Source organism: Pan paniscus, chromosome 17 (assembly GCF_029289425.2).
Source record: "Pan paniscus chromosome 17, NHGRI_mPanPan1-v2.0_pri, whole genome shotgun sequence".
NCBI lineage: Eukaryota > Metazoa > Chordata > Mammalia > Primates > Hominidae > Pan > Pan paniscus.
The window spans coordinates 67823589-68074579 of record NC_073266.2 but is presented as its reverse complement, the minus strand read 5'-3'; the positions used below and the strand labels follow the sequence as shown (position 1 = coordinate 68074579).

At 41.6% G+C, this 250991-nt stretch overlaps 1 protein-coding gene, 1 long non-coding RNA gene and 2 pseudogenes across 4 annotated transcripts; 2 read left to right on the top strand and 2 right to left on the bottom strand.

Moving 5' to 3' along the window:
* Positions 1–90895: 90895 nt before the first annotated feature.
* Positions 90896–91911, bottom strand: LOC100989083 (putative ribosomal protein uL10-like; annotated as a pseudogene).
* A 13472-nt stretch (positions 91912–105383) lies between these two features.
* LOC129394604 (syncytin-1-like) lies at positions 105384–107164 on the top strand (annotated as a pseudogene).
* Positions 107165–115879: 8715 nt separating this feature from the next.
* On the top strand, positions 115880–250747 carry LOC117976796 (uncharacterized). 2 transcript variants are annotated; one of them, XR_004667565.3, is made up of 5 exons: positions 115880–116072; positions 163307–163346; positions 177965–178082; positions 180095–180124; positions 249536–250747. It is a non-coding gene; the product is annotated as an uncharacterized LOC117976796 (long non-coding RNA). The 2 variants fall into 2 exon arrangements; XR_010110157.1 differs by lacking the exon at positions 163307–163346.
* Positions 163517–181620, bottom strand: SKA1 (spindle and kinetochore associated complex subunit 1). 2 transcript variants are annotated; one of them, XM_003827218.5, is made up of 7 exons: positions 181403–181620; positions 180722–180820; positions 176378–176502; positions 174402–174499; positions 171534–171671; positions 165576–165745; positions 163517–164770 (listed from the first exon to the last, which is right to left on the bottom strand). In XM_003827218.5, the coding sequence occupies exons 2-7, from the start codon at positions 180807–180809 to the stop codon at positions 164622–164624; spliced, it is 768 nt and encodes a 255-aa protein (XP_003827266.1). In that variant the 5' UTR covers positions 180810–180820; positions 181403–181620; the 3' UTR covers positions 163517–164621. The 2 variants fall into 2 exon arrangements, with proteins under 2 accessions (XP_003827266.1, XP_003827265.1); XM_003827217.4 differs by having other exon boundaries at positions 181448–181620.
* Positions 250748–250991: the final 244 nt, after the last annotated feature.

Genomic DNA, 250991 nt, shown 5'->3' with positions numbered 1-250991 from the left:
CTAACCTCCTGCTCTGAGGCTCATCTGCTGCCCCTGAAGTGTGAGATGCTACCAAGACCCTGCGTATAATGGGAAGGTGACGTTTTGACCAATGGGCTCAGGAGCCAGCAGATACACTCTTCTCATATTCTCCCCAGAGATGGATTGTCCTAAGATGCAACAGCTCATATGGACACTCAGAAGAGGGTCTGGCAAATGAGGCAATCAATTGAGCTGGATGCCAAGTGCTGACTAGCTCCTTAGTGTGCTTGCATATTTTCTCTCCCTCCTTCCCTGCCCTGGAAGACTGGAAAGACTCACCTTTCTCCTCACTCCTATTTCCCTGGGACTGCCCACACCCCCTAATAGAGTGGTATCAGATAAGCATTTGTCTTAGGATCTGCTTTGGGGGATTCCAGGCCAAGACATCAGGATAACCTCTGTTTGTCAATGTCCTAAAGATTCCAAGAGATTGAAACCAGGTATGGTGCCTGTAATCCCAGGAATTTGGGAGGCTGAGATAGGATTTCTTGAGGTTAGGAGTTTGAAACCAGCCTGGGCAACATAGTGAGACCCCATCTCTACCAAAAATTTTTCAAAAAATCAGCAGGACATGGTGGTGCATTCCTGTAGTCCTAGCTACTCAGGAGACTGAAATGGGAGGATCACTTGAGCCCAGGGGTTTGAGGCTGCAGTGAGCCACAATCATGCCACTCCATTACAACTTAGGCAACAGAGCAAGAACTGGACTCTAAATAGAAAAAAAAAAAGATTCCCAGAGATGCACAACCCTTCTCCCACCCACCCCATGAGGAGGAGGACTGCAAGATAGAAATAAAAGTATCTGCTTTATGTAATGTCTTTCCATGTAATGTCCATTTAAAACAAAAAAAAGGTTCTGATATTAAAATACATTTGAAAGCTCCTGGAGTAGGTAAAATTGGGACAAGTTTGGGAAAATTCATCACAGAGAAAGTGGGTTTCTGATACCTGAAGAATCTCAAGAGAAATACTGTGAGGGTGCTGGACCCTGAGCTGGAGATTCAGGTTTTGAACTATCATCATGATGTGGGTAGGAGGGGAATCTGGGTTTATGGTTGATATTCCTAGGAAGCATCTCAAATAGGAAGAGGGTTAAGGAAGGAATCTAAAATCAACAATTGCAGCAACTCTCTTCAATGTCCATGCAAAGCCATTCTCCACACTCTACCATCCCCTTTTCCTACCAAAACAACATTGATTTGTTCAGGTTGAGTCTCTTGATCTCAGGAAGGTAACACCATCCCAGGCCTCCAGAGGCTGAATCAAGATTGGCTTACAGCCTGATATGTGACCCAGTTCTGGCTGATGAAACACAGCAGGAGGCCTGCTAAAGAGAACATGCTTCCTGAATAAAATGATTGCAAAAAGGGAGAGGTTGCCTCATTTTTTCTTTCTTGAATGTGGATGTGATGCCTAGTGCTGCAGCAGCCACATTGTGATCTTGAGGCAACAAGCATGAAGGGAATACCAAGAGAATCTCAGAGATACTGGACCTAGCATCAGTGAGCAACTAAGCCAACTTTGGCAGCTATATGTCGTCTTCTGTTGTGCAAGAAAAATAAGTCCTTGTTCACTTCAGTCACTGTTAGCAGGGTCTTCTGTTACTGACAGCCAGAATAGTTCCTGAGTCTTGGCAGGTGTGTCAGAAAACCAGTAAGATAAATAAGAAAGAAAGGAATCCAGAAGTCAAAGAAATAGAGTTTTGAGGAAGAGTGGGTAGCTGACAGTACAAATGCTATGAGGGAGTCAAGTGTTATGAGACTGAAAAACACACATGAGATTTTTCAGGAGAGCCATTTCAGAGACACAGAGTGGGCAAAAGTCAGGCTCTAGACAGCGCGGGAGAAAAGGGGAAAGGCATGGTGACATCAAATACAGACATTTATTTCGAGAAGTTTTGACCAACTGTGTATCACACACAATCAAATGTATTGCAATGTTGCTAAGCTTTGACCTAGATTTTTCACTTCTAGGTATCTATCCAAAGGAAATAATTAGAGATACTGACAAAGATTTAGGTAGGAGTATGATAATTGCAGCTTTATTTATAATAGAGAAATGCTGGCAACAGTGTAAATATCAAGCAACAGAGGAATTGTTAAATAAATTATGGTATGTCTTCATGGTGGAATATTGTTCCAGCCAATGTTCATGATATTTTGAAAGAAATTTTTAATGACATGAATATTTATAATGAATCCAATAAAAAGCACCAGGCTATAAATATGATTATAAAGTTGTTATGTATAATGTATATTATTTATATGCAAAGAGAAAGGCAGGAAAGAAATACATAAAAATGTCAAAAGTTACAGAAGAACCTCTTAAAATTTGCATTTTCCTGTGTTGTTAATAAATTAGCATTTATTATTTTTATAATCAGAAAATTTTGTTTCTAAAAAATAATGAAATTTGCTATGAAGGAAAAGAAATGGAATAGAGGCTATGCAGTTGGCACTGGAAGGACATATACCTGAAAAACTAGCAGGTGTATTAAATTCTCCAAAATGAAGTCTATACGGCACATCATGTTGCCCTCTGATATCAAGCGGCTGGGAACTTTGGAAACAAATTTGATGTTTAGTCACAAGTTTGTCATTTCCTTTTCTTTGTATATTTGGTTTATTTCCTTTCTTGGGCCTCAGTCTCCTCTGCAAAGATAAGAGGAATGTTGAATAATTTAGTGCAGGGGGATGTGTCAGAGCCCATCCCTATAGCCCAAACCCCTATTGCCAAAAGACAGAGGTAAAAGACAGCAAATAACCGTTATGGCAAGATCCAGGTCAGAGACATTTATGTGGACTGAAACCAGTAGATAGCAGATGGACCATTAATCCCCTTCTACTCAGAGGACATTGCATGATCTCAGATTGGAAAAGGCAAAGAGACTCTCATTCATGGTACCCAGGCAAAGGATCTTGTTATATCTGTGGCAGCATCACAACAACTTGGCCATGGAGGAGGCTGGTCTCTCGAGGGCAGATGGGCAGGAGGCAGTGCTGCAGATGAAGCCACCGAGAGGCTACCTATCCAACATACATGCAGTTCAAATTCCCCGCCCACCTTCCAACCCTCCCCTCACAGGCCCAGGTTCTTGGCCTTAGCTTAGGTTATTTGAGTCTTACGAGGCCATCAAGGCTCATGACCAGTGATAAAACAGTCATTTTCCTCTGGACAGATTTTATTCTCTGCCTTTCCTTAAGAAGAAGTAAGGTACATGGTTGTTAGGCTGTCAGTCAATCTATGCTGAAATCTCATTCTGCTATAGGCACACACGGGCTGCGTCATGACATCCCACTCAGGGGGAGGACTCAGCACGGGAAGGAGGCAGTGGCCAAGCATGGAGGTTCCTCCTCCTCCCATGACAGAACCTTCTGTATGTCCCAGGGTGATGATGAGGGAGGGTCAAATGAGATAATGAATATGCAAACATCTGGCAAACCGTGAGAAGCTGTATGAATGTAAGTCGTTGTTACCAAAGCAGGATATTTCCCCGACCCCTTCACAGGACTCGTGACAGGGGTGCCTCATTTACTCAGCCCGCCACTCCAAACTCCTCACAGGAGGAAGCGAGTGAGTGAATTAGTGCAAGAACTGGAGTGAATTAGTCCAAGAACGAGCGGCGGAACCAGCCAGCCGCTTTGGCGCCGGCAGGAGTGAAATTCTGTGCAGGCCCCGCGGTAGCATCCAGGCGGTGGTGCCTGCAACTCCCGGAGCCCCAGAGGCATGCCACAGTGCTCTTTTAGCTTTGCCTTCCGTGGATTAAGTGTTAACAGTTCATTGGGCCCCTTGCCTTTTTGCATGAGGCGGCTGCCCTCAGCCAGTGAGGGCAAAGGGCCAGTGTGACAGTCTTTTGTATCCACACTCATGGCTCCCAAGCTCTTGTCTGGCGTCCAGGAAAAATGAGGTCGCATGAACAAATTGAAGGATGGTAAATGCAGGAAATTTGATTGCCAATGAAAGTAACTCTCAACAGGAAAGGGAGTTGAAAAGGGGATAGGGCGGGTAGGTAATCTAACCCTGAAGTGCAGCCGTCTCCAGCTGGATTCTTCTCCAAAGTTATCCTGTCAAGCTGTCCCTCTGAAGTCAAGCTGATTCTCTCTGATGTCCAGCCATAGTCCCATCTACCAGGTGAGTCTGGGTTTTTATAGGCACAGGATGGGGCAGGACGGTGCCATGGGTGGTTTAGGAAAATGCAACATTCAAGCCGGAAAACAGGGATATAAGTTCTCACTTTAGGCTGCGGTTTCAGGCTTTTCAGCTGGAGGGTGGTGTTTCACCAGGGACCTGCACTTTTCTGCCTAGAATTTCTCTTCCCTATGTCCCTATCATTATGACTACTACCCTAGGCAGAAGCCCAACTCGAAGATGGATACTCGGCCTGTTTCACTTTTCTAGCCTCCAAGTCATTGAGGAAATCCTCATGCAAAGAATTAATCATATGGTGGTGATTGTTGCACAATGTTATGAATGTACTTAATATTGCTAAACTATACAGTTAAAATGTTAAGATGGTAAATTTACAATGTGTATCTTGCCACAATGAAAATGGAAAAAAATCTTTAAATAATAATAATAAATAAAAAATGGTATCAACATTCAAATAAAGAATTAATTCTAGAACCTGGTTATTGCTTTCTTTTATTTTTTCAAAGTAAAAGCAAGTTTATTAAGAAAGTAAAGGAATAAAGAATGGCTACTCCATAGGCAGAGCAGCTGCATGGACCACTCTGATGCTTATACTTATTGTTACTTCTTGATTACATGCTAAAGGAGTGGATTATTCATGAGTTTTCTGGGAAAGGGGTGGTCAATTCCCAGAACCGAGGGCTCCTTCCCTTTTTAGACCATATAGGGCAACTTCCTGATGTTGCCATGGCATTTGTAAACAGTCATGGCACTGGTAGGAGTGCCTTCTAGCATGCTAATACATTATAATTAGCGTATAATGAACAGTGAGGATGACCAGAGCTCACTCTCATTGCCATCTTGGTTTTGGTGGGTTTTGGCCGGCTTCTTTGCTGCAACCTGTTTTAACAGTAAGGTCTTTATGACCTGTATCTTGTGCTGGCCTCTTATGTCATGCTATGACTAAGAATGCCTAACCTCCTGGGAATGCAGCCCAGTAGGTCTCAGCCTTATTTTACCCAGCCCCTATTCAAGATGGAGTCGCTCCAGTTTAAATGCCTCTGACATTTTCCCCCTCCCTTTTACAAGGATTGTAGAGGAACAAAGATCCATATTCTGTAACTTCTTCAGGCTGAATAGGGCGATGATATTCCTGCCTAACTATTAGGGTCTCTTGTATTCAGAGTAGAGAGGAGCTCAGTCAGAAAGCATCTATATGGTGAGGCCATTTATAACTTTGAGTCCTAACAAAAGGTGATATCTGGCAGATCAATAAGTATTCAATTTAAGAAAACGTTGAGTAAGCTTATCCTGCACTCCTACACAAAGAGTAGAATAGCAAATATATTTCACAACAGTAAAGTAAAATAAGTAAAACTATCCCAAGTAAACTAAATAAGAAGGCTTTCCATGAACTGGGCAACTGTTGGAACCAAGCTGATATGGGGTTGCTGGCTGATTCCACTATGTGCCCAGAATTAGAATATCGATCTAGATTTTTACATTACCCATCCCTCTTGTTTCTTCTGAGCAGCAGTCAGAGATCACTGAGGTTCACAGGAATAAGCAAGGTGAGTCTAAATTGCAGAAGAAAACCTCAAAAACAGCTGATAAGACTGGAATCTAATAACACATGTACCATAGTATTTGAAACATACTTTTTCTCTCTCTAGTCTTCCATTTTTACTAAAGACAAATCATGGCAAGACCAATTTGCTTTATTATACTTGGCCTGATTATTTGTATGAAGTGCAGCAAGAATAATTATTTTTCACATAGGCTTTTAAAATTGCCTTTGATGGAACTCTGTTTCATAAGGAATCTCAGAGGACTTTTTAAAAAGCTGAGCCCAGCCATGGGTTTGACCCTCAAATACCTATGAGTTGAGTAAATCTCTCTCCTCTTGAGGTCCCTAGATAACCTGGGGATCCTGGACCTGTCAGAAAGTGATTTTCTTTACTTAGGGTACTGCTTTCAATTTATTTCAGCAAATGGATTGCTCCAACGTTCCTAAAACCCTGAAAAAAATTTATTTTTGAGACCAAAAAAATTTGTTTTGAGACAGACTCTGTCTCCCAGGCTGGAGTGCAGTGGCACAATCTTGGCTCACTGCAACCTCCACCTCCCAGGTTCAAGTGATTCTCGTGCCTCAGCCTCTCCAGCAGCTGGGATTATAGGCATGCACCACTATGCCTGGCTAATTTTTGTATTTTTAGTAGAGACAGGGTTTCACCATGTTGCCCAGGCTGGTCTTGAACTCCTGGCCTCAAGTGATCTGCCCGCCTCAGCCTCCCAAACTTCTGGGATTATGGCCATGAGCCACTATGCCCAGCCACCCTGAAAATTTGATTCCTGAAAAATTTGGCCTAAAGGAAGAGTAAGTGATAGTTTCAGTATAAAGGAAAGAGAAAAGACAAATGGGAATGTTCAAAGGGAGTCTTTCTTGACATGGTTATCTGTTGAAATGGCTACTTAAATTGTGTGAACATTTAGGGTAGGGGCAGCAGGCCTCATCTGAGAAGGGCAGGTGTGCTTGGGGAACAAGGCTGCCCCACTTGGCAGCTTGATATTCAGCTCCTCTGAGAGGAGAAGCCAGGGAGAGTGAGCCTGGACCCTGGAACATTGCTGCTGAGAGCAGGGGGTCTTTCCAGAGAAGCCGGTGAAACAGCTGTCCTTGAGCCCCGATTACCAAAAGGGTGATAAGTTAGTGGGTTAATGAAAAGAGCAAATGGGCCCCGATGCTGGTTGAACATGAATGAATTGAGTATATTCTGAGGCCTCATGGGTGAGAAAACAGGGATAAAAGCCCTGCTTGGAGTTAAAACTAATGTGCAAAGCAATGACCTTCTGTGTTCACTACAATGGTTACCAAATCTGGAGAAGAGCAAGAGTTAAAGTTGCTTATTCAATGAACACGTGTTTACTGGACACTGCTATGCACATAGTAAATTCTAGACACAGTGGTGAAAATAACCCAGTGAACTATCATCTGTAGGTTTTGCCCTGAAGTTACTTACAAGCCGCTAGGGAAGAGAAGTTAAATCATTTGACAGAGCCGAATGATGTCACAGGCAGGAGATAAGTGACAGGTGAAGGCCCTAATGAAAGTGCTAGGAGTTGAAAAAGGGAGAGATGGTTTGGGGACTAGAGGGTCAGGGAAGCTTTCATGGAGGAGATGCAAGCTGACCTCGATCTTGAAGGATGCACATACATTGAACAGTCAGCAGAGAGGGAGTTGGGAGCAGCATGAGCAAAGACCAGGAGGCAGGAATGGATGTGGTGAATGTAGTGTATGCTGGCAGCAAAGGGATAGCCTTACTCTAGGAAAGGCTTTATGTAGGGGGATGATGGAAATCAAGGTTAGAGAAAAACTTAGCTTTTGATTGCAACCTAGAAAGGGGTTTGAAATGCCTCGGAGGCTAAGCCTGTGTGCTCATGCAGGGGAGGGTGCTCATACAGACAGTGTGTCTGTCTTTGGGCCACTGTATCAACTCTACAAACCACAGGTAAACAGCAGCCTGAGGCAGTCCCAGAGCATCAAGTGTGTGTTGTGTAGCTGTAGACAGTGGGAACAGCAGGCAGGAACCTGAGAAAGGGGACTTAGAAGGCAAGGGACTTAAAAACACCTAACAGTGCTTTCTGGGAGGGGGTTGGGCGAGGGGCATTTGAAATAAGAGATTTGAGGAAATTCCTTCATAGCCTTTGCATTTGCAAGTTCAGCATATTGGAAAAATAATTGCAAGCTGAAAGTAAGTGATGGCAATATCTTGGTCCTCTTTTTCCCCTGGACATCCTCCTCCATAGCTCCTAATAGTTAGGAAATGGGCATACTCAACGTGGAGAGATGTTGATTTAAGTGTCATTAACTCTTTTTTTTTTTTTTGAGACAAGGTCTCGCTCTGTCACCCAGGCTGAAGTGCAGTGGTGTGATCATGGATGGCTCACTGCAGGCTTTACCTCCCAGGCCCAAGTGATTCTCCCACCTTAACCTCCCAAGGAGCTGGGACTACAGGTGCACACCACCATGCCTGGCTAATTTTTTGTCATTTTTGTAGTGACGAGGTTTCACCATGTTGCCCAGGCTGGGTATCATACTCTCAATTTTTTGGAGAGGTTTTAATACGCTTGCGTTTGATGCAGGTCTTCAATCCTCTGTTCACCCCTTAATCTGTCCACCTCTAGGCAATACTAGGGGTGTTTATTATTCTCCTGAGCTAAAAGGAGATTTCAAACTGGTTCTAGTGAGTCCCACACAAGTGTAGGTGTGAGTGCAGCAGGGAGGCGCCTTTCCCTTTGACTCCACACCTCCATCTTGGCACCTGATTAAAAAGGGGTGTGGGGTGGGTGATGGTGTGAGCTAAGTCAAATCAGGCCTCTGCAGTCTCAGGGATCAGATGGCACAGAGCATTCCCACTGGATGGTCAGAGGGGCTGTGCTGGCTGTGGAAGGGAGGCCTTCTTGGATGGCAACTGGGAAGACAGACACTTGTGGCCCAGGCAGTACTGAACCCCTTCAAAAGGACATCCATCGTTCTGCAGCTGTGGGCCAACTTTCCAAGTAACTCCTCAGCAGTTGATGCCAAGACACCATTTCTCACCTTTTGATGTGAGAGATAGCCAAATGTTTGACAAGCCCTTATCAAGAAGGCTGTGGGAAAAGTTACCCCCTTTTGCTGAGGGAGTACAAAGTAGTACAAGTCTGTGAAATAAAATGTGGCGATATCTGCCAAAATTACATATGCCTGTATGTTTTGCCCCAGTAATTTCACTTCTCGGAATTTATCTAAAGTTAATCCTGCACACGTATGACATAGTGTTTATCAAAGGGGCTCCTTGCAGCCTAGTTTGTGATAGCAAAAGATTGGAAATGACCCACGTCCAGTCAAAATGCACTGGGTAAATAAATGGATACATCTGCCCAGTGGAGGATGTAACTTTTAAAAAAAAGTAATGAGGAGAAGTTTTCTGCACTGATATGGAAATATTTCCAAGATGTGTTAAATTAAAGAAGAACTAGGAGCAGAACAGGGTAAGGCTTCTCCATTTCCAAGAATAACTTTATAGAAATATATGTCTGGAAAGGTAACTCTCCATTTTAGAAGCAGAGACACAACTAAAAGAGGAGGCATTTTTTAATCAACACTCATGACAGTGTAGACAGAGAATCCAAAGCCATCTACAAAACCTTCAAGACATACTAAAAGTTACTTTTATAGAATACAAGATCAATATAAAATCTCAGCTGTATTTCTATGTAGTAATAACAAGCAATTGGAGAATATAATGTCTCAAAAGTATAATTTACAATATCGTCAAAAAGCACAAAATACTTAGGAATTAGCTTAACAAAAAATGTGCATGACCTTTACACTAAAGGTAAAGTAATTTCACTCATAGATATTGGCCCAATGAATACCTAACACTAAAAACTTTAAAGTACTGATAAATAAATAGATATACCATGACTGTTGATTGGAAGACCTGATATTGTTAAGATGTCAGTTCTCACCAAATTGATCTGCAGATTCATATAATCCCAACCAAAATTCATTAGATATTTTTGTTGGAATTGAAATGTTGGTCATAAAGTTTATATGGAAATGCAAAGGACCTACAACAATCAAAACAATTCTGAAAAAAAAGAACAAAGCTGGAGGATTTATACTATCTTTTAAGACTTATTATAAAGCCTTAGTAATCCAAATAATGTGATATTGTCATAAGGAAAATAAAATAGATCAATGTAACAGAAGAGAGAGTCTAAATATAGACCCATATATAAACAGTCAATTGGTTTTTTTGTGTGTGTTTTTTTTACTTTTTTTTTTTTTTTGAGACAAGGTCTCTTGTCTGTCACCAGGCTGGAGTGCAGTGACATGATCTTGGCTCACCGCAATTTCCACCTTCCGGGTCCAAGCAATTCTCGTACCTCAGCCACCCAAGTAGCAGGGATTACAGACATGTACCACCACACCTGGATAATTTTTGTATTTCTTGTAAAGACAGGGTTTTGCCATGTTGGCCAGGCTGGTCTCGAACGCCTGGCTTCATGTGATCCGTCTACCTTGGCCTCCCAAAATGTTGGGATTACAGGCGTGAGCCACTGCACCCAGCCTGATTTTTGACAAAGGTCCCAAGGTAATTCAATAGGGGGGAATAAAGTGTTTTTTAATAATTGGTGCCAGAATAACTTAATATTTGTATTTAAAAATTAATCTTGATTCATACCTCATACCATACACAAACACTAACATGAGAAAGATTGTAAAAGCAAAAACTTTAAAGCTTCTAGAAAAAAAATAGGAGCCTCCTTCATCATCTTAGGTTAGGCAAAAAGTTTTCAAGCCACAAAACACACTAACTATAAAAGAAAAGCAGGTAAATTGGATTTCAGCAAAATCAAATATTTCTGCTCATCTGATTGCATGATTAAGAAATAAGTATTCAAACCACAAACTGAGAGAAAATATTTGTCATTTATGCCTGAAAAAGACTTGTCTAGAGAGTAGAGAACTCTCATAGCTCATTAATAAAAAGACAATCTAATAAAAAATGGACAGAAGACTTGATGAGAAACTTGATAAAAGTAGTATATGAATAAGCATACGAAAAGATGCTCAACATCATTTGTCACTAGGGAAATGAAAGTTAAAACCAAAATGAGGATAGGCGCGGTGGCTCACGCCTGTAATCCCAGCACTTTGGGACGCCGAGGGGGGTGGATCACAAGGTCAGGAGTTTGAGAGCAGCCTGACTAACATGGTGAAACCCCATTTCTACTAAAAATACAAAAATTAGCTGGGTGTGGTGGCAGGTGCCTGTAATCCCAGCTACTTGGGAGGCTGAGGCATGAGAATCACTTGAACCCGGGAGGCAGAGGTTGCAGTGAGCCGAGATCACACCATTGCACTCCAGCTTGGGCAACACAGTGAGAGTGTGTCAAAAAACAAAGAAACAAAAACAAAAACAAAAACAAAAAAACAAAATGAAATAGCATTACATACCCACCAGAATTGCAAAAACTAAAAAGCTGGACAATATCAAGTGTTAGCGAGGACATGTAGCAGTAGGGATTCTCACATAAGGTACAGGGGGTAGAATATGATACAAGCACTTTGGGAAAACATTTAGTAGTTTCTTAAAGAGTTAAACATTCTCCAACCCTGTGAGTCAGCAACTTCACTCCTAGATATTTTCCCAAGAGAAATAAAAACATGTGTCCACAAAAAACATGTTTCCACAAACATGTAGGAAAATGTTCATAGCGGTGTTATTCATAATAGACAAAAACTGGAAGTAACTCAATTGTTCACCATCAAGTGAATAAGCATATTGTTGTATATTCAAACCATGGAAAACAACTCAACAGAAATACTACAATGAAACAGCATTAAGAAATTTCAAAAACTTATGCCGAGCAAAGCAACCCAGACACAAAAGTGTACATACTGTGTTTCCATTTATATGAAGTCCTAGAAGAGGCAAAACCAAACTATTAGGATAGAAATAAGACCAATGGTTCTTTGTCTGGGTTGAGAGTGTGAAGGATTGACTGGGAGAGGACAGGAGGAAACCTACTTGGGTGATGGAAATGTTGTGTATCTCGACTGAGGCAGTGATTGCATAGGTGTACCAACTCATCAAACTGCACATTTTAAAAACTATGTGTTTTTAAATGTAACATACACCTCAATTTAGAAAATGTATAGGCAGATTTGAGACCAATCAAACTTTCAGAAATGAAATATAGTCATTGAAAATAAGAACACAATGGGCCTATTCATCAGTGATTGGTTGCAGCTGCAGAGAGCTTCAGTGAGATGGCAACACTGGGTGCCTGCACCTGTCTCAGAGGGCTGCCCTTGCTGCTGCCACCTGCCCAGCCCCATGAACTCCATTCATACAGAGCTCCAAGCTTATGCGCAGGGATGATGCCTGTACAGGAGCTATTACTGAATGGGCACGGCCAGAGCCAGCAGTTGTGCTTTGCCTACCCCTGATTCTGGAGCTAAATGGAAGCCTTGCTGAATTCAAGCCAAAGGGAGAGACTGAATCCCAAATGGAGTTCACTCTGATGTGTGGGAACAAAAGTACCATGTCATGTATGTATCCCAGCATACCACAGAGATATGGGGAGTGAGAAGATTTCTCTCCATTTTACACATGTAAGCCTTCTTCTCTAAGACTTAGTTATGAATTTATGGGGCTTGAGAGGAAAAATCTGATGAACATCCTGAAAACCTCAGAATCACCCTTCCCCTTTGACAGCTGAGGCACTGTTACTGAGCCAGCATGTGGGCCTGGCCTTCACCCTCGGGAGTTCTTTCCCAGTTAACATGTCTCTTTCTATTTCTCATGTGAATTTTGAGAAAGACCTTGAAGGAATCTACTTCAGAAAGGTATGAAGACATAATCTCTGACCTAAAGGAACATACCTTTAATACTAGCCTCTCATTGTTCATGGCTGCAATATGTGATTATTTTCAAGGAGTTGGAGATTTCTCAAAATGAGTAAGTTGCATTCTGAGTTGGTTTTCCACTTTCTAGCCCAGCGCTGTCCAATACAACTTTCTGCAATGAAAGCTGTGTTATTCAGTTCAGTAGCCATTAGACACAAGTAGCATTTGAACACTTGAAATGTGGCTAGTGTGACTGAGAAACTGAATTTTAAATTTTACTTCATTTTAACTAATCTAAATTTCCATTTAAAATGTCACATGTGGATAGTAGTTCCCATATTGGACAGCACATGTCTAGTCCTTACAAATCCTAAAGAAGTGCTTACAAATCCTAATGTCAACCACATTACAGCAACCTACGTCTACCTCCCCTGCATTAATTCTGGGACTGTTTAAGGCAAATGCCATCTCATGAGCAAAATTAAACCTCTCTTGTGGGCACATATGTGGTTTGCTCTTTCTTTTGTCTCCTAAGTAGTGCCTAAATATGTGGCATGGAGTTAGCCACGTAATATTTAACAGTTATTATTTAGAAAAGCAGATAATGTGAGGAAGAAATGAGGGGAAATATTGATCAAAGTTGGATCTTCCTGCCTTCACCTTCTTCACCCCATTCATTATGTCTGTATTCAGTGGATCTACCCATCTCTGTCTCCTAGTCTCACCACATGGGCATCGCCAGACCTTAAGCTAGCTAATGACAGTATCTAGCTTCTCTGACTCTGTCACCAACCATCACGAATTCTGCCAGCACTCAAAGCCTGTAATTCTTTTAGGCATACACACACTGCAAGATGACTATGAAAATGGAGTAGAGAACTCCAGGAGAAGAACTCTTCACAAAAACAGTGAATAAACTGGCAAAAACTGTCAGAATCTATTTTTTTTTCTGAGACAGGTTCTCACTCTGCCACCCAGGCTGAAGTGCAGTGGCATGATCACAGCTCACTGCAGCCCAAACCTCCTGAGCTCAAGCAATCCTTCCACCTCAGCCTCCTGAGTAGCTGGGACCACAGGTACATGCCACCATTCCCAGCTAATTTTTTTTTGTAGTTTTTATAGAGACAAAGTTTTGCCATGATTCCCAGGCTTGTCTCAAACTCCTGAGCTCAAGCAATTTGCCTGTCTCGGCCTCCCAAAATGCTGGGATTACAGGCATGTGCCACCGCACCTACCCTTTAAAAACTGTCAGAATCAATTTTATTGGAACTCTGGAAACTAGTGAAAGGTTTACAACAACCAGATTGATGCTTAATCAAGAAAAAGGAGGCTGAATATTGGTAAAACAACTTTCAGCATTTTAACTTAACCTTCCCCCATCCCCTCCACCCAGAAGCAGCAGCTGTCTTAAAGATGGCAGCCTGCATTCTAAGTGTGGGTTCCTGGTACCAGACAAAATGGAGTGTACTTTGTTCTCAAACAATTGTGGGTGCTTGGTGTGACCTGTCTGGTGGGTCCTTGAAGAACTGGTGGAAAGGACTTTCCTTTCTTTTTCTTAATTCAGAAGTTTCAAAGAGCAGAGAGGCAGCTACCTGGGGGAGCATTTGTCAGAAACAGTTTAAGGCAAATGTGTTCACCGCTGCTGCCAGGACAAGGGATAACAGTTGGGGCAAATAATAGACATAACAGAAAGCTTGGGAGAAGAGGGTGGGGAGTGAGAATGGGGCTGTGAAAAGCTACCACCTATTCCTGAGAATCTAGAGGCCATGCATATGTCCAGGGCAGTGCGTATGCTCAGGAGAAACCTGAAAGGCTCTAAGCTTTCACCTCTGGCCGACATTTAGGCTCTGCACAAGCAGGAAGTAAAGACTAAAACAAAGTTGTAAAATGCCCAGCAGAGTGTTGAAGATATGCCCAACACACACACACACACCACACCACACACATACACACACACACACCACACACATACACACACCCCAACACACACACACACACCACACCACACACATACACACACACAAACACACACACCACACACATACACACACACCCCACCACACACACACACACACACACACACACACACACACGGAGAAAAAAAGAAACACACAGCCCATCTGCAAAGGCTGGGAGATTTTCTCTGGTTTTGGCTGCAGGCATTTCATGAACTCTCTGTCAAACCACTATCTGATTATTAAGCTAAACAGAGAGACTTCAGTGGCCACATGTGACAAAGAACAAAAATGTTACAAAATTAGTTCAGAAAAGTCACCAAACAAACAGAAACCACCAGCATTAACATCAACAACAAACTCTGAAGAGGGAGGAGAATCTGATTTCCAGAGTTGCCACATTATAACCTTCAAAGTGTCTAGTTTTCAACAAAAAATCATGAAGCATGCAAAAAATACCCACAACGAAGTATGGCCCATACATAGTAAAAAAAGAAATTAATAGAAACTGTGCCCAAGGAAGCCCAGATATTGGACTTATCTGACAAAAATCAACTACTTTAAATATGCTCAAAAAGGTAAAGATAACCATGTATACAGAATTAAAGGGTGTTATGAGAATGATGTCTCACCAAATAGAGAATATCAATAAAGAAGAAACCAAATACAAAGTCCAGAGTTGAAAAGTACAATAATCGAAATGAAAAAATTTGCTAGATGTGTTCCACAGCAGATGTGAATTGACAAAAGAAAGAATCAGTGAATTTGAAGATAGATGAAGTGAGATTGCCCAATCTGAGCAGCAAGACAAAAAAAAAAGGAAGGAAGGAAAATGAACAAAACTAAGAGATCTGTGGGAAACCATTGAGAGTTCCAGTGAATGTATAATGGGAGGTGCAGAAAAAGAGAATAGAAAGGAGAAAGAATATTTTAAGAAATTGGCCAGGTGCAGTGGCTCAGGCCTATAATCCCAGCACTTTGGGAGGTCAAGATGGGTGGATCACTTAAGGTCAGGAGTTCAAGACCAGCCTGGCTAATATGGTGAAATCCTGTCTCTACTAAAAATACAAAAATTGGCTGGGTGTGGTGGTGCACACCTGTAGTCCCAGCTACTTGGGAAGCTGAGGCATGAGAATTGCTTGAACCCAGAAGGCAGAGGTTGCAGTGAGCTGAGATCGCACCACTGCACTCCAGCCTGGGCAACAGAGTAAGGCTCTGTCTCAAAAAAAAAAAAGAGAAATAATGGTTAAAAAGCCCTATATTTGATGAAAGACATGGATCCACACATTCAAGAAGCTAAGCAAACCCCAAATAAATAAAGAGAATCATGCTGAGATATATTATCAAACTGTTGGAAGACAAAGAAAAAAAGGGAATTCTGAAAGTAGTAAGAGAAAAGCAACTTGACACATACAAGGAATCCTCAACAAGATCAACAACTGATTTCTCATCAGAATCTATATGGGCCAAAAGACAGTGGGATAATATTCAAACTGCTGAGAGGAAGAAAACCCTGTCAACAAAGAAGTCTATATCCAGCAAAAAAAAAAAAAAAAAAAAAAGGCAAAATGGATTTTTAAGCAGTAATATGGAGCTTTACTTTGATACAGTTTAATGAAGTCATTTTGCAACTTCTCCCAGTAAATCATTTTTTGCCTTTAGACACACACCTCAGTAATTCCAGTTCTGCCAGGGTGATTATATAACCTGGTCTATAATTGCAGGCCTATTTCTGGATGGAATTTGCCATGGGTCCCAGTGGCAGGTTTAGATTGTCACATGAAGTACATGGTTGTTTCCAGTGTCCCTTAAATGCAACATCTCCAAAACACAACCCTGATTTTTTTCCACCTTACCCTCTCCACCATCCTTACAACAGCAAAGGGCATTTCTACATACCACTGTGAACAGTTCCCTTACACCATATCCAATTAATCCCCATGTCTGGATGTTTGACTTCGTAAATGGCTTTCAAGTCCATTAACTTCTCTTCATCACCACTGTCACCACCTTAGTTCAATATGGCATCATCTTTATCTGAACTACTATAATGGACTGGCCTGACCACCTGCTTTCTCATATTAATCCTTTTCAGTCAATTTTCCATATTCTATCTGTTTGCATTTTTAAAATGCACATCTAATTACTTTGCTCCCCTGTTTAAAGCCTGCAATTGGCTTCCTATTGCTCTTGGAATAAAATCCTCAAGGGTTGAACTGGTCCAGGATATGGAGACTGTGTGTGGCCTGGCTCCTGCCCACCTCTCCAGCCACCCCATCTGACCCACTTCACTCCAGTCATGGAAGAGTCTCTCTGTTCTCCCTACCTCAGGACAGTCATATACATGCTCATCTCTTTCTGGAACATTTTGCCTCCTCCTCTGCACTTACCCAGACCCACTCATTTTCAGAGCTCAGATGAAATGTCACTTCTTAAAGTGACTCTTCCAGGATCAGTTAAGTTCCCCTATGTGGGCCTCCTAAGCACCTAGGGCTCCTCTTTTATAATACATATTACTCTTATTATTTCAAATTTATGTGATTAATTGCTCAATATCTGACTGCCACTAAAATCTGAGACCCATGAAGGCAGGTACAGTCTTGTTCAATGCTGTAGCCCCAGTGTCAATGAAAATGCTGTGAGTGTGGCAGAAGGCCAATACATATTTGTGGATATTGATATTATAAAATGCAGTTGGCTCTCAGAGGTATCACCTTAGCAATCAGTTGGCACCTTGGTAAAAATGAGTTTGCATGCTGCCAGAGAAAGAATGCAGCCCAGGTGTGCTGCTAGCTCCAGGCTCCTTATCGTTAAAATGGGATCGCAGAAGAAAGTACATGTGAGAAGTCCTTCATTCCTCCTTTGAATGTCATATTACAACACACACAGCATTCCCAGGACAGTGGAATTTAGGGATTGGATTATCCATTCCATTCAATTTGACCTCCCAAACTGTTTGATAAATTCAGGGTGTTTTTTCTGGACTTTCAGGGGTTCCAAATGGTCACCCCCTTGCAGGGGTAGAGAAACGTCAGGTCCTGGAATCGTCGCAGTGGGGAGGAGTGAAGGGGAGAGGAGAGAGGTAACAGACATTCATCATGATGTAACCTTAAGGAGAGAGATGGATAAACAGATCTTTCATCCTGCCAATGTGAATCCCCTGCTAACTTATTTCCTGGACATTACAATGCTAAAGAGAATGTCGGTTTCCTGCTACTCCACCTCTAGCTTTATTACCAAGGTCCCACTGTTAAAATAGCATCAGTGTGTTTCAGGCAGGACCCTGAAAGGTGGGATAGAAAACCCTACAGGGACAAGGCACTTGGAAGGGAAGGTACCACTCCTAACACAGGCAGTGGAAGGAGGCTAAAGGCAGTCTTTATTCCCCTCACAGGTTATCTGAGAGTACATAATTCTGTGTTTCTTGCAGAAAAAAAGTATCAGTGAGGGATACTGCAGAATTATTGCCACAAGGTGTTTGAGGCTAAAAATAATAAGCTGGGAATGACATTAAGTAAATAGACTGCCTAACTCCTTCCTGGTGTGCTTCTATTTTCTCCATCAAGGAGAGCAAGCCTCAGACTGCAAAGGCAGAACAAACTTGTGTGAGGCTAGGCAGTCAGGATGAGAGAAGAGTGTGTCTGAAAGTGATGAGCTTGGTCCCAGTGCCTCGATTCTCTTAGCCTGGATAATCTGGCCATATCCTGGGAAAATGAGTGGATTCGTAAACAAGAAGAATCAGCCCAAACTATCACTTCTGAGGATCTTGGAGAAGGGGACAGTGTCTGAAGAATAGAAACAGTCTGAGTTTCATGTCAATTCAGATTATTAAGGTCATGGTTTGTAGACATTGAGTGTAAAGGAAGACATGGTCACAGACCCTGCATGGAAACTCTACCCCTATTTCCTTCCTTAGTAGAGTTTTTGGGGTGGGAAATAGGACTATACAGTAGGTGGTACAACTGAGTTTCTGCAAAGTATTGGACACTATGAACACATAAGAACATTTGTGCAAAAGAACTTGATTAACGGAACCATCACCACCTGGAGATGGAGTTCTAGGGGCATTCCTCTGGGCTCTGGTTTTAACCTGCTCTGTCCCAAAACTGTCACCACTAAATTTAGCTGTCATTGCATCTAGCCCATACTTTTCCATATTTCCCAAAGGGTGAGATTTAGTAAAGTTAAACAGTGATAAATATAAGGTCCTGTACCTTGGTCTGAAAAATCAGCTGCACATCTAGAGTGCAAGAAAGATGTGGTTTAGCAAGAGTGACACTTTAAACCTCTTAAGACTTAATAATTATTTGCCTCATTCTGAAAGGGTCCACATAGGAAGGGCTACCGTTGGATGATGTCAGCGCTGCAGGACCTCTGCTCCCACTTTTGTATAAGTCTGTTAATTTTATTATCAGACATCCAGAGCTCTGTGACTAGATCACCATTACATACAGACTATTTCCCTAAAGAGCTTTAAAGAAAGTTGATTTCGTTTCTCAAGGACAGGGCAGGAGTATCTCTATCTTAAGCATTTGTCATCCAATGGCCAGATCAAAGTTAAACAGCCAAGAATATACATGAAAGGGAGCCATGGAGAGAAATCATGTCTGAAGAAGCATTCTGATGTTCATACCATTCCTGAGTTTAAAAGCACTTTTCACTCATGTCATTTGATCCTCTTCTGCACAAGCCTGTGAGATAACCCAGACAGGTGTCCACTTAATGGATGGGAAATCAAATAACCTGAGAGATGCAAAGGTTCCCCAGCTTCTAAGTGACAGGTCAGGGTCCAGAACCAACTTGCAACTTCAAGTTCAGCTCTCTACACTTGAAACTGTCCTGCATGTATGTGTGCATAAAATATAGTTTAAAATCAGGTAATCTTAAGGAAAAGAGTTCCCTGTGTATTTGTTTAATTCAAAAACTATTAGCTATTAATAGTTAACAACTGTTAACTATTTTTTTTTTGGAGGCAGAGTCTTGCTCTGTTGCCCAGGCTGGGGTGCTGAGGCACAATCCTGGCTCACTGCAACCTCCGCCTCCCAGGTTCAAGTGATTCTCCTGCCACAGGCTCCCAAGTAGCTGAGACTACAGGCTAGTGCTACCACACCTGGCTAATTTTTTGTGTTTTTAGTAGAGACAGGGGTCTCACCATGTTGCCTAGGCTAGTCTCAAACTCCTGAGCTCATGCAATCCGCCGATCTCGGGCTCCCAAAGTGCTGAGATTACAGGCTTGAGCCACATCGCCTAGCCAACTGTTAACTATTTAAAAGAGCATATTATGTGTAAATCACTGCTCCCACAGAGGGGATGGGACAAGAAGTAGAAGTAGAAGTAGAAGCAATCTCCACCTCAAAGCCCCTCACATGAGTCAGGTGCTCAGACAATGACAGTGGAGGGTCACAAGCTGGAGGAGGACAGAATCTGCCAGGGCAAGGTGGGATTGGGGCTGGATGAAAATGTAGGCTCTGACTGTCTGCTCTGGTTGAATTCTTTACAATTTCAGAGGGAGGTGCCCAGAGGTTTTGTTTTTGTGTTGTTTTCAATGGAACCTTAATACTGGTATTTCAAACACCTGTGACAAGCAAGAGAGGATGTCTCTTTGGTTTCAGGAAGGCTTTCTTGAGTGTTCCTCAACTCCAAATGCCTAAGTAGCCCCTCCCACCCCCTCTGCCCTGCCCCAGTGTCTGACTGGTCTTCCTGGCTGACCTGAGGCCAGCCCTGCCAGACCTTCTCACTTTGCTTTTTAGTTTGGGGTTTGGAACCATTGAACTCTTCCTCCCCACAGCACCATCCTGGTTTGTGACCTTTTTTCCTGTCCCTGATTCTGATCTTTCTGAAGGGCATTAATGTGCCAAGTTTGCAAAATGGAACTTTCAACTCATTCTTCTTGCCACTGTTTTTGTTTTGTTTTGTTTTTCTTTTTCTTGACTGGGCAAGGGGTGTAGTTATTTCTGTGCTCCTAAATTAGAATTTCCACGGTTTTATAGGCATGGAAAGTTCTCACCCACCATAAGGGACATGTTCACAGAAGAAAAACTTGACACATTTATTTAATCAGGGTTTTACGTGACATAGGAGCCTTCAGAAATAAAAACCCAAAGATCTATTTTTCTGCCTAGGTTTGATGAAGACTGGACAGTGCTGTAGAAATGTGATTGGAAAAATGGCAAGTGATTGAATGCTGAGAGCGGAAGGCAGAAACCCAGCAAGGCCTGTCTGTTCAGATTCTTCTTGGCCTCTGTATGGCATTCCTTACTCCTGGATATGGCACAAGGACCCCTCTGGAATGAGGATACTCAAGAAAGAAGGGAGAGAATGACCTTTCTAGGTTTGACGGCTTGCTTTGGGGGCGAGGAATTCTAGTTTCTATGATCCATTTTGGGAAAGAGGAATTCTGGTTTTTATGACTCACTTCAGGGGAGAAAAAGAGGCGAGAAATAAGAGGGCGAGGGAAGGTCAGAGAGACCTTGCTTCTGAGGCCACTGTTTTAGATCAGTAGTTCTCAAAGTGCAGTCCCCAGGCCAGCAGTGTGATTTTCATCTGGGAACATGTAGGAAATGCACATTCTCAGGCCCCATCCCCGACCTACTGAATCAGAAATTCTGGAGTTGGAGCCCAGAAATTGTCTTAACAAGTCTTTGAGTGATCTTGATGTATGCTCAAGTGTGAGACCCACCTGCATAGAGAACTAGAACATGGAGGCCAGGCGCGGTGGCTCACACCTGTAATCCCAGCACTTTGGGAGGCCAAGGTGGGTAGATCACTTGAGGTCAGGAGTTTGAGACCAGCCTGGCCAACATGGTAAAACCCATCTTACTAAAAATACAAATATTGGCCAGGCATGGGGGCGGGTGCCTATAATCCCAGCTACTGGGGAGGCTGAGGCATGAGAATCACTTGAACCCAGGAGGCAGAGGTCGCATCTCTGCACTCTAGCCTCGGCGACAGAGCGAGACTTTGTCTCAAAAAAAAAAAAAAAAAAAAAAAAGAACTGGAAAGTGGAGCAGAATGTTTCTTCCTTTGCCCAATTTCCTGCTCCTCCTTCAAAAGCCAGGCCACAGGCTCCCTCTCCATTGTGGCTTGTCCTGCCTGCTTCCTCTGGCCTCATCTACCTGCACCACTCACTGGACACTCTCCTGCTCTATGTTGCCTTTTCTCCCTTATCTAAAGGTTTGTTTGTCTTGGCTCTTATGACCAAAGCTACCTGGCCGGGCACTGGTACTTGTATGAAAACCTGATGTCCACCCCTGCCCCAGAACACGCAGTAGAAGCTGGCATCACACACACACACAAATACACACACACACACAAACACACACAGACACACACACACACAAGCTCTCTTTTCCTGGAATGTCATCTTGTCATTTGTTTGTGCATGCTGGGCTTTCCCATAACCAGGGGTGCACCATCTGTCCCCAGCTTACACTCCTGTCCTATTGCAGAATTTACTGGAAGTCCTTGCTCTGCTTCTCCTCTGACTTGTCCTCCTTTCCCCCTCCAGAAACAAGCTTGTCATCCTCCTGCCTGTCACAGCCTTGACAGGAGCCTGCTGGATGCCTCTTCTCAGTGTACTGTCTGAGTGCTCCAACCACACTCCCCAACCATGTGTTCCAGCCACTTCTCCAACGACATCCCGTTCTTACCTAGCTCACTCTGTGTTCATATTCTCTTCTACCTCCGGCCTCTGCCAGAATTCAGGCATCCACATATCCCATTCTCTAACCTGAAACTCTCCTTTTCCCTTGGCTCATAACCTTCTGCCTGCACTTCTTTGACAAAATGTCCTCTTTGATGGATTTCACTGGACTCTCCTGCTCCAATCACCCTACCAAGCTGTTGATAATTATGTGTATGTGATCAGCTACGGTTAGTCTGTCCAATCTTCCTTGGTAATCCCTATCAAATCAAATACAGTCATCTTTAGACCTTGGGCACTTAAAAAATGATGCTGCCTGAGAGATTTACTTGTAGAAATGACCCATTCTGGGCAAAACACTATTGTAAGTGCTTTGCATATATTATTTTAATGTTACATAAAACATTAAGTTAATAAGTTTTATCAAGATAGAATTTTATGGGATGCCACTTGCCTATTTTATCTACTTCAGGCACAGAATTTTGACTATCATAGGATTTCCCAAGTCTAGATATTGCCCCATAACCTTCTTGGCAGGTTTCTTTAACTTGAGGTTTGACATGAAAAAGACTGAGCTCATGATCTGCAAAGATCATATATTTATGGAAAGATAGGTTGACAGATAGATTTTGATATGGCTACATACAGAAGAACTACAAAGAGAAACATGACTTGTAATACCACCCCCAGCTCTTTCTCACAAGGAGCTGTTGATAAGCCTTGATAAGTGTGGTGAAGACAATGTTATGTTGGGTGCAGTCTGGAGGCCTTCTGCCATGTCTCACACTTTGTGTGTCTCACTCTACTGCAATATTGAGACTCCTGTTCCATGCTTTAGGCTGAGCCCTCAGTAGTAAGTTTTCCACCAAAACATGTGAGCAAGCTTGCCTCTAAGCTCAGTCTTTATTTAGTGGTTTCTACAAAGTCTGTTCCCACCAATACCCTCTGCTGGCTGCCTGTTCTGACAATAAACCAAGTGTGCCTCTTGGGTTGTCTAATATGGATGATTTGTGTCTCTGTGTTCTTTGCGGGTGGCTTCCTCTCTGCAGGGCCAGCAGTTTTCTGCAGGGGGTGGCAAAGGGATGAATGCTTTAAATCTCTCTTGGGGAGAGACTAATTTCCTGGGCTGGAGAGGGATCCAAAGTTTGATCCACCATTACTCAATTCCTTCACACTTCCTATGAAACACCATTAAATATCCTCCAGTGTAGCAACAGGGGAATATTATTTAGTTACTATTTGCCTAATATTGTAAGACTTGTGTTGAATTCCTCACAAAGGTGTATTTTTGGCTCTATTCTTTAGATGTAGAATCCAAGACTAAAGATGGTATATGATTTGTTCAAGATGACCTAGCTCTTCTGAGGCAGAACAGGATCCAAATTGATGCCCCTTCTACTTGGACAACTTTCTCTTAGACCTCATGAACCTCAGCGTTCTTTCTACTTCCATGGTATTCTCAGGGCTGACTTACTCATTGGGAGAGCCAGGGTAGCATAAAGGCTAAGTGTACTTGAATGGAACCAAGCTACATAGGTTCACATCCAGGCTCTACTATTTACCAGCAGTGTGACCAAGCGATGTGACCCTGTCTTCTCTGTGCTTTGGTTTCTGCATTTGTAAAATGACAACAATGGTAATACATGTCTGTCTGTCTTTTTTTTTTTTTTTTTTTTTTTGAGACAGGATCTTGCTGTTGCCCAAGCTGGAGTGCAGTGGTGTGATCACTGCTCCCTGCAGCCTCAGCCTCGAACTCCTGGGCTCAAGCAATCCTCCTACCTCAGCCTCCTGAGTAGCTGGGACTAAAGGCTCATGCCACCATACCCGGCTAATATTTTCTTTCTTTTTTTTTTTTTTTTTTTTTTTTTGTAGAGACAGAGTCTCACTATGTTGCCCAGGCTGGTCTCAAACTCCTGGGCTCAAGCGATCCTCCCACCTTGGCCTCCTGAAGTGCTGGAATTTCAGGAGTGAGTTACCGTGCCCGGCCCCTACCTGTCTTGGAAGTAATACCTACCTACTTTGCAGGGCTATGAAATGTAAATAGGTAAAGTTTAGAACAGTGCCTACACATAGCAAACACATTCACACATATATGGGTATATGTCTATTTATATTTGCTATTATTTTTATTAATAATTTCTCCTCCTTGCGTTCATACCCTTTGTGCCCTCTCTTCTGTTCTAGGCTATTCCATTTCCTCCTTTTGGTGCTGTCTCATTCACCTGCTCTGTCCATCACATCTTCAACCCAATTACTCTTGGAAGGACCTGATTTTGAGCATCTTCATTAATTGTGAACTCAGGGTTCAAGTCCCTTCTCTTGATTATCTTTGAGGCATCAAAATACTCTCTGCTATCTGAGAGGAGGCTGGCCTGGGCCATAGATAGGAGGGAGGGAGGGACAGAAGACCTTGGTTCAGGTCTGGGCTCTGCCACGTAGAGCTGCTGGGTCTTCATAATATATTTACCACCCTGAGCCTCTTTCCTCACTCTAGAGATTGTTATAATTATCCTTCTATCTAACTTACAAGGTAGTTGTGAGGATCAAATTAACCCAAATTGGTTTATGTTGCTTGCAGCAAGCACCCCTGACTGATGGAGTCCCTAACTCCTGAGGGTGAAGTCACAAGAGGCTGGAGGACCAGACCTAGAAGAGGGCCATCAGGAACAGGCAGTGGCCATGAAGCAGGCAGGGTCTGCTTGCTGCTGCTGTGATGAAAAGTTTGTCCTTGCATCTAGGAAATTACTCGTGCAAGACCTAGAGTTACAGGAGAAGGTATCACCCTGGCTGTGCCTTGGTCACTGAGCTTAGCCCCTGACTCTACCAGGGGTGGGAAGTGTGAAGATCGGGCCCCTGTGGGATGTTCGTTCCAAGACACCATACAGAAGCAGTAGGGGTATGATCCTCCCAAAGCTGTTGAGGGAGCTATCTGGAAGACCATAATATGATAAATGCCCACTGGAGAGAGTAAGCCACTTTTCTTCAAGGGGATTTATGTTTTAAAGGCTATATTGTTGAGTTTCCAAATGAATGAAAGGGCTTGGCAATAGAAATCTTCATAGGGCCCCCAAATCATGCCTTATACCCAGCTGGCTCCTGGCCTACCAATAAAGCCATCTCAACCTCACAAGCCACAGCTGGGTCCTTTCAATCCTTTGGTGGCTGTTGCTGAGGTCCAGGCAGCCAGCTCTTGAAGTGCCCCCTCTGAGCCACATTTGCTGGGTCACTCATCCTCTTTGTTCCATGCCAGTTTATTCTTGCAGACTGGTTTAACCAACAATTAACAGTGGCCTCCTGAACTGTGTGACTCAGTCCAACCCCTCCCCAAGAATGTGTCTGCCTGTCTCCATGAAGGCTCTGAGACACGGCGGCGAGAGGGGTCTGGGTGACAAGCCCCCTTCCATTCCACTGCTTTAATCCTGCAAGCCAATGCTGCTTCTCATCATGGCCTCAGTTACTTGGGATATATCACAATTCTTTATTTCTGGCCCACACTGGGCTCCCAGCCTCTCTGCAGGGAATCATAGGCATGTTATTTGAGAGGCAGCGAGGAAACCAGAACCCAGTATTAAACTGCAAGGATACCACACTGGTATCCTTGAAGGAGTTAACTCTAATTTTTATCCCCTGAATTCCCAGCTGAGATTTGAAGTCTGCTTTTATTGCACTTGCCTCAGAGGTGAGGTGCCCCTCAGAGTTTCCTGGGAGGGCTGCTGGACTGTGAAGTTATATTCAGGGAACTATTACCCTTTGCTTTTAGCTCCTGACTTCATGGGGCCAGTGACTGCCTTCAGGCAAGCTGGAAATGAGTTCCTGGGGATCCATAAGTACCAAGCAGGGCCAACTCTCTGCCTCAGCTGCTGGCTGAGGGGAATGTTTTTCTCCTTTGCTCTTTATTTACTGCCATGGATATTTTCCAATTAAGCTCTGTCCACGGAATTACACCATGGCCACCCAAGTCTCTCAGAAAAGACTGCTCTTTCTCGGGAATGTCTCTCTCAGTCCCCTCAGGTTGGAGATGTAATTGGACATTTTAGAGCATCTTTCCCCCAGTGCTTATAGAAATGAGCTATGCCATTTGGTGGAAGAGCAAATAATTACGGCATATATGCATTGTTATTTGCAAAGTGTGAGGCAAGATGCAGACATGTGACAGGACTCCCTGGCCTTGAAGCTCAGGGCTGCGGAGCGGCCAGTTGAAGGAGGACAAGGACGAAAAGGGTAGATTTGAAAACTTCAGTTGGGTGGTTTCTTTCAGAAGAAGCCAAGAGAGGTGTAACAATCTGGTCATTGTTTAGGAAGCAGTAAGGAGGTGGCAGTGGCTGGGAGGAGGAGGGATGGGGAGGGAAGGAGGGGCTGAGGGGTGGGAAACTGCATTGCGGCCTCCAGCTCTGACAGTAGAAATAGGGCGCTGAGTTCCCACAAAAGTGATTGAACAAAGGCCTCAGAATTTCTCATATTGGCCTTAATAATCTCAACAGAATGTTTCATTCAGCTGCAATTAGCCACATAATTAGATAGCTAAGTTTGGGGGGAAAAAATAAAAGGTATGAAATAGTCACAGAACATTCTGACTACAGTGCTTTTTCAGATTGTTCACGTGGTTCCTCTTTCCTGAAACTAATCATTGTTCCTATTCCTTCTTTCCTTTCCCAGCTAAACTTGCCTCATAATCCTTTAATTCATTGCTGTTGTCCAGTCTTATTGATCTCAGCTCAGCAAACTTATTTAGGCTGGTTTTGCCCTTAAAAAAACAATTTCTCTAATAACATACAGCACAGAATATGATTTTCTTCTTCTTTTTTTTTTTTTTTAAGACAGTCTCTCTCTGTCGCCCAGGCTGGAGTGCAGTGGCGTGATCTCGGCTCACTGTAACCTCTACCTCCCAGGTTCAAGCAATTCTCATGCCTCAGCCTCCCGAGTAACTGGGATTACAGACACACACCACCATGCCTGGCTAATTTTTTTGTATTTTTAGTAGAGATGGTGTTTCACCAGGTTGGGCAGGCTGGTCTTGAACTCCTGACCTCAGGTGATCCACCTGCCTCGGCCTCCCAAAGTGCTGGGATTACAGGCATGAGCCACTGCGCCCGGCCCAGAATATGATTTTCTATAACTGAGACACAATATTCCCAAACACAAGACTTCTTTTTTCCCTCTGGTTTAATCAGGGAATTCTCATCGAATAGGCATGGCTGCATCAACTAAACCAGTAGTTCTCTAGTGTGACTCCTGGACCGGCAACAACAGCATCACCTGGGAGCTTGTGAGAAATGGAAATTGTAGGTATCTCTCCCAGACTTCCAGCGTGAGAAACTCTGGAGGTGGGACCCAGCGATGCGCATTTTAACAAGTGATCACCTCCAGGTGATTCTGATGCATGCTGGAGTCTGAGATCCACCGTTCTAAGATCTTCCAAGAATCTTCTATTGCTTTAGGTTGTTTTGGCATCAAGGAAAGCCCTCAGTGTATGGCTGCAACCTAAGAGAGGTGTGGAGGGGAAATTGACTGCACATGAGATTTCTTAGGATTTCATTCTTAAAAGATTTATAAGTTGAACTTTTTTAATGTCAGGAAGGAAGGCACATCCAGAATGGTGTGTTAGAAGGGGCCCTGGTAACCATCTCCTCTGAGTTGTGGTCTCAACTTGGTCACCAAGCAACCACGGAACCTTAGCAGGTAGCAGCTTCGCTCTGCTTATCAGTTTTCTCATCTGTAAAAAATCAGAAAATTGGAATGGATGATCTTTTCTTATTCTAACAATCTTTGACATGTCTCTTTTTGAATATAGAGTTGCCAGTTTTAGCAAATAAAAAATGCCCAAATTTTTAAAAAGCATGCCTAGATTTCAACTTTCAAATTGAATGTCAGATAAACAATTTTTAGTGTTTATGCATATATATATATACATATATACACAAATAATATATATGGACATGGGATATACTTGTACAAAAAAAAAATTCATCGTTGGCCAGGTGTGTGGCTCATGTCTGTAATCCCAGCACTTTGGGAGGCCAAGGTGGGAGGATCAATTCAGCCTAGGAGCTCGAGACCAGCCTGGGCAAAATAGGGAGACCCTGTCTCTACAAAAAATTTAAAAATTTGCTGGGTGTGGTGTGTTCCTATAGTCTCCGCTATTTGGGATGTTAAAGTGGGAGGATTGCTTGAACCCAGGTGGTCCGGGCTGCAGTGAACAGGATCATGCCACTGCACTCTAGACTGGGCAACAGAGTGAGACCCTGTCTCAAAAAGATTAAAAATAAAAGGAGTTATTCATTGTTTACTGACATTCAAATATTACCGGGTGTCTTGCACGTGTATTTGTTAAATGGGGCATCTCTATTTGAATGCGAATTTTAATCAGAGATTGTGTCAATAGCAAGGGCCTAATCCAAATCTCTCCCAGAATGCAAAGGACCCTGCAGCTTCAGGGAGGGGCCGCAGAGGGAGCCCCAGATGGGAAGGTCAGAGATGCAGGGCTCTGCTTCTGACCTAACCTTGGGTAAGTCATGTCCTCTCACCAGGACTCAGTTTTATTATCTGTACAATGAGGGGTACTGGACTAAATTATCTCCAAAGTCCTGCCCAGCTGCAAATGTCTTTGAGTATTATGTTTGGCTTTTTCACCACTCTTTGGATCTGTGAAAGGCATTTCACTGTCTTTTTTCTATTGTTTTACTTGTTGGAAAAATGGATTAGTCATGTGAAAGTTAGAAAAATAAATATTTTGGAGCTATGAGCTGAACCCCTTGAAAATGGTGCTGATATCAGAAAATGGCTTTGGTAGAGTGATAGCTCCTAACTTTGATATGTAGTGTTTGCCTTTGAAAGCCTCATCATTTTAATTATCATAATTTAACACTGAATATCTGAATTTTAGATGGAATGAGTAATGCCATATTGACCATTCTTATAAGCAGAGCTTTCCATAGGTAGCTGATTATTTCCTAAGATAGATTTCCTGAAAATGGGGGTGTAGGGTCAAAGGTAAAAATCTCTAGGGGAAACCTCTCCCCTTATCTCTCCACTCCTCCCTCCATACTCCTTTTAGCCTACCCCAAGGAGGTCAAGGGGGATCTGCACTGTCATATCCTGGATCACCAACAGGCCTTGTTTTCCCAGTCAGCACACATGGCTGGGGTGAATTGCTACGCAGTCCCATCTCCCTCTCTTTCTCCGGAGCTGCTCTCTCCACCTGCAATTGGACCCAGGGCTACTGCCCATCATAGGTCTAGAGCCTAAGTGGCCCCTATTCTGGCTCCTCTCTTCAATAGGGGCAGCTATCATTCCCCTTGGGTTCAGGATTAGAGGTCCCTCATGGAGCAGCTTATATCCTGCATGGGTTCAAGGCTATATAGGCCCAATTATTTTCCTGAAAAGGAGCACTGCATGTGAACCAGCACAGGTCCGGGAGTTCAAATCTCAGCTTTGGAGCCAAAGCCTCTCCTAATAGCAAGGAGTTGCTTTTTCTCACCTTGCTTCCTTTGTGCGTTTCTCCCCTGTGGGTGATACATGGAGAGGAAAGTGTTCTGGGCTAAAACACCGTTTGTCTACATCTGGGTCTCACAGCCAAATGCTCAATGTCCAACAAAAGAGATTTAAGGCTACTTATAATTTTTTTGCCTGGTTCTATAATGAGCATTTATTATTTTATAAAAAGAAAAAGTTATTCCTTAAAAAAAAGCCCTATAATTACTCCCAACTGATCATTTTCCCCACCTCTACATTTTTAGAGGAACCAGAATGCAAGCCGTCGCTCCCTGACTGACTTGCTTTGTGTATCGGATCAGGTATACAATTAATAATGGATGGTATTTAGACAATAAAGATTTTCAAATGTGTAAATATGTTGTACTTGGTCTTGTTAGAAATGGAATGAAAAGGAGAAAAGCCTGAGGAGAGAACACATTTAAGAAAAAAATAAGGAAAAGAGAGTGGGGCTCTCTTCTCAGGGACTGTATGTCCCTTTCATGCAATAACTTTTAGATGCTCAGGGAGAAGAGACTGGGAAACCAAAGTCTATCCAAGAGCCATCATGGTGGCCCTCAGACTCAGAGTCATTCATCCGAAATCATTAAGTGCCTTGAGAGGTGGGTAAAGTGCTTGCTCTGAAATTAATTTGCATTTTTACTGTGTCACTCTAGTGACTTTCTCCACCCCTCTGTAAAATTCTCTGCCCTAGTTACCTAAATCTGATCAGCATTTGCATGATTGAGCCCTGGAGGCTCTTCAGCCTTGATCCCTGGAACAGGAAGAGAATTCAGCAGAGGGATGACAGCAGACAAAGGCAACTGCAGCCTTGAACCAGTAGGATGCTGGGAGACACTATTCCGGAAAGTGCTTCTCCTACTCAACTCAAGTGCTACAGTCCCGAGGCTATTTCTTTGAGATTGGCCCTCTCTAATGATTAGATTTTTGGCTTACAAAGGAAGTACTTTTTGAACCATCAAAAGCCTCAGGGTAGTAACCGCTAAAGTAAGTTTGGCTGAGTTCTCTGTGCAGAGTTTGTTCATAGGAGAGAAATTGGAAGTTTTTTGGGTTGTTGGCTTGCTTAAATGCTTGAAGGAAAATGAACTACTAGGAAGGTTTAAAGGGGTTCTAAATTTTGTGTTTGTGTAGACTGTTGCCAGATCACCCATTGAGAAATAAAGAACAGTCAGGGTTGAGTAATTCTTCTGTCAGGCGCACTGTTGAATCAAGTAGTCCTTAACAAAGGAAATACATTTTTTACATTGTTGAACTATTATCAGCCCAAATATTAACCCTTATTTGCATAATTTTGTGTTCTGAATAAGATCATTGATGTTTTATCTCTTTTAGTCTTCTCAACAGTCTTATGAGGTGAGCAGTGCACATAAGGAAATTGAGGGCTTTTGCAGTTTTGCAGATAAGGAAATTGAGGGCTCACAGTCAAGTTAAATGGTAAAGCTGAGACCAAAAGCTGGGACCTCAGACTCCCAGAACAGGGTCCTCCTGGATTGATGGGGATGACCAAAATCCCACACACACTCAACTTCCTTGATGTCAGTGGTAATGGTTAGAAGCACTGAACTTGGATAACATTTGTTTTAAACACAACCTTACACAAGCAATAAGTCATTATGAAAATGAGTCCAAGAAGTTCAGCTGAAATGCTGATGGAGATTGAATCACTTTCATAGGAAGATAGGCTGAAATAATTATAACTATTTAGGCTCAATGGGAACAGACTGAAGGGGATTAACGAAGGAAACTTGGCTTTCATTTCAACATTAGAAACCAGACGTGGGCTAGGCACAGTGGCTCAAACCTGTAATCCCAGTACTTTGGAGGCCGACATGGGAGGATCACTTGAAGCCAGGAATCCAAGATGAGCCCGGGCAATGAAGTGAGGCCCTATCTCTACAAATAAAGAATTAAAAAATTAGCCTGGTTGTGGTGGCACATATCTGTAGTCCCAACTACTTGGGAGGCTGAAGCAGGAGGATTACTTGAGCCTAGGAGTTCAAGGCTGCAGTGAGCCATGATCATCCACTGCACTCCAGCTTGGGCAACAGAGTGAGACCCTGTCTCTAACAAAAAAAAAAGAAGAAGAAGAAGAAGAAAGAGAGAAACTAGATGTGACCGCTTTGAAGGTTGGGCGATGTTTTAGCACAAGCACAAACAGAGTCGTGAGACTCATTATCAACTGAGGTAACCTTGCCTCTTAAGAGCTAGAGAAGATTTTGCTCAAACACTCCACAGCTGGTAGAAAGTCTAAGCTCTTTGCCCATTTTTGCAAATTCCCAGAGGCTCATGTCCTCATGGTCACCTCTGGATCTAATTCCTTTCTTTCGATGAGTATACTTGAGCTTATGAACTTTATACTCTTCCACACTGGCTCCACCCAACCTGATAGAGAATGTAGTGTATTTCTTTGATTTTCTTCACCCCACTGCTACCAAGATAGCAACAAAACATAAACAAAAATTTGATCATTAAGGCCGGTATTAGTCCATTTTAACACTGCTATCAAGAACTTCCTGAGACTGGGTAATTTATAAAGGAAAGAGCTTTAATTGACTCACAGTTCCTCATGGCTGGGGAGGTCTCAGGAAACTTACAATTGTAGTGGAAGGGGAAGAAGACATCTTCTTCACAAGGCAGGGGTAGAGAGAGTGTGTGAAAGAGGAACTGTTAAACACTTATAAAACCATCAGATCTCGTGAGAACTCACTTACTATCACGAGAACAGCATGGAGGAAACCAACCCCATGATCCAATCACCTCCCTCCCTCAATACGTGGGGATTACAGGTCTCTCCCTCCTGTAATCCCTCCACACGTGGGAATCAATTCGAGATAAGATTTGTGTGGGGACAGAGAGCCAAACCATATCAAGGCCTTCGTTTGTACAGCAATTTTCGGGAAAACCAAAAGTATTTAAATTGCAGAAACACAATGTTAAATTGCATAGTAGACCTCCCTCTCTGTAAAGGTCATTTTGGCCACTGCGCCAGTAGATGTCTCAGTGGCCGGATTCCCTCCAATATGTGGTGGCCCAGCCTGTGTCGACTAACTAAATCCCTCTCTCTCCTTCAGTCTCTTTTCCTTTCCCCTCCCCTGTCCCCATCAGATTGCCCCCAGGAATTCCAAATTCTTCTTGTTATTTATGGAGACCTGCGCCGCAACTCTCTTTTGCCCATGCTCCTTCAGCCAGCACCAGGCCCAAATCAAAAGCCATTATTGTGCTCAGATGAAAAATAGGGCTCATTACCATATCAGCATGGAAGACCCTGGCCCCTTTGACTGTCATAGCATCCATACTCCTTGAAGGCAGTTATGATTTTAAAAAACATTTTCTCCCTTTCTTACAATATTATATTCTCAAAATAGCAAGGAGTCCCAGAAGGTTTTAGACTCAGGAAGTTGGGAGTTAATGATTACCTTGAGCATCCCTAAGGTGGTCAGTCTCATATATGGCCCCAGGCATGGCCTGTTAATGGTATTTCCAGGCACTGCTTCGGGGCTCGGTGGACCAGCAGGGTTGTCTCCACAGGGATTCTCTATTCTTATCTTGTTACAGGAACTACACCTGAAGATGAACGGGTAACTGTGTGGTGGGAGTGGAGAATATAGGGAATTTTATTTTCTTGAGGAAAATGGTTCTCAATATGCAATGAACCCTCTTAACCTATTAGGGACTAATCAGAAGTTACTTAGGGTAATTATACAGTGAAAGAGTATGTGTGAAACAAGCCCAAAAGAGTGAAAAAAATTAGACATCATATCCATTTATCACACGAGATACTTCACTTTTTATCTTATAAAGGTAATTTGAAAATCCTAGTTTTTAATTTTCTTTATAGCTGAGTTCTGAAAGTGTGAGAATATTAACAAGAAGAAAGACGTTATTTAAGCAGGAAATGCCCCAAATACACTGTCATCTAGAAATATTAAACCAAAAAACTTAAGCTGCTAGCTTCAGAATTTTATTTTTAAAAGTTTATTGTTCATAGTCCAAGAACTTATTTATATGCAGTATTTGAGACATTGAGTAAATACGTTAAAGTGAGAGTCAGAGCCTTTATTTGGTCCAGTCTGTCTCCCCAGTTAAGGTCTGTACTAACAAAATCATATCATAATGATCAATTTCAATGTCTTTTATTAACTTTGTCAGTAAAAATTAGTAGAATATTTTTCTGTGCTGTTACTATGATTATAGCTAATACGTTGAGTGCCTCCTAGGTGCAATATTAGATGCTTTACATGAATAGGCTGTCTTTTTTATCTTTAAAATTTTTATTATGAAAAATTTCAAAAACACATGACAGCAGAGCCCCCCATCCGCTGTACAAAAACATCAGCCTCCTGTTCTTTTTATGCACTCTTTGCAACATGTTTAATGAATTATTTTAAAGTAAATCTCAAACATCATATTTCATCTATAAATACTTTCATCTATAAATACAATGTGTATCTGTAAGAGATAAGAACTTAAAAACACTTAACCCTGAAACTATGTCACAACCAACAACATTTACAATCGTTCCTCAACATCATCTAAAAGTTCATGTTCAAGTATTCCTGACTGTTGAAAAAAATGTCTTTCATAGTTGGTATGTTCAACTCAGGATCCAAATAAGATCTGTACATTGCATTTTGCTATCATGTCTCTTTTAACTCACAGCAGTTCCCTCTTTTTGTGTATGCCACTTATTTTTTTAGTAAACTGGGTAATTTATTGTGCAGTTTAGAATTTCCCACGTTAAGGCCTTGACTGACTGCATCTTTGTGGTATTGCTGACCGTGTGCCACTACCTCCTGTATTTCTTGGGTGGATCTAAAACTTGATTGGAATTAGGCTTAATTCCAATTTTTAGGCTCAATTTGGGGGAGGGGCAAGAATACTTCCTGGGAAGTGGTCTGTGTTCCCCTATCACATCGTACCCAGAATGCACTTAATGACTGGATGTCCCACTTAGCAATGCTGAGGTTGATCAGTGGGTTCAGGTGAAGCTGGATCCTCATCCATTCTGGGGTTCCCTATATGCCTTTCACCTGAATGATTTTTAGCAACCATTAATGAGCAGTGCCTATATCTACCATTTTCTTAAGGTTGAAAATTTTGATTTTTCTAATTCTGTTGTTCCTGCAATAATTAGCTATGATTCATTTATAAAGGAGAATTTTCCTCATAAACTCTTTGCTTTCCCTGAAAATCAGGATAAATCTTGAAAGACAGAATAAATGCTTGATTCCCTTCATATTTATCCATTCTCAGTATAATGAGTTGATACCCGAGCAATCTCCAAAGATGACCAATGATGCTTTTACTTTTTATTATTACAGGCCTGTGGGAATTGCATAGGTTTTATGTGTTTGAAACCCTTGCATTTATTTTTCTTTTTGATGAATAAATGCTCCACCTTTGACCAGTGAGAGCCCTTTGAAATTGGCTCCTGTGTCATTTTGACATGACCCTAGAAGTCTTATAGAGTAGATACATTTCCAAAATCCTGAATGTTAAACGCATTTTTGTAAATATTAGAGTTATAGCATCATAGAGTTGAAAAAATCTTAAGGATTGTTTAGTCTCCTACACAAATAAAAAGTCCTTTCTCTGTTATCCTTGTCTTAAGGTTGTGGAGCCTGTGAAAATAGTGGAAACTCCCTAGCTTATGAGGCAGGGTCTGCCGTCTATGGGATATTCCAGTTGTCAGGAAGGATATTCAGTCTGCTTCCGACTCCCACCAGAAAGGATGTAATTATTTTATTTTGTGGATGCTGTAATCTAATAATATAGGTGGAAATAACATTAAGTTTTGGGGAAATCAGGTTACATGGTGGGACCAAACCAAGCTTTCATTTAACTAAAACCGCCTTTTCAAAATGAGTGTATACGGTGAAATAGTTCAAACAGTAGAGTAGAATGTAAAATGAATGTTAGGTTTCCACCTCCACCACCAGGCCTACTTTCTAGAAGTTATCATTGTTAGTTATTTTTTATCTTTCCAGAAGGTTTCTGTATACATAAGCATATATAGTATTTTTTTAAACAAAAAGGATCACGCTCTACTTTTTTATTGCACTTTTTCTTTTTAACTTAGTAACGTGGATATCTTTTCATATTAGGACATATTAGGACGTATAGAAGCAAGGACATGCTTGCTTCCCTTTTGCCTTCCACCATGATTTTAAGTTTCCTGAGGCCGCCCAGCCACGCTTCCCATGTAATGGATATGGCTCACTCTTTTATATCCCTTTGATAGTTGCTACCTAATAATAGTACATATTAAGATTAAGTTTCATTTCCTAGTTTTGTATCAATTTGATTAAAAGAGTCATAGTTTCTTAGCCTCTTCAGCTGTAAAATGGGAATGCTGATCATAGTCCCTCCTTCACAAGCTGCTGTCACTCTGGGAGGCTAATATTCCCAATGGCTGCAAAGGTATTCTACCTGTGAAGATGTTTCTTAATTGACTTAACCAAAATCTTATTGATTAATTTGTATACATCTTTGGGTAGTTTTGTTAGTACATCCTTAGGATAAATTCCTGGAAGTCTGATTACTTAGTAAAAGTTCACATGTTTTAGATTGATAGGTATTACCAAATTATCTCTCAAAAAGGTTACAAAATGTGTCTTTACATCATGCTTCCTCTGGTGCTAACACTGGAAACTACAAAACCTTTTAATGTTTGCCAATCTGTAGGTGAAAATGACATCTCATTTTATTTTGTATTTTTATCTTGAAATACAGCTGACAATTTGTATTTCTTTTTCTGTAAATTTTATATTCAAATTTTCTAGTAGGTTTTTTGTTTGCTTTACCTATTGATTTTTAATCCTGTTTGTATTTTAAGAAAATAAATTATTTGCTTTCTATATGCATTGCAATTGTTTTTTCCCAGGTTTGCAATAGTATTTTAACTTCATGATGTTTTTTTGAAAAGGTGAGGTTTGAGGTTTTATGTCATAATAGAGGAGGAATTCCTATTCCAAGATTATATATAAACAATCATCCATATTTTATTCTGTCGATTTTTGTAATGTCATTGTATACACTTTAATCCTGGACCCTTCTAAAAATATGTGTGAAGCGGGGATCTAATTTTAAAACATAATTGTTTAAGTAATTCATCATATCACTCCAGTGATATGAAATGACACCTTATTTTCATGAAATAAAAACATTTCCAGACTCAGAAAGTTTACCACCCACAGACCTGCTCTGAAAGAATTACCAAAGAATATTCTCCATCAAGAAGGAAAATGAACCCAGAACACAGTAAAGGGATGGAAGAAGTAATGCTACACAAACAAAAAGTAAACCATATAATAAGCATTGCTTATAAAATATTATTTTAAAAAATAATTAGGTCTAAAACTCTGGATAATAACATGGGTGAGTGTGTGTAAGGTTTCAGGAGCAGTGGAAAATAAAATCACGTAATGTTCTTGTCATGTCTCAGGGAAAATATGTGGTGATTAGTTTCAGGGTTTCTGAGAGTATAAACTTAAGTATGCACATGACAACTTTAAAGATAATTAGGGTTACTACAGTGGCTAAAATTTAGAAGTCTGACAATACCAAGAGTTGGCAATGATGTGGAAGAATAAGAATGCTCTGGCACTCCAGCCTGGATGATGGAGCAAGACCCTGTCACTAAAAAATAAATTTAAAAAAAGGAATCAGACACTTGTTGGGGGAAGTATGTATTATGTCCACCTTGAAAAACAGTTTGGATGTTATCTGCTAAAGTTGAAGATTCTCATATCCTGTGGCTGAGCACTTTTACTCCTAGGTGTGTGTGTGTGTATATGTATGTTAGTATAACTCCAAGAGAAACCTGAGTACCCATGCACCAAGACACATACACAAGAAGGTTCATAGTAGCAATGTTCTTCATATTCAAAAATCAGAAATAGTTGGGCACAGTGGATCACTCCTATTATCCCAGAACTTTTAGGATTGCTTGAACTCAGGAGTTCAAGACAAGCCTGGGAAACATGGCAAGATGCCATGTCTACAAAAAATTAAAAAAAAAAAAATTAGCTGAGCCTATTGGCATGTGCCTGTAGTCTCAGTTACTTGAGAGGCTGAGGAGGGAGCATTGCTTGAGCCTGGGAAGTGGTAGTTGCAGTGAGCTGAGATCATGCCACTGCACTCCAGCCTGGGTAACAGAGCAAGACCCTGTGGCAAAAACAAAAAAGCCAAAAAGAGAACAACAACAACAACAACAACAAAACCAGAAACAACCAAAATAATCACCAACAGAAAACAGAAAACACATTGCATTACGTTTAAACAAAAAAATGTTACATGGCAATAAGGGTAAACTACGGCAATATGCCTGCAGCCTGAATGTATCTTAAACCATGCTGCAAAGTGCTAGAAATTGATTACTATAAAAATGTGGATGGCGGCTGCCTCTGGGGAGAGGAAAGAGGTTGTGATTGGGAAGGTATAAGACACATGTGAAATGTAACACATTATTATAAAGCAAATGCCCCGACACCATAATCCAGACCCACAAGTAGAACATTGCCAGTGACCTGGAAGCCCTTACATATTTCTTCCTAAGCAAAAGAGCCTCAAGAAAGATTTCCAAATACATCAGTAATTTCCCAAAATAGGAATGAGTTAAACTCATTTATTAAAATATATATTAATTGAGAGAGACTCGACGTCTCTATAACACTGAGTCTTTCCGTGTAAGAACTAGCAGTATTTTCCCTTTAATCAAGTCCTTATGATTTCTAGTAGAATTCTAAAGTTTTCTTCATTCTCCCAAGTCATTCCCATGGGGTTCTTCATCTTGCACTTGATTTCTGTTTGTTTGGTATGTTGTTTTTCCACATGCTTAAGGAGAGTAGTTGCCATTTATTCCTGGTGAACGTTAAGCTTTTGGTTTGCATCCGTGACTCCCGTCTGTGCTGCTTCTCTCATATCTCTAGCTGCACACAAATCTCTGATATTAAATGGTGGCTCAGACAGAGCCAAAAGCAGAGCTCTGCAGCATGCTGGAAAGATCCCCTTCTAGGCAAACACATGACCTATTCATCAGGAGTATTTAAGAATAGTTGTATAAACACCTGTAACTTTAACCACACTATTTAGGATCTGTTATTTTTTCATCTTGTCTTCAAGAACATCATGGAATCAATTTTTGAATTATATGTATATACTATATAAGTATATATATATCTATATTAAAAATATATTTTTCAATAGTTTTTGGGGAACAGGTGGTGTTTGGTTACATGAGTAAGTTATTTGATTTCTGAGATTTTGGCACACCCAAGCAGTGTCCACTGTACCCAATGTGTAGTCTTTTATCCCTCACCTGCCTCCCACCCTTTTCCCCAAGTCCCCAGAGTCCATTATATCATTCTCATGCCTTTGCGTCCTCATAGCTTAGCTCCCACTTATAAGTGAGAATATATGATGCTTGGTTTTCCATTCTTCAGTTACTTCACTTAGAATAATGGCCTCCACTTCTATCCAGATTCCTGCGAATGCCATTATTTCATTCCTTTTTATGGCTGAGTAGTATTCATGGAAAAAATTTAAAGTGCCTTTCTAAAATCCAAATAAAGTACATTTCCTTTATTTCATTGTTAAGTAAACCTAGGGGGGTAAGAAAAATCTGGAATTACCTTGACTTGACTTATTCTTAAAGAATCCTAGGCCAGGCACAGTGGTTCACATCTGTAATGCCAGCACTTTGGGAGGCCAGGGTGGGAGAATCACTTGAGGCCAGGAGTTGCCAGGGTTTTGGCAACATGGCAAAACCCCATCTCTACAAAAAAAAAATCTAAAAATTAGCTGGGCATGGTGGAGCATGCCTGTAGTCCCAGCTACTCAGGAAAACTGAAGCAGGAGGATCGCTTGAGCCTGGGAAGTTGAGGCTGCAGTGAGCTGTGATTGCACCACTGCACTCCAGTATGGGCTACAGTGTGAGACCCTGTCTCAAAATAATAATAATTTGTACTGGCTTCCTATAGCCATTGTTTTCTAAGTACCTGTGAACCATCCATTAAATAATCCTGGGATCAGCATGAAGCTCACCTACCTATATTTTCCAGAATTGACTCTCTATGTCAGATTGGATTATTGTTACTAACACCCTTATTCCCTGTATTAGGATAATACGTCCCTGACTTTTTCGGTGTCTGCTATGGCCTGACAATCTTAACTGCCTGGAGAGTAACTCAGCTGGGAAGTAGGAGCTCTTAATTCCTCACCTATCTTGGGCTTCAGGGACTAAAGCTTTGTTTATTCCACTTGCTCCAATTTTATTTTCTATCTCCTTGATAAAAGTGGCAAGAAAAGGGAAGCTACATCTGATTCCCATCATTTGGCCATAGTACGTTAGCCACCTCAAGCAATTGAATCCTATTCTGTCACTGACTGATAGAAGGAAGTTTAAGATGCTTCCATTTTTGTGGTTTTTCTTATTCTTCCCAATTTCAGCAGCCCATCACTGCCACTTGTTTCCGTAAGTAAGAGAGACTATTTTAAAAGTCCAAGTTGCTAATTTCAGTCTATTTTGACATGAACTGTCTAAGCCATGTGTGTGTCTACGTGTGTGTATGTGAAAACACTCAGTTTCTGAGAATCCTTAATTCATGTCCTTAGATAGACTTGGCTTCAGGATAATTTTTAGATTGTAAACGTGGGCTCACTGATGTAGCGGCAGAGGGGAGAGTCCTTACTCTGGAGCACAGTTTGGATTTGCACACTCCTCTGGGCATTCATTTTGTGTGTTTGTCACTAACGGCGAAGGAGGTGAACCAAACATTTTCTAATGAATCTCCGACAGGAACAACTTGTTCTTTAAATTCAGAAGCCAAGAAACTTTCAATAGAATTGGTTTAGAGGGCCCGGGTGGTGGTTTTTTGTTTTTTGGGGGTATTTTTTGTAAACTCAAGTGGAGCAATTCTTATTCAGTCAGAACCAAAATCCTGTCTAACTATATTTGCATCACACTCGCTGGCACAAATTGCCTGGTGATGAAAATAAAAGAGCCTGTGTAAAAGTCTTGGAATAAAAACAACACACATAAGAAAAAGGAAACAGGATCTTGAAGGGAAATAGGAAGGAGAAAGAGGTCAACAGAGGAGAAATGGGGGAGGAGGGAAAAAGGGGGAGGGAGAGAATATCTATAGTCAGAAAATACTTGCATTGAAAGTTGCCTACAAGAATATCTAATTTAACTTAACAACCCTTACATTAATGGTTTGGATATTGAGGCACAGAAAGCCTAATTTGCACAGTAGCACTCAGTTAATAATAAAGCCTGTAGCCATAGTCTCACCACCTGTGTTCACTCTTTTTTCCTTCTACTCCTTACCCCTCAGGCAGGCTCATACATTAATTTGTTTAATATGCAATTAAAAATTTTATTGTTTTTTAAAACTTTTATTTTAGGTCCAGAGGTACATGTGAAGGTTTGTTACATAGGTAAACTTGTGTCACAGGAGTTTGTTGTACAGATTATTTCATTGCCCAGGTAATAAGCTCACTACCCAATAGTTATCTTTTCTGCTTCTCTCTCTCCTCTCACCCTTCATCCTCAAGTAGACTCTAGTGTCTGCTGTTCCTTTCTTTGTGTTCGTAACTTCTCATCATTTAGCTCTCACTTATAAGTGAGAATATACAGTATTTGGTTTTCTGTTCCTGTGTTAGTTTGCTAAGGATATTTGCCTCCAGCTCCATCCATGTTCCCCCAAAAGACACAATCTTGTTCTTTTTTATGTCTGCATAGTATTCCATGGCATACATATACCACATTTTCCTTATCCAATCTTTCAGAACATGCAGTTTTTAACTGGCTGGATTCATTGTGAGAAGAGAAACAACTGCCTCCTAGAAAAGTACAACAGAAAGGTTTGGAAGCATTTGAAAGACTAAGAAAAAACCCAGGATATATTTTCATTCAAGCATCTGACACAGTTATTTGTCCAAACATAGCTGTTTGTACCTAAAAACTGAACGTTAAGTTTCCTTCTGGAGTCTAGCACAGAAACTCCTTAAAGGCAGATTCCAAAGCTCCCTTCGTTGCTCTGGAAACTGGTTAATGTTCTTAGCCATCATGCCACGACCCACCTCATCCTTCCCTCAGGATGGGATTTCCAGAAGGACAAGAGTGAAGCTGGGAGAGGCTTCCATTATGATCTTCTAATCTTGCACTAAGGTACACGTGGGTCAACATCACACACACACAGTCACATACAACACAAGCTACTCAAGGAATTTAGTCTTCTTCACTCGTATCTACCTGTTATACCTGTAACAATGTGGCCACAGGGGGAAAAAAAGTGCTATTCCAACTTATTAAAAAAATTTAGTTTTCTTCTTGCCCTGAAGAAAAAGTCCATTTCCCAGAACTACTGTAATAGGATGTTACAAGTATCTCTGACACCCAGAGATATGCATTCGGAATCTAACAAACTGGCGGGGCAGTGCCTCCCAAACCTCTTGGTACCAGCTGATGTGCTTGCAGGGAATGGCCAGTCTGTGGGACAGAAGTTGTAAGTTTAAGTTCCAGGGGGAGAGACTAGAGGAAAGGACCTTGGGGGGTTGTTTTCACAAAGGAAAGCAAGAGGCTTGGGGCACATGTATTGTTGCTGAAGGGCCTAAGAGCCAGACAGGGCCAGGGTAGGTCTGGGCTGGCGATTTCCACCTAGAACACAGTGTGGTTCTAGCAGTGCGTGGACCAAGAAAAGATGAAATAACAGACAGCAGTGCTGGCCTCAGAAGGACTTTGCAGTTTTGGGGGCCCAGGAAACAGCAGCCTAGGCAGGGAGAATCATTGCTTTTGGAGAGCAGCCCAGCAGCAGCTGCAGTGGGGAGACACTGCCCTCAAGTGGCCTGTGGGCTGGGGACCTCAGTGGTCCAGAACTCACCAGAGACATACCAGGATTAATTGGGGGACACTGAACATCCTGCTGTCAATGCTGTCAAATAGGTGGCAACTGTGAGCCTGCACATTCATATGTTAACGTTAGCATGATGTGCCCAAGTGATCAGGAGGCCTGGGAAGGGGTCATTCTCTCCTTCCTCCTCCCATATCTGTGCTCCATCTTCCTCCAGAATTCCTGGATTCCAGCTTCACAGATCAAGAGCATTTTCTCACAGCAGTCCTACGTCCTGACCATTGTGCAAGTGTATATTACACAGAGGCAGGAAGCCATTCATCTGCAGTCATTGTAGAGTTGTACCATTATTGTGAACATTTTGTGACAAGTGTCTGTGAAGTGACTTGAGGTTCAGGGTTTTTCCCCAATTTTTCTTATTGGGTAATGGAGGGACTTCCATTAGGGCAGGCCTCTGTTCCAGATATGGTTGTATCCTAGGAGATATCCACATGGATGGCCTCAGAGAAGACCCATCACCAGGACTGAAGTCAAAATGGAGGAAGTGTTAGACTTTCTGACATTGTTCCTGAGTGATTTCAGTTGGGGAAATATGGGGGAAAAAATGAGTGGATTCTTAGTGACTGGCCTTCAAATCGTGAGATGATCTATAAAAACAAACTTCCCCTCTCCAGGCACTAGTTCCGAATTCAGGTCTAAGGACAGAAACTGTGTTCTATTCCCCTCTGTTTGTGCAATCTCAGCATAATGCCCATCACCAAGGTGTTTGTTGAGTTGAATTTTGTTGAATTCCTTTTTCAATAAGGTCTAGCAATAAATACATCAATAGCAAACAAATTAGGAGCTTTGCTACCACAAAATACAAGTGACCCCAGGGTGTAATGCAGACAGTTTGAGACTCTATGTCATAACTTGAGTGAGTTTGGAGGACTGAGTGGGAGAGATAAACACGATAGGAAAAAAAGTTAACATTTGTTTTTTGTTTTGTTTTGATACAGAGTCTTGCTCTGTCACCCAGGCTGGAGTGCAGTGGCACAATCTCAGCTCACTGCAACCTCCACCTCCTGGGTTCAAGCAATTCTTATGCCGCAGCCTCCCGAGTAGCTGGGATTATAGGCATGTGCCACCATGCCCAGCTAATTTTTGTATTTTTAGTAGAGATTGGGTTTCACCATGCTGCCCAGGCTGATCTTGAACTCCTGACCTCAGGTGATCTCCCCCCGTTGGCCTCCCACAGTACTGGGATTATAGGCAGGAGCCACTGCACCCAGTCAAAAAGTTCACATTTGTTGAGCACTTACTATGTACTGAATGCTCTGCTTTCATTATCTCTATTGAGGGCTTGGTGTAGGGCTTGGGAGCTTCATTCTATCCTCTCACCTTCCACCCTTAAGGTTATAAACAAACAAACTTACTTATGAAGGACAATAACCAAATGGGAAACAAATGAACACTTTAGACATGGTAGCCCCACCCTACACTAATATTTAGGTTGGTACAAAAGTAATAGCGGCTTCTGCAATTAAAAGTAACTGCAATAACCACAGTTACTTTTGCACCAACCCAATACAAACTCCGAGTTGAAGAATTGAACTTAAAGGAGGCCTTTTGGTTCTTCCTCACCTGAATCTGAGATGGTCAGTTCCCCAGAAAAGATCCAACCTGATTTACCACACTCAGTTTCCAGTAGAGAAGGTGGGGCACAGAGACAATGTATGAGGTAGGGTCCTTTCTAGGCCTCTTACATCATGGAGACAGGAAATAAAAATAAGTATCTGGCCCATTCAAAGGACCCAGGCCCTCTTTCTGAAGCAACTACATCTTATTATTTATCTACTGCTATGTAACAAATTACCTCAACACTTGGTGGTTTTAAAACAACATTTATTATCTCACAGGTTCTGTGAATTGGAAATCTGGGCATGCCTTGACTGGGTCCTTGGGCTCAGACTGTGTTATACCACTGCAATCAGGCTGTCAACCAAGGCTCACTATGGAAGGGTCCACTTCCAAGCTCATTTATATGGTTGTTGATAGGATTCAGCTCCTTGTGAGCTATCGGACTGAGAACTTCAGTCCCTTATTGGCCTCTTGGCCAAAGGCTGCCCTCAGTTCCTGACACATGAGCCTTCTATATGGTGGTGCATAATATGACAGCTTGCTTTATCTGAATAAGCAAGTGGGAAAAGCCAAGCAGAGCATGTGCAAACGAGAGAGAAGTCACAGTCTTTTGAAACCTATTCTCAAAAGTGATGTCTCCTCACCTTTATTATATTCTATTCATTAAAATATAAATGTCATTTAGAAAATTTGAAAATATGTGGAACAATAACAGTCATAAATAACTATTGTGTAAAGAAGAAATAAAAAGGAAAATCCAAAAATATAGGCATTTATAGCTATACATATTATAATGTATAGCTATAAATGCCTATATTAAAAAGAAGAAAGATGTCTTTTAAACACAAATATTTCCTATCGTGTTTTAAATATCTTTTAAATACAAAAATTAGCTGGGCATGGTGGCACACGCCTATAATCCCAGCTACTCGGGAGGCTGAGGCACAAGAATTGCTTGAACCCAGGAGGTGGAGGTTGCAGTGAGCTGAGATTGTGCCACTGCACTCCAGCCTGGGTGACGGAGCAAGACTCTGTATCAAAACAAAACAAAAAACAAATGTTAACTTTTTTTCCTATCGTGTTTCTCTCTCCCACCATTTCCTTTAAGATGAATGAAATAAAAACACAACATACCAAAACTTACGGGATGCAGCTGAAGTGACGTTTACTGGGACATGTATAGCTATAAATGCCTATATTATAAAAGAAAGATCTCAAATCAACCTAACCTCCACCTGAAGATGCTGAAGAAAGATCTAAAGCAAGGAGAAGATAGAAAATAATAAAGATTAGAATAGAAATTAATGAAACAAGAAAGAGAAAAACAATATATAAAAATCAATACCAAAAGCATGTTCTTTGAAAACATCAATAAAATTAACAAACCTTTAGCTAGATTGACAAAAAAAAAAGATTATAAAGGGAATACATGCAAAATATATGAAATTATATGCAAAAACCTAGATAACCTGGATGAAATGAACAAATTCCTAGAAAGACATAAACTAATAAAACTGACCCAAGAAGAAATAGACACTCTGAACAAAACTGTAATAATGGAAAAGAATGAATTAGTAACAAAAAATCAGATTACTCAAAGAGAAAAGCAGGAACAGATGGCATCAATGCAGACATTCTACCAAATGTATAATTGATACCAACTTTTCACAAACTCAAATTCAAAAAAATAGAAGAAGGAACTCTTCCTAATTCATTCCATGAAATTAGAATATGAGATGATCTGTTCCCCAGAAACTGACCAGAAATTATTCTGATACCAAAATAAGACAAATGCATCATGGAAAGACTGCAGATCCATGTCTCTTATGAATATGTATGCAAAGATTGTAAACAAAAATACTAACAAACCAAACTGGCAGTGTGCAAAAATTATACACATAACCAAGTACAATTTATCCCAGGAGTGCAAAGGTGGTTCAACACAAGAAAACCAATCAATATAATATACTGCATTAATAGAATGAAGGGAAAAAATCACATGATCATCTCAATTAATGCTGAGAAAGCATCTGACAAAATCTAACATTATTTCATGATTAAAAACATCAAACAAATTGGGAATAGAAAGGAATTTCATTAACTTGATAAAGGACATGTATGGAAAACCCACAGTTAACATCATACTTAATGGTGAAAGACTGAATTCTTTTCCCTTAAGATCTGTAACAACACAAGATGCCCATTCTCACCACATTTATTCAACATTGTACTGGAGGTTCTAGCCAGGACAATTAGGCAAGAAAAATAAGGTAAAAGCCATCCATTTTGGACAGGAAGAAGTAAAACTATCTCTATTCACAAATGACATAATCTTGTATATAGAAAATTCTAAAGAATCTAGTAAAAAAAACTATCAAAAGTAATAAACGAGTTCAACAAGATTGCAGAATACAAGATCAATGTAAAAAGATTGTATTTCTAGACTGATCTAGGGGGGCATTCCAAGATGACCGAATAGAAACAGCTCCAGTCTGCAGCTCCCAGCACGATCGATGCAGAAGATGGGTGTGATTTCTGCATTTCCAACTGAGGTATGTGGTTCATCTCACTGGGACTGGTTGGACAGTGGGTGCAGCCCACAGACGGCAAGCCAAAGCAGGGTGGGGCGTCACCTTACCTGGGAAGCACAAGGGGTCAGGGTATTTCCCTTTCCTAGCCAAGGGAAGCCATGACAGACTACCTGGAAAAATGGGACACTCCTCCCCAAATACTGTGCCTTTCACAAGGTCTTAGCAACTGGCAGACAAGGTGATTCTCTCCCATGCCTGGCTCTGTGGGCCCCACGCCCATGGAGCCTTGCTCACTGCTAACACAGCAGTCTGAGATTGATCTGTGAGATGGCAGCATGGTTGGGGTAGGGACGTCTGCCATTTCTGAGGTTTGAGTAGGTAAACAAAGAAGCCTGGAAGCTCGAACTGGATGGAGCCCACTGCAGTTCAACAAGGCCTGCTGCCTCTAGACTCCACCTCTGTGGGCAGGGCATAGCTGTACAAAAGGCAGCAGGCAATTTCTGCAGACTTAAACGTCCCTGTCTGACAGCTCTGAAGAGAGTAGAGGTTCTCCCAGCACAGCGTTTGAGCTCTGAGAACAGACAGACTGCCTCCTCAAGTGGGTCCCTGACCCCCATGTAGCCTAACTGGGAGACACCTCCCAGTAGGGGCTGACAGACACTTCATATAGGTGGCTGCCCCTCTGGGATGAAGCTTCCAGAGAAAAGATCAGGCAGCAATATTTGCTGTTCTGTAGCCTCTGCTGGTGATACCCAGGCCAACAGGGTCTGAAGTGGACCTCCAGCAAACTCCAACAGACCTGCAGCTGAGGGACCTGACTGTTAGAAGGAAAACTAACAAACAGAAAGGAATAGCATCAACATCAACAGAAAGTCATCTACACCAAAACCCCATCTGTAGGTCACCAATATCAAAGACCAAAGGTAGATAAAACCACAAAGATCAGGAGAAACCAGAGCAGAAAAGCTGAAAATTCTAAAAATCAGAGCACCTCTTCTCCTCCAAAGAATCGCAGCGCCCTGCCAGCAATGGAACAAAGCTGGATGGAGAATGACTTTGACAAGTTGACAGAAGTAGGCTTCAGAAGGTCGGTAATAACAAACTTCTCCGAGCTAAAGGAGGATGTTCAAACCCATCACAAAGAAGTTAAAAACTTTGAAAAAAGATTAGACAAATGGCTAACTAGAATAAACAGCATAGAGAAGGCCTTAAATGACCTGGTGGAGCTGAAAACCATGGCACGAGAACTTCGTGACGCATGCACAAGCTTCAATAGCCGATTCAATCAAGTGGAAGAAAGGGTATCAGTGATTGAAGATCAAATTAGTGAAATAAAGCAGGAAGACAAAGTTAGAGAAAAAAGAGTAAAAAGAAATGAACAAAGCCTCCAAGAAATATGGGACTATGTGAAAAGACCAAATCTACATTTGATTGGTGAACCTGAAAGTGATGGGAAAAATGGAACTGAGTTGGAAAACACTCTTCAGGATATTATCCAGGAGAACTTCCCCAATATAGCAAGGCAGGCCAACATTCAAATTCAGGAAATACAGAGAACACCACAAAGATATGCCTCAAGAGGAACAAACCCAAGACACATAATTGTCAGGTTCACCAAAGTTGAAATGAAGGAAAAAGTGTTAAGGGCAGCCAGAGAGAAAGGTCAAGTTACCCACAAAGGGAAGCCCATCAGACTAACAGTGGATCTCTCAGCAGAAACCCTACAAGCCAGAAGAGAATGGGGGTCAATATTCAACATTCCTAAAGAAAAGAATTTTCAACCCAGAATTTCATATCCAGCCAAACTAAGCTTCATAAGTGAAGGAGAAATAAAATCCTTTACAGACAAGCAAATGCTGAGAGATTTTTCACCACCAGGCCTGCCTTACAACAGCTCCTGAAGGAAGCACTAAACATGGAAAGAAACAACCGGTACCAGCCACTGCAAAAACAGGCCAAATTGTAAAGACCATTGATGCTATGAAGAAACTGCGTCAATTAACGGGCAAAATAACCAGTGAATATCATAATGACAGGATCAAATTCACACATAACAATATTAACCTTATATGTAAATGGGCTAAATGCCCCAATTAAAAGACACAGAATGGCAAACTGGATAACAAGTCAAGACCCATCAGTGTGCTATATTCAGGAGAACAATCTCACGTGCAGACGCATATAGGCTCAAAATAAAGGGATGGAGGAAGATCTACCAAGCAAATGGAAAGCAAAAAAAAAGCAGGGGTTGCAATCCTAGTCTCTGATAAAACAGACTTTAAACCAAAAAAGATGAAAAGAGACAAAGAAGATCATTACACAATGGTAAAGGGATCAATTCAACAAGAAAAGTTAACTATCTTAAATATATATGCACCCAATACAGGAGCACCCAGATACATAAAACAAGTCCTTAAAAAACTACAAAGAGACTTAGACTCCCACACAATAATAATGGGAGACTTTAACACCCCACTGTCAATATTAGACAGATCAATGAGACAGAAGGCTAAAAAGGATATCCAGGACCTGAACTCGGCTCTGCAACAAGCAGACCTAGTAGACATCTACAGAACTCTCCACCCCAAATCAACAGAATATACTTTCTTCTCAGCACCACTTCGCACTTATTCTAAAATTGACCACATAATTGGAAGTAAAGCACTCCTCAGCAAATGTAAAAGAACAGAAATCACAACAAACTGTCTCTCAGACCACAGTGCAATCAAATTAGAACTCAGGATTAAGAAACTCACTCAAAACCACACAACTACATGGGAAACTGAACAACTTGCTCCTGAATGAGTACTGGGTAAATAACGAAATGAAGGCAGAAATAAAGATGTTCTTTGAAACCAGTAAGAAAAAAGACACTATGTACCAGAATCTCTGGGACACATTTAAAGCTGTGTGTAGAGGGAAATTTATAGCACTAAATGCCCACAAAAGAAAGCAGGAAAGATCTAAAATTGACACAAACAAATGGAAGAATATTCCATGCTCATGGGTAGGAAGAATCAATATCATGAAAATGACCATACTGCCCAAAGTAATTTATAGATTAAATGCCATCCCCATCAAGCTACCAATGACTTTCTTCACAGAATTGGAAAAAACTACTTTAAAGTTCATATGGAACCAAAAAAGAGCCCACATTGCCAGCACAATCCTAAGCAGAAAGAACAAAGCTGGAGGCATCATGTTACCTGACTTCAAATTATACTACAAGGCTACAGTAAGCAAAACATCATGGCATTGGTACCAAAACAGATATATAGACCAATGGAACAGAACAGAAGCCTCAGAAATAACACCACACATCTACAACCATCTGATCTTTGACTAACCTGACAAAAACAAGAAATGGGGAAAGGATTCCCTATTTAATAAATGGTGCTGGGAAAACTGGCTAACCACATGTAGAAAGCTGAAACTGAACCCCTTCCTTACATCTTATACAAAAAGTAATTCAAGATGGATTAAAGACATAAATGTTAGACCTAAAACCATAAAAACCCTAGAAGAAAACCTAGGCAATACCATTCAGGACATAGGCATGGGCAAGGACTTCATGATTAAAACACCAAAAGCAATGGCAACAAAAGCCAAAATTGACAAATGGGATCTAATTAAACTGAAGAGCTTCTGCATGACAAAATAAACTACCATCACAGTGAACAGGCAACCTACAGAATGGGAGAAAATTTTTGCAATCTACTCATCTGACAAAGGGCTAATATCCAGAATCTACAAAGAACTCAAACAAATTCACAAGAAAAAAAACAAACGACCCCATCAAAAAGTGGGTGAAGGATATGAACAGACACTTCTCAAAAGAAGGTATCTGTGCAGCCAACAGACACATGAAAAAATACACATCATCACTGGTCATCGGAGAAATGCAAATCAAAACCACAATGAGATACTATCTCTCATCAGTTAGAATGGCAATCATTAAAAAGTCAGGAAACAACAGATGCTGGAGATGATGTGGAGAAATAGGAAAGCTTTTACACTGTTGGTGTGAGTGTAAATTAGTTCAACCATTGTGGACAACAGTGTGGTGATTCCTCCAGGATCTAGAACTAGAAATACCATTTGAACCAGCAATCCCATTCCTGGGTATATACCCAAAGGATTATAAATCATGCTACTATAAAGACACATGCACACATATGTTTATTGTGGAACTATTCACAATAGCAAAGACTTAGAACCAACCCAAATGTCCATCAGTGATATACTGGATTAAGAAAATGTGGCACATATACACCATGGAATATTATGCAGCCAAAAAAAGGATGAGTGCATCTCCTTTGCAGGGACATGGATGAAGCTGGCAACCATCATTCTCAGCAAACTATCACAAGGACAGAAAACCAAACACTGCATGTTCTCACTCATAGGTGGGAATTGAACAATGAGAACACTTGGACACAGAGTGGGAAACATCACACACAAGGGCCTGTCGTGGGGTCGGGGGAGGGATAGCATTAGGAGAAATACCTAATGTAAATGATGAGTTGATGGGTGCAGCAAACCAACATGGCACATGTGTACCTATGTATCAAAACTGCACATTGTGCACACGTACCCTAGAACTTAAAATATATAAAAAAAGATTGTATTTCTATATACTTGTAATAAACAAATCAAAAATAAAATTATGAAATTAATCCTATTACAATAGCATCAAAAAGAATAAAACACTTAGGAATAAACTTAAAAGAAGAATAAAACTTGGAAAACTACGAAACACTGTTGCAAGAAATTAAAGGGAAATCTTAATAAATTTTAAAAATCTCATTTTCTTAGATTGGAAGCCTTGATATTGCTAAGATGACAATACTTTCTAAATTGATCTACAGATTCAGTGTAATTTCTATCAGATCCTAGCTGACTGCTTTGTAGAAATTGATAAGCTGATTCTAAAATTCATATGGAATTGCAAGGAATCTAGAAAAGCCAAAAAAATCTTGAAAAAGAAGAACAAAGTAGGAGGACCCACACTTCCAGATTTTGAAAGTTACTCTGAAGTAACAGTAACCAAGACAGTGTGATATTGGCATAAAGATAGATATATAGCTCAATGGAACAGAATTGAGAGTCCAGAAATAAACACATGTATTTATGGTCATCTGATTTTCAAGAAGGGTGCAAGACCATTCAACAGGGAAAAGATAGTCTTTTCAATGAAGGCACTGGAACAAGTGGATAGTCACAGGGAAAATAATTAATTTGGACACTTACTGCATAACATATACAAATAATTAACTCAAAATGGATCAAGATCAAAATGTCAAAACTAAAACTATACAATTATTGGAATAAAACACAGAGATAAATCTTCATGACCATGGATTTGGCAATGGAGTCTTAGATCTGACACCAAACATATGAGCAATGAAAAAAAAATGGATTGGATTTTATCAAAATTGAAAACTTTTGTGCATCTAAAGACACTATCAAGAGAGTAAAAAGACAGCTTATGGAATGGAAGAAAATATTTACAGATCATATATCTGATAAGGGACTTGTATCCAGAATACACAGAACTCTTACAACTCAACAATAAAAGGACAAATAGTTCAATTAAAAAATGGGTAAAAATCGTGAATAGAAATTTCTCCAAAGAAGATATACAAATGGCTAATAAGCACATGAAACAGTGCTCAACATCCATAAAAACCACAAGGAGATACCACTTCACCCTAACATTGCTAATTTAACTTTAAAAAAAGAAAATAACTTGTTGGTGAGGATGTGGAGAATTCAAGACCCTCATACACTGCTGGAGGAAATGTAAAATGTTGCAACCGCTTGGAAAACAGTCTGAAAGTTCCTCAAATGATTGAGCATAGAGTTGCCATATGACCCAACAATTCCACTCCAAAGTATGGATGCAAGAGAAATGAAAACATGTCTACACAAAAACTTGTACTTGAAGGTTTGTAGCAGCATTATTCATAATAGCCAAAAGGTGGAAACACCTCGAATGTTCATAACTGATGAATGGATAAACTAAATGTGATATATCCATACAATGGAATATTATGCAGTCATAAAAAGGAATGAAATACTGTTACATGCCACAAGATGGATGAACTTTGAAACCGTTATGCTAAGTGAAAGAAACCAGTCGCAAAAGGACCACATATTATATGATTCCATTTCTATAAAATGTCCAAATAGGCAAATATTTAGAGACAGAAAGTAGATTAGTGCTTGCTTAGGCATAGGGGAATAGGGAGTTGATAATTAAAGTGTACACAGTTTCCTTTTCAGGTGATGAAAATGTTCAGATATTGTTGTTGGTGATGGTTTCATATATCTTTGAGTATACTTTATTTAATATTGATTTTTTTGAATAAAACCATTGAATTGTACACTTTAAATGAATGAATCATATGTGGATGATATCTTAATAAAGCCACTTAAAAAAAAGAAAAAGAAAGTCCCCAGGTCCAGCCCACACTTAAGGGGATGAGATTATGTGTAGGCATGAGTATCAGGAGGAGATCATTGGGGACCATCTTAGAATTCTGCCTACCACATGCATGAAAAAGAAGAGGTAGAAGTGAATCTTCTTTTCATGGGTGCAGAAGAGCAAAACGATTATCATTTTGTGGTATGTTGTGTCTTCATCCACTAATAAAATATGGCCCAGTGATATCCTGGGCCCTGATCAATCAAAGACCCTGATAAGAATGAGCAACTTTTCCTTCAATGGAGGGGTTAGCAAAGAAGTGGTAAATAATTGAGTGGGATATGGTTAGGGCCAGAGTTGTGAGTAGTATTGGACCATCCTTAATCATCTCCTTTGAATTTTTATACATGATAAGGTAGGCATTATCATCCTCATATAATATACAGAAATTAAATATACCAATGTCACAAAGCTTAGAAGCGGAAGTATCAACATTCAAATCTAAGTCTTTCTGATTTCAAAGAACATTTTAGTTCTTATACATCAGTGCTAAGCAACCCTCTTTTTTTCTTGGTTTGAGAGCTAATTTAGGAAAGATTAACATGGTTACTATATTTTTTCACCAAGCAAACTAAAAATGACTTTATTGAATCTCAATGGGGAGGGGGGGAAATGTGTATTCATACAATTTATATTACCTACTTTACTGAATAGAAGAATGCCAATAAGAAAATTGGCTCTGTTTTTAGCTACTAAAATAGTAATATCTGTGTGCATTTAAGAAGTATAACAGACAACAGTATTTTAATCTTTTATACTTGCATTTGGACGGTACTTTAGAGATCACTAAATGTGTTTATATGTATTACCTTGTTTATTTCTCAGAACATACCTTACAAGATGGTTATCATTACCAGCCAATTTTGAGGAGGAAAAACTGAAATCTGAGAGGTAAAATAATTTGCCCAAGGTTACTCAAGTTTAACCACAGCTGAGATAAAGTTGGTTCATTTGGTTCAATTCAATATTTACCAAATGTATTAGTCAGGATGCCTATGGCTGCAAGTAAAAGAATACTACATTAACATTTACTTAAGCAATAGATACATATAATCACCTTGCATTCTTTTTTTATTATTATACTTTAAGTTTTAGGGTACATGTGCACAATGTGCAGGTTTGTTACTTATATACATGTGCCATGTTGGTGTGCTGCACCCATTAACTCGTCATTTAACATTAGGTATTTCTCCTAATGCTATCCCTCCCCGCTCCCCCCACCCCACAACAGGCCCCGGTGTGTGATGTTCCCCCTCCTGTGTCCATGTGTTCTCATTGTTCTATTCCCACCTATGAGTGAGAACATGTGGAATCACCTTGCAGTCTAAGAAATCTGTTGGTAGGTAGCTCCAAGCTGAGTGCAGTGGCTCTACAATGTCATCAGAAGCCTAGATAGAAAGATCCTATCTTTCTGATCTGCCATGAGGATGTTGGATTTTGGTCCTTGAGCTTTTAGTCTCATAGGTGAAAGGTGCTGCTCAGCTTCAAATATGATATTTTCATTTCAGTGCCCCAAGCAAGGAATAGGGAGAAAGCATGGTCACATACAACAATCCTCTAACGCTTTCTCCTATTATGAAGAAAACATTCCCAGAAACCCCTCTTTAATCTCAGTAAGTCACAAGTTCATCTCTTGCTAGATGATGGCTGGGAAAATATCTGGAAAGAGGTATGGGATTACTATATCTGCTTTAGACCAATCATAAGTCATCCTGTGAGGCTGGAGGAAGTCTACCTCCCTGAGATCAAAGGGTTTTCATCATGCAATTGAGTAAACCAAGATTCTGTTATTGGGAGGAAGGTAGGTGGAAGGTCGGTTGGGTAGACAGCCATGTTCACCAGGCTGCACTATCCCTGGGGAGAAGGGTTGAGTAACACATGGCTCCACATGACTCAACACGGATGTTCCTCTCCTGTGGTTGTACTCCACTCTCAACCCCCAGTGGGGTAGGAAAGAACAAGACACATAGCACAATGTTGTGCAGCCCCACCACTGACCACTGTCAGTTTCCACAAAGGGTTGGCACTAAGTTTCTCTGGCTACTCTGAAATGGGCTGGACATCAATGGTTATCCTTCTGCCAGTGTGTAGGCTCCCCCATCACATCCAATTTTCCTCTTTAGCACATTCTGCACTAAGCTGTCAGAAAAATATTTTCAAAACATAATCATAGCAGGGTAAAAAGTTACCTCATAACCTATTCAAAACCCTTTAATCACTGGCCTTTGTTCTACAATAAAGATCAAAACCTTAAGGTAGACAAGGCCCTGCATGGCTGACCTCTGGCTACTTTTTTTTTCAGTCCCATTTCATGCTTCCTTAGAAAAGGGTTCCCCCAACAGATTAGGTCCTTTAATAATATACTTCCAAGACCCAGTGAAGTGTTTCTTGACCTCACTTACTATAGTGAGCAATTTAAAAATTATTTTTGTGATTGTTTGATTAATGTCAGGTTTCTCTCCTAGAGTATAAGCACTATAAAGACAGGAACTTTCTTTTTTGGTTCCCATTTGCAGCAGAGATTGATTGCTAATGAACTCCCAATATCTAGTTTCTAGTTTTTCTTTAGAAAAAGAATCCTAGGCTGGGTGTGGTGGCTCATGCCTGTAATCCCAGGACTTTGGGAGGCTGAGGCGGGTAGATCACTTGAGCCCAGGTGTTCGAGACCAGCCTAGGTAACATGGCAAAACCCCATCTCTACAAAAAATTAGATGAGCATTGTGGCATTCACCTGTAGTTTCAGCTACTCAGGAGGCTGAGGTGAAAGAATCATCTGAGTCTGGGTGGTCAAGGCTGCAGTGAGCCATGATCATGCTACTGCCTGGTCAACAGGGTGACATCTTGTCTCAAAAAAAAAAAAAAAAAAAGAATTCTAGATTTATTGAGGGCAGTGATGCACCCAGCTAAAATACCACATATCCCAGCTTCTCTGCCCATCCCAGCTTCCCTTGCAGCTAGATGTGGTCATATGGCTAAGTTCTGGCCAATTAGATTTAATTAGATTGTAGTGTGGTAGTTCTAGGAAGTCTCCTTAAAAGGAAGGGCAGGAGCCCCTCTTTATTTCTTTCTGCTTGTGGGAATTTGAATACTGGAGCTGAATCTGGAGCAGCCAATTTAGACCATGAGAGGCCATGCCAAGGATGGGAGAATAGCAAGCTAGATAAAGCCTGGGTCCTTGACCACCCTGCAACTGCCATACAAGTCCTGGGATGAGTGCCTACCTCTAGACCACGTCATGTGTGAGAAAAATAAAATTAGATTCTTTAAGCCACCATTTTAGTTTTTTCTTTCTGTCACATGCCATCAAGCTTGATAACAAATACAATATTGAATCATCTAGCTTGTGCATAGTAGAATCTCAGTAAACATCCATGGAAGGACGAAGGGAAGGAAAGAAGGCAGGAAGGCAGGCTGTGGTAGAGAATAAGTGTCACATATCATAAATGTGTAAGCAAAAACTATGACAATCTAGAAATTGATCCATCTAAGATAATTAGGAAAATTCTTGTATTTGGATCTTCTGATTTGTTTCATTGCTTCCATAACTCACTGTATGTACCTCTTTGGTGGTACCGCCATGCTGGTTGCTGTTGTTTTATTCTATAAGTAATGTATGCTCATTGTAAAAAGAATGGTTTTTGAACATATAGAGGGATATAAAGTGAAATTAAAAATTGTCCTGTATGCCAGAGTCCCCAAAGCCAAGCCTTCAGAGATAACCAGTCATCCAGCATGCTTCCAGAAATGTTCTGCTCATATGTAAGCATATGTATCTTCTCTCCATATATATGTATAAATAACTCTTGTTACTCAGATGGAATTGTATCATTTAGGCTGTTCTGCTCCATGCTTTTTTCTCCTAATCATGTGCCTCTGGCCACCTCCAGGCTGTTTATAGTAGTCTGTTTTGGTGTTTATCATATACTAGACAGCAGCCTCATTAGAAGTACGTTCTGTGCTTCCTCATCTTTGAAGTTCTAGAACCTAAAACAGGTGCTTAATAAATAGTGCTAAATGAATGCTGAGGAAATAGTTAAGTCGGGCCTTGAAGTTGACGCAAAGCAAGTGACAAAGGTGCAATTTTCCTCACTGACAGGATGTTCTTCTTTTAAAGACAGCCTTATGGTCACTGGACACGTTACTCTCATGTCCCTGAGTCTCCTAAGGACTTTTCAACAAGCCACAAGCATTGGTGCTTCAGAACAGGGAGCATCTGGAAGTGTTAAATGAGTTAAACTTCTCAGCTGGAGCTAGTGGAGCTGCCCAAGACACAGAAAGAAGAAAAATAAAATAAAAAGAGCCAGACACTTAAATTAAACTAAAGTGCTGGCTCCCTGCATCCCAAAGCCTCCCTTGGGGTCTCATTAAAATGCAGCTCTGGAGAAGGAGAAAGAGCCTCCACCGGCCACAAGGGGAAGGCTCCTTTTAGGCCAGTCTGAGGGAAATTATTGAACCTTTTTTTTTTTTTTTTTTTTTTTTACTACTAAAGGGCACTAAAAAAAGATTCATAGCAAGTCTCAGACCTCTGAGGTGTGGGCACTTTCACAAAGAAGATGTATGTCTGGAAGTAAAACTGTGAGACACAATAAAAGGGAGAATATAGCTATTCCTGGCCCCCTTTTCCAAAAAATTTGTATTGCTTTTATGTTCTGCCCATTTTAAGTTTTCATTTATTGGTTGTCTTAGTTCTTCTCTGCTGCTATAACAGAATATTGCAGACTGGGTAATTTATAATGAACAGAAATGTATTGACTTACAGTTTTGGAGGCTGGGAAGTCCAATATCAAGGTGTTGGCAGGTTTGGTGTCTGGTAAGGGCCTTGTGTCTATGCCCAAGATGATGCCTTGAGTGCTGCATCCTCCAGAGAGGAGCACTGTTCCTCACATGGCAAGGGTGCAGAAGAGCCCAGAGAGCCTGCTTCTGCAAGTTCTTTTATTAAGGCATTAAACCCACCTGTGAGGGCAGAATCCTCATGGCCTAATAACCTCTTAAAGGCCCCAACTCCCATACCATTACATTGGCAATCAAATTTCAACATGAGTTTTGGAGGGGACAAACATTAAAATCAAAGCATTGGGTTACAACCTAATTTTAACAAACCTGACAGGACATTAAATTTGCTTCATTAAATCCAAATAGGTATGAATGGAAATCTATTACAGCCATGTACAAAAGGAGTGTTTACAAAACTCCTCACCTCCTCAGTAACCCCAACCACCCTCCTAACCCTCACACCTCTGATACCAATCCTGCTTTTAGGAAGAATCGAAGGCAGCACTCCTCTAGGGGAATATGAAATCAACCCTGCCCTCTGATATTCTCTGACTTTTTTGTGGCCCAGTTCTAGTAGCTACCTTCTAAGAAAGGCTGCTAGTGTTTGTTAAGCATTTGGTGGGTACTGTAGGAAAAAAATGTGCTTAAGTGGAAAACTGTGTATTATTTGGACTCTAAAGGACACCCCAGGGATTATCTGATTCTATGGAAGCTATTTTACTTCTTGATAAATTATAGATAACTGATAGCAATGAAAAATAATTCTTACCTTTAGACATGCAAATTCTTCCCTAACTGGTAGAAGTTGAACTGACTTTTCTCCTCTGCTGTGGAAAATGCTACCTTTGCCTCCATTTGCATATTCATTTCAACATTCCTTAACTCCTATAAATTTGTGTTTTTAAAATTTCTCCTTTGAAATGATTATGACATCTGGTTCTCTCATTGATTCATTAATTGATAAATCCTTAACACATTTTCATTTCTCATCTGTATGAGTCATGATTTTACCTTTTAAAAAATTGTTCTAATGAGTACACATACTAACATTTAGAATGTACACACTTTGATATATACGTGGGTACATCTATGCACTATTATACATACACAGTGCTTTAGGAGCCCAAAGGAGTAAGAATAGAGCAGGTAACATTTCAGCTTAGTCTTGAGTGGTGGATAAAAATGTACAAGGCAGACAGGTGAGATGCAGGTACTCCATAAGGAGGGAACATAAGCTACCACAGTGGAGAGACACCACAGAACTGGAGATGTTTGGGGACTAAAAGAAGTTTCAGTGAGCAGAAGGCAGGATGCAAAATGGAGGCTGAGGCAGATGAGAGACAGGAGCTAAGTCATAAAGGACCCTGGGTGCAGGGAAAGGTGTTTGGGATTAGCTTCCACTATGGTTTGAATGTGCCCCCAAAAGTTCATATATTGGAAACATAATTGTCAATGGAACAATATTAAGAAGTAGGGCCTTAAAGAGGTTATTGAGTCATGAGGGCTGAGCCCCCAAGAAGAGATTAATGTCATTATCTTAGTAGTGAGTTCGTTCTCTCAAGAGTAAATTTGTTTTCATGAGAGCAGGTTGTTATAAAAGTAAGCTTGGCTCCCTCTTGCAGTCTCTTCCACATGCATCTACTTGCCCTTCAGCTTTCCCACCATGTTATTACACAGTATGAAAGCCCTTACCAGAAGATGCTGCCATGCCCTTGGACTTCCCAGTCTCCAGATCCATGAACCAAATACACTTTTAAAAATATAAATTACCCACTCTGTGGTGTTCTGTTACAGCAGCAGAAAATGGACTAAGCTTTGAAATCACACAATGGCACTGAATGGGTTTAAGCAGACTTTTAAAATATATAATCTAATAACAGCATCTGGTCTGTTAGGATGGAAGAGAAGTAAACAACTCAGGATCCATTGTATGTGGCCAGGTTCTGCCCTGTGAACTGGGGAGCAAAGGAGGTGGAAAGAGAAAGGGAAGGGAGAGTAGTGAAAACAGGAGCCGAGATGAGATCCTGGCAGACTTTGAGTTCCATAAAACCCTCATTATTTCCTATTTAAACTAGGGCAAGTGGGTCTCTGTTGACTGACTCTTGTTATACCATATTTTATCAGTGTTCTATGGTTCACAGAGAATATAATTATCATTTCATTCTGCAACCTGAGGAGGGTGGCATTTGAAATATATAGATGAGAACACTGAGTCTCAGGCAGGTTCCATGGTTGAGGGAAGAGAATAGTTAGAAACCACCGTGGTGGTCCAGGAAAGAAATGACTCAGGCTTGACCAAGGCAGGGATTTTATGGGAAGGGAGGCCTGTTTGGGAGACAGAGTTGCTGAAGATGGGGAGAACAACTGGATGTAGGAGCCAGGGAAAAGGAGGCACCTAGGTCTGAGTTTCAGAGGTGGTGGTTATTCTGTTTGTTTCCCAGCAGGATAATTTGTCTTCAAATGAACTTTCAGGCACTGCTGTTTGAGTTGAAGTGGGAGCAGTGATGAGCTGGCCTCCCATACCTGCCTGCAACCTAGGCAAATTAAGCCAAATTAACTGTTAACAATAATAAAAGAGCCAGGCAGCTCAGTTGGTGGGTTAGTCAGTGTTCTCTAGATGGACAGAGCTAATAGGACAGATGTGTGTATCAAGGGGAGTTTATTAAGGGGTATTGACTCACACGATCACAAGGTGAAGTCCCACAATGGGCCATCTGCAAGCTGAGGAGCAAGGAAGCCAGTCCGAGTCCTAAAAACCTCGAAAGTAGGAAAGCAGACAGTGCAGCCTTCAGTCTGTGGCTGAAGGCCCGACAGCCCCTGGCAGATCACTGGTGTAAGTCCAACAGTCCGCAATCTGAAGAACTTGGAGTGTGATATTCGAGGGCAGGAAGCATCCAGCATGGGAGAAAGATGAAGGCCAGAAGACTCAGTGAGTCTAGTCCTTCCATGTTCTTCTGCCCACTTTATTCTAGCCATGCTGGCAGCTGATTAGATGGTGCCCACCCAGATTGAGGGTGAGTCTACCTCTCCCAGTCCCCTAACTCAAATGTTAATCTTCTTTGGCAACTCCCTCACAGACACACCCAAGAACAACACTTTGCAACCTTCAATCCAATCAAGTTGACACTCAATATTAGCCATCACAGTTGGTGAAAATTCTTATCTCTTTTTACAGATAAGAAAACTGAGATCAGGAAAATTAAGTAACTAGACCACAAATACAATTATGGAATTATGGAGTTCAATTGAGCAATGAATGATTCCTGAATTGGGCAGCCCCCAGAATCACTGCAGATTTGGAGAAACTCCAGGAATGCCTCGTGGTCAGAAAAAGTTTATAGACAACTAAAAGAAGTGACATACAGAAATCAGAAGTGAGGTACAGAAACAACTGGATTGGTTACAGCTCAGTGTTTGCCTTATTTGAACACAGTTTGAACACTCAGCAGTCTATGAGAGGTTGAAGTGTGGCTGCTGGATTGACTAAGATTCAGCTATTGTTACAGATGCATACTCCTAAGTTAGGTTTTCAATCTTATCTACCTATTAAGTTAGGTTGTGGTTCACCCATAAGGACTGAAATATTGAAGTATGGAGTCCTTCTCAGGCCCTATTTAGTTTGCTTTAACAATTCCCCCCTTTTGGTCACTTTCTCAATTTTGAGAGATTGACCAACCAAAACTTTAGTCATTGATGTCACTATCACCATCATAAATATACTTATTTGGTCTTGAAACCCACTGGGAAAGAGTAGAATGGTCAGTTTTGCAAAGGTAGGAACAAGGACTTTTGAAGAGGGTACCTCCTTATGCTGGAACATCCTGTTTACAGGAGAATAACAAAACCTGGTCTGGTCTAGGATCTATGTGTTTCATTAAAGTCTTAGTTGATTATGTCACATTTAGCATGAATGACTCTGTCTTGGTTTGGTTTGATCTGTTGGGGCCTAATACACGAGTTCAGTCCAAAACAATGGCCTTCCACAATTTTGTTTTAAAAACTCCCCTTTTTTGGTCAGGTTCCTACTTAGAGTATGACCAAAACTGAGGGCCTTAGCACCACTCTCAGTTACCATGATTTTGGGTTTCTGGTCTCAGCATGTCATTCATAGGTTACAGTGTCCTCATGGCCACACATTTCTTTTAGCTCTGGTCATTTCAGTTGAAGAGAGACCTTTTGACACATGTAATGTAACATATTTAAACATCTTTAAGGCCATTCTGTCTACTGCACTTAGAAAACACAAAAAGACCCATTCACTGGAGATTTGTTTTTCCTGTTTTTGTTTTCATAGGATTCAGGACATGCTACCCCAAAATATGGCGCTTTGGCATTTGAGAAAACAGCAGAAGCAGGAAGGTTACTTTCACCTTCTCCTCAGCCTTCTCCCCTGAGGGAGGTCATAAAACTGTCATTCCAAAGGTTCCTTTCCTAAACCTGGAGGAAAGTAATATCCTCATTCTTGAAGACACAGGAACACAGAGAAGAATCTGAATAAACAGGCTTTGCTAAATTTTCCCATTTATTACCATGAGATTGTACCCCTTTTGTCCAATCTTATTTCTCTATACCTATCCACTTCTTCATTAAACTTAACATAAAAATACACAGTTTTCCCTGTCTCTTTGGGTCAGTATTTCTGAAATCTTTCATAACATGTCAAACTTAATATTAAATAAGTTTGTATGCTTTTCTCTTGTTAATTTCTCTTTTGTTATAGGTGCCCCAGCCTTAAACTAAGTGTTGAGTGAGAAAAGGTATTTTTCTCCCTAGAGTTTCACACTTTGCTAAGTGCTTTGGCTCAATGGGATCAAAATCATGATTTCCTAATTCAGGGATCAGCAAAATATGGCCCATGATTTGGCCTGTGGCCTCTTCTTTTTTTTTGGCTCCCAAAGTAAGAATAGTTTTCACATTTTAAAATTATTTTAATTTTTTTCTTTTTCTTTTTAAGCGACAGAGTCTTTCTCTGTTGCCCAGGCTGAAGTACAATGATACAATCATAGTTCCCTGTAACCTCAGACTCCTGGGCTCAAGTGATCCTCCCAACTCAGCCTCCTGAGTAGCTGGGACTACAGGTACATGCCACCATGCCTGGCTGGTTTTCACATGTTTAAATGGTTGGAAAAAACAGAATATTTCATGACCCATGAAAAGATTATGAAATTCAAATTTCAGGGTCTTTAAGTAAAGTTTAATGGGAACACAGTCATGCTCATTCATCTGTGTATTGTCTGTGGGGGCTTTGGTGCTAAGCAGCAGAATTGAGCCATTGCAACAGAAACCAAATGGGCCACAAATCTGACAATATTTACTATGTGGCTGTTGACAGAAAAAATTACCAACACCACGCCCATCAACTACTACCAGCTGGGGCCAATATGGAACTACTTCCCATCTTCTCTGGCCTTTATACGTGGATTACAACTAAAATCCAGCTGAGATCTTTCCTGCTTTCTGTATTCAGCCACCAACAAGGCTTTTGTTCTGAGAGTATCATTTTATTTGTTTTTTACTTGTTTAAATAAAATAAACCCAATCTGGTTTTAATATTTGAAATTTTTTTTTATGTCAGCTCATTTTCTGCAGGGTGATGTTTTATAACTACATTGTATTTCCTCAAAAGGGAGTCACCAATCCCCTACTCTTGAACATGTAGATTTTAAACCTTTTATTATAAATAATGGTGTGAGGGATATCCTTGTACACATGACAGAAGAAAGAATTTGTAATTTAAGCCTCTGTTTCCTTCTATGGAGAGTGACATCTGATAGCAGGAGAGTTCTGTATTTTTCTGAATTCCAGGATGGATTTGGGTGTGAATGGCTGGAGGTAGGAGTGAGAACAGGCAGCAAAACAAAAGGATGAAAGCGCAGAGAAGAGTGAGCAGGAACCAGGACTGCATGCTCTGAAAGAGAAGCACAGGGGTGGTGGGGCACAAAAGGGATTTGGGGTAACAGAAACATCAGATGAAGACTCATAATTTGCTATTAATGTGCTGTAAACTCCCTCTTTTATCTCCTCTACAAAATCTTCAGTAAAGTCTTGGGGGTGTCCAATCTTTTGGCTTCCCTGGGCCACATTGGAAGAAGAAGAATTGTCTTGAGCCACACATAGAATACACTAACAACAGCTGACGAGCTAAAAAAATATAAAAAATCACAAAACAATCTCACAATATCTTAAGAAAATTTATGAATTTGTGTTGGGCCGCATTCAAAGTTGTCCTGGGCTTCAAGCGGCCCACAGGCCATGGGTTGGACAAGTTTGGTCTACGTTGTTCATTGACTTGTGTTTCAAGTAGAGTATTTGGGGGAACTTGAAGAGCTACGGAGTTACATCCAGGTTGACATGGGGTCAGAGCCAAGCAATTGCAGAAGGAGGGGCTGATGACGAGGGGACCTTGGCTTAAGCTGCATGCTGCTTTTCCTCTATCACTAATATTTCTTTGGGTAAATTCTTAGAACTGCAATTGCTAGGTCAAAGGGCATCTTCTTAAAGCTTTAACAGACATTACCAAGTTTCTTCTCCTGGAGAGTTGTAAATTGTAAATTGGTACAGCAGCAGCCTTGTATAAAAGTAGCATTTCATTGCATCCTTGCAAACATTGTCATGGCTTTAGCCTCTATCAGTGTGTGGTCCTGGCCAGTTTGTCCTCAGACCTCTTTCTCACCCTTTGCTTTCTCTGCTATGTATTAAAGACGAGAGGTGACCACAGCAGGCTGCATTTATCCAGCTTTATCCACCTAGGTGTGGCCAATGGGCAGTATCAATGGGACATTGGAAAGCAAAAGGAAGAGGGAAGCCAAGGTATTTCTCTCCCTCCCTCTCTACTGGAGAAGACATATCTGGTCCCTGGAGTGTGGAGTGAGGAGTGTTCCCAGCCCCTGGCTCTGGCAACACCACCTCCTCTTCCTGTCCTTTCAGCCTAAAGGTGATCATCTTTTCCTGTCATTGCTAATTTTCTCTAAGTTACTTCATGGTCCTCTGTTTACACTCTTGGCTTTTTCCATCACCTGTGTAACCAAGACCCTGAATTAAAATCCTGTCTCGGTAAATATGTGAAGTTGTTCCTGTTTCCTGGTTGTACTGCAACTGATAAGGCCAGTTTCATGGTGAAAAATAGCATGTTATCCTTTTGATTGTATATTTTTTGTTTTGCCATTCTTGAGGTTGAATCTCTTTCCTATGTATTTACCTTTTGTCTTCTTTGTTTGTGAATTGCCTGTTTATGTCCTTTGCCTATATTTCTATTTCTAATTGACATTCATCTATTTTTTATTAAGTTCTCTTCCTGTATTGAGACTCAACCATTCTTGCATGTCTTATATAGTACAAATATTTTTCCAGTGCTTCATTAACCTTTTAATTTTGTTTGTAAGACTTGGTATACAGAGCCTTTCAGTTTTATCTAGTAAATCTCTTCGTCTTTTTTCTGTATGCTGCTTCTTTTATTTTTATCCTTTGAAAGATCTTCAATACTCCAAATGAAACAATTTTTTTCCCAACTCTCTTATGGTTCCATTTTTGTCATTTAACTCTTTAATCCATTTAGATTTTTTATTCAGTGTGTCAAATAAGAAAAAAAACTCTTTTTTTTCTAACTCTAACCTTTATGTTGGCCTAAATATAAAACCACGTGTCCTGATACCATTGCCTGAGTAATTAATCCTCTCCCATGGTTGGAAATGCCAACTTTGTCATTTACTAAAACTTGCACTTGAGTCTATTTGAGGATCTTTTAATGTTTTTTGGGGTTACATCTTTTTTAACCCTTCCTGTCCCATTTTAATTTTTTTTACGCCTTCATTGCCTTAAATCTTCTTTCTGTCCAAAGAAAAATTTCACTAACTCAAAAAAAAATTATCCCCCAAACCACATATTTTACAAAATTCTGTATTCAACCCAGACATTCACTGGCCACATTCTCTGGTGGGCTATTTGATTATGACATTGAATATTTAAGTTGATAATACTTTAGAATCTGATTTCCCTGAAAATTGATGTCTTTAAACTTCAGCCTCACATATTCTCCCTCACCAAATCTCAGAATCTTCAAGAAACCTCCAGATGTGTTCATGTGACAGACTAGTGTGTCCATACCTAAGATTTATGGCTTCAGAGAAGGTGCAAGCATCAGGTTCAGCCAGATGTTCCAGGCAGCACACTTCTTCCATGGGAGCGCACTCATCACAGAGAGAACTTGGGAGAGTAAATAAAGTTTAGTTCATACATTAACCGGCCCGATGAATGCCTTCTTCAAATGGTAGCCTGTTGTCTTAAATCATTCATGCTGCTATAACAAAATACTTGAGACTAGGTAATTTTAAAGAACAGAACTTTATTTCTCACAGCTCTGGAAGCTGTGAAGTCCAAGATCAGGCACCAGCAGCTTCCGTGTCCAGGGAGGGCCTGGTCTCTGCTTCTAAGATGGTGCCTCATTTCTGTGTCCTCCAGAGGGAATGAATGTTGTGTCCTCACAAGGTGGAAGGTGGGAGGGCAAAGGGGAACTAGGGCTCTCCTTTCAACCTCTTCCATCAAAGAGTGCTAGCCCATTCATGAGGATGGGACCCTGATGACTTAATCACCTCCCAAGAGGCCTCACCAATTAATACCATCACCTTGGGGTTGAAGTTCCAATATTCAAATTTTGGAGGGGACACAAACATTCAAACCATAGCCGGTGGACTTGATAGAATTACAGACTGATATCATGGGGCTAAGAGAGGTACAGTCTAAAGGGAAATGTCAGGCACTTGTGTCAGGAGTCACCAAGACCACCTGTAGGCACAATGGTTTGTTAGAAAGACTAATAGAACTCAGAAAAGCTGTTATACTCATTATTTTGTTTATTATAGTGGAAGGATACTGATTATAATCAGGAAAGGGATAAAGTGGTGGGCAATGTCCAGGGAAAATCAGGTGCAAACTTTCAGGTGTCCCCTTGCAGTGGAGTTCCATGGAGATATGCTTAATTCTCCCAGCAATGATGGGGGACAACATGTGCAAAGCACTGTCCAGCAGGGGAGCTCACCTGAGCCTTGCTGTCAAGGGCTTTAGCATGTGGCACCTGCATGATGGACTGCAGCTGCTCAGCCTCAAGCCCACAGAAACACTCTTAGCAGGCACGATATTCCAAGGGCTGAGAGGTTCTCTTCCAGGGGCCTGTCAAGGGCCAGTCCCCCACAACACAGGCCATTTTTGTAATGTGTTTGGTTTAGCAGCTCAGGCCTGAGATAGCTTCACTGCACAGCATGGATTCAATAAACTTGGATTTTGTTCCCAACTGTGTCATTGACTAGCTCTTACCCTAGCTTAAACCCTTTAGGTCTCAGTTTCATCATCATAGTGGCAACAACGCTTACCCTGTCTACCTTCTAACTGCACATGATCAGATGAGATAACAAGTAAAGGCACTCTGAAATAAAGGGATCCACACCCATAATCTATGTGTTCTAGTCTAAAATACTCACTTGTATATATTCTCAGAATATGGAGGGGACAGGAAAGTTCTCTGTTCTGTTCCCAAACTGTACTTTTTTGACAGGAATGACTTGGGGAAGATATATAAAAATTGACTCACTCCACAACCCTACCTCCCCAAACACACATACACACACACACACACACACACTCTCTCTCTCTCTCTCTCGCTCTCTCTGTCTCTAGAGAGAGATGATTGGCCCTACATTTCCTTTTCAAGGGACATGGTGCTTCCTTCAACACTGAAAAATAAAGGTTCTTTGAAAAAGAGGCTTTTTAAATTCATGCTAAAGTGTCAGTGACTAATCCTTTACTCTCAGCAGGTACGGGCAGAGAAAAGGCACCAGCTACAGACAAGGGACACCTTGGAATGGAAACAGATTTTGGGAAGAATGGGATGCAACACAGACAAATTGATAGTTGTGCCTAAAGTCCTGCAAGGTACCCACAGGTTGCATTAGAGGGTGGTGGAGCTTGGGATGGTACTCACGCATACCAAAACCACCCCTCCCACAGTGGGTGGAAGCCTTAGAAGTCAGGATTTCCATAGTACAGAATGGTCTTGTGGAAAGCAGCCTTTTCCTCTAAATATCCACACACACAGACCCCTATACTCCAAGGATGAAGGAAATGGGACAGAAAGGAAGATGTTGACCTAGCACACACACCAGAGTGTCTGCAGAGACAGTGCTATATCAACAGGCCAAGCAGCAGCCATTGTGGGAGCTAGCCAGAGGTTGGGTGGACACATATTCAGGTGATGGAATTATCCTTGGTCTTCTTAACTACTTTTTGATTTGAAGAAATTGAGGGCAGTCAATACTGTCACCATAAAAAGGAATAAAATGGAAGAAAGCCATACCATGCCTCTCAGAACCCATCCAGCTCTTACCTCCACTGGAGTAGGAGTTCAAAGAAGACACAGCATTTTCATGACCCTTTATTGCCAATCACTCAATGCAGGTATCACCTTATAGTAAATGTACAATACATGGCTGGATGAATATCAGAAAGAAGATCTGGACTGCCTTCTACCACAACCTTAGTAACATAATTGCTACTGTACTCAAGATAGCCCTTGGGAAAATCCAATAACATCTTTGGGCTTTTTGGAAGGCAGCATAGACAGGAGCAAAGGTTAGGCTGGAGACCTGGGCTCTAATTTTGCCTCTGCCATTGGTCAGCCACCTGGCCTCAGATAAGGCAATTCCTCTCCCTGAGCCTCACTTTACTGCTTCATAAACAAAATAATGGTATTGGAAGAGATCTTTTAGGGACTCTCTGGCTCAGACTAAGATGCAAAATGCCTGTGTTCTATGTGCCAATCACTTATTTCTCTTTTCTTAATATGATACCTGACATTTGTATGGCTTCTAGCTTTTAAAGATACTTCCATATTTATTCTCCCAAGTGAAACTCCCAATAAACTTGAGAATGGTGAGCAATCCCATGTGACAGACGAGGAAATGCAGAGACTGAGTTAATTGTCTGAGTTTAAAAGGAACTGAGAATCTCCCACCAAATTGGCTAAAATTAAAAGAACAGATGAAAATTGACAAAAAAGTCGAGGAACTGGAACTCTCATACATCGTCTCTGGAAATGTAAATAGGGATGGTCAGCTAGGAAAACTGTTGCATGTTATCTCTAAAGCTAAATGTACACCTACCGTACAACCCAATAGCAGAATTTATTGTGTCTTTATTCAACAAAAATGAGTGTATATGTCCACAAAAAGACAACTTACAAAAACGCTCATAGAAATTTTATTTGCAATAGCCCCAAACTGGAAACAACCCAATTATCCATCCATAGCAATATGCATAAATAAATTTTGATGTATTTATTCAAGGAAATACAGCACAGCAAACTACAGAATGAACTACTGCTGCACACGATAATGTGGAGAAATCTTACAGACCTAACATCGAGCAAACAACACCAAAGACTATGTATCGTACGCCTCTATTTATGTGAAGCTCAAAAACAGGCTAAAATCTTCAGTGATAGAAATCAGAAGAGCAGTCACTTCTTGGAGGTGAAGACTGACAAGCAGCTTTCTGGGCTACTAAAAATGTCCTGTATCTTGATCTGAGTGGGTGATTACATAGGTCAATATAGATATTTATACATATATTTGTAAAGCTGTGCATTTAAGAGTTGTGCCTTATGCTATATGTAAATTATACCTTTATTAAAAAAAAAACAGAGAAATGAGTGACAAACCACCCTCAGAAAAAAGAGATAAGAAAAGAAATAGAAAACAAGAAGAGAGCTGAGATTAGATCACATGGCTCCCCCCCACTTTTTTTTTTTTTTTTTTTGAGATGGAATCTCACTCACTCTGTCCCTCAGGCTGGAGTACAGTGACACAATCTCAGCTCAATGCAACCTCCACCTCCTGGGTTCAAGTCATTCTCCTGCCTCAGCCTCCTGAGTAGCTGGGATTACAGGCCCATGCCAGCATGCCCAGCTAATTTTTGTATTTTTTATGGAGACAGGGTTTCACCATGTTGGCCAGGCTGGTCTTGAACTCCTGACCTAAAGTGATCCACCTGCCTCGGCCTCCCAAAGTGCTGGGATTACAGGCATGGGCCACTGTGCCCAGCCAGATGGCATGGTTCTTTACCCATATAGCAAGTAATGGCTGTGCTGTAACTTAAGTATATTAATGCTGACTTAATTTCCAAGTCTGAACTGAATTTTGTATGTACTTTTCCTTCCTATATAGTAAGAACGTAACATCAGTGAAGTGACAGGCTTATATAACAGAGAGCTATCGTACATTAAACCACATCAAAATTGTGACTCTGGCATGCTTTTAAAGAATGCCATGATGAAATAATATATAAAGAGAAGAATCTTTTTATAATGAACAGTTCTTAGCTCTTTTCTTTTTCCTTGTTTCTAAATATTGCCTTTAAAATATCTAGTTTGCTTAAAATGAGGAACATATTTCAAGGAAAGGGGGTTAATGATATGGGATAATGGAGGACAAAGGAAGAGATACCATCTTGAGGACTGTGTGGTAAAAATTAATGTGGTTGTGAAAGTGGTCTGAATCAAAATGGAGTCACTTGTGTTGAACTCTGACAAAATGGAGTTAGGGAAGGCCATGAAGCAGGGTTCTCACATGTGGTTGCCTGATAATAAGCTATCACAAAAGACTGCCAAAACCACAACTTGCACAAAGGCCATTGCATCTTCACACAAAAAATATTTTTGGGAGGACATCTGCATAGCAACTGCCTGTCCAACCTGGAACTAATGTTACCCTTGTTATTGATGTGAATAGGCAAGGATAATTGTTTCAAAACAACTTCTGTAACGTTCCTCATTTTACCTTTAAAATCCTTGCCTTTCTGAATATGCCATAGGGTACCAAGGCACATGCATTCTGCATTGCAATGCCCACTCCTGAATCAATTCATTATCTTTGGAGAGTCTCTCTATTGTTACTTTAGGTTTACATGGTCACAGCAGAAAAAGAGTGCAAAGAGACAGCTGGAGTTTGTGCATCATAAAAACCAGGTAAGCGCTTTTACAGAACCATGTGTATTATCATCGCAATGTACTATTCAGTTTGGTGGACATCACTTCTCTTTGGTGGACAGTTGCTGAAAGACTCTTTTATGGAGACACTTTTTATAAGGCTTGGGTGACTAAGAGGGGTTAGAGCAACATACCCAGGAAATACGTATGAAAATTTATCTCAATAAATTCTACCTACATCTTGCTAAATATGCCAGTACTTGACAGGAAGACGGAGGAGTAAAAAAGATAGTTGCCTCCCTCTGGTTTAGAAATGGGAAAGATTCTAGCTGGGCTGGAGATGAAAGTACTCTATAAAGTGAATAGTTCTTCTTTCCAGAATGTGGACAAGAAAAGAAACCTGGAAGCGGAGGGGTGTCTGTCTTTAGCCATGGGCACAGGTCCACCTCAGGAGATCAGAAAAGCAGAGGATGAGAGGAGATGAGCCACTGGCAGCAGGAGTAAGCAACACAAAGGCTCCCAGACAGAAGACACCAGGTGGTGGGTGCAGACCCAGGAATGCAGGGGCTCTGTAACAGGAGAAGCAACATCTGTGGGTACGGGTAGGGCTGAAATTGGTTGACAAATGATAAGTGAAAAGTGAATGGGAAAAGCTCCAGTGTATATGACAGGGATTTGTTCATGTACCTAAGTTGCTGTAAAGTGGCAATAACAAACACCCCTCTGTGGGCCGCCTGCATCCAATCCAGAGGGGAGGAGCTTAATGATGCCAAGGCCACTTCAGAAATTCTGACCTGGACCCGGGCTAGTGAGCGTTGCTTTGAAGCACTACCTCTCTACCTATAACATTACTGCTTTTAAAAATGGAAACAAATGCATGACAGTACATGATATTTTGAAAAATCAAATACAAAGACTAAATCTTTTTCCTGTTCTCCTCCCCCAGAAATAAACATTATCATCAGCTTTTCATTATTCTTCTATAAATAATCTATATACCTATGTTCCCGTTTTTATTTACATGACAGCAAAATTAACTTAACAATGCACTTGAAAATCATTCTGTATCAGCATATGAAGACACACCTCATTCTTTTTCATAAAATTCAGTTGTATTAATACACCATAATTTATTGAACCAGTCCCCTATTGGTTGTTTCCACTCATACAGTGTTATGTGAATAGCTGTATCTGTATATATTTTTGTACTTTTAAATTTTTTTCTATTGAATATATTCCTAAAATTGGAGTTTCTGGGTCAACGAGTTTGTTAAAATGCTTTTTTTTTTTTTTGAGACAGTCTCAGTTTATCACCCAGGCTGGAGTGCAGTGGCATGATCTCTGCTCACTGCAACCTCTGCCTCCCAGGCTCAAGTGATTCTCATGTCTCAGCCACCTGAGTAGCTGGAATTACAGGCACACGCCACCACACCTGGCTAATTTTTGTATTTTTAATTGAGATGGGGGTTTCACCATGTTGGCCAGGCTGGTCTCGAACTCCTGGCCTCAAGTGATCCACCAGCCTCGGTCTCCCAAAGTGCTGGGATTACAGGCTTGAGCCACCGTGCCCAGCCAACTTTTAAATACACACACACACACACACACTCTCTCTTTCTCTCTCACACACACACACACACACATACACATATATATGTAACTTGGCAAACAGTTTTACTTTAATTTTTTTTTTAGATGGAGTTTCACTGTTGTCACCCAGGCTGGAGTGCAATGGCGTGATCTTGGCTCACTGCAAACTCTGCCTCCTGGGTTCAAGTGATTCCCTCACCTCAGCCTCCCAAGTAGCTGGGATTACAGGTGCCCACCACCATGCCCAGCTAATTTTTGTATTTTTAGTAGAGATGGGGTTCCACCATATTGGCCAGGCTGGTCACAAACTCCTGACCTCAGGTGATCCACATACCTCAGCCTCCCAAAATGTTGGGATTACAGGCGTGAGCCACCATGCCCGGCCACTTACATTTTATTACTCTGAAAAATAGAAATCGTCTTTATCTTGATTTTAATAAGAATACTTACAACTTAAGTTTTAGTGTTCAGAAACATGACCATGATAACAATAATACTAATAGTATATGTTTGCCACTCAAAGAAACAGCAAATATCATAGGCTATTATTCTTCTGTGTATACTATGAACCAATGGACTATGCACAGGAATGAATCAAACCTCTGGCTCAGTGTTGGTATTGTGTGTTATCTTGGTCAAGTGATTTCATTTTTGGGCCTCAATTCTTCCATATATAACTAACTAAACTATTCTACTCCTTGGATAATATATTCATATCCCAAATATAGGTAACAGGCTGTAATAACTGGCACACTCTACAGACTGTTACCTATATTTGAGATATTAATGAAGGAGTAGATCAGTTCAAAATTCAGGCATAACAGTGTGACTAGTAATCAAAAGGAAAGATCAAAGAGTTATGGTACTTGTGTTGTACCAAGGACAGACTCCTTTTAGATGCAGTTAGGAAAATATGCCACCATAGTTTCTAACTGAAGTACTGTATAGAAATGGGCATATTCTTTGACCTAGCAATTCTATTTCTAGAAGTTCACCATAAAGAGAAAATTGTGCAGGTATAAAGGGATATTTGCACAATAATATTTATTGCAACATTGTATGAAATACAAAAGGAAAAAAAGGAAGAAAAAACTGGTAGAAACCTAATGCCCGAAAATAGAGGATTAATTAAATATACTGTGATACAAACACACACACATATACACACACACACTCACAATGTGATACCATGCAGCCACATGAAAAATAATTAGATCTATATTTAAAGTGGAAAGACATAGATGAGTATTGGGTCTGTTGATTTTACCTTAACTAAAGCTAATAATTAGTCTGTTACTGTTTCATGGATACTGGCAGAAGACATGAAACTCCTGGATCAGAGACAAGGGACTTTTTAAAAACTATGGCACTGGAGCAGAATAATTATCCGTACATTTGCATCAGCTAACATGGGGGCAATGCTACCAACCCAGATGAATGCTGTGTACAGGTGGGTTTGTATCACATTCTCTGGAAAGGGATGTAAACATGTTGATATTCATGCTGCTTTTTGTGCCATGAGCTTGGGAACTCACCATTTTATTGCAAGTGGTAAGCAAGCTTGCCCTTTGTCCGGGAGGGAGACGTTGCCTTGTCCCTCAAAGTTGCCCACTGCAAACATAACCCCGAGAAATGACCTTGTAATCTTAGCATACTCAGCAAAGTGTGTACAAGCACAAGAGACCCATAGAGAACTCTCTCTCCCAACAAGAACATATGGTTGAGAGAAGAAAGCAGGCCGTAAATAGATATAATACATTTAGGCAGATGCCTGAAAGAATGTTTACCCAAAAGTTAATAGTGTTTTTCTCTGGGTGGTAGGAGGTCAGGTACCTCCTACCTGAGGAGTACCTTTTTTCTAAGTACTTTTTTGTATTATTTGAATTCATTTCATGAGAATATATCAAAATTGGGAAGGATCACAGTCCAGAGTGAATTCCAAGACTAATTCTTACTCAGGAACACAGGTTGATAAAATCCAGAAGCAAACCAGAGAAAAGATTGGACATCTATCAGAAATATGAGAATGGGAGGTAACGAGGAAGGTGGGAGCTGACACGTATTTGCTGGTTGTTATGCCAAGGACAGGGGAAGAGCCAAGACCCTGATCAAATTCAGTTTGATTCATCTGGGAAGCCTGAATCCATGGTGCAAATCTAGGAATAACCAGGTTCATGCAGACCATGTTTCTGCATCATCTTAGCAGATCCTCTCCCTTAGAAATGACAAGTACAAATTAAGGAGAGTCAGAAGAAAAAACCAGGGTCTCTCCCATTAAGTCAGTGCCTTTCTATATCTCTGGGCTAAAGAAGTCACTTTTCAAATATAGCGCCACCCTGTTTAAACAGCTTGTTAGGATATACAATAAAATATGAGCCATGAGATGTAATGGCAAAAACATTGTGATTCCAGCCAAATTTAGGAATTTCACTATAATATCTGTTCAATTATATCATATTTATTAACAAATAAGACATCTGAATTATAAGAATTTTGAATGCTAATGAGTAATTTCACCTGCTTTGAAAATAACAGATTAAGTCAGTGGCATTCACTTTTGGGGGTTCTGACTTTTACGGCATCAAAGCTGTTTTTCCTGGTTGCTCCTGTGTGTGACAGTTGTTCACATAGAGTTGCCAGAAGGCTCAGTCCCAGCCTTGCCCCAGAAAAGTGATTGCTAATAATACTGAGCTGGGGCCCAGGTGAAAGGGGCCAAGGGACTGGGGGTTGTTGGTGCTGCAGTCTTCCCTTCATGTTCCCTAGTTACCAGATTTAGAAAAGAAGCAATTGGAGTTGGAGTTGCCAGGAGAGCTGTTTGTGGAGAGCTGGAAGTTAATGCGGCAGACAGGGAGCCAGAGAAGGGAGCCAAGGACACCCCACACCAAAGAGCCAGGAGAAGAATTAGAAATGAGCACAGCCTCCTGCAGCCAGGATGCAGATGCAGGTGCAGGTGCAAGGAGTGGGGTCAGGCTGGGCCAGAGCAGCAGCACTCTCCAGCAGTTATAATGCTAGCCCTGGGCTCTGGCCCCCGCCCTCTGATCCTTACAGCAGCCCCAGCTCCAGGAACTCCTGACCTTGTGCAGCAGCTCAGAGAGGGATGGGACCAGACGATCTCCTGAAGCCCCTATGGCGTTTCCATCCACCCACTGGTCATTTTGTAGGAGAGGCTCTTTCTGTGGGCAGTGGAGAGCCTGCAGGAGTATTCCCAAGTTGGGCAGCTGGGGAGCAGGGCAGATCCCTGGCAGCTGCTGCTCCCTGAACCGGAACACACCTGCCAGTCCAATTCCCTACGGAAATGACCTGGAGCAATAGGATCCATGGCCATTTCTGCTCTGCTGCTTCCTTAGGGGAAGGTTAGTAATTCCCTTTCCATGGCTAACTGAAAAATGTTAAATGTCAGGTGAAAATCAAAGGAGTCTTGATTTTCTCTCTTCACAGATTTCATTTTTCATTTTAATTATGAGAGCACTGTGTACATGTATTCTTACTATTACCCTGTCCTTGGCAACATCTGTCTTCCAAGCTCATCTCAGACAAAAACACATGCAGTGACTTCCACAGAAAAAGCCCTCAACACCTACTTTGTTGAATAAACAAATGAAACATCCAGTGTGTAAGAGCAAGAATTTGTCCCTTCTCCTTTATGTGTCTAGGAGGATTTGAAATGACTGTCTTGGGTATGGGAGGATACCCTGCCCAATAAACTGTCTTTACCTAAAAGCTAGAATTTCATTGCCAACGAAAGGCCTCATTTCCAATCCTTTTATGTGTTTTAGGTAACTAAAGGCATCCAACAGGGATTGATGGTTCTGTCTGGCAAGGTAGGGAAGTGGCCCTTGATTCTTAGGCACCTCTGAACCTCTGGGCATTGTCTGTAAGTGGGAAAGAAATGTTCTGCATAGTAATAGAATGGGCATTAGGAGAAAGAGAGATTAGGACAGGTTATGCTATGTTCAAGAAAAAATGAGTTTCTCATTCCCAAGGCAGCTTAATACTATACAGTGTTCAATAATTACTCTTTGCTCACTGGAGGTGAGAGAGGGAGAGAATAGATGTGTGTGCATTTTTCTTATTGCATTGAAATGTTTTCCAGCTCTTTCACTTGTTTCACCCTCTTATATGTTTATGTCTTATCTCTCCAACTAGATTGTAGAAACCCTGAGGGCAGGATTAGATTAAAACCTTTGCACATTTATGGTCAAGTAGATAGAAACAAACAACACATGGCAAACTAAAGTTAGTTCCCCAAACACAAGCCACAGTGTGGCCTGCTCTGCTCTGATGAGAGCAATGGTTTGGCTAATTGTAGTAAAATGCATCCCTGCCAGGAAATCTAGACTTAGAAAAGAACCAGGGAGACTTTTCCCATAAAATACCAGTTTGCTGCTGTCCAGTTTGATCCAGGAAACAACAAAAAAGTGACCCTCAGCCTTGCCCAGAGCCTCTATGGGCTTGACTTTATGAAGCAGGGTAGCTCGCGGTGACTGATAAATCTTTCTTTTCTAGATTTTCTTATGAAAACGGGAAGAAAGTGACTTATTTTCATTAATCCTCTTCCTTTTCTCTGTGCCTGAGGAATACACATTTCCCCATTGATTGGGAAGAATTAAGTTTACTGGGATTGTCAATGATGTTATGAGAACAGTAAGAGGTAGCATTGTACCATGTAGTGAAAATGCACTGGACGAGGGGACCTGAACTTGGCTCCCAGCTTCGTTTTCCAGTGGTGTGACCTTGGGTAAGCCACGGTGCGCATTTGCTACAGGTAATCTATGGGGTGGCCCAATAAGTCAACGCATAGTCCTGAAGGACTCTGAATGTGCAATCCTAGAGCAGGGGTTGGCACACTATGGCCCACGGGCCAAATCCACCTCCACCACCCATTTTTGACAAGAAAATTGTATTGGAACACAGCCATGCTTTTTCAGTCACGTATTATTTCATGCTACAATGGCAGAGTTGAATGTTTGCTTCAGCGACTGTATGACCTGCAAAGCTGGACATATTTATTACCTGGCCCTTTATAGAAACAATCTGGCACACCTTGTTCTAGACTCCTGTTGATCTTGGAATCCTAGTCCCTACATGTAGTTTTTCTTATCAGCAAAGCCCATGTGCTGTAGGGACTAACTAATTATCGACTGCTTTTGAAATAGTATACCATGTAAGAGCACCATCATACCTTGGTGAGTTAAGGAGCATCTTTCTACAGAAACTCTGCCCTGTCTCAGTTTCACAGAACAAAGAGCAGGCACCTGCCTGCAATGCTGAATGGTCCTCACTTATTATTGATGCTGCTGGAGAGCAGAGGTGGGCGAAGCTCAAACAAGCTCCAGGCAGCATGCATGTAGCCTTCTCTGCCAGCCTGCATTTGGTTTCTCTGAATTTTAAGAAATCAACTAACATGATGATTGGGCTAAGGGGCAGCAAGTGTGCAAATCCTTCCACGTTTATGGGAATGAGACACTTTCCCTAAACAATTGGAAAAGATTTCATCACTTAGTTCCTGAAGTGTTAGAGCTGGGAAAGCCTTGGACCTGTTCAGTTTCCATCTTCTCACTGTGTAGATGATGAAGTGGAACCCAGGAAAGAAGATTGATTGGCTCAGCGTCACCCAGTTGGTTAAGGACAGACCCAGATTCAAGTCCACATGTCTTACTTTCCAGACCACTGCTCTTTCCACGCATCCATGTAGTCAACAGCCACTCATGAGGCATCTGCTTTGAACCAGGAACTGCAGTGGCTGCTGGTTATAGAGTCATGAACAAGGCAGATACCCTCCTCAGACCATGGGCCTTTGAGTTAACAGCCAGATCTCATACGCATTATACATACATTAGTACACATATCATTAACAATTGTGAGAAGTGTTGTGATGGAAGTGAACAAGGGACAATGACAGAGAATAACAGGAAAATCCTATTTGCCATACTTCCTTAATTCTGGGCATACATCTTTAAAAACATTTTGCTATTTCTGAAACCAAGATGCAACTTATAATAGATGCAGCCTGGGATGCTATTGAGTGGCACTTTTACTTTCTGAGACATCTTACAGTTGATGGTATCTTAGGTCAATGATAGAGAGTTGATAAAGCAGTCAGAGAAGACCTTTGTTCATCTAAACCAAGTCCTGGAGGCTGAGAAGGAGCCAGCTATGCCAGGAGCAGGGGAAGGAACATTTCAGACAATGGGATCAGCATGTGAGAAATGCCAAAGGCAAAAAGGAGCCCAGTGGAGACCAGGGTAGCTGGAGTGAGGATGGAGTTCCCACGAGTGCCTCGAAGAATATGCAGCGGGTCTGGCCTCGGGACCCCTCCCGTAGGGTAGGGAGGCAGCCAATGAGCAGAAATAAATGCAGAATTACAAACTGCGCCAGGGAAATGAAAAGACAGCCATGTGTGCAACCTTATCAATAGGAAGACTTGGAGGTCATTCAGAGTCATTCAGGTCATTCAGAGGTTTGCAACCTGTGGTCAAGAGTTTGGATTTAAACAGGAGAGTGATAAACAGCTTTGCATTTCTAACAGATTGCTTTTGAACAATTCCCCAGAAGGGAAATATAAAATCTATGTTATTTATTTATGGAACAATATTAGAATCAGGGAGTTGAGTTAGGGGGCAATTTTAGGAGTGCAGGCAAGAGATGGCCATGACTCTGATTAGGGTGGGGCAATAGAGGTGGAGAAGGGGCTGATTTGAGAGATCCTTAGACGGTGCCCCACACACCTCACTCAATGTCTGGCCACAAGTCGGGGGGGATTATTGGGAAGAAGTGAGAGAACAAAAGCCTAGGTTTGCTACAGTAGGTAGGTATGGTGTGTCTTGCTCACTTGTTTTTTTCACAGTTACACCCTCTGAGGATATTCTATACTTTTTTTTTTTTTTTTTTTTTGGTAGAGATGGTCTGGTCTTGCCATGTTTCCCAGGCTGGTCTCAAACTCCTGGCCTCAGATGATCCTCGTTCCTCCCAAGGTGCTAGGATTACAGGTGTGAACCATGCCCAGCCTCTATACTTTCCTTAAGTCTTTTCCAAATCTGGCACTATGGAACTTTCTTGAAGGAAGGAGGGGGATCCCCACGATGAAGAGGTGGCATTGCCTCTTTCTTCTTCTAAGCATGTCCTCCAGTTACCTGTGCCTCTTCCCCAGCTCCTCTTTCCCCCTTCTCAGATTTGCCTGATTAACCACTATATACAAATATGGTGGGGAGGTGGAATTCTGTATAATGTGTTTCACTGCGTGCTGTTGGCATCTTTCTCTTTCACCCCAAAATGGTTTTGCCCTGACTGGTCAGTGGTAAATCTTCAGGGCTCCTGGAGTCCACTAGAACCTGAGCCCACTCCCATCACACAGCCCCACTACAGCCATCAGCAGTTATAAGAAAGTGGTAAGAGAATGATGTCTGTGCTTAGGCCTCCAAAGCCCTAGAATAGTCCACAGCTGGGGCCCAGTGTGTGAGAAGCTGGGACTCTCTGCTCTTACTAACTCAGCCTTTTGTCTTTCTCCATTTTTCTATCCTGAGTGTGTCAGCTGTGAAGTCACCAACAGAAATCTCACAGAGCATGCACCAGCCTCCTCCACCTGCGCATGGCTCCTCTGCCTGCTTCTTCTCCCGGGTTGTGGGGGCTCTGTGGGCAGAGATGAGTTTAAGTTCAGAAAATGACAAGGGACCCATGTGTGTGTTCCTGGTGATAAGGGCTCCTGCTGCTCTCCTCTCCCACTTCTGCCTCCTCTCATGGCCTCAGCCAGCACCAGGAGGCATCACCAAGCTCCATGGGCCCAGCCGGGCCAGCGGGGCACCCCCTCCTCCTGCCTGCTCATTGCACAACACCTGGCTCTGCCTCCCCATCATCTGGCACTTGTAGGACCAGTGCCAGGGACTGGGTCATGAATCGGGAGCAGAGCCCTATTTGCTATTTCCAAAAATATCTACCCCTGTGTGGTTTGAATTTCTCTGGCATTTGTCAACCCTCTGCTTATTTAGCATTTTGCCTCTGATGGCTGAAATTTTAGGTTCATTTCGCAGCACCATATCCTATCTCTCCAACTAGATAGTAAGCTTTTGGGGAACCAGGTCGATGTCCCTTCATATTAGCTGACCAAAACCTTGCTTGGGGTGTTAAAGATTTCAAAATTCCCAGAAGCACTGTCTCCATAATTTGTATCTTGGAATTGTTGTGATTCAGGTGGTCTTGGCCTCTTGGCCTCAAAATACCCAAGTTGAAGAGAGAAGGGAAAAGCCAGGAGTACATGGGCCTGATGCCAGATGAAGCCTCAAGCATGCCAGCAATTTAAACTAGAGGATCATGGTAAAGTGACATCATCTTGGATATTATTGGCATCCAAGGGGTGGGGCCCTCCAGCCGTGAATGATGGATGGCTTTCATCTTGATGACCAACTCTAATGCATAAGAGTGACTGTCTGGGGTCCTATGTAGAAGAGGACCCTGAGGTTGCACCCATGACTGGTGGGAAAGATTGACGGGCTCATTGGCACTGTTTGCATGGGTCTAGGGAAGAGAGAGAGTGTGCTCTGTTGGGCACTGTTCTTCTCTGAACAGTGCTGGGAGTTTGGAGTTGGGTGAATGGCAGAATTCGTGGATCCAGAGCTCCTTCTGTGAAGAGCAGAACCATGTCCAAAAGTGAAAGTGGAAAAGGGTGGTCTTGTCTTCATGGCAGAATGGCCTGGCCTAGTTCAGGCTGTGGTTTACACAGTAGATTCCTCAGCACAGCTCTCCTTTGGGGTACCTGTAACACATATCTGGAACTCAACACAGAGCTACATACAGTCATGGAGACAAGGCAAAAGGAGATGTGACCAGAGGAAGGCTTGAACTTTTGGGTTCATTTCACATACCCCAGATACTAAGCTGTTAGCAACAGGATTAACTCCAGACCCTCCCTCATTAGTAGCTCAGAGCATTTTGATATAATGGCAGCCTTTATATCTGGATTTGCGTGTAAGGCTAGATCTTAGTGACTCCCAAAGAGCTGTGCTGCCAGGGCAGAAATTAATGAGCATTGAGATCCTGTTTGCAACCTAGATAAGCACAATGGCCTCCCAGCCTTCAGGTTTATTCCACTCCAATTCATCATTACTAATGCTTCCAGAATGTTCTGTCTAAAGCATATTTCTCACCCTCATGGCCCCTTGTTATGATTCTTCAATGAATCTCCTTCACCTACAGAATAAAATCTAAGCTCCCTAGCCTAGTCTGGTGAGTTTCCCATGCAATACGCTTTCTGTCTGTCTATGACCCTGTGCATCTCCATTTCTGTCCTTGCCTTATGTTCCATTCACATGGAACCACTTGAGGACACCAAAAGTCCTGAGTTGCTTCCTTCTGCCATTCCTTTGTGCATCCTGCTTTCTCTGCCTCGAATGTTCTCCCCAACCTTCACTGCTGAGGTCAGCGGAATCCAAAGATGACTCCCAATGACTTTTGCCTTTATATAATCTCCCCCTCTTGAATATGGGCCAAATCAATTAACATGATGGAATGTCATCATAATTGGTTTACTGTTTAGCTGACTTTGAGTTAATCAAAAGGGAGAGTATCCTGGGTGGGCCTGACCTAATTGGAAGAGCTTTTAATAGGTGGTGACACATCAGAAAGATGTGGCCCTGCTGGCTTTGGAGACTTAAGCTTCCATATTATGAGAAGCCATGTGAGAGTAGACTCAAGGAGTGGAGAGAGTCTCTGATCAACAGCCAGCAAGGAAGTAGGGACTTCAATCCTACAGTGACATGCAACAGAATTCTGCCAAGAATCTCAATGAGTTTGGAAGAGGTCCCCAAGCTCTAGATGAGAACCACAGCTGCCTGACACCTGAATTTCTACCTTGTGAGACCCTGAGTGGAGAACACGGCTAAGCCTCACCTGGACTCCTGAACCACGGAAACCATGAGATAATAAATATGCATTGTTTTAAGCTGCTGTGTTTTTGGTAATTAATTATACACCAATAAGAACTCTTCCTGATGTTTCAAGATTCAGCTCAAGAATTATCTCCTGTAAGATTTACTTGACTCTGCCAGGTGGAACGGGCCACCCCCTGTGTAGTCCCAGGCTCCCCCTGTAGCTGGGGCTTATTTGTTAACATGTCACCTGCTATGGACTGAATGGTATCCCCTGCAAAATTCATAATTGGAGCCCTAACTCCCAATGTGATATATATGGAGATGGGGCCTTTGGGAGATAGTTAGATTTGGATGCCATGGAATCAGTGTTTTTATAAAAGGAAGGCACACCTGGTTCTTTTTGTGCAATGTGAGAACATGATGAGAAGGTGGCTGTCAACAAGCCAAGAAGAGAGCCCTCACCAGAACCCAACCATGCTGTCACCTTGATCTTGGACTTCCAGCCTCCAGAACTGTGAAGAATAAATTTCTGTGGTTTAAGTCATCCAGGAGATGGTATTTGGTTACGGCAGCTCAAGCTGACTAAGATGCTGTCTGTTTACTTGTCTGTTCGCCTCACTGGCCTGTGAGACCCTTGAGGGAAGCCATTGCCTTGTTCATCCTTATCTCCCCTGCCTGGCACAATGTCTGGCATATGGTAACTGCAGTAACCGAGGCCGGGAGCCATAGCTCCCTCCAGCCTAGCTTTGTTCCTCTCCAGCATCCCTCAGATATCCCCAGGGTCTGAGGCCTTGGAATGTCCTTCCTCTTAGGATTTCTCAGAGGAAATCAACGAGACATGCCTCTAAAGTAAACAATCAGGCACTGGGAGATACAAATGCCCACTTGTACGGAACCCCACAGCCATTTCATAATTTATGGACAGTTCTGGGGAGATAAATATTGGTTTTGATTATTTTACTATGAATAATTGAAAGCAATCTCAGAGTACATTAAGCAGAATCCTAGTCCCATGAAAAGCTCAACAAAGAAAAAAGGTTACATAGTGTGAAGGAGGTTTGAGGAGTGCTTCTTCCCATTTCCCTTTCTTAGAGAGCCACAGAGCACCTGAACACATTGAAGACCACGAGAAGTCCTGCAGTAAAGAAACCTGCCTAATAGTTCAGTCCAACACATCTCATGTTTATGTGTTAAAACTGAACTCAATGATGAAATAATATCTGTTAATTTCTCAAGGTTGGAAAATACTTCAGGAAGTCTTGTAGTATATGATCTAAAATTCTATAGCCCTAAAAGTCAGCTCCTTCTGCCTTCTGCTGTGAGGAATGTGCATATCCAGGCTGAGACAGTGAATCCTTGTGTTGCACTTGAGGGAAATGATGCCGAGAAGAGGCAGAGTTACTTGTCCTAAGCACATAGTCAGCTTTGACTGAGGCGGGAGCAAAGCACAGTACATTCCTTACTGCCAATTCAGTGTCCTGTCCCCTCGTTACACTGGCTTGCTGAAAAGTAGACCAGTCAGCACATTCTTCACCCTGCTTATATGTTGCTGTGTAACAAATCAACTCAAACTTTGTAGCATAAAATATGAACAAACACCTTTTATTGTTATCTCTTCTAGTTTTGCGGGTTACTGGGATCAGTGAAGCGGTCCTTACTCAGGGTCTCTTGTGCAGTTGCCGTTAAATGATGGCTGAGGCTGGGGTCATCTCAAAGGCTTTCCTATTCCCATGTGTGATGGTGGATGCTGCCTGTCAGCTGGAAACTCAGCAGGGGCTGCTGGCCAGAACACCTGCTGACAGCCTTCCAAGGTGACCTGGGTTTCTTCACAGCATGGTGGCTGGATTCCAAGGGCAAATGTGCCCATGCACACCCTTTTATGACCTAGCCTTGGAAGTCATGCAGCATCTTTTCTACTGCCTTCTACCACTTAGAAGCAAATCACTCAAGTTGCCCCATACTTAAGGGGAAGGGAATTAGACTCCAGGTTTTGTTGGGAAGAGTCTCAAAATGTTTATGGACATGTTCTAAAACCACCATGTTCCTATTCCATCTGGTGACTCATAGTCTTGCCCTCTTCCCCCAGGCAAGTTCCTCTGGCCTCTGCATGTCACTTGTTGGTGGCAAAGAGATGTTACCATTACAGAATTTTCTCATTCATAGATTACAAAACTTAGCAAATGTTGGTTAATATGTCTGTGACACTGGTGAAGGTTTTTTTTTAGAGGAGAGATTAGAACTAGAATCCAGGAATTCCTAAAATGTGGTATTCACCTTGAGCCCCAATTTACACTCATCTTTATGCGGTCACATTCATTATGGTCTGTTTCTGACCATCAAAGTGTTCCCTTCATATATAGCATGGATAAATTTCAGTCCCCAAACTCAGATATGCAGGAAATAGTACTTCTCTTATTATTCCATAATTCAATCTCTCTCCAGTCACAGTTGTGACGAAGATGGGGGCAGCAGAATTTAATCTCAGCCAGTTTATTATTTGCCCTCCTCTCTACACCAGAGCCTTGGAGGAGCAGGAACCCACCCCTGAGATGTGAGGATGGACCTTAATCTCTATAAGCCTGGCCTATAACAACGAGGCCTGCTCTTTAATGTTTGGTGGAACCATTCAAGACCTTGGAGAGTGAAGCTTGCAATTGTGTAAGAATTTTTTTGCTGGAGCCACCACACATACCTCAAATGGTCCCCCTTGAGTCCCTAAAGTCTTGCTGACTCTGGGACCTTCCCCACCCTGTGCAGCTGGCAACATGGCTGGCCTGACTGTGGCCAGGACGGTTCTACCTTGGTCCATTAGGATCAGTGTGATCTGTTCTCCTACACATCACTCCCTTGCCTATGTGATTGGCTTGGCTAAGTTAGCCAGCCTGGATCTGGACTCTCTCTACTTATGAAATATAAGACTCATGCGAATGTAGGTGGCCAATATGCCTCATTGTATCATGCTCATTATAGTTTGTTTCTGACCATAAAGATGGTTATTCCCTATTTATGAGATGTATCTTCTTTTTTTTTTAAGAGGGATTCTCGTTCTGTCACAGGCTGCAGTGAACTGGCGCAATCTCAGCCCACCGCAACCTCTGCCTCCCGGATTCAAGTGATTCTCCTGCCTCAGCATCCGAGTAGCTGGGATTACAGGCATGTACCACCATGTCCAGCTAATTTTTGTACTTTGAGTAGAGACAGAGTTTTGCTATGTTGTCCAGACCGGTCTTGAACTCCTGGCCTCGAGTGATCTGCCTGCCTTGGCCTCCCAAAGTGCTGGGATTACAGGCATGAGCCACCGCACCTGGCAGAGATGTATCCTTATATATTCTCAGATGCCTCTGTTTAGTACACAGCCAGAAGAAACAACAGCCCCAAGAATTTGGGGGTTTTTTAAATAGCTTTATTGCAATATAATTCACATACATACAATTTACCTAAAGTGTGCAATCTAATGTTTTAAGTATAATCACAGAGCTACGCAGTCATTATCACAATATAATTTTAGAACATTTTCATCACCTGAAAAAGAGCCCAGTACCCACCAGTATTCACTCCTCAGCTCAGGCTATAATATCCCCATATCCCCCTCTCAGCCCTAGGCAACCACTAATCCCAATAAATATTTTATTTTTTGTAGTATGGTCTCATTTCAAATAAAAACTAACTAAATATCTCTATATAGCTATATGTTTACATTTATACTACATGCCACCATGTTGTCAGTCATTATGGGGGCATAGATTAATGAGTGCTGTGGTTTGAATATTTGTGTCTCTTCAATATTCACATATTGAAAGCCTAACCCCCAAGGTTAAGGGCGGGGCCTTTGGGAGGTGATTAGCTCATGGGGGCAGAACTCTCATGAATGGGATTATGCCCTTATAAAAGGGGCCTGAGAGAGACCTCTTGCTCCTTCTACCATGTGAGGACAAACAGAAAAGTCACCATTTATGAACCAGAAATCAGGCCCTTGCCAGACACTGAATCTGTTAGCACCTTGATCTTGGACTTCCTAGATCCAGAGCCAGTCTGATGCCAGGCCCCCAACCCAATGTGCCTCTAGAAGTGTGTGCAATAAAGTTCTGTTGCTTATAAGTCACCCACTATGATAATTTATTGCCGTGGCCTGAATGGACTAAAACAATGAGGGACTTTCATAATCACCAGCGATATTTGAATTTAAAATTCACTTTTGTATTCAGAAAAATTATAGATATCTCTCTTAATATAAAGGTTAGGAATGTCTTCAGCATTTTCATTCTCTGTGTGTGTGCAAAAGCTTATGGATATTTTCAAACAATATAAAAATACAAAGAAAAGTATAATAAACCCCCACACTCATCACTTATGCCTGGTAAAGTTTTAAATCATTGTGTGAAGGAAAGAGTCTCTTGTGATAATAAAGAGGGGAAGATTGCTTTCCTGAAGAAGTTTTGTTTTAAACTTTAGTTTTCTAATTAAATATGATTTGTTACTAAAAAATTTTGGAAATACAGAAACTAGAAAGCTAACATCTTCCATAATTCCATCCCCATAAAAGTAATCACTGTAAAAGGTTTTGTATCTATTATTCAAAATCTTTTTCTATGCATATCCTAACATGGAGATTTGCTGATGTTTTTAACAAAAATGCTATCATACATGTACATGCTATTTTGCAACTTCCTCCTTGTGGCTAATGCTATATTTTAGACAGCGTCTTTGTCAGTATATTTAGATCTGGGCAACTTAGGGAGAGAAGGAAGATCTTCTCTACTTTTTTTGGACTTGAATTTTCATAGCAAGAGTCCATCTTATTACCATCAGTGGCTTGCATGACCCCTACTCTAACTCCAACCACAAGATTAGAGTGAAAAGCACAACGTTGTCCCCATTTATGTTCAGGGAATGCAGAGATGGACCCTACGTGATGTTGATGATGATAATAAAGATGGTGGTAGTGATCATAATAATAGATCTTGACATTTGAAAAGCATTTGGACCTACCTTATGGTGGAAATTCAAAAACATTATCTTTGTTATTAATAATACAACAAATAAAGGCCGAGCTCAAAGTTGGGGATGCAAAAAGACGTGGAGTAGTTTCCCCAACACAGCTTCCTGACTGTGCTCTTTCCTCCCCTCTAATGAGTACCATTTATGTTTTCCTTTCTGCATTTCAAGGAATAGCAGGGAATGGATTTGTTTCCATTGTATCTGTTTCAAGTTGTTCTTATTCCCATCTTCCTGCAGGAGTGAATGTTTCCTTCACTCATATATGAGTCCACATAACTTCTTTACAGTTTAGTTTCTGATATATTTAACAGAGGGGGAGAAATTTTTCCAAGTAAGGGCCTTTGGTGGAAGATGCCTCTGAGTCTTGTATAATTTATTAACGGGAAAAACATTAATTTCACATTTCATTCTGCTGCAAAATCCATATGACCCCAGTCAGTTTGGTACATTTGCAAAGGCAGAGCTGGCTTTTTAAACAAAGTAAGTGTGGGACACCAGCTGTGAGACTAGGATAGACCTTGGCCTTCAACTTTCCCAAACTCTTCTTTGCAGAGGGGAAAACTGAGGCCAAGAAGGGTAATGTGTATCACAGAAGGTCAGAGCCAGTCTGATGCCAGGCCCACAACCAATGTGTCTTTTCTGGGTGAAGAAGGAAATAGAGGCCTTGACTTCGAGGTGCCAGCAGGATCTGATGGGACATGGATGCCTGAAATCTCCTTTAGTGATTAAAAAAATCTACCTTTATAGGTAAATGTCTATCAAGAAAGTTGCATAGAGAGACTCTGGAAGAAAAGAATTACATATTTCCCATAATGGGAGATCACTTTATTATATAAAAATGTTCAAAGCATTCAAAACTCAGGAAATATAATGAGCATATCAAAAATTATCTGCATCTGAAAAAATCTCCTCTTTTAAGACTGGAAATAGAAAAAAGCTGAGAGACAGGAGGAGCCAACTCCAACTTATACAAGGTTCCTTAAAATGGTGTAAGTGAGGGGAGTGCTGGGTGGAGGTTGGCTGACTGAATTATGTCACTAACTTACTGTGTAGGATGTGGGCAAATCACATCACCTCCCAAGAGTTTCATTTCTTTTCCTGTAAAATAATAGTCTTAAACTAAATAATTTCTAAGGACTCCTAGAACCATAGGAAGTTCCACCTGACATTATTCCAACCACCTGCAAATTCTCACCAGCTTCTTCCAACCTGATAAGTTTCTTGTTGATTGTCAGCACTCAAGAGACTGCAGTAATTCTTCTTCCATTTTAATTAAAATCTTAGCCTGCCTGAAAATTATTGCTGTCAAGCCAGGGACTCAGAAACCCATGCTAATTAACGTGGATTGTCATTCTCAACATTCTCTGTCAAGTGGTACTTTATTTTTCATCTTGGAGACAAGTATTTTTTAACGTCTTGTTATTTCTGAGTTGTCTTTAATGCTTAACACACCTCTGGGTGTACATAATGTGTGGCTTACTCTCCTTTCCAGATCATTTAAATTAAAAACAGTTTGGCCTAAGAATTATTCTTCCAGTACTCTGCCTGATGCCACCAACCAAGCCACCATATGGTCCTTTGTCCTGAGTGTGGCCTTTCAGGCTGAGACATTTTGTTTGAAATTAACAGATTTTGAATGTCAGGTCTCAGTGTCCTGACCCTTGTATTGTTCTGAGTGCTTTCCTATTTTAATGAAAAACTGTGATTCATATCTTCAATCTACACCTTAGAAAACCTCAATTGCAAGACAGTAGACTTATCTGAGGAAGGTAATGGTGATGTTGATGACGACAGATAACATTCATCCACTAATGGTTTATGACACCAGCCAGGCACTGTGCTAAGTATAACAAGAAATATATTTGGTCTTTGTCTCCAGTTGCCAACACAGTGCTCCCAAAACTATTGGAATTTTCTGAGTAATGAATTGTTATTCATAAGGAACCCCTTTCAGTCACATCTGAGTTTATGCTAATGCAGTGACTTAGGTAGGACTCCTAAGTAGCCTCAGGAAGTGGTTGATCACCAGAAAGACGGAGCGATTAGAGAGTGGGAACCTTCAGGCCCACCTACTACCTTCTGGGGGAGGGCTGGAGATTGAGCTCTATAAAAACTATTGAAAAATGAGATTTGGAGAGCTTTCAGGTTGGCAAACACATGGAGGTGCTGGGAGAGTAGTGCACCCAGAGAGGGCACAGAAACACTCTGCACTCCCCAGACCTTGCCCTATGCACCTTTTCTGTTTGGCTGTTCCTGAGTTGTATCCTTTATAATAAACCAGTAAACAAAAATATTTTTCTGAGATCTGAAATGCATTCTAGCAGATTACCGAACTTGAGGAGAGGGTTGTGGGAACTGCACATTTATAGCCAGTTGGTCAGAAGTTCAGTGACCCTGGACTTGTGACTGGTATCTGCAGTTGAGGCAGTCTTGTGGGACCGAACCCTTAAATCTGTGGAATCCGACACTAACTACTTAGAGTTAGTGTCAGAATTGAATCAAATTGTAGGACACCCAGTTGGTGTCCAGAGAATTGGAGAATTGGTTTTTGGTATTGGAAAATACTCTGGAATGACACATGTATTATCCCATACTGAATCCTCTCAGCAGTCTTATAAGTACAGTCGTCATGGTCATTGTACAGATATGGACCCTGAAGCCCAAAGAGATTAAGTAGCTTCTTCAAGGTCAAACAGTCAACAGTACAGGCAGGATTCAACTCCAACCATCTGACTCTAGACCTATTTGATACTATATTAGTCCATTTGTGTTGCTATAAAGGAATACCTGAGACTGGGTAATTTATGAAGAAAAGAGGTTTATTCAGCTCATAGTTCTGCAGGCTATATGAGCATGGCACCAGCATCTGCCTGGCTTATGGTGAGGACTCAGGAAGCTTACAGTCATGGTGGAAGGGAAGGGGAGCCAGCATATCACATGGCAAGAGAGGGGAGGTGCCAGATTTTTTAAACAATCAAATCTCAAGTGAATTAATAGAGTGAGAACTCACTCTCATTACCAACAGGACCATACCCAGCCATTCATGAAGGACCCTCTTTCATGACCCAAACACCTCCTGTGAGGCCTCACCTCCAACATTGGGGATAACAATTCAACATGAGATTTTAGAATGGACAAATATCCAAACCATATGCGAAACCTTAAGGAATGAAAGGAGAGTGACATGGTCCCCAAGTCTGTGAGTGCCCCAGCATATCAGCAGCAGAAAGAAAAAGACTCAGTTCTGAGTTAGTTGGTCTGCACTTGTTTATGCAACAAGCATTTTTGAAAAGTCTACTGTATGCCTATGTGAGGCACGTGTTGGCTTAAGCTGACTAAAATAGAGTCTGCACTGCAGAGCTTGGGATCTAACACCAGGAGCAGCTAAGTGTGCATAAATTATTACAGAGGAAGAACAGAACATGATCCATGCCATGGAAGGTACAAAGTACAGGGAATTCAGGACAGGCCCAGCATTTCAAGCAGGAGTCATCATCAGAAAGTTGCAAGCTATTTAAATAACTTTTGTTCTCTGTTTCAGTGGAAAAACTGACACTACCTCAACTCAGGGGGTCATTTCTTTCTTTTTGTTTGCATGTGTCTTTTTTCTTTTTAAGAGAAGCAAGCCTTTATTTCCTTGTTTTGCAAATAAAGCTAGCTGAGTTTGTTGCTTTTCAGTGATTAGTCGAAGAGACCAAATTCCATATCCTCCTGTGACTCTTCCTTGGCTTCAACTTTGTTTGGGGCTGCAGCAGCAGTAGTAGCAGGAGCGTCCACAGGAGCAGCAGCCACAAAATGCAGATGGAGCAGCAAAGATGGCCTTGGCCTTTCCAGCAAGCAGGAAGGCGTAATCAGTCTCCACAGACAAAGCCAGCACCCATTTGTACCTGCTGATGATAGGATAGGGAACTGATGCAACAGCTGGGTAACCAATCTGCAGACAGACACTGGGAACATTACAGACACCCTCCAGGAAGCAAGGATGCAGTTTCCTCTGCCATGTCAAGCACTTCAGGGTTGTAGATGCTGCAGTTGTCAAACACCGGCTGGATGATCAGCTCAAAGGAGGAGGGGGAGATGTTCCACATGTTCACCAGTGTGGCTTCACTGGCTCCCGCTTTGTCTCCAGTCTTAATCAGTGGCACCTCACTCAGGATTCCAACGGAGCCCCTGAACATCTTAGTTCCTGATGCCGAAAACCTGTAAGAAAGGTCTTCTTGGGCCCCAGACCAGGGTTCCAGGTGAGCATAGTGACTTCACATGGGGCAATAGCACCAGCATAAGTGGCAGCAAGTCCCTGATCTCAGTGAGGTCCTACTTGGTGAACACAAAACCTACATTCCCCCAGAAATGAAATGAGGCAATGGTTTCTCCAGAGCTGTGTTGTTTTCCAGATGTCCTTGGATAGCCTCATGCATCATGGTGCTCTTGTCCACCAGCCTTCCCTTGCAGGGACATTTGGATCTGCTGCATCTGCTCGGAGGCCACATTGTTCACTCCCACAATGAAGCATTTTGGATAATCATCCAAATGTTGGATGACCTTAAGGAAGTAGTTGGACTTCCAGGTTGCCCTGTCTTCCCTGGGCATCACAGCAGTGTGTCAGGGATTGCCATGCAGAGTTTTAAAGACAATGTCATTCTCAAAGGATGCCTGGAGAGAGTTGCATGTGTCTTTTCAAAAAAACATGTTAAAAATCAAATGCCTGTTGTCTGATGGCTGCAGGTGAACCTACTGTTTTATGCCTTATCCATTTGTGTGGAGTGCAGAAAGTTCTACCCCCAGAGAGGAGCAAGAAGCAAGAAGGGTGCAGGGCCTGCTATGACCATGGCACCTCTCCTGGAGGACCCAGAGTTTCAGTGTCTCCTCCTCCCTGTGATAAAACAACGGTTCTCCGCCATCTGGTCCGCTCACCAAGACTGCCTTGTTAGTGGATCTCAGCAGGTGAGGCTTTGGAGCACAGGCACCAGGTCAGCCTAATACAGAGCTGGGAGGCACTCTCAGGGCAGTCCTGACTTAAAATGCTATCCTGTTGTCCCAGGTATAAACCAAAAATAAAATTCTAAGCCCCCCCAGCCATCTGAATAGACCCCTCCTCGGGGCCAAGGGCATTCCAAAGTTAACCTGAACAACTAGTTAGTTCAGGCCATGATGGGAATGGGGAGCTGGACACGCCTCATTATACCCTCCTCCCTTTTGAATTACTGACAGAACAGACTCTTTACGTCTGATAAGAAACATTTGCAATCCATTATCTCTGAAGCCTGCTACATGGGGGATTCATCTGCCTGATAAATACTTGGTCTCCACAACCCTTTATCATAACCCAGACATTCCTTTCTATTGATAATAACTTTTAACGAATAGCCAATCAAAAAATCTTTAAATCTACCATAACCTGGAAGCCCCCCACCCATGAGTTGTCCCACCTTTCTAGACCAAACCAATGTACATCTTACATGTATTGATTGATGTCTCATATCTCCCTGAAATGTATGAAACCAAGCTGTACCCCAACCCCCTTGGGCACATGTTGTTGGGACCTCCTGAGGCTGTGTCATGGTTCTTCCTTAACCTTAGCAAAATAAACTTTCTAAATTGACTAAGACCTGTCTCTGATACTTTTAGTTTAGGCAGGTGTGCCCTCCCACTTGTCAAACTCAGTCCTAAGTTTATGAAAGGTGGTCACTGGAAACTTAAGGAAGGATACCCTGAAGTGAGAGTCAGGAATCTTGGGTCCTGGGCCCAGCTTTGTCACTGACCTGGGCGATCTTAGATAAAAAAACTTCATAACCTGAAGCTTCAGCTTTCTCATCTGTATAATGGGGTGATTGGTCTAAGTTAGTGTTTCCCAATGGAGACTGATATGATTTGGCTGTGTCCCCACCTGACTCTCACTTTGAATTGTAATAATCCCCACATGTCAAGGGTAGGGCCAGGTGGAGACAATTGAATCATGAGGTGGTTTCCCCTATACCATTCTCGTGGTAGTGAATAAGTCTCATGAGATCTGATGGTTTTATAGATGGGTGTTCCCTTGCACAAACTCTCTTGCCTGCCAACATGCAAGATGTGACTTCGCTCTTCATTCACCTTCTGGTATGATCGTGAGGCCTCCCCAGCCATATGGAACTGTGAGTCAATTAAACTTCTTTCCTTTATAAATTACCGTCTCAAGTACGTCTTTATTAGCAGAATGAGAACAGACTAACATAGAGGCACTACTGACTTTTCAGTTGGGATCATTCTTATGTGGAACTGCTCACATATAGGGGTTAAGAATGTTTAATGCCCCTTGACATCTGGTCTCTAATTCTCAGTTATAAAGCTGCCCATCCTCAGTTATTAAGAAAACCAGAACCACACCCAAACATTTCCAAATGCCCCATGACAGGAGATGGGGTGGGTAATGTCACCTGATAAGAATTATTGAACTAAGTGGTCTCTACAAGGGCCTTCCAACCAGGTGATTCTTATCAATAAATGTTAGGACAAAGGGTTATACCAAGGCCATCTCCCTCCAATACTTGAGGTACACTGTGTCAACAATGGCTTTGTAAAAGTTTAATCAGTAGAGACCTACTTGGTTATCATGATTCCTGCAGTATTGTGTGTTTCGCTGTTGGTGTTTTGTTTTGTTCCATCTAATGCCTACATTTGTATGAGGCATTGATTTGAAGCCATTTAGGTCTCAGTAAAATGTCCCAGCTTTTTATTCCAACTACACAGAACATCCACTCATGTGATAATGAGTTTGCTGCTGCTTCACCTTCTCCAACAGGTCTGCTATTTCTAATTTGTACCTCTTCTTACCTATCAAGTAAAGCTCATGTCAACCTAAATAACAGAGAGAGGATCTCTAAAAGAAAAGAGATTTATTTGCGCCTAGGCATGGCAATGGGAATATGCATGCCAAATAAAACTACACAATTGTACAATACTTTACACAATTGTTTTGAAATAATTATCTTTGGCTATGAGGGTCACCACCAGTCTGATGTTGAACAGGCAGTTGCAGGGCAAATGTCCTTGCAGAAGTATTTTTTGTGTAAGGTTGTGATGGCCTTTGTGCAAGATTGTGGTTTTGTTGAGTTTTTAAACTCAGGCATACATGTGTGAGAACACTCTTCCCATTGCCTTCCCTAGCTCTATTTGTTACAGTTTTCTTCACATTAGTGACTCCATTTTGATTATGACAGCTTTCACAGTCAAATACTAAGACTTTCTGGTTTTGTACCACAAATTAAGAAAAACATAAAAATGCCCAAATATCTTTCCTAGAGCTGAGGACGTTAGTCTTTCCTAGATCTATTTGTTTTGTTTTGAAAACAGGGTCTGGGTCTGCCACCCAGGCTGGAGGGCAGTGGTGTGATCTTGGTTCGCTGCAACCTCTGCCTCACAGGCTCAAGCCATCCTCCCACCTCAGCCCTCCAAATAGCTAGGACTACAGGCACACACCACCATGCCCAGCTAATTGTACTTTGTATAGAGATGGGGTTTCACCATGTTGCCTAGGCTGGTCTCAAACTCCTGAGCTCAAGTGATCTGCCTGCCTTGGCTTCCCAAAGTGCTAGGATTACAGGCGTGAGCCACTGCGTCTGGCCTTTTCCTGTATTTCAATTGGCCACTGTAGCATTGGGCTTGACAGCTTACTGCCTCCTTGCGGAAGCTCTCCTACCATCAGCAGCTGGCAGAATTTGAGCTGCAAATGGCCTCACTTTGCTGTTAATTGAAGTGATGCAGCATCCTGTCTTTAAGGGATTTGATTGTGTGTGTGTGCTTATGAAGCATGAATAAGTGATGACTTTCTGTCTAAGGATCTCTTTTGAAATTGACAGCCTGTGCTCCCAGCCAGGCCCTCAGCTTTGTGGTGCAACTCAGAGCCAAGACTGCTCTGGGGCTGTGGTTTTGCTTAGTACACACCTGTGACGTGGGGCTAATTGTGTTGTGTTTTGAAATCTCCTCTTCTTCCAGCCCAGTCTTCAGCAAGCGTCCTGTAAAATGAAACGCTTGTCACGTTCGGCTTTGTGGCTCTCCCTCCTGAGCCACCTGTGCAGGACGCTATGGCTGGAATTAACCTGTGCCAATGGGAGCCTGATCCAGTGTTTGGGGATGGTGGAGTTTAAGCTGGCCTCGCTGTATCTTTCTGCTCAGCCCTGCAGCCTGAGGGGGCCTCTCTCTGGTAGTGACAGACAAGACAGGCCAACTCAGAGGTGGGTGCTGGGAAGTCAGCCTGGAGCAGGATCCAGGGGCCACGAATGCTTCCCTGGCTGACAAGCACAGGCCAGGCAGAAATGCACCAACTGGAGAGAGGCCAGAGCCCACCTTCATTCATCAAGGCAGGTAGAAAAGTGGCAGTTGTTATTGATTGCCCTTGACTGTATTATTGCTACGTTGAAATATTAAATATTCTGCTCTGTGGAGAGTCCATCGTAAAATGTGCTTTCCCTGAGAATGTCCCGCTGTGCAGAAAGTGGAAGCATTTAAAATTTTTTCACTACCCCCAGCCATTGCAACATCATTCAGTTCTGTTATTGATTTCTTCAGGTTTTCAGCTCACCTTTCTTTTTGCCAACTCTGGCCAACAGACCCTCACTGGCTCACACTTTGACTATTGTTCCAAGCTCTAGGATAGAAACAAAATAAAGAGTAAGTGTTTCTCTTCCCACAGATCAAAGACCTTACAAGCTCCCCAAAAAAGAGCATTTATTAATAATTCTCTGTTGGTTGCTGTAGAACAAGTAGAAAGTTCTGGTTGTCCAAAATTATCTGAACATGCACTAGGAATAGACAGGTGTGGGATTCTAAATGCTTCAGCCCCACCCCACTCCTAACTACACCCATATGCCTTGTACAATAGGCACTTCTAGTTGGGAAGGATCCAGCACCCCTTGCTGCCTTAGGGAAGTGAGGAGGAAGCGGCGATAGAGTCAGAGAAGGAAAGACAACCTCATCTCCCAGAATCCTCAGGCAGCCACCATAACCCATTCAGCCTCCCAGCTTTGCAAATGCCCTAGGGCACTTGGTTATAATGCTATATTTGTGAATCATTCTTAATTACTCAATATTTAGAAACCAATTTGTGTTATGTTGATCCAAATCTTGCTATTCTGGGACATAGATTAAAAAAAAAAAACTTTAAAAAAGCAAAATAGAATTTGGCTGTGTGTTGAAATTTCACAGGTTGCAGCAAGTACAACAGGGATGTATTCTGAGAAATGTATCATTAGGTGATTTCATCATTGTTTGAACATCATAGAGTGCACTTCCCCAAACTTAGATGGTACAGCCTGCCACACACCTAGGCTCTATGGGATACCCTATTGCTCCTAAGCTACAAACCTGTACATCATGTTACTGTATTGAAAACTGTAGGCAATTGTAACACAATGGCAAGTATTGGTGTCTCTAAACACATCTAAACATAGAAAAGGCACAGTATAAGTACAGTTTAAAATATATTTTTTTAATTGTACACCTGTACAGGGTACTTAACATGAATGAAGCTTGCAGGACTGGAAGTTGTTCTGGGTGAGTCAGTGAGTGAGTGGTGAGTGAATGTGAAGGCCTAGGACATTACTGGACACTACTGCAGATTTTATACACACCGTACACTTAGGCTACATTAAATTTATAAAAAATTCTCTTCAATCATAACTTTAGCTTACTGTAACTTTTTTACTTTATAAACTTAAAATTTTGAACACTTTTTGACTCTTATAATAATAGTTTAAAACACACATTGCACAGCTGTACAAAAATATTTTCTTTCCTTATATCTTCATTCTGTAAGGTTTTTCCTTTTTTTTTTTTTTTGAGACGGAGTCTAGCTCTTTCACCCAGGCTGGAGTGCAGTGGCACAATCTCAGCTCACTGCAACCTCTGCCTCCCGGGTTCAAGCGATTCTCCTGTCTCAGCCTCCTGAGTAGCTGGGATTACAGGTGCCCACCATCACATTCAGCTAATTTTTGTAGTTTTAGTAGAGAAGGGGTTTCACTGTGTTGGCCAGGCTGGTCTCGAACTCCTGACCTCGTGATCCGCCTGCCTCGGCCTTCCAAAGTGCTGGGATTACAAGCGTGAACCACTGCACTCGGTCTACATTTTTAATTCTTTAAAAAACTAATATTCTCAGAACAAAGCCGGGTCCAGCTGCATTTGCCCGATAACAAGAAGCAGACAAACTAGGAAATAAGGGAATTCATTGCTGTAACTGGATACAGGGAGAAGGCCCGAGATAATTCCACCAGACCAACTCAAAGTGTTACAATTTTCTTAGTGCTTATATAGATTGGGGTTATGTGCCTATAAGCAGTATAGCATTTGCCTAAGTCTGTTGATAACTAATTTTGTTTCAACTAGAAGATCAGAGGCAAAAAATGCTTAGTTTGATTAAAAGGGCTCAGTACCTTCAGGCCTGTCCACTGTGGTACCAGGGTGATTATTTCTATCTTATCTCCTTTACAGCTTGGTCTGGAGAGCTGTGTTATGCTCTCCAATGAATCTATACAAACAGCTGCCTCTGTTACCTTGACTTGTCTCAGTTTCCATCGACCCAAGATGGGTCCTGGCACTAGGAATGTAAGGCTGTCTCTATTACTTTGACTTGCTCCAGGTTAGGGAAAAGCCCATGCAAGGCTCCTACTGACCATATGTTTCATTTCTAGCTTTGATGTCTGGGCACCAATTTCCCCAGGTTTAACGATTTGCTCAATGTTAAGGCAGTGCTGTGGAAATTTGTCTGTGTAACTGGAGAGCTATGCAGGCCTGTCTGTGTGCCTGGCATGCAGGCCTGTCGGGGCAATTGTCAGGGAGAATTGGCCTGCCACACTAAGACACAAACACACACATTAGCCACCTCCACAGAGTCAGGATCAGCAAGATGTGTCCAGGTGATAGGAATTTCTCAGCTCCATTATCATCTTACAAGACCACAATTGTATATGCAGTCTGTCTTGGCTAAAATATCGTTAAATGGCACATGACTGTGCTTAAACTGGATTCAGTCACTATTTCCTACAATGACACTTGTAATTAAAACACGGGGTCTTAATTCAGAATTTATTTTCTTAGTCTTTTACAATAGAACAAGCGTTGGCAAACTACAACCCACAGCCCACCCCCTGTTTTTGTAAATAAAGTTTTATTGGAGCACAGCCACACCTACTCGTTTACATATTTTCTATTACTACTTTTGCTACAACAGCAGAGTTGGATAATTGGGACAGAGACCATATGGCCTGCAAAGCCTAAAATATTTACTATTTCCCCTTTGCCATCTCCTGTCCTGGAATTAACAAAAAATAACTAATGAAAACGCAAATGTTTCTTTAATGGGCAGGGCGATAGTTCTAGCATATGGGCTCTGCCTTCAGACCAACTTAAGGTCAAATTCCAGGTGTCTTTCTTACTAGCTGTGGGATCTGGTGTAAATGTGCAGCCTCATTTTCCTCTGCTGCAAGTAACAGATATCTCAACTCAAACCAACTAAAAAGATTATAAAAAGTGTCATCTCATATAGAAGGAAGTAAGGAAGTGAAACAGGATTTCAGGGTTAGCAGATTAAAAGACTCCAAGGCCCCGGGTTTCTAGCACCTTTCTCTCTTCCTGCCACTCTCAGTGATGTCTACATGCTCAAACTGATAGCAGGAAAGATGCAGCAGTGCCAGACAACACATCTAGACTCAAAGATGTTCAAAAGACTTAAACTGATTTCCCTCTGGTACCCTCTTGGGATCAAGGACAAACTTTCCCAAAGCCTAACAACTTGTCTTCTCTCCTCTCTCATTAGCAGGTCACATGGCCATTGTTGAACCATTCATTGGAAAGAGGAATAGGATTGCCTGTATGCTAATCATGCCGCATGTAGAATTGAAGATGAAGTCAAATTCTGCAGAGGAACAGAGCTGCAAAAGGAAAAAGGAAATATCTGAACAAAATTGGGATTAGGAAGAGAAACGGAGGATGCTAATTCTGAGAAAGCAACCAAGAGAGCCCACTAAACTGGCCACTAAAATGTTTCATCCCTTACACAGGTCATGGACTAAGAAAAAAAGAAAAGAGAAAAAAATGTTTCATCCTTCCAAACACCTTTCTAGAACTATTTTGTTCTGCCCTACACACTCCCACCAAATGATCTCACTCACAGCTACATTTCAAGTGTCAGCTTATGAGCTGTTGGCTTATAAATTCATATTTTCAGCCCAGACCTTTTTACTGGGATCCAGATCTGTATATCAAACGGCCTTCTTGAAATCTTCTTTTGGATATCCCAAAGGCACTTCAAGTTCAGCTTGTTTAAAAGCAGATAGAGGATCTTCGATACCCCCTGCAACACAAACAACCCACATCTCTGCCCCAACCAGAACCATGCACAGTCTCCTCTATCCCAGTGAGTGGCAACATCATTCATCCAGGGACAGTAGCCTGAAACCTGAAGCCATCCTAGACACTTCCTTCTCCCTCACCTGCTTCTATCCAACCATCATCGGGTCTACTGAATTCAGCTCTTCCTCTCTGTCACCAATATTGCTCATGCTACTGAAAGACAGGACAAGCTGGATTTCCTAGGCTGACTAAGAATCCCTAAGCCTAGCTGGGAAGGTGACCGCATCCACCTTTAAACATGGGGCTTGCAACTTAGCTCACACCGACCAACCAGGTAATAAAGAGAGCTCACTAAAATGCTAATTAGGCAAAAACAGGAGGTAAAGAAATAGCCAATCATCTATTGCCTGAGAGCACAGTGGGAGGGACAATGATCGGGATATAAACCCAGGACTTCAAGCTGGCAATGGCTACCCTCTTTGGGTCCCCTCCCTTTGTATGGGAGCTCTGTTTTCGCTCTATTAAATCTTGCAACTGCGCTCTCTTCTGGTGCATGTTTGTTATGGCTTGGCTCAAGCTGAGCTTTCGCTCACTGTCCACCACTGCTGTTTGCCACCACCGCAGACCCGCTGCTGACTTCCATCCCTTCGGATCCGGCAGGGTGTCCTCTGTGCTCCTGATCTAGCAAGGCACACATTGCTGCTCCTGATCGGGCTAAAGGCTTGCCATTGTTCCTGCACGTCTAAGTGCCCAGGTTCGTCCTAATTGAGCTGAACACTAGTCACTGGGTTCCACGGTTCTCTTCCGTGACCCACGGCTTCTAATAGAGCTATAACACTCATAGCATGGTGCAAGACTCCATTCCTTGGAATCCGTGAGGCCAAGGCTTGCCACCATCTTGGAAGTGGCCTGCTGCCATCTTGGGAGCTCTGGGAGCAAGGAACCCCCGGTGACATTTTGGTAACCACGAAGAGCTCTCCAAAGCAGTGAGTAATATTGGACCTCTTTCGCTTGCTATTCTGTCCTATCCTTCCTTAGAATTGGAGGAAAATACCAGGCACCTGTCCGCAGGTTAAAAATGATTAGCGTGTGGGAGGCTGAGGCAGGAGAATGGCGTGAACCCAGGAGGTGGAGCTTGCAGTGAGCTGAGATCGCACCACTGCACTCCAGCCTGGGCAACAGAGTGAGACTCTGTCTCAAAAATAAAAAATAAAAAATAAAAATAAAACGATTAGCATGGCCACCGGACTTAAGACTCAGGTGTGAGGCTATCAGGGGAAGGGCTTTCTAACAATCCCCAACCCAGAAGGGTTGGTCTGCCTGGAGCCAGCTTTCACTTTCAATTTTCTTGGGGAAGCTGAGGGCTGACTAGAGGCAGAAAGCTGTCCTCCCGAACTCCTGGCATTAGCCCGTTGAGATCATGGCACAGCTAGAAGTCTCTGCTCAACAGTCACCCATGCGTTCGCCCCTACCTTTCCTTCTGGCCCATACCTCCTGGGTCCCGACCACAACTTTCTTGAAAGTGTAGCCCCAAAATTCTCCTTACCTCTGAATCTACTTCCCCTGATCCCTACCTCCTAGGTACTAATGGTTCAGACTTTCATTTCATCTAGCAAGTTGTATCTCCAAAGGGATCTAAGGAAGCTCTATGCTGCATCTTTAGGCATCTAGGCTATAAATCCAGGGATTCTTATTCCTGATGTCCGTCCCTCCTGATTTAGGTATACAGCTCTCGACATGGGCAGTTATGTGGGACCCATTCCCTACCACCCTTGCCAGGGCCCCAAGCTTGTAATGACGGAGGAGAGAGAGCGCGAGACAGAGGAGAGAGCGTGAGATGGAGGAGATAGAGCGAGATGGAGGAGAGAGAGTGACACGGAGGACAGAGAGTGAGATGGAGGAGAGAGAGTGACACGGAGGACAGAGGGTGAGATGGAGGAGAGAGAGACAAAGAGGGAGTCAAAGAGAAAAAGAAAGATAGAAATAGTAAAAAAAAAAAAAAAAACCCAGAAAACCAAAAAAAAAGTGTGCCCTATTCCTTTAAAAGCCAGGGTAAATTTCAAACCTATAATTGATAATTGAAGGTCTTCTCCATGATGCTATAATACTCCAATACTACTTTGTCAGTGTAAACAAGGGAGTAGCCTGAAAATACAGAGACCACTGACAACCCATAGCTTTCCTATCAAAAATCCTTAACCCAGTAACCCGCGGAGGCATTCAATCTGTAGCAGCAACTGCTTTGCTAACAAAAGAAAGTAGAAAAGTAACTTTTAGAGGAAATGTCATTGTGAGCACACCTCACCAGTTCAGAATTATTCTAAGTCAAAAAAGCAAAAAAGTAGCTTACTAACTCAAAAATCTTAAAGTATGGGGCTATTCTGTTAGAAAAAGTTAATTTAACACCAACCACTGATAATTCCCTTAACCCAGCCAATTTCCTAACAGGAGATTTAAATCTTAATTACCATACAAAGGCCTGACCAGACCTAGGAGGAACTCCCTTCAGGACAGGACTATAGATGGTCCCTCCCAGGTGACTGAGGAAAAAACCACAATGGGTATTCAGTAATTGATAGGGAGACTCTTGTGGAAGCAGAGTTAGAAAAATTGCCTAATAATTGGTCTCCTCAAATGTGCAAGCTGTTTGCACTCAGCCAAGCCTTAAAGTACTTACAGAATCAAAAGACTATCTCAGTCCTGACTCAAAACCTTACCTATACCTTCTCTGAAACGAATTTGCATAAGAACTGTTGTTTATGGGAATGCATCTTGATGGGGCAGCTGGGTTGTTATGAAATACTCAGGAACCTAGCCCGGCTCTAGGACTCACCCCTGAGCACAAAGGCAATGTTGGACACGCTGGTAAAGGACCACTAGAATCCAGTAGCCCGGACCCCTTTCTTTGTGGTCAAGAGAGGCAGGAAAAGGTGTGCAGGACTGCTACATCGGTGAGCATAAGTAATCCGATAAGCAGAGGTCCATGGGTGGTTATGCACCCTGGAAAGGAATAAGCATTAGGACTATAGAGGATGCTCTAGGACTAATGCTCATCGGAAAATGACTAGGGGTGCTGGCATCTCTATGTTCTTTTTTCAGATGGGAAGTGTTCCCCCAAGGCAAAAATGCCCCTAAGATGTATTCTGGAGAATTGGGACCGATTTGACCCTCAGACTCTAAGAAAGAAATGACTTACATTCTTCTGCAGTACCGCCTGGCCATGATATCCTCTTCAAGGGGGAGAAACCTGGCCTCCTGAGGGAAGTATAAATTATAACACCATCTTACAGCTAGACCTCTTTTGTAGAAAAGAAGGCAAATGGAGTGAATTGCCATATGTACAAACTTTCTTTTCATTAAGAGACAACTCGCAATTATGTAGAAAGTGTGATTTATGCCCTACAGGAAGCCCTTAGAGTCTACCTCCCTACCCCAGCATCCCCCCAACTCCTTCTCCAACTATTAAGGACCACCTTCAACCCAAATGGTCCAAAAGAGACAGACAAAGGGGTAAACAATGAACCAAAGAGTGGCAATATTCCCCAATTATGCCGCCTCCAAGCAGTGGGAGGAGGAGAATTCGGCCCAGCCAGAGTGCATGTACCTTTTTCTCTCTCAGACTTAAAGCAAATTAAAATAGACCTAGGTAAATACTCAGATAACCCTGATGGCTATATTGATGTTTTACAAGGGTTAGGACAATCCTTTGATCTGACTTTGAGAGACATAATGTTACTGCTAAATCAGACACTAACCCCAAATGAAAAAAGTGCCGTCATAACTGCAGCCCGAGAGTTTGGCAATCTCTGGTATCTCAGTCAGGTCAATGATAGGATGACAACAGAGGAAAGAATGATTCCCCACAGGCCAGCAGGCAGTTCCCAGTGTAGACCCTCATTGAGACACAGAATCAGAACATGGAGATTGGTGCCGCAGACATTTGCCAACTTGCATGCTAGAAGGACTAAGGAAAATTAGGAAGAAGCCTATGAATTATTCAATGATGTCCACTATAACACCGGGAAAGGAAGAAAATCCTACTGCCTTTCTGGAGAGACTAAGGGAGGCATTGAGGAAGCATATCTCCCTGTCACCTGACTCTATTGAAGGCCAACTAATCTTAAAGGATAAGTTTATCACTCAGTCAGCTGCAGACATTAGAAGAAAACTTCAAAAGTCTGCCTTAGGCCCGGAGCGAAACTTAGAAACCCTATTGAACTTGGCAACCTCAGTTTTTTATAATAGAGATCAGGAGGAGCAGGCAGAATGGGACAAACAGGATTTTAAAAAAGGCCACCGCTTTACTCATGGCCCACAGGCAAGTGGACTTTGGAGGCTCTGGAAAAGGGAAAAGCTGGGCAAATCGAATACCTAATAGGGCTTGCTTCCAGTATGGTCTACAAGGACACTTTAAAAAAGATTGTCCAAGTAGAAGTAAGCTGCCCCCTCGTCCATGCCCCTTATGTCAAGGGAATCACTGGAAGGCCCACTGCCCCAGGGGATGAAGTTCCTTTGAGTCAGAAGTCACTAACCAGATGACCCAGCAGCAGGACTGAGGGTGTCTGGGGCAAGCACCAGCCCATGCCATCACCCTCACAGAGCCCCGGGTATGCTTGACCATTGAGGGCCAAGAGGTTAACTGTCTCCTGGACACTGGTGCGGCCTTCTCAGTCTTACTCTCCTGTCCTGGACAACTGTCATCCAGATCTGTCACTATCCGAGGGGTGCTAGGACAGCCAGTCACTAGATACTTCTCCCAGCCACTAAGTCGTGGCTGGGGAACTTTACTTTTTTCATATGCTTTTCTAATTATGCCTGAAAGCCCCATTCCCTTGTTAGGGAGAGACATTCTAGCAAAAGCAGGGGCCATTATACACCTGAACATAGGGGAAGGAACACCCGTTTGTTGTCCCCTGCTTGAGGAAGGAATTAATCCTGAAGTCTGGGCAACAGAAGGACAATATGGATAAGCAAAGAATGCCCATCCTGTTCAAGTTAAACTAAAGGATGCCGCCTCCTTTCCCTACAAAATGCAGGACCCCCTTAGACCTGAGGCCCAACAAGGACTCCAAAAGATTGTTAAGGACCTAAAAGCCCAAGGCCTAGTAAAACCATGCAATAGCCCCTGCAATACTCCAATTTTAGGAGTACAGAAACCCAATGGACAGTGGAGGTTAGTGCAAGATCTCAGGACTATCAATGAGGCTGTTGTTCCTCTATACCCAGCTGTACCTAACCCTTATACTCTGCTTTCCCAAATACCAGAGGAAGCAGAGTGGTTTACAGTCCTGGACCTTGAGGATGCCTTTTTCTGCATCCCTGTATATGCTCACTCTCAATTCTTGTTTGTCTTTGAAGATCCTTCAAACTCAATGTCTCAACTCACCTGGACTGTTTTACTCCAAGGGTTCAGGGATAGCCCCCATCTATTTGGCCAGACATTAGCCCAAGACTTGAGCCAATTCTCATACCTGGACACTCTTGTCCTTCAGTACGTGGATGATTTACTTTTAGTCACCCATTCAGAAACCTTGTGCCATCAAGCCACCCAAGTGCTCTTAAATTTCCTCGCTACCTGTGGCTACAAGGTTTCCAAACCAAAGGCTCAGCTCTGCTCATAGCAGGTTAAATCCTTAGGGCTAAAATACAATGCTAGCTATTCCTGTGAACCTCTAGAGGATCTGTGCCTGCTCTTCAAATGACAACCATGAGGAAAGTAACTAAAATTGTAAATCCCCATGGCCCTCCCTTATCATATTTTTCTCTTTACTGTTCTCTTACCCCCTTTCACTTTCACTGCACCCCCTCCATGCCACTGTACGACCAGTAGCTCCCCTTACCAAGAGTTTCTATGGAGAATGCAGCTTCCTGGAAATATTGATGCCCCATTGTATAGGAGTTTATCTAAGGGAATGCCCACTTTCACTGCCCACACCCATATGCCCAGTAACTGCTATAACTCTGCCACTCCTTGCATGCATGCAAATACTCATTATTGGACAGGGAAAATGATTAATCCTAGTTGTCCTGGAGAAATTGGAGCCACTGTCTATTGGACTTCCTTTACCCATACCAGTATGTCTGATGGGGGTGGAGTTCAAGATCAGGCAAGAGAAAAACACGTAAAGGAAATAATCTCCCAACTGACCTGGGTACATAGCACCCCTAGCCCCTACAAAGGACTAAATCTCTCAAAACTATATGAAACCCTCTGTACCCATACTCACCTGGTAAGCCCATTTAATACCACCCTCACTGGGCTCCATGAGGTCTCAGCCCAAAACCCTACTAACTGTTGGATGTGCCTCCCCCTACATTTCAGGGTAAACATTTCAATCCCTGTACCTGAACAATGGAACAACTTCAGCACAGAAATAAACACCACTTCCGTTTTAGTAGGACCTCTTGTTTCCAATCTGGAAATAACCCATACCTCAAACCTCACCTGTGTAAAATTTAGCAACACTATAGACACAACCAACTCCCAATGCATCAGGTGGGTAACTCCTCCCACACGAATAGTTTGCCTACCCTCAGGAATATTTTTTATCTGTGGTATCTCAGCCTATTGTTTGAATGGCTCTTCAGAATCTATGTGCTTCCTCTCATTCTTAGTGCCCCCATGACCATCTACACTGAACAAGAATTATACAATCATGTTGTACCTAAGCCCCACAACAAAAGAGCACCCATTCTTCCTTTCGTTATCGGAACAGGAGTGCTAGGTGGACGAGGTACTGGCATTGGTGGTATCACAACCTCTACTCAGTTCTACTACAAACTATCTCAAGAACTAAATGGTGACATGGAATGGGTCGCTGACTCCCTGGTCACCTTGCAAGATCAACTTAACTCCCTAGCATCAGTAGCCCTTCAAAATTGAAGAGCTTTAGACTTGCTAACCACCAAAAGAGAGGGAACCTGTTTATTTTTAGGGGAAGAATGCTGTTATTATGTTAATCAATCCGGAATCATCACCGAGAAAGTTAAATTCAAGATCAAATACAATGTAGAGCAGAGGAGCTTCAAAACACTGGACCCTGGGGCCTCCTCAGCCAATGGATGCCCTGGATTCTCCCCTTCTTAGGACCTCTAGCAGCTATAATATTGCTACTTCTCTTTGGACCCTGTATCTTTAACCTCCTTGTAAAGTTTGTCTCTTCCAGAATTGAAGCTGTAAAGCTACAAATCATTCTTCAAATGGAGCCCCAGATGCAGTCCATGACTAAAATCTACCGTGGACCCCTGGACCAGCCTGCTAGCCCATGCTCCAATGTTAATGACATCGAAGTCACCCCTCCCAAGGAAATCTCAACTGCACAACCCCTACTACACCCCAATTCAGCAGGAAGCAGTTAGAGCAGTTGTCAGCCAACCTCCCCAACAGCACTTGGGTTTTCCTGTTGAGAGGGGGGACTGAGAGACAGGACTAGCTGGATTTCCTAGGCCAACTAAGAATCCCTAAGCCTAGCTGGGAAGGTGACCGCATCCACCTTTAAACATGGGGCTTGCAACTTAGCTCACACCGGCCAACCAGGTAATAAAGAGAGCTCACTAAAATGCTAATCAGGCAAAAACAGGAGGTAAAAAAATAGCCAATCATCTTTCACCTGAGACCACAGTGGGAGGGACAATGATCAGGATATAAACCCAGGCATTCAAGCCAGCAATGGCTACCCTCTTTGGGTCCCCTCCCTTTGTATGGGAGCTCTGTTTTCGCTCTATTAAATCTTGCAACTGCGCTCTCTTCTGGTGCATGTTTGCTACGGCTCGGCTCGAGCTGAGCTTTTGTTCACTGTCCACCACTGCTGTTTGCTGCCACTGCAGACCTGCCGCTGACTTCCATCCCTTTGGATCCAGCAGGGTGTCCTCTGGGCTCCTGATCCAGCAAGGCACCCATTGCTGCTCCTGATCAGGCTAAAGTCTTGCCATTGTTCCTGCATGGCTAAGTGCCCAGGTTCATCCTAATTGAGCTGAATACTGGGTTCCACAGTTCTCTTCCATGACCCATGGCTTCTAATAGAGCTACAACACTCACCGCATGGCCCAAGATTCCATTCCTTGGAATCCATGAGGCCAAGAACCCCAGGTCAGAGAACACGAGGCTTGCCACCATTTTGGAAGTGGCCTGCCGCCATCTTGGGAGCTCTGAGAGCAAGGACTCCCCCAGTAACACTACCATCATCTCTCATCTGAATAAGAGAAATAGCCTAACAGGTGCATTCACAGCCTCTCTTGCTGCATCCAATAAGCTCTCCAGAGGGATGTTCGTACTGTAATGTTAAAAATTGATCATGTGACAGCCTCTTCTCAATTTGAGGCCCTTTAAAAATCTTTCCAATTTTAGAAGAATCCAATCCTTAAAATAAGCCTTGAAGCTCTGCTAATCTGGTCCCTGCTTACCTCTCTAGCCTCATCTCAGCCACACTCACCCTTGATGTCTATACTCAATCACATAAGCTATGACGGAGCCAATATCTTGTCCTTCCTTTGGAGGAATGCCCTTCCTTTGGAGAATTTCCCAACTTATGAATCTTTGCAGGCAACAGTTTCTCCCACTATTAAAGCTGAAAACTTGCTTTCATGGTGTCCCTTGCAGCTAAGGCACTGGCCTGTGACACTCCAGCCATCAGCTGTCCCCACACCAGACTCTGGCACTTATGACACAAAAGAATGAAAAATAGTACAGTTTGTTGAAATAAGATGGAAGTTATGATTGCTGTCATGAGTGTGCAGAGGCAGCAGGGGAAGCAGACACAGCAACAGCCACTGCTGGTAGTGGTTAGGTCAGCAGAGCCAGCAGAAGAGTCTGTGCCCCATAAAAGCAGCACTAGGGGGGCTTCCTGAGGCCAGGTCTATAGCAGGATTTTGAATGTTCCTCTTGGGTGTGTTTCTCCTGTCTTTCTGGAGAGTTTGGGAACTGCTCAATATCCTGTAATCAATTCTTTTTGTGCTTAAATTAGCCAGAGTGGACCTATTTGCAAGGTAAAAACCCTGACTTCTAATTTGTTCCAGAAGTGATGACAAGGAATAGACCCTTAAGATAATAGGATGAATCTGAACTTGATTCTCTGGTACAGTTGAGGGTGCAGTGAGTAAAATGCAGCAAATCCACACAGTATGGTATCCAATGATTAAACTGTTAGGTAAATTATTAACTGTATTATCTGGAACAGAGTGTCCACTAAAGGTAGGGCTTGGGGGAATTAAGTGGCATCTGCCATAGAAGAGTTATCAAAAGCACAAGGACCAGCTTTTTAATTCAAGGACCAGCTGGGGAGGTGGTTGTTTCTTAGTGACACTGAAGAGATTAAAGAAATAAGAATGACAAGCTCTAAGTCCTAAATACTCAGTTCAAGACAGGAACAGAAGTAATGACTGCTGAATTAATATGTCATAGTGTGAAGCTGCAGGCAGAGATAGGCAAAAACTGAACTGGAAATTTGATCCTATGGATTGCTGAATTACAATATCAGGTTAATGCATAGCATCATTTATTCCTACGTAGAAGTTTGGACATGGGTTAAGAAACAGTAGATTGGAATGGAATGGGATATGAAAGGAGAATTCAAATACCTCCCAAGCTTTCAAAGCCCAGCTGAAGGAGTCTTTCCTTTCACTTCTGATGAAGCTCTCCCTTTTTGAGGACCCCAAAGATCATGGCTGAGACAGGTATCTTGCCAAGTGAGCCAATTCACCTCACGATTTAGCCCTGCCACCCTTATAGTTTCCAGGCTCATGGCTAGATTCCAGTCTTATGGCTGGAATTTATGACCTGTAATTACAAAGACAAGCCCAGTAGGAGATGTACATGCTAAAGGATATGCAAGCTATTGCTCATTTTCATTTTCAAACACTTGCAGAGTATTGGTCTAGACCAAAGAGGGAGAAACATAATTTTAGATCCAGCTGAATTTACTAGCACCTGTGTGGACCAGAACATCTAAATTCAATATGCTAGCTTGAGCAGCTGGAAGTGACTTTAGTTGTTTCCAATTAATTGACCGATACCTGGGCTCAGGGGTGGCCTAACTGCAAGATGTTGAAATGCCAGAAATTCGCTGGCACAGCAAATTTAGGTTGGTGTTTTTCAAACTTTAACGCGCACATGAATAGCATGAGAGTCTTGTTAAAATTCTGATTCAGTAGGGTCTTTGGTAGAGTCCAAGATTCAGAATTTCTAACAAGCTCCCAGAGGATCCCAGTATTCCTGGTCCTCATACCTTATGAGCAGCAAATATACAGGAAAGGATCCAGTGCCCTAGGGATATAGGAATGTTGAGGACTTATTATGGGCATCCCATTTACCCATCTTCTATACATTGCAAGACAGCCCAGAAGATGCACCTTTTATCACCCCCAGAAATTACAATGGTGAAATTATTGCCATCGTCTTCAAAAGTAATGGCAGGAGCTTTTCTCTATAGGTTGAGGATGCTGGTGAGAGAAACTGAGATGGAAATGGGTTTTCTGATTTCAATGACAATGCTGGGATTCCAGGGCACATAAAGCCTAGAATCTGCATTTACCTCCCTGAGGCAAGATGGGGGTTGTTATTGAATAGGATGTGGGACTAGAGTAACAGGATGATTGATTTACCACAGGGATCTTTGGCAATGGTCATTGACTATGACCTCCTTAGACTGAAATAGACATCCAGTCCACTTAATTCCTTCTTGGCCAAAATAACAAATAAGTAAACAAAATCTAAATCTGATGAACAGAGGCCAGAGACACCACATAGTTATGGCTCCTGTCTTAGGTCAAGTTCTTTGAAGTAAACCCTGAAATGAAGATTTCTATGCAAGTAATTGACTAAGAAAGTGTTCCCAGGAGAAACCGGTAAGGAAAGAGGAAGCATGATAGGAAAGGGAGAGAAGCCAAGAAAGTCTGCAGTTTCAGGCCAAGCCCTAGCTTTGGCCTGATCCCACATGGGAACTCGAGTTTAAATTATGCTTGAGTTTGACCCAACTCCAGACAAGGAAGCTGGACCAATCAGTCTTTGAGTAGAAGCCCCAGGAGGGAAAGAGGTCATGAATTCCTAGGCACATCCAGCTCTCTGCATGTGGCCAAAGTGCCTCCAATAGTTACAGGACAGAGCTCTGAAAAGAGTTACAAGTATAAGATATTAGAAGCAAAAGAACCCCAAACAAGGGGAAGGGGTGCACAGAAATGGTAAAAAAGACCCAAGGGGCTATGGATGGGCAGAGAATGTCTACTATGACACCTCATCTCAGGCTTAGTTAATTCAAAGACCTAGAGTGACCTGAATGAAGAGGCATTGCAAGTGAAATATCCTGTGGATCACCCCAAGTATATGCTGTAAATATTCCTTTTAGACTTGTCAGGTGATAGTCAGGTGATGTGTGAAGTTTGGCGTGAATCCATCTCATGGTGGGTTTACTGAGGCTTTAACACTAATTCAAGGTTATTCACCCATTCCTGGATGTAGAGTTGGAGTAGATATAGTCTACAATGGTCAAAAATCCTACATTGGCCTCCTGATCTGAGGAAGAGAGGTTATTGTAATAGGAAGAAATGAGAGGAAGCCCCTGGAACTTCCCTGATATGGTTTGGCTGTGTCCCCACCCATCCAAATCTCATCTTGAATTGTAGTTCCATAATTCCCACATGTCACGGAAGGGACCCAGTGGGAGGTAATTGAATCATGGGGGCAGGTACCCCCATGCTGTTCTCATGATAGTGCGTGAGTCCTCACAAGATCTGATGGTCTTATAAGGGGCTTTTCCCTCTTTGCTCAGCACTTTTCCTTCCTGCTGCCATGTAAAGAAGGATGTGTTTGCCTCCCGTTCTGCCATGACTGTAAGTTTCCTGAGGTCTCCCCAGCCCTGCAGAACTGTGAGTCAATTAAACCTCTTTCCTTTATAAATTACCCAGTCTCAGGCATTTCTTTATAGCTGCTTGAAAAGGAACTAATACAGTAAATTGGTATTGGTAGAGTGGGATGCTGCTATAAGGATACCCAAAAATTTGGAAGTAACTTTAGGTAACAGGCAGAGGTTGGAAGAGTTTGGGGGGCTTAGAAGAAGACAGGAAAATGTGGGAAAGTTTGGAACTTCCCAGAGACTTGGAGGGCTCAGAAGACAGGAAGATGTGGGAGAAAGTTTAGAACTTCCTAGAGACTTGTTGAATAGCTTTGGCAAAAATGCTGATAATAATATCAATAATGAAGTCCAGGCTGAGGTGGTCTCATTGAAAATGAGGAACGTGTTAGCAACTGGAATAAAGGTGATTCTTGCTATGCTTTAGCAAAGAGACTGGCAGCATTTTGCTGCTGCCCTAGAGATCTGTGGAACTTTGAACTTGAGAGAGATGATTTAGGGTATCTGGCAGAAATTTCTAGGCAGCAAAGGGTCAAGAGGAAGCAGAGCATAAAAGTTTGGAAAATTTGCAGCTTGATGATGCAACAGAAAAAAAAACCCATTTTCTGGGGAGAAATTCAAGCCCTCTGCAGAAATTTGCATAAGCAACAAGGAGACGAGTGTTAAACACCAAGACAATGGGGGAAAATATCTCCAGGCCGTGTCAGAGACCTTCATGGCAGTCCCTCCCATTACAGGCCCAGAGGCCTAGGAGGGAAAAATGGTTTCCTGGGGCCAAGCTCAGGGCCCCCTGCTCTATGTAGCCTTGGGATATGGTACCCTCCATTCCAGCTGCTTCAGCTTTAGCTGGGGCTAAAAGGGGCCAAGGTACAGTTTGGGCCATTACCTCAGAGGGTGCAAGCTCCAAGTCTTGGTGGCTTACATGTGGTGTTGAGCCTGTGAGTGCAGAGAAATCAAGAATTGGGGTTTGGGAACCTCTGCCTAGATTTCAGAGGATGTATGGAAATGCCTGGATGTCCAGACAAAAGTTTGCTACAGGGGCAGAGCCCTCATGAAGAACCTCTGCTAAGGCAGTTCAGAAGAGAGATGTGGGGTAAGAGCCTCACCCCCCTCCACCAAGTCCCCACTGGGGTACTGCCTAGTGGAACTGTGAGAGGAGGGCCACCATCCTTCAGACTCCAGAATGGTAGATCTGCCAAAAGCTTAAACCATGCACGTGGAAAGCCTGCAGACACTCAACGCCAGCTGTGAAAGCTTCCAGGAGGGGGTGCTGCATAACAAACTACCCCAAAACGTAGTATCTTAAAGCAACAAACATTTATTATTTCACATACTTTTTAAGAGTCACTACTATGGTTTGAGTGTCCCCTTCAAAACTCAAAACTTGAAATTTAATTTCTGTTGTAACAGTATTAAGAGGGGGAACCTTTAAGAAGTGATTAGGCCATGAGGGCTCCACCCTCATGAATGGATTAATGCCATTGTCATGGAAGTGGATTAGTTACGAGTTGGGTTCTTGATAAAAATAATGAATTTGGTCCTATTTTCTCTGTCTTGTGCACTCACTTCTGCCTTCCACCTTCCACCATGGGATGACCCTCACCAGATGCCACCACCTTGCTCTTGGACTTCCCAGCTTCTAGAATCATGAGTCAAATAACCTTTTATTGTTTATAAATTATTGTTGCAACTGCTGGAAACTGAGCACAGCTAATCTTATCGTCACCACCCTCACAGTCTGTAGTATTATTGTAGCAGCAGAAAACAGACAAAGATAGAAATCTAGGAGTGGGTTAACTGGGTGGTTGTGGCTCAGGGTTTCTCTACAAAGCTGTAATCAAGGTGTCAGTCAAGGCTGTAATCATCTGAAGGCTTGACTGGTGCTGGAAGATCCACTTCCAAGGTGGTTCACTCACATAGCTGCTGGTAGGAGGCTTTCGTTCCTCCTTGGCTACTGGCAAGATCTTCAGTTCAGCCTCTCCATAGCCTGTTTGAGTGTCATCATAACATGGCAAACCGGCTTGTGCCAGAACATGTGATCCAAGAGAGAAAGCAAGGCAGAAACCGTAGTGTTTTTATAACCTAGTTTCTGGAGCTACATACCGTCACTGCTGCTGTATTCTATTGGTCACCCAGACCAGTTCTGATACAATGTGGGAGATGGGGACTACATGAGGCATGGATACTGGGAGGCGAAGATCACTGGGAGCTGTCTTGGAGATTTACTATCACATATTGTTTCTTCTTGCTGATGGAGTGCTATTGGGCACATCTGCCTTATTGCTTGGAATATCAGAAATACCCAGTCAGTGAAGAGAAACTCACACGCTATGTCACTTGGTGACTAGGAACTCAATCTCTATTGACATCTAGTAGCAATCCAGGAATGATTTTTCAAAAGGAGAATAGTTACTTTCTAAGGAGAGTGTGATTTTACTTCAAGACTCTTCAGAGTTATGGCTAAAATCTTCCACTTGGGGCTAGAAGTAGGCCTAAATTGGTGGTACCAATGATGCCAGTTTTAATGATAACTTCATGGAACATGCTCCATGAAATTATTTTGGACATGGTTACTGGACTTGCTTCTTCAGTACTCCAAGATCTCTGTATGCTATCCAATCTTTTAATAAATTCCTTTTCAGCAAAAATTGGCCAAAATTTTTTCTGTTTTTTTTTTTTCCGGTTTGGAACCCAGAGTAACAAATTAGCTATAATTTATTCTCTCATATCAGCTACGTTTCTTTCTGCTACATGCCTTTACACATATTCTTTCCTCCATCTGCCTAAAACATGCTTTCTTCTCACTTTATTTACTTATTTTCTATTCATTCTTACAATCTTGGCTCAATTGTGCTTCTTAAGGAAGCCTTCCCTGATCCATCTCTAAGTATTCTCATAGTGCCATTTACCTCCCATTCCCATTACTAATCATGTTTGTGTGACTATTTTATCAATGAAGATATCCCCTCTAGCATATAAGCTCCCTGAGTGCAAGAGCCATACCTGTTTGGGTCAACATTTTATTTTCAGAGACTACTCCTGTGCCTGGGGCATTATAAGCACATTTGTCTAATAAATGTGTGACAGAAAAGTTCTTTCTCCAACTATTCAAGGACTGGTAGTGAAGAATAAAATAAGCATATATGTAAAACAGACATCAGAATTTTGGGCATAGAGAAGCAGACTAGTAAATGTTTATTCCATTCTTCCTAGTTTTGTTCACCCACCATCCCCAGCTCATCTTCAACCCTTTCTTGGTCTTCAGCCAAACAGGTAAAGGATATTTTATAAATTCTCAGAACACAGTCAATGGCGCATACTGGCGCCACTACATTGTGAACATTTTAGTTACTTTGACTCTTTGGTAATCAAAACTAAATTACCAAATTGAAAAAAGACTTAAATTTTGTTCTACCTGCAGAAAGAATCCAAATCTCTCTCAAAATTCTGGCTTGTTAGAGCTCTTCCTGTTCTTAATACCTCCACCTAAATTATATGCCTCTAGAGCTCTCCAAGCTATGAAGTGCTTTTTCGTTCTTAGCTTCATTTGTATGGCATAGGCTTGAGTGCAGGCTCTTTTCGGTACCCCTCACTGATTAATTTATTCGATTTTACTTTTTGTTCTTAGCTTGAAGTACAAATTAGAAGCTTCTTTGGGTGGCTGATATAAGGATATATGACTAAATATATATCCTTACATGAGGATTTACAAGACAGGGTGATCCATGTGAAACACACACACACACAGCATGAACTTGGAGGTTGGCACAGTCCCATCCACCCACAAGCAACTTCACAGAGATGTTGCCATGGCATTTCTTCAACAATGAGCAAGACTCCCTGCCTGAACGCTATTGTTCTTCTAGAGATTCTCCAGCACCTGCAAATTCTGTTTAAATGTCAGATGACAAAACAAGGCCCCTAACTATTTTACTATTCACTTTTGGTCGAACTGAACACAAAGCCACCAGTTAAGAGGATGGGTTCATCAAAGACATCAGAGGGAGGCACTTTCCATTCAGAGGATTTTAAGGGCCGATCCTCATTCACTTAATGTTTTGTTAATTCAAAAATGGTAAAAGCTTTTTAAAAAATCTGTTCATTTCTAGTTCTCCATTTTGAAAGTCTAAGTTACCTTAGTGAGAAGGCAGCCCAGTCCAAATTGCATTTTATGTAATTTACCCTAATTAGACTGCAAAAATTCTCAGCAAGGAATCCGGGAAGCACTCTGAAGCCTTTCTCCCCACCCGCTGAAATTAGAGCTGTCGCCCATTTTTCTGTCACAAAAACTAGACACATAACATTCTGTAAATTATTCTACCAGTGTAGGAGGAAAATATAATAAAAGGAAGTCGTTTATGCAGGAAAGAACATTCTAGCAGCACTGAGATAAGCCTCTCCCAGCCTAATCCTATTTCAATTTCTTTATCCTAGAAAATCAGTGAGCTGCATCAGGACCCTTCTGCACATCCTCCCAGATCCAGGGGAGCTCCTGGCAATAGACTGAGGGCCTGCCCCAACAGTGGCATCATAAAATTATTGGACATCAGCCTGCTCTGCGAAGTTGTACTGAAGTTTCCAGAGGTGTGTGGGCTCTTACATTTTATATCTGCTTTATCTGAAATATTTACTTGCTGCTATAGGCCAAACCATGACCTTACTGAACTGAAATCCAAACCCAGCAATTTAATCAGTCTTGCTTCCAAGAACGTAAACACATTTTTCTCTTTTGGGGGGTGGGGGGAAGAAGGAGTGTTTGTTTTTATTAAAACAGGAGAGTGCATTAACTTTGAATTGGTAAACTTGAGTTCTAGTCAGGTGTGCTGTATTAGTCCATTTTCACACTGCTATAAAGAACTGCCTGAAACTGGGTAATTTATAAAGGACAGAGGTTTAATTGACTCACATGACTGGGGAGGCCTCAGGGAAATTACAATCATTGGAGAGGTGAAGGAAGTACCTTCTTCACAAGACGGCAGGGGCAGAGTGGTACGGGCAGTGGCGGGGAACTGCCAAACACTTTAAAACCATCAGATCTTATAAGAACTCACTATCATGAGAACAGCATGGGGGAAATCACCCCCATAATCCAATCACCTCCCACCAGGTCCCTCCCTCGACACGGGGTATTACAATTCAAGATGAGATTTGGATGGGGACACAGAGCCAAACCATATCATATGCCCACGGACTAGTTGTCTATTTTAGCCAAATTACTTTCTTTCTCATTGGTAAAATTAGCATTGGATTAGATAATCTCTAAATATTTGAAATCCAGATGGAATTCCGTTGAGCCAAACCTAGACTGTTAAGTAAAACAGGCATTAACTAGAGATACAACTTCAGAAGAAAAGTAAATAAAAGGGATGTCTGAGTGTCCTCTGCCAGTCAGCAGGTCAATGAATATTTAATGACCACCTGCTTTATGCTAGGCACTTTCAGAAGTGGTCTGGGTTCAGCTTGTTTTCTTGGTGGTTCCAGGAAAAGGACTCTGGGGACTCAAATTTTGTCCATGGCACTTACTACTGCTAAGCTGTGAAGGCCTAGCTTCTCTAGGAAGTCTTACTGGATAGCTCAGTCCAGTATGCACTTGAGGGACAGGATCTCTGAGTTCAAGTGCCTTCCCTCTGACCCTTGCTTCTAGCAGGACTCAAGTATGCAATAGCCTAACTGCCTGAGGCTAGCTGGCCATAGAGTACCTTCAGCAGGGATATTTGAAAATATTTAACAATTGGCAAGGCACATGCTCTATCAGAGTAAATACTGGACATCCTGATGGTCTGACCAGTGCAAACAGTTGAATGTCAGCCCTGAGACCACTCTAATCTGGTGCAGCATAATGCCACAGGACCTTTGCACATGCCTGCCTGGAATGATTACTTTCCTCTCTTCACCAAACTAATGGCTACTGATTCATATGGGTGAGGTGAATCCAATCAACCTGTGCTACAGGTGCCCTAGAAACACTAATTTTCTATGCAGATCCAATTGTCCTTGGTCTTATCCCCACCCACAAGCAGCAGCACTGATTAAACACTAGCAGTAAGCATAGCATTGAAACATTTATGTCTGTAGTTCTCCACCTGGGCTGGGAATGAGAGGAGTAGTATGGCAAAAATTCCCAAGGGATATTATTAGTTTGGCTAGGCCTGGTCTCTCACATTGATGAGTAATATGTATAGACCAATAAATAATATTGAATTCAGGTATGCTTTCACATAATAAAATTGATATGTTCTTGAAAGTGGTCTCTAAGGCAAATGTTTCTAGCCAGAATCAACATTTCCCATTGGTTTTCATTAGAATTTCAAAGCTAATGTTGCCACTGAGAAAAATAATTGTCTTAAAGACAATTAAGAACACTATTCAGGCTGGGTGCTGTGGCTCATGCCTGTAATCCCAGCACTTTGGGAAGCCGAGGTGGGTGGATCACTTGAGGTCAGGAGTTTGAGACCAGCCTGGCCAACATGGTAAAATCCTGTCTCCACCAAAAAATATAAAAATTAGGCCGGCATACTGGCGGGTGCCTGCAGTCCTAGTTACTCAGGAGGCTGAGGTGGGAAAATCACTTTAACCTGGTTAGCAGAGGTTGCAGTGAGTGGAGGTTGCAGTGAGCAGAGGGTGCCACTGCACTCCAGCCTGGGTTACAAAATGAGACTGTCTTAAAAAAATTAAATAAATAAAAAATAAAAGAATACTATTCAGCAATAAAAATGTAATAAACTGTATGACTCCATGTATATGACAAAACCATAGGGACAGAAAACATCACTGGTGACTGGGGATAGGGGAAGGGGATTGACTGCAAAGGGTATGACAAAACCAAAATGAGTGACAGACGTAAGTCTCAGCCATTGAGGTTTATCGAGCCAGCTTGAGGGTAGGCCCAGAGAAGAATGAGAGTCACAGATGCATCTGTGTCTGTTTTTTCCCAAAGAGATTCTCAGGAGGCTTAGTATTTTATACATTTTCCTTTAAAAAAAAAAGTGGAGGTGGCAGTGAGACAAATGGTTACATGCTTGTGAGACTTTAGTTAGTGCCACTAAATCTACATGTTACATAAGACAAGCTGAACATTGGAAGAAAAAGGGAAGAGAGGATGTGGACATCTCAGGGAGGGGTCAAGGAACAATTAATCTCATCTTGTCTTTATTCTGTACCTGGGAAGATAAGCTGGTAATGGACATTATCAGTGTGGAGGGTTCTGAAAGGGCTGGTTTCTGTGTAGCCCTTAGGGAAGAAAGTCTAATGGTGGTTAGGGTGGGAGATGGTATAATGAGGCCTCCCCAACCTCCCTATTCTGTCATTGCTGGGAACTCAGCTTCCAAAGTTTCTCTGCAATCCCCCTTTCCAATAGGGGGTCCATTCAGTCAGATGGGGCTTAGAATTTTATTTTTATTTCTCAGGTAGGAAGGAACTTTGGGGTGATAGAAATTTTGATTATGGTGGAGGTTACATGATTGTATGTGTTTGTCAAAATGCAAAAAAGTAACACCTTAGAAGAATTTTACTGTATTTAAATTATACCTCTATAAACGTGAATTACCAAAAAACAAAAATCAAAAAAACAAAACAAAACAGAAACAGAAAAAGTACAATTAAAGGTGAAATAATAAAACTCCAAAACTTAGCATGTAAGGCTATTTCATGACTTTCTAGATAGAACAAAAGTTGCGTGTGATGAAATCACCTTTTTTTTTATGGCATAAGTGTCCCTAAGATTAATAAGCAAGACATCTTGCATGACACTCCCTCGCCAGGGCAGCGTCTGAGAATGGGTGGAAACAGGGAATGATGTGCATGTCCCCAGGCCAAGTCAAAGGCCACACCACTTTGTGTCAGGCCAAATGCATGGGGCAAAAAGTTGGAGATAAATTCTGAGCTGGATAGCGGGAAGGAAAGCAGTGGGCTAGGAGACTGGACAGAAACACAGAGAAATGTGGATGCTAAGATTGAGACGGGCAGAAGCAAAGGAAACTGGCAGAATACCCTGAGAGGCCACACATGGGCCTGTGCTCTAGAGGTGTGGAAACCAAGGAATCCCGTCACTCAAAACAAATCTCTGCACCTTTAAGTCTCTACTTAATTCCATTCAAGTATCTTTAATGTGACTCTTCCCATACAAGGATAACCTGAATAGATGGGGAGTGTAGCACATTAATTAAAATCCCACTAAATTTGGAATTTTTAACAATTCAGCTTTTGGGTATTTGTTTCTTACTGCCTAAAAAATTACACATTTTTTCTTCTGTAATTTTTTTAATTATACTTTAAGTTCTGGGATACATGTGCAGAATGTGCAAGTTTGTTACATAGGTATACACATGCCATCAACCCATCATCTACATTAGGTATTTCTCCTAATGCTATCCCTCCCTTAGCCCCCAACTCCCTCACAGGCCCTGGTGTGTGATGTTCCCCTCCCTGTGTCCATGTGTTCTCATTGTTCAACTCCCATTTATGAGTGAGAACATGCGGTGTTTGGTTTTCTGTTCCTGTGTTAGTTTGCTAGGAATGATGGTTTCCAGCTTCATCCATGCCCCTGCCAAGGACATGAACTCATGCTTTTTTATGGCTGCATAGTATTCCATGTTATATATATGCCACATTTTCTTTATCCAATCTGTCATTGATATGCATTTGGGTTGGTTCCAAGTCTTTGCGATTGTGAATAGTGTTGCAATAAACATACATGTGCATGTGTCTTTATAGTAGAATAATTTATAATCCTTTGGGTATATACCCAGTAATGGGATTGCTGGGTCAAATGGTATTTCTGGTTCTAGATCCTGGAGGAATCACCACACTGTCGTCCACATGGTTGAACTAATTTACACTCCCACCAACAGTGTAAAAGCATTCCTATTTCTCCATATCCTCTCCAGCATCTGTTGTTTCCTGACTTTTTAATGATTGCCATTCTAACTTGCATGAGATGGTATCTCATTGTGGTTTTGATTTGCATTTCTCTAATGACCAGTGATGATGAGCTTTTTTTCATATGTTTGTTGGTCACATAAATGTCTTCTTTTGAGACGTGTCTGTTCATATCCTATGCCCACTTTTTGATGGGGTTTTTTTTTCTTGTAAATTTGTTTAAGTTTCTTGTAGATTCTGGATGTTAGCCCTTTGTCAGATGGATAGATTGCAAAAATTTTCTCCCATTCTGTAGGTTGCTGTTCACTCTGATGATAGTTTCTTTTGCTGTGCAGAAGTTCTTTAGTTTAATTAGATCCCATTTGTCAATTTTGGCTTTTGTTGCCATTGCTTTTGGTGTTTTTAGTCATGAAGTCTTTGCCCATGCCTATGTCCTGAATGGTATTTCCTGGGTTTTCTTCTAGGGTTTTTATGATTTTAGGTCTAACATTTAAGTCTTTAATCCATCTTGAGTTAATTTTTGTATAAGGTGTAAGGAAGGGGTCCAGTTTCAGTTTTCTGCATAGTGCTAGCCAGTTTTCCCAACACGATTTATTAAATAGAGAATCCTTTCCCCATCGCTTGTTTTTGTCAGGTTTGTCAAAGATCAGATGGTTTAGATGTGTAGTGTTATTTCTAAGGCCTCTGTTCTGCTCCATTGGTCTATATCTCTGTTTTGGTACCAGTAGCATGCTGTTTTGGTTACTATAGCCTCGTAGTATAGTTTGAAGCCAGGTAGCATGATGCCTCCAGCTTTGTTCTTTTTGCTTAGGATTCTCTTGGCTATACAGGCTCTTTTTTGGTTCCATATGAAATTTAAAGTGTTTTTTCTAAGTCTGTGAAGAAAGTCAGTGATTCTTCCTATCCATGAGCATGGAATGTTTTTCCATTTGTTTGTGTCTCCTCTTATTTCCTTGAGCAGTGGTTTGTAGTTCTCCTTTAAAAGGTCCTTCACATCCCTTGTAAGTTGTATTCCTAGGTATTTTATTCTTTTTGTAGCAATTGTGAATGGGAGTTCATTAATGATTTGGCTCTCTGTCTATTACTGGTATATAGGAATGCTTGTGATTTTTGCACATTGATTTTGTATCATGCGACTTTGCTGAAGTTGTTTATCAGCTTAAGGAGATTTTGGGATGAGACGATGGGGTTTTCTAAGGCGACGCCCCACCCTGCTTCACCTCACCCTTGGTGGGCTGCACCCACTGTCTAACCAGTCCCAATGAGATGAGCCAGGTACCTCAGTTGGAAATTCAGAAATCACCTGCCTGCTGCATTGGATCTTGCTGGGAGCTGCAGACTGGAGCTGTTCCTATTCGGCCATCTTGCCAGCCACCCTCTTCTGTAACTTTTTTTCAGATATTTTACCGCTTATCTGCAATCTTACAACACCTTTAAACTAGAGGCATAGTAAGATGCAAATTTTTAAATATACCATCACTACGTCTAGTGATGAGTTGTTTTAATTTAGAAAAGTACTTTAAATACAATGCATGACGTCTTAATATAAAATGTAAGCCTATTATGAATCCTCATTCTTTGTCAACTTCCTTTATCAATATGCCCTTTTATTGGCATTTATAATAAGTACTCTGATATATACTAGAATGTATCCTCTTATTACTATATATAAATACATGCCTGTGCATACACATACAAGTCTGTATTAAGTATATGTATGCACATATGTATACTCTCTATATATAGAGAGAATTTATTCTCATATATATGCTTTTCAATGTCTTTGATTTTCCTGTCATCTCACTGAGTCAGACTGCCTTTGCCACCAGCATTTTGAGTTACAGCAGTGAGATTCTACTATATGCAAAATAAACAGGTTATCATCAGTCAAAAAACATATGGAAATCTCAGAGTTGTGGCCATAAGGTAGAGAGACAGACCTTTGGACAAAACATACCAGAAGTTATACATCAAAATAGAACAGCTCTCTTCAGAACCATCACATTGGGAGGTAGACTCATCAGGGGTCAGGTTTGGTTGCAAACAACAGAATCCACCTCTGACTGGACAGATAGGACTGGGGCATGGGCAGGGTCAGGGTAGTCTGGGCAGCTGGAATCACAGTCAAAAGTTCAAAATCACATCACAAGAAGAGTAGGTCAGGATACTGTTGCTCGTCTGGCCACTGCTGCCACCCGGGAATGAGTCTTCAGCTCTTGCCTGTTTCTTTGTGCCACTCATTTCAGATTCAGAGACTGGAGGGAGTGTCGGATTGGCCCAGCCAAGGACATACGTCCAGGAATTGGCTTCCCTGGAACATCTGCTCCCTTTTCAGGTTCTGGAATGAAAGGCGGGGACAAAACTGGAAATGTGTCCCCCAAAATAGGAAGGGTAGCCAAAAATGACTAAGTATTTGCCAAAAAAGTTGAATCTGAATTTGATTATGCCTCTAGATCAAACAGGAAATACAGAAAACAGGATATGTAGGCCAGGCACAGTGGCTCATACCTGTAATCTCAGCACTTAGGGAGGCTGAGGTGGGCAGAACACTTGAGGTCAGGAGTTTGAGACCAGCCTGGTGAAACCCTGTCTCTACCAAAAAATACAAAAATTAGCCAGGTGTGGTGGCGTGTGCCTGTAATCCCAGCTACTCCGGAGGCAGGAGAATTGCTTGAACCTGGGAGGCAGAGATTGCAATGAGCTGAGATCACACTACTGCAGTCCAGCCTGGGCAACAGAGTGAGACCCTGTCTCAAAAACAAAAACAAACAAACAAAAAAACAAAAAAACAGGATATGTCAACATCACCATGGGGATGCAATCTTCTACAAAATCCAGACTGGGAGAGCTACAAAAAAAAAAGTCTTCAACAAGCAAATTGCAAAAAGGAAAAATTAGATAGAAGGGTAATGTATAGATTAAAGCAGTCTTAAAAATATGTAAATTAAATATAATGTAGGGGTCTTATTTGAATCGTGACTTACAAACTTTTCCTAAAAAATCACAAGTTAGAGAAATCTGACTGGAGAATGCTGACTGGATATCTGATAATATTAAGAAATTATTAAGTTTTTAGGTGCAATAATGGTATTGTGCTTAAGCTTCAAAATAAAGGCCTTCAAAATTAATGTGTGCATTTGAGGGTCCCCTAAGACACCCTCAGAGTCAAAGTTTCACTAGAAGGACTCACAACTCAGGAAAGCTGTTTACTCAGAGTTACAGTTTATTGCACTGAAAATATATAGATTAAAATCAGGAGCCAGGCATGGAGGCTCACACCTGTAATCCAAGCACTTTAGAGGCTTAGGCAGGAGGATCACTTAAACCCAGGAGTTTGAGACCAGCCTGAGCAACATGGCAAGACCCTGTCTCTACTAAAATAATAATAATAATAAAATCAGCAAAGGAAAAAGGTGCATAGGGAGGAGTCCAGGAGAGACCAGGCACAAGCTTCCATTGTCTTTATCAGTGCGGTAGCAGAGAGAGTGCTTACTCCTCCCAGCAAGGATGTGTGATGACTCACACAGAGTACTGTCATCCAGGGAAACTCATCCAAGCCTTGGTATTGAAGACTTTTATTGGAAGTTGATCACATAGGTATGGCTGAATTCTCCACTTGGCCAGTCTTCAGTTTCTAGCCCTTCCAGAGGTCCAGTTGATACCCTGTGGCCCAAGGCCCCACTACAAATCACATGGTTAGCATAAACATCTAGGGTGGCCCAAAGCCTCTGATATAAAAAGACACTCTTATCAGGCCCAATATTCCAAAGGTTTACAGGTTATCTCCTAGGAAATGGGCAAGAGACAAACTTTTCCTTGGAATGTGCAGGGTTTAGACCACACAGACCTGCTGAGCGAATCCTTTACTGGGCAATATGCTATTGGAAATCAGAATAACAGCCACCCTCGGGGCAGGCAGTGACGGGAACGAGACATCAGTGTGGCTTCTGGAATGCTGACCGTGTTCTGTATCTTGATCTGGATGTGTGCAGTTCATGGACATGAATTGAGCTGCTCACTTCTGATCTGCGAATTTTCTGTATCCATATAATACTAAAAGTTTTAAAATAGAACCCTTTTAGAGTGGTTATTTCTCAACCCTGGCACTTATGACATTTTGGGCTAGATAGTTCCTTGTTGTGGAGCTGTCCTGTGCACCATTGGTCCCTAACCTTTTTGGCACCAGGGACAGGTTTCATGGAAGACAATTTTTCTACAGACCAGGAGGGGGATGGTTTGGGGATGACTCAAGAAGATTACATTTATTATGTACTTTATTATCATTACATTGTAATATATAATGAAATAATTATACAACTCACCATAATGTAGAATCGTTGGGAGCCCTGAGCTTGTTTTCCTACAACTAGATGGTCCCATCTGGAAGTGATGGGAGACAGTGACAGATCATCAGGCATTAGATTCTCATAAGGAGCATGCAACCTAGATCCCTCACATGTGCAGTTTAACAGGGTTTGCATAATAGGGTTCGCATTCCTGTGAGAATCTAATGCCACCGCTGCTGATCTGACAGGAGGTGGCGCTCAGGCAGCAATGCCAGCAATCGGGAGGGGATGTAAATACAGATGAAGCTTCAATTGCTGACCACCGTTCACCTCCTGCTGTGCAGCCTAGTTCCTAAGAGGCCGTGGACAGGTTGGGGATCCCTGCTGTGCATTATAGAATGTTTAGCCGCATACCTGGTCTTTGCCCACTAGATGCCAGGAGCAACCCCCACTTCATTCCCAGTTGTAAAAACCAAAAATGTCTCTATGTATTGCCATATATCCCCTGGGTGGCAAATCACCATTAGTTCAGAGCCATTGTTTTAAACATATATATTGAAAAGTTTACAATTGAAATGACATATCAGAAATTTGCTTCAAAATAATCCCAAGGGAAGAAGTAGCTGGGGGTATAAAGAAAACAAGGTTGGCCATGAGTTGTTAGTTGTTGAAACTTAGTGATGGGTACATGAGGATTCACTACACTACTCTCTATACTTTTTATGTCTTTGAAATTTTCCACAATAAAAGGTTTTCAACAGCAGGAAAATGTTTATGGCATAAGGTTAAATGGAGAAAAAATAATCAGAATAGCATATATAATATACACATAATAAAAAAGATAAGAAGACAACAGGGCAATATGTGATTACTTCTGGATGACAGTGCTGTGAGACAATTATGGGCATTTTGTTTTATTTTTTTCATAATTGATGCATTTCTCAATTTTTGGTATTATGAACTATTTTTATAATTGGAGAAAAAAGCAAGTATTTCAATTTTAGCATGATAGTTATTGCATAGAAGCTCAGAGGAAGGAATTTACTAACCCTGGCCAGGAAACTTTAAGCTAAAATTGACCTCTGGCATTTAGGTTGAGCTTAGAAGGATACATAAATAGTTCTATAGGTGAACTAATGAGGTCTGGTTGGGATACCCGGGTATAGGAGCCACATACATACCCAGAAGCAGAGGGACAAGAGAAGATGTCACTTTTAACAAAACACAAGGTGTTTATCACAGCGGAAAGAGGGGCTATGCCTGGGAGCAAGCACTTGCAGAGAACATGTAAGGTAAGGCCGTAAGGAGAGTGTCACATTGAGGAGGATATTTTATTCTTGGCTCCTTTTTATTATGTCAACTTCCTTGCCAAAAACTCTCAAAGGCTTTCCATCATACTCAGAAGGAAATTCATCCTCCATGCCATGGCCTACCTGCACCCTCTGGCCCTGCCTGCCTCCCCCATCACTCATATGGTCACTCCAGCCACACTGACCTCTCAGCTGCTGCTGGAACCCACCAAGCACACATCCCCCGGAGACCTGGGCAGCCGCTGTTCCCTTTGGTCTCTATGCCACCCCCCCCACCACATGCCATCCAAGGATCAATGACTTTGCTCCTCGCTTCACTCTGGTCCAGTGACACCTCACCAAGGAGGTCTTACCTGACCACCCTGTCACCACAAGCCACCATCATTCTGTATCTTCTCACAGCACTTGATGTTTCCACGGCAGTTTCCACTATCCAGCATTGGCATGTATTTATTTATCATCTCTTACTCCCCTGTATCACAACTGGCCCTCTCCCCCAACTTCACACACAAAAACCACACTAGAACGAGGGCAGTCGCTGCATTCTTCACTGCTGTATCTTTGTCACCTAGAATAGTCTCTGGCATATGTTAAGAACTCCATATATATTTCTTAACTGAATAGACCTTATACACCACATGGTGGGCAATAAGTGCGGGGCTTAAAATCGTGGGTTTTGGAGTTAGAAGAGCTGTGTTCAAATCCCACCTCTGATTTTCACAGACCACATGACCTTAGGCAATTCAAATAACTTCTCTCAGCCTCATCTATGAAAAGGGGCTAAAGTGTAATAGGGTTGTTTTGCAGGCTAAAGGGGATACTGTATGTAAATCCCTGAGCACAGTGCCCATTAGACAGTAAGTAGCAATTAACCAAAGGTCAGAAGTGTCAAAAAACAAAATTACCACAAATTTTTAAATATTTTAATTGGCTTTATTTGCAATTTTACAATCAGGCAACAGTTCATTCCATAAAATAGAATAATTGTTCTGCTGAGCTGAGCAGAGGAGATTGGTTTATAGACAAAGAAAGGCTGAGGAAAGCAGAAACAAAACAAAAAGCAAATTGGTCATTTCAAAGCGACTTTCCTTGTAAAAAAAATGTTAAAGCAGAGGGGACTTCCTTATGCTGGCTGGGACTGGTCTGTTTGGGGATTTGGCCATTCTCTCTCTCCTGATTTCTCAGAAGGTCAGATAAACAACTTATTTTCAGCTTGGTGATATGTAACCTTAGCACGAGTGACTCCATTTTGGTTTGGTCTGCTGGGGCCTAATCCAAAACAAAGCCTCCTGTAAGTTTTGTCCAACACATATGAGCAAGTGGCTAGACTTGCAGCCTAAATCTAACGCACAGAAATGTGAATGACACACCCAGAGATTGGGAATTAAAAATTAGTTGATTTCCTACACTGAAACATTGGGCAGTCTTACATAAATATCTGGTTCTGGAGCTTCTCTTTAGCAACTGGCCCGTCTTCTTCAGGGCAGCCATAAGCTGGAACTCAGTAGAGGTTCCCCCTTTGGAGAGGGAAGTGTTGGACCATTTCCATGTTGTCCCAGCCCACTTCCCTGTGACATCACCTACCTGGTCGCTGTGAGCATGCCTGTTTGCACCCCAGCAATGTATGGAGGTAGTAGGGTTGATGTTTTTATGGTTGGCACTTGAACAGCTGCTATTCTCTTTTAGGGTTACCCACCTTTTAAATTTTCATGGCCACTAGAGGGCAATACAGATCTATTTTTTTAAAATACAGCAAAGGTTTTTTTTTTTTTAAATGTTACACGTTCTTAAATATGTGAGTAATTTATATAAATATATATTATATATTTTTATGTGCACATATATACAGGGAAGACTTTTTCTTTTTGATGATGATGAGGAGAACAATGCTATGTGCCAGGCCATGCTGATTGTTAACATTGTTAGATGTAAACAGGAGACACCATCAGTCCTCAGCAGAGACCTAAGACCTGAGTAACTTAGACTCCACCAAGGTAGTTACACATGGAGGAGAAGCACAAACAGATGGTTTTCTTCCCTTTGCTTCCAGCCTCCTAGAGCTATGAATTCTAGCATTCACTTACGTAGCACAGGAGGAGTGAGCTAGCAGAAAGTTTAAGAGCAGAGACTATAGGGGTGTACTACTACCCAAGTTCAAATCCTGGCTATGCCACTTAGAAGACATGGGATTGTAAAAGAAAATAAAACCTCAGGACCCCTAAACTTGTTATGCCCAAGGGACAATTAAGCCTGGGAACTGAGTCATACAACACAGCCATTCGTTTTCCCCCCCCCCGAACAGATAGCTGTAATTTCACAACCCTGTGTTGTGAAATAAGCCAGGTTCTCACAATGACAAAAGGCCATATAACTCTCTGGATGGCCTCCCTCACAAATTACAAGGAAATTCCTTGCTAGCCCCTAAATATTTCAGATGACATATCCCCCCTATAAAACAAGCACATGCCCAGGGTAACCTTGGGTCTGCAATCTAAGTTTAACTCCTCCTATAACCAAGTTCTGTTAAATCTCACACTGACAATGTCGATTACAAACTTATCTTCCCAGGTATAGAACAAGGACAAGCTGAGATCAATCACTCCTCTGCCTCCCCTGAGATGTGTATGTAATTGACTCTTGCCTCTACTCCCTCTTTTCAGATATTCACCTTATCTTACATAAAACGTAGACTTACTGAGCATGAAGGAGAGCCTTACCAGAATATAATCATTTGCCTCACTGCCTACCCTCCCTCCCTTTGCTTGCTCTGTCCCCTTAAATACTGAGTTCCCGAAACCCTCTTTGGAAACAGCACAGGTCACAGATGTTTCTGTGGCTTGTGTTTTTCCTGGGCATGTCCTCAAACTTTGGCTCAATAAACCTCTACTGATTGAGATATTTGCCTCAGTCACTCATTTATTGGTTAACAGGATGTTTGGTTGGTTACTTTCAGTGTGACATTTTCCACATCTGTACAAGTGGGTTGTTGGGAGGATGAAATGAATTAATATGTGTGGGGCCAGCTTCCTCAGAGAGTGGCCAATGCAGTCTCAGCCCCTGGCTCCTCCTCAGAGGGCCTCTTTTTTGGAGTAATGCTCTCTGGTTGCTGTCTTAAAATTTTTCCTAATTTTCTCTTGGAATCTGTGTTTTATAAGTGAGGTCTGATGAGCCAATGAGGCACATGCCAGGGACTTGGAGCCTCAGCTCAGACGTGGTCCTGCCTCCCACTATGTCCCCAGGATGAATACGCTGCCACCTGCTCCCTGGCCCCCTGGGGCAATAGCCACAGGGAGCTAAGCACCAGGAAAGTGTCCTTTGGGAACATAGGTCACTGACAATTGGCCCAGCTTTCAGGGAATTGGGGGCAGCCTTCAAGCTGAATTCTGAGACTCAGCCTTACTGCAGGTGGAGAGAGTAAGGAGTCCTGGGAAATGAGGCCAGAGAGGTAAGCAGGAGAATGACAAGAACCAATTTGCTCTAAGCCAACAATAACTGCCCAAACAGTACTATTAACTACAGCAAGAATGGACCCAGATGGAATGAAGAAAGGTTTAGCACATCCCTCAAGATTAAGTATGTTTCTAAAACATCCTTCTTAAAGGATGCTTCTAGATGATCAAGAATCTCTAGTACAAGAAATCATCTTTGAGCTAACTACTAATGATCCCAAAGTAGCATAAACATTAGTTCTTAAAGCACTAGAGATTAAGAAATTCTAAATCAGATGGACATCAACAAGACAACAATATTTTGGGATTTTTCACTAAAATTTTAAAGGAGTCATAAACTTTTATGAAATCAACTGAGAATTCCCCAACACCCATAAATTCATCTTATCAGTGATAATATTATCATAAGGACAGCAGTAATAAGTTTATTACTGAATAAGGTAAGGGAAGCAGAAACACTGAGGAGAAAAATTAAATGATGGTTGATTTCAATTAGGAAGACAATAGAAAAAGATTTAAATACTTTTCAACAGTAAATAGAAGACTGACAAGTTATTTCAATTTTAAAATATGCATCAAAAATATTGAAATTCCTGAGGGCAATACATTATGTTTTTAAGCAGTTTACACATTCTAATCCAACAAGTCAAGTCTACTTGGACACAGTAAATTTAGACTGATTGTTTATGATGCTCCAAACTAAAATCGGTATCATAAGACCATAAACAATCCCATTTATGTTTATTTTAATTATGATTAATGGTTTGCCATTTGTATAGTTTTAAATGCTTTAAATAACCTGAACTTGGAATGAATCAACCTCCCCCTGAATTTACATGAAGTATTAGTTTTTTACCAAATTTGATTACAAATTATGAAAGCAAGTTTTAAAATTACCCTCTTTTGTTTTGTAATGGTAAACATCTTTTTTCAGACCTAAAATCATTCCATTCTGATATAATGGTAAACATTATTTTAAAATATTATGATTTTCGTTGTATGGTTAAATCCCATGGCTTTTCATATTTCGAAGAGTTCTGTAGCACTTTGGTAAATAAATATCAACAAATGATAAAGTTATCATGGAAATATAAATTGAAAGCCCTATTTATAAAAATGAAGTCATAATGCTTTTTCGACTCTTGCTGCTTTCACAACCAAATTTTTCTTTGTTGTATCACCTAATCAAAGTATGATGAGTGGGTCTCAGATTCAGCCTAAGAAAAGGAAGAAATGCTTATAGAAGTTCTAAAGCTAGAAAGATTTACCTACACAACTTACAGACTTTTTTGAGATATAATGTTTATAAAAATTTGGAAGCACCCAAAATGCCTAACAATACAGAACTAATTAAATATATCACATGAGAAAGTATGTATTTATTTTTTTGTTATTTTTTATTTTTTATTTTTTGAGACAGAGTCTCACTTTACTGCCCAGGCTTTGATCCCTGGGATCAAACCAGGAGGTTGGAGTGCAGTGGCATGATCTTGGCTCATTGCAAACTCTGCCTCCTGCATTCAAGCAATTCTCCTGCCTCAGCCTCCAGAGTAGCTGGGACTACAGGAGTGTGCTACCACGCCTGGCTAATTTTGTGTTTTGTAGAGATGGGGTTTCACCAAGTTGGCCAGGCTGGTCTCAAATGCCTGACTTCGGGTGATCTGCCTGCCTTGGCCTCCCAAAGTGCTGGAATTACAGGTGTGAGCAACTGCACCCAGCCTGTAGGTATTTAAACTATATTATAAAACAGTATTTACTAACATGAAAATGTTTATAATCTATCACATGTTAAAAGCCAGTCATACATGTATTACATAAGGCTCTTTTTGTAAATTTGATAATATGTATCTTTTTGGAAAGGAAAAACACTAGAAGAATTTGTTTTCACTCTTAATGGTGATCACCTTTGGGGAGATGGTGCTGTTGCGGGAATCAGGAGACTGGAGAGACCTCTGGGTGGAACAGGAAGATTTTATTGAATGCACTTAGGCCCAGTGGATTAACATCCAAAGGCTGGGTTCTGAACAAAGACAGGGCTTGACTTTTATACACACTTCTGAAAGGTGGTTGGCTAGTTTGAAACAAGTTTACAGTGGCGTGGAGTGCAGTGGCATGAAAGCAAGTGTACGGAAGCAGAACAAAGGCAGTTAATCAAACTGTGACAGGTTCATAACTCAGGCTTTCATGTGACTCTTGCTCTGCGGCCCAGATGGCTGTTATCTCAGCTTGCTCAAGAGCCTTGCACAAGCTTATCTCATATCCTTCACTATGGTGCCTAGATGGCTGCAGTCCAGACCTGCTCAGGCATGTCTCATGACCTTCACTGTGCTACTCAGATGAAAAACAGAAATTTACAGTCACTAGTTACAGAAAATAGGAATCCATAAACTCATAAAACTTGCAGAGCAGAGTACAACCACATGGAGTGGGGAGGAATTTTGTGGGGGACGTTTACTCATACCAAAGGAGAGAGGAAAATTTGTTTTTCTTTTTCACATTTCCTGCTTCAGTGCATTCTCTAATGACTTTTTCTCTTTCTTTCTTTCTTTCTTTTTTTTTTTTTTTGAGATGAAATCTCACTCTGTCACCCAGGCTGGAGTGCAGTGGCGTGATCTCAGCTCACTGCAAGCTCCTCCTCCTGGGTTCACACCATTCTCCTGCCTCAGCCTCCCAAGTAGCTGGGACTACAGGTGCCTGCCACCACGCTTGGCTAATTTTTTGTATTTTTTAGTAGAAGCAGAGTTTCACCATGTTAGCCAGGATGGTTTCGATCTCCTGACCTCGTGATCCACCCGCCTCAGCCTCCCAAAGTGCTAGTATTACAGGTGTGAGCCACCGCGCCTGGCCTTTTTTTTTTTTTTTTGAGATGGTATCTTGCTCTGCCACCCAAGCTGGAGTGCAGTGGTGTGATCTCAGCTCACTGCAACCTCTGCATCCCGGGTTCAAGTGATTCTCTTGCCTCAGCCTCCCCAGTAGCTGGGATTACAGGCACCCACCACCATGCCTGGCTAATTGTTTGTATTTTTAGTAGAGACAGGGTTTCACCATGTTAGCCAGGCTGGTCTCGAACTCCTGACCTCAGGTGATCTGCCTGCCTCGGCCTCCCAAAGTGCTGGCATTGCAGGCATGAGCCACCACACCTGGCCCCTTATGACTTTTTTGTTTCCTTATGAATGTCTATGCATAAGACACTGTCTGGAACATTAAATCATTTTGAAAGTGCATGTCTGTGGATCATATCTGGACTCTCAGTTAACAGAAAACTTGTAAATAATTTACGATTTATCTTTTTAAAAAGTTAGAGCAGATTCATATTTATCCCTACAATGACTTATTGCTCACTTTATATTCTTCTACATGCTCTCTTAAGCAGGGAAGAAAAGGGTAAGTGTAAGATACAGTTGAAGGTTGGGCATACTCCTGGATTCTCACCTGTATATGTGTCATTTATGGCTATGTTAGATGCTGTTCCTTCTACTTGGAACCCATCTCTTCCTAATCACTCTCAGGTCTAAGCATAAGTGCAACTTCTCCCGGAAATTTTCCTTGATCCCTTGTGTTAGGCTATTCTTGCATTGCTATAAAGAAACACCTGAGGCTGGGTAATGTATAAAGAAAAGAGATTTAATTGGCTCATGGTTCTGCAGGCTGTATCAGCATGGCTCCAGCATCTGCTTCTGGTGAGGGTCTCAGGAATCTTCCACTCATGGCAGAAGGTAAAGAGGGACTGGGGGAGCAGGTGTGTCACATGGGGATAGCCAGAGCAAGAGAGACAGGCAGAGGTGCTACACACTTTCAAACAACCAGATCTCATGAGAACTCAGTATCAGGGGGACAGCATCAAGCCATGAGGGATCCACCCCAATGACCCAAATACCTCCCCTCAGACCCCACCTCCAACATTAGGGATTACAATTTCAGCATGAAATTTGGAGAGTACAAATATTCAAACCATATCATCCCTATACGTTTATATTAGGTGCTTTCACATGTCCCTGTAATATCCTCTATGCCTATATCAAAGCATTTATCACACTACTATTTTTCATTTACTTAGCTGTAATCCTTCCTAGAATGTGAGCTTCGTGGAAGAAAAAACTTATATCTTTCTTGAGATCACTGATCCTCAGTCCCTAAGACCATGCCTGAATCCAAGTAGATGCTCAATAGATATTTGTCAAGTGGACAAACAGATCTATCTTGTCTATTAGAGTAGGGGAAAAAAGATGAAAGGCCACTATGGGAAAGTTTCTCTCAAGATCTTCCCCAGAAGCCACTGACTAAAAAGGGCATGAAGGAGTATATTTCAGGGGACCAAATGTTCAGACCACATGCAGCCAGGAGAGGCTGAGGATAGGGCTGGGTTTACGAATAGATACAGGATGAACCAAAGAGTAGATGGAAAAGATTATTGAGAAATGGCCAACATAGTAGGTCGAATCAGATAAGGAAGATAAATTAAAGGCTAAGGAGACTGGGATAGTTGCTTTTCATCCTTATAAGTAATCCATGTAATCTTTTACGGCAGGGAACAGACTCTCACTATTTGAGATTATAGCCATCCAGAGGAGGACTGTCAACATCACATGAGATTTAACCCCTTATAAAATTAGCCATTAGACTCTTGCGGCCCAATCTCTTAATGTTGCAAATGACTATTATAAAAACATGATTTTTAAAAATCATTCTGTCTCTGCCCTGATGGCATACACAAGCAGCAAATCACATCTGCCACATGAACTCCTAGGCTGCAGGGTTAGAACACTGCTGCTTTCTAATCTTAAAAGGACAAACTGGGCTCCAGAACTGGGAATCTGGCAGTTTACATGACAGGGCTGCTGCAAATCCAGGAGTCTCGTCTCAGAGCAAGTTAGGAAAGCAGCAAGAGCTGTTCTCTCCAAGGTAGAAGCCAGCTTACACTCATAATGGCATTGGTGTTTGTGAATATACATCTCTGAATCCAATCCCACCTCCAAGGAAATCCTCAGAATAGAAGAGAACACCTACCTCCATGCCCTGCATATGGAACAGCAGAGGTTTGGGTGTTCGATTCAGGGAAACAAATTATTGGTATGATTTATCATGCTCTCTAACTTGGAAATGCTTACCAGAAGTGAGTCATTTATTTCTAGATTATGAGTACTAAAAGCTGCTTCTGATAAAATGAAGGACATGAAAAAAGACAGCTGGCAGAGGTATTTACCTTAATTATTATCTTTGGTAATAAAAATATAAATAGAGGCACAATTCTCTCAACATTCATCCAAGCTGTGGAAACAGGCCAGAATTAAGTGTAGCTATACAGTTGTCCCTCAATATCTGAAGGAGATTGGTTCCAGGATCCTCTGAAGATACCCAAAATCCAAGGATGCTCAAGTTTCTTATACAAAATGGCAAAGTATTTACATATAACCTATGCACCCTATGCACATCCTCCTGTATACTTTAAATCATCTCTAGATTACCTATAAGACCTAATACAATGTAAATGCTATGTAAATAGTTATGTTGTATTTTTAACTTTTAAATTTGTTGTGTTGTTATTTTTTATCATTTTTAAAAACTATTTTCCATCCATGGTTGGTTGAATCCCCTCCTGGATGTAGAACCTACAGATATGGAGGGCCCACTATACATGTGTCTTTCCTGAAGAAAATCTTAAATCCAAAATACAAATGTTCAAAACAGAAAAATGTGGCTCTCCTTACCCTCTACTCTCAGTAGAAAAATATTAATGGACCCTGCAGAAAATACAGCAGGCACATAACCTTTTGGATTACCAGTAACCAAGGGAGATGAGGGGTAATATCTACAGTCTAAAAGAATACTTTGCTGCTCTGGTAAAAAAGGTAAAGAGACAGCTTCCTAGGTTCTGGTTCCAGTAACGGAGTAGCTTAAAATGTACTAATTCTCCCATAGATAACAATTGTAAATTCTATTCAAAATGTTTAAAAAACCAACTATTTGAAGGCTTTTGAAAATGACCAAAGCAGGCAGAACTGGAAATGAGAGTATGTCTCTGAGGGAGGTGGCCAAGATGGCTGACAAGAAGCAGCTACTGTGCGTGGCTCTCATGGAGAGGAATAAAAGGAGTGAGTAAATACAGAACCTTCAACGGAAACATCCAGGTACTTAGATTGGAACCAATCAAGGACACAACTCGACCCATGGAGAATGGAGAAAAGCAAGGCAGGATGACAGCCCACCCAGGAGCAACATGGAGCCGGGGGAACCTCCCCTGCGCAGGGAAGCCGTGAGTGAATGTGTGACCCCAGGAACCCATGCTTCTCCCACGGATCTTGGGTCAGGAGATTCCCCTTGTGAACCCCCTCCACCAGGGCCTTCATTCTGATGCACAGAGCTACGTGGGGTCTTGGCAGAGCAGCCACTCAGACATGTGTGGAAATCTGGGAGCCTTCAATAACCAGGCTTTCTGGGCTTCCTGGCAAAAGTAGCTGCAACTCTGACAAAGCAGGAGGTTAGACCCTCCTATATACCCCTAGGAATGAGGGTGAATCCAGGAGGCTGAGAAGTGAAAGTCTGCAGGCCCCACTTCCACAGCATCTAATAGGATAAGACCCACTGGCTTAGAATTCCAGCCAGTCCCTGGCAGCAGCATTGCACCTCCCTGAGAGGAAGCTCTCAGGGTGAAAGGCAGGCTGCCATCTTGGCTGTTTGGGCAACTTGGCCATTTCAGCCTTGGGGCTTTGGAGAATCCAAGGCGACCAGCAGTGGAAGGGATACCCCAGCATAGCATAGCTGGTCTACAAAAACGTGGTCAGACTGCTTTTTAAAGTGGGTCCCCGACTCCATTCCTCCTCACCGGCAGGACCTCCCAACCGGGGTCTCCACCCACCCCTGCCGGTGTTTTCTGGCCAACAGAGATTTGAAAGCTCCCTGGGACAGAGCTCCCAGAGGAAGGGATGCATTGCCATCTTTGCTGTTTGGATGACTTAGCCATTCCAAGCCCAGTGGTGGTAGAAGTGGTTCCCCAGCACAGCAAAGCTGCTCTATGAAAATATGGCCCAACTGTTTTTTTTTTTTTTGAGATGGAGTCTCGCTCTGTCACCCAGGCTGGAGTGCAGTGGCGCAATCTCGGCTCACTGCAAGCTCCGCCTCCCGGGTTCACGCCATTCTCCTGCCTCAGCTTCCCCAGCAGCTGGGACTACAGGTGCCCGCCACCAAGCCCGGCTAATTTTTTGTATTTTTGGTAGAGACGGGGTTTCACTGTGTTAGCCAGGATGGTCTCGATCTCCTGACCTTGTGATCTGCCCGCCTCGGCCTCCCAAAGTGCTGGGATTACAGGCGTGAGCCACCTCGCCCGGCCCAAACTGCTTTTCTTAAAGCAGGTGCACGATCCCATTCCTCCTCACTGGGTGGGACCTCCCAACCCGGGTCTCCACTCACCCTTGCTGGTATTCTCCAGCAAACAGATTTGAAACCTTCCTGTGTGGGAGCTCCCAGAGGGAGGGGCAGGCTGCTATCTTTGCTGTTTGGGTGAGTGTAAATTAGTTTGAATAATTTTGGAAAGCAGTATGGCAATTCCTCAAAGAGCTAAATGCAGAACTACCATTTGACCCAGCAATCCCATTACTGGGCATATACCCAGAGTAATATAGATTATTCTACCATTAAAGACACATGCACACGAATGTTCGTTGCAGCACTATTCACAGTAGCAGAGATATGGAATCAACCTAAATGCCTATCAATGACAGATTAGGTAAAGAAAATGTGGTACATATACACCATGGAATACTCTACAGCCATAAAGTAGAACGAGATCATGTCTTTTCTGGGAACGTGGTTGGAGCTAGAGGCTATTGTCCTTAGCAAACCAATGCAGAAACAGAAAACCAAATACCGCATGTTCTCACTTATAAGTGGGAGCTAAATGATGAGAACTCATGAACACAAAGAAGCAAACAACAGACACTGGCATCTACTTGAGTAGGGAGGGTGGGAAGAGGGAGAGAAGCAGAAAAGATAGCTATTGGATACTGGGCTTAATACCTGGGTGATGAAATAATCTGTAGAACAAACCACCATGACACAAGTTTACCTATGTAACAAACCTTCATGTGTACCCCAAACGTAAAAAGTAAAAAAATAAAAAGAATATGTCTCCAGAAAGAAAGGAATTAAACTGGGTAAGATCTACATGTAGACAGGTATTTTCCCTGAGGGTATTTCTCAGTCGCTAGCCCTACAACTAAAAATAGAAAGCAGTCTTACTGGCTTGAGGTGTCAATGGGAGGACTGGGAAGTTCCAGAATGGCTGATAATGGAGGACAAAATTCTAGAGAAGAAGGAGCCACAGAGGGAGAAGCCCCCAAATCTACTTACACATTCCATCCAGAAGAGGGGCCTCCAAGGAGTACATTGGAAAGCAACAGCTGGAAGGCAAAAAAGTTGAGTAATGATATCAGCTGCTACCTACAAAAAGGGAGACAAAGTTTGGATATTGAATCCTGCTAAGTTAGAGGGGCTTATTAAACAGCTTTGGCTTTCTATGGAAACAACAGAAGGGCCTTAGGAGTAAATAACCTGTGTCCCAGGACTAATGAGTGAACAGCTGGGAAACATACATGTAATAGAAATACCAGGAGTGAAAAGAGAGGATGGAGAGAAAGAAATATTTGAAGCAATAGTGCTGGAGAATTTCCCAAAATTAATGACAGATACAAACCACAGATCTAAGAATCTTAGAGAACACCAAAGATAAATACCAAAAAACCTATACCAGAGCATATTGTATTAAAACTACAGAAAGCCAAAGAAAAAGAGAAAATCTTGGAAGAAGTCAGGGCAAAAAAGAAAGAACCCCACTTCACCTATAACAGCAACAAGAATAAGAATCACATCAGACTTCTCATCAAAAACTATGCAAACAAGAAGACAATAAAGTGATAGATTTAAGATGTTGAAAGGAAAAAAAACAGAAAAGTATCCTTCAAGAGTGAAAGAAAAATGAAGACTTTTCAGACAAATAAATCTGAGGGAGTTTGTTGCCAGTTGACCTGCTTTGCAAGAAATGTTAAAAGAATTTCTCCTTCCTTCCTTCCTTCCTTCCTTCCTTCCTTCCTTCCTTCCTTCCTTCCTTCCTTCCTTTCTCTCTCTCTCTCTCTCTCTCTTTCTTTCTACGGTCTCCCTCTGTTGCTGAGGCTGGACTGTACTGCCGTGATCTCGGCTCGCTGCAACCTCCCTGCCTCGGGCTCCCCTGATTCTCCTGCCTCGGCCTGCCGAGTACCTGGGATTGCAGGCACGTGCCGCCACGCCTGACTGGTTTTTGTATTTTTGGTGGAGACGGGGTTTCGCCGTGTTGGCCGCGCTGGTCTCCAGGTCCTGACCTCGAGTGGTCTGCCCGCCTTGGCCCCCCGAGGTGCTGGGATTGCAGACAGAGCCTCGCTCACTCAGTGCTCAATGTTGCCCAGGCTGGAGTGCAGTGGCGTGATCTCAGCTCGCTACAACCTCCACCTCCCAGCCGCCTGCCTTGGCCTCCCAAAGTGCTAGGATTACAGCCTCTGCCCAGCTGCCACCCCGTCTGGGAGGTGAGGAGCGCCTCTGCCCGGCCGCCACCCTGTCTGGGAGGTGAGGAGCGTCTCTGCCCAGCTGCCACCCCGTCTAGGAAGTGAGGAGCATCTCTGCCTGGCCGCCACCCCATCTAGGAAGTGAGGAGCGTCTCTGCCCAGCCACCACCCCGTCTAGGAAGTGAGGAGCATCACTGCCCGGCCGCCCATCATCTGGGATGTGAGGAGCACCTCTGCCCGGCCACCACCCCATCTGGGAGTTGAGGAGCTCCTCTGCCCGGCCGCCCCATCTGGGAAGTGAGGAGCGCCTCTGCCCGGCCACCCCGTCTGGGAAGTGAGGAGCGCCTCTGCCCGGCCGCCCCATCTGGGAAGTGAGGAGCGCCTCTGCCCGGCCGCCCTGTCTGGGAAGTTAGGAGCTCCTCTGCCTGGCCGCCCCGTCTGGGAGGTGAGGAGCGTCTCTACCCGGCCGCCCTGTCTGGGAAGTGAGGAGTGCCTCTGCATGGCTGCTGTGCAATCTTCCAAGTGTGAAGTGACAGCCTTTCTGCAGGTGTACCCAACAGCTCCCAAGAGACAGCAACCATTGAGAACGGGCCATGATGACGATGGCGGTTTTGTCAAAAAGAAAATGGGGAAATGTGGGGAAAAGAAAAAGAGATCAGATTGTTACTGTGTCTGTGTAGAAAGAAGTAGACATAGGAGACTCCACTTTGTTCTGTACTAAGAAAAATTCTTCTGCCTTGGGATGTTGTTAATCTATAACCTTACCCCCAACCCCGTGCTCTCTGAAACATGTGCTGTGTCAACTCAGGGTTAAATGGATTAAGGGCGGTGCAAGATGTGCTTTGTTAAACAGATGCTTGAAGGCATCAAGCTTGTTAAGAGTCATCACCACTCCCTAATCTCAAGTACCCAGGGACACAAACACTGCGGAAGGCCACAGGGACCTCTGCCTAGGAAAACCAGAGACCTTTGTTCACATATTTATCTGCTGACCTTCTCTCCACTATTATCCTATGACCCTGCCACATCCCCCTCTCTGAGAAACACCCAAGAATAAGCAATAAATACTAAAAAAAAAAAAAAAAAAAAAAAAAGAATTTCTTCAGGCAGAAGGAAAATGATATATGTCAGAAACTTGATCTGACATATATTTTCAGAAAGGAAGGGCATTTGGAGAAGGAATAAATGAAGATAAAATAAAATCTTTTATTTTTTATGTTCGTAATTGTTCTAATAGATTATTGTTGGTTTAAAATAATAATAGCAACAATGTTTTAGGTGATTATAATTTGTGGGTAAGTGAAATGATTGATCTTACAAGGCACAGTAAGAAGAAACTGGACATATTCTTGTACAAGGTACATATACTACCCATGAACTGGTATACTGTTATTTGAAATTGGACTTATATTAATTGTAAATATATATTGCAAACTCTAGGACAAACAATAGGAAAATGTTTTAAAAGAAGATAATATATATTGCTAAGAGAGGAGAGAAAATGGAATGATATAAAATCCTTAAAACAGAGAAGTCAGAAAAAGAAGGGAATTTTTTTGAAAACAAAAACAAAAACAAGTGCCACAAATAGAAAACAGTAGCAAATATGGTGGATATTAACCTAAATATATCAATAATCACTTTAGAGGTGAATTTTCTAAATATATCAATTAAAGGACAAACACTGTCAGAGTAGATTAAAAAAACCAAGACCCAAGTAGAGGCTGTCTAAAAGAAAACCATTATAAATATAAATATGCAAATAGATTAAAAATAAAAGAATGGAAAAAGATATATACACCTTGCTAACACTAATTGAAAGAAAGCTGGTGTACCTATATATAAGTTTTAGACAAAGCCAACTTTAGAACAAAGAAAATGACCAGGAAAAGAGAGACATTAATGATAAAGGGGTAAATTCTCCAAAAAGACATAATAATCCTTAGTGTGTGTACACCTAACAACAGAGCATCAAAATATATAAGGCAAAAACTGATGGAACTGCAAGAGAAATAGACAAAGTCGCTATTATAGTTGGAGATTTCAGTACCCCTCTATCAGTAATTGATAGACGCAGCAGGCAGAAAATCAGTATAGATGTGGTTGAGCTGAACAATAAACCATCGGTCAACTGAATTTAATTGACATTTATAGAATACTTCATCCAACAACAGTGGAATACACATTCTTCTCAAGCTCACATGGAATATTCACTAGGATAGACCACATCCCAGTCCAGAAATCACAACTTAATCATACAATAGAAATCATACGAAGTATGTTCTCAGAACAACATGGAATTAAACAAAAAAATCAATAACACAAAGATATATAGAAAAATCTGAAAATATTTGGAAATAAAACCACACACTTGTAAATACACATGGGTTAAAAAAAGGAGTTTTGAAAAATTTTAGAATATTTTGAAAGAAGGTAAATGAAGATACAACTTATCAAAATTTGTGGGGTACAGAAAAAGCAGTGCTTAGTGGGAAATTTAAAATGGTACAGCCACTCTGGGGAAAAATTTGACAATTAAAAAAAGAAAACTAAATAAACAACTACCATAGGATCCAGCAAGAACACTCTGGGGAACTGCACTCCCAGAGAAGTGAAGACATGTTCACACAAAAAGGATCCTTGTGGTGATGGAAATGTTCTGTATCTTCACTGTATCAATGTCAATATCCTGGTTGTGATACTGTACTACACAGATTTGCAAGATGTTACCATTGTGATAAAGGGTACAGGGGATCTCTCTGTTATTTCTTACCACTGCATGTGAATCTATAATTATTTCAAAATAAAAAGAATTTTATTAAATGACTAAAAAAAGGATAGAGGTGTGGGTTACATGGCTATATGGACTGGTCAACACTCACTGAGCCATATCCTTAAGATCTGTACATTTCACTGTATGTAAATTTTATCTTAGTTTTTTAAACAAGATTTTGTTTCTAAGTTGCCTAACTTAACTGCTTTTCAATATACCAGGGCAAAAGAGTACTCATAATAAAGAATTTGAGGCACAGTCTGCTAGTCACATTATAATTTCTCATAAATACTTTTGTGTGTTCCTTAAAGACTTGAGTCAACCTAATTTTAACAGAGCTAAATTGATATTATATTAAATTATATTCAACTCTCTAATCATATATAGTCTTAGCTCCAGTTTGAGTCACATTCTTTACAATGTATCAGGAAGATCCCTCAATATCTTGAGTAATTCTTCCCTTTTGCCACTTATATTAGTAAGTATATTTGTGGAACAATGGCAATGGTTTATTAGGAGATGGGATATTTCATAAAAGCAATCATTTAACATTATGAAACAAAACTGCATACTATCAAATATAATTCTACTCAAAGCACTACACTCATTTCATTTATGATTAGGTATAATTTACTTATAAATTATAAAATATTAAAGCCATACTTAATAAGCAAAATAAATTACAAAACTAAAAATATTGACTGAAAAAAAGGCCGCGTTTTTATCAAGGTCCTTAGTCAATGAAAGCTTCTTAGTTTTTATTACGTAATTAGTAACAGAATTTCAGTATTTCTTGAAGCCTAATTTAGAGACTCTTTTCTTAAAAGATGAGACTTCCGTGTAATTATCAGAATGTTTTTTACATATTTGATGACCCATCCAGACGGAATATCCTTTTTTTTCTCTTTCCACCTTTTATTTCAGATTTGGGGGTGCATGTGCAGGTTTGTTACATGGGTAAATTTCATATTGCAGGGTTTGATGTACAGATTATTTTGTCACTCAGGTAATAAGCATAGTACCTGATAAGTAGTTTTTTGATCCTCACCCTCCTCCCAACCTCCACCCTCAAGTAGGCCCTGGTGTCTGCTGTTCCTTTCTTTGTGCCCATGTGTACTCAATGTTTAGCTCCCACTTATAAGTGAGAACATTTACTATTTGGTTTTCTGTCCCTGTGTTAATTTGCTTAGGATAATGGCCTCCAGCTCCATCCATGTTGCTGCAAAGGACATGATCTTGTTCTTTTTAATGGCTGCATAGTGTTCTATTGTGTATACGTACATTTTATTTATCCAGACTACCATTGATGGGCACTATGAACATACATGTACATGTGTCTTTATGGTAGAACAATTTATCATCTTTTGAGTATGCCCAGTAATGGGATTGCTGGGTTGAATGCTAATTCTAAGTCCCTTGAGAAATATTCAAACTGTTTTCCATAGTGGCTAAACTAATTTATGATCTTACCAGCAGTGTATAAGTGTTCCCTTTTCTTCATAACCTTGCCACCATCTGCTGTTTTTTGACTTTTTAATAATAGCCATTCTGACAGGTGTGAAATGGTAGCTCATTGTGGTTTTGACTTGCATTTCTCTAATGATTAGTGATGTTGATCATTTTTCCATATGATTGTTGGGTGCCTGTATGTCTTCCTTTGAGAAGTCAGAGAGAATATCCTTTAATTTCATCATAAATGTATTGCCCAGAAGTAACTAGAAATATTAGAATCATAGAATATTAAAACTAGAAAGTCCTTAGAGAGATGTTTATGCAACCATCTTGATACATACAGGAGGAAGCTGAGGCATGGAAAGAAGTCATTTGCCCAAGGCCACCAACTTTCAGTTAATATGCATTCAACAAATATTGATTTAGTGCCCTCTATTGTAGAGCCCTATTGGAACAGCTTTCAGACACAGCAGTGAACAGAAGGGACAAAAACTCCTGCTTTCATTTATTAGAATTCTAGTGGGGAGAGAAAGACAAATAAAATATATAAACCATCAGATGGACATAAGTGTGGAGAAACTGTTGCAGAATGGAGCTGTAATTTTTAACATAGGGTGGTCCAAAAAGGTCTAAAGCAGGGGTCCCCAACCTCTGGGCCATGGACTGGTACTGGTCCATGACCTGCTAGGAACTGGGCCACACAGCAGGAGGTGAGTGGTGGGCAAGTGAGCAAAGCTTCACCTGTATTTACAGCTGCTCCCCATTGCTCGCATAACCGCTTGAGCTTCACCTCCTGTCAGATCAGCAGTGGCATTAAATTCTCATAGGAGCACGAACCCTACTGTGAACTCTACATGCAAGGAATCTAGGTTGCACACTCCTTATGAGAATCTAATGCCTGATGATCTTATGATCTGTCACTGTCTCCCAGAGGGGACCGTCTAGCTGCAGGAAAACAAGCTCAGGGCTCCCACTGAGTCTACATTATGGTGAGTTGTAGAATTATTTCATTATATATTACAATACAATAATAATAGAAATTAAGTACACCATAAATGTAATGTGCTTGAATCATCACCAAAGCATCCCCCAACCCCGGTCCATGGAAAAATTGTCTTCCATGAAACTGGTCCCTGGTGCCAAAAAGGTTGGGGACCATTGGCCTAAAGGATCAAATGACATTGAACAGAGATGTAAGGGAGGTAAGGAGGAGGTCACTGGCAGGGGCGGAGAGCTTCCTGGGCCAAGGCAACAGCCAGCACAATGGTGTGAGGTAGACTCATATTTAGCCTGTTCCAGAAACAGAATGGAGGCCAAAAGGTTTTGGAGCAGTCAGCATAGGGAGGCTTAGAAGATGATGCCCCTGCGTTGAGGTGTGACCCGTGAAGGGCCTTGTAGGCCTTTGTAAGAACTAGGCTTCTACTCTGAGAGAAAGGGGAAGCTACCGGAGGTTCCCCAGTAGTGGAGTGACCTAATCCAACTCTGGTGCATGTGGAGACTCCACAGTAGGGGCAAGAACAAAATCAGCAGGACCGGTTTTTTAATAATCCAGTGGAGAGATGATATTGTTTGGGACCAGTGTGGTAGACACCAAGTTTGTGAGAAGGAGCCAAATTTGGATTATATTTTGAAGGTAGAACCAAAAGTGAGTAAACGGCAGAGCTAGGCCTAGACCCAGGTTTTCTGATGCTCACAGGTTTTTTCATGTGTTCTCTTTGGTACAACATGTTGTTGGATAATTTTTAAAGTTAAAGAGTATTCCTGAAAATTTAATTTGAGTCACAATTAAGGATCAGAGTTGCAATTTTTTTGTATGAAAATGAGGCACAGCTCACAATCACTATACCAAGAAAATATCTGTAATTGGAACAGCCCACATTTATCAGGTTGAACCATCTGAAGAAATAAAATTTTAATTACCTGAGCTTTTTGAGTGGCATCACTGATCCTAGATTTAAAATATTAGTCTGAAATTGCATTACAGTTGTTACAAAGAATAATAGTCTCATGATAATAAAGATAAACCTGCATTGGTAATGAAAATCTGTCCATGTTAATCACTTGCAGTCCTAAGCTTATTTGAAAATGTAGTACTTTAGCTGGGCACGGTGGCTCACGCCTGTAATCCCAACACTTTGGGAGGCTGAGGTAGGCAGATCCCCTGAGGTCAGGAGTTTGAGATCAGCCTGGCCAACATGGCAAAACCCTGTCTCTACTAAAAATACAAAAACTAGCTTGGCGTGGTGGTGTGTGCATGTAATCCCAGCTGCTCAGGAAGCTGAGGCAAGAGAATCACTTGAACCCAGGAGGCGGAGGCTGCAGTGAGCTGAGATCGCACCACTGCACTCCAGCCTGGGCAAGAGTGAGACTCCATCTCAAAAAAAAAAAAAAGAAAGAAAATGTAGTACTTTAAAAATGACAGAGTTTTCAGATATCAAGCTTTATACACTGCATATCATTTCTCCATGGATAAGTCAGAAGCCAAATACATTGCTTTGTGTATAGACATAATATTTATATACAGTATAACTCAAGAAATTCATATCTTCACCCCCTTAATCTAATACAAAAGTTCAAACATTCAGCCTAGGCTCAGTGAGTAGTGTCGGGAAGAATGCATGCAGATGGGAAGCACTGGACAGTGAATTTCACCAGAGTACTGGAAATAGCATATGAGCTCATAATTGATTACTAATACTTCTCCCTTCTTTCCCAACTTCACCAGCCCACAAGTTCTTATCAATGAACATTTCATAAAATGTAAATATCCAATCAGTACATTTGTTTCACACAGGCATTAATTGTATTAGGAAATATTTTTTAAAACATTCAGAAAGTTAGAAAGAATAATACAATGAACACTAAGATGCCCTTCAGCTAGGTTGAACAATTAACACGTTGCCTTACATGTTCTATATATGTATGTAACTTTCCAATTATATTGCTGGACCCATTTTAAAGCATATTATTTACATCATATATTATTTTACCACTAAATATCTCAGCATGCAGCTGCAGAAAATAAGGATATTCTCCTGCATAACCACAATGCCATTATCATAACAAAACAATTCCCCTTTGACACCTAATATACAATCCTTCTTAAAATTTCAACAGTTGTCCCTATATCTTTTTTTCCCCCTCAAAACTGAATCCAGTCAAGGTTCATGGTTTATATTTGGTTATGCTCTTAAATCTTTTAATCTGAAAGAGGATCTGTTTTTTCAATGACATTGACTTGCATTTAAGAGACCAGGTTATTTATGTTATACCCAGATTTGCCTGATCATTTCTTCATGGTGATATTTAGCTTGTTTCTCTTTCCCCTATGTTTCCTATCAACTAGATGATAGATCTAAAGCCTTAATTAGATTCAGGTTTAATGTTTTTGGCAGTAACACAGAGACAGCCAAATGCCTAGGCAGATAAAAAGGGGTCCCTGGAGAATCTCCGACATGCCCCATAAGTGTTTACATCGGATGCTTTTGTGCAGATGAGGGAACCTGCCCAGGGCCTTTTCTGCACATGCCCACATGTGCACTGGGGAAACGGGGTGGAGCCATGGGAAGGTGGGAGGAGCCTGGCCTCTTCAGATCCCGTGTGGTGGCCTGGGATTCAATCTGTGAGGTGGGGAGCTTGTTAGCAGGACTCCCTCTCACTTTGCTGATATTTTTTTTTCCCTTTTCACCCAATAAAATCCTGCCCTACTCACCCTTCAATGTATTCGTGTGCCTAAATTTTCCTGGTCATGTGACAAGAACTAAGGAACAAAATTCTGCAACAATACTTCATAGGCAGTACACAGAGGAATGTCTACTTCATATTGTATCACATTTAGGAGGTGCATAATGTCAGAATGTTCCACTACTGGTGATGCAAAGTTGAGTAGTGTATTCATTATCTCTTATATAACAAATTATGCAAAAACATGTCTTTAAACCACCATAATTATTTAGTATTTTTCATGATTTCTGCAAGTTCTGAATTCGGACAAAGCATAGCTGGAACAGCTTGTCTTTGCTTCTTGATGTCTGGAATCTCAGAAAAATAACTTAAATGAAGGTTGGGAGCTAAAATCATCCGAAGGTTCATTTGCTCACATGACTGGCAGATAGTAATAGCAGTTATGTGAACTCTCCATTTGGCCTTGGCTTTCTCACAACGTGGTGGCAGGGTTCTAAGGGCAAGCATCCCGAGAGAGAAAGTGAACCAGATGAAAGCCGTATTGTAAGAGCTAGCCTTAGAAATCATGCAGTGTCGCTTCTCCACTCTGTAGGTTGAAGCAGTTAAAGATAGCCCAGATTCAGACAGAGGGAAAAAAGAACCTGCCTCTTGATGGAGGAGTGTTGACATCACACTGAAAGAGCATATGGGAATGGGATATAGAATTCTCCCATCCATCTTTGGAATATGCAATCTGCCCCAAGTAGTGAAAGCCAAATCTCTCCATTTAAAGTTACCGCTCCCCTCTTCTGACTACCAAGTAAAGGCATGGTTTCCTACCAGTGTTTTACCTTATGATTTTAGCATGCATTGATGACCCTTATGTAAATCAATTATTAGGAGTTACAAAAAAGTAATTTTCTAGTTTTACCATTCATTTGACATATATAGCTGGCCTCCTTCTGTAAAGAACAGTTTCCCTTATCCACTTGGGCTATTTGGTTATCCTGAAATATGATTCTAAAAGCAGGATAACTTTTACTTTAATTACCAATGTTCAGAGAAAGAAGTTGGTGTAGAAGAGTCCACCAATACTAGCAATTTGGGCTTTCTCTTTTTGGGGGGAATCATAAGGAATGCAAATATTTTTATATGTGTTTGAGTCAATTGGTATTATTTTATGTTTAAGTTTAAATTGCTCCTAATTTGGCTAGTGGGAATCAGGTTCTAGTCAGGAAAACAGAAACCACTCTAGGTATTTCAATGGGGGGGAGGGGTGTTGGAATTTAAAACCATAAATTAGATACACAGGTGATGGAAGAGCAAAGAAGCCAAAGGATAGTTGTTGTAACCAAGCGAGTTATAGAGAAACGCTACACTTTGAAATTAATTTAGGAGTCTTTTATTAGCTGGCGACTGAGAGACGGCCAGCCCTCAAAATTCTCTCAGCCCCGAAGAAGGGGCTAGATTTTCTTTTATACTTTGGTTTAGAGCGGGGAGGGGAAGCCTAGCTGTAGCAATCTTACAGAAGTAAAACAGGCAAAAAAAGTTGAAAAGACAAATGGTTACAGGAAAACAAACAGTTCCAGGTGCAGGGGCTTTAAATCCATCACAAGGTAATAGGTGCGAGGGCTTTGGGTGCTATCTACCAGACACAAACGCGGGGGCTTAGGGTACTATCACCTGGGTGAATTTCTGGGAACTGTGGACATAACTTGCCACAGTACCTTATTGGTTAATTGCACTCTTTGATGTGCTGGGAGTCAGCTTGTACAAGTTAAGTCCTTGAGGAAGGGGGTGGGTAAGGAGCCGTTGATGTCTTGCAAATGAAGGAGCCAAATGGAGTCCGTCCAGCTTTCTCAGCTAAGGGAGGGTCTATTCATATTAAAACAAGGTAAGGTATCACATTCCCCACTTGTGTTTTTGGGGAATCAAATCATTGATTCCTCAGTTATAACAAGGGTGTTACATTGGGTTTTAAGATATATAAGCTTGACAGAAGCTATGCGTTGCTTTATAAAGTTAAGAAACCAATTTAATATACACAGCCTGAAGACTAAGCCTAACAGTAGGAGGAGAAGGGGGCTAGCTAGCCTAGTGATTAAAGTAGTCAGCCATGGATTCTAGTTAAACATACTTTGGTACCAAGGGGTGCTATTTTCCTACTTTTGCTGGCGTTTATCTAGATTTTTTGGATGGTGAACATAGTTTTAACATTAAATCTCGAGATATAAAGCCTTAATCTCTATGACAGGTCACAATACCATTGAGCTGAACCAGGGTTACAGACAGTTATAGTAAGAGGGTTACAATTTTTCATAGTACACAGTCTAGGATGGGAAGTGTGAGTTATGGAGAGGGTTGAGGACCAGGTGATCCTCTAGGGTAAGTGGCTAGGGTCACACAAAACCAGTGAGGGCAGAAAAATTGGTAAGAATCGTGACAACTAGAGTCAGGGTGATTTTTAGGACAGAGGTAAAAGTCAATGCTCTGGAGTCCTTTTTTTTTCACTTTTAGAGTTTTTACATCCAGTCTGGCTTCCTGTGTGTCCGAACCCTGTAGCAAGGTTGATGTTCCCCGCTTCTATGACCGGCAGGTTGCATTGTTCTTCAAGGTTATGGGCAGGCTCTGGGAACAAAGCACATAAATCGACTGCAAAAGAGACTTTCTTGGAGGTTCTTGCCTTCCAAGTAGTGTTTGCAAATACACGTCCTGTCATGAAAGAAGTGAGAAGAATAGGAAGGCACGGAGGGCATAACAGGTGGAAATAAACAAGAGAGGTAAATAAAAAGAATTAATCTAAAGGCTTCACTCGACTTAGGCACAGTTTTAAGGGGCCTGGCCTATGCTTGGGGACCTATGTTTCTTGTTGGGCTCTGTTGGCCTTTTTGATGTGAGTGATGAATCTAAGCAGGAATGCTGGACACTTTCAGAGCTGTCGGCATGGTGAGGATGACAGTATGAGGTCCTTTCTAAGCAGGAGTGAGTCCTTCTTTCTGGAACTTTTTTTTTTTTTTAAATACTTTAACCTGGAACTTTTTAACACCAGGTCACCCGGTGGGAACGAGTGGCAGGGCCCCGTCTGGTCAGGAACTGGACTGGGATGAGCTCCCCAGACAAGTGGCTGGATATCTTGTACCTGTTGGAGAGACTGTAGGTACTGTAATAAATTAGCTTGTGAGATTTCTGCTAAATGGGTATCCTTTAGCTTAGGCAAGATAGGCGGAGCCCTCCTATACGTGATTTCAAAAGGTGAAAACCCAGCCCGGTAAGGAATGCATCTTACTTTAAGAAGGGTTAAAGGAAGGAGTCTTACCTAAGTTTTACCGGTCTCTAAGATCAATTTTGTAAGAGTATTTTTTAGGGTGTGATTCATGTGTTCTACCCATCCAGAGCTCTGGGGTCGATAGGCACAACGGAGCTTCCATTGAGTGTTTAATGCCTTACTGACTGAGCTATGGACGAGGTGAAGGCCGATCTATTATCAGACCCCATGGCAGCAGGCAGCCCATGTTGAGGGATGATTTCATTGAGTGAAAACCTAACTACCGTGGTGGCAGTCTCGTTTTTGGTGGCAAATGCCTCAGTCTATCCGGAAAAGGTGTCTACTAGTACCAGAAGGTATTTGTACCCTGCCCAGTGTGGTTTTATTTCTGTAATTTCCCACCTTTCTCCTGGTAAGTCTCCCTGGAGGCGGTCGCCTGAGCTGGGTTTAGGACCTTGCTTAGCGTTTACCTGGGCACAAGCCGTACACCAGAGAGCTGCTTGGTTAACTAAGTCCTGAAGGTTGGGGATCTTGAAATGGCTCCTTAGAAGCTGGGCCAGTTTTACTCCTCCTTCCTGATTTTTACTGGCCTGAAGATCCGAAGCCTGTTTTTCCTCCTCTGGGGAATATTCTGGGTGATCTGACAAGTCAGGTTGTGGAAAGGACACTGCAGGCAGCAGGGTCAGAGGCGCGACTGGGAGTTGAGGTGCCCCCCAGGCTGCAGAGTCTGCTCTTTGGTTACCATGGGCAACGGCCGTGTCTTCTTTTTGATGTCCTTTGCAGTGAATGACAGCCACCTGTTGAGGTAGGCAAACAGCTTCAAGCAGGGCCAAAATTTCTTCTTAGTTTTTGATAGCCTTTCCTGCTGAGGTGAGTAGCCCACGCACTTCGTAGATGGCTCCATGTACACGCACAGTAGCAAAAAGCATACCTGCTGTCAGTGTAAATGCGAATACATTTGTCCTTACCCATCGGAGGGCCTGAATGAGAGCAACCAATTCAGCTTTTTGTGCTGAGGTACCTGCTGGCAATGCCTGAGTCTGCAGTTTATCCATCTCCATAGTAACAGCCGCACCAGCCTTTCGTACTCCTTGTTTAAGGAGGCTGCTACTGTCTGTAAACACGGTAGCATCCGCCTCCTTTAAAGGCACATCTTGGAGATCAGGTCGGACAATTTCGGTAGTCTCTCACAGTTCCTGGCAGTCATGGACAGGTGTGGTGAAGTCTGGATCAGGGAGCAAAGTAGCTGGATTTAAACACCTTGTGGGAGAGAAAGTTAAACGAGGCCAATCTAACAGTAAACTCTGATACTGCAGGATGCGAGCATTTGACATCCATTTGCCAGAAGCACTTTGCAGCAAAGTCTCTATGGCACGAGGAGCCGTAAGAGTTAAATTTTGACTTAGAGTCAGTTTATCAGTCTCCTGAATCAGGCTTGCTGTGGCTGCTATGGCCCACAGACAACTTGTCCACCTGGAGGCCACTGGGTCCCATCTTTTAGACAAATAGGTGACTGGGCGTCACCATGGTCCTCCACTGTGGCGGTCTCCATGGGCTTCCGGGGGCCAAGAGAGAGGGAGCCCTGGCCCTTTTAATCATCAGATTCCTCTGCTGCGGGGAGGGTGAGGACCTTTGTGGGGAAAATAGAGAGAGATCAGACTGTTACTCTATGTAGAAAGAAGTAGACATAAGAAACTCCATTTTGTTCTGTACTAAGAGAAATTCTTCTGCCTTGAGATGCTGTTAATCTGTAACCCTAGCCCCAACCCTGTGCTTGCAGAGACATGTGCTGTGTTGACTCAAGGTTTAATGGATTTAGGGCTGTGCAGGATGTGCTTTGTTGAAAATGTGTTTGAAGGCAGTATGCTTGGTAAAAGTCATTGCCATTCTCTAATCTCGAGTACCCAGGGACACAGTGCACTGCAGAAGGCCGCAGGGACCTCTGCCCAGGAAAGCCAGGTATTGTCCAAGGTTTCTCCCCATGTGACAGCCTGAGATATGGCCTCGTGGGAAGGGAAAGACCTGACCATCCCCCAGCACAACACCCGTAAAGGGTCTGTGCTGAGGAGGATTAGTGAAAGAGGAAGAAGGCCTCTTTGCAATTGAGATAAGAGGAAGGCATCCGTCTCCTGCTCGTCCCTGGGAATGGAATGTCTCAGTGTAAAACAAAATCATACGTTCTATTTACTGAGATAGGAAAAAACTGTCTTATGGCTGGAGGTGAGACATGCTGGCGGCAATACTGCTCTTTAATGCACCGAGATGTTTGTGTAAAGTCAAACATAAATCTGGCCTACGTCCTCATCAAGAACCAGCACCTTTCCTCAAACTTATTTATGACACAGAGATCTTTGCTCACGTTTTCCTGCTGACCCTCTCCCCACCATTACCCTATAGTCCTGCCACATCCCCCTCTCCGAGATGGTAGAGATAGTGATCAATAAATACTGATGGAACTCAGAGACCAGGGCCGGCGCAGGTCCTCTGTATGCTAAGCGCTGGTCCCCTGGGCCCAGAGTTCTTTCTCTATACTTTGTCTCTGTGTCTTCTTTTCTCACTCTCTTGACCCACCTGATGAGAAACACCCACAGGTGTGGAGGGGCTGGCCCCCTTCAGACCTTTTTCTTTTCTGGTTTCTCTTCTGGCTTTAATGGGCATTATTTTTCCCTCTGGTTTAAATGGGCATTCTTTTTTCCAGTGTCCTATCTGCTTGCAATAAGTGCATTGGTTTTTCTGTAGGGAAGCCTACTCACTTTTCTGGCCTTTCTGTTGTGGACCCGGGGTCCCCTGGCTAGTGTTCTGTGATGGGGGCCCTTCCTTTCTGGATTCCTGGATGGCGACCACTAAGATTTTCGGTTGTCTTTTGGATGCTTCATCAGCAGCCTTTTCAGCTGCCTGTTTTTGTTTCTCGAACTCTTGACTGTCAAAAATTCTCTGGGCTACTTCTAAAAGCTGGCTAATGTTCATTCCAGCAAATCCTTCCAGTTTTTGTAATTTTTTTCTAATATCAGAGGCTGCCTGAGCCACAAATGCCAAATTAATAACACGGCTCTTCTCGGGAGCCGCTGGGTCAAAAGGGGTGTAAGTCCGATAGGCCTCCTGGAGGCGTTCTAAAAACGCTCCAGGTTACTCACCAGGCCCCTGGACAACTTCAGTTGTCCTAGACAGATTCATTGTTTTCGAGCGGCTCCCTTGATACCCGCAAGGAGATAACGGTGAAAATTATCCAAAGCTCTCTTCCCACCCGAGGAGTTCGGATCTCAATCAGGCCGGGTAGAGGGAAAAACCTCCTCAAGGAGGTTTTGGGCTTCCCCCTCCGGTCTACCGGCTAATGTAAGGAAATACTTTCTGGCTTCTCTTCGGATACGATCCCTCTCTTCAGAGGTGAAGAGGGTTAAAAGGAGTTGTTGACAGTCATCCCAGGTGGGCTGATGGGTCCAGAGCACCGACTCCATCAGTGAGGTCAAGACCTGGGGCTTTTCAGAAAAGGAGGGATTATGAGCCTTCCGTTGCAGAGGTCAGAAGTAGAAAAGGGGACATAAACCAAGAATGGGGCTGAGCGCTCATCACCCGGAGGGACTTGTGCCTCTCTCAGCAGGAGGAGGGGGGCTATCTCCTCCTGCTGTGGCCTCAATCAGGAGGCAATAGGCAGACAGCCCACAGGGGATGTAGTCGAGGAGACAAGGGAAGATTCTAAGGGAGCAGGAGGGTTATAAGGCGGCAGAACTGGGTGAGGGAGACTTTCCTCTTCTTCAGAAGGAGGCAATACAGGAGGAGCCGAGCCGGCTGAGGGTCGAGGCAAAAGTGAGGTCTGGCTCAAAATGACCTTGGAGGTAGGATTAGGAATGGCGCATGAGTGGAGCCATGGATGAGGGCTCCGGACCAAACTCAGCCATTGATCAATGTAGGGAAACTGATCGGGGTGACCGGGAGTTCCAGCAACAACCCGCCACACAGCCTGAACAATTGCGAGGTTCAGTGACCCGGCTCCAAACTTTGGCCATTCTACTCCACAGAGTGTCCAGAGTTTGCCTTTTTTAAGGCGGACCCCATAATCCTCGGAGAAGCCTAGAGAGAAATTTTGTAACATACATTGGAGAGGGCTCCAATCTTTATGAGACTGGGAAGAAGAGTTTCCCATTCTGGAGGCAGTTTAACAAGGTTTGAGCAGAGATATTAAACCCAGCATGGACAGAGAAATTCATGACCTGGGGGGGCTGGAGTATCGGAAGAATAGAAGCATCATAACCAAAAGAAGTAGGAAAACAGCTATAGCCAGCGCTTCTTGCCACATAAGGTCTGTTTCCTTAAGCTCCAAGATTTAGGGAGAGGACAAGAGATGGGTCCGAGGCTAGTGGGACCTATGTGATCCCCCTCTCCTCTCTGACTTATAGTCTAAATATTTTTGGTGTCTCCACGACTCGAAGGCAAAAAGTTCAAACTTTGCCCTTTCTTTTAAGGGTTTTAGGAGGGAGAGCGGAGCCAAGTCTTGGAGGCGCTGGACTTGCTGTGGCACAGGAAAACGGGATGTGCGGGGTAAGGGATGGGGATGAGGAGGAAAGGGGCCACTCAGATCTTTTCAGGCTGGGAGGAGCCCTGCTGGGCAGCACGGGGTTGCCAGGATGACTCCGCGGTACCCCGCCCCGCCTCCAGGCCCTGTCAGGCACTGCAAGCCCAGCTCAGAAGTCTGCCCCGGGGCCAAGGTCACCGCAGCAGGCCGGGCCTCTGCGTTCTAAGCCAGGTGCAGATACGCTGGTGCTCGGGGAAGTCGGGGGCTTTGACGCCTGAAGGCGCAGGAGCCGGGCACCTGCAGGGGTCTCTGGGGAAGGGGGTCCCCTCCCACTCCTCGCCTTCGGGTCTGGGAGCCCCTGCCAAGGAGGAGCCCCTGGCCCCTGGGCCCGGCAACCCGAAGAGACACACCTGAGACCTCCTGTGTTAGAAAATCTGCACTCAGGACTTTGAAGTCCTTGCCCAGTTGTCTTGGGCAATATCGACGACCTGACATATGAAAGTTAAACACGAGACAGGACAGTAGACACTAAACAGGACAATAGACACTGGGGTATATAAACAATTATGACAATTTTTATAGACAGACAAGGGGAGGGGGTCCCATGATGGAATCAGTCAGATGCCCGCCTGGCTGCTCCCCGAGGGGACTTAGGCTCCTCTTAGCATTGGCAGGCAGGATAAACCCCCGGCTCGGATCGAGCTATGCCTAATGCTGCCTTAAGCCTTATGAGGTCACCACGGAACCGCAGGTGAGGGCCCACTCGAACTCTGTAGCTTTCGCCCTGGAGCTACAAACTGGAAATTCAAGCGCAAGCCCTTGAACTCCACATTCACGCACTCATTCACACAGAGTTTATAACAGTTTTCTTATCCCCGTTTTATAACAGAGGTCTCCGGGAGACCTGAACGAGAGAAGGAGAAGAGATAAAGAAAGAGGGAGGGAGAGAGAGACTAGTCTTAACAGAGAGGCCGGCCTACCAGAAACCGGGACTCTGTCCTTCAGCATCCTGCAACACAGGCAGAGTCAAGGGAGGGCCCTCGTCAGGTCTGCTTCCCTCCCAGAGAAACAGAGTCAGATCTGACTTACCTTCCCGGGACCAGAAACTGAGGACTCAGGAGTTGAATTTTTGTGGGCACACACCAGTGGTCGATCCATTCCCCTCCGGAAGACGGGGTCTTATGGGGCCCTGGAATGTCTTCAGGTGGCACCTCCCCTATAAGTCCGCCGTCTGTCCGGGGGAGCCTGGAATGAGTCCAGCTCTCACCCAGTGGTGAATATCTCGCTGAGGCCTCCAAATGTTGTAACCAAGCGAGTTATGGAGAAACGCTACACTTTGAGATTAATTCAGGAGTCCTTTATTAGCTGGCGACCGAGAGATGGCTAGCCCTCAAAATTCTCTCGGCCCCGAAGGGGCTGGATTTTCTTTTATACTTTGGTTTAGAGAGGGGAGGGGGAGCCTAGCTGTAGCAATCTTACAGAAGTAAAACAGGCAAAAAAAGTTAAAAAGACAAATGGTTACAGGAAAACAAACAGTTCCAGGTGCAAGGGCTTTAAATCCATCACAAGGTGATAGGTGCGAGGGCTTTGGCTGCTATGTACCAGACACAAACGCGGGGGCTTAGGGTACTATCACTTGGGCAAATTTCTGGGAACTGTGGACATAGCTTGCCACAGTACCTTATTGGCTAATTGCACTCTTTGATGTGCTGGGAGTCAGCTTGCACAAGTCCTTGAGGAAGGGGGTGGGTAAGGAGCCCTTGATGTCTTGCAAATGAAGGAGCCAAATGGAGTCTGTCCAGCTTTCTCAGCTAAGGGAGAGTCTGTTCATATTAAAACAAGGTAAGGTATCACATAGTGAAGTGACTAAGAGGTTACAGCAAGACACTACTACTATACTAATGTGGCAGGCCGGGTCTCACTAACGCAGGCCTCCGTAACAACTGTTTCAGCACTGACTGACTGGCTACATTAAATATTAAAAGCTGAAAGAGCCGGTACCCCAAAACAAGGCTAGAATGTAACAAAAGCCCACCAAGAGTTTTGCCCAGGCTTTTCCTGTACCTTAAAGCATGATTAAACAGGTTTTATTGTGAGTGTAAAGAAACTCCCCAGGCCTCCACAAACGAGTTTATTGGGGGTCTGAAGAAACTCCCCAAACCGCCAAGATTTAGCAGGAGACAATATAAGGGTAATTGCCCCAGCACCTGGACCCATTTAGATTAAGCAAATTTACTGAGGCTCCAGAGGAAGGTCTTCAAGACTCAGACCTTAGGTATAGATTAAAAGAAGTTAATCACTTATGTCTTTAGATGAATGCACACTTACATATAGACATATAGCTTAGAAGGTATATAAGCTCTGGAAAACTTCGTAATTTTGAGTTTGTCTGGTGATAATTTCCAGGCCTTCTCCCTGTAACTGGTTGCAGAAATAAAAACTCCCTTCCTCCCCAGTCCATCTGCATCTCGTTATTGGGCCACGAGAAATAGGAGCCCGGCCCTCAGTGTGGTCTGGGAACACTAAGACAGAAGGGATTATGGGAGAAAGTGGTATCACTAGAGGCTATTTGCCAGGCCATCCAGATAAAGCTACAACTATAGTTTCAACCTACAGAGTGGAGAATTACACTGCATGATTTCCCATTGCCCAGTGGGAAATGGAACCACAAAAAGAGGGCTGGTTGGAGTAGTCAGTGCCACACAGGAGACACAGCCTGCCAAGCATACCAACCCAAAGCAAAGCGAGACAGGATGAAATTTCTGGCTTCTCCCCCTCTCCAACATGCCAATCTTCCACTAGCACTTCCTACTGGCTAAACCCAGTCAGAAGCCATTTGGTAAGGGAGACTGAAAAACTAGTTCCTTGCAAATCACAGCAGAGAAATAGGTGGCTGATGATACCCGTTCCTGACGCTACTCCCTACCCCACATCCATGGCTCCTGCTCCATAGACAGGATCTGGATGGGGCAGCTGGTGAAAAACTGTTCCTCCTTTTCCCCCAGCTCCTACTCCATACTACAGAGGTTCAGTCCACAGGGAGTGGAAGCAAGTCTCAAAGACTAGCAATACCCTGCCCCTGCCAAGGGACTTGACTGCAACCGAATCAGACTGTAGAGCTATTTATGGCCCAGGGCACTGTCAAGAACTACAGACCAATCACCTAGCAATGAATGGAGGCTAACAGCCATGTGAGATACCAACCGAGGCAGACCTGCTAGAAGCTCAATGGGAAGATCAGGAAAGAAGATAGTCAAATCATTGAACTAGCTCAGCCAAATCACTGCAGCTGTTATACATGTGTTCAAAGATCTAAAGGGAACCATGTTTAAAGGAAGCCTAATGACAATGTCTCATCAAATACAGAATATCAATACAAAGATAGAAGTTGTAAGAAAGAACCAAATGAAAATTCTGGAATTTAAAAGCACAAAAACAGGAACCAAAGAAAGAATCGGCAAACTTGAAGATAGATCAATAGAGATCATATATTTGAAGAATACAGAGAAAGAATAGAAATAATAGGAGGGAAAATAAAGACAAATGAGCAGAGCTTCAGAGAAAAGCGGGGCACCATTAAGTGCACCAACATATTTGTAATGCAAGTACAGGAGTGGAAAGAAAGTGTAACACCAAAAGGTTCTTGCCTTAGCCACGCCAAAGAATTGGTGTGGTGGCAGCCTGCGGCAAGAGAGAGACACGGATCGGACAGAGAGAAAAAAAAAGCTGTAGGCTTTATTGAGCAGTGAGAGTATAAAGCTTCCACAGCGTGGAAGGGGTCCCGAACGGGTAGCCAGTGTTAGATTTCTCGATCATCTTTTAAACTCTTTAAGGCGGGAAATACGTGCCGCGGGAAGATGTTACCAGAGCGAGAAACAAAGACAATGAACATGTCTCAGATCTTGAGGAAAACTGGAATTGTAACTTGTTTTATCTACTTTATGACCTTACAGCGACATGGCAAAAGAGACAGGATCTCACGGGAGTTTACAAATTGTGTTTAAAAGGAATTGGAATTGGGAGCATAGATATGGTCTGCCTCTGCGGGTCACAGAAAAACAGGCTTTTAACATTCCTTTTCGTTTCAGGGGAGGGGGAAGGGAGAGAGGGAGGACACAGGGAAGCTTACATCAAAATTTTTGCTGTTTATAGCTTTCTTGGGGAAGAAAACACGGGCACAAATTCTGATGTTAGGAATATTTTAAGCATATATCTTCAGTATTATTCATCCAGGACCAAAGTAAGTCCTGATGCAGGAAATGAGTGAGTTTCACAGCTTTCTGAGCCCCAAGTCGACCCAGGAAGCCCAACTGGCACCTCCTCTGAAAAGGAGCACGCGCGCACACACACAGAAATTAAAAGAAATAGCTGAGAACTTCCCAAATTTAATTAAAAACCATTAATTCGCGTATCAAGAAGCTCAGAGAACTCCAAGTAGGACAAATACAAGACCATCAACATCCAAATACATCATAATCAAAATGTTAAAAGACAAAAAAATCTTTTCTCCCTAAGTTGTGGCAGGCCAGGTCTCACTAACGCAGGCCTCCATAATAACTGTTTCAGTACCGAGTGGTTAAGTTGAATATTAAAAGCTAGTGCCCTTATACAAAGGCTGGGATGTAACAAAAGCCCACCAAGAGTTTTGCCTTGGCCTTTCCTGGGCCTTAAAGCATGACAAAATAACGAAGCAATTCTTAATAGGACACATTTAGGATTAAACAAGTTTTACTGTGGGTCTGAAGAAACTCCCCTGGCCTCCACAAACAAGTTTATTGGGGGTGTGAAGGAACTCCCCAAACCTCTGTAATTTAGCAGGAGACAAGATAAGGGTAATTACCCCAGCACCTGGACCCATTTAGATTAAGTAAATTTACTGAGGCTCCAGAGGAAGGTCCTCAGGACTCAGACCTTCTGGGAACATAGTGACTATTCATGAAGTGATTGCTACCATCTTTTCTTTCAGGAAATCTCTACCTCAACAGCAGGTTTGAGCCCTCTCCTTGCCTCTAAGCAGCGGCCTCCCTTGCACAGCCCCTGAGGCAAGAAACCCCGTCTTATCCCTTCCATATCAGCTTACACCCAGGGGACCCTTGCCCAACAGGCAGTCTTCCTGGAGGAGGTTGGCAGTATGTTTAAACCAGTCCACAGGATCCACAGCAAGACGCTTTAAGCAGAGAAGTCCATGTGCTGTTCAGACATCTGGCAGGAACTTGCCCTGCCAAAGGGATGCAGACTGTCCTTTTTTTTTTTTTTTTTTTTGAGGCAGTTTCGTTCTTGTCGCCCAGGCTGGAGCGCAATGGTGCAATCTCGTCTCATCGCAACCTCTGCCTCCCAGGTTCAAGTGATTCTCCTGCCTCAGCCTCCTGAGTAGCTGGGATTACAGGCATGCGCCACCACGCCCGGCTAATTTTTTGTATTTTTTTTTTAGTAGAGATGGGGTTTCTCCATGTTGGTCAGGCTGGTCTCGAACTCCCGACCTCAGGTGATCCGCCCACCTTGGCCTCCCAAAGTGCTGGGATTACAGGCGTGACCCACCGCGCCCGGCCCAGACTGTCCTTGTACTAGCTCCCCTCTCTCCTCTTATCACACTGTAGTGTCACTGTCACTGGGCACTTTATCAAGCTTGATGGCTGAAGAGGCATCGTGTTAATGGTGGAAGGTGTCCAGGTTCTTGGCATCTTGAACAAAGAATTGGACAAAATGCACAAAGCAAGGAAGGAATAAATAGTTTTATTGAAAATGAAAGTACACTCCACAGTGTGGGAGCGGGTCTGAGCACAGGGACTCAAAGGCCCCGTACCAGAATTCTGGGGAGTTTACATACCCTCTACTTGGGGTATGCCCTATGTAAATGGAGAGGATGAAGTGATAAAATCATTTACTTGGCCTACGCCCTATGGAGAGGATATTTCCTGTCATAGCTGAAGTGTGAATCAGCCTTATGTTCCTTGCCTCCAGACCCTATTTTCCTGCTTCAGTTGGGCTGGTTTTTAGGATATCCATCTCCCTTTAATTGCACTCTCAAGTTTCACCAGTACTTCTCTCACCTACCCCCAAGTGGAGTCAGCAAGGGCAACCAGGTGACTGCCGTGATTATCTTGTTACAGAAGATAAGAAGACTGTGGTTCTAAGAGATTAACTAACTGAAGCTTGTACTGCGTGTCAGTAGCATAACCAGGATTTGAACTCTGGTTAGCCTTCTCACCCCAAAGTCCATTACACTGCCTCAATAAATGTCTTTTACATACATATATTTACTAATAAGATTGTGTAATGACATTTCATTAATAAAAACGAGTGGGGCTTCAAAACAGATTGCTTTATGTCAGGTTGCTTTATGTCATAAAGCAAAACAGATTGCTTTATGTTCCCAAAACATATTTCATGGAGCCCAGAGATATGAATATGTATTCCTCAGAAATAATGAAAGAGGTAATGGAAGTAACTCTCCACAAGTAGAATGTGTGCTCCACTACACAGCCTGTCTCTGTTGGAGATTTAGAAAATAAATGGGTAAGATGAAGGACTTCAGAAGTCATGAAATAATAAAATCTGCTTATCTTAACTAAGCACATCCCACACTCTTATAACCACAGAATCCTTATTAAAACCATCTATGGGCTGGGTGAGGTGGCTCACGCCTATAATCCCGACACTTTGGAAGGCCGAGGGTGATTGCTTTAGCCCGGGAGTTCAAGACTAGCCTGGGCAACATAGCAAGACTCTGTCTCTACAAAAAATACAAAATAAAAAAAAAGCCAGGCATGGTGGCATGCACCTGTTTGGGAGGCTGATGTGGGAGGATGGCTTCAACCTGGGAGGTGGAGGCAGTGAACCAATATCACACCACTGTACTCCAGCCTGGACATCAGAGTGAGATTCTGGCAAGAAGAAGAAGATAAAGACAAAGACGAAGAAGAAGAAGGAGGAGGAGGAGGAGAAGGGGAAGAAGGAGGAAGAGGAGAGGGAGAAGGAAAAGGAAGAGAAGGAGGAGGAGGAGAAGAAAGAGAAGGAGGAAAAGGAGGAGAAGAAGAGAAAAAGAAAAATTGTATTAGTCTGTTCTCACACTGCTAATAAAGACATACCCAAGAATAGGTAATTTATAAAGGAAAGAGGTTTAATGGACTCACAGTTCCTCATGGCTGGGGAGACCTCACAACCATGGCGGAAGGCAAATGAGGAGCCAAGTCATGTCTTACATGGCAGCAGGCAAGAGAGCTTGTGCAGGGGAAGTCCCATTTATAAAACTATCAGATCGCGTGAGACTCATTAACTACACCATGAGAACAGCATGGGGAAAACCACCCCCGTGATTCAATTATCTCCACCTGGCCCTGCCCTTGACACATAGGGATTATTACAATTCAAGGTGAGATTTGGGTAGGGGCACAGCCAAACCATATCAAAAATCAAACAATACTTAAAATAAAGAATAATGCCATTATTTTCACTTAAGTTGAGGCATGAAAAATTAAACATGCCTGTATTTAAATTAAGGAAAACAAAAGGATAACAGTAAATATGCAGTGTCTGTGTGTTCATCACAGTGATGGTGTTAACCAGGCCACAGGCTTGGTGAGACACATTTTTTCTCTGCTACAGGGACAAGCCTGCCAAGCAGATGGCACAGACATAGACAGACCAGTCTCCCCAGGTGCGTGAGAGAAACATGGCTAAGTTCTTACAATCCCATTGCCCATTTTTCTTGACTATTATCAACCTACCCACACATTATTTTATCATCTTTTTCACCAACAAGGGAAAAGCCTGTTTTCTTCTATACTACATTCACATAATATTTCTGACACCAAATGTGTGGGGTTTTTTTCCCCATCCCAACCAATTTTCCAACTCTCTAGACACCAACAGAGTATCCCATATTTAATTCAATTCTGACACTAAATACCTAGAGTTGATGCAGACCCCACAGATTTAAGGGCTCAGTCCCATAAAACCGTCCCCAACTTCAAACACCAATCACAACTAGCAGGTCCCCAGGTTGCCCATACTTCTGTCCAACATGGCTACACATGGGGGTTCCCACAACCCCCTCCTCAGGTTTGATAATTTGATATGGCAATACAGAACTCAGGGAAATGCTTTACTTGTGTTTACCAGTTTATTTTAAGGCTACTACAAAGGATACAGATGAACGACAGCCAGATGAAGGGGTACCTGGGGCAAGGTCCAGAAGCATCCTGAGCACAGGACTTGCTGACTTCATAAAGCTGGAGTGCGTCACCTTCCTGGCACATCAAAATGTTTGCCAACCCTGAAGCTCCCTGAACTCCATAGTTAACGGATTATGTCTTGTTGACATAGGCCTGATGGATTATTGACACAAATCTTCAGCCCCTCTCCCCTCTCTGGAGGTGGGAGACTGAAAGTTTGAAACTTCCAATCATGATGTGGTCTTTGTGAGCAGCCCCCATCCTGAGTTATCCATGTGCCCATCAAGAGTTACCTCATTAGAACAAAAAATTCTCCTATCACTAGGAAATTTAAAGGAATTTAGGAGCTTTGTGTCAGGAACTGGGGTCAAAGACCAAATACTAGAACAAAAGATGTACTCCATCACTTTGGAAATTACAAGGGTTTTAGGAGCTCTGAACAAGGAACTAGATAGGAAGATCAAATATATATTTCTTATTGTATCACATCACATCAACTCAATGTACATTTATTACACTTTCATTACAGGTTGAAGTTTACAGACTGGTGTACACTAAACGCATTTCAGGTAAGCTGCTCCCTAAGGACCTATACGAAAGCCCAATAATCAGATGATAAACTGTCTCCAAATCCAGCTTCCAGGAAGTTTACCTATAGACTGAAATGCCATCGATGGAATTTAGACACTAGTGATCTTTAAGTCCAAAGGGCCTGGGTATCCTAACCTCATCATCTTGATCTTTTTCTTCCAATATCACATCTGTACCCAATCTTTTTTTCTTTTTTTCTGAGATAGAGTCTCGCTCTGTTGCCCAGACTGGAGTGCAGTGGCATGATCTCGGCTCACTGCAACCTCCACCTCCTAGGTTCAAGCAATTCTCCTGAGTAGCTGGGACTACAGGCACATGCCGATCTGAACCCAATCTTATTAGGGTCTGCAGCATTGTCCACTCAACACAAAAACTGGACATGAGCATTTTTTAGTTCCATTATGTGCCTAGTACAGAGGCGTATTCAGCAGGTAGTTAAATATTTGGTGAGAGGAGGTGAATCTTGAAAATATATAAGTTGGCCGGGCACGGTGACTCACGCCTGTAATCCCAGCACTTTGGGAGGCCGAGGTGGGCGGATCATGAGGTCAGGAGATCGAGACCATCCTGGCTAACACGGTGAAACCCCGTCTCTACTAAAAATACAAAAAATTAGCTGGGCGTGGTGGCAGGTGCCTGTAGTCCCAGCTACTCGGGAGGCTGAGGCAGGAGGATGGCGTGAACCTGGGAGGCAGAGTTTGCAGTGAGCCGAGATAGTGCTGCTGCAGTCCGGCCTGGGTGAAAGAGCGAGACTGTCTCAAAAAAAAAAAAAAGAAAGAAAAAGAAATAAGCTTTATCTAAAAAAGTTTTATTTTTATAAGAAATAAGAATAGGTCAGGTGTGGTGGCTCAAGCCTGTAATCCCAGCACTTTGGGAGGCTGAGGAGGGTGGATTGTTTGAGCTCAGGAGCTCAAGACCAGCCTAGGCAACATGGTGAAACCCCGTCTCTCCAAAAAATACAAAAATTAGCCAGGCATGGTGGCGCACGCTTGTAGTCCCAGCCATTCAGGGGGCTGAGGTGGGAGGATCACTTGAGCCTGGGAGGTTGAGGCTGCAGTGAGCCATGTTTGCGCCACTGCACTCTAGCCTGCGTGACAAAGCAAGCCCCTGGGTGACAAAGCAAGATCCTGTCTCAAAAAAAAAAAAAAGGAAATAGAAAAGATTAAAAGTTAAAAAAATTATATATAAGAAAATTATAGAAATAGCCTCTATACTCTATACCCTGTTGGTATGTTCAAAAGTTCACAAGGGACTCAGGTTATAACATAACGAGTAAGTCCTCCCCCTCGGACCTCTGATAGCCTCCGGCAGTGTCGTAAAATATTCAGTAACACGTGAAACTTCTTGTCAGCTTTCAAAGTTGTGAACTCCTTTATGTCAGCTTCCACTATAAAATAACGACCTAAAAATAAAGATATTAGTGCCAATTTTTATAAGGCCAACTTGAAAAAGAGTCTTTAATACATTAAGTTGTGAATATGAATGGTATTAATCGTTTTTACTGTTAGTATCCAATAAAACCAAGAACTAGTATTCTTGCTAAAATAATAATTATTCTATCAACAGAAGTTGCATGCATGATATTTATTAGGTCACTAGCTATCTGTTGGTATCGCTTGAACAATTCACTTTTCAAGAGGCAATGTGACATAGTGGTTATAAGAATAAAACCCGTAACAGTGTTATCATTTAACTGGATGACCTTGGACAAGTAAGTTAAGCTCTCTTTGCCTAGGCTGCAAATTGGGAGTAATAATAGTAAGTGATACGGGTGTTGAAAGGATTGAAGCTCTTGGCACACTCTCTGCCATACAGTAAGTAGCTATATCAACAGGACTAGCTATTATCATTACTATTCAATTTCCTAAAACATTGGGCATAGTTTCACAATAGACTCTAAAGCAATGTTTCTCAGGCTCAGCACTACAGACACTGTGAGCCAGAGAATTTATTTTGTGGGTGCTATCCTGTGCACTGCCGGCTGTTATAGCAGCATCCCTGGCCTTTACCTACTAGATGCCAGGAGCACCCAGCTGTAACAACCAAAAATGTCTCCAGACATGTTAAAATGTCCCCTGGTAGGATAACTGCTCCTGGTTGGGAATTAACATTCTAGATTTAGAATTTTCTAGAACTAGCTACATTTCTCGTGATTTAGTTATACTCTGAACAGTTCACATGTACACACATATATGCTGCCATTTTACCTTTGGTATCCTTCGTTTCTTCATCAATAAATCTGTGATAGAGATTTCTGGTCACAGAATTCATAGACTTTTTTGGCTGATGTAGGATTTTATATTTACTAATTACTGCCTTGTTGATTTCTTTAATAACATCATTAATTTGATCATAGGTTAAGCGGGATTTCATGTACCTGTAAAAAAGTATATGGCTAATTATTGTTTTAAAGAATCATCATACAAAATTACTTTCCTTGAAAAACATAAGTATGATGACTTTGTACAACAGTAAAACTACAGTACTCTTTATAAAAACAATCTTATATCAACTTCCAAATAAACGAGACAGCTGAATAATTAAATAGAGATGACAACATATCGGTGCTTACCTTCTCTAATTATTAACCTCTATTGTTTACCTATGGGGAACTGATATTATAATTTTAAATAAGCTCTCAAATTCTGATTCAAATGGACTGATTAACTGCAACATATCAGTTTATTTAAACATTTTTAAATGTGAGCAAAGGAAAAACTTAAATATTAATAAATTATACAACTTATAGCACTCTGGTGCTATGCAAAAACTATTACTTGTTCAGAGAAAGAAAGAGAAAAAAAGGAGGAGGAGGAAGGGAAGATGAAGGGCAACAAAGAAGACCACAACAAAGTTGACAATGAAAATTAAGACAAAGGAGAACTGATGGGGTAGGGGATATACAGGAGTGAGTGACTGGAAGCTGCCTGGGCAGAGGAGAACCAAAGCAGAGCCATGATGTTTTCTATGCCCTAGCTCAAGTTCCCTTAGAGCACTCTCTTTCACTCTGAATTCTACTCTTCAACCTCCCGCTTGTCCGTCTTCCCAGTCACCATGGAGTCTTACAATATAAAAACAGGAGACTCTCAATTTTGAATGTTTTGAACACACCAAAAACAAAACTTGATGATCTGCTTCAATTTGTCTCTTCAACAAATTGTAAGTTCAGTAGGTTAAGATCTGTCCTTCACTTCTATTCAAAGTAGCAGCTTTCTAGTCAAAACTTCCTTGATACAATGATATAGAAGTTTATTTCAAAGAAAATGTTCATATTTCCAAAAAAACACTCATTTTCATTATTCCTCTCTTTTCGAAATTCATTTTTGCTGTCCTGTTTTTTCTAACCACGATTTCTACAAACTCTTATACCCCAGCTCTCCACAATGCACTTACGTATTCCTTCAAATCTTCTCAACTACCACCTTGATTTCCTCAATAGTCATCCCTAATCTCCTTCAATGTTTTCCACTTTAACTCTACTCTCAGCACCATTTGTTTTAAAGTAAATAAAAACTCTATGCTTGGAAAACATGATTTTTTCACCCTAATCTTCTAACTTCATTTCTCATTCATTAAATAACCCCTAGTTGAAAAATGAATACTCTACCATGACCATTCTAATTTCCTTCCAATAGCTCTTCATGGAAGCATTTTCCAAAAATCCTTTACTCCACTGTTCCTCACAGCCACATTAGCTCTTCACATTAGCTCAGCCAATGAGCAACAATAACAAAGATCAAAGCTGAATAGCATCAGAGCATCAAACAGTTTTCATGAAAATAAAGCTGTCAATAAAGGAAATGACTGCTAGTTTGGTGGCTCACACCTGTAATCTCAGCACTTTGGGAGGCCGAGGCAGGTGGATCACTTGAGGTCAGGAGTTTGAGACCAGCCTGGCCAACATGGCTGAAACCCCATCTCTACTAAAAATAGAAAAATTAGCTGGGTGTGGTGGCACACGCCTGTGGTCCAGCTACTTGGGAGGCTGAACCATGAGAATTGCTTCAGCCCAGGAGGCAGAGGTTGCAGTGAGCCGAGATCATGCCACTGCACTCCAGCCTGTGGGACAGAGTGAGACTGTCTCAAAAACAAAAAAAGTAGTAAAAAAAAAAAAAAAAAAAAAAAAAAAAAAAAAAAAAAGGTAAAGGAAATGACAAAATAACCCTCTCTCCCCCCCCAGAAAAAGACTAAAGACCAATGTCAACGTCATCACTAGTCTTGGAGTTGTGAAAGAGCCAGGTATTTTTCAAGTGGCTAATTGGTAGCAATTTTTAAGTAGGAGGTAACACTAGCAGGTGTAAGATTAGGTTGGGCTTTCTCACACACTACCAACAGGAGTAAAAACTGGTATGTAGCACTCTGACGTGTCAAGAGCTTGGAAACTGTCACTCCCATCCTCACAACAAGAGCAAACTGAAAGCTGGTAACTCTTCTCAGAGAATTGAGGTCACAGGGCCAAACACTGCCCCCAAAACAGGAGAGACAAACAAATGCAGAGAATGACAGCTTCCTAGGGACAGAAGCCACTGGAGTGAGTAACTGTAGGAACATTTAAATAGTAACGGACAAACTGCTAAGGCTCAGTTTGAACTAGCTTGAAAGTTAAAAACTCCTGGGGATCCAGTTTAGGGAGCCCCCCATACTTCCATGAGTTTTACTTCCAGGAACCACCCCTGCCTTCCCCCCAAGTTTTCAAAATGAAGATCAGAGAAAAATTCTCTTGAGCATCAGCAAGAGGAAGGAAAAAGTAATTATTTTGAAATAGGCCAGGGAAAAGTAGAGCAGTTCTGTTATCCAAAACAAAGACCTGCCCTCAAGGAAAACTACTTGACCAGAACCTTATCTGACCTAGGGGAAGGGTAGTTAGATGATTTCAGCCCCGTCTAGCTAAGAAACACCTTAGAAGGTCACAGGCCAGAGATGCAGTACCCCTAAAAAGCCTGAGATTTAATCATAAGATTATAGAATGCTTCTCCTCTCCAACACCTTACCACCACTACAACAAGGTTACAGGAACGTATTAGTGAACTAACACTTAGCGAGCTATAAGACACAGAATCTATTAAGAAAAAATTTCTAAGGAAACCCAAAGACAACAGAGGAGACAAAAGAAATGGGAACTAGGGCCAGGCACAGTGGCTCATGCCTGTAATCCCAGCACTTTGGGAGGCTGAGGCGGGTGGATCACGAGGTCAGGAGATCAAGACCATCCTGGCTAACATGGTGAAACCCCGTCTCTACTAAAAATACAAAAAATTAGCCTGGCATGGTGGCGGCAGGCGCCTGTAGTCCTAGCTACTCTGGAGGCTGAGGCAGGAGAATGGCGTGAACCTGGGAGGCGGAGCTTGCAGTGAGCTGAGATCGTGCCAGTGCACTCCAGCCTGGGCGACAGAGCAAGACTCCATCTCAAAAACAAAACAAATCAAAACAAAAGAAATGGGAACTAGAAGAAATTGAAGCTTCTAACATTTACAACTGTAGCAACCATTAAACATAGCCCAGCTCCTAGACATATCAACATAAAATCTCACACTAAAAGCCTATTTACTTCAGTTGCTATTATCCAGACACATCTTGTCCAGCTTTCAACAAAAATTACTAGGCATAAGATAAAAATACAGGCTGAGAGCATCACAAGCATCAGAAGCAGATTGAGAAATGACAGAGATTTTGGAAGTATCAAACCACTAACTCAAATAACTATGTTTAATATGCTAAGGACTCTAATGGAAAAAGGATAAAATGCAAGAATAGACAGACAAAGCAGAGATGGAAACGCTACAGAAGAATCAAAAGGAAATGCTAGAAATAAAGAACTCTAAGAGAAATGAAGAATGCCTTTGATGGGCTCCATCAGCAGACTAGACTCAGCTAACGAAAGAATCAGCGAACTTGAAGATACATCAATAGATAACGTCAATAGATACTTCCCAAACTAAAATGCAAAGAGAAATACAAAAAAGAACAGAAAACCCAAGAACTGTGAGGCAATCAAAAAAAAGTATAACATACAGGTAATGAGACTACTAGAGAGGAAGAAAGATATGCAAAGAACTCTTAAAATTCAATGAGAAGAAAACAAACAACCCACTTTAAAAACAGGCTCAAGACCTGAACAGATATCTCATCAAAGAAGATATGCAAATGGAAAATAAGTATATCAATATGAAAAGATGCTCAGCGCTCCCTTCAGTAGCTCAGCTGGTAGAGCAGAGGACTGCAGTACTTGCTGAAAAGATGCTCAATGTCAAATGTCACTAGGGAATTGTAAAGTAAAATAATTAGATACCACTATACACCTATTAGAGTGGCTAAAATCCAGAACACTGACAATACCAAATGATAAAGAGTATGTGGAGCAAGAGGAATGTTCTGTCATTGCTGGTGGGAATGCAAAATGGTATAGCCATTGGCAGGTTTTTACAAAACTGAACATACTCTTATATGACTCAGCAGTTACACTCCTAAGTATTTACCCAAATGAGTTGAAAACTTATGTCTACATGAAACCTGCACATGAATGTTTTTAGCGCTTTATTCATAGTTGCACCAAACTGGAAGGAACTAAGATTGCTTCAATAGGTGAATGAATAAACAAACCAATACATCCATACAATGGAGTACTATTTAGTGTTAAAAAGAAATGAGCTATCAAACCACAAAAAGGTACAAGGGATCATAAATCCTTATTTCTAAGTAAAAGAAGCCAGTCAGAGAAGGCTACATACTGTATGACTCTAACCATATAACATTCTGGGGTTCAGTGGGAGATAGAAAGAGGTGGGATACAAGGCACTTTTAGGACAGTGAAACTTTTTAGGATAGTGAAATTCTTCTGTATGATACCGTAATGGTAGACACATGACATTATACATTTGTCAAAACCCATAGATGGTACAACACAGAATAAATCCTAACATAGATAAGGATGGTAATTAATAGTAATGTATCAATATTGGTTTGACAACTGTAACAGATATGTCATACCAATGCTCTGTTACTAGGGAAAACTGTGTGCAGGGGAGAAGCGGTATGAGAACACTGTACTATCTGCTCAATTTTTCTGTAAACCTAACAAAGGTTCTAAGAAATATACTTTATTAAATAAAACAACAACCAAAACAAACTGGTATGAAAAACTCTCTAGAAAGCAAAATAATCATGATCTTTGCCTCAGGGACTCTCCTCCTAAGACTCTATCCCAAGGAAATAAAAAAATTGCAAAACAGCCTTGTCTAAAAGATATTTCATTGTACCATTATTTGTAACAATAAAGTCAACCCAAATACGTAATGAGGAAATGCTACAAGTTATTGGATAGCTATATATTATATGACTATTAATGATAGAAAAATTATCACAATAAAAGGATAGTAAGTTGTATTTACAGTATAACTACATTGCTATAATAACAGGTATAAGAAATACCTGTTACATATGTATAGTCAAATAAAATCTGGAAAGCTATACCCTATCTTATCTAATGGTAGAATTACAGATGAGTTTTACTTTCTGACAACAAACACTTTCTAGTAACATGTATTATTCGTATAATAAAAAGGTAACAAGAAATGTAACATAACATGAAGCTTAGAAGTTAAGCAAAGCCCTGGAATTATGAGTTTAAAAATGTTGATTTTCATAATTGGTTCCCCATTATTGCCATATGTAAAAGGCAAGGGAGACCCGCCCCCCCCCCCCCGCCTTTGGGGGAAGCATTTTGTCTTATTCATTCCTCTATTCTGAGTGACCCAGGGCCTGGAATATAGCACAGGCTCAAACAAGTGCGGGGTGCAATGCACAAACGGAAACCAAACACAACGCTGTCCATTCTCATTCTCAATTCTACACAACACACTCGATTTCCTTAAAATTACCACAAAACTGAGGCTACTTCTATAATATGATTGGTAAATCTGTAACACAAAAAGGTCCAAGAGAGGACTTAAGCAATGAATTGATCCATCTCTAGATCTCTCTATGAAGGGGTTTCACAACAAAAATCTTCAAAAAATTTACTGCATTTTTCATAGTATAATGTGAAACTTTTTAAAAAGATCAATATTTGAACATAGCATATTACAATTAATATAATTAAGCTTTATGATTTAAACGATCATTTATGTTTATTAAGGGGTTGAACATTATTTATCTTAAATACTTACGAAGGAACACCATTGAACTCATCACAAGTTATAAACGGCATTTCCTTAATACTTCTTTGCTCTTTGGGAGGCTTCTTTACGGGTTCAGGTTCCTCAACTTTGATTGGTTCTTCAGGATCAAGATCTGATCCCTTAACACTACAGAATACAGATGTACATACATACAGGCAATTGTCAGAAATAAGCAGCATACTGACAGTTTTCCCAACTGAAAATAATATTAAATACGTAACTCATCCTGTTATAATCTTATTGCCAACATTTTTTTCTATCCCTATGTCTATTGTTCATGAACATCTAAACGGTGAAGGAAATGTTGAAAAATTAAGTTCCCAAATCTTCAGTAATATAGCTACATTTATTTACGTGTAACATGATATCTTCATCAGTTGTCCCACCAGCTCCTCAAAGTCAGTAAGTTAACAGCTTTACGGCTTAATAGCTTCTCTTAACCCCTTAACAGCTTGTCTTCCTGATGTCCCTAACTCTGAATCTGGAAACATCAGTTATCTTAGACTTCTATTTATTCTAATTTATCCTGATGGTTGCTCATGTCAGTCCCTGTGTATTGCGGAGTCATTTTAGTTGCCAGCAATGATCATGGGTCACCCCTGGATTCAATCTGCCCAATTTTTACAGCGAGTGAGAAGCCGACTAATATAGCTCCTGTCCCACTAGCAACAAAGTCTAGAAACACACTATAGCTCCTAGGTTCCTTAACTGCCAGGGATGTTGCCAGCAGCAAGTCAAGACATAGGAAAGACGACACCAGATATAAGAAACAGTAGGGGGCTGCTATAACTACACATAATAACAGGTATAAGAAATACCTGTAATATTTCTTATACCTGTTATTATGTGTAGTTAAGTAAAATCTGGAAAGCTATACCCTATCTTATCTGAATGGTAAATTACAGATGAGTTTTATTTTCTGACAACAAACACTTTCTAGCAACATGTATTATTTGTATAATAAAAAGGTAACAAGAAATGTAACATAATATAAAGCTTAGAAGTTAAGCAAAGCCCTGGAATTATGAGTGGGAGGATGGCCTCAGGAGCAAGCCAAGGGAATCCCCAGAAAGGCAGGAAGCAAGATCCCAAGATGACAGTCAAATGCCAGACACAGATGGCAACCAGCCTCACTGAGGTGGTGTGACTCGGCCACCCTGCACGCTGTCAAGATAAAGATGCCCAATGCATGATAATCCTTCTGTGAATCCTAACATATGAGATTCCACTGTGAGACTGGCTGAATCGTACCTGTACTTGTTTGTCTTGACCATGTGTTGAGGAAGCACCTGATTGGCTCCCTTATGCCCTGCTGTGTTTATCAGCTGAAAATAACCATTTTCAACTACAGAAAGGTTCTGCTCTCACCTATCCCTGAAAGTTGAGGCTAGGCCATAGTCAGCTTAGAAGAAAATTCCTCCTATTCCCCTGATCAAATTCTTACTGGATGTCCAATGACAGGTAATGGCTGAGAAAGAGCAAGACAGGATAAAGATGCCAAGTCCTCACCGAGGTGATGGGAGGATATGTGGGGAACAAGAGAAACAAGAGAGCCAGGTCTTCAAGATGGAAAATTTGAGGAGAAAATAGCAGGCCATTAAATCGCTGGAACTAGATGTCATATCAAGGCCAGAGCTGGACATTTGAGAGCATTAACAGTGGAGTTGGGTAAGAATGAGTAAAGCAGGTAGGAGAGATCTATAATTTAAAAAAGGGGAGAGAAAAAGGAGGCAGCCAAGTCAGAGAAGTGGGCTGACAACTAAGAAAGCACAGTGGCAGGGCAGAAAACAGAATTTCAAAAACAAAAAGGTGGTATGCAAAATGAAATCTTAGAAGTAGAACCAGGGCTGACGAGGGATTTTTGACCTCTTCGTGACCTTCAACCACCCTAGGTGTGGTGGCAATGACAGCCAAAAGCCAGGTGTTAGGGCCTCGGGGAGAAAGCAGAAGCACAGACACACCTTGTAAGGGGGAAGAGAGAGAGGATGGACATTTGAGGGGAAAAAAGAGCTAAGCTTATTGTTCCTTTGGCTTTTATTTATTTATTTTGAGGCAGGATCTTACTCTGTCGCCCAGCCTGGAGTGCAGTAGCACCATCAGGGCTCACCGCAGCCTTGACCTGCCAGACTCAAGCAATCCTCCCGCCCCAGCTCCCTGAGTAGCTGGGACTACAGGGGTGTGCCACTGTGTCTGGCTAATTTTTTGTATTTTTAGCAGAGGTGGGGTTTCACCATGTTGCCCAGGCTAGTCTCAAACTCCTGGGCTCAAGCAATCTGCCTGCCTTGGCTTCCCAAAATGCTAGGATTATAGGCGTGAGCCACTGTGCCCAGCCTCTTTAGCTATTTTTAAAATGGTAACTTCCTTAAGCTTATTTTTACCCAAAGGCAGTGGTTCTCAATGGTCGGGGAAGATTTTGCCCTCAGAGGCATTTGGCAATGTCTGGAGACATTTTTCACTGTCATGAATGGGTGGGATGGAGGGATGCTACCAGAATCTAGTAGGCAGAGATCAAGAACACTACTCAATGTCCTATTCTCATAACAAAAAATTAACCTGCCTAAAATGTCAAGGAACAAACGTCAGTTGACAAACTGCTCTCAGGGAAAGAAATGAGTGAAAAAAGAGAGGCTAGAGAGACTTGCCCTTGGCAAACTGGGAAAGAAGTGTTAGATTTTCCTCAGAGACACCAAGATAAGAAAACTGGTGAACATGGAAATACTGTTTTTAGTATAGGTGACAAAAAACTAGATCATCGCTGACAAAACTGCAAGTACATGAAAGAACAAAAGGCTTTGAAGAACTTGTTTTCATGGGTTTATAAATCCAGATAGCAAGAATAATTATAAATACACTTACCAGCTCTGGGTTACTGTTACTTGAGGCAAATGGGAAGGAATGTTTTCTTTAAGATGTTCTATGTCTTTGTAATCTTCTTCAAGAGATTCACAGAGTTCCTAAAATTTAAAAGTGCTCACAAATAAGTCTCTGTCCTCCCCATGTGTGTTTTAAGATATTCTAAAGAGCAGGGAAAACAGTGAACCATAATCACAGTGACTGTGGCTGGATGCGGTGGCTCATGCCTGTAATCCCAGCACCTTGGGAGGCTAAGGCGGGTGGATCATGAGGTCAGGAGATCGAGACCATCCCCACTAACACTGTGAAACCCCATCTCTACTAAAAATACAAAAATTTAGCCGGGCGCGGTGGCACGCGCCTATAGTCCCAGCTACTCAGGAGGCTGAGGGGGGAGAACTGCTTGAACCTGGGAGGAGGAGGCTGCAGTGAGCTGAGATCGCGCCACTGCACTCCAGCCTGGGCGACAGAGAAAGGCTCGTCTCAAAAAAAAAAAAAAAAAAAATCACATTGACTGGAGTACCGAAAATGCAGAATGAAGTGAAAAAGCAATGAATCCAGCAATAAAAAATTGGTTTCTAGAGCTGTTTTTGGATGGTGGTAATATTTTTCTCTACTGGATTTTTTTCAGAGAACAATCACTATAATCACATTGCAATTACAAAGCAGGACTAAAGTTAAGTCTTTCTCAAATACTTTAATCTTGGGAGATAACTAAGAAATATATAAAGAACTTATGTTTTTCATTCTCATAAATTGCTTTTGTTGGCTTACCAAATGCTCCCCAGTGTTACCTGTGTAACAGCAACCGTATTATCACAGCATGGTAATATACCCAGCTGGCAAGCATGAGATGCTGCTTTAGGATGACTTCCACTGTGGGCTACCTACATGCCAGCTTAATGAAAATTTCTACTTGAAAGCTGGGGTGTTTTGGTCTCTAACTTTTACTAGAACTTGAGGCTATGAACTCACACACATTTTAATAAGGAAAATATTTTGTGCCTTTGGATTCCCACCATCTGGCTCCCAATCACAATGTGAACAGAAATTCCAAATAGCCTTCAGTTCTGAGTTGAGCATTCTCTAGGCCCACACCTAACCCTGGACATTCTTGGGCAGGTTAGAACTGAAATGCCGGTATTGGTTTCTGTTTTGAATTTATATAATGTCTTTTCCTTGAAGAGGTGAATGACATTCATGGATACCAATTCCATTTTGACTAATAGAGTGATAGGCATAATCGTGCCCATTCCTATAGCTGAACAATCTTTACAGACTTTAAGGATTATAAGGCTGAATGGGGTCAGGGAGGTCCCTTGTTCAATCCCACTGAGCAATTCCCCAGCTCTAACAATGTGAGGTAATTATGGTACAGATTATTTCCCCCTCAGGAAGTGCACAAGCACTTTTATTAGCTGAACTCAATTTGAAGGCTTGTTTAGAATAAAATGTGCATGTGAATGAGGCTCAAGTTTTTCTTTACCTGAGAACGCTTATATTACCTTTTATAAAAATATAGAAATATAGACATATAAGGGAGCTAAGAAACAGTTCAATATGATCCATTATTTTTTTCAGATGAGGATCTTGAAACCCCAACAGGTAAAATAGCTTTCTCAGGGTGGCAGAGAGTACCAAGGACCACCAAGGTAAGAATCCATATCTCCTCACCCAAAGCAGGTGTTCTTTACATACCACTCTACTAGAACATCATTGTTTAAATTAAAGCTACCAAGAATTATTAGCAAACTCTCCTTTCTAGTAAAGTTCAATTCCACTGGCCATCAGCAGAAAGTAGCAGCTGTGGAGCTCCAAATTCCATTATACTAGGAAAATAAAACATAAATGGCATACTGTACCATTAATAATTTATAAACCAAAAACATTATAAACAAAGCATCCTTAAGAATTACTTAATGATTAGGGAGTTTGTATGTATTGTCTTTTTTACTGCTTCCTCATTAGAGAAACATTACCTTGAGTGAATTGTTGGTTTGTTCTTGATACTGAATTTCCAATTCCAATTTATTTAGAAGTTCATTTATTACAATGATCTCATCTCCTATTTTATTTAATACAGTTTTCAAGGTAGGTTCCTGGCCTGTTATAAACAAAAATAAAATAGAAAACAAAGTGTATAGAAAAGCAGTAGCTACAAGTACTCATGCGAACTCTTGGAACAGATAGCTGTACCTTAGAGAGGGGTGGAAAAAGGTCTACTGCTTTAGCCCCTAGAAAATGACTCCATGGACAATCCTGAGACCTCATTTCTAAGTAGTATGGAACAGAAGGAGGCGAGAGGCAAGGACAATGTCTCTCCTGCGTCTTTTGTTTCTGGCAAATTCCTCCACTTATTAAAACACTTAGAAATGCCAGGTAAAACAAGCATCCTTCTACGTCCACAGCTAAGCTTTCATGAGAAAAAGGCAAATTTCCAGGGGTTCCAATATGAAGAGGGAACTGTGGTTCCCCTTCATACTAGGCAGGGTGTGTGAGCTGAGGCTGCAGCAGCCCTAATCTGAGGAGTGTGGCGCAATGCTGGACAGGAGGTTGTCAATCTCAGCAATGGAATATATTTGATTTTAATAGGGATAAGATCCAAGGTTTTGGGGCTTTAAAACACAGGGTGTTGGAAGTGAGAATCTCAAATGAGGCTAGGACTCTTCTTTATGAATATATTTTCAGTGAAAGTTGTAATCACTCACCAGAGAAATAAGCTTATGTTTTAGACAGGCCCTTCAGTGTGTGTGTGGAAGGGGTGGGAGTGAGGTTGAGGTGAAACTCTCTTTCAGAATTTGTAATATGGATTTGGAATTCATATTAACACTATCCACACTATTCAAAACCACCCCTAAGCAGACAAAGTAACATAAAAAGTCACAAGCTGGTGATAACCCTGGGTACCTGGCAAAAACAAACATAAGACATTTATAAAGTAGTATATTCTCATAGTCCCAATCCCACCTCCTAGCACCCCTCTCTAGGTGAGAAAATCAGAGTCCCTTCCTCCCTAGAAATAAAAGAAGTAGTTTTTTAAAAAATTTAAGGGCAGATTAAAAGCACAGAAGAAAAACTACCTTCATAATTGAAGCTTCCCATCTGCATTTCCAGCTATCTAACAATGACATACACATAAGTAAAAGCAGACTTTGGCAATATCTGTAGATTAAGGAGGCAGTAGAGTGAACCAGGTAGAAGGCCTGAAGTCAGAGACACCAAGTACCTACCTCATTACTGCGAAGATAGGTGAAAGTACATATAAGATGGGCTTAGCCCTGCATGTAGAACGTAATACTCAGTAAATGCTAACTGCCATTCATCATCATCATGAGGAGTATATCATTCTATCTAATAGAGCAGCACTACTTGCATTTGACACCCAGCTCATAACAACTAAAACTAATTAATAAGTAAATGAGAGTACTGATGTCTCTGAGAATAATTTCAGTAGAATTAGTTGAACACAGTATTTCTTCCCCATACACTGGTATCTCAACTTTTAGTCACCTAAATTTTAGGGTGTTGTTTACCACTTTTTTTTTTTTTTTTTTTTTTTGAGACAGGGTCTTGCTCTGTCACCCAGGCTGGAGTTCAGTGGCACCATCAGAGCTCACTGCAGCCTCAACCTACCAGGCTCAAGCAATCCTCCTGCCTCAGCCTCCTGAATAGCTGGGACTACAGGTAAACGCCACCACACCTGGCTCATTTTTTATTTTGTGTAGAGACAGGGTCTTACTATGTTACCAGGCTGGTCTCAAACTCCTAAGCTCAAGCGATCTGCCTGCCTCGGCCTCCCAAAGTGCTGGGATTACAGATGTGTGTCTGGTCACTGTTTTATATGTAGTAATCTAGTCAGTTACAGAAGCCAAAGTAGCAAACAAACTACCAGACTTTATTTTATAGGCTATGGAGCCACACAAATTATTATCCCCCCATACAAAATGACAGTTGACAACTGTGTAAGGATCTAATGGGTCTGACTGCTTCAGCCAGGCCTATGCTTTGGTGGGTCATGTGAATTCAAGGCTTGATAGTTTTATAGATCTCCAAATTATATTTGTTTATCCACGACTAATCATAACCTCAGAAAGTGAATTTAAACAAGACTAATTATTAAACATCTAAAAGTCTTTTACAAATTACTTCAATAAAAATGGCAACAAAATAGAAAGACTACTAACATGGGAATCAAGAAACAGAAACTGTCGCCCAACCAAGTACTCATGAGCTGAGGGACCTGGGCCAGCCACCTGACTTCCGAGAGTCTCAGTTTCCTCAGGTGTGAAGTCAGGGGGCTCCTTAAGATGAACCCACAGTCCCTTTAGCTTTAACTTTCCAGAGTATGTGAACCATAAACTGTAAAATGTATGAGGCTCCTTTATTAGTAGTTATCAATACAGGACTGAGAATATCAACGTCCCTGAGAGGGGAGGTATAATTCGAAATGGCCTATCTAACATTATAATTTCATATTTGAGAAAGTTTTCAAACTACCAATTCATAATACAAACTACAATACAAGTTCAACACAACCTTCCCAGCACATGGAATTCTGTCTGCCAATAAACCTTTACCCTCCCAGATAAGGTTAGGGAGTATATAATTCTCTAGACATTTTAGATTTGACAAGGATCATCTGTTTCTCTGAACTTTCATTGCATCATCCAATTTCAGCACGTCAAAATATTTTCAAAGATACTTAAAATCTCCAAGTTCATGGATGCTTAAATAATTCATTTCATTTTCAATTAGTTATTTCCCAGTGATATAGAGTAATAAGCTTCCTCCAAAGCAGGCTCTAAGATGGGTTATGAACTACTTTTACCCCTATGGAGCTCTACATCAGTTTTTTTTACTTGCCTTTTAATAATGTGCCACATAACAGTGATTCAGTCAACAATGGACCACAAATATGACAGTGGCCCCATAAGATTATAACGGAGCTGAAACATTCCTATTGCCTTGTGACATCGGAGCCATCATAACATCATGGTGCAATGCATTATTCACATGTTTGTGGTGATGCTGGTGTAAACAAACTCTAATGCCAGTATTACAAAAGTACAGCACATACAATTATGTATAGTACATAATAATTGATAATAAATGGTTACTAGTTTATGTTATTTACTATACAATACTTTGTATTGTTATTTTAGAGTGTACTCCTTCTACCTATTAAAAAAAAAAAAGTTAACTGTAAAACAGCCTCAGGCAGATCCCTCAGGAGATATTCCAGAAGGCATTGTTATCACAGATGACTGCTCCATGTGTGGTACTGCCCCTGATGACCTTCTAGTGGAACAAGATGTGAATGTGGAAGACAGATGTTGATGATCCTGCCCCTGCATAGGCCTAGGCTAATGTGTGTGTGTGTGTATTCGTTTTTGACAAAAAAATTTTAAAAAGTTAAAAAAAAAAAATAGAAAAAAGCTCATAAAGATATAAAAATATTTTTGTACACCTGTACAATGTATTTGTTTTAAGCTATTAGAAAAGAATAAAAAAGCTAAGCCAAACTAAGAAGTTTATTAAGTAAAAAAGTTATAGTAAGCTAAGGTTAATGTATTATTGAAGAAAGTTTTTCATTTTTTATAAATTTAGTGTAGCATAAGTGTATAGTACTTATAAAGCCTACAGTAGTATACAGTGATGTCCTAGGCCCTCACAGTCACTCACTGTCTCACCCACAGCAACTTCCAGTTCTGCAAGCTCCATCAATGGTAAGTGGCCTATACAGGTGTTCCATTTTTAATCTTTTACTGTATCTTTTCTATGTTTAGATACACAAATACTCACCATTGTGTTACACTTGCCTAAGGTATTCAGTACAGTCACATGCTATACGGGTTTGTTGCCTAGGAGCAATAGGCTACATAGCCTAGATATGTAGTAGGCTGTACCATCTAGGTTTGTGTACATTTACGTACATTCTATGATGTGATGTTTGCACAACGACAAAATCATGTAACGCTTTTGTCAGAACACATCTCCATCATTAAGGAACGCATGACTGTATCTCTATTTAGCTGTAGAACCATGGATGCCACATAACCTTCAAATCTCACCATTGGCCTATGTGTCTCAGAAAAACATAAGTAAATAATTCTAATGAATATTCAGTTCATTGTTCAATGTACCTTACATTTTTAGTATCCTCCACAATATTCAAAATGACATTGGACTATTTAAAAAATCGTTATGCAAAAATCTAAAATTACCTAAGATGCAGTCACTTAACCAAGCAAAGATATCATTCAGAGTGGAATAATCAAAATGCATTTTGTATATACAAAGTCAGTGGAATCTGTTTTACTTACCACAGTTTCTTAATGATAAGGTTTTCTTAATATTGCCAATCTTTTCATTAACATGAGAGCATAATTGTTCCAGATCTGAGGAGGCCATCCTTTAAGCTTCTGAAGGAAAAAAAAATAAACATATTCGTAACAAGAAAAGCCACACAAATTTCTGTTCACTTTCGAAATCCAAGAATGGTCAATGTCAAGTAAATCACATGTCTTTGAAGGTTAAGCACAAAAATTCAAGAGCAATTTCTTTCAATTCTACAACATTCAGTTTCTAACCACGGTACCGTACTGACTTGTCTTAGAGCCTTAGGCCATCGATGGATCCCAAACCAGGGGAAAGGGGATAAGCCTGGGTCCTTTCCTTAAGGATTCAGGAGGAAAAACGCACTATTTGTATATAAAGACAATATTGGTATTTTCTTTAAACACGCAAAATAAGGACACATTTTTTAAAAAATGTGTTACACTGTCAAAGAAATGGGCCCAGGTAATCATTTTTCCTGTGCTGTGAGGGGTTGGGGCTTTACAGTTTGGGATCGGTAAGGAGGCCGAGAAATGGGAAAGAACCAGTTTCCCACCCACTCCGCGGGTGAGAGAGAAGGGGAGGGTCTAAAGCATCCAACCCAGCCTCCAGCCCCGTCCTCCCCCAAGCCCGGCGCGGTCCGCGGCCCCCAGCTGCCAAGCAGCTACCTCGGGCGCTTCCAAAGGCAGGGTCCCCAACACACAGACTCCAACCTCAAGTCCGTCCGGGAGCAAAAGGCTACTCGCCGCTGGGTCTCCAGCCGCGGATACCGCAGTCTCCGTTGGAAGCCCAGGATGGTGAGACGGGACTCTGTAAGCAAAATTCAAACCGCCCGCCGCGCCCTAGCGCCGCGCAGGCGCACATCCATGCTTCCGAAGCGCAGGCTCAGCCGCTGTTCCCGGTTTGCGTCATCCGGGGCCACAGCTGGGCGGGAAGGAGGGGTGGCCGAGCCGGGGAAAGGCGGGGCGAGGGCGAAGGCGGGGCTTCCGGACGAAAGGATAACCCGGAGGTGCTCTTCCCGCGCTAACCAGTCTGGGGAGATTTCAGCAGGTCATGCAGTCTTGACCGCAGCCCAGCCAGGGACCTGGCGTCGCCAAGTCCTGGTCTTTGACATTTGCTGCACCTTAGAGTCACCAGGGGCAGCTATTACAAGTCTCAGTGCCTAGAGTACACCCCAAGTCGGTGAAATCAGACACTGGGGAAATGAGGCACAAGCCTTAGTATTTATAAAAACACCCCAGAAAATTCCAAAGAGCAGCTAAGTTTGTGTGGAAGAAACAGTGACCCTGTCTTCTGGGTCTTAGCCTCTGTAAGTGTTCCCGGGCCAAACCAGGGGTTGGGCTGCTTATTCTCATGATGAACTGGGAAAGAAGAGTTTATTTCTGTAACCGGGTACAGGGAAAAGGCCTGGAAAATATCGCCAAATCGATTCAAAATTACAAAGTTTTCCAGAACTTATATACCTTCTAAACTATCTATCTACATGTAAGTGTGCATGTGTGTAAAGACGTAAATGATTAACTGCTTCTAATCTATAACTAAGATCAGTCCTAAGGAAGGTCTTTATTTAAGTAAATTTACTTAATCTAGATGGCTGCAGGTGCCAGAGGTGATTACCCTAATCTTGTCTCCTGCTAAATCATGAAGGTTTGGGCAGTTCCTTCAGACCCCCGATAAACTTGTTTGTGGAGGTCTGGGGGAGTTTCTTCAGACCCCCAATAAAAACTTGTTTAATCTTGAACAGGTCCTGTTAAGAATTCCTTCTTTATTTTCTCATGCTTCAAGGACCAGGAAAGGCCTGGGCAAAACTCTTGGTGGGCTTTTGTTACATTCCAGCCTTTCTATAAAGACACTGGCTCTTTCAGCTTTTAATATTTAACTTAACTAGTGCTGAAACAGTGGTTACGGAGGCCTGTCTGTTCAGCTGTTAGTGAGACCTGGCCTGCCACTTAAGAGCAAATATAAATTTAAAATAAGAAAAACAAAAGTTTAATTCTCCCTGTTGAAAAGGAGGGAAAAGCACCCAAGGCTGGAGTGGTGGCACCGCCAGGTTCTGTCCATCCCTTGGCTCCACTGCGCTATTATTATGCACTTGGACCTTCAGGCTGCCAGCCCCTGTCCTCAGGTCTTTCTCCCAGGCAGCAGAAACGAGCAAGAGGCATGTGTAATAGGCTTAACTGCCAACAGAACCAGCACCTTGAGAGCGTTGTGCTGGAAGCCACACCCAGTGGCTTCCATCTGCTTCTCACTGGTCACTCCCATCTGCGAAGGAGACTGAAAAAAATCTTTTGTAAGAAATGTAATCTGGACAGTTACTTTCACTCATGTCCGTATGAAGAGACCACCAAACAGGCCTTTGTGTGAGCAACAAGGCTGTTTATTTCACCTGAGTGCAGGCGGGCTGAGTCCGAAAAGACATCAGCTAAGGGAGATAGGGGTGGGGTCGTTTTATAAGATTTGGGTAGGTAAAGGAAAATTACAGTCAAAGGGGGTTGTTCTCTGGCAGGCAGGGGTGGGGGTCACCAGGTGCTCAGTGGGGGAGCTTTTGAGCCAGGATGAGCCAGGAGAAGGAATTTCACAAGGTAACGTCATCAGTTAAGGCAGGAACAGGCCATTTTCACTTCTTTTGTGATTCTTCAGTTACTTCAGGCCATCTGGATGTATATGTGCAGGTCACAGGGGATATGATGGCTTAGCTTGGGCTCAGAGGCCTGACAGTTACATTGCATCCTCAAGACTTAAGTTTAGCCTAAAGTTGCCTCCATACATATTTTAAGTTGTGCCTAAAGTTTTCTCTGTAAGTCGCAAACTATAACCTAAATGAAGGTGTAAACAGACTGTAATCTACTCTTGTGCCAGTTACTGAGTTATGGCCGATGAAAGGGGGCCAGCTGCTCAAACCGTGTTCAAATAAGGGAAACACTGACTGTAACCAATCCAGCTGTTGCTATACCTCACTTCCTTTTCTGTACATCACTTCCTTTTAATGTCTATAAATCTTCCACCACATGGCTGTGCTGAAGTGTCTCTGAACCTACTCCGGCTAGGGAGGCTGCCCGATTGGTGGAATCATTCTTTGCTCAAGTAAACACTGTTAAATTTAATTGGGCTAAAGTTTTTCTTTTAACAGACTATAGGAGTTCTATTTGTAAGGGAGAATGAGAGTATAGATACTGGGTAGGGAAGGAGTTCAGAACACACCACCTCAAAACATGCCACTGTAGCATATTGATTCTTTTGAGTGAAAAGCACTTAAAAAGCAGCAGGTGCAAGAAGGGCACACTGGCCTTCCTTTTTCTTCCTGAAAGCAGAAGATGGAAGTCCCATGTGAGAGATGTCCTCACTACACCAAGAGGAAAGAAACATTCTTATCCCTAGACATGAGAAGTCAAAGACAAGAGACATCTGTACAAACAAAACTTGTTGTGCTTACCGGTATCTTCCTAGTCACTTCTCCATGATTCATTGCCCAAATCTAAGCCCCTTTTTCTTGTCATATTTTCACAATTTACTACTCTGTCCAATATGGTATATAAGCATTTAGCTCTAACTGCATCTTTGGGTCTTCATTTTTCTTGTGAGGATTCCCATGTACAAGTAAAAAAAATTATTAATATTGTATGCTTTTCTCTTGTTAATCTGTACTATTTCAGTTCTGGCCAGAGACCTTAGGAGGGTGGAAGAAAATTTTATCTGTCACTGTATAATTTCCTCATGTTACACCATCACATGAACAATTCTAGATTATTTATGAATTTCATATTTTTCATACCCAGCTGACTTTGGAAGAAAAGATTTTATTTTTATTTTTTGTATTTCTACTTTGTGCTTTTTCTTACAGCTAGGTGTCAAGGTTAACTTCTGGATGTCCCCAAGTCAGAATTAACTAAGAGCCTCATTGTAGAATTAGGATTGAGGATCTCTGTAAGCAACAGGATTGCATTTCTGGGCATTTTGGGAAACATTTATTCTAATGTTTTGACCAATGACAAGTGACCAGCTGGTCCAATAGGTTTTGGGGCAGCTTCATAGATCTCTGGTGCTGATAAGTCTTCATTCAGAAGAGGGAGGGCCCACTAAAATAGATGGGGTGCATTCTGAGATGCCTCACTGATCAGAATTGACCCAAGGCAGATTATATTTTTACATTTCCTATTAATCTACAGTCCTTTGGCTTGTTTTTAAGTCTTTTTCCAGCTGACATAATTAAAATCCATTGCATGTACTTGTAACACAGTACTCACTGGGATAATTTCTTAATTCTCACAAGCAGTCATAGCAGCTGAGACAAATCATTTCAGAAAATCAAACTCTTCCCTTTTTCAGTGTCTCATGTCCTCAAATGATATGTAGTTCTTGTGGTGTTGGTTGATTTATTTGTTTTAAACCAGAGAAGAGAGGAAGAAGAAAAATGTCTTACAATTTTCCTGGTGTTCTTTCTTTACCATATTGAGTCTTTATCCAATATATACTTTTTTAGCATTGTAGTCAGAGCCCCAATTTCTGTGCCACCAGAGCTGCCCCTAACAAAGGCCCAGTGCTCTGTAATATGAATAGAGGCAGGAAAGGAAAGTACTCAACATGCAAAACTTCTCGCTCCGTCTCTTTCTTTCTCAGTCTCTCTTTCTGATGTCTAAAATGGCACCCATACATGAGACAAGGGAAGATGGAAAAAAAAGATGGAGACCTTCTCCTCAGTCATTAAATGACTCTGTGAACTTGGAAAGTGGATGGTTTTTTGTTTTGTTTTGTTTTGTTTTGCTTTGTTTTGTTTTTTTTCTGAGATGGAGTCTTGCTTCATCACCCAGGCTGGAGTGCAGTGGTGCAACCACGGCTTACTGCAACCTCTGCCTCCTAGTTTCAAGCAATTCTGCTGCCTCAGTCTCCTGAGTAGCTGGGATTACAGGCATGTGCCACCACACCCAGTGAATTTTTGTATTTTTAGTGGAAACGGGGTTTTGCCATGTTGGCCAGGCTGGTCTCGAACTCCTGACCTCAGGTCATCCACCCCCCTCGGCCTCTCAAAGTGCTGGGATTACAGGCATGAGCCGCTGCCCCCAGCCCAAAAGTGAATGGCTTCTGAGATCACTTCCAGCTTAAAGCACTAGGTTCTTTTTCTTGTGAAAAGTATTTCCTTCTTCCTGTAGCCTGCTTAAAAAATATAAATATGATGCTGTAGAAGAGATGGACTTCCAAGTTTAAAAGAATAGAGACTGCCTCACAGTTTTTCTTCCCCTACTTCTTAACAAGATGCACCCAAAATCAGTTTAAAAAAAAGAAAACCTCTCCCCAAAAAATCAATAATAATTGTCAACAAGGAAAGGGAGATAGTGGAATGCAATAAACTTTAAAAAGTGATATCAGGGAGGAAAATGAAGGATTCTGGAGCAGAGAGGTTAAGTAGCCCGGCTCCTAATCACACACCACCCCTGAAGTCATTTGAAAAGCCCCATATCTGATAATTGAAACCCTGAAGATTAACAACTGGAAAATAGCCTTTCTTTTTTCTCTCTTCATAGCCATGGCTCTAATTCATTCTAGTTTCCCTCTGGGAAAATTACCTAAAGGTTAGGCATATTCCCTAAAGGGATGGACCACTCCTTGAAATCGTGAAAAAGCAGAACATTGGTTCAGGGCATCTAACAAAGAAAGAAAATGAAGAGGGAGGCAAGAAAGGAAGACCCCCTGCAAAGATTGATAAAGAAACTGAGCTGGGAGAGTACATGATTAAAGGAATAGTAATAAACTGTGTATTTGTGTATATACATTATATATACATTAACTAATTTAAAATAAGACCTCATAGAGAAGAATATAAACAGCAGCAACAGAAACAGATAAATGGAGATCGTCACACTTAAAAATACAAAGTGAGGATCCAAACAACACCATTCAACACACTGAAGTACAAATTGGAAGGAATAGAAAAGACACTACTGGAAACTAAGTTAAAAGAAAATCTTAAGATCATAACAATACATGCAGCTGAAAAGAAAATAAATTAAAGCAAATACAACGAAGTCCACAGAATCAGAATGTAGAAATGATCCAACATGAGGATAATTGGTGTGCTAAATGCAAAGTGCCCCAAAATATGGAACAGAAGAATTCAGAAGATGTAATAAAGGGGATTACATAGAAGAAAAAAAATGAACCTCTAGATGGAGACACACATTGCAGTCCAGGAAAATTTATTAAGAGATGCTTTATAACTAGAATATACAACTTAAAGAAAGAGTTATTCAAACATCCAGGCAAAAAGCAAATTGGCTACAAATGGGGAAAAAAATCAGGCTGGACAACTGCAGAGTAACATTTTCCCCCCAACTTTTTATTTTGAAAAATTTCAAACTTACATGAAAATGAAAAGAGTAGAATACCAAATATTCATACACCTTTCACTTAAAATTTTCAAATGGTAACATGTTGCAACATTGTGCTCCCTAGGTATCTATGCATATGTAGTCATGGTTTAAAAATGTGTCCACAAATTCTTTGATGCCCTTCCATCAAGAGGTAGAGTCTAAGTCCCTTCCCTTTAAAAATAGGCTACCCTCAGAGAGAAAGGTCGGGTTACCCACAAAGGGAAGCCCATCAGACTAACAGCGGATGTCTCAACAGAAACTCTACAAGCCAGAAGAGAGTGGGGGCCAATATTCAACATTCTTAAAGAAAAGAATTTTCAACCCAGAATTTCATATCCAGCCAAACTAAGCTTCATAAGTGAAGGAGAAATAGAATCCTTTACAGACAAGCAAATGCTGAGAGATTTTGTCACCACCAGGCCTTCCTGAAGGAAGCACTAAACATGGAAAGGAACAATTGGTAACAGCCACCGCAAAAACATGCCAAATTGTAAAGACCATCGATGCTAGGAAGAAAAACTGCATCAACTAATAAGCAAAATACCCAGCTAACATCATAATGACAGGATCAAATTACACATAAAAATATTAAATGAAAATGGGCTAAATGCTCCAATTAAAAGACACAGATTGGCAAATTGGATAGAGTCAAGACCCATCAGTGTGCTGTATTCAGGAGACCCATCTCACATGCAGAGACACACATAGGCTCAAAATAAAGGGATGGAGGAAGATCTACCAAGCAAATGGAAAACAAAAAAAGCAGAGGTTGCAATCCTAGTCTCTGATAAAACAGACTTTAAACCAACAAAGATCAAAAGAGACAAAGAAGGCCCTTACATAATGGCAAAGGGATCAATTCAACAAGAAGAGTTAATTATCCTAAATTTATATGCACCCAATACAGGAGCACCCAGATTCATAAAGCAAGTCCTTGGAGACCTACAAAGAGATTTAGACTCCCACACAATAATAATGGGAGACTTTAACACCCCACTGTCAACATTAGACAGATAAACGAGACAGAAAGTTAACAAGGATATCCAGGAATTGAACTCAGCTCTGCACCAAGCAGACCTAATAGACATCTACAGAACTCTCCACCCCAAAGCAACAGAATATACATTCTTCTCAGCACCACATCACACTTATTCCAAAAGTGACCACATAGTTGGAAGTAAAGCACTCCTCAGCAAATGTAAAAGAACAGAAATTATAACAAACTGTCTCTCAGACCACAGTGCAATCAAATTAGAACTCAGGATTAAGAAACTCACTCAAAACCACTCAACTACATGGAAACTGAACAACCTGCTCCTGAATGACTACTGGGTATATAATGAAATGAAGGCAGAAATAAAGATGTTCTTTGAAACCAGTGAAAACAAAGACACAACATACCAGAATCTCTCGGACACATTTAAAGCTGTGTGTAGAGGGAAATTTATAGCACTAAATGCCCACAAAAGAAAGCAGGAAAGATCTAAAATTGACACCCTAACATCACAATTAAAAGAACTAGAGAAGCAAGACCAAACACATTCAAAAGCTAGCAGAAGGCAAGAAATAGCTAAGATTAGAGCAGAACTGAAGGAGATACAGACACAAAAAACCCTTCAAAAAATCAATGAATCCAGGAGCTGGTTTTTTGAAAAGATCAACAAAATTGATAGACCACTAGCAAGACTAGTAAAGAAGAAAAGAAGAATCAAATAGATGCAATAAAAAATGATAAGGGGGATATCACTACCAATCCCAAAGAAATACAAACTACCATCAGAGAATACTATAAACACCTCTATGCAAATAAACTAGAAAATCTAGAAGAAATGGATAAATTCCTGGACACATACACCCTCCCAAGACTAAACCAGGAAGGTGTTGAATCCCTGAATAGACAAATAACAGGCTCTGAAATTAAGGCAATAATTAATAGCCTACCAACCAAAAAAAGTCTGGGACCAGGCAGATTCACAGCTGAATTCTACCAGAGGTACAAAGAGGAGCTGGTACCATTCCTTCTGAAACTATTCCAATCAATAGAAAAAGAGGGAATCCTCCCTAACTCATTTTATGAGGCCAGCATCATCCTGATACCAAAGCCTGGCAGAGACACAACAAAAAAAGAGAATTTTAGACGAATATCCCTGATGAACATCGATGCAGAAATCCTCAATAAAATACTGGCAAACCGAATCCAGCAGCACATCAAAAAGCTTATCCACCACGATCATGTTGGCTTCACCCCTGGGATGCAAGGCTGGTTCAACATATGCAAATGAATAAACGTAATCCATCATATTAACAGAACCAAAGACAAAAACCACATGATTATCTCAATAGATGCAGACAAGGCCTTTGACAAAATTCAACAGCGCTTCATGCTAAAAACTCTTAATAAACTAGGTATTGATGGAACATATCTCAAAATAATAAGAGCTATTTATGACAAACCCACAGCCAATATCATACTGAATGGGCAAAAACTGGAAGCATTCCTTTTGAAAACTGGCACAAAACAGGGATGCCTTCTCTCACCACTCCTATTCAACATAGTGTTGGAAGTTCTGGCCAGGGCAATCAGGCAAGAGAAAGAAATAAAGGGTATTCAATTAGGAAAAGAGGAAGTCAAATTGTCCCTGTTGGCAGATGACATGATTGTATATTTAGAAAACCCCATTGTCTCAGCCCCAAATCTCCTTAAGCTGATAAGGAACTTCAGCAAAGTCTCAGGATACAAAATCAATCTGCAAAAATCACAAGCATTCCTATACACCAATAACAGACAAACAGAGAGCCAAATCATGAGTGAACTGCCATTCACAGTTGCTTCAGAGAATAAAATACCTAGGAATCCAACTTACAAGGGATGTGAAGGACCTCTTCAAGGAGAACTACAAACTACTGCTCAACTAAATAAAAGAGGACACAAACAAATGGAAGAATATTCCATGCTCATGGATAGGAAGAATCAATATCGTGAAAATGGCCATACTGCCCAAGGTAATTTATAGATTCAATGCCATCCCCATCAAGCTACCAATGCCTTTCTTCACAGAATTGGAAAAAACTACTTTAAAATTCATATGGAACCAAAAAAGAGCCCGCATTGCCAAGACAATCCTAAGCCAAAAGAACAAAGCTGGAGGCATCACGCTACCTGACTTCAAACTATGCTGCAAGGCTACAGTAACCAAAACAGCATGGTACTGGTACTAAAACAGAGATATAGAACAATGGAACAGTACAGAGCCCTCAGAAATAGTATCACACATCTACAACCATCTGATCTTTGACAAACCTGACAAAAATAAGAAATGGGAAAAGGATTCCCTATTTAATAAATGGTGCTGGGAAAACTGGCTAGCCATATGTAGAAAGCTGAAACTGGATCCCTTCCTTACACCTTATACAAAAATTAATTCAAGATGAATTAAAGACTTAAATGTTAGACCTAAAACCATAAAAACCCTAGAAGAAAACCTAGGCAATACCATTGAGGACATAGGCATGGTCAAGGACTTCATGCCTAAAACACCAAAAGCAATGGCAACAAAAGCCAAAATAGACAAATGGGATCTAATTAAACTAAAGAGCTTCTGCACAGCAAAAGAAACCACCATCAGAGTGAACAGGCAACCTACAGAATGGAAGAAAATTTTCACAATCTACCCATCTGGAAAGGACTAATATCCAGAATCTACAAAGAACTTAAACAAATTTATAAGAAAAAATCAACCCCATCAAAAAGTGGGTGAAGGATATGAACAGACACTTCTCAAAAGAAGATATTTATGCAGCCAACAGACACATAAAAAAATGCTCATCATCACTGGCCATCAGAGAAATGCAAATCAAAACCACAATGAGATACCATCTCACACCAGTTAGAATGGCGATCATTAAAAAGTCAGGAAACAGATGCTGGAGAGGATGTGGAGAAATAGGAACACTTTTACACTGTTGGTGGGACTGTAAAAATGGGACCATATGATAACTGTTTCATTGTTTGTTATTTGCCCTGAGGACCATTTTAATTAGCACTAGAAATGGCCCTGAGGACCATTTAGGTAACCTGTGTAACCTGTGTTACCTAAGCTGGTCTCAAACTCCTGTACTCAAGCGATCCTCCCACCTCAGCCTCCGAAAGTGCTGGGATTACAGGCATGATCCACTGCCTGTAATCCTGTAGTCCCAGCTACTTGGGAGCCTGAGGCACGAGAGTCCTTTGAACCTGGGAAGTGGATGTTGCAGTGAGCTGAGTCGCGCCACTTCACTCCAACGCAGGCAACAAAGGGAGACTGTCTCAAAAAAAAAAAAAAAAAGAAAGAAAAAGAAGGAAAAAGAGATGTATTAACATAGCAGCTTTGTGGTACTGAATTGCTTGTTTTTTTGTTTATTTGTTTGTTTTAATAAGCAGAGATTGTATTTCAGCACCTTTTGCCCCATGCTTCCTTTTCAACACAAAGGAAAAGAGTAAAAGCACTGTTACCGTTCAAGATGGAAAATTCAATTTGGATCACTGGAGGAGAATTTAATAAAAAGAACTATTTAAAATATACGGGTAGTTTACAGAAGATAGCAAATGATGATGGAGTTCTCTGGGGCTTGCAATCTCAGGGAACAGTTATTATTACCTCTAAGCACAAAGGTTGAAGGTCAAGGGGTGAGGGGTCTATGGAATGGGTCACCTGACAGGAACTGTGGCCTTCAGTATCAATTCAGAGAACACTCATGGGGAGAATAAATACCTGCCTCCATTCTCTTCCCACCTATGGATCTTTTGCTGATAACCCTACACCGGTTGGCTGAACCCAACCTGAAGCCAGAAGGCAAAGGAAACCCTAGGTCAGCACCCACATTCCCCCACTGGGTCCAGGGCTGGCTGGAAAACCACAGAGAGTGGATCTTAGGGGACAAATGGAAGACACCAGCACAAGCCTTTAGATTATGCTGTTCACATACTGACATACTTTGTGAATTTGATAAAGTATTTATCAGAACAGTCATTAGTATTTTACATATAAATATTTGAAATCAAGTACTATAATAAGTTACATAAGTATATCTTTTATTTGATAGGGATTTTTCCCAATGCATTTTAAGCACTTTAAAGGATATTGTTACATTGGTATTTACAAAGTGGGCAGTTGTCCAGTTTCTGAGATAGAGAAGTATAAAGCTTGCCAAATTTCCTAGAATCAATTAGTTGTGGAAGCAGCTGCCAATCTGATCTCTAATAATGGGCCACAGGAAAGCCAGACAGAACCATTTTCATGTCATTTACATCAATGTTTTCATTTTGCCAGATAGGTTTTAATCTCCCAGGCCAAGGCATTTTTCTTGCTTATCTCCTGAAAGTTATTTTTTTAAGGAAAATTTAACTATAAAAAGGAAAACACCATTTCATTTTATTAACTGCCATTATGATGTGCAAGTCTATATAATGTATAATGAGGCAGTTTTGGTGTTTTAGAAGTCCTCTATGTGGATACAACTAAGCATACTGAGGTACAGATTCTGTATATAACCTTTATATAAGGTTAAATTAATAACATGTACTTCAAAGATGCTTATAGTAAATTGCAAGATTGTAGATGTTTGCATCAAAGATTTATCATACATCATTAGAGCACTCCCAAACCTCCAAATAAACTTCCCAGACAATTTAGACAATGGTTAAATTATGATAGGAATCTTTCATGTGACATTGCAACACTGTTATAGCAGAGGGGACAAACCTAGGCACAGTGAATTCACCTTCCCAGATGCAATTGGTGTTTGAGAAAAATTGAGGCTGCCCAGAATGAGTCAAAGCTGCAGATGAGCTCCCCAGAGCCTGGCTGCATTCAGGGGAGTAGAATGTGTGCCCCTACCATGATGGTTGTTAGAGCAGCAAAGCTCAGTCCTCTGTTCACCATGTAGTGGTCACATGCACATTCTGCAGTTGAGTGGATTGGGTCTCCCTCGCCAGACGTGATGAAGCTGTTCCAAGGCCCAGATTTTCACCTCTGCATTTTCCCTTGTACCCTGTTGCCAAACCATTCATTTCACCTCAGTGCCTGGGCAGGAACATCACCATTGTGATTCTACTTTCATAAGCAGTGACAAGTGTGAGTTCACTGTTATGACAAAGGATGTCGTTGCCAATTCCGAAGCTGCTGTGGATGGCAGTGAGGCAGGATAGAGTGGAAGAGGCAAGCTGGTCACCTCACCCCCCAGCCCCACTCCACACAATGCATTTCTTTTTTTTTCTTTTTCTTTTTTTTTTTTTTTTTTTTTGAGACAGAGTTTTGCACTTGTTTCCCAGGCTGGAGTGTAATGGCAGGATCTTGGCTCACTGCAACCTCCTCCTTCCAGGTTCAAGCGATTCTCCTGCCTCAGCCTCCTGAGTAGCTGGGACTGCAGGCATGTGCCACCACGCTCGGCTAATTTTGTATTTTTAGTAGAGACAGGGTTTCTGCACGTTGGTCAGGCTGGTCTCGAACTCGCGACCTCAGGTGATCTGCCCACCTCAGCCTCCCAAAGTGCGGGATTATGAGCGTGAGCCACCGCGCCTGGTCCACCCAATGCATTTCTTAACTGTCTGTCCTCCTGACTAGGGTCTACACCTCTCTGCCATCCATTATACTTCACTGATCTTGCCCAGCTCCTGGTCTTGCCTCTTCCACTCTATCCTGCCTCACTGCCATCCACAGCAGCTTCAGAATTGGCAATGACGTCCTTTGTCGTTAACAGTGAACTCACACTTGTCATTGCTTATGAAAGTAGAATCACAATGGTGATGCAGTTGACAGGAGGGCAGCCACACCTGACATTATGGTCAGGAGTGAGCTCGGGGGTGATGGCAGCTCCCTTTCTGAAATGCTGATGTGGAAACCCAGGCTTCTTTGCATGAGGCACACATCCTCTCTTGATTTGGCCCCTGCCTGCCTCATCAGCTTCATCTTTCAGCACCTCCTGCTTGGACGTTTATCTCACAGCAACAGCTGCCTGTAGGGTTGCTCCTGTGCCCCTGTGTGTGACCCCCCCACCCCTCCCTCTGCCATCAGGACACACACAAGCCCTGCCAGCCCACCCATGTTGTCTGACCCCACTAAGTCTTTGGTTATGATGTTCTTTCTACACCTGTCGTTATTCTCTATCTCAATCATCCATTCATTTTTCAAAATGTAGTGAACGAATCCCCTCCCATTGGAAGCCTTCCTTGATCCCTTCTTGGATTAAGTTTCCCTGCGAGTTTTCTTCTGATTTAGTTGGTCTAGGGGTGGGGTTCAGAATCAGAAATTTTAAAAACTCCTTGGATAATTCTAATGTGAATCAGAGTTGAAAGCCATTGAGGGAAAAGAAAGGGAAGATGAGAGGAAACAAGACGGTGGGGCTTTCCAGGTTCCTACCTGAGGCTCACTGGTCTTCTACTGAAATGCAACACCAGGAGGGGTGTCAGGAGTTGAACTGTGCTCACCCCCCATTCATATTTCAAAGTCCTAACCCCCAATACCTCAAAATGTGACTTATTTGCAGATAGGATCTTTACAGAGGTAATCAAGTTAGAATGAGGTCATTCGCTGGGCCCTAAACCAATATGACTATTGTCTTTATAAAAAAGAGGAAATTTGGACATGAAGACATGCACAGAGGATGGTGATGTGAACAGGCAGGGAGAAGATGGCCATACAAGCCAAGGAGAGAGGCTTGGAGCAGACCTTCCCCTCAGAGGAAACAACCCCTGCCAATACCTTGATTTCAAACTTCTTACCTCCAGCCCTGTGGACAATAAATTTCTGTTGTGTAAGAAGCCACTCAGTTTGTGGTACTTTGTTTTGGCAACCTGAACAAATCAATACAGAGGGTAACAATAAGAAAAAGCCCTACCAGCGTATTGCTTGAGCTCAGGAGTTCGAGACTAGCCTGGGGACCATGGTAAAAATACAAACATTAGTCAGGAGTGGTGGCACGCACCTGTAGTCACAGCTACTCAGGAGGCTGAGGTGGGAGGATCGCTTGAGCCCAGGAGGATGAGGCTGCAGTAAGCCATGATGGTGTCACTGCACTCCAGCCTGGTTGACAGAGAAAGACTCTGTCTCAAACAAATAAATAAATAACAAAAGAAAAAGAAAAAAAGAAAAGAAAATTCTCCACCATCCCTGGATTCACTTGTATTTCCTATGAGCTAAGCCTGGGCTCTTCCTGGTGATGGATTGAACTTATCTTTGCATTGAGGAGATATTGTTTTTAAAAATCATGAGCTCTAAAGGAAAGGTTTTTGTGTTCAATACACTCTGTAAGAAATGAATAAGAATGTTCAGATAATCTTTATGTAGGTCCTTAAGAGTTAAGTTTTGAGTAGAGAGGCTGTTTCTTGATGATGCCAAAAGGATGAAGTATTACCATAAAGCAGAACACCTTATCTCTGAGTGGTATCAATAAAGCTCCATCCAAATCATAGCTTACTTAGAATGCTGAATATTTGTCATCTTCCTCAAACGTGAGGAAACAGATTTTGGCTTTATTGTAATGCTGGCTGGAAGGTTTACTTGCCACATAGCCACAAGGTGGCAGGGCAGTGCCATTCTTCTGGAAGCCACCAGAAAAACGCAGCTAGGACTACGTGGCCACAGGTAGGAAGTCAGCAGTGCTCTTCAAGTTTATGAAGTTGAACTTTCTCTCTCTTTTTAAGCACTCCCTTTTTCTGAAAATCAAAGTAGCACGTTTTTAATTGAAAATGTTATCCTGGGCAACATAGTGAGACCCTGACTTTATAAAAAATTTAAAAATTAGCCAGCTGTGGTGGTACACACCTGTAATCCCAGCTACTCAGGAGGCTGAGGCACGAGAATCACTTGAACCCAGGAGGTGGAGGCTGCTGTGAGTAGAGATTGTGCTGCTGCACTCCAGCCTGAGTGACAGAGAGAGACCCTGTCTCAAACACACACGCACACACACACACACACACACACACACGGAGAAAAATATAAAGAATAAAACAAAAAATTCATTATCCCACCACTCAGAAACAAACATGGGATGTGTAGACCATTCCCAGCCTTCTCTGCCAATGCCACCTGCTTAGGATACCCCTCTCTCACCTGCTCTGCAACACCCTTCCTGCCTTGTCTCTCTCACTTCCTCACTCTGCCTAATGTGCCTCTCCCCATCTTTCTTCTTAACACTCACTACTATTTCACAGCAGTTGTCACTGCCTCCTCTGCTAGTCCGTGAGCACCATGTGGGCAGAGAACTTGTCCTGTCAACCCCTACTACCAGGAGCAGCAGTCCCAGGATGTCAACCCACTGCATTGCAGAACTGTCTATTTCTCCCTTCAAGTCTGTCATTTTTTTGGCTTCATACATTTTGGAGTTCTGTTGTTTGGTGCATGTCTTAGTCCCTTTTGTGTTGCTATAAAAGAATACCTGAGACTGGGTAATTTATAAAGAAAAGAGTTTTATTTAGCTCATGGTTCTGCAGGCTGAGGATCTCAATGGCATGACCCTGGCTCTGGCAAGGGCTTCTGTGCTGAGTCACAACATGACAGAGGAGGGCAAAGAGGAAGCAGACATGTGAAGAAAGAGAAACATGAGGGGTGACCTGGCTTTGTAACAACCACACTTGTAGAAACTAATCAATTCCTGTGAGAACTAGTCCAGATCCAGTCTTAAAATAGGAAGAACTCAATGACTACCTTGAGAACAGCACCAAGCCATTCATGAGGGATCTACCCTTATGACCCAAACACTTCCCACTAGGCCCCACCTCCCAACACTACCACATTGGGAATCAAGTTTCAACATGAGCTTTGGCAGGAACAACAACAACAGCAAAACCATGCCCAAATCATAGCAGTGCATATATGTTTATTATTGTTATATCTTCTTGATAAATTGACCCTTTATCAATGAATAGTGACTTTGCTTGTCTTTTGTAATTTTAACTTCATGTCTATTTTATCTGATATTAGTATAGTTACACCAGCTCTGTTTTGGCAACTATTTGTGTGGAATATCATTTTCTGTCTGTTTATTTTCAGCCTATTTGTATCTTTGGACCTAAAGTTAGTCTCTTGTGGGCAGACAACATGCTTTTATTTTTTAATCCATCCTGCCAGTTTTTGTCTTTTAACTGGTGAGTTTCAGTTATTTATATTTAAAGTGATTACTGATAAGGAAAGATTTACTTTTGCTACTTTGCTCTTAGTTTTATATATTTTTTATGTTTTCCCCCCAATTCTTTCAATATTGCTTTCTTGTTTAATTGATTTTTTTCTAATACAAAGTTTGGATTTCCTCCTAATTTTCTTTTCTGAATATTTAAAAATTATTTTCTTAGGAGCTGCCATGTGCTTTCAATTAACATCCTAACTTTTTAAAAAAAATAATCAATAGTTATCTCTCTGTATCTATGGAAGGTTGGTTCCAGGACCTCCCTTGGACCCCAAATCCTCAGATGCTCAAGTCTATATATAAGATGGTGTAGTATTTGCATATAATGTACACACATCTTCCTGTATACTTTAAACCATCTCTAGATTACTTACAATGCCTAATAAAATGTAAACGTTATATAAATAGCGGTTATACTGTACTATTTTTCAAATCCATATGATTTCTAGTCATATCTGTGTTGATTTTTTTCAAATATTTTTTACCTTTGGTTGGTCAAATCCTCAGGTACAGAATGTGCAGATACTGAGAAATAATTACAATTATTATCATTATGAAGAAATTTCAACACTGTAATTGAAATTTGTATCAGGTTAGCTTTAATAATATACAAAAACTCTGCTCCTGTACAGCTGTCTCTTCCTAAATTACATCTTTATACATTGTCTCCCATTAACACATATTTATAATAATTTTATGCATTTGTCTTTTAAATTATATATGAAACAAAAAGAAAATTTACAAGGCAAAAACATAATAGTGGCTTTTGTATTTACCAATGTAGTTACCTTTACCAGAGTAGTTCTTTAAGGAAAAGAAAAAAGAAAGAAAGAACTACTCTGGTAAAAGTAACTACATTGGGTTTTTTGTCTGTTTGTTTGTTTTTTAGGCAAGGACTTGTACCCAGGCTGAACTACAGTAGCACTGCATGATCTTGACTTACTGCAGCCTCAACTTCACAGGCTCAAGCAATCCTCCCACTTTAGCCTCCCAAGTAGCTGGGACCACAGGGATGTGCTACCATGCCTGGTTAATTTTTCTATTTTTTGCAGAGATGGGGTCTCCCTATGTTGCCCAGGCTGGTCTTGAACTCCTGAGCTCAAGTGATCCTCCCACCTCAGCCTCTCAAAATACTGAGATTATAGGCATGATCCACCATGCCCAGCTTTATTTCTTTGTATGCCTTCTAACTCCAATCTTACGTCTTTTCATCCTGGAGAACTCTTTTTAATAGTTCTTGTAGGGCAGGTTGGCTAGTGATGAACTCTCTCAACTTTAATGGGGATATCTTAATTTTTGCTTCATTTCTGCAGTAGAATTTAGCCACATATAGAATTTTTGGTTGACAGCTTTTTTTTTTTTATTTCAGCACTTTAAATATGTAATCTACTGTCTTTTGGCCGACCTAGCTTCTGATGATAAATTGGCTGTTAAACTTATCAAGGATCCTTTGTACATGATGAGTCAATTATTCCTTGCTGCTTTCAAGATTCTCTCTCTGTCTTTGTCTTTTGAGAGTTTTATTATAGTATGTCTTGGTGTGTATCCCTTTGAGTTTATCCTTCGTGGAGTTTGCTCAGCAACTTGGATGTATGGACTCATGTTTTCTTTTTATCAAAAGTCACTACCTCTTAATATTGTTGAAGTTTATTGAGTTATTATGTTTAGAGAACTAAAACAATGCCTGGCATATAACACCATTATGAAATATCAGTGTCTGTTTTTTAGTGTCAATCACTTCTGTCTAAATCTGAAAGGATCTAATCAAAACTCTAGTAAATACATATCCTCTCTGTGTCCCAATTTTCTCATCCTCAAATGTAAATAACAATAATACCAATCTCACAAGGTAGCTGTGAGAATTAATTGAGTTAATACATTTAAGAGTTTATATATCTGGCAAATACTAATTTGCTATTATTACTATAATAATTATTATTATTGGTTGTAAATTCTAGTATATAAAAATCCCAGATTGAAGTTGCCAGTTTGTCTTGTAAGGAGGTTGGAAGTTGTCATTCCCATTTTCACAACAAGTAAAAAGCTGAAAAAACTGAAAATTAATCATTTTTTGTAGCTCCATCAGATAATTGAGGTCACAGGGCTAACCACTGCTTCCCAAGTTGGGAGTGAAATCATTGCTGGAGCCAGTACCAGGGTAGGAAAACATAAACTATAATGGATAAATTGCTGGAGTTTCAGTGTGGACAAACTTGACCTCTCAAAGGTCAAGTCTTAAGGGGTCCCACACAATCGTACATTTTGTCTTCAGTATCCCTACTAGGTTCTCACAATGAGAATTAAAAAAAAATCTCCTCATGCTTCTGGCAGGGGGAGGAGAAAGTAGTCATTTTGAAATGTACACAGAGAATTCTACGGATGGTTCAACTTATAATTTTTTGACTTTATGATAGTGTGTAAGCAATACGCATTCCGTAGAAATTATATTTTGAATTTTGAGTTTTGATCTTTTCCAGGGCTGGCAATATAAGACACAATAATCTTTCTTGGTGCTGGGCAGTGGCAGCAAACCACAGCTCCTGGTCAGCCACATGATCACAAGGGTAAACAACTGATACTCTAAGGTGTACTGTGTTGCAAATAATTTTGTGTTTTTGTAAACCATCATGTATACAAAATGTCCATCTGTGTCTCCTGCTTCGAAGAAGAAGAAGAGGAGGAAGAAGAAGAAAGAAGAAGAAGGAAGAAAAAGAAGAAGAAGGATAAGGAGAAGGAGAAGGAAGAAGAAAGAAGAAAAGAAGGAAAGAGGAAGAAGGAAGAAGATGGAAGAAGAAGAAGAAAGAAGAAGAAGAAAGCAATTACCTTTCTTTTTGAGGCAGGGTCTAGCTCTGTTGCCCGGGCTGGAGTGTGGTGGGCGCAATCATGGCTCCCTGCAATCTCTGCCTCCCAGGCACAAGCGATCCTCCCATCTCACCTTCAGAGTAGCTGAGACTACAGGTGCATGCCACCATGCCCAGCTAATTTTTTTGTAGGGACAGGGTTTCACCATGTTGCCCAGGCTGGTCTCGAACTCCTAGACTCAAGCGATCTACCCACCTTGGCTTCCCAAAGCACTGAGATTACAGGAATGAGCCACCATGCCCAGCCACAATTACTCTTTAAGGTAAAATTTTACTTAATTGCCCAGCATAAAGGTATTAAGCCAGCAATGGCCACTGCATGTTAGAACCTTCACAATTGACTATCTCAACCATCTTAAAGGATAAGAAGCAAATAACTAATGCAGTGAAATTATCAATATTGGTTAAATCCACTCTCATCACAAAGGAAAGAGCTGGGCTAACTGATTATATGAAAAAAAATTATTTGTCATCGGGATGGAAAACCAGATGGAGACGAACATACCATTTAACCTACTGATGATCCAGGCTAAGGCAAGAAGTCTTTTCAACACATTAAAAGAATATGCAGATGATCCTAGATATATGCAAATGTTTACAGCAAGTCATGGGTAGTTCCAATGCTTCAAAAAGTGTCATAATTTTCATAATGTGAGGCCAGTGGTGAGGCAGCAAGTGCCAATACTGAAGGTGCTAAAGCTTTTAAGGAAGAGCTGCACAGGATAATTATAGACAAGAAATATTTTCCAGAACCAATATTTAATGTTGATGAAATGAGGTTGTTCTAGGAGTATATGTCAGAGCATACACACATTTATGAAGAGTCCAAGACAATGCCAGGATTCAGCACATTCAAAGACCGTTTTGCATTCTGCTTTTGAGTGGAAATGTTGAGGAGTTCAAATTAAAGTCTTTTCTAACCTAACACTCAGATAACTCTAGAGCATCCAAGAATGTGAGCAAGCAGACATTTCCTAATTATTGTCATCATAACAAGGAAGCCTGGGTGACATCAGCATTGTTTGAAGACTAATTTTTGACTATTTCATTCTGCAGGAAGAGACTATTGTAGGAAATACAATATCCCATTCAAGATGTTTCCGATCTTAAATATTGCTCCAGGGCATTCACAACGTATCAGTGACATGCATTCTGATATAAAGGTTGTATATCTCAACCCCGAACACAGCCACACATTCTACCAAGGGACCAAGATGCAATAGCTCCATTCAAAGCATACCATTTATTCTGAAGCATACTGTTTCCCCTTCCATTCAATCTGCACCAATGATGAGCCCTAGACACCATCTGCTATTCAAGAAGTTTGTTCTGGTAGAGCTCTTACAAGGATGATAGCAGAAGCAGGCCAGTGGCATGGGTTAGATAAAACCAGACGGTCAGATGACTGATTGACTGGGAGGGTCTCTGTCCAGACAACATTTTCAAAGTTTAGGGAATCTTTCCCACTTTTTTCATATCTGTGTTCAGTCCAGGTTAATTACCAGATTATTCTTTCATAAAGGGGGTTTAAGCTATTTTTGTAAGGGTAAGTTTTGTTTTAAGGCTTCTGAAAGTTGTATCTGTACAGAGGTACCCTTGTGCTCTAGGCCTTGCCTTCTGGAAATCACCATATCAGGTTGGAAATCCCTGGTCAGGTTGCATCATACTGCTGAGTAACACATAGTGCCATCCCTGTGGCATGATTAAGCGGTCTTTATGGCTACCATTAATCTTACAATATGTTTTCAGGTTCTAATGGGAAAAGTAGGCAACATGCAAGAACAAATGGGTACTATAATAGAGAGAGGGAAACTCTAAGGATCAAAATGAAACAGCAGAAATGAAAAACAATGTAGCAGAAATGAAGAATGCTTTGATGGGCCCATCAACAGACTGGACATGCCAAGGAAAGAATCAGTGCTTGAAGATACGTCAGTAGAAACTTCCAATATGGAAATGCCAAGAACAAAAAGAGAATGAAAAAGTCAGAAAAGAAAATCCAAGAACTGTGGGAGAATTACAAAAGGTGTAACATACATATAATGGAAATACCAGAAAAAAAAGAGAAAGGAGCAGAATAAATATTTGAAGTAACAGTGACAGAATTTCCTCAAATTAATGTCAGATACAAAACAACAGATTCAGTAAGCTCAGAAAAGCCCAAGTAAGATAAATATAAAAAAATATACACCTAGGCATGTCATATTCAAACTGCAGAAAATCAAAGACAAAAAATTCCTCAAAGAAGCCAGAGGAATAAAACACCTTACCTATAGAGAAATAAGGAAAATAATTAAACTGGACCACTCCTCAGAAACTGTGCAAGCAAGAAGAGAGTTAATTGAAATTTTTAAGGTGTTGAAAAAAATCAACAATCTAGAATTCTGTACCCAGCAAAATCATCATTCCATGTGAAGGAGAAATAACGCCTTTCTCAGACAAACAAAATTTGAGGAAATTTTTGCCAGTAGACCTGATTGGCAAGAAATGTTAAAAGAAGTTCTTCAGAAAGAAGGAAAACATTACAGATGAGAAACTCAGATCTACATAAAGAAAAGAAGAACATTAGAGAAAGGATAAATGAAGAGAAATAAAATTTATTTTTTAATTCTTAAGTGATCTAACAGATAGCAATTTGTTCAAAATAACAGATATATTTGGTAATTATAGCTTATAAATGAATGAAATGAATTATAACAATGTTATAAAGGATGTGAAGAAAGAATTGGAAATATTCTCTTATAAGATACTTGCACTACCCATGAAGTAGTAGTACATTATTTGAAAGCAGACTTGGAGTAGTTGTAAATGTATATTGCAAAGTCTAAGGCAACCACTTTTAAAAGTTTTAAAAGTATAATTAATATGTTAAAAGAGAGAATAAAATTGTATAAAATTCTCAATTAAAAACAGAGAAGGCAGAAAACCAGTGTCAGACAAAAAAAAAAAACATACAAGAAGGGCAACAAATAGAAAACAGTAACAGATATGGTAGATACTGGTCCAATTATATAAAAAATCACTTTAAACATCAGTGGTCTAAATATACCAATTAAAAGACAGACAGTAGGTCAGGCGTGGTGACTCACAGCTGTAATCCCAGCACTTTGTGAGCCTGAGTTGGGTGGATCACCTGAGGTCAGGAGTTCGAGACCAGCCTGGCCAATATGGCAAAACCCCATCTCTACCAAAAATACAAAAATTAGCTGGTGTGGTGGTGTGCGCCTGTAATCCCAGCTACTCAGGAGGCTGAGGTAGGAGAATCGCATGAACCTGGGAGGCGGAGGTTGCAGTGAGCCAAGATTGCACCACTGTACTCTAGCCTGGGAGACACAGTAAGACTCCATCTCAAAAAAAAAAAAAAGACAGTGTCAGAGTGAATGAAAAACCAAGACCCAACTATGTTTTTTACAAGAAACTGACTTTAACTATAAGGACACAGATTAAAAGTAAAGAAATTGGCTGGGTGTGGTGGCTCACACCTGTAATTTCAGCACTTTGGGAGGCTGAGGCAGGCAGATCACCTGAGGTCAGGAATTTGAGACCAACCTAGCCAACATGGCAAAACCCTGTCTCTACTAAAAATACAAAAATTAGCCAGATGTGGTGCCGTGCGCCTGTAGTCCCAGCTACTCAGGAGGCTGAGGCAGGAGAATCGCTTGAACCCGGGAGGCAGAAGTTACAGTGAGCCGAGAGCGTGCCACTGCACTCCAGCCTGGGCAACAGCGAGACTCCATCTCAAAAAATAAAAAATAAATGATAAAAATAAAAAAATTAAAAAGTAAAGGGATGGAGAAAGATATGCCATGCTAACAGTAATCAAAACCAAGCTGGAGTCACTGTATTAATTTCAGGCAAAGCAGATTTAAGAGCAAGGAAAATTATTAGGGATAAAGAGGAATATTATTTATTTAATGATAAAGATGTTGGTTTTCCAAGAAGACATAACAATTCCTAATGTGAATGAAGGTTAACAACAAAACATCAAAATATGTGAAGTAAAAACTGATAGAACTGCAAGGAGAAATAAACAAATCCACTCTTATGTTGGAGAATTCAATACCCCTTTATCTGTAATTGACAGATCCAGCAGATAGAAAATCAGTAAGGACTTAGTTGAGCTGAACAGCACCATTAATCAACCATTGCTAATTGACATTTACAGAATATTGCATCCAACAACAGCAGAATACACGTTCTTCTCAAGCTCACACAGACATTTGCCAATGTAGAGTGTATTCTGGGCCATAAAAGACAGCTCACAAATTTAATGGAATAGGAATTATACAAAATATGCTGTCAGACTATAATACAATTAAACTAGAACTCAATAATGAAAAGCCAGAAAATCTCAAAATATTTGGAGATTAAACAACACACTTTTAAACACATGGGTGGGTCAAAGAGGAAGTCTCAAGAGAAAAAAGAGATTAAAATGTTCAATTGAGTAAAACAGTGAGGAAAACTATTCATAAAAACTGTTATCTCTATGTGTTCAGAAAGTTTCTTTGTGATACTCAAAGTATAAGTGGAGAAAATAGTGGAATGTAAGAGTTTCAGTTTTATCAGAAAAAATTAAAGTCCACTTACTGTTCATTTTTGTCAATGAAATGATAGCTTTTCAGAGATACAAAGAGGATTTTCATTATTACTTTCAAAAGAGCATAGCCTATACAGTGCATATGTGTGAAGATGCACAGTTGAACAAAATTGAACAGATATAAGGGAGGGTAAGAAAAAGATAGAATGATAATGAGAAGTGGGTTGAAGACAAGAAGGGAAAAGATTGTCAACATCACAGAAAGTAGTAGCAAAGACAAGTCTGGGACATCTATAGGGTGCCAGAGGTAGGCCTGAAAAGGTGAGGAGGCTCATGGATTTCCTGTTGGTCAACCTGACATTTTCAGGTGAAACATAATTTCACTAGGTGTTAAGGGAGAGAGAACATAAACAAAATAATCAACAAAATACAAGAAAACACATACAAAATGTAGATCACAAATACAGGTTGCCATATTTTATCAACTCAGTCCCATCAGAATGGTCAATTTTTAAAACCTATTTTCTGGCTTCCTTACATCCCCACTTCCCAGTCTGCACCATAAAGCGGATGGGTTTCCCTGGTTCTCCTCTGGAGGCATCATACATCGTCCCTATGTCCAGACAGAGGAACTATCTAAATTACCAAATTACCTTTTGATGCCAGTTTGTACTCAATGACTGAAACATTCACTTAATGTTAAGCATACTTGTAGCTGCTCTCCACAGCAATTGGGCAAAGTACTTCAGGTCTGCAATGCTTGTTGTACAAATTTATACAAGGCAGAAAGACTTTCTGGCATGTTTCTTTGGTTGCTCACTTTCTAGAATCTGATAAACAGCATCATTGTTGACACTTCTCAATGCAGAGGTTGCCAAAATTCTATCAAGCAGAGTCTTGTTTTCAACATTTCTTCTAGTGGGCTGAGCTCCCTCCTTTTTAAGAGATGGAGATCAAAATCAGTTACCTTATTATGACAGAGTTCTAACTAGGCTTAAATGGCTGCAGACATAGTTCAAATAAAATTACCTCACCTGCCACCCGTTCTAATTTAACAGGCAGAAAAAAAGTTTTATTGAAACAGAAGCAATCATTTTTATTTTTATCTGGTGGTTTACAGATATATGTGTGTGTGTGCATATATATAATTTAAATGTCAGGGCATGTTTGTGCAGATGTAATTTAAATTATATGTTTATATATATGTAATTTAAATGCTGGAAGAATTACACATTTTATGTATTTATTTATTTATTTACTTTGAGACAGAGTCTCACTCTGTGCCCCAGGCTGGAGTGCAGTGGCACAATCTCGGCTCACTGCAACTTCCGCCTCCCGGGTTCAAGTGACTGTCCTGCCTCAGCCTCTCGAGTAGCTGGGATTACAGGCATATGGCACCACACCCGGCTAATTTTTGTATTTTTAGTAGAGATGGGGTTTCGCCATGTTGGCCAGGCGGGTCACGAACTATTGACCTCAAGTGATCCACCCGCCTCGGCCTCCCAAAGTGCTGAAATTACAGGCGTGAGCCACCACTCCTGGCCAGAATTACATATTTTATACAGCACAAAGCAAGATGATAAATGGCACCTGACACATAACAAACAGTCTTGAAAGTACAAAGACAAAAGCAGGAAGACACTTGATAAAATGCCAGGAAAGAAAAATTGTCACATGGTGATTGAAAACTTTTGTGGTGTGATAGGTGGCTCCTGGCAGAGAATAGGAAAAATTGAAGAGCAGCCTTGAGTAGCACGACTCTGATGGTGTAGACCGGATCCCTCCTCCTCTGATTGTCCTCAAGGCCCACAAGACCGTGGGGACAATGGGGACTACTGTAGTCACAAGGTTCCTCAGGTGCTCCAGATGGCTTCGGGAGCACCCAGTGGCTCCAGCTTCTGACTCCCGGCTGGGCGGCAGCCTCCAGCTGGCCTGCTTGGTGGGTTTCTCAGCCTCGTGCTCCAGGTTGTGTCAAGGTCCCCAAGGCCCGTGACGCCCTCCCTGCCTTCCGTGAGGACACCGCATGGCCACTTGGGGGCGCTCCTTGTCTCGCCTGCCCTCGGGCATGGGCCTGAGAAGCCCAGCTCTACCACCTGCCGCCCTAGACGTGAAGGCGGAGGGTCGAGTTTTTCCGCAGTGAGATCGCCTTGGTGGTGGGCTCCTCCTGCCACCAACTTGGCTTTTCCCGCGACGGTGAAGGGCCGCGAGGCTCCCCTGAGGGCTATCCGGGCTGTGGGGCTTCCCGGGACAGTGCAGGCTGGGCTACTTGCATGAGACAAAATGGCAGGTTCTAGTCTCTTTGGTTCCCATGGCGATGGGGCCCATTTCCGGTGGGCCTTCCCTCTCAGAGGATTACCCTTCTCCGCGTGGGGCTGCCATGACAACCAAACGGTTATGTCCTTCAAGGACCAGAAGTGTCCAGCCAGCTGTTTGGCATTGTGCAGCAAAAGCTGAAAGGTCCCACTCTCAATGTTGTCCTCATAGTAACAATGCCTTTGGGGATACACATGGGTCCCTAGGCTCAGCCTAGCTCAACAGTCATGGTTCCATTTAACATGAGAGGGTGACTAGGTACGAGTTGTTTGAAAGATAAGGAAAGCCTTTTCTCATCCACCGTAATCAGCTTGACCAATCTTATAAATAAGTTCTCTATTTGGACAACCATAATTTGGGGTCTTGAAGGGCTCTCACTGTCCCAGACAACCCTTGGAGTGTCTCCTGAGATGAGGATGGGAGCATGTCACAGAAGGGCACTTGTTTGGGATACAGCACATCCATGGCCTGTTCCCTGTTTTCAAGGAACTTCTAATCTAAAGTGAAAACAACTGGTGTGGAGTCCTAATTAGGGAAAAGGAGTCAAGCTGGCAGTACCAAGGAAAAGCAATAAGAGAAATCAGATAAGCTATAAGTCTGCCTTTCTTCAAGCCTTGAATTGGCTACGCAGTTAAGATATCTGGAACTCTCCCTCTACATTCTGAACCATCCTCTGTGAAAGGTGATTGGACTGTGAGCATTTTTGGTTTCTATATTATTACTGCTTTAAAGTTATCACCTCAATCACGGTGGGACTGGAAAATGAGCCTCTCGTGAGCCTGTCGGGGCTAACTGAACCGCACTTCCACGTGGGGCATCCCGTCAATGAAAAGGGTTCCACTCAGCTCTGCTGAGGCACTCAGGTGCACTTTCTAACGGGGTGTCTCACCTATTAGGAAAGACCAAGGCAGCTGCTGGGTGGGAAGGATGGGTGCATAAAAGGACTATGGTGGCAGGAGGCCAGGGAGATGCCTCTCCTGAAGAATGTTGATGTCCAGACAAGTCACATGAACTACTGACCTAAGGACCTGGATTCATTTGTTAGTGCAGACCAGTTCCAACAGGCCAGACTCCTCTATCCACACTTAGGCAATTAGAGTTATTGATCCAGCCCCTGCTCGGTGCAGAGCTCCGTGGAGGCAGAATAGTGAATACAATGAGCCCTGAATAGTTTACCCTTCACCCCTTAGGGGCCTCCTCTCTGTTTTCAAGGAACCTCTAATCTAAAGTGAAAACAACTGGTGTGGAATCCTAATTAGGGAAATGGAGTCAAGCTGGCAGGACCAAAGGAAAGTAGAAAGAGAAATCAGTTAAGCTATAAGTCTGCCTTTCTTCATGGTCCAGGACACGTAGCCCTCCTGCGCAAATAACTCACAGTCTTCCCGTGCCCAGCTATCACCAGACTCTCTACTAATAGAAAAATTCAAGTTAGCTCACTGCAATCTTGGCATTGTCAGTACTGCACAAAGCCCTCTTCAGCACACAGAAGTACCATCCTGTAAAATCCCCAGCAAGGCTTTGTTTCCTTGCTGTCAGCTCCTCTCTTGCTAATCTGCCTGTTGCACCCTTACAACATATTTTCATACTTTCTCTAACATGTCTGCTTTTCTTTACCTACAGTTGTCTTGGTAAATTCTTAACCCCATGCCACTGGCCCCAGATAGTCGCTAATCATCCATGACATTTTGGTGGCCCATATGGGGAACTCTCTTTATGGGGAACCCTCTCCCCTCTCTCTTCCTCTTTCCCAACTTGCAATCCTCAGTGGACAGTGTCTAAACACAAAGACAGCTGTAGGTCTCTGGCTAGAGCTACACTCTGGTGGGACTGAAAGGCATCTGTGTGGAAGCGTCTGACCACCACTGCCCTTTCAGGTGAGGGACCTGAGTTTATTTTCTCTTTTCAGTCTCCCAGCAGCTGGCTTCTATTATCCCTCTGGAAATTAATGATAACTGGCCAGGGCCACTCTCCAGTGTTGCCTGAAGCCAAAGGGTGAACAGGGCTGGCTGCCTTGCCTAGAAGGGAAAAAGACTCTCCCCTTTCTTTTCTAGTAAAAAGTCCCTAATCCCTACCTGTGACATGACTGACAGTGGAAGCTCCTTAAGGGCAAATTCATACATGTTTTAGGTGACTTCGACCCTCTCCTTCTCACTCTGGATTCTCCTGTGGAGCCAAACTGTTCTGGGCATTGCTAAATCAAGTGGTCTCAAACAGCCTCAGAACAATGAGTCTTCCTTTACCCACCCCCATCTCCTGGGCTGGCACCAGACAGACCTCTTCCTTTACCCTTTTTCCCCATAGGTGGGCTGATCACCCAGTGTAAGGCCCACAGGCAACTGAGAGGTCTTTCCTAATAGGTGAGACACCCCGTTAGAAAGTGCACTTGAGTCCCTCAGCAGAACTGAGTGGAACCCTTTTCATTGACGGGATGCCCCACGTGGAAGTGCGGTTCAGTTAGCCCCGACAGGCTCACGAGAGGCTCATTTTCCAGTCCCACCATGAGACAAACCCCGTCTATTTCTTCAGATTCACCTCTGGGTTGCGTCCTAAAACATTAAGAGAAATTTAACCCTGAAACTCTCAAAAAGAAATGTCTATTTTTCTTGTGTACTACAGCATGGCTCCTATGCAGAAAATCCTCTAATTAGCCTCCTCAGTCTTTTATAACCAAGAGTAGAACAGGGTTAGAAAGAAAAAAACAAATGCAGAGGCAAAACACAGACTCAACTGTTGGCTGCTTTACAAGCACCAGCCCCTTCCAGGTTTCCCTAAGAACACTCTTCCAGGTTACTGCCATCGGTACAGAAGGCCAGGCCACTGAAAAGCAAACTGCCCCAATAAAAGAAATGGAAAAAGCCCTGCATGGCTTGCCCCCTCTGCCACAAGCTTGGCCACTAGAAACAGGACTGTCATGAGAGCCAAAGGGCCCCCAGGACAAAATGCCAACACCTGATGGCCTTGAGCTGAAGGGGCTCTCTACTCTCCCTGTAAACAGCTCACCTTAACTAGTGACTTGCAGGGGTGGAAGGAATTTGTTCCACACTGTGTAGGTCTGGGGTGCTAAGGTTCTCTGTGACACGAGATAAACAAGGATGGCAGGGGTGCTGGCCCCGCATCATGCAGTGGCTGAAAGGCTCACAAGCCCTCCTATAAAGCTTAATCTTTTCCTCTGCATTCCTTTCTTTTCTTTTTCTCTTTTTCTGTTCAATCCAGGGGCTCAGACTTATAAGGGAAAAACAGGCCGGGCATGTTGGCTCATCCCTGTAATCCTAGCACTTTGGGAGGCCAAGGTAGGTGGATCGCTTGAGCCCAGAAATTTGAGACCAGCCTGGGCAACATAGTGAAACCCCATTTCTGTATTTAAAAAAGAAAAAACGGTTTCGAACATCCTGTCTTCTAATTTTGTTGTTCCCTTTGAAACTACAGCTGATTACATATTATGGCTCATTTTTGTGTACATTTTAAACTGATAGGCAAATTACAAGAAAAATTCAGAGCTCAAATGGTTAACCTATGCCGAAGACTTAAGTAGAATCTTTTAAAGCTCTCTATCTTCCTCTCTTTTTCTCTCCCTGCTTTAAATCTGCTGTTACTAAGTGGCTGGTACTGAGATAAGACATTATTTATGGTCAAACTAGAATATAAACATTAAAAACTCATTTAAAGTTAAAAAAAGGTAAAAGAGGTTTTGTTAAACCAAAGAACTTAGAATTTTTTAACCTCCCTTAAAGTTAATAAAAATAAATCCAATACTTCTTTTAGACCTTATTCTTCAAGCTGATTATTTTTATTCAATTCTATTAAAATTAATGGCAAAAGCTGCAGTTACTTTTGCACCAAGCTAATACTACAGGCTCTCAGTAATTATTTACCTGTCTCTCTCGAGCAACTTCACCCTCTTAATACTGATGCTTTTATAAGAGAGGTAGTATACAATTGATATTTTCAGGGGAACCTCCAAGACTACCACCCAGATGAAATTTTTTTATATTTATCCTAGTAATGTCATTTACTCCCACACCACAACATCAATGTGCTGAGGTACTAGGTGTTAGCCCTTCTTCTCTCCTATCTCCCTGAGTTTACTATATATTGTCATTTTCTTTAAATGTGGCTCTGTTTTTATTCTATCACGGCTAACTGTTGCCTCCATGGCTGGAGCCAGGCACTTACTCCTCCCAGTAATGTCAGGTTGCTGACATAACGCACAGCACTAACTGCTGGATATGCCCACACAGACAGGCACTCGAGGATAACATTATACTCCTAGCAGTGCCGCTATCTACAGAAGAAATTATTAACAAGCCAGATACTCTGGATTCAACTACACCATTTACACACACACCAAAAACACAGGTTTAGTAGGGGAGCCTAGGCCAATTGATCCCTCGTGGCAGTCATCCACCGTGACAGAGCAGATTGGGAAGGCACCAGAGATGGCCTGTAAGGTTCACCTCTGCATCAGAAAATCTGAGGGATCCGGCCCTTTTCTAGGCATTTTAACACAAGCCCATTGCAATTCTACCCTCAATTATAATCAAACAAACTGGGAACGGGAGCCATATAATTAGACTCTGATGAGTTCAATGTGCATCCCCGCAGTTTTTCCTTATGATGGGGAAAGAAAAAGATAATGCCAGCAAAATTTATAATGATTCCTTTATGCCAATAAACAGTTCAGCAACTAGGATGGAATATATGGGAATAGGGGTCGAGACTGGACAACTTCTCAACCTCACTAATATGTCTACAGCTTTTTCTTGATTTTCTCTTATCTCATTGATATTTAAAAACCTTATCTGTCAGGCCCACACTCACATAACACAATAAGCCAAACTTTTATCCCCTGTATTAGTCCATTCTTGCATTACTATAAATAACTACCTGAGACTGGGTAATTTACAAAGAAGAGGTTTAATTGATTCACAGTTCCACGGGCTGTACAGGACGCATGGCTGGGGATGCCTCGGGAAACTTACAATCATGGCAGAAGATGGAATGCAAAGGGGAATCAGGCACGTCTTATATGCCTGGTAGGAGTAAGAGAGAGAAGGGGGAAGTGCCACACACTTTTAAACAACTAGAGTTCTTGAGAACTCACTGAGTATCACATGAACAGCAAGGGAGAAGTCACCTCCATGATTCCATCATCTCCCACCAGGCCCCTCCTCTAACACTGGGGATTACAATTCGCCATGAGATTTAGGTGGGAACACAGAGTGAAACCATATCACACCCCCTTACGCATGGATGACTACTTTTTGGGTCACCACCCATCCACATTTGATCCTTGGGGACCATGGGATCCCTCTATGCAAATTATACTGGAACCAAAACTAACCACATCTATGCCTGGTTACAAGGTCCCTCCTCAGGAGTTTTATTAAAAGAAACTGGGTTCTTCTTTTTATGCAAATTCAAAATGTTTCTAAACTTGCCTATTAAATGGAGAGGTACTTGCATTATAGTTGCAGCAATACCTGGGGTTCAAATATATAACTATTCAGACTTCATATCCTCTGGCCAAGTTCCAAATTTAGGATCCTTCATAAGTTGGGCCCTCAAAGGCCATCAGGAGAAAGGAAACAGAAATTAACTTAATCAACATCCTATCATTTGGTGTGCTCACCACTGACAATCCCACCATAGAGAGGAATGGTCTAAGAAATTCTGTAGCCCATGCAATCTTTTGGTTGGCAGGTATACCCATGCTTAAGTGCTGTATTCATTATCTCACCATTCTAGTACAGCAGTCTTGGGAAGCTACAGTCACAGCATCAAGGCCCAACAACAGGCCCTAAATTCGTTGGCAGGGGTTGTCTTGCAGAACCAACCCACTTTGAATGTGCTTACTACTGAGACAGGGGGCACCTGTATACTATTAAATGAAACTTGTTGCTTTTCCATCAGTACCTCAGGTCAGGTAGAAGAAAGTTTTAAAAAGATCAAAAAGAACATCAAGATTTTAGAGGGCCTTCAAAAACGAGTTCTTCAAAATTCCTTTTTGACACAACTATTTCAAAGCTTCTCCAGCTGGGTTTGGCCATGGGTTGCCCCACTTCTCCCACCTATCATAATGCTCATGTTAGTTTGTTTATTTGCACCATGTATTGTTAATGCAATATCTCATTTTGTGTCTTCTAGGATAAAACAATTTCAAACCAAAATGTTACTGTAGCAAGGGCATCAGCCACTAAGAGAACTCCATGACTCTCCTTTGGATGCAGCAGGACAAAATTTTAGGCTGCAAAGGCTGTTCCCCCATGGTCCCATAGCCACCCTGCCCAAATTAACTCCCAACTTAGGGATTTAGGCCCATGTAACCTCCTAACTAACAACAATCCTAGGTAAGGCCAACTCTACACCTCTGGTCAGCAGGAAGCAGTTGAAAGACCCTCACCCACATGCCAAAGATTTGTCATTGTTGCTCTGTCAGGGGGTTGGGACGGGGAAATGTGGAGTCTCAATTAGAGAAAAGGAGTCAGCCTGGCAGGACCAAGGGAAAGCAAAAAGAGAAAGCGGATAAGCTATAGATCTGCCTTTCTTCCTGGTCCAGGACAGCATAGCCCTCCTGCACAAATAACTCACAATTTTCCTGTGCCCAGCTATCACCAGACCCTCGGCTGATAGAAAAATGCAAGTTAGCTAGATGCAACCTTGTTGTTATCAGCACACAGCACCAGCACCACCCTATAAAATCCCTAGCAAGCCTTTGTCTCCTTGCATTCAGCTTCTCTCTTACTAATCTGCATGTTGCACTCTTGCAACATATTTTTATACTTTCTCTAATAAGCCTGCTTTTCTTTACCTACAACTGACTTGATAAATTCTTCTTACCCCAACACCACTGGCCCATATAGCTCCTATTCACCTGCAACAACTAGTTCATGCATTAAATCATTATTGATTAATGCAGTGGATAATGAAGTACTACATTTTCTGTAATGGTAGCTTTGGGGAGAAAAAAGAGCAATACTCAATTTTATGAAGGACAAGGAGCAATTGTAAAGGATTTTATTATGCTTCACCTTGCACGTGGCACAATTAAGTCAACAAAGAGACCTTCCTCTTTAGATGCAAGGACTGTAGGACCTGAAGCTGGGAAGCATTAGACTAGAGGCTTCTGCAAAGTGTGGGATTAAAGTCGGTATTTATAGATAGGTTTCATGAGGGACAAAAAGGGATCTCTTTTGATCAGATTTTATATTCATACTCAGGGATCAGCTTCCAGCCCAGAAATCAGAATCAGGCTCTAGGACTTGTAGTTGGAATCAATACAAGTGGGAAAAAAAAATCTATCAGTGAATCAGAAGTGTAGGCCACCTCAGTAGTTTGGATCCCTAAGGAAATAAAAGACAAAGAAGAGAAGGTCACAGTAGAAAGATGGTGCATCTCTTCCTCCCCAGGGGTCTGAGAGTGTGATAGGAAATGTGGTGTTACAGACGCAGGTCTGAGATGAACAGTGAGGGTGAGGGTAGACTTTAAGTTGCTGAAAGAAGCTAGTTCATTCTCATAAATGATTTAAATGAATGATGGCAGTTGGCAGTGACTGAAAACGGCATATCCAAAATGAAAGGAAACTGTTACTTAATAATTTCCTCTTCTTGACCCCCTTTATTTAATCCTCAGAACAGTTTTTGAGGCTTTTTGGTGGTGGTGGTGGTGATGTTTGTTTTCTTAGAGACGGGGTCTCACTCTGTCACCCAAGCTGGAGGAGTGCAGTTGGCACCACCATAGCTCACTGCAGCCTTAAACTCCTGGGCTCAAGTCTTCCAGGGAGCTGAGTAGTACAGGCATGTGCCACCATGGCCAGCTTAACCATCACCTCGATCTTGATAGGAAGATATTGATTTTGCCCATTTGCAGTTTTCAGTGACCTTGAAAATGCAAGGTAGATATTAAATCCTTTATTTTCCTGCCTCTGCCATGATTTAGAAAATGCCAAGGCTATTCCTGGATGGGCATCATTTTGTTGTCAGAACACCTGCATGTAATTCTCTGTCCATCTAGAAACTAGGTCCTTTCCAGACCAGCAGTTCTTGCTACACAAGATGCCAAACCCTGAAGGATATTCATTCTTAGTGGCTGCTGGCTTTGCCACTTGTCATCCTAACTTCCCTCCTTAGCTAAAGTTGTGATTCTTAGTGCTGCTGCTGCCCAGCCCATCTCTTCTATCCACATCAGCCACGTGACCTTGATGACCTATGGCCATGGTTCCTACTCTCAGCCCTTTTGGAGGCTGAGTTTCTGCTGTGAATCCCACCTAAAGACTCCACCCTGGTTCACCTAGCCTTTTCCTCTCTGGCCAAGTATACTGAAAATACAAAAACAATGAGAGGCAGTGGTGTGCTGGAGCTGGCTTGTTGCTGAGAGTTAATTTGTAAATTTTCAAGAATTTTATATGCCAGTTGTTAAGTACAGCCATGATTAAAAGGTAACTTATATGAAGATATAATTTTAAAACATGTATGTTGAGACAAAGGTGATATACCGTGTTTATGTATTACAAGAAGACTTACTATTGTTTAGATGGCAGTACTCCCCATATTGATCTACATATTCAATGCAATCCTTATCAAAATTCCAGCCTGCTTTTTTTGCAGAAATTCACAAGCCAATCCTAAAATTCATGTGAAATGCAAGAGACCCACACTAGCCAAAATGACCTTGACCAGAAAAAGTTGCAAGACAAAATTCCTGATTTCAAAGCTTATTACACAGATGCAGTAAGACCATGTGTTACTGGCATAAGTGTATATATAGAGATCAGTAGAAATTGAGACCTGAAATAAACCCATATATTTATGATTTTTGACAAGTTACCAAGATAATTCAATGGGGAAAGAATAGTCTTTTCAACAAATATGCTGGGACAACTAGATATCTATATGCAAAATAATCAAGTTGGACCCCTACCTCACACCATATACAAAACTCAAAAGGGACCATCAACCCAAATGTAAGAAATAAAATTATAAAACTTGTAGAAGAAAACATATAAGTTTTTCTGACTTGGATTGGATAGTGGTTTTTTAGATATGCCACCAAATACACAAGTGAAAAGAATATATAGAAAAACTGGAATTCAGCAAAATTTAAAACTTTTGTGCTTCAAAGGACAACATCAATAAAGAAAAAAGAAAATGCACAACATAATAGAAAATATTTGCAAACTAGGTGTATATATATATTTTATATATATAAAAAATATTTTCCTTATACCTGCTACATATATATATATATATATATATATATATATATATATATATATATGGAACTTGTATCCAGTAAAAAAAAAAAAATATATATATATATATATGTATATGGAACTTGTATCCAGTAAAAATAAAGAGTTCTTAGAACTGAACAATAAACAACTCAATTTTTTTAAGGCAAAAGATTTGAATAGACACTTCTCTAAAGAAAAGATGAACGTGGTTGGTAAGCACATGAAAAGTTGCTCAACATCATTAGTCTTCAGGAACATGCAAATAAAAACCACAATGAGATACCATTTCATTCCCACTAGGATGGCTATAATCTTAAAAACTGACAAATGTTGTTGAGGATGCAGAGAAATTGGAACCCTCATCTATTGCTGGTAGATTGGAAAGTGGTGCAGTCACTTTGGAAAACACTTTGGCAGTTCTTCAAAAGGTTAAACATAGAGTTAGCATATGACTCAACAATTCCAATTCACAGGATATACACCTAAGAGAAATGAAAATATATGTTTACATAACAATGTTTACATGAATGTTCATGGCATTATTCATAACAGCCAAAAAGTGAAATAACTCAAATGTCCACCACTCATGGATGTGGTATATCCATACAATGGAATATTACTTAGGAAAAAGAAGGAATGAAGTAATGTAGTAATCAAAACTATGTGGGACTGGCGTAAGGATAGACAGACATATGGATCAGCAGAATAGACTCGAGAGTCCAGAAATAATCTTTACATTTATGATTTTCTTTTTTTTAAATTATACTTTAAGTTTTAGGGTACATGTGCACAACGTGCAGGTTAGTTACATATGTATACATGTGCCATGTTGGTGTGCTGCACCCATCAACTCGTCATTTAACATGAGGTATATTTCCTAATGCTATCCCTCCCCCCTCCCCCCACCCCACAACAGGCCCTGGTGTGTGATGTTCCCCTTCCTGTGTCCATGTATTCTCATTGTTCAATTCCCACCCATGAGTGAGAACATGCGGTGTTTGGTTTTTTGTCCTTGCGATGGTTTGCTGAGAATGATGGTTTCCAGCTTCATCCATGTCCCTACAAAGGACATGAACTCATCATTTTTTATGGATGCATAGTATTCCATGGTGTATATGTGCCACATTTTCTTAATCCAGTCTATCATTGTTGGACATTTGGCTTGGTTCCAAGTCTTTGCTATTGTGAATAGTGCCACAATAAACATACGTGTGCATGTGTCTTTATAGCAGCATGATTTATAATCCTTTGGGTATATACTCAGTAATGGGATTGCTGGGTCAAATGGTATTTCTAGTTCAAGATCCCTGAGGAATCGCCACACTGACTTCCACAATGGTTGAACTAGTTTACAGTCCCACCAGCAGTGTAAAAGTGTTCCTATTTCTCCACATCCTCTCCAGCACCTGTTGTTTCTTGACTTTTTAATGATTGCCATTCTAACTGGTGTGAGATGGTATCTCATTGTGGTTTTGATTTGCATTTCTCTGATGGCCAGTGATGATGAGCTAGCCATATGTAGAAAGCTGAAACTGGATCCCTTCCTTACACCTTATACAAAAATTAATTCAAGATGGATTAAAGACTTACATGTTAGACCTAAAACCATAAAAACCCTAGAAGAAAACCTAGGCAATACCATTCAGGACATAGGCATGGGCAAGGACTTCATGTCTAAAACACCAAAAGCAATGGCAACAAAAGCCGAAATTGACAAATGGGATCTAATTAAACTAAAGAGCTTCTGCACAGCAAAAGAAACTACCATCAGAGTGAACAGACAACCTACAGAATGGGAGAAAATTTTTGCAATCTACTCATCTGACAAAGGGCTAATATCCAGAATCTACAATGAACTCAAACAAATCTACAAGAAAAAAACAAACAGCCCCATCAAAAAGTGGGCGAAGGATATAAACAGACACTTCTCAAAAGAAGACATTTATGCAGCCAAAAGACACATGAAAAAACATTTATGATTTTCAACAAGGATGCCAATACAACAAAATGGGTAAGGCTAGATACATGTCATTACATGGATGAACCATGGAAACAATATGCTAAGAAGCAAATCACAGTAGACTTTGTGAAATGTCCACAAAGGGTAACTGTGCAATAGGCAGTGATCAGTGGTTGCCCAGAGCCAAGGAGGAGGGCACTTGGAGGTAAATGGGGAGTGACTGCAAATATATATAATGTTGCTGCTTGAGATGATTAAAATGTTCTAAAACTGATTGTAGTGATGGTTACAAACTCAACAAATATACTAAAATCACTGAATTATTTTACTTTAAATGGGTGAATTTTATGGTATGTGAAATATATTTCAACATAGATGTTTTTAAAAATCCCAGAGGTAATACTAAAAGCTCACCCTTCTAATTATTATACTACATTTTACTATTATTTGTACTCTTGATGTTATTTTGTCTGTTGCGTCTATGGTGGAAGTGCTCTGTAATGCTGTACTACTGTGCATCTCTCCAATTCCACTCTTTCAGTTACATCAGATTGGGAACTTTAAATTTCCCATAGTGGGTATAATTAACCAAGGGAAAGTGTGAAATTCTACAAATCAGGGCTTCTTTTATTTCCATGGTATCATCTGTGGCCTGTTACAAACCAGGCTGCACAGCAGGACTTGAGTGGCAGGCAAGCAAGCGAAGCTTCATCTGTATTTACAGCCACTCCCCATCACCCACATTACCACCTGAGCTTCACCACATGTCAAATCAGCGGTGGCATTAGATTCCCATAGGAGCATGAAGCCTATTGTGAACTAGGTTGTGGGCTCCTTATGAGAATGGAATGCCTGAAGATCTGTCACTGTCTCCCATCACCCCCAGATGGAACTGTCTAGTTGCAGGAAAACAAGCTCAGGGCTCCCACTGATTCTACATTATGGTGAGTTGTATAATTATTTCATTAGATATTACAATGTAATAATAATAGAAACAAAGTGTACAACAGATGTAACAAACTTGAATCATCCCCAAGCCATCCCCTCCCGCCTCCCCCGGTCTGTGGAGAAATTGTCTTCCACGAAACTGGTCCCTGGTGCCAAAAAGTTGGGGACTGCTGCTCTAGGGAATTCTGACACCTTTTGGCCACATCTCAACTCTAACTCATGTAATGTACCTCTGCCATACTTCTGTGCCACCTTGCCACTCCAGCCCTGCTCTACTGAGTTGAGCCAGAGTTGAGACAGCTATATATGAACTTCAGCTTTCAGAGTGCTGAATCTCTCACTAACTTCTGATGTTGATTTGGATAGTATAATGAGATTTTGACCCTCTATATGATAGATTCAAAATGCAATCCATCTAAACCAAATAGTCTCAAATTATAAAAAGATTCTCACTCCTTCACCTTCAGCAGGTTCCTCAGCCTTCCACTGAAAGATAAAATAGAGGCCATTGGGAGCTGAACTCTTGGGACTTCCAGAGACATACCTGGAAGTGCCTGTTCCCCCAAGTGCCCCACCATGAGGGACTCATTCTCCTCTGGAAAGCAAATCTATCCCCTTTGGATAACCACCACTCTGATTTTATACAGGAATTTGTCTCCTTAGATTCTCCTTCTTAGTGAATCCACTTCTTCATCAAGGAGGTATTTCCCCCCTTTCAGTCGAGATATTCCCACTCTGTGATCAGTCAAGTCAGCCAAATACCTCACAATATGTTCTCCAAGATCTCTAAGCATGGAGGGTGCTCCTAGAAGTCCATTGAGGGGTGAGCATTGCTTATCATTTCTGATTTGAGGTTCCTCTAAACCATGCTTTATGAACCACACCTTTTTGTGCCCCTTGCCTTTGTCACACCAGTTTTAAGGGGCTGCTGTGAAACCATGGCTCGAAGAGGACACCAGGACCACCTAAAACCCTTCCATTTGGGGGCCTCAGTTTTTCTGTCTTCTGAGAGGGGAGCAGAGAGAACACTCTGAGCCTTCTGAGTTTCTAGCAGTTTTTTTCAATCAAGGGCCAAGCAGCTCAGGGTGTCATAGCTCAGTACAGATTGTGACCAGCTTGGCAAGAGCCTGGCCTTTGCAGTCACCCCTAATGGCTCCAGTCCTCTTGCCAAGCTTGGTTCCACTCAGGCTCCGCCCGCCCCTCTTGCCAAGCCCCACCCGTCTCTAGCCGCACTCCTGAATCTGTCACCTGAGCCAAGGTGTCCTCACCACCTAACCGCTACCCTCTGATGACAAGGTCTTAGTGCTCAGGAATTCTAAAATGTGGCAGGTGGTCTCACTGTGCTTGGGTAGTTGTCACTGAATGCATCCTTCCCATGGGGGAGTTTGTGTTGGAGTCGCAGGTAAACAATCCGCCTACAGAACTTCCTTCTGAAAACAGCTTAATTTCTTTATTTCTTTCAGGGAATATGAAGAAAGGTCTTAGAAGGAGATAAAAATGAGTATTTTGCCAAAATGAAATTGAAAGAAGAAACAACTAAAGGAAAAGAAAAAAATAAAAGAATGAGAGAAAGTAAAAAATACATACATAGAAAATAACGTAAAGTAACAGACAAGATTTTGTGGGTGAAAAACTAGACAAGCAATTCAGGTAGTGTAATCCAAATCTAGAAAAATATACATTGAGAATCTGAAATGTATAGATTAAAGAATATTTCAAAATGGCAATTTACAGTAAATTATAGCCTTAGAGAGTATGTTAATCAATGAATGACACCATTATCAGTATTTGTGCTCTTGTGTTCTGACCTGGCCTACATTGAGAATGAAAGTTGCAAGTATGTTAGAATCTAATCTTGGCTTTGCTGTTGGCAGAAAGTACCTGGAAGTACTAAAGGAAAGTGAGGACAATGTTATCAGTAGCTGGAGGAAAGAGGACCCTTGTTATGTACTGGTTGAAAGTAAAGCAAAATGGAGGCCAAGGCGGGTGGATCACGAGGTCAGGAGATCGAGACCATCCTGGCTAACACGGTGAAACCCCGTCTCTACTAAAAATACAAAAAATTAGCCGGGCACGGTGGCAGGTGCCTGTAGTCCCAGCTACTCGGGAGGCTGAGGCAGGAGAATGGCGTGAACCCGAGAGGTGGAGCTTGCAGTGAGCCGAGATCGCGCCACTGCACTCCAGCCTGGGTGACAGAGCGAGACACCGTCTCCAAAAAAAAAAAAAAGAAAAAGAAAAAGAAAAAAAAAGAAAGTAAAGCAAAATGGTCAGCTGCTATCACATGAAAAATAGAAATTTGTACTTAATGCAATGGATGATCTAGCTAAGGAGATTTCTAGACAGGGTGCTAAAATTTTGTCCTCAGCCTCTCCAGGACAAGCAATGATAAAATTAAGAAATAACTTTAGGAGGCCAGGTGCAGTGGCTCATGCCTGTAATCCCAGCACTTTGGGAGGCCGAGGTAGGGGGATCGCCTGAGGTTGGGAGTTCAAGACCAGCCTGACCAACATGGAGAAAACTCGTCTCTACTAAAAGTACAAAATTAGCCCGGCGTGGTGGCACATGCCTTTAATCCCAGCTACTCGGGAGGCTGAGGCAGGAGAATCGCTTGAACCCAGGTGGCAGAAGTTGCAATGAGCTGAGATCGTACCATTGCACTCCGGCCTGGGCAACGAGAGCGAAATTCCTTTTCAAAAGAAGAAGAAGAAGGAGAAGGAGAAGAAGGAGAAGAAGGAGAAGAAGAAAGAAGAAGAGGAAGAAGAGGAAGAAAGAAGAAGAAGAAGAGGAGGAAGAGGAGGAAGAGGAAGGAGAAGGAGAAGGAGAGGAAGAAGAAGAGGAAGAAAAAGAGGAAGAAAGAAGAAGAAGAAGAGAAGAAGATGAAGAAGAAGAGAAGAAGATGAAGAAGAAGAAGAAGAAGAAGAAGAAGAAGAAATAGCTTTAGGCGGAGATCAAATCCTAACAGGAAAACACATGGCATTTTTGAAAGAATCATTAGTGAAAACACCATCAGTTTGACTTAAAAGGGACAAAGGTGGCTGGGCACAGTGGCTCACGCCTGTAATCCCAGCATTTTGAGAGGCTGAGGTGGGCAGATCACGAGGTCAGGAGATTGAGACCATCCTAGCCAACATGGCGAAACCCCATCTCTACTAAAATACAAAAAAAAATTAGCTGGGCGTAGTGGCACTCGCCTGTAGTCCCAGCTACTCAGGAGGCTGAGGCAGGGGAATTGCTTGAACCTGGGAGGCAGAAGTTGCAGTAAGCCAAGATCGCGCCACTGCACTCCAGCCTGGCAACAGAGCAAGACTCCATCTCCAAAAAAAAAGGGGGGACAAAGGTGGTTGGGTGTGGTGACTCACATCTGTAATCCCAACACTTGGGAGGCCAAAGTGGGAGGATCACTTGAGGCCAAGAGTTTGAGACAAGCCTGAGCAACATAGTGAGACCCTGTCTCAAAAAAAAAAAAAAATCAAAATATTAGCTGGGAGTGGTGGCATGCATCTGTAGTCCTAACTACTTGGGAGGCTGAGGTGGGAGGATTTTTGAGCCTGGGGGATCAAAGCTGTGGTGAGCCTTGATTGTGCCACTGCACTCCAGCCTGGGTAACAGTAAAACCCTGTCTCAAATAAATAAATACATACATACATACATACATAATAAAAATTATAAACTTTATTTCTCAACATAAGTTCTATCAAATTCAAGAAACTTTTGTAAGGAATGATACCAGCCATTTAGTCCATCCCTAAAAACCTGAAGATCCTGGGAATTTAACCATGTCCATGCAGTCTTTTTTACATTATTAACTGAAGAAAAATGAGTGCACTTTAAAGATTTTGTTAAAATTAGGAATCAAAAAGAAGTCAGAAGGAGCCAAATAAGGACTGTAAGGTAGATTCCCATCAAAACTCTCACAAAATTGCCCTTGTTTGATGAGGGGAATGAGCAAGATCATTGTTGTGGCAGAGAAGGACTCTCTGATGAAGCTTCCCAGGCATTTTTCTGCTAAAGTTTTGGCTAACCTTCTCAAAACATTCTCATAATAAGCAGATATTATCATTCTTTGGCCTTTCAGAATGTCTACAAGCAAAATGCCTTGAGCATGCCAAGACACTTGCCATGACCTCTGCTCCTGATCAGTCTGTTTTTGGGGTGACTGGACCACTGCCACCTCTTGGTAGCCATTGCTTTGATTTTGCTTTGTCTTCAAGATTGTATTGGTGAAGCCATGTTTCATCTCCTGTTACAATTTGAAGAAATATGTCAGGATCTTGATCCCACTTGTTTAGAATTTCCACTGAAAGCGCTCTGCTCTTGTCTGGAGCTGATCTGGGCACAACAGTTTGGGCACCCCTTGAGTGGAAAATTTGCCAAACTTTACTAATTTTCAGTCAGAATTGGGTAAGCTGAACCAATAGAGATGTCTACAGTGTTGACTATTTGTTTCTATTGTTAACTGTTGGTCTGCCTCAATTTGGGCACATACGAGATGAATTTTTTTCCTTGCAAATTGATGTTGACGGTCTGCCACTGCAGGCCTCATCTCCGATATCATCTCATCCCTTCCTAAAATAAGTTATCCATTAGTAAATTGCGGATCTCTTCAGGGAGTTTTCCCCATAAATTTTTGTAAGGCATCAATCATTTCATGAAACTGCCATCAGATAGAATGCAATAAGAACAGAGCATCAGTCTGCGATATTACTCCAAAAGATAAATTTAATCATGAGGAAATATCAGACAAATGCAAATTGATAGACTTTCTACAAAATTACTGGCCTATAATTTTGAAAAGCATCAAAGTCATGAATCTCAGAAAAAGCCTGCAGAACTGTTCCTTTCTGAAGGACAGGAAAGAGACATGACAACTAAATGCAAACCATGATACTAAATACAATCATTTTCTTTAAAAGACTGTTATTGGGACAGTTCACAAAAAGTTACTGAGGTCTAAAGATGAAAGTTATTAATGTTAATATATCAGTGCTATCAAAGTTAATGTATCAATGTTAACATTCTGATTTTGATTATTATAACTTGGTCATGCAGGAGAAGCTTTTTGTTTGTAGGAATTACTAAGTTATTCAGAGGTGATGAAACATAAGATTAAGAACTTAATTTCAGCCAGGAGTGGTGGCTCATGCCTGTAATCCCAGCATTTTGGGAGGCTGAGGCAGGTGGGTTGTTTGAGCCCAAGAATTCAAGACCAGCCTGGGAAACATGGCAAAACCCCATCTCTACAAAAAACACAAAAAGTAGCTGGGTGTAGTGGCACGCCCCTGTGGCCCCAGCTACTTGGGAGGCTGAGGTGCGAGGATCATCCGAGCCCAGAGTGGTCAAGGCTGCAGTGAGACCTGATGGTGCTGCTACACTTCAGCCTGGGTGACGGAGTCAGACCTTGTCTCAAAAAAAAAAAAGAAAAAGAAAAAGAAAAAGAAAAAAAGGACTTAATTTCAAGTGGTTCAGAAGAAAGTTATTTTTTGCTTTTCTGCAAATTTGTAATCTATTTAAAAATACAAAATTATTTTTAAGAAAGAGAAAACCAGAAAAAACATATTAACTTTAAAAAATTATAATATACTGACAAATATATTATGTACACTGATATATATTAAATCAAAGTATAATTGATATGCATTAAAATGTATCCATTCTAAGTATACAGTTTGATGTTTTGACAAATTTAAACATCCATATCACCATTAGCAAAATATAGAATATTTCCTTTGTAGTACACATACACCACCTCATACTCTCAGTCCCAAGCAACCATTAATTTGCTCTTTATAACTATAAATTAGTTTTGCTTGTTTTACACTCTTTTGTATCTGGTTTCTTTATCAATCTTGTTACATGTAGCCATATTTTATTCTATTTTTTTAACCAAGTAGTATTCCATTATATGGCTATGCCACAATTAGTTTATTTATACAGTTTTTGGTGGACATTTGATCCCTGTCCAGTTTTGGGATATTACAAATAACACTGCTATAATTATTCACCAATGGGTCATTGGGAACATATGCTTTTAATTCTCTTTTTAAGTACATAGGAGTGGAATTCCTACGTCAGATAGTAAGTGTATGTTTATAAGAAATTGCCAAACTGTTTTGCAAAATGGTTGTATCATTTTATGTTTTCAGAAGCAATGTTTGAGAGTTCCAGTTGCTTCCCATCCACATGAACACTTGCTATCTCAGTCTTTTTATATTTTCTAATGCGTATGTAGTGTTATCAGAATTTAATTTACACTCTCCTGATGAATAAACAAAATATCTTTTCATGTACTTACTTGCTCTTTGCATGTATCTATTCTTTGTGAAATGTCTGTTCTCATTTCTCGGCTGTTTCTTTTATTGTGTTGCTGTCTTCTTATTACTGAGTTATAGAAGTTTTTACATCTTCTGAATTCAAGTCCTTTGTCAGATACACATATTTCAAATATTTTCTCCCAGTATGTGACTTGCAGTTTCATTTTCTTTAAAAAGTTGTTCAAAAGTCAGGTATTTAAATTTTTTATCATGTCCCATTTATCAATTTTTCCCTCTATGGTTTATGTTTATCCTTTCTTATCTAAGAAATAGTTATCTTTTTTCCTTTTCAAATGGATAGCTATTTTTTTCTGCACTATTTGTTGAAAAGACTATGCTTTATCCAATGAATTACTTTGGCATCTTTGTTGAAAACCACTTAACCATATACGTTAGGTTTCTTTTTCTCAGCTCTTTCGTTCTCTTAATCTGCATTTCTATTCTTGCACCACTATGCCTTTTTAAATTTGCATGACTCTGTAATAAACCTCGAAATCAGATTTCAAGAGTCTTCTAATGTTGTTGTCTTCACTATTGTAGTGCTTTTGCATTCACGTATAACCATTAGAATCCATTTACTAATTTCTACCCCCATCAAAAGCCTGCTGGGACTTGGATTTGGGTTTCTTAAATTTTGAGCAATTTGGGGAGACAAGACACCGTAACAATGTTAAGTTTTCCAAACCATAAGCATAATGTATCTTAAATAGATAAGTAAATCTTATGTTATTTTCAATTTTTATTAGCAATGTTCTGTAGTTTTTAGTTTATAGGTCTTGAACATATTTTATAACATTTATCCTTAAGCATTTTATATTTTGATGTTATTTTAAAAATTTCTTTTGCCACTGTTTCTTAATAGTACGTAGAAATATAATTGAGTTTTATATATTGGCCTTAGACGCTGTCCTTTGCTAATTTTAGCTGCAAGTTCTAATAGCTGTTTCAAAGATTCAAAAAAATTTTAGAAAGATACTCAAGTTGAATAAAACAAACAGCACTTCTTCCTTTCTATCTGTATGCCTTTTGTTTCATTTCCTTGCTTAAATGCACTAGCTAAGCTCTCCCATATAATAATGACTAGAAATATATAGAGTGGGCATCTTACCTTGTTCTCAATCACAGAAAGAAAGCATTTAGACATTCTTTTCCCAATAAACAGGAAGGTAGCTGTAGATTTTTTACTCATGTCCTGTATTCTGTTATTAGGAGAATATAGTTTTATGGTTGCCTTGTCTTCCTGATGAACAAAAACTTTTATCATTATGAATTGTCCCTTTTTATCACTGTTAATACTCTTCACCTTAAAGACTACTTTACATAATAGTAATACAACTAAACAGCTCAGTTGTCTTATGTTTTCATAATATAGTTTTTTTTTGTGCACTTACTTTTAACTCATCTCTTTATATCTAAGGTGTAGTTTTTGTAAACAGCATATAGTTGAGCCTTGCTATACTTGGAGAGTTTCTTCATTATCATTTAATTTAACTATTGATATGGTTAGATTTAAGTCTACAATTTTACTTTTTGTTTGGTGCTTTTCCCATCAGTTTCTTCTATCTGTTTACTTTCATTCGCTCTCTCTAGTGCCTCAAAGTAACTGTTTTAAATATTTCTTCCAGAAATTATAGTTGTTATGTGAAAGAAAATTTGTTCAGTAGGAGTTACTTGGATATTATCAGAAACTGGAAGCCTCTGATACATACATTTTAAAGCTACTGGAGTTTTTTTTTACATTTACCAATTTTTATTATAAAGGATATTATAAAAGATACACATTAAGAGATACATAGAACAAGGTATGCGCGAGAAGAAGTGTGGAGTTTCCATGCTCTCCCCGGTGTGTCACCCTCTGGAGCCTCCACTTATTCAGCCATCCAGATGCTCTCCAAACCCAGTCCTTTTGGGTTTTTATGGAGGCTTTGTTACACAGGTATGATTGATTAGATCCTTGGCCATTGATGATCAATTTAACTTTCATCCTCTCTCCTGTCCTGAGAGGTTGTGAAGTGAGGCACAAAGTCCCAACCCTCTAATCATTAAAATATGCTATTTTTAAATTTTGCTATAATGTCATCAATCCAGTAATCTCTTTTTTGAATGAAAAATGAAAAATGTATTGTTTTTCTCCTCTTGGTCCACGTAATAGTCCCAATTATTTAATATAATAAATGTATTTAATTTTTCTTTTGCTTTATCAGACAAACTTGCCCTAACAGATTCTTTGACGCAATTTGACTTTGATTTTGCCTGCTTAATTTTTTTAGTACAGATTTTAACTGGCATTTTCCCATCCAAGTTCTAACCAGGCCCAATCCTGCTTACGTTCTGAGATTGGATGAGACTGGGCACACTCAGGTTGGTATGCCATAGAAAACCTGGAGTTTTCTATTTCAGACTTCTGCATCTGCTGCTACTGTGCCTTCTCAGCATACCACATCACCAGTGTTTGTCCATCTTGCACTACTTCCAACTGGCATATGATTTGACCTATTATCTCCTTTATATCTTTAGCCTTTTTTTTCTGGATAAATGTGATAAAGGTATGTGACCTTCAGGAAGGCCTCCAATGCAGATTTTTTTTTATAGTATCAGCAAGATCTTACCAAAGTTGTCACACTATAATCCCTCTCTCTGCTTTGCCAACTTCATACCTACCTATTTTTTTCTTTCAAGTGATGATATTCTTTGAATAACTAGTTATTTCTCTCTTCCAGCATGTGTTTGTTTTTCACTCTCAGCTTGATTTGTTGTGCATACTTACACAATTTATCTTTTATATTAGTCATTGTGTTTTTCTATTTCATAATCTTTTTGTGCATATTACCCCATTGTTTGAAAACAACATATTTTTACTTTGTAGTTTGAGTGATCATTTCTTTAAGGTTTTTTATCGTATAATATATTCATTTTGTGCGTTCATGTTGTCACATGTATTCACTTTCCTTCTTTTTACATTCTGTGATAGGACGTCTAACCAATATCTTTTGGTTCAGAGGGTAACTTTAGTGCGATAAAGCTCATTGTGTAGGTTACTACTTTAACATTTAGTTTTCAACATTATTGAGAAGGCACATCATGGTTATATTTTAGTTCAGACAAATGAAAATGTTGGAACCTGATGATTCAATGTCTTACTCTGTTTATGTTGCTATCAAGGAATACCTGAGGTTCAGTAATTTACATAGGAAGGAGGTTTATTTGGCTCACAGTTCTGCAGCCTGTACAAGAAGCATGGCACCAGCATCTGCTTCTGGCAAGGAATTCAGGCTGCTTCCACTCATGGTGGAAGAGGAAGGGGAGCTGGTGTGTGCAGATCACATGGTGGGAAAGGAATCGAGAGAGAGAGGAGGAGGTACCAGGCTCTTCTCTACAACCAGTTCTCATGTGAACTAAAAGTGAGAACTCACTCACTCCTGCAAGAAAGTCACCAAGACATTCATAAGGGATCTGTCCCCAGCATCCAAGTACCTTTCACCAGGCCCCACCTCCAACACTGGGGATAAAATTTCAACATGAGACTTGGCAGGGCCAAATAAATTATAACATATCCCAACCGGCTTGGTGGCGGGTGCCTGTAATCCCAGCTACTCGGGAGACTGAGGCAGGAGAATCGCTTGAACCCGAGGGGCAGAGGTTGCAGTGAGCCGAGATCACACCACTGCACTCCAGCCTGGACAACAGAGCGAGACTCTGTCACAAAAACAACAACAAAAGAACAAAAAACAAACAAAAAAAACATATCCCAACCATAATATTCAATTTCTCTTTGCTTTGTTTTTCATTTATTAATTTGAGTTCAATGCTGCTTTCTCAGGTATTACTGCATAAAGTAGTCCATTATACTGAATATTGTTTTGGCTAATATTTCTTTGCCCAGTTTTATTATCTTTTGAATATCAAAATTCTTTTATGTTAAAATGTTAATATCCTCAATATATTTTCTCTTATCTTGATTTATAATTTTCATAATTTTTTCACCTGGCCCTTCTGAGATCTCATGATCTTGATTCTTTTATTTTGTTCAGTTCCACTCTTAGCGTGGCAATTTCATTCTGTAATTTGTCCTTTTTGTACAATAGATATTTTTCCTTTTCCTTGCCTTCAGAAATCTCAGAATTCTTAACGTTTTAAGTGGATAATTTCTATTTCTTTCTGCTTGCAAAGTGATGGCTGAAAATTTCATTCTGGTAGTTTTAAAAAATGGCCTCAAACTCTTCGAATCCCTTCCCATCAAGAGGTTGGTCTGTTTCTCTTCACCTTGAATCTTCATGAGTTTCTGACTGCTTTGACCACTGAGTATGGTAGAAGTGATGCTATGTGACTTCCAATGCTAGCTCATAAGAGGCTATACAGCTTTTGACTTGCTCACACATACACACAGTAGCCCTAAGCCGCCATATAAAACTATGACTACTCCAAAGTCACTATGCTGTGATGAAGTCCAATCTACATTGAGAGGCCATATGTAACTCTTGTCATTGACAGCATACACTTTACCGTGTCATTAAAGCACACACTTTACTGGTCATTATAGCACAGGGACCAGACATAAGTGGAGAAGCAACTAGGTGATTCAGGCCTAAGCCATAGGAGTCATGCCCAGCAATTTGTCTTCCCAGATGAAACTTCAGATTTCCAGTGATTTTAGCACTGTTGTCAAAAATCAATTGACCCTAGATGTATGGGTTTATTTCTGGACTCTTAATTTATTCCATTAATCTATATGTCCAGCCTGATGCCATTACCACACTGTTTTGATACATACAGCTTTTTTTTTTTTTTTTTTTTGAGACAGAGTCTCATTCTGTTGCCCCGGCTGGAGTGGAGTGGTGCGATCTTGGCTCACTACAATATCCACCTCCCAGGTTCAAGTGATTCTCCTGCCTCAGCCTCCTGAGTAGCTGGGATTACAGGCACCCGCCATCATACCCAGCTAGTTTTTTTCTATTTTTAGTAGAGATGGGGTTTCACCATGTTGGCCAGGCTGGTCTTGAACTCCTGACCTCAGGTGATCTGCCCACCTCGTCCTCCCAAAGTGCTGGGATTACAGACATGAGCCACCACACCCGGCCTGCTAGTACTCTTTTTCTGAGTACTCTTTTCCTCTGCCTTCATGAAAATATCTTTCACACCACTAAAAACAAGGCTGTACTCAGGTTTGTATATAAAAGTATTTTCAAATTAATTAATTAATTAATTGAAACATTTATCAAGTGTTGCATCAATTTACTTAATCTTGAGGGTAATTAATTGCTTGAAAGGAATTATGATGTCTAATGTTTGCATAAAGTCTCTCATTATAGGATCTATTCTTGTTATTTAATCAGACCCAGCTAAAGAGAAAGAAGGCAATTATCTCAGAAACTCTGCAGGAAACTTATTAAATGGGCTCATACCAATGAGGCAGAGAATTTAACTTCTGTCTTTTGACAATTTCAATGTACCACACAATTTTAATATTGAGACTACACAGTGAAATGAATAAACTTGTGAAGAAATAAAGCCACCTGTGGGAACAGATATTTTACAAGGTGCAGCAAAAACTGCCTTAAATGAACAAGCAAATGTTGTTGGTACATGTTCTTCTAGAATAATGACATATACCTAAGTGTGAAAAGGCAATGCTGCAGCAAAAATTTGTGTTTCTCTAGTGTTCCTTCCATTCAGGTAATATAGGGGGAGGAGAGAAGGCTTGCTATGATTAGTTGACTCTATTCTTGCCTAACTGCTTAACACAGTATCTCCGTGTGGTGTCCTTGCTTGAGTACACATGTGTGGTTTCCTCCTGCCAATTTCTGAAAGCATTTGTAAGGTTTCAGTAACCTAGCCCTTAATGTACAAGAAATAATGACCAATTACTTACTTATTGAGCTCCACTGAATAAGTCTACTTATTGCAGACTAAGTGTCTACATTCCTTGTCTCTAATTCTGTCATCAATCTTATAAGACAGAGATTCACCCCATATTACAGATGGGGAAACTGAGGCTCAGAAATGTTGCATTATCAGACCAAGGTTCCACATCTGACAAATGGTAAAGTCAGAATTTGAATGGAGGAGTCAGTTTCCCTGGCTCCAGTGCTTGTGTTTCATCTGTGACGTCATGATGCTGCCGCCCAGCTGCACTCCCAGACATCCCCTCGTTTCACAGACTTTTAATGACTCTCAAATAGTCACTCTTAATTTGAATCTTTTCTGTTCATTCTAGATCTTTAATAATTCTGACTTCGAAAAAATATTAGGTAAATACACAGCTGCACCACACTCGTCCACCATCTGGAAAAAAAATGCCATGCTCTGAGAAATTTTAACGTTAAGATTCTTAACACAGAAACACAATTTAATTGACATAATGAACTTCAAGAATAAAAAGATATTTGTGCAAGCTTTAAAGCAAGAAAGAAAAAGTACCATGCACAATAGAAAAATCAGGCTAGTCAAAAATTTCTTCACAGCAATATTTCTGCTCAATATTTTACTTGAAAGACTTCAAACTTGCAGAAAAATGGAATACTGCTACTACATAGAACACCAAGATTTACCAACTAATATTTTCCTCATTTGTTTATCTCTATCTATGTATGGATTAATCACTTTTTTATTTTTGTATTCTCATTTTCTTTGAAAATTTTATTCTCAACCATTTGAAGTTAGGATGCAAATATCACGACACTTCACATTTTTGTTGAAATGTTTCTACTTATGGGAAGATGAAATGTCCAACCCAAACAATGAATGAAAGATATCTTAAATTCTGACTACCTATAATGTGAGCTGGATGCCAGAGAGGCTCAGAGGTAATTGGAAATTAGAGCATTGGCCTCTTATTTAAACAATATAGGTGAATCAATGTAGGAGCTTTATGGTAGGAAATTTCTCCAATATTTAGTAATAAGAGATTTATAAGACTTGAAAGCATGAGTTAATCTATTCGAAGAAAAAGGAGTACATATCTCAGTCAGAATTCCAGCAAAATGTGCAGATAGTATTTAGGGAAAGCAATAAGCAATAGTAGGTTCCCTACAGTTTGCAACACCAGGGAACTATTACTACATCTAGCCTGGAAGGCAATGTTTATGGAAACCTATTGAGAACAGCTGTATGGGAGAGGGCCATCTGAGAGGAGCTGCGAAATTTGCTAGGGTACTTGGTAACCCATAGAGAATTGACAGGGAAAGATCTGGGACAGTAAGCACCCTCCCTCATTCACTTCCCAGGACAGCAACCACCCTCCCTCATTCACCTCCCAGTCTCTAGGTCTCCTGGTGATCCTCCCCAGTGATTAAACCAGCTGTAAGCCAAAAGTCAAAGGCTACTCATGAAACAGTCCACAAAGGTCAGCCCTCTGAGGCAGAGAGTGCGGTGGCAAAAGGTAAACAGTGCATTTGTTGGACAAAAATGAAAGACAAAATTGTTAGACAAAATTATCTGCATATACTTTCTACCTACCATTCCCATTTTGGTAGAATAATTTTTACAACACAGACATAGTTACACACACACAAACAATTGTAACTGAGTACTATATATAGGTTACATAATTATATTTATAATATAAAGCTATTGTAATATAAAACAGTTGTAATACAAATCTGATTATAACATAAATAGACTTTGCTATTTTGAATAGTACTGCAATAAACATAGGAGTACAGGTGTCTTTTTGATAGAATGATTTCTTTTCCTTTGAGTAGATGCCCAGTAGTGGGACTGCTGGGTCAAATGGTAGTTCTATTTTTAGTTCTTGGTAAAATGTCCAATGTGTGGTAAGTAAATACACCAAGACACAAAGAATTGCAGCAGAGAAAGAGGTTTAATCACAAGGCAGCCAAACAAGGAGACTGGAGGAAACCTCAAATCCACCTCCTCAAGGAGTTTAAGATCTAGGGATTTTAAGGGGTTTGGATGGTTAGTGGGCCAAGGTATAAGGATCACTGATTGGTTGAAGAATGAAGGGTGACGTCATGGAACTAAAGAAATTGCATTCTTGCATTGAGTCAGTTCTCCTTTTGTTGTCTTCAGACTTGTGGGCATGAGCTGTCCTGCTAGAATTCAGGATCTGGGCCGGGCATGGTGGCTCATGCCACCATGACAGAGATTCATCCCAGCACTTTCGGAGGCCAAGGCAAGAGGATCTCTTGAAGCCAAGAGTTCAAGAGCAGCCTGGGCAACAGAACAAGATTCTGTTCCTACAAAAATAACATAAAGTTAGTTGGGTGCGGTGGTAAGCACCTATAGTCCCAGCTACTTGGGAGGTTGAGGTGGAAAGATCACTTGAGCCCAGAAGTTTAGAGGCTGCAGTGAACTGTGATCATGCCACTGTACTCCAGCCTGAGTGACAGAGCAACATCTTGTCTCTAAAAATAATAATAATACAATTTTTAAAAAAGAATTCAGAATCTGAAAAACATCTTGAATGGAAAGTTTCAGACTTCTAACGCTAAAGATGCTATCTATAGGAACAATGAGGAAGTTCATGGTCTGTGTTCTGGCCTACGTGACTTTTGGTTAGTTAGCAATTACAGCGAAGTGGGCCAAAGTGTAGCCTGATTAATGCTTGACTGCCCTTCAGCCCAAAATCTGGCATGTTATTATGAGGATGGTTTCAAGAAGACAGAATGAGAGAGGAAAAACTAAAATGTAAGAATAAAATAAAGCAACTGAGAGAATACTAATGTGAGAATATTAAAAAGAATTTGGAAATGCCAATTTACGGAAATAACAGCCTTAAGAGTGGATACACATCAGTCATACCCTTATATGTTGGTAAAAATATGCATCAGTATATGATACAATGTGCAGAAAAGAACTAGCAAAGCAGACCTGAGACTGCTATTCTTAGAAAGGCCTGCTTGCAAAGTTGGCCCTTGGCTGACATCTGGGAACTTAACTGGTAAACAGGTACCTACACTGATATAAAACTTTCCCTTGGTCGGGCACAGTGGTTCATGCCTGTAATCCTATAACCTTGGGAGGCTGAGGCAGGAGGATTGCTTGAGGTCAGAAGTTCAGAAGTTCTAGGCAATATAGCAACACTCCGTCTCTACAAAAATATTTTATAAATTGGTCAGGTGTGATGGCACACATCTGTAGTCCTAGCTACTATGAGGCTGAGGCAGGAGGATTGCTTGAGCCTGGGAGTTTAACGCTGCAGTGAGTTCTGATCAAACCCCTACACTCCAGCCTGGGTGACAGAGCAGGACCCTGCCTCTAAAAAAGTAAAATAAAATAAAACACTTTCCCTAAATGATAAGGGTGGCTCACTGTGCCTAGACTGTGTGGACAGTATGGTTAATGCTGAACAACTGCTTTCCATCTGGGTATCTAGAATCATGATACGTGGTAGGCAGGGAATGCCTATATGTCCAGCTCCCAGTAAAAGCCTTAGGGACAGTCTCTAATGACACCCCGATAACATATCACATATTGTCACACTCATTGCTAGAGGAAGTATGTCTTGTGCAACTCCACTGGGAGAGAACTCTTGGAAACTTGTGCCTGTGGTCCTTTGGACTTTGCCTCATGTGCCTTTTACCTTTGCTCATTTTGCCTTGTATCTTTTCATTGCAGCAAATCTTAGCCATGATTATGACTATGTGCTAAGTCATGTGTGCCCTTCTGGCAAATCATCAAAACTGGAGCTGGCCTTAGGAAGCCCCAACACACGCAGATATTGATTTTGTCTGTGCTCTAGAGTTCTGTGTTCAACCTCAAGTTAGCATGGAGGAACCAAAGTGCGATTTTGTAATTGAATTCTAGATATTAGCTTCAGTCTTACCCCTGGCAAGAAGTACCTTGAAAGTTTCTGTCCTAGAGGTCTTTGGTAGATCTGTGTTCTCCTCTCCTGCCGCCGTGGTCCCCACTTGAGCTGAGGCGTGATTCTTAGTTCCTTGTTCTGCATTGCCTGTTCCCATGCCTGGAATTCTAAACCTTGGAGCTTAATTGCATTTTTAAATCTATGTCCTGATCCAGGTCCACTGTGACCCTCAGCTTTCAGAACCATGGTCTTCACCAAGCCCAGTCAATGCTATGGCTGCTCCGTTAGCTTTTTCATCTAGTTTCTCCCGTCCTGAGTTTCCCTGAGCCTATGCCCTAACTTCAGCCCAAGGCTAATTTCAGCACTCAGAGTAGGAAGATTTATTATTAATATCGAATTTATTACTACTGGCTATACAGCCTGGCAAAGGACTTAGGCTCCTGAGTCTAAACTGCTTAAACTGAACATGAATAATATAACCTTTCTTCTGTTTGCCTAGTAAGGCACTTGTGAGGGTCAAATAAGATGTGTTTTTTTTTTGTTTTTGAGACAGTCTCACTCTGTCGCCCAGGCTGGAGTGCAGTGGCACAATCTCGGCTCACTGCAACCTCCGCCTCCCAGGTTCAAGCGATTCTCTTGTCTCTGCCTCCCAAGTAGCTGGGATTACAGGCGTGCAACACCATGCCTGGCTAATTTTTGTATTTTTAGTAGAGACAGGGTTTCACCATATTGGCCAGGCTGGTCTCGAACTCCTGACCCACCTGCCTTGGCCTCCCAAAGTGCTGGGATTACAGGCATAAGCCACTGCACCCAGCCAGATTTTATATGTGTAAGTACTTATCAACTATGGAGCACTACACAGTTACACATTTCACATATTATGATTATTGCCATCATCTCCAAGCTATACCTACAGATAGAGTCACACAAATTTGACTTTTCTAAAAAGTCCTTACTAACCTTTCTCTAGGCCAACCACAAAAAAATCAAGCACTGGAATTGTCATACAAGACTTTAAAGCAGCCATGTAATCATCTTCCACAAGGTAAAGGTGAATGCCCTTGAAATGAATGGAAAATCAGAAATTCTCCACAGATGAAAAAGGCCCAAATAGAAACTTCAGAATTGAAAAATACAAAAACGTAATTAACATAAAACTGAGTGACATGGTTTGGGTTTGTTCCCACCCAAATCTCAACTAGAATTGTATCTCCCAGAATTCCTACGTGTTGCGGGAGGGACCCAATGGGAGGTAATTGAATCATGGGGGCGGTCTTTCCCATGCTATTCTCGTGATAGTGAATAAGTCTCAAGAGATCTCATGGGTTTATCAGGCGGTTCCGCTTTTGCTGCTTCTTCATTTTCTCCTGCTGCCACCATGTAAGAAATGCCTTTTGCCTCCCGCCATGATTCTGAGGCCCCCCCAAGCCGTGTGGAAATGTAAGTCCAATTAAACCTCTTTTTCTTCCCAGTCTCGGGTGTGTCTTTATCAGCAACGTGAATATGGACTAAAACACTGAGTCACCATGTTAGCTCAATAGCGGAATGGAGATGACAGAGGAAGAAGTTGGGGAATTTAAAAATAGGTCAACACAAATTATACAATCTGAAAAATAGAGAAAAATAAGACTGAAAAGCAATGAAGCCAGGCACAGTGGAATGCCTATAGTCCTAACTACTTGGAAGGTTGAGATAGGAGGATCACTTGAACCTAGAAAAAGTCAACACCAGCCTGGGCAAGATCCTGTCTCTATCTCAGAGAGAGAGACAGAGAGAGAGAGAGAGAAAAGAAAAGCAGTGGACAGAGCTTTGAAAACTTTTTGAACAATATAAAAAATCCAAGTTAACCAGGCATGATGATAGCTCACACCTGTAATCCCAGCACTTTGCGATACCAAGGTAGGAAAATCACTTGAGCCCAGGAGTTCAAGACCAGCCTGGGCAACATAGTGAGATCCTGTCTTTACAAAAATTAAAAATTAAAAAAAATATAGCCAGACATGGCAGCATGCACCTGTAGTCTCAGCTACCCAGAAGACTGAGATAGGGGGACCACTTGAGCCCAGAAGGTCAAGGCTGAAATAAGCCTTGATGGCACCACTGTAGTTCAGCCTGGGCAACAGAGAGAGAGACCCTGTAAATAAATAAATAAATAAATAAATAAATAAATAAATAAATACATGAAAAAATTAACTTCTATATAATTGGAGTCTCAGAAGAAGAAAATGAGATTAGTGCACAAAAATAAATATTTGGAAAAAATGGCTAGAACATCTCAAATTTAGTGAAATACATAAATTCACATATTCAAGAAGCTCAATGAACCCCAAACGGGCTCAAAAATAGACTAAAAAAAGAAAACCATACCCAAACATGTTGTAATTAAACCACCGAAACCAAACGTAAAGGAAAATTACTGAAAGCAGCCGAAGGAAAACCACACATATAGGGGTACAATTATTGCAGGCCAAAAGAGTGAGGGTCGTGATCAACTCAGTATACCACTGGAGGCTATATGAGTAAACAGCAAACTGTTCTCATAAATGCAGAATGTTGGCAAACTGTCAAACTGCGTCTGCCACCCAGAAGGAATGCTGAGGGCAGTCACACCCCAAGCGCAGTGTTTCCTGTGATTAGGTACATCTGAAGCCTGTTAGTAATAATATGAACCTGTGATCAGTTAAGCAGCTGACCAATCGTTACCTCCTCTTCCTTGCTTTTTCTACCCAATAAATACAAAGGGCTGTAGAAGCTCAGGGGCTGCCTTTGCTCACTAGAAGCAGGGAGCTCTCTTCTTCTTCCTCTGGCCCCTTCCTTTAAAACAGTTTCTGTTGTCTTAAGTTTTCATTTCTATGTTCGTCCCTTCATTCACTCTTGTAATGATGGTCTCAAGTAGTGACAGTAGTAACTGCCCCACTGACGGTCTCAAGTAGTAACCGTGGCAGTCTGTCACATGCAATGATTGAAATGCAGACTTTTCCTTAGTAACCAGAGAGTGAAAAAAAAATTTTTTTCCAAGGGCTTAAAACTGACCAAAGGTACTGTTTTCTGTTTAAAGAAGAGATTAATAAAAATAAAAATAGCTGCTTCACAGTAGAACATTTCTCATTTTTGTTCATGAAATCACCACTAATAGGAAAACGTACAGAGTGGAAGAAAGCAGAATTGGGCAGAGTGAGATGTTGAACTGCCATAGCCGTTCAACATGAGATGTTGAAATCCACCGCCCAGCACATGGAGCTCTGAAGCTGGGACAACCTGCAAGAATTGCCCAGGATTGAGGCAATCAGGAAAGGCTTTATACTCCATGTCACTGATGCGTCATTGGATGTGAACTGTCCAGGAAACGGGCGTGACCTTCAGTGTGTAACTCTCTTTGGCTTAGGCAACTCAGAAGAGGACTTACAATTGAAGGCTTTCTGCTAGCAACGCTTTCTGCTAGCAACACTCCCTGCAACTGGAGGAACACATTCTTGAGTCTGGAAGTAGAACCGGGTGCCCCACAGCATCCGTTATTCCTACACATTACACTGGTAAATTATTTATCCTTCAGAAGGTGCTGTCTCGATTTGCACTCCTCTGTTATTAATGGCACTTTTTAAAAACTGAAATTGTTTTATTTTATGTAATTTCTCCAACCACACGGTGAGTGTCTCATGAGAAAGAATGTTGTATTCACCACCACCTATTTCCTCAGTCTCCACTTTTCGGGCTGAACCGGAGAGCCAGCGTGCAGCGCAGCTGGGGGCGTGACCGACATGAGATGAAAACTGCGCAGACTCAGCAACTCAGTCCCAATAGGAGGGCACGAGCCCCAGCGTCCTCGGTTTCCATAGTGACAGAGCCTACTTCTGGTCTCTAACCGCCACGGTTTCCCTTCTTAGCTCCGGGCGCACCCAGGAAAGACAAAAATACGCATAAGGCCAGCCGTTTGACCCCTTGCAGCGGAAGATAAAGGGCTCCACTCTAAACGTGGTGATCCTGGTAAACGCAGGAGTTGGGGGAGCGTGCAAGACCCTGAGATTTTTCCGGCTTTACCCGCCCCCAGGCCTAGCCCACCCACCTAGACCGCGATCAGCCCTCCCTTTATAAGGGGAGTGTGCTCTGGTATAAGATTTGTTAGGTGATTAAATATAAAGAAAACCTGTTAACCACCTACCCTACCTTCAAGAAACATCCCCCACTAGCCAGCTTTAATACATAAATTATGTCTCTGGAAAATTGTCACTTGGGGTCTTGAAGGCCCATTAGTCTACAAGTCACCCAGGAGGTCTGTCCCCTTGTGAAGGGGTGTGTATGTCCCAAGAGGGACACAGGGCTGGGAGGCAGAAGATCTGGGCTCTGAACTGGCCGTTACCCAGCTTTGTGATCCGAAACTCGCTCTGCTCCTCTGAAGAGTGGTTTGTGGAATGTGATGGAGCTGTGGGCTTCTCTCAAGCCTCTGTCTCTCAGCCTTCTAAGACTGCATTTCGTTATCAGTTCACCCCTGGGAGCTGCTTGGCAGAACTGGCCCTACACACCAGGAAACTGGAGGAAGGATGAAAGACTGGAAGGACTGTGGTTGTGGAGGAGACCAAAGGAATGCCGCCCGCGGTAGAATGTTGGCAGGTCTTGCATAGCGCTACAGACACAACATGTGGTGGCCTAAGCACCCTAATTTCTTTGTTTCTGCCTAGCCAGTATAACAGTCCAGAAAACCTCCTTTCCTTTAGGAAATACTCAGGGATATTAAAATCGAATTCAGAAAAGAATTGGCTCATGCATGAAACTATTATAGACTAACACAATATCTCTAGGTCCCAGAACATTAGAACCTGGAGCTAGTAAACAATCTGGTGTGTGCAGACTGCAGGCTTCAAGGCAGTGTTTATAGATAGACTTGACAAGCAACAAAAACAGATCTATTTTGATTGGATTCTGTATTCAAACTTAAAGATCCTCTTCCAACCCAGAGATTGGACTTCAGGGCTCCAGAAAATTCAGTTTAAAACTATGACTTAAACAATGCTATTAACTTGATCTATAGGTCGTTATGTATCATTGTATCATATATAATTATATATATATATATACACACACACACACTATATCTATTAGAATATCCCCACCCAACAAAGAACAGAATACACATTATTTTCAAGTACACATAGAGCATTGATAAAGATACATCACATTTTAAGCCATAAAACACACCTTAACAAATTATTAAAAATTGAAACTATACAAAATATTTTCTCTAAACATAAAATAGTTAAACTAAAAATAACAGATGTCTGAAAAACTACTTGATATTTGAGATTTAAACAGCATACTTCTAAATAACCCATGAATCCAAGCAGAAGTAGATGTCAATTGGTAAATATTTTGAACTAAATGAAAGTGAAGAGTTCAAAATTTGTGGGATGCAGCTAAAATGGTGCTTAGAAAGACATTGATTAGAAAAGGTCTCAAAATTAGTGATAAACCACCTTAATAAACTTGAAAGAGCAAATAAAATACAAAACAAGCAGAAGAAAGGGAATAATAATAAAATTGAAAATAGAAATACAATAAAGAAAAATAAAAAACTCATTCTTTTAAAATATCAATCAATAAGCCTCTAGTCATACTGACAAAAAAGAGAAGACAAAAATTACCAACATCAGGGTCACTGAATAACCTACAAGTACTACAAGGATATTGCAAGAATATTACAAATAATTATATGCCTATTAATTAGACAATGTAGATGAATTGGACACATTTTTTAAAAGGCACAAACTACCAAATTTTATTGAAGAAATAGCTAAACCTAATAGTCCTATATATGTTAAGAAAATTAAATTTACATTTAAAATCCTTCTCCACTAAAAAACAATAAAGACTCCAGATCCAATTGGCTTCACTGGCAAATTCTATAAAACCTTTTAAAAATAAATAATACCAACTCTACATAAACTGTCTAAAAATATAAAGGAAAATAACTCTGTCTGATGCATTTTATGAAGGCAGTATTACTCTGATACCAAAACCAGGAAAAGAAATTACAAGTAAAGAAACTTAATATCTCTCATGAACATAGCTGCAAAAATCCTAAATGAAATATTACCATATCAAATCCAGCAGTATAACAAGAAAAGGTTTTAAGTAGTGATTAGTTGGGATTTAATCTGGGAATGCAAATCTAGTTCATTATTGAAAATGTATCTATGTAATTCACCATATCAGTAGATGAATGATCATCTCAGCAGATTCAAAAAGAGCATTTGAAAAACTTCAATATCTGATTGTAACAAAAAGGGGACATTGGTAAACTGAAAAAGGGCTGCTATAAAAAACCTATAGCTAACAGCATACTTGATGACTGAATTCTTTCTTATCAGGCCAGGAAACAGGTAGGAGTGTATACTCTCATCACCTATGTTAACCATTGTACTGGAAGTCTTAGCCAATGCCATAAGGCAAGAAAAAATAAAAGGCATAAAATTGGTGAGGAAGAAATAAAACTATCTATCCTTAAATAACATGATTGTCTACATAGAAAATTGCAATAAAAATTTTAAAATCTAGAATAATTGAGTTTAACAAGGTTGTAGAATGCAAGGGCATGATACAAAAATCAATTGAATTTCTATAAGCAATGAATATATGAAAATCAAGATTTTAAATAGAAATCTTTAACAAAATATGAAAATTTTAGACATATATATATATACACACACACCAATATATATGCTAGTTCTGTATGCTGAAAACAAAAAAGTGAAGAAAAATTAAAGCAAACCTAAATAAGTGGAGATATATAGCATGTTTATAGATTGAAAAACTCAGTTTGGCCAGCCACAGTGGCTCACGTCTGTAATCCTAGCACTTTGGGAAGCCAAGGTGGGTGTATTACCTGAGGTCAGGAGTTTGAGACCAGCCTGGCCAACATGGTGAAACCCCATCTCTACTAAAATACAAAAAGAGCACTTACAAAATTGAAAATAGAAATACAATAAAGAAAAAAACAAAAATACAAAAATTAGCTGGATGTGGTGGCATGTGCCTGTAATCCCAGCTACTCAGGAGGCTGAGGCAGGAGAATCGCTTGAAACCAGGAGGTGGAGGTTGTAGTGAGCCGAGATTGTGTCATTGCACTCCAGCTTGGGCAAAAGAACAAGACTGTGTCTCAAAAAAAAAAAAAAGAAAAGAAAAGAGAAAGAAAAACTCAGTCTTGTTAAGAGGTCAATTCTCCTTACACTATCATTTCGATGCAATTTCAATCAAAATCATGGCAAGACATTTTATAGAAAATTGATATGGAAAGGCAAAGGAATGAAAAAACAGTTTTGAAAAAGAATAAAGTTGAAGAAGGCTTACACTATCTGATTTCAAGGCTTCTTATAAAGCTACAGTAATCAAGAGTGTGTGATTTTAGACAAAATTAGAATAGAGGATCACAGTAGAGAATCCGTAAACAAATACACTTATATATGTTCACAAACATACAAAGGTAGTTCAATGGAGAAAGCAGTTTCTTCAACAAATAACTGAAGTAGTAAAATAGTGCCGGAGCCACTAGATCCATAGGCAAAATCATATCATATGTGGCCAGGAGTTTGAGATCAGTCTGGACAAAATAGTGAGACCCTATCTTCACCAAAAAAACACCAAGTGTGGTGGCGTCCACCTGTAGTCGCAGCTACTCAGGAGGCAGAGCTGTGAGGATGGCTTGAGCTCAGGAGGTCAAGGCTGTAGTAAGATATGATTATGCCACTGCACTCCAGCCTGGGCATCAGAGCAAGACCATCTCAAAAAAATTGTAAACAAATATTTCTAGCAGCTTTATTCCTAACCACCACAATGTAGAAACAACGTAAATGTCCTTCAATAGGTAAATAGATAAACAAAATATAGTACATCCATGCAAAGAACTACAACTCCGCTATTAAAATGAAGAAACTACTGATACAAGCAACAACATGGGTTTCAAAAGCATTCATCCAAGTGAAAGGAGCCTATGTAAAAAAAAAAAATCCTTTTATATGATATTTCGGAAAAGGCAAAATTATAAGAACAGAAAATAGACCTGTGGTTTCCAGGTGCTAAGGATGAGGGACAGGTTGACTAAAATGGGGCGGCACATAAGAATCACTGAGGATGATAAGAGAGTTCTATGTCTTGAGTGGGGTGGTTGTTACATAACTATGAATATTTGTATGCTAATATAAGTAGATTTCATGTAAACTAAAATAAATGAACTATAAAATACATTTAGTTCTGACCATGGATGTAATGAATTCCTATCATGTCACTTCTGCATCTGTTTTGAAAGTAGGTTTAACTTTCTCATTCCAGAAGCTGGCTTAGTCACCCTGGACACAGTTTCCAGCTTTCTGCCTATTCCTAGTTTCTCAGTGTTCTTAATCCACATATCTACCTTATACAACTGGCTGTTGGTTACCACCTCTCCACAAGGCAGCTAGATACAACCCACTAGACTGGCCCAACTGGCCCCACTGACCCCACTTGCCACACAGACTACACAGATATGCCACAGTGACTTCTCAGTCACAGCATGACCCCATGGGATGCATGCCTGCTTGCTCTAAACCCACCACTTAGAACTCTCTGAAGGAGACCTGCTTGGGTAAGAACACCCTGGACCCCAAACAAAGGCCTTGGCCCATGGGTTCATCTTTCTGTCTGGCCCCCGGTTGAGCATATTGTACCTGCAACCTTCCTACTGGCCCTCATTTTTACTCTTCTCATCTTTGGTGTTGTAAGAAAATGCTTCTGCTATTTCATGGGTTTTGTTGCCTCTGTCCATTCTACTGGCACACTTGAACCTGACTTTTCTCTTGGTCAGAGCTCTCCTAGATTGGCTATCTTGGTAGAAATAAACTGGACACAGGTCAGACAAGAGCCACAAGAGCATCTGCCAACATAAACAAGTTTCCTGTGAGATGGACACTTGGACACGCAGGGCCCGACTTCTGGGGGCTCCTTGGTAGGATGCAGGGCGCTCATTAGAGTCCCCATGGGGTCCCTCTTGTGGAGACACAGGCAGGAGGGACCCCATGGGGACTCTAATGGCAGCTGAGGGGCACAGCAGGAGCTGCGGGGTCTGCGGGGGGCCAACCGTGGTCGCCGCCCTTTCCCGCCCGCTCCGAAAAGGGCGATCCTGCCTGCCCACCCCCATTTTAAGCCAGTACAATAAATAGCAAAATAGCAAGGATCTTTCCCTACGTGCTATGAAAGGCCCAACCGTGAGCTCCTGGAGCGCTCCTGGAGGGAGTGGAGATCTAACCAGACCTTTATGACTATTATAAGGCACAAAGAAACGTATAAACTGAAGCTGTATTAAGACCTGCGACTTTTCCAAGAGGAAAGGCGTTAGACGGCCTTTCAGGCAGAACCTGATAAATATCCAGCCAGAGAGACCGAGGTTGATCTGAGGATCGCGCAGATTCAGCTTCTCAGTGCCAAGAGGAAGTGGCTAGACACTTAGGCATTGGATCATCCACCTGGATAAAAAAGTAGCATGTGAAAGGCACACTGTAAACGTACATGACCAAATTCCCCAGAGACGACAGGTGCAGTGCCTCAGGTCTGTAATCTCAGCACTTTGGGAGGCCGAGGTGGGAGGACTGCTTGAGCCCAGGAGCTCAAGACCAGCCTGGGCAACATAGGGAGACCCTGCCTCTAAAAAAAAAAAAAAATTCCCTGGACCCCCACTAAGGCAGTATTATGGTTTAAGGCCATTCTCCAAAGACAGACCTCTCTGTCTGTCTGTTTCATCTTTCTCGATACAAGGCAGCCGTGTTAGACACACAAGAGGGATTTTTGACTTTCAATGTAAGCACAGCTCATACACTGATGCGTAGGGAGGGTTGGCAAAAAGCTCAGAAAATCAAGTGTGAGTTGGGGCCAAGTTGGGAAGGTTTTGTCCACATCTGGGAAAGATGTCAACAAGGGAGAACCTGAGGTATCTGTGGGACCAAAAGATAGTCTCCTGGGCACAGATACAGCGATAGAAAGGCTGGTAGAGCCGTCACAATGTAAATAAGGAAGCTGACATTTCCAGAAATAACTATGGGAGAGCGGATCTAAGAGATATAAACACAGGAAAGACAAATGAATGTTTTAAAAATTCAATTTATGAAGTTCAGGAAAACAGATGATAGGGACCTATTTTTCCTCCAAGACAAGAGGAAAAGATCAAGTCCAACTGTCCTCCCACCAAGAGCCATCTACGTTGTCCCTACTGTCAGACTAAGGGACACACCTAAAGCCAATTAGCAAAGTACTTGCTGGTGCTCAGTAGGTGGTCAGTGACTAGATCTGCTGTACTTTTCAGTCCTATACATGCCAGTGGCTGTCTTACTTGGCAACTAAGTAAAGCACTTCCTGGTGGCAACTTTTATTTGTGTTATTTTACACAATCCATGAAAGGTTTACCATGGTCCTTGCGTTGCTCACTCCTATAAATAACATAGTATGTTCCAAAAAGGAAATCTGGACACCCAAAAAACCAAGATCTGGCCCAAAGATTCTTCCTGATAGGCTAAGGCAGGGGTTTGTGCAGTGCTGAGTTACCTTATTAAGGAAGAGTTTTAAGTAATCTTAAAATACTATAGTGATTGAAAAAAATCATTGCCTTCCCTCTTCTCTCATTTTTGTTAAAGGAAAATATTTATTCAAATGAAAACAGAAGCCTTGACATATGTTGTTCTTTGTAGTGTTACAAATTACTTCTCAAAAAACAAACCCTTTTATATAAATAAGCAAAAATAAATACATATGTTATAAATTCATATTGAATTACATCTAATAACATGTTTAAGAACAAAGGTTTTATGGTCATTTTTTTAATCCAAACAAAAACACTGCTGATATCAAAGTAAAACACTAAAAACTATTGCAAACTATTTCAAAAGAATTATACAAAAATTATTTTTTGTCTCTTTGTTTTCACACAATTTCCTGGTATGCTTGAGACCAATAGAAATTGGAACAATTATAGTTTTTTTTAAAAAAATAGTTTTAAAAATAAAAAAAAAATAAAGCAAAGCTGAGACATAACTTGGAAGCCTAGAATAAGCGTTCTGAAGTTGGAAACATTTGTTTTATCTTCCTAAACCTAAAGAAAGGGTCAGTCAGGGGACACAGCAGGGGGACAAAGTAATATCACGGTGTGGGTGACAATTTGACACAAAGTGACAATAAATTTTATTCAGCTGTGGTGTGAAAAGTGGTGTCTGGGAAAGAATAGCAATAAACATGCTTCAGCCTCCAGCAGAAGGTCTCCCCCCTTGTGAACCTGCAAACCTGCTATCTTCCTTCTATCTCAGCACTCAAGGGCCACAGAGAGTAGAAGGGATAGGGGCTGACTTGAAACCACCTTTGCAAGAATCGTAACTGAGAAAATTATGACAGTCAAAGAGATATGACCTAACTGACTTCATCCTGCTTCTAACCTCCAAGCTGTCCTTGTTCATTCCTGGGTGTATGTGGAACTAACTTTGGGAGGAATTTAGATTATAGTTTAGGTTTGAAACAAATGCCAAAACAGCTCTTTCCCAAAACAAGCCCCCTTCTTGCCTGGGGACTAGACTGCCTTTGCAGGTCTAACAAATTAGCGACAAGATTAGAAATTACGGTTTAGGAGTCACTGTTGCAAAACCTGAGATCACTGCTTGAGATATTTTTGCAGACCCTACATTCCGATGTACCAGTTGACACCACCCAGATCGATAAACTGGCTCTTCTGGTCTTGTAACCCGCCCCCCACTCCGCCACCACCCTCCCAATGAACTCAGCACAAGAGAACAGCTTCAACTCCCTGTGATTTCATCTTCCACCTGACCAATCAGCACCTCCCACTTTCTGACCCTCTACCCACCAATTTATCCTTAAAAACCCCATCCCTGAATTTCTGGGGAGATTGATTTTGAGTAATAAAATTGCATCTCCCATGTGGTGTGACTGGCCTCATGTCAGACTTTTTATTTTTTTTTCCTTTTTTCTTTGTTTTTTTGAGACAGGGTCTGGCTCTGTGGCCCAGGCTGGAGTGCAGTGATGCAATCACTGCTCATGGCAGCCTGAATCTCCTGGGCTGGAGCAGTCCTCCTGCCTCAGTCCTCCGGGAGCTGGGACTATAGGCCGCACTACCACACCCGGCTAATTTTTATATTTTTGTAGAGATGGGTTTCACCATGTTGCCCAGGCTGGTCTGGAACTCCTGGGCTCAAGGGATTCTCCCAATTCCGCTCCCTAAGTGCTGGGATTACAGACATGAGCCACCCCACTGGCCTAAATTGTTTCTTTACTGCAATGCCCTGGTCTTTATTTGTGCAGCATACCCATTGGGAGGTTACAGACTCAGTCAGATAATCGAGGAAAGGGGCTTAGGTCGCCTGCCCCAAGAGCCCCGTGACTCTGGCTCTCAGCTGCGCCACAGCCTCCAGTTGGCTCAAGTGGCAGGTTTCTTAGCCTTGTGCTCCAGGTTGTGTCAAGTTTCATGAGGCCCCTGACATTCTCACTGCTTTCAACCTGTGGCTTCCCCGGGCTGTGCTCCTCGTCCCGCCTGTCCCCAGGTGTGGGCTTGTAGGATCTAGCCATGCGATCTGTCGCCACCCGCCCCCCCACCCAACGCCCTACGTGGAGACAAAGGGTCTAGTCCCTCCAGGGCAGGAGCGGCTTGGCCGCGGGCTTTTCCTGCCGCCGATCCAGCTTTCCCCGCGACGGTGAAGGGCCGCGGGGCTCCGCCGAGGGCCACCCAGGGCTGTGGGGCTTCCCGGAATGGTGCGGACTCGGGGACAGCCCGCGCCGCGACCAGGCCCTTAGTGCTCCAGGTGCGCGCCGGCCGCCTGGACGCGGGGTTCTGATCCTCCCAAAAGCGGGTCAGAGGTTGGACACACTCCACCAGGCCAACCGACCCCACGCAGGGCCCGACTTCTGGGGGCTCCTTGGTAGGATGCAGGGCTCTCAGTAGAGTTCCCATGGGGTCCCTCTTGTGGAGACACAGGCAGGAGGGACCCCATGGGGACTCTAATGGCAGCTGAGGGGCACAGCAGGAGCTGCGGGGTCTGCGGGGGGCCAACCGTGGTCGCCGCCCTTTCCCGCCCGCTCCGAAAAGGGCGCTCCTGCCTGCCCACCCCCATTTTAAGCCAGTACAATAAATAGCAAAATAGCAAGGATCTTTCCCTAAGTGCTACGAAAGGCCCAACTGTGAGCTCCTGGAGCGCTCCTCGACGGAGTGCAGAGCTAACCAGACCTTTATGACTATTATAAGGCACAAAGAAACGTATAAACTGAAGCTGTATTAAGACCTGCGACTTTTCCAAGAGGAAAGGCGTTAGACGGCCTTTCAGGCAGAACCCGATAAATATCCAGCCACAGAGACCGAGGTTGATGTGAGGATCGCGCAGATTCAGCTTCTCAGTGCCAAGAGGAAGTGGCTAGTTTCAGCGTCCACGGTTCCCATGGTGACTCTCCTCACTTCCGGCCGGGCGCAAACGCACCCCTAGCCACCCGCCCTAATACGAGGATAGCTCGTGACAACCAGAATGCAGTATCCCTAAAGCCTCTGCAGTCCCTGCGATTGTGGGATCCTGACTATGTCAGGATTTTGGCTTTGCAGGGTGTGGCAAGGTGAAGGGTCTGGTACTCCCTCTTGGGGATCGTAGAGCGTTGGGGGTGGGTGTGGAGAAGGAGGCTTGGGGAGGAAGGGAGTTAGTGACCTGGGCCCAAGACCCTAGAGACTTGTCCAGCGGCCCCCACTCCCAGGCCCAACCAGCCCAGCCCTACTGGACTGGCAGTGAGGGCTCACTTTAAGAGGAAAGGGTGACATCCCATGTTACTAAGTCAGACTTAATATTATTAAGGTGGCAATACTCCTGAAATTGTTCTACGCATTCAACGCAACTCCTGTCTCCAAGCTGACTTTTTTGCAAAATTAGACAAGCCGATCCTCAAATTTACATGAAAATTTAAGGGACCCAAAATAGCCAAAATAATATTGAAAAAGAACAAAGTTGGAGGACTCACATTTCCCAGTTTCAAAATTCTACAAAGCCACAGTAATCAAGACATACAGATACTCAGTACTGGCATAAGGATAGACATATAAATCAATAGAATAGAATTGAAAGTCCAGAAATGAACCCTCATATTATGGTCAATTGATTTGATTTTTCTCTCCCTCCCTCCCTCCTTTCCTTTCTTCCTTCCTTCCTTCTTTCCTTCGTTCCTTCCTTCTCTCCCTCCCTCCCTTCTCTCTTTCTTTCTTTCTTTGTTTCTTTCTTTCTCCTCCTTCCTTCCTTCCTTTCTTTCTTTCTTTCTTTCTTTCTCTCTTTTCTTTCTTTCTTTTTCTTTTTTGATACAGGGTCTTGCTCTTGCCTGGGTCTGGAGTGCAGGGTGAAGTCACACCTCATTGCAGCCTCAACCTCCCAGACTCAAGCAATCCTCCCACCTCAGCAGGCATATATAAATGGAATCATCGAAATTTAAAATTTGCACTTCAAAGAACACCATCAAGAAAGTGAAGACAACCCAGAGAATGGGAGAAAATATTTGCAATAATATATCTGATAAAGGACATGTATACAGAATTTTGTAAAACTATTACAACTGAATAATAAGAACAAATAACACAATGAAAAAAATAGGCAAAGTATTTGGTTAGATAGTTCTCCAAAGAAGATATATAATGGCCAATAAACACATGAAAAGATGCTGAACGTCATTAGCCATCAGGGAAATGCAAATCAAAACGACAGTGAGATACCACTTCCCACCTACTAGCTTGACCGTAATCCAGAAGACAGATTACAAGTATTGGAAAGGATGTGAAGAAATTACAACTTTCATACCTTGCTGGCAGGAATGTAAAATGGTGCAACCATTTTGGAAAACAGTTTGGCAGTTTCTTCAGTCAGTAAAACATACCATATGACCCAGCAATTCCACCCCTAGTTGTATACTTAAGAGAAATGAAAATGTGTGCACCCAAGAACTTGTATATGAATGTTCATAGCTGCAAAATCCATAACAGTCATTATGTGGAAACAACCTAAATGTCTATCAGCTGATGTATGAATAAACAAAACATGCTATGTTCATACAATGGAATATTGTTTGGCCATAGTAAGAAATGGTACCAATACATGCTACAATGTGAATGAACTTTAAAAACATGCTAAGTGAAAGAAGTCAGTCACAGAAAACCACATATAATATGATTCTATTGATATGAAATATCCAGAATAGGCAAATATACAGAGATAGAAAAATTAGTGGTTGCCTATGGGGAGGGGCTTGGGGAGTGGTATCTAAATGGTGCAGTTTCTTTTGGAGGTAGTGAAAAAGTTCTAAAAAATGATTGGGAGGCCAGGTGCATGGCTCAGGCCTGTAATCCCAGCACTTTCGAAGGCTGAGGCAGGAGGATTGCTCGAGCCAAGGAGATCAAGATCAGCCTAGGCAACATAGCGAGACCCCATCTCTATAAAAAAAATTAATTAAAGGAAAAAGATGATCAGGGCAGTAAATACACAAGTCTGTGATTATACTAAAACCATTGAAATGTAAACTTTTAATGGGTAAATTGCATAGTATTTGGATTATATCTGAATAAAGCTGTTTTTAGAAAAATACTCGATGCCTTTCACTAGCGTTCGGAAAGATTTATTTAAATGCATAAAGATTGGTTAATAGAAGAAAGTGGGTTTTGAAAGAAGGAACCCCTTTTTTTTAAGGAAAGGGGTGTGATAGGATTTGAAAGATGAGGAAAGCTAATGAGGGCCCCTAATTCCCCCACCCCACATCTCTCATAGGCCAGATTT

Coding starts and splice junctions, on each gene's coding strand:
- SKA1 (XM_003827218.5), bottom strand. CDS start 180,809: ATGGCCTCCTCAGATCTGGAACAATTATGCTCTCATGTTAATGAAAAG. Junction 165,746..171,533: donor GAGTTCAATGGTGTTCCTTC/GTAAGTATTTAA, acceptor ACTTTTTTACAG/GTACATGAAATCCCGCTTAA. Junction 164,771..165,575: donor AGAAACGAAGGATACCAAAG/GTAAAATGGCAG, acceptor CTTTATTTTTAG/GTCGTTATTTTATAGTGGAA.